Source organism: Sturnira hondurensis, unplaced genomic scaffold, assembly GCF_014824575.4.
Source record: "Sturnira hondurensis isolate 20B ecotype Veracruz unplaced genomic scaffold, ASM1482457v3 Scaffold0009516, whole genome shotgun sequence".
NCBI lineage: Eukaryota > Metazoa > Chordata > Mammalia > Chiroptera > Phyllostomidae > Sturnira > Sturnira hondurensis.
The window spans coordinates 2,244,079-2,505,083 of NW_028082147.1; the positions used below are offsets into that span (position 1 = coordinate 2,244,079).

At 47.4% G+C, this 261,005-nt stretch overlaps 5 protein-coding genes and 2 non-coding genes across 12 annotated transcripts; 3 read left to right on the plus strand and 4 right to left on the minus strand.

Annotated features, from left to right (window-relative positions):
- Positions 1–43,698: 43,698 nt before the first annotated feature.
- Positions 43,699–43,834, minus strand: LOC118994589 (small nucleolar RNA SNORA21). The gene has a single exon (XR_005068096.1). It is a non-coding gene; the product is annotated as a small nucleolar RNA SNORA21 (small nucleolar RNA).
- A 32,282-nt stretch (positions 43,835–76,116) lies between these two features.
- On the minus strand, positions 76,117–117,295 carry NKAIN1 (sodium/potassium transporting ATPase interacting 1). Of its 4 annotated transcripts, none has more exons than XM_037057234.1 (7): positions 116,892–117,293; positions 83,701–83,838; positions 81,762–81,842; positions 80,061–80,258; positions 79,100–79,160; positions 78,415–78,496; positions 78,180–78,270 (listed from the first exon to the last, which is right to left on the minus strand). In XM_037057234.1, the coding sequence occupies exons 1-7, from the start codon at positions 116,943–116,945 to the stop codon at positions 78,261–78,263; spliced, it is 624 nt and encodes a 207-aa protein (XP_036913129.1). In that variant the 5' UTR covers positions 116,946–117,293; the 3' UTR covers positions 78,180–78,260. The 4 variants fall into 4 exon arrangements, with proteins under 4 accessions (XP_036913130.1, XP_036913129.1, XP_036913131.1 ...); XM_037057236.1 differs by having other exon boundaries at positions 80,061–80,272; XM_037057237.1 differs by lacking the exon at positions 116,892–117,293 and adding an exon at positions 101,037–101,242 and having other exon boundaries at positions 80,061–80,272.
- On the plus strand, positions 86,918–87,051 carry LOC118994588 (small nucleolar RNA SNORA42/SNORA80 family). The gene has a single exon (XR_005068095.1). It is a non-coding gene; the product is annotated as a small nucleolar RNA SNORA42/SNORA80 family (small nucleolar RNA).
- Positions 117,296–127,160: 9,865 nt separating the features above from the next.
- Positions 127,161–151,397, minus strand: SNRNP40 (small nuclear ribonucleoprotein U5 subunit 40). Of its 2 annotated transcripts, XM_037057239.1 has the most exons (10): positions 151,202–151,396; positions 148,988–149,117; positions 147,673–147,766; positions 146,109–146,274; positions 141,489–141,611; positions 136,337–136,457; positions 133,882–133,964; positions 132,275–132,336; positions 128,369–128,472; positions 127,161–127,654 (listed from the first exon to the last, which is right to left on the minus strand). In XM_037057239.1, exons 1-10 carry the CDS (start codon positions 151,343–151,345, stop codon positions 127,605–127,607), a joined length of 1,077 nt encoding a protein of 358 aa, XP_036913134.1. In that variant the 5' UTR covers positions 151,346–151,396; the 3' UTR covers positions 127,161–127,604. The 2 variants fall into 2 exon arrangements, with proteins under 2 accessions (XP_036913134.1, XP_036913133.1); XM_037057238.1 differs by lacking the exon at positions 127,161–127,654 and having other exon boundaries at positions 128,295–128,472; positions 151,202–151,397.
- Positions 151,398–151,566: 169 nt separating this feature from the next.
- On the plus strand, positions 151,567–205,630 carry ZCCHC17 (zinc finger CCHC-type containing 17). Of its 2 annotated transcripts, XM_037057240.1 has the most exons (8): positions 151,567–151,666; positions 160,887–161,007; positions 170,145–170,202; positions 181,318–181,418; positions 183,084–183,175; positions 189,940–190,040; positions 192,049–192,191; positions 204,704–205,630. In XM_037057240.1, exons 2-8 carry the CDS (start codon positions 160,942–160,944, stop codon positions 204,863–204,865), a joined length of 723 nt encoding a protein of 240 aa, XP_036913135.1. In that variant the 5' UTR covers positions 151,567–151,666; positions 160,887–160,941; the 3' UTR covers positions 204,866–205,630. The 2 variants fall into 2 exon arrangements, with proteins under 2 accessions (XP_036913135.1, XP_036913136.1); XM_037057241.1 differs by lacking the exon at positions 160,887–161,007 and having other exon boundaries at positions 151,575–151,666.
- A 727-nt stretch (positions 205,631–206,357) lies between these two features.
- On the minus strand, positions 206,358–213,289 carry FABP3 (fatty acid binding protein 3). The gene is made up of 4 exons (XM_037057242.1): positions 213,125–213,289; positions 209,991–210,163; positions 207,995–208,096; positions 206,358–206,640 (listed from the first exon to the last, which is right to left on the minus strand). Exons 1-4 carry the CDS (start codon positions 213,195–213,197, stop codon positions 206,587–206,589), a joined length of 402 nt encoding a protein of 133 aa, XP_036913137.1. The 5' UTR covers positions 213,198–213,289; the 3' UTR covers positions 206,358–206,586.
- Positions 213,290–239,025: 25,736 nt separating this feature from the next.
- On the plus strand, positions 239,026–256,581 carry SERINC2 (serine incorporator 2). The gene is made up of 10 exons (XM_037057243.1): positions 239,026–239,156; positions 247,153–247,314; positions 248,122–248,312; positions 248,774–248,853; positions 249,317–249,454; positions 250,382–250,551; positions 252,256–252,346; positions 252,674–252,803; positions 254,880–255,086; positions 256,010–256,581. The coding sequence occupies exons 1-10, from the start codon at positions 239,118–239,120 to the stop codon at positions 256,143–256,145; spliced, it is 1,344 nt and encodes a 447-aa protein (XP_036913138.1). The 5' UTR covers positions 239,026–239,117; the 3' UTR covers positions 256,146–256,581.
- The last annotated feature ends 4,424 nt before the right edge of the window (positions 256,582–261,005 follow it).

Genomic DNA, 261,005 nt, shown 5'->3' on the forward strand with positions numbered 1-261,005 from the left:
GCGAAAGGCAGTTGATATCTCTCTCTCATTCTCTCTCTCTCCCTCCCTCCCTCTCTTCCTCTCTCTCTAGAATCAATAAAACATATCTTTGGGTAAGACTAAATGAAATAAAAAATAAAGGTCATTCAGCCCCAGGCTGTGTGGCTTGGTTGGGTGGTGTCCCCACAAACCAAGAGATGTCTGGTTTGATTGCTGCTTAGTCAGGGCACATGCCTAGGTTGCAGGTTTGTCCCCTGGTTGGGATGCCTAAGAGAGGTAATGCATTGAAGTTTCTCTTGCACATCGATGTTTCTCTCCCTCCTACTCCCTCTCTCTAAAAAATAAATGTATTTTTTTCTAAAGATTATTCAATATTCAGCACCAAACTATCTCAAAGCCTGAATTGTATTAAGGTGACCTCAGAATGTTATTGGCCCCAGGTACCTAGCAAAAAACAAACAAACAAACAAACAAAAAGTGAATCTGCTCTGGTTAATGATATCGCCACCCTAGGCTTCAAATTATTACTGTGAGCAATTATTCAAATACAATATTCGGTCCACAAAAATAATCATACATACTAGAAGACAAGCTATCTTGTTATTAAATCATTCGTTCTGTTCAAGAAGCTGAATGGAAGATTGATAGTTTTGGGAGAAAAGTGAAAAGTATACAAAATGGAGAGTATACCAAGTGGAAATTCTATAACTGAGAAATAGAATAGAAATTAATAACCCAGTGGGTTGGGTTTGACAGCAGCTTAAATGTTGCTGAAGAGACAATTAGCAAATTTAGTAGCTGGGAGTGAATATAAGTGAATGAAATATAAAAAAGCAAAAATAATAGACAAGAGGAAAAGGTAAGAGTTACAGAGGACAGAAGAACACAATTTAACTGTCCGTACAGAAATGGAAAACTGGATGACAAGACAAAAGAATGGGGCAGAAGAAATGTTTGACACAAAAGGGCTAATTTACCAAAAGTAACGAAAAAAATAAAACCACAGATTCAAGAAACACTGTGAAGTATAAACAAAAAACCTCAGGGAAATTAAGGCTGGTGTATAGGTGAGGGTGGAGGAGGTAGTAACCCTCTCAGCATTCTCAAGAAACATGGGGACTCGGCTGGTGTGGCTCAGTGGATTGAACGCCAGCCTGCGAACCAAAGAGTTGCCTGTTTGATTTCCACTCAGGGCTCATGGCTGGGTTACAGGCTAGGTCCGTAGTGAGGAACATGTGAGAGGCAACCACACATTGGTGTTTCTCTCCCTCTCTTTCTTCTTTCCCTTGCTCTAAAAAAATAAATAAAATCTAAACAAAAAAGAAAGAAACATCAGGACAAATCAAGGCATTGCAAAAGCCTCGATGAAAACAGAACTGGAGCAAATTCAACACATGGCAAGAAATGGAGGAAATAAAGTATAGTATTGGTAACAGAAAGGAAAGGAGGAAGAGAGAAGAAGAAAAGCTAATAGCAAAGAGAATTAGAAAGTTTACTAATAAAATCCCAGAACTAAAATTCTAGACAACACGACCATGAATGATCTCCTGCCAGAGGAATCCAAGAACAGGTGAGGAAGATGCGAAAGTACTAGCTTGTTAGAGGATGTGGGTACAGGGTACAGCAAGATTTTAGAAACTGATAGGAATTAAATAAACATAAATATGGGTTTCGGGTAAAGGCAATTACTGTCAAATTTTTTAAAAAACGTTTATACGCCCTGGCTGGTGTAGTTCAGTGGATTGAGTGCGGGCCTGAGAACCACAGGATCGAGGTTCGATTCCCAGTCAGGGAACATGTCTGGGTTGCAGACCAGTTCCCAGCAGGGGACACGTGAGAGGCAACCATACATTGATATTTCTCTCCCTCTCTCCTTCCCTTCCCCTCTAAAGATAAATAAATAAAATATTTTTAAAAAGCATTTATAACTTTTAAACCAGCAAAAGAAAACATCTTTGAGAAGTAAAAAAAAAAAAAAAAAGGTGGGGGTACAATAGATAGAAAATAATACAGCAGAAAAAAAGTCTTAGAAGTAATTCTAATAAATATAAAAAAGTTAAACTTACCAATAAGAGACAAAAACTCTATGATTGGATGAAAATATGAGACATACTTTAAAAAATAGCAGCTAAAGATGAATCAAAAGATATGTATTTATATAATGACAAGTATGTTACAATTGAAAAAAAAAGACAATAGAGTAACTAAAACTGCAGGAATAAAGAGTAAATCAAAATTGGAGATTTTTAACATAACTTATTTCAAAATACACAGATCAAGTAAACAGAAAATAAGTAGAAATATCAAAAATCTGAACGAGAAAATTAATGAGCTAAACATACTGGCTATATGTAGAATTCTATTCCCAAACAACATAGGCTTTTTAAACAAGTATAGCATAATTTCAAAAACAGGACACAACCTAATACTATAAAATGCCTCAGCAAATTCCATAACATCAAAATCATGTGGACCAGGGGTGTCAAACTCATTTCCCCAGGGGCCACATCAGCCTTTTGGTTGCCTTCAAAGGGCTGAATATAATTTGAGGACTGTGTAAATGTAACTGTTCCTTAACCGTTAGGCCAGAGATGGGTGCTGCTACTGAGTAGAAACAAGGTGCTGGGTCAGATAAAATAGGGGGGAGGGCGGGGCTCGGCCCTCGGGCCTTGAGTCTGCCACCTCTGATACAGACCGTGCTCCTAACCATGAGATAAATTAAAAACTTTGCTTTTTGTTGTTGAAAACTACAAATTGTATATACTTGAAAACAAAATTATATTTGTAAGTAGCCACTGCAATAAAAAGTACAAAGGACCCCTGGCTGGTGTAGCTCAGTGGACTGAGCACAGGCCTGTGAACCAAGGGATCATGGTTGGATTCCCAGTCAGGGCACATGCCTGGGTTGCAGGCCAGGTCCCCTGTAGGGGTTACATGAGAGGCAACCACACGCTGATGTTTCTCTCCCACTTTCTCTTCCCTTCCTCTCTCTATAAAAATAAATAAATAAAATATATTTTAAAATATATATAAATAAAATTTAAAAAGTATAAAGGAAATACTTATAAATGAGTAATAAGGAAAACACTACATGTCAAAATTTGTGGGATAAAACCAAAAACAGTATTTAGAGGGAAACATATCATTTTCTTTTTCCTTGTTTTTTTGAAACATATCATTTAAAATGTACTTAATTTTTAATATTTCTTAGGAGATAAAATTGTTCAAAATTAAAAGACCAAGCATCCAACTCAAAAAGTTAGAAAAACTTACAGAGTAAACCCAAAGGAAAACTATATGGCTCCTATGGAAGCTAAGGAAATAAGATGAAAATAATTATAAAATAGATAATAAGGAATTAATAATAGGAGTCAAAACTGCAAAAGATTTGTTGGTTCTTACACTCTGTGGAGATGCCCATGGTCAATGACATGATCTTGCTGAACAGTTTTTTTTATATATATTTTTTATTGATTATACCACAACAGTTGTCCTATTCCCCCTCTTCATTCCCCTCCACCCACACACTCCCTCCCCCACCATTCTCCCCCCTTAGTTTATAACCACGTGTCTCAAGTTCCTTAGATTCTATATTTCCCCACTATTCTTGCCCTATCCTCTATCTATTTTCTACCTACTGTCTATGCTATTTATTTTCTGTACCTTCTCCCCACTTCTCCTCCTCCCACTCCTCTGTAGCTAACCCTCCATGTGTTCTTCATTTCTATGGTTCCACTCCTGATCTAGCTGTCCTCTTAGTTTGCTTTTGTTTTAGGTGTGGTTGTTAATAACTGTGAGTTTGCTGTCCTTTCATATTGCTGTCCTCTGTACCTGTTAATATTTTTCATCTTCTTTTTCTTATATAAGTCCCTTTAGCATTTCATATAATAAGGGCTTGGTGATGATGAACTCCTTGAACTTGTCCTTACCTGAGAAGCACTTTATCTGTCCTTCCATTCTGAATGAAAGATTTGCTGGATAAAGCAATCTTGGCTGTAGGTCTTTGGATTTCATGACTTGGAATACTTCTTTCCAGCCCCTTCTTGCCTGCAAGTTCTCTTTTGAGAAATCAGCTGACAGCCTGATGGGAGTTTCTTTGTAGGCGACTGTCCCCTTGTGTCTTGCTGCTTCTAGGATCTCTCCTTCATTTTAATCTTGGCTAATGTCATTATGATGTGCCTTGGTGTGTTCCTCCTTGGATCCAACTTCTTTGGGACTCTCTGAGCTTCCTGGACTTCCTGGAAGTCTATTTCCTTTGCCAGACTGGGGAAGTTCTCCTTTATTATTTGTTCAAATAAGTTTTCCACTCGTGGCTGTTTCTTTTCCCCTTCTGGCACCCCTATAATTCGGATGCTGGAATGTTTAAAGATGTCCTGGAGATTCCTAAGCCTCTCCTCATTTTTTGAATTCTTGTTTCTTCATACTTTTCTATTTGGTCATTTTTTTCTTCCTTCTGGTCCACTCCCTTGATTTGAGTCCCAGTTTCCTTTCCATCACTATTGGTTTCCTGTGCATTTCCCTTCATTTCAATTAGTTTAGCCTTCATTCGTTCCTCTAATTTGTCACTAAAATCAACCAGCTCTGTGAGCATCCTGATCACCATTATTTTGAACTGTGCATCTGATAGGATGACTATTTCTTGGTCACTTAGAGTTATTTGCTCTGGGGCTTTGAGTTATCGGCTCTGGGGCTTTGAGTTCTTCTTGAGCCATATTTTGGACTGTTCATGCCTGTTAGGTACGAGGAGTGGAGCCCTAGGTGTTCACCAGGGCGGGGCCACTCAGTCTCTGGGTTGTGACACTGTATGTGGGGGCGGGGTCAAAGAGGAGCAATGGCGTCCCGTCGGCCCCGTCACCGGGCCCGCACATTTCATCCCACTGCACTCGAGTGTGCCACCGCTGTCAGCCCTCCACCACTGGGTTCGCCCCCTGGGGCCTGCATGGTCTGTCTCACTGTGCGCGAATGTGTGACTACGGTCAGTCTGCCCCACACCCCGACTGGTTCATTATTGTCGGACTTCCGTATAATTCAATTTTCTGTTCTTTGGCTGTGTCTTTGCTCTCCAAACCTTTGTTGTATTCAAACTTGGTTGTGGGAGAAGGCACAGTGTTTCCACCTATGCCTCCATCTTGGCAGAAGTCCGATCTTGCCGAACAGTTTTAAGGATTATGGAGCTTTGACTGGTGTGGATCAGGGGGTGGGTGTCATCCTGCAAACTGAAAGGTCAGTGGCTCGATTCCCAGGCAGAACACATGCCTGGGCTGCTGCCAGGTCCCCACTGGGGATGTGCAAGAGGCAGTCAATTGACGATTCTTTCACACATCGATGTTTGCCTCCCTCTCTTTCTCTCTTCCTCCCCCTCTCTCTGAAGATAGATACATAAAATATTTTTTAAATTTTGGAAAGTCGTTAGACAAAACTATTTTTTCATGGCCAAATACGTAGATAAATACTATTATTCAGCAGACACAAACAGTGACATGGAAGGTATATTTTCTAGGATGCATTATAATAGTTATAAGGAAATAGTGAGAAATAAAAAATTACTCAAGTATTTGCCTTTTAACTGATATTTGCCTTTTAAAGTGAATGTAATAAGGCCCTGGCTGGTGTGGCTCAGTGGACTGAGCTCTGGTCTGCAAACTAAAGGGTCGCTGGTTCCAGTCAGGGCACAGGCCTGGGTTATAGGCTGGGTCCCCTGTAGACGGTGCGAGACAAGCAATCACACATTGGTGTATCTCTCCCTCTCTTTCTCTCTCCCTCCCACTCTCTCTAAAAATAAACAAATGAAATCTTTAAAAAAATGAACATAATAGCCCTGGCTGGTGTAGCTCAGTGGATTGAGCTCGGGCCTGTGAACCACACGATCGCGGTTCGATTCCCAGTCAGGGCACATGCCTGGGTTGCAGGCCAGTTCCCACGTTCCTGGCAGGGGATGAATGAGAGGCAACCATACATTGATATTTCTCTCTCTCTCTCCTTCCCTTCCCCTCTAAGATAAATAAATAAAATCTTTTAAAAAATGAACATAATAATATATGGGAATCGCAATATTTAGAAATGATTTAGTGATCTATTTTCTAATATGTAGGCTTCTATAAGTCTATTCAGATGATAAAATTAAAGTGGATTATTTCTGGGAAAAAACATTGTGCCAACTCTCACAACCAAGTTTAAAAACAACAAAGTTTTAGTAACAAAAACACAACCAAACACAGAAAATTGAAATATACGGAAGTCCGACAACAACAAACCATTCAGCTAGACTGATAAACTAGGCAAAGGAGCTAGCAATGAGACAGAGCGAGCAGTGAGACGGACCACACAGGTCCCAGAGGTGGGAATCAGCAGAGGGGACTGCCACTGCCCCTCTCTGACCCTGCCCCCACATACTGGGTCACAACCCAGTGACTGAGTTGCCCCACCCTGGTGAACACCTAGGGCTCAGCTCCTTATACGAGTAATAGGCATGAACTGTCGAAAATATGGCTCAAGAAGAACTCAAGGCCCCAGAGCAAATAACTCTAAGTGACCAAGAAATAGCCAACCTATCAGATGCATAGTTCAAAACACTGGTGATCAGGATGCTCACAGAATGGTTGATTTTAGTCACAAATTAGAGGAACGAAGGAAGGCTAAACTAATTGAAACGAAGGGAAATGCATAGGAAACCAATAGTGATGGAAAGGAAACTGGGACTCAAATCAAGGGAGTGAACTAGAAGGAAGAAAAAAATGACCAAACAGAAAAGAATGAAGAAACAAGAATTCAAAAAAATGAGGAGAGGCTTAGGAACCTTTAGGACATCTTTAAGCATTCCAACATCCAGATTATAGGGGTACCAGAAGGGGGAAAGAAACAGCCATGAGTGGAAAACTTATTTGAACAAATAATAAAGGAGAACTTCCCCAGTCTGGCAAAGGAAATAGACTTCCAGGAAGTCCAGGAAGCTCAGAGAGTCCCAAAGAAGTTGGACCCAAGGAGGAACACACCAAGGCACATCATAATGACATTAGCCAAGATTAAAATGAAGGAGAGAATCCTAGAAGCAGCAAGACATAAGGGGACAGTCGCCTACAAAGAAACTCCCATCAGGCTGTCAGCTGATTTCTCAAAAGAGAACTTGCAGGCAAGAAGGGGCTGGAAAGAAGTATTCCAAGTCATGAAATCCAAAGACCTACAGCCAAGATTGCTTTATCCAGCAAATCTTTCATTCAGAATGGAAGGACAGATAAAGTGCTTCTCAGATAAGATCAAATTCAAGGAGTTCATCATCACCAAGCCCTTATTATATGATGTTAAAGGGACTTATCTAAGAAAAAGAAGATAAAAAATGTTAACAGTGAAAGGACAGCAAACTCACAGTTACTAACAACCACACCTAAAACAAAAGGAAACCAAGAGGACAGCTAGATCAGGAGTGGAACCATAGAAATGGAGATCACATGGAGGGTTAGCAACAGGGGAGTTGGAGGAGGAGAAGGGGGAAGAAGGTACAGAGAAAAAGTAGCATAGACAGTAGGTAGAAAATAGATAAGGGCCTCCCCATTATTATTATTATTATTATTATTATTATTATTATTATTATTGCCCTCCGCAAGAATAGTATGGGAAATACAGAATCTAAAGAACTTGAGACACGTGGACATAAACTAAAGGGGGGGAATGGTGGGGGAGGGGGTGTGCAGGGTGGAGGTGAATGAAGGGGGGGAATAGGACAACTGTAATGGCATAATCAATAAAATATATTTTTAAAAAGTGGATTATTTCTCCACATGATCACAGGTTTGGATAAAACATTTCTCCAACATTTCGCCTCATCAAGGGTCTCCTGCTGCTGGTTTGTGGTCATTGCCTTGGAAGATGACCATCTGATGTCACCTTCAAAATGTGGCTCCTGTTTTCAGAGACTCTAATCACCACTATCATCGTAGCCATCGCAGGCAGAAAGTTGCTGTCATGGAAATGAATGAACTTTTCTCTCTTTAATTCAACAGAGCACCCAGCATCATGTTACTGGCACATCCCTAACTACTTCCTAAAGACAGGTCCTGGGGAAAGCCTCACTTGGTGTGACAAATTATATGTGGAGTATGAAATGTGTTATTTTTCTAAAGACTGATAATTGGCATGTAACACAATTGAACATACATGGAAGTTAAAATACATCATGGACCAAAACTTCCCATGATGATGATAAGCACTTAACAAAATCCGAGGCCGAAATTCAATACATCATGTCTGCGATGTATCAGTCCCACAGCTCATTTGCCTGCTGTATTTATTTAAGTTAACCCTTTTATTCTGGAATGTTCAAAAAGAAAGGGTAACCAACTCCATGGGGGTTTTTTTTTTGCATTTATTTCTAAATTTTAATTGAATTATTAAACTGGCAAGACTGGAAGCATATTTGAAAATAGATTTAAGGGAAACACAATCTAACTTCCGCTTTTGTTTTATTTTATTGGAACATATGAATAACCTAGCTGGAGATCGAAAAGATTCCTCTTGCAGCTATGTTGTCAAAACGTTTAGAGTGAGTTCCCTATTTAGGATAAAATGAGGTAATGTCTGGGATCTGATTCAAAATAATCCGTGCTGGGGGAAACAGAAGAGGGTGTAAATGAAACAAAATGGTACAGAAATTGATAATTGTGAAAGCTGAATGACAAGTGTATGGTAGTTTTATAATATCCAGTACAATAATAAGAATAAAAGACCAAGAACAGGCAAGATTCTTAAAATCTTTTCCATGCAGAAATTTCAAATTTATATTATAATTAAAAAATTAAAATTTAGTTGTGGCTATTTTTGCTTCTCTATTCTTACATATATTTTTCAGAATCAACTTGTCAATCCAATAGAGTCTGATTTTGATGAAAAGTCTATCAAATCTACCCTGGCTGGTGTGGTTCAGTGGGACTGAGCACCGTCCTGCAAACCCAGAGTTCACTGGTTTGATTCCTAGTCAGGGCACATGTCCAGATCCCCAGTGGGGGGTGCGCAAGAGGCTTTTTTTTTAAAGATTTTATTTATTTACTTTTAGAGGGGAAGGGAAGGAGAGAGGGAGAGAAATATCAATGTGTGGTTGCCTCTCGTGAGTTCCCTGCTGGGAACTGTCCGGCAACCCAGGCATGTGCCCTGACTGGGAATCAAACTGCGATCGTGTGGTTCGCAGACCCGCGCTCAATCCACTGAGCTACACCAGCCAGGGCAACAATTGATGTTTATTGCCCTCACTTTCTCCCTCCCTTCCCCTCTCTCTGAAAATAAATAAATAAAGTTTTTTAAAAAAGAAATGCTTTCATACAAAAGTGGATTTAACAACTTGTCCATATAGTTCTATTAATGTTGATTTTGTTTGTGTTATTTTATTAGGAGCATATATGTTTAGGATCGTCATATGTTCTTGGTGAACTGAAACATTTACCATCATATGGTGATCTCTTTTTTATCCCCAATAACGTTTTTATCTTTTTCTTATTTTTTAAAATATATTTTATTGATTATGCTATTACAGTTGTCCCATTTTTTTCATCCCCTTTATTCCCTTCCACTCTGCACTGCCCCCTCCCACCAGCATTCCCCCACCCCTTTATTTCTATTTCATGTCCATGGGTCATATATGTAAGTTCTTTGGCTTCTCCATTTCCTGTACTATTTTTAACCTCCCCCTGTCTATTCTGTGCCTACCATTTATGCTTCTTATTCTCTGTACCTTTTCCCCCATTCTCTCTTCTCCCCCACTGATAACCCTCCATGTGATCTCCATTTCTATGATTCTGTTCCTGTTCTGGTTGTTTCCTTAGTTTGTTTGTTTTTTGTTTTTTTTTTTAGGTTCAGTTGTTGATAGTTGTGAGTTTGTTTTCATTTTGCTGTTCATATTTTTTATCATTTCTTCTTTTTAGATAAGTCCCTTTAACATTTCATATAATAAGGGCTCAGTGATGATGAACTCCTTTAACTTGACCTTATCTGGGAAGTATTTTATCTGCCCTTCCATTCTAAATGCTAGTTTTTCTGGAAAGAGTAATCTAGGTTGTAGGTCCTTGCCTTTCATGACTTTGAATAATTTTTTCCAGCCCCTCCTTGCCTGCAAGGTTTCTTTTGAGAAATCAGCTGACAGTCTTATGAGAACCCCTTTGTAGGTAACTATCTCATTTTCTCTTGCTGCTTTTAAGATTCTCTCCTAATCTTTAATCTTGGGTAATATACTTACGATGTGCCTTGGTGTGTTCCTCCTTGGATCCAACTTCTTTGGGATTCTCTGAAGAAACAACAACAACAAAATGAGTGTGGCCTCTGAAACCAGGCTGCCTGCTATACCCCACGTTCCATCACGTCCTGAGTGACCCTCACCAAATCACCTAACCTCCCTATGCCTCAGGTTTTCCATGTGAAAAGTGGGAATGATAACAGTACTGACCTCACAGGGTGATTGTGATGATTAAATCTAATAATGTAATAAAGTATGTAGAACTGTGATTGATACATAGTAAGTGTTAACAGATTGATGAAACAGATGATCTCAATAGGTGAATGGAAAATGTAGTTTATAAAGTTGATCTTATTATAATATGTTTTAAACTCAGCAAACCAAGAATAGAAGGGAACATCCTTAATTTGGTCAAGATTTTATAACAAAAGTCAACAGCAAATATTACACTTCCTGGACTTCCTGGAAATTTATTTCCTTTGGCAGATTGGGGAAGTTCTCCTTCATTATGTTTTCAAATAAGTTCTCAATTTCTTGCCCTTCCTCTTCTCCTTCTGGCACCCCTATGATTCTGATGTTGGAATGTTTAAAGTTGTCCTGCAGGTTTCTAAACCTCTCCTCATTTTTCTGAATTCTTGTTTCTTCATTCTCTTCTGGTTGAATGTTTATTTCTTCCTTCTGCTCCAAATTGCTGATTTGAGTCCTGGTTTCCTTCCCTTCATTGTTGGTTCCCTGTATATTTTGCTTTATTTCACTTTGCATAGCCTTCACTTTTTTGTGACCATACTCAACAATTTCTGTGAGCATCCTGATTACCAGCATTTTGAACTCTGCATCTAATAGGTTGCCTATCTCTTTGTCTCTTAGTTGCTTTTCTGGAGTTTTAATCTGTTTTATATTTGGGTCATATTTTTTTGTCCCGGTATACCTGTTATGTTTAAGGTTGTAGAGGGGCAGAGCCTTAGGTATTCACCAGGGTAGGGCAACGCACCTCACTGGGTTGTCATGCTGTATGTGGTGGAGAGGTCCAACAGGGAACAACGCCATTTGCTTGGCTCTCAGCCAGCTTTCGGTCACTTCCCCCACTACCCACAAGCAAATTGGGCCCTTCCGGTGCTGATTCCCGAGTGGGTGGGTTTGTGTACATTCTAGGACCCTGTGGGTCTCTCCTACAAACTCTCCTTGAGGCTGGAAGTTTCTGCCACTGCCACAACCCCCACAGATTTTTATAGTCAAAGATTTTAAGGTTTTATTTCCCTGCACTGGAACCCCGGGTTGTGTGGTTTGTCTCGCTCCCAAGTTGTTCCTCGCACTTTATCCACATGCAAATGTGGGACCATCTGGTCCTCCGGCCGCCACCTTGCTGCATGTCCTCTCCATCGGGCTGCCTGTCTCCACCCCTCCCTCCAGTCTGAATGAATGTTTTTGCTTTAACTCCTTGGTTGTCAGACTTCCATACAGTTTGACTGTCTGGCAGTTCTGATTATTTTTTGTTTTTAAATTTGTTGTTGTCCTTCTTTTGATTGTGTAAAGAGGCAAAGTGTATCTATTTACACCTCTATCTTGGCTGGAAGTCTGATGTTTTTATCTTAAAGTCTATTTTTCTTCTGATATAAATTTATCTATACAAAATTACTCTTGGATAAAATTTACCTGAAAACTCTTTTTAAAAAGATTTTATTTATTTATTTTTAGACATAGGAGAAGGGGACCTGACCCCCAGGCAAGTGCCCTAATTGGGAATTGAACTGGTAACTATTTGGTTCACAGGCCGCGGTCAATCCACTGAGCCAGCCAGGGCTCTTTTTCTTTTTTTAAATTCGTTTGACCTGGCTGGTGTAGCTCAGTGGATTGAGCTTGGGCCTCCGAACCACATGATTGCGGTTCGATTCCCAGTCAGGGCACATGCCTGGGTTGCAGGCCAGTTCCCAGCAGGGGACTCACAAGAGACAACCATACATTGATATTTCTCTCCTCTCCTTCCCTTCCTCTCTAAAGATAAATAAAATCTTTTAAAAAATTGGTTTGAGAGAGAAGGAGAGAAGCAGTAATTTCTTGTTCCATTTGTTTATGCATTCATTGGTTGATTCTTGTTTGTGCCCTGACCAGGTATAGAACCTGCCACCTTGGCATATCAGGACAGTGCTCCAACCAACTGAGCTACGAAGCCAATGCCTCTCATTCTCTCTCTCTATCTATATATATATTTTTTTTTTCCTAAATCCAATCTGGCAGACCCTAACTTTTAACTAATGAGTTTTGTCCCTTTAAACTTGTTGCAATTATTAATATAGTTAGACATTTCCACCTTCTGTTTTACGTAGTTTAATCTGCTTTCCTTTGTTTTTCCTTCTTTCTTTTTGAACCTGATATCTATACTGTTTAACTTTAAGCCCTAGCCCAGTAGCTCAGTTGGTAGAGCATCGTCCCAATACATCAACGTTATGGGTTAGATCCCTGGTGAGGACACATACGAGAATCAACCAAAGAATGCAAATAAATGGAACAACACATTGATGTTTCTCTCTGTCTGTCTCTGTCTCTCCCTTCCTCTCCCCAAAATCAGTTTAAAACTTTTTTTGAAAGATGAGAACTGTAGCACACTTTTATGTTTCTTGGTATCTCTTCACTCATCATAATGATATTGTCCGAAACTTTAATTCTGGGTTGCTATGAAAATAATTTTTCCTTTTTTGGAGAAAAAAAGTATTTTGTTTTGTTGTTTTAAGACTACAGAAAACCAGCCCTGGCTGGTGGGCTCGGTGGATTGAGTGCTGGCCTGTGAAACAAAAGACTACAGCAAAGCTTTCCAAAAATTTTGACTAATCTTACTTCTTATCTCTTACAGCATCTGCTAGATTGTTTTTCTTCTTGAATTCTCTCCAAAGAACATTTTCTATGTGAGTTTTTTTGTGGCAATACTTTGCATGCCTGAGACTAATTATATTATTCCATGTTCATATTTGAATGATTATTTGAATAGTTCAAAATTATTTTTCTTTAATCCCTTAAAAGATTTATTCCATTGTCACCCTGTATCGCTTTTCATCTACCACACTGCTATACAGCATAACACTATTATAGTGTTAGGGCTAAAAAGTATGATTTTAATCCTGTTCCTTATCCCTTTGTAAATTCTCTATTGTGTGTTTTTTTTTATTAAAAGCTTTTTACAATTTCCTCATTTGAAATAATATTATTTTTTTAAGATTTCATTCATTTATTTTTAGGCACAGGAGAAGGAAAGGAGAAAGAGAGATAGGTATGTGCCCTGACTGGGAATTGAACTAGCAACCTTTTGGTTCACAGACCTGTGCTCAATCCACTGAGCTACACCAGCCAGGGTCTGGAATAATATTCTTAAATTTTACTAAAATTTATTTAGGATGTTTAAAATTCCTTTTTGGCACCTCAAGAGCCCTTTCAATTTGATGTCTTTCTTTTTTTTTAAGACTCCATTAATTTATTAACAGAGGGAAAAGAAGGGAAATAAAGAGGGAGAGAAACATCAGTGTGTGGTTGCCTCTCACTTGCCCCCATCTGGGGACCTGGCCTGCAACCCAAGCACGTGCCCTGACTGGAAATCAAACCAGCGACCCTTTGCTTCATAGGCCCGTGCTCAATCCACTGAGCTACACCAGCCAGGGCCCTTTCATTTTATTTAATGCTGAAAAGTCCTTTCTTTTTATTTATTTATCTATCTATTTATTTATTTATTTATCTTTAGAGGGGAAGGGAAGGAGAGAGGGAGAGAAACATCAATGTATGGTTGTGTCGTGTGAGTCCCCTGCTGGGAACTGTCCGGCAACCCAGGCATGTACCCTGACTGGGAATCGAACCGCGATCGTGTGGTTCGCAGGCCCGCGCTCAATCCACTGAGCTACGCCAGCCAGGGCAGCATATTTACTTTTTTATGTCAAATCTTTGTGACTTTTTTTTAAGACATCTGTTTCAGGTAGTACAGGTTATCTGGTTTTTGTTGTGGGTTTGTTTTTGTTGTTGTTTTTTGAGGTAGTAATACAACTTCTTAATTTAGCCTGTCAGCTCATATTTTCCTAGGGTTTCTGACTCCTCTGCCTGAAAATGCTGCTTGAGAGAGCAGGAAGGGTGAAAGGTCGGCTGCAGTCTCAGTCAGTCCTGATAACATCACAAAGCACACTGGGCTTTATGTTCAAGCGTCTGAGAAATAAACTGAAACTGCACATGGGGGGCGCAGTGGGTGGGAAAGGAAGAGTCCATGCCCTGGGCTGCTCAAATCTGTTTCCCACTATCCTTTTCTTTTTGTTTCCCCCCTCCTCTATCTTTTTTTAAAGATTTTATTCATTTCTCTTTTAGAGGGGAAGGGAAAGGAGAGAAGGAGAGAAACATTAATGTATGGTTGTCTCTCGTGCATGCCCTGCTGGGAACTGGCCTGCAACCCAGGCATGTGCCCTGACTGGGAATCGAACCGCAATCATGTGGTTCGGAGGCCCAAGCTCAATCCACTGAGCTACACCAGCCAGGGCCCCCCTCTTTCTTGATTTGAGCACTGTCACAGGTCTGTGCCATGGCCCCAGATTTCTGCAGCAAGTGCCCAAGGAGCAATGGAACCAAGGTGATGCTGAAAGGGAAACAAAAGAATTTAAGCTGCTTTTTACTAGTGTGTCCTTTCATAGCCCTGCAGGCTACCCTCTTTCTCAAGCTGCATATGTATACAAACCAATTACAAATAGTGTCCGGCGGGGGCTCTTTTCTACCCGTTTGGTTCCTTACCTTCTGGATCTGTTTCAGTTTAAGCTTCTTATTGAGGGGGGCACTTGGGAAGGGGGCAGAAGCCCATACCATTTTGCCATTTTAGTAGAAAATGGAAGCACATGTACAATCTTGATTCCAATCTGGGGTAAAGGTAAATTCTTCAAAAAATTAAGCACAGCCTACCACGTGACCATCAATTCCACTCGTAGGTATATACACAACAGAGCTGAAAACATATGTCCACACAAAAACTCATACACATGGCCCTGGCTGGTGTGGCTGAGTGGACTGAGTGCCAGCTTGCGAACTGAAAGGTTGCCAGTTCAATTCCCAGTCAGGGTGCGTGCCTGGGTTGTGGGCCAGGTCCCCAGTTGGGGGTGAGAGAGATAGCTACACATTGATATTTCTCCCCCTCTCTTTCTCCCTCTTCTCCCTTCTCTGTAAAAATAAATAAATAAAATATTTTTTAAAAACTTCACACACAAATGTTCATAGTGATATTATTAATAGCTAAAAAGTGGGAAAAATCCAAGTGCTCAGTATTTGATGAATGAGTAAACAACATGTGTCATATCCATACAATGGAATATGATTCAACCATAAAAAATGTGGATGACCTTGAAAATATTATGCTAAATAAAAGAAGCTGCAGAAAGTAAAATATTGCAGGATGTCACTTACATGAAGGGTTGACTAGGGAAATCCACAGAAACAGAAACTGAAAGTAGATAAGAAGGTGCAGGGGGCAGAGAAAAAGAAGAACAGGGAGTGACTGTATGGGTCCAAGGTTCTGCTGGGAGGTGGTGAAATCTAGAGTTAGATATAGGTAATGGTTGCACAGACTTGTGATTATATGAAAACACATTGAAACGTGTACTTTAACAGGTTGAATATTACAGTATGTGAATTATATTGCAATTTTCTAAAAAGTTTCAGGTAATCTAATAAAGAAAAAGGAAAAGCTATTTTCACTTATAAATGAAAACACGAGCACATAGATAAAATGTTAGTTAACCAAGTCAAAATCAGATACCGCAGTGCGTAATTAAGAGTGTGGGGCCCCTGGTCAGTCTGGCTCAGTTGTTTGGAGTGTCATCCCATAACTGAAAGTTTGAGGGTTCGATACCTGGTCAAGGTACCTACGGGAGGCAACCACTCAACATTTCTCTCTTACATTGATGTTTCTCTCTGTCCCTTTCTCTCTCCTTCCCTCTCTCTCTAAAAGCAGTGAAAAAAATGTTTTTGGATGCAAATAAAAAAAGTGTGGTGAGCATTTGAGATCTTACTACCAGGCATTGTTGCCAGTTTGATTCAAATAGACTCATAAAAATTCTATGAAACAACAAACAAATAAAACAGCAACAACAAAATGAGTGTGGCCTCTGAAACCAGGCTGCCTGCTATACCCCACGTTCCATCACGTCCTGAGTGACCCTCACCAAATCACCTAACCTCCCTCGGCCTCAGTTTTCCCATGTGAAAAGTGGGGATGATAACAGTACCGACCTCACAGGGTGATTGTGATGATTAAATCTAATAATATAATAAAGTATGCAGAACTGTGATTGATACATAGTAAGTGTTAACAGACTGATGATGAAATAACAGATTATCTCAATAGGTGATGGAAAAGGTAGTTTATAAAGTTGATCTTATTATAATATGTTTTAAACTCAGCAAACCAAGAATAGAGGGGAACATCCTTAATTTGGTCAAGATTTTATAACAAAAGTGAACAGCAAATATTACACTTAATTGAGACTTTTTAGTGTGTTCCTTTTAGAATGGGAACAAAACCAGGATGTCCGGTCCCGCTGTTATTTACCACGTTACGGGAGGTCTGGCCAAGGTTGTCAGGAATGAAAAAAGACTTGAGAGGGCTGAAGATTCAAAACAAAGAGATGAAATTATCACTACTCGCATATGTTATACTCATCTGTCTAAAAAAGTCAACAGAATCATCAGGAAAAACTATTGGAAACTATTAGAGCCCTGGCTGGCATGACTCAGTGGACTGAGTGTCGGCCTGCAAACTGAAGGGTCACCAGTTCGATTCCCAGTCGGGGCACGTGCCTGGGTTGTAGGCCTGGTCCCTAGTAGGGGGTACACAAGAGGCAACCTCACATTGATGTTTCTCTCCCTCTCTGTCCTTCCCTTCCCTTCTCTTTAAAAAGAAATAAATAAAATCTTTAAAGCTCTGCAAGGTTACTGAATACCAACCTATCAAAATCAATGCAGTTTTTCTCTACCAGCAATAACCGACTAGAAAGTATAATTTAAAAAAATAAAAAACATGCCCTGGACTGGTGTGGCTCAGTGGGTTGGACACTGTCCTGTGGATCAAAAGGTCGTCAGTTCAGTCTATTGGCAGGGCACATGACTGCATTTCAGGCCAGGTTCCCCACTAGAGAGAATGTTTCCCTCTCTTTCTCCCTGCCTTCCTCTCTCTCTAAAAATAAAATCTTTTAAAATAAATAAATAAATAAAATCTTTTAAAAATAACACAAGCTATTTTGATCACATTAAAATGAAGTATTTCTATTCAAAGATGATACGATGGACAAAGTTCAAAGACAGAAGACAGAGTGTAAGAAAATGTTTGTGATGACTGAGAATGACTGAAACTGACAATGACTAAAACAACAAGAAATTTCTGCCAATCAACGTTGGCAAAGAACATACGAGCAGGCAAGTTGCAGAAAAGGAAAAGCAAAAGGCTAACAAGCTTACGAAGAGATGCTCAGGCTTATTAGTCATCCGAAAAATGCAAATTAGAACCATGGTGAGATACCACTTCATACTATTCATATTAGCAAAGAGTCCAAAGCCAAATAATCTGTATGTTGTCAAGGAGAGAGGCATATAGGGTCCCTCGGGCCCTGCAGGCATTTTAGGGATCAATACATGTGAATTTGATCTGTTTAGGGATAAGCCCATCCCACGATGCAGCAATTTACCTCTATCTTATATTCCAAAGAAATGTTTACCAGGGTCTGTATATCACATAAGGATGCCTGTCAAGGCCTTGCTGTGGCTACTCTGACCATTAGCTACCAGTGCACGATACTGGGGTAGCGAGAAGGTGAAATGGGGGGACGCACTCGGTGGAGTGGTGTGCCTCGGTACACACAGCACTGTGAGTGGACCTTTTCTTTTATTTACTGAATTAGTTGGGGTTACCTTGGTCAATAAAATACAAAAAGTAAGTTTCAAGTGCACATGTCTGAACTGGATCATCTGCCCATTTCATTGTGCTCACCATCCAAAGTCTGGTCCCCTTCTGTCACCATTAACCCCCGTTGACCCTCTTCCAGCTGCCCCCAACCCCCCTTTCCTCTGGGAATCACCGTAGGTCCTGCTGTCTGTGTCAGTGAGTTTGGTTTCTGCTCTTTGCTTACTCCCTTCGCCTATTTCACCCAGCCGCGCAGCCCTGCTCCCCTCTGACAGCTGTCAGTCTGTGCTCTGTGTAAAATATACTGTTATGGGAACAATTTTAAAGTAAGAAACACTGTTCCATTTTCAGAAATTAAACTCAAACACACAAAGATATTATTAAAACATTGTTTTTCCCTGGCAGGTATAGCTCCAGCAGGGGATTGAGTGCCGGACTGCAAACTGAAAGGTCGCCAGTTCAATTCCCAGTCAGGGCATATGCCTGGGTTGCTGGCCACATCCCCAGCTGGGGGTGTGTGGGAGGCAACCAATTGTTGTATCTCTCCCACATCAATGTTTCTCTCCCTCTTTATCCCTCCCTTCCCCTCTTTCTAAAAATAAATAACTAAACTATTTTAAAATATTGTTTTAATTTATAATAATAACTATACTTCCAAGGATATACATTAATGGTTGTCTTTATAGGGAGGGGAGAGAAGAGGAAGGGAGTGGGGGGAGGGATGCTCCTCTGGAGGCAGCAGCGGGGAGACTGCATCACAAAGCGGCCGGAATGAAACAGGTGAGAAGTGAGATGGGGAAATCCGCATGGGGAGAGCTCTGCCATGAGGCGTGTCTTTGGGTCCTTTCCAAGGTTCCCCAATAAGCAAGTAAAACATTTGACTGTGTCTGGGCCCCTGGGTAGGATGACCACGTGCCTGTTTGATGGGGAGAAGTCTTGGTTTGTACTCAAGATGTCCCAGAAAATAGCGTGTCCTTTCACTCCTGGTTGGGATGACAAATGCCTGGTCACCGTACCTTTGGGAAGCATCCGTGAATAAACAAAGATCTTTGTCCCCAAGGGTGCTTACATCCTAGTATGGAGAGAAAGACAATCTCTAATAAATATGATAAGTAAATTATATAGTACATTAGAGAATACAAGTGCCCACGGTTAAAGAAAAGCCAAACACAGATTCCAATAGGAGGACTGAGGCATGTGGGGTGGGGAGGACAGCTCGAATCGCAGGGTTTAAAGTGGGTGGCCAGGGCGGTTCGGCCTCCTACAGGAGGTGACACGTGAACAAACACTTGAGGGAGTTAGCCAAGCTGACATCCAGGGGAAGAGTAGTCCAGACAATGGGGACAGCTGTTGCAAAGGCCCTGGGGTGAGGGCAGAAAGAACAAAAGGGAGAAGAAAGAGCGGGAGAGGAGGTCAGATCTATGCAGCTGAGCTGGCCGTTCGAGCCCTCAGAGGTCACTGTGAAGACTGACATGAGGAACCATGGCAGGACAGTGAGCGGGGCCTCCAAACATTGTGACTCCTATTTCCAAGAAATAAGTAAATAAATAATGCTCTGGCTATCATGTCAGGATAGACTCAGTGGGCAAGTTCAGGAGCACAGACACCTCCGTGCAGGCTGTTTACAGTGAACCTGAAAACGAGGCGGTTGGGTGAAGGGTCTTCTGTGGAGGCGGTAAGAAGAGGCTGGATCCTGGATATTTTTTTTAAGATTATTTATTTATTTATTTACCTTTAGAGGGGAAGGGGAGAGGGAGAGAAACATCAATGTATGGTTGCCTTTTGTGCGTCCCCTGCTGGGAGTTGGCTTGCAGGGAACCGGCCTGCAACCCAGGCATGTGCCCTGACTGGGAATCGAACCGCGATCCTCTGGTTCACAGGCCTGTGCTCAATCTACTGAGCTACACCAGCCAGGGCTGGATCCTGGATATTTTTAAAGGTACAGTTAACAGGATTTACTAAATAAAGGAATGAGGTGCGGGATGGAGGACTGAAAGAAAAGAGTCAGGAACGAGAGAAGGTAGCACGCTAAGGTGGCGGCCGTGGCAGCTGTGGCGACAAGACAGCTCTCTTCTGGACTTAGGCAACATAAGGAATGGGTGTGCCTTGTCTGGAGAGAACTTTCAAGGCATCATAAAATGGACTAGATGCTGGCCTGCTGATTATTATCGCACACCGACAATTTTAAACAACGTCTGAAGAGTTATAAAATATTTCCTCCCCACTATCTGTCCTACCCTCCACCCCCAACCTTGGTATGTCACTTAGATCAGGGGTCCCCAATCCCTCGGGCCATGGAGTCATACTGGTCTGGGCCTGTTAGGAACCAGGCTGCACAGCAGGAGGTCAGCTTAAAAACAATGCACTTGGATCATCCCGAAACCATCCCCCACCCCGGTCTGTGGAAAAACTGTCTTCCACGAAACCAGTCCCTGGTGCCAAACAGGTGGGGGACCGCTGACTTAGATGACTTGAAGATTCCAAGGCCTGTGTGCTGGAAAGCTGTCCTCATTTTGTGGCAGGAGGTTATGGAATGAGGAAGTTGAGGGGCTGGGGGAGGGAGAGATTAGGAGTTCTATTAGAATTTTAAATTTGAGGTGTCTATTTATTATTCAAGCAGATTCAAGCAGTGTTAGTGACTAGACAGAGAAGTAAATTTGGAGTTCAAGAAAGAGGTCTGGGCTAGAAATATAAATTTGGAAGTTGATGGCATACAAATGATATTTAAATCATGCACTTGGCTGAGATTAGGGAGTGAAAGTAGAGAAGAAAAAGAGCAAACTGGAGCCTGGGAACACTCCTACTTTAAGAGGTCTGGGAGAAGGGAAGGAGCCCCAAAGTGGGTGGTACCATAGACAATAATGGGTTCTGGACATCCATTTCTCTCATAGCCACCAAATGTGTATTAGACTTTTCCACATGGCTATTCCAAAGATAATAATAACCCACTTTTTTCTAGACCTTACTCATCATCTCACTCCTCCTCCACAAACCTACTGGTTATCACCATGTCTATAAGTGGCACCACTATACACCCAGTTGCCCAGAAAAATCATCTTAGACTTCTCTCAGTTTCATCCATTTAGTCCAGAAACCTCAGGTCGTTGCACCTCCTTTACCCACACTCTTTCCTCCAATCCACCACTGAGTGTGTTGCAGGAGTTAAAAGAGATGACCCATGTAAAGTATTTAGAACATGGTCTGGGATACAGTTAAGTTCACCTGCCTGAGACTTCCTGTTAGGCCCAGAGACCAGAGACTATGACTGGTCCATCTTCAAACCTCCAGTCTAGCACAGGGCCTGCTATGCTTACTGAACGAATCAATCAATCAATGGTGAGACGGTACAGGGAGAAATACTAGAGAAGCAACCCAAGGGTATATCATTATGGTCTTACAAAAAGCAAGAAGAAAGGCAACTTCAAAGCTCCAAGATGGACTGGATGAACCAAGACTGCACTGCATCTCAGAGAGCTAAGTGAGGCCAAAGCTTCGGTGAGGACTGGTTTGCCTACAGGGCTCAGTTCTTCAGGTCAAAAGTGAGAGTAGGGAGTCTACGTACGTAGCCCTCCCATCACTATGTTCACCCTTTCCTGGCAGGAGTTGTCATGGGATTAGGGCAGAAAAGTGCCCCTCGTCTGGGATTGGTGTCCCCTCCCAGGGCATTGCCCACCATCTCCGTCTGGCCGCCCCCACAGCAGATCCTCTGGGCGTGGTGGTTAAGGTTGTGCACCACCCAGCACCACCGCATCTGAGGGGGCGTTGTTCAAATGGTAGATGGCTTTGTTATTTAAAAATTTCTAATTATTATAATTTTGCCAATTCCATATTAGTTATTTGTGTTGCAACAATGCTCAAGCATATATTAAAGCATCTTTTTCTAACCAAGTCACCAGTTGTCATGCCATGTTTTACAATAATCAAAAAATCTTGCTGTAATATCTTCTCAAATAGCTTCAACAAGAGCTGCTGTTTTTTTTTTACTACAGTATTGATCAGCGATAATCTTAAAAATATATATATAAAAAAATCCCAGTGGTATCATTGCCTTGGCCAAATAAGACATATTTTATCCCCTGACCAGTGTGGCTCAGTTGGTGGGGTGTTGGCCCACACAGAGAAAGGTCACAGGTTCTATTCCCAGTCAGGGCACATGCCTGGGTTGTGGGTTTGGCCCCAGGCCCCGCTTTTACCCTCCCCTTTCCTCTCTCTCTAAAAATAAATAAGTAAAATTATATATATATATAGCTCTTGCTGGTGTAGCTCAGTGGATTGAGTGCAGGCCTGTGAACCAAATGATTGCGGTTCTATTCCCAGTCAGGGCACATGCCTGGGTTGTAGGCCAGTTCCCAGCAGGGGACACACGAGAGGCAACCATACATTGATATTTCTCTCCCTCTCTCCTTCGCTTCCCCTCTAAAGATAAATAAATAAATAAAGTCTTTATTTTAAAAAAGATATATATATATATATATATACCTCATTGTATATATATACATATATATATATATACATTGTATATATATACATATATATATATATAACCTCATTGTACAGAAACAGCAGATTGTGTGAATTTTACAACTATATATATATAGTTGTAAAATTCACACAATCTGCTGTTTCTGTACAATGAGGTTATTGTTGAGTTTCCAAGTGAAATTCAATAGTACTTTCATTATGACACAAATTACTATATAATAACTAGCATGAATCTCACATTAAAAATCTATAAAGAATTACACAGACATAACTTAAAGATTATTATATAATGATCAACTAATTGTACTATATCAATTGTTTATCTGTTGCTATGAAAGTTTCATTATTAGAAATAGCAACTACTATTAAAGTTTATTAGCACGGAACATTGATACTATTTTAAAGTGTCATAAATAAGATAAAATACTAAATCATGAAATTATTCCTCCCCAGATACTTGGAAAAACATTGTTTAAAACACCATGAGATCCAGAAAAAAAGAAATCAAAAAGCTGTTAAAGAAATTTTATTCATTTAAAGAATATGTATATGAGGGATGGGAGAGAGGGATATAAAGGGGTTAAATGGTAACAAAAAAATACAATAAAGCATTTAAAATTTTGTAATCTAATGAATAAAGAAATGAATAAATAATACATCTGTAGTTGCCTGCAATAAACTAGGCAGGCACTGTCTTAAGCGTTTTGGCTCCACTGGCCGAACTTAGACACTCCTCTAGATGACTGGGTTTCTGGAAAAATGAGATGGACTGCCAGAAAAGTCACTTCAGAGGCACTAGTTTTAGCAGCACAAAGCACTAACACATCACTAATGGGCTGATGGGGTGGGATGTGAGTGTACCTTGGACTTACACTTCGTCCATACTGATGGAATTCAAGAAATACTAGGTCTGGGACTTCCAGTCAAGATGGTAGCAAAGGTAAATACAGCTTGCCTCCTTGTACAACCACATCAAATTTACAGCTGAATTATGGAACAATCATCCGTAAGAACCATCAGAAACCAAGCTGAATGGAAGTCTGACAAATACAAAATTAAAGAAATCACATCCATCCAGACTGGTAGGAGGGGTGGAAAGACAGAATGGGCTGGTCCCAATTCATGTGTGATGGTTAAACATTTGGGAGGGATATCACAGGAGTGAGGAGTCCCAGCCCCACATCAGGCCCCCAGCCCAGGGTTCCAGTGCCAGAGGATGAGTCCTCATAACTTCTGGCTACAAAATCCAATGGGGATTGAGTTGGTGAAAGAAATTTCTGGAGTCCCAAGCACTTCCCCTTAAAGAATCCAAACACAGAGTTACTCACACTCATTCTCTCTGAACTTCAGCACCGGGTGGTAGCTTAACAGGCACCAGTGGCATACAGGGAGGAGCTGTCTGGCATCCAGGCAAGGGTTGGGGGACAGATTTCTTCCAGACAGAAAGGCAAGCAGAGGCCATTGTCCCTTTTCTGAACCCTCCCCCACAGAGCCACAAGCTGGTAGACTAGTGCCATATCTGAGACTGTATCAACATGACTAACACTGTTTGCTTCACCCTGGAGATCCCTGGAGACTCTGTCCCACCTGACTTACAGACCCACCCAATCTGTTAACCGTAACTTTTCCATATGAATTACTGGTCTTGGCTTCACAACTTCCTACATCCTCTCAAACAAGCAATAGCTGGCCTCAGTGAGTCCCCAGCTCCCCTACATCTTGCTAACTGACCCCAGGCCCAGCATTAACAGCAGCCAGCCTAGATTCACAACGTGGCTTTGCCTGAGAATCTCCCAGCCCTGTGCAAGTAGCAGTCATCCCAGATTGCCTTACAGCCCAGACAAGGTGGTCCCAGACAAAACACAGTTGAAGAAGAAGGAGGAGGAGGAGGAGGAGGAGGGAGGGGAGAGGGGGAGGAGGAGGGGGAGGGGAGGGGGGAGGAGGAAGAGAAGAAGAAGAAGAAGAAATATATAAATTAAATTTGAAAAAAGAGAGGTTAACTTTCCAGATAAGAAAACAAATGGAAAGTTTTTAAAACTTAATACTCATATTTTGAGAAAAGAAATAATCAGTAAATTCTGGTTATTCTATTCTACCTCAAGGAATATTTTGTCTACATTTTTGCCTATGTTGTAAAGTCTTTGAGGATAGAAAAAAATCAGATCAATAATAGAATAAGAATGAAAGGAAAGATTAGCAGCATTTACTGAATATTCCTAATAAACATGAAAAAAGTGAAATGCACACCAACCAAATTGACATCTGATTCCAAAAATATATTTTATCCATGTGAAAATGAGGAAAACTACTGGGTGCTGTTTTTGAACATGTGATAGTTACGATTTACTTTGTGCTGAGGGACTAGATAGCTCATACAAGAAAGTCAATGAGTATGACAATGGGAAATGATCTTTTTTAAAAAGATTTTATTTATTTTATTTTTAGAGAGAGGAAGGGAAGGAGAAAGAGAGGGGGAGAAACATCAGTGTGTGGTTACCTCTTGCACACCCCTTACTGAGGACCTGGCCCGAAACACAGGTATGAGCCCTGACTGGGAATCAGACCAGTGACCCTTTGCTTCATAGGCTTGTGCTCAATCCACTGAGCTACACCAGCCAGGGGCAAATGGTCTTAATTGTCTGGAATCAGAGCAAAATTGGACACCATTGTGTCAGAACATGTATGCAGAATATAAACATTGACACAAAATAACATTATGCATCGTACAAGGTGTGGGAAACCCTTTTGAGTGCCATGGAAATGTAGCTCAGCCCTCACGTGGAAAACCACTGGGGTGTGTGTCGGCACACAGGACCACACCCTCAGATAGGTTTTCCCATGGAGAATCAGGACTGCATTGTACCCAGGCTGCTAAGAGGCTTGCTTTTGCTAAAACTCCCTCACCCTGAATTGAGGTAGCAAGGGTTTACTGCAACTTCCTAAAATCTGTGCTAAACCTCCCAAGTATGGGGTGTTAACAGTCCAACCACATTTCCCTTTACATTTGCAAATATCCTTCTTCTTTGATGTGATTAGCAACATCCTCTCCCTTGTTGTCTGTAAAAGGTAACCACCTAATGAGAACCTGTGCATAATAAATGAGGACCATCCTCCTTGTAATGTACCCAGGAAAACAACAGAAGTTTGTCCAGGCAGGGGTTGGGGGCTCCCTCTGACTTAGAGAGCGGCTGTGCCGTCCCTGTTTCTCCACAGGACTGTTGTAGCCCATGTGTATTTGTTCTCTAGCAGCCACGACATACATGGATCTTGCTGGCCATGATCCACCACAATAAGGAATAAAAGACAAAACTAAATAGTTAAAATTATAGATGCAATGAATCATGTTAAATAAGATAAGAAATGTTAGACATTGCTCCTTTATTTTAAATATAACTCCAGGAGCAAGCTCTGTTGAATATATGACAATTCTTTTAAATTTATTGATTTCCATTTGCATTTTGAAAAAATTATCTTTTTTCTTAAGATTTTATTTTAATTTTAGAGAGGGGGAAGGGAGGGAGAAAGAGAGGGAGAGAAATAACAATGTGTGGTTGCCTCTCACTTGCTCCCAACTGGGGACCTGGCCTGCAACCCACACATGTGCCCTGACTCGGAATTGAACTGGCGACCCTTTGGTTCACAGGCTGGTGCTCAATCCACTTAGCCACACCAGCCAGGGCTGAAACTAAATTTCAAAATTATTTTGTTTTCATTTGCTATACTGGGCCCACTAATAAAACCCTTAAATAGAAGATTTATGATACTGAAAGAATATAATGGCCTTTTTGAAGTGTTCTAATCCAGACGATAAATCTAATTTGAAGAATTATAAAAAATATGGCATACTACAGCTCTGTAAAAAAAATTTACAATTGAAATCAACTGCAAACATAGAAGGATTTGGTGGTCTTAATACATTAAGACCCCAAAATCTGATTTTCTAAAATCAAATATGATTACCATTGAAAAGTTGCAATATACAGGTTGGGGAAAAAGCAGGTTTATGGTTGTTCTTATGGAAAGTAATACAATAATTAATAAATAGTAATAGAAGAATAAACTTTGTTTCATGTGCTTAGAACTGTAAACCTACTTCTTCCCCTCCCTGTATTTGCGAACAGTGATAATTTTCTATTATTTCACCTTCAATATTGCTAATTTGTGTAATTTATACAGGATGACAATGTCTGTCATAATTGTTATTATAGAGAAATAATAAGCTAACTTACAAAATGTCTTTCTGGGGAATGGAGCGACTTTTTCTACTTCTTCCAAACAGGGATCAGCAAAGAATAGCTTGCAGGTCGAATTCTTGACCTGCTTCCTGTTTTGACATGATCCCTGCAAGCTATGAATGGCTTTAACATTTTTATTTAAAACTTTTATTTATTGATTGATTCTAGAAAGAGAGAGAGAGAGAGACATCTTTTTGTTGTTCTACTTATTTACGAATTCATTGGTTGCTTCTTGTATGTGCCCTGACTGAGGATAGAACTGATAACCTTGGTGTATTGGGGTGATACTCTAACCAACTGAGCTACCTGGCCAGGGCTAGTTTTTAACATTTTTAAAAGGTTGGGGGGGGAAACCTAAACAAGAATACTATTTCATGACACATAGAAGAAATGATTTAAAATTCAAGTTCCAGTGTCTATCAATAAAGTTTCGTTGGGACACAGTTGTGCGCATTCCTTTGAGTGTTGTCTGTGGCTGCTTCTCTACAATGGCTGCCCCCGGAACAGAGGTTAGTAGTTTCAACAAAGACCACATGACCTACGAAGCCTAAGATAGGTACTATCTGGCCCTTTAACAAAAACCTTTGTTAACCTCTGCTCTAAAGGTCACCCTGTGAGTGTGGGGCAGCCCTGTAGAGACTTGAATCCTCTGGTTCTCCCCAACACGCAGCTGCCACCTGAGCAGCTTACCTTGATGGCCCACAGGTATATTGAATTCAGCATGGTCCATACCTCCCCACCACACCCACTCCTTCTGGCACCCCCAGCACCCCACGTGCTCCAACCAGAACTTCAGAGTTACTCTTGAATCCTCTCCACTTGAACTTCTGTTCCGTTCATCGTTTCCCATGTATCTCCCAAATCATTCCCTTCTTCACACATATCAGCATGTCCTGCAAGGTGACTGCACCAAGGTCCCCTTTGGGGATCCTGGCCCCCACTCTTAGACCCTCTAGCACAATCTCTACCAGGTTGCCAGTGATCTTCCTAGAATACAAATCTGACCTCATTTATGATTTCTCTCCTTAAATCCCCTCCCCGGCAGAAGAATAGACCATTGGTGCACCAGGATCTCTTCCAGTCATGGCAGCACCTTCCCTCCGGCCTCCATCGTGTGGATATGACAGAACTGACCATCCCAGCACCTGGCTCTGGGGGCCACCCCTAGGTGAGCATGAGTCCCACACTGGGCCCGTCATGTTCTCTCTCCTGCGAATTTTGATCTTGAGTGAAGATGCATAGGAATTCCGAATCAGTGTATGTGGGAGTCAGCTTCACAGGTAGGGTTTCAGGTGTGAGCTCAGGAGCCACACTGCTTAGATTTGAATTTCAGCTCCACCCCTCCCTAAACTGTGTGACTTTGGGCAAGTCACATAACGGGGTCCCAGAGTCCTCCCCTGTGAAATGGGGATCAGAACAGCAAGTCACCCTTACAGAGACCTGGCCACTTGAGGATTAAGTAGGCTCCTCTATGTGAAGGGCTGAGAGCAATGCTGGGCACTCGGCGGGAGCCTAGGGAAGGAAGCTGTCCCTCGTCCCTGGAGCTGGCACTCAAATTCCCATGGCTGTGACCCCTCTTCCTCTTCGCTGGGCCTGGCTGTTTGTCCTTCAGCTCTCTTTAAGGGAACTCCTGGTCTTTGTTAAAACGGTCGGCGTGGAATTCCCTGGCCTTTAACCCAAGAACTCTAGCCAATATCCTGGGTAGCGTCCCATTGCCCTGGGGACACAGGTCAGAAAGGGCTCAGGGTCCTAGAGGCCGGCCGAGCCAATCTCCTAGTCTCATCTCTCACCACTGCCCCTCTCAACACTGACTCCCTCCAGCTCCTGGTGCCACCCGTTTGCTAAACTCTCTCTATGGCCCTCAGGGCCCAGATTCTCTGTTTCCTAATCAGGAAGGTCCTCCCCCATCCTTCAGGTGTTAAACTTTTAACTCCTCTCCATTCAGGTAAATAAAAACAGGTCACACCACTTTTTCCTGATTGGCCCCTGAAAAGGGCCAAGGCCTTGCTCCCTTCCACCCCCACCAGGTTTGGGGTCACTGATAAGAAGAGACTTGTGATCACCTCGAGACCAGATTTCTTGACCATTTTACTTCCCATAGTTTGCATTTTTAAAAAAAAGTTTTTGTTCTGGACTTTCCAAGTGAAAGTGCTGTCATAATATATCATATTGTTTTCCAATGGTTCACACATAGCCTGGGGTTCTGCCGCATGCCCTTCTTCTCTCCTTTCTCACCTCCCTGTCCCTACATTCCTGGGATGCCCCTTGGTCTCATTCATTGTCTCTTACTTCCCTTTATCCCCAGCAGGCTGAGTCTCTGGGAGTCCCTAGCCTGCCGCTTCCGCCTCAGAAGCCCCAGGGGCCCGGCGGGGTGGGGGTTGGTTAATAGTTAACGAGTGAATGAATACATTTTAAAGGAAGCTGAAGAAAAACAAGGCCTACGTGCTGCTCTCTGGGAGCCTCTCCCCTGAGTCAGGGAGCCCAGATGGAATCCGGTCAGGTTACTGTTCGCAACAGCAGAGTCACAGGCTGAGGGCTGCAGGCGCTGGTCCGGGTGCAGCCCTCAGCTCCATCAGCCCTGGGGTGACCCTCCCAGAGGGGGTCAGGGATTGAGAGGGGACCTCATCACACAGGTGTGAAGTGACAGGTGGGCTGTCTACCCAGCCCTGGGGAGTACATAGACTTCACAGGTGTCCTGTAACCCGAAGGAAGAAACAAACTGTTCGCAGAAAGGTGGGCTGGCCTCTGGGGTCAGAGGTGGGGAGCTTCCTTTCCATTTTGTGTTTTCCATTTCGTGCCAGTCTGGAAACATGCGTTACCTTTCAAAGCCAAAGCAAAACCAGAATAAATATTGCTTTCAAAGTTGTCTTTGTGTGCATGTGTTTTGATTTTGTGGCTTATCGTTCTTTATTTCCAGCTGAGTAGAAGTAAGTCTCCTTTCCCCGGTGCACACACAGATGCTGCACACGGACAAACCCCAGGAATTAAAGCATTACACAAAATTGTGAGGAGGAAGAAGAGGATGGGGGAGGAGCGCAGGCCCTAGAAAGGTCCGGGTGTGAAAAGGCGTTTGCGTAAGAACAGGAACAGATCCAGTTCAACCAGTGGCCTCCGGGCCTGTTGTGACGGTTACCTCGCTGCAGGATTCACCACCTGGGCCCAGAGCCGGGCCCCACCTGGTGAAGGGGTGGGGAGGGGCGGGGAGTGGAGCAGCGAAGGTGTTGGGGGTGGGGGGCAGTACACGTCGGGGCAGCTCTTGGGAGGTCTTGGGCTTTACCACATTCCCTCCGCGACCTCTCTTGAAACTAAAGAAAAGAAATGATTTCCCATCTGCTCTGATTCTACAAGCATCTAATAAATGTTTTTTGAAGCAAAACAATGAAAATATTTTAAAAACACGATTTTCAAAGCAACTTTGCGGATGGAGCTCCCTCTCACTTCTTTCCCCACCGGGCCACCACTGCACGGTCGGGCGCAGCGGGTGGGGACAGGCGGGTCAGGGCCTGACCTGTGCCACCGGGGCCGGGCCTGCTTCCCGGGGCTGGAATCTTAGAAGAGGGAGTCGCCGTCGCCTCAGGCCAAGAAGGAAATGAGTGTCGCCCCTCCCCCCGCCACCACACACACACACACACACACACACACACACACACACACAGCATGACCCCGAGACCCGCGCAGGGTCCTGCACAAACTCATTTTACAACCACTTACAAATGAAAATTCTGAGGATTTTGGAGTGCGGAGGACTGGCTTCTAGTTTCTTAAGGCTGCCTCCGGCTGAATCAAGGAAGCCACTGTCGTGCTCGACAGCTGAAGGAAGGATGGAGACGGGAACTTCTCCCGGCCCCGCAGCACCAAGGTGCCCCAGCGGCCACGGAAGGGCTGGCTCCCCAGACAGGGCTGCCGGGAGCACCCGCGGGCTTTGAGCGCTCGGGCGCTGGGGCCGAGCCTACAGGTGTGGGCTTGGATCCCTGGGGGCTTGCCTCGATTTCCCCATTTATAAATTTGTGTCAAGCACTGCCTTCCAGGCCTGATACATAGTAATTCATTTCATCCTGACCACAACCCTAGGAGGGAGTTGCTATTATCATCATTTTACAGAGAAAAGTAAAGAAAGTTACTGAAGTCACACTACTAGTCGATAGCGGCATTGGGATTTGAACCAGAGCAGGGCCCCTAGGAGGAAGGCACATTGACTGTACCTGCCTCAGAGAACCTGGGGCTCCATGCAAAGTGCCCTGCTCAGAGCCTGGGACTCCGTAGCACACACCGCTCACCATCATTATCATAATTAATTGTCAGATCCAGTTGTCATTCTGAAGTAGCCACCACCTTGATTCTGGCTGCACAAACACGATAAATTCTTTATGTGCTTAAAAAAATAATCATTGTGGATTTAAAAAGGAAGATAGAGACTAGGGAAAATAGTGAAAAAGAGAAGGGAAAAAACTCCAAATAACAAAATTTAAAAAGACGCTGGTGATGTAGGCAGCTGCTAAAAACTTCTCTTTAGTGCTTTCATTTTCTTTAATTCATTTAAAAATTTTTTTAAAGATTTTATTTATTTATTCTTAGAGAGAGGAGAAGGGAAGAAGAGAGGGAGAGCAACATGAATTTTAAGCACATTTTAAACAATTTTATTGATTGATTTTTAGAGAGAGAGATGTTGAGAGAGAGAGAGGCCTTGACTTGCCCACTTACGCATTCATTGCTTGATTCTTGTATGTGAGCCCAGAATGGGGCCCGAACCTACAACCTTGGTCTATGGGGACAACAGTGCTCTAACCAAATGAGCTACTCGACCAGGGCCAAAAAGTATTTTTTAACGATGGATTTCCCCAGAACAGAATTTCTGTGCCGAACGAAACGTGACCCCTCACTGAGTAAGTTAAATATTTATCAGAGGTGTGCTATGCCATGAATTTTTGCAGGCGCTGGCAATGTAGCAGTGGTTACGACAGACAAGTTCCTCTCCGCCTTCGTGGGTCTTACATTTGGGGGGAAGAGAGCAAATAACTCAGGTGTCAGTACACACAGAAAAATTCCTTTCCCCGGTAGTTGCCCAATTTCAAGTCCATTGGTAAAATATAAGGGTGTTCAAGTACCGACATTCCACTGTCACCCAGACTGTCAGCCTCTTGTAATTTGTCAGTCTGACAGAAGAAAAAATTAAACTGTCATTGGATCTTTTCATCATCTTTTATAGCAGAGGTTTTAAACATCTTTTTTATGATCCTCAGCCATTTCCTTTGTGATTTACCTATTTGTAGTCTTGATTTTTTATGAAGTCATTTGTTCTTAGGTGAGCTGGGCTTAAACTGTGTATGTCGTATATATTTTATAAATATTTACTCCCGATCTGTCAAGTTTTTAAACTTAGTTTTGGACTCTTATGCAATACATAAGTTTACATTTTTTCCCCTCATTTAAATTAATCTTTTACCTCTGTTCTTGTGTTTGTTGGGAACACCTTAATCAACCCCACATTATTAACACTATTCACATATTTTCTTTCTGAACTTTGATGGTTTTAGGTGTAACATTTAAATCTGTAGGAAGCTGGACTCCATCTGGGCCACCACCCAGCCTCTGAGAGCTGTCCCTCCCACCCGTGAGGGACTTGCTGGGACTTAAACATTACGGCCCTGACTTCGCTGCTACAGAGGTTGACACTAGGTGAGCCATCCTCAAACAAAGAGCTCTTTTCCTTATAATCCTGCGGTGGGGCCGGGGACACACACACACACACACACACACACACACACACACAACACTGCTAGCTGTGGGAAACTCCCTTCCCAGCTGCCCTGCAGCAAGCTCTACTAATCCATAAAGCCTACCCTTTGTTCCATCACACTTACTGACAGTTAGAGGCTCACACTCCCCGGCTGGCCCTGTCACCTGCGGGCAGCGTTTCATTCCCACCCCCGCCCAGTGAATCACACTGGGAACTTGTGCCGGGCTCAGATCCCAGGTACAAGTTCTCGTAGCCAGGTAGACAGTTAGGTGCCCCCAATGTGTTCACTGAATAAATATACACAAACAAGTAAATCGAGTGCTTGTAATATGCACGTAGCCTGTATATGTCTACATATGACAGTCATCTATGCGTACTTTCCTGCTTATGAAGTAATAGATGAATATTTTTCAATATTTACAATTATTGGAGTCTAGGAAACTTTCCTATCCCCCATAATCCTGCCCCTTAGTGATAACCACTGAGGGTACTTTGACATACAAATATTATTTTGGATTCTGTCCAAGACAGGCTTTCTTGTCCCATTTTCCAGGTGAGGACACCGAGGCCCGGGGAGGCGCAGCACCTTGATCAAGGTCACAGCTGGTAAGTGGTTGTGCCAGGATTGGCCAGAGCATCTGTCCAGCCCCAGGGCCTCAGCTCCTTGCACTGAGACTCACCGCTGCAGCCACAGACCAGCAAATGAAGGTCCTGACGTCTTACGTGGAATTAAATGGAATACTGGGTGCCGAGCAGCCAGCAATGCCCCTAGAAGTAGGCGGGTCCCCTGATGGTTTCTCTTGGGCTTACCCCTTTGGATCCTCCAGGGATTCTGACATTCTGTCCTGGGATTTGGTGACTAAACCAGAATTACATGTGGTGTTCTCTGAAGGGCCAGGTCCTGGGTAATGTGGTCACCAGCAGAGGAGGTCGCAGACCTGGACGGAGCTTCCCTGAAAAGCATTGTGATGGGAGGATGCACCCTAGACAAAGTTCAGAAGACAGAGCCCTAATCCTATCTGTGCCACACACTTGCTGTGTGACATTGGGCAAGTCACCTCACCTCTCTGAGTTTCCACTTTGCTTCTGTAAAACAAAGATGGTAAAATCTGCCCCCCTCAGTCACAGGGTTATGGGGAGGCGATAAGCATGAAACTGGAAGTGCTGGAGGACCTCCTGCTCCCTAAGTCCCTTGTGCTTCTCTCTCTCTTTGTACTTATTATCTTGTATTGGAAATATCCTTTTACTGGTCTGGCACCCCTGGGAGGAGAAAGGGAAGTAATCATATGCACATGTGCCGAGTCCTGCATGTGCATTAGGTTTGGACAACAAAGGGTTAATCTCGCAAACTCTGGAAACAATGGCCTGGGTTCAAATTCCAGCTCTGCCAGTTCATAATGACGTGAATTTGGGCAAGTTTCTCAGCCTTCCTGGGACTCAGTTTCCTCATCTAAAACCAGGATAAGGGTGGCACTTAATTGAACCATTCATTATACAATGTGTTGGGAACGGAGGTCAGCCGATTGTAGCCCACGGGCCAGGTCTGGTCTGCTGTGGATTTTCATGCAGCTCCTGAGCTGAAAATGGTTTTTACATTTTAATTCCACCCAAAAAATTGTGGAAATTTGACTTCTCTTGTATAAGTACCTACACGAGAGCTTCCATTTCGGCTCTTTGCCTGCATGTCTTAAAATATTTACTCTCTGGCCCTTCACAGAAAAAGTTTGCTAACCCCAGGTTTAGCATCATTCCTGACCCCTAGGAAGAGCCAGTGACTGTTATCTATTTATTGCAGCAATAAGAGAATTATTTTTGTTTCTACTGTTGCAGATGGTAAAACCCATGTCTAGAGATGGTTAGCGACCCTGGTCACACCTATGATTCTAGCAGCATCGCTCTGGGATGTTTGGGAGTCTCTGAGGATGGCTGGGGGCCCACCCATACAGATGGCTCCTCAGTCATAGCACCCACTCCTCAGGCTCCCAGTTGGAAGAGGCTGAGAGGGTCCCTGGCCTTGGCACAGGAGGTGAGGCACAGATTCCCTTCTCCAGGTGGATTTCCCTGCAGCCAGTCTGGGGTTTCAGCACACCAGCCTCATGTACTCGGTGCAATTTCATAAAACAAGTATTTATGGAGACACTCCGGGCTTCACTGTTTCCCTGCTGGGTCTGAGGTGGGCTCCTGCCCAGGGCCTCACTGCTGCAGCTCAGAATGGGACAGAAAGCTCCGCTGGAGGAATGACCGAGGGAGGAGGCCGAGAACAGCTGCAGAGTCAAGAGACAGGGCTGTGTGCCAACCCCAGAACAGAGGTGTGTGTGCCCACGAAGGAAGGCTCCTCCCTGTGAACTGGGCACCATAAATCTGCACTGGATTAAAAGCTCAGGGTTTGGAGTCAGGCCGACCTAGTTTGGAATCCCAGCTCTAGCCACTGTTTATGTGGCCTTGGGCCAGCCACTTCCTCTTCCCGGGTATGGAGGCAGAAGTGACCTTGACACCCGTCCAGGGAGAGGCCCCCGTTTTGTAGTTGAGAAACTGTTGTGGGTTTAATTGTGTCCTCCTAAGAGTCGTATGTTGAAGACCCGGTGCTCGGTACCTCAACACGTGACCTTCTTTGGACATAGGCTTTTGTTACAGACAGAATCAAGTTAAAATGAGAAATGTGGAGACAAGTGTGCATGCGGGGAGAACACCCTATGAAGATGAAGGAAGAGGTTGGGGTGATGATTCTATAAGCCAACTATCACTAAAGATTGCCTGCAAACTACCAGAAGCCAGGAAAGAAGCACAAACAAATTCTTCCTCACAGCCAGGACAGAACCAACCCTGTCGACACCTGGATCTCAGACTTCTGGCCTCCAAAACTGTCAGAAAATACTTCTGTTGCTTAAACCGGCCACTTTGCGGTACTTTGTTATGGCAGCCCTAGCAAACTGACACAAAAGTTGAGGCCAGGAGACCTGTGTTCTAGCCCCAAATAGTCTTAGTTGTATGATAACACTTAACCTTGTCTGAAGATCAGTTTCCTCATCTATAAGTTGCAGTCAACAAATATGTTAGTCACTTACTATGTTCCCGGTCCTTGGAATTCAGAGATAAATAAAACCCAGTTCTAGCCCATGTCTCCATCACAGGGGGGGGGGGTGCGTACCTGAATCTGTTGTAGTTTATTGTGCAGTAAAAGATTATCTCAAGAGATGGAAGCAACCTAGGTGCCCATCAGTAAATGAATGGATCCAAAAACTATGGTACATTTACACAATGGAATTCTATGCAGCAGAAAGAAAGAAGGAGCTCCTACCTTTTGCAACAACACGGATGGAACTGGAAAGCATTATGCTGAGTGAAATAAGCCAGGCAGTGAAAGACAAATACCATATGATGTCACCTTTAACAGGAACCTAAGCAACAAAACAAACAAGCAAGCAAAATAAAACCAAAGACACCGAGATAGAGAACAGGTTGACAATGACCAGAGGGGAGAGGGAAGGGAATTCCAGAGGGAAAGAGGAAGGATTTACAGGAACTAGTATAAAGGACATATGGACAAGAACTAAGAAGGGTAAAAATGGGAGGGAGCACGGGGTGAGGGTGGGCTGGGATGGGAGTAAAAAACAGAAAACTGTACTTTAACAACAATTAAATAAATAGATAAGTAAGTAAGTAAGTAAGTAAATAAGTAAATAACGATAGATTATCTGTAGGTTGATTGAAATCTGCATGGAGTGTAATAGGAGCAAAGAAGGAAAGGCCCTGACTGGTGTGGTGCAGTGGATTGAGCACTAGCCTGCGAACCAGAGGGTCACTGGTTAGATTCCCAGTCAGGGCACGTGCCTAGGTTGCAGGCCAGGTTCCCAGTTGGGGGGTGCATGAAAGGCAAACACACATTGATGTTTTTCTCCCTCTCTTTCTCTCTCCTTTCCCCTCTCTCTAGAAATAAATAAATAAAATTTTTAAAAAAGAAGAAGCCCTGGCTGGTGTGGCTCAGTGGATTGAGCACTGCCCTATGGACCAAAGGGTCACCAGTTCGATTCTCAGTCAGGGCACATGCCTGGGTTGCAGGCCAGGCCCCCGGTATGGGCTGCACGAGAGACAGCCACACACTGATGTTTACCTCCCTCTCTTTCTCCCTCCCTTCCCCTCTGTCTAAAAATAAATAAACAAAATCTTTTTTAAAAAAAGGAAGAAGAAGAAGAAGGAAAGATCAGCTCTTCCTGGAAGGTACAGGTGACACATGTGCTGAGTTTTTTTTTTTAATTTAATTTATTTTTAAAGAGAGGGGAAAGAGAAAAAGACGGAGAGAAACATCAGCGTGTGGTTTCCTCTCATGCACCACCTACTGGGGACCTGGCCCACAACCCAGGCATGTGCCCTGACTGGAAATCAAACCAGTGACCTTTTGGTTCACAGCCCATACACAATTCGATGAGCCAGGGCATGTGCTGAGTTTTGAAAGATGGGTTGGTATTTACCATGCTGAGAAGGCAAGGTAAGGAGGGGTGGGCGAGTTATTCTAGGCAGAAGAAACAGATTAGCAAGAGCCACACCAGCCAGGGTGGCAACAAAACAAAGCAATAAGTATTTGGGGTGAACTGCAAATCATTTGATAGTGTCAGTCCCCGAGAGGGCTGCCTGAGAGTTAGCTTGGTCAGCAGATTAGAGTGCTCGGCACATGGACTCTGGAGGGCAGGTAGACCTGGAATCAAATGGCCTCCCACCAGGTATCCAGTGTGATTTAGGGCAGGTTAATCAACTGCTCTGGCCCTCAATTTCCTCGCCTCATTTTTTCCTTTTCTTTTAAGCTTTTATCTATTTATTTACTTTTAGAGACAGAGGAAGGGTGGGAGAAAGAGTGAAACATCAATGTGTGGTTGCCTCTCATGCCCCCCCTACTTGGGACCTGTTCCACAACCCAGGCATGTGTCCTGACTGGGAATTGAACCAGCAACTCTTTGGTTTGCAGGTTGGTGCTCGGTCCACTGAGCCACACCAGCCAGGGAAGATGTCCAGAGTCTCTTAAGAAGAGTAAGAGTCTCTTAAGAATAGAACACTGGGTGGGGGGTAAATGCAGACAACTGTACTTGAACAACAATAAAATAATTTAAAAAAAAAAAAGAATAGGACACTTCCATTTCCTCTCATTGGCCAGAGCATCATCATAGGTCACATTCAGTGCAAAGAACTCTGGGAAATGTATTCTCTGTTCTAGGTGGCTTTGTGCCCACTGATACTAGGAATTCTATTATTAGAGGATAGAGGACAACCAGCAGACTCTGCTGAGCAAGTACAGCGGGAATTGCATGGAAATTTTTCTGGTGTACCGGGTTTGGGATTGACCCCAAAGTGGGACAAAGAGGTGCTAAGTGCCTCAAATTCTTAAAAGAACCACAGTAATCAGGGAATCTCGAGATAGGGGCAATTCAGGTGTATGAACACTGCAGTGTCACGAGACCCCAGCCTCAGAAGCACTCCAGGCTTGGTTTAAGGCTCTGTTGTCACCACCTTGAAATTCTTTATTATTTTATTTTACTTTACTTTATTTTTATTAATTTACTTATTTATCTGAGGGAGGAAAGGAGAGACTGAGAAGGGACGGGGAGAGAGAGACAGACATCGATTCATTGTTCTGTGTATTGATGCATTCATTAGTTGATTTTTGTACGTGCCCTGATTTGGGGACTGGACCTGCAACCTTGGTGCCCTGGGATGTTGCTCCGACCAACTGAGATACCCAGCCAGAGCTTGAAATTCTTGATAATTGCATCTTTGAACTTGTGCTGGATAAGAAATCTAAGAAGATGATGGAGCCTGCGCAAGAACAGGGCAGATGAGCGTGCTGTGACTGCCATTCCTTGAGGCCCCTCGTTGGCATTTGGTGTTCAGGAGGCTGTGAGCACAGAATGCGAGTGGGCCCAGGTTGTCAGGAGTGCAGGGAGACTCAAAGCAAGAGCAAAGCAAGTTTACATCTCTGCCCGAGTGCGTGGGAGCTCTGATAACGGGGTCACGGTTCCTATTCAAACCAGAACTTTCATCAAATGCAGAAAGAAGACAATGGCATTCTAAGAGACACAAATGGCCAGGGGACCCTATCATATCCTTTCTTATTCATGTGGCTTTTCTGTATTAACCAGCCACTTATTCTGAAAGAGGGCAACCCATAGTTCACTTTATTTCATATTCATCGATTATTATTTCATATGATTAATTATTAGCAGTGGTGATTATTACGATTAACATTATTTGTGGTAGTAATTATTGTTTCATTTCCTTTCTTATCATCAATAAGCCATGTTGATAGAATGCGTGCATATCAAGAAGGGAAATATCCCTGGCTGGTGTAGCTCACTGGATTGAGTGCAGGCCTGCGAACGAAAGCATTGCCGGTTCAATTCCTAGTCAGGGCACATGCCTGGGTTGCAGGCCATACCCCGAGGATGGGGTGCGCTAGAGGCAACCATACATTGAATTTCACTCTCTCTCTTTCTCCCTCCCTTCCTCATTTCTTAAAATAAATAAATAAATAAAAATCTTTATTAAAAAAAAAGAAGTGAAATAAAAGCAGCCGAATGAGGCCCTGGCCCGATAGCTTATTGGTTAGAACATCAGCCCGCTCTGCCAAGGTTCCCAGTTTGAACCCCGACCAGGGCATATACGAGAATCAATCAATAAATGCATAAGTGAGTGGAACAACGAATCGATGTTTCTTTCTTCCTTCCTTCCTTCCTTTCTCTAAAGTCAATAAATAATAGTGAAAATAAAAAGTCAGTTGAATGAGTTTGGTACAGGGTTTCCACCGTTCTGTTAAATGTGTATGCTTGTACAAGCTACGAAACACAAACTGTGGCAATTTGGTGATTTTGCGTAAGAATTAAATGCTCTTACATTTTCATTTAAAACCAGAAACTTGTGTATAATATTAAAAACAGAATTACTATGTCAAAGGGACTGAGAAAACTTCCGTGTTGATGGAGCCGAGTGTGTCAGGCAGGGGAGAGAGGCGAGGGGAGCCGAGCGTTGAAATGCCTCGTGAAGTCCAGCTAAGGAACTTTAAGCTTAATTTTTAATCCCAAGGATAATAGGAAGCCGTACAAATACTTTAGGATTTCAGAGCTGTGTTCTGAAAGGATCAACCTTGCTGCCTAGACAAGGTTGCTGCCCCACCTATAAAGTGGAAAAGTGATACCTACTTCCCAGGGTTGCTGTGGCGATGAAATACAGTTATGTTCATAACCACTTAGCACCGCAGTAAATACACAGTAAAATTGTCATCAGGAGAAGTAATAAAAGTGACCCATAAATCAGAGGTGATTAGACACCTAAGGGAGTAAGTAAATCAGAAGTAACAAATCTGGCCTCAAAGCATGTTTTCTTTGGCCAGAATAGTTATTTAAATGTTTTTAAATTTGTTGCCAACATTTAAAAACCTGGAATTTTTTCATAAATTGTCGATTCTAAGCTTCTCCTAAAAATCAGAAGACCTGAAAGCAAACAAATAAACAAAACAAAACAAAAAGAGAAAAAAAACAGAGGGCCTGGCCACTCTGGTCACACACGCACACGTCAGAGATCTGAAGAGCTATCTGGTGGCAGCGGCCCCGCTCAGGACGCAGACCCTCCGTTTGCCTCAGTCCCCATCTGGCCCAATTCATTCGCTGACGCTATCAGCCTGACTCCTCCAGGCACCGGAATTTGAGAATCAGGGAGTACAGTAACTGCGTTAATTGTGTTCCGGTCAAATCGTGGAAAGGCTGAGGGGATGGGTGGGGATGCTAGGCCTAAAGAGATAACTAGCGACAATGCCCTTCTACCTTAAAGTGTTTTACTTACAAGGAACAGATGCAAATTTCACCTAGTTTAATCTGTAAAGCTAGGTGAAGCAAGGGGATTTTACCAAATAGTAACTGAGGAGGCTGTGGTTTAGGATGGCAACCTGACCCAAGCATTGTGCTCGGTCTGGAGAACCAACTACAAATATTTAAGAATTGTATGTCTGCATTTGAAGAGAGGGGGAATCCTTTATCAGTGAATTAGAGGTTTCAACCGATTTAGGGGTGATGGAAAATGATGGCAAAGAGTTACCTGATGAAGGGTAACGGAGAAAACAGCCAATTTGCATGCGTGAGGAGGGGGCTGCAGGAAGAGAGAGAATCTATTTTTTTTTTTCACCAAATGCTACAGAGGTTCCTGGCTGGGAAAGGAGAGCTGGGATGAAGGGCTGGAGTCAGAAATGGGCAGTAAATGTGGGTACTGGCTGAATGTCCCGAACATGGCCCTTCCACAACACAGAAGGGCAGGGGCGGGCTCTCCTCTAAAGCAATGGAGATAAGCAGGGTGGAAGCTGCTGTCCCATACAATCGCTCCCTTAGAGCTCTTCCAACCACGACTGCCCCTCCCACTGCTCCAGACCTGAAGCCTTCAGTCAGAAGACCTCCAGCAAGTTCACGCAAGTCCCTGAGAGCCCTCACATTGCCGCCTTCTCGGAAATGCACACCTGTCAAGGCTTTTGAAGAAGAGCAGGAGACCAAGATGTGCAAGTAGGAAAAGGAGACCTCGAAGGTAAAAAGATAGAATTTACAGGACCCAGTTAATATCTAAGAGAAATCTGACATTACTGTAATCCATTGAACAGCAATAGTATGCTTTTAATGAACAGAGAACAATAAAAGACTTATTGGCATTAATACTGGTTAAGTTTTTTTTTTAAATGCAGTTGGAGGATTGGTAAAATTTCCCAGAATGGAGAACTAAGAAGACAGGCAGAAAATTTGAGAGCTGACCCAAGAATAAACAACTCAAATCACCAACATCAAAAAGAGATTGGAAAGTTCTCAAAATTCTATTATTTTTAAAGATTTTATTTATTTCTTTTTAGAGAGAGAGGAAGGAAGGGAGAAAGAGAGGGAGAGAATCATCAATTGGTCCCCTTTCGCACGCGTCCACGCCCTACAACCCAGGCCACCTGGAATCAAACAGGCAACAATTCGCTTTGCATGCCGACACCAAACCCACTGAGCTACATCAGTCAGGGCTAATTTATTATTTTTTAAGTGGTATGAGGCCAGATACTCAATGAGGAATAAGACATTTAAGTGGTCTCATAGTAAATCCCACAAATATTTATTAATTACAAATGGAAAAATGGTGATTTTGCAGTAAAGAATCTAGAAGGACACCAACTTCACCAAATGGTCAAAGTTAAAGTCACCATGATTGGAAGAGCTGACAGTTTGCCCGGGTACTAAGTGTCGGGGACACCACTCACTTCTGTGATTATTCTGCTAAAATGCCCAGCCTGAGCTGAATCATGGGGAAACATCAGACAAACCACACATTGATGTTTCTCTCCCTCTTTTTCTCCCTCCCCTCTCTCTAAAAATAAATGAGTAAAATCTTTTTAATGCATTTTTAAAGTTATTTATTTATTTATTTTTAGAGAGAGGGGAAGGGAGAGAGAAAGAGAAGGAGAGAAACACCTATCGGTTACCTCTAGCACGCCCCCAACCATGGGCCTGGCCTGCAACCCAGGCACAGGCCCTGACTGGGAATTGAACCAGCGACCCCTGGTTTGCAGGCCAGCACTCAGTCCACCGAGCCACACCAACCAGGGCTACATTTATGTTTTGAGCACGGTATTTCATCTCTGTTGTACCTCATTCATCCTTTTAAATACGATTAAATAAAAACTACTTCAATATTATTTTTTAAAGCCCAGTGACTTTTTTTTCAAAATTCAGCAGCAAGCATCGTTCTAAATGGTTGATCCCTAAAACTGTTTCCATCAAAATGGGCAAAACATAGGGATATCTGCTTACATGTCATTATTCAACATTGTTTTCAGAGGTTTTATCCGGTTCGATTAGGTGATAAAGTGAAATAATCAGTATAAATATTGGAAAAGAAAGGATAAAATTATTTTTTCTTTTTTTATTATATATTTTTTACTACCATTTAGTCCCTTTACACCCTCTCCCCCCAGCAGAAAGGATAAAATTATTTCCAGATCCCTTGAAACTTCCATACCACTTCTCTGGTCCCCTTAGAACAAAATGCCTCAAAATAATTTTTCTAATTGTGTTGTCTCCACTTTTTTCCCACCTATTACCTCTTAAACCTATTCCAGTCAGGCTTTTGGTCCCACACTTCCACTGAAACAAGGTCCCTGGTGCCCCTCACGCTGCTAAATCCAATGGTCAAATCTCAGCACCCTTGTACTTGCCCAATGAGCAGCACCGGCCCGGCCGAGCACTTCCTCCCCCCAGAGACCTTTTCTTCATTTAGCTTCTGGGACATCGCGCTCCTGGTCCTTCCGCCTCTCTGGCTCCATTCCTCGGCATTCTTTGACAAATCCTCCCTTCTTTTCTAACCTCTACAGGCTGGAATTCCCCATGACTCAGTCCTTGGGCCCCTTCTTATCTACCTTCCCTTCCTAGGTGATGTCACCGAATTCCACGGGTTTAAATCCCATTCCTACGCTGCCAGCTGCAGCTCTGACCTCCCCGCGGCCCTCCAGACAAGGACTTCCGCTGCGAACTGGACTTTTCCACTTGGCAGTCCAAATAAGCACCCCGAACTTAACCTAATCAAAATGGAATCTTGAGTTTTCTTGCAAAGCCTGCTCCTCTCCCAGTCTTCGCCATCTCATCAGTGACAGCTCCATTCCTCTAGCTGTTCAGGACAAAAATATTGTACCCTTCTTGATACTTCTTCTCTGTGTTTCCCCTCTCCAATCCTTCTGCAATGCTGTCAGCTGTCTTTAAACTATATTTCTAATTTGGACCCTTTTTTAAAAAATTGATTTGAGAGAGAGAGAGGGAAAAAGAAGCATCCACGTTTTGTTCCACTTATTTATGCATTCATTGACTGATTCTTGGATGTGCCCTGACCAGGGATTGAACCCACAACCTTGGTGTAATTGGGATGGTGCTCTAACCAACTGAGCTACCCAGCCAGGCCTAGTGTGGACACTCCTTACACCCCCACAGTCGCTGAGCCAGAGCAGCCACCACCGTCCCTCTCTGGGTTATTTAACTTGGCTCCTAATGGCTTCTCCCTTTGCCCCGCCTCCATCATCTATTCCCCACTCAGCATTCAGACCAATGCTTTGAACACTTGCCGCTTTTCTACGTAACCCCTTTTTTTCTTTTCTCCTTGTCGTATCACCGATTGAAGCGAAACAACACGACATGCTGCCACTTCACCCAAAAGCGGTGTTTTTACTTTGCCCGTTCTTGACGGCTCAGTGGGTCATTAGCGAAAGGCCCAACGAGTGCTTTCCAAAGGGGCATCTACTTAACTCTTTATCTCCAAAACACATCAAGTGCACACTCACATCCGGACCTTTACCTTTGCCGAGGACGCCCTTCCAGTGACTCACATGATTCATATCACTTCTCAAGTGTCAGCAGATCACAGTGGCCTTTCCCAAAACACGTACCTAAAATAACCCTTCTATCATTCTCTGTCCCTCAGCTTGCTATATTTTTTATAGAAGTTATCATCCTGATTTATTTTATAATTATTACTTGTGATTCTCTCTCTCCTCACCAGACTATTGCTCTATAAGGTCAAGGATTTTTATATGCTTTGTTTATTAATGTGTTCCCAGCACCTAGAACCCTGGACCCATAGTAGTCCTTAGCCCATAGGAGTTGTTCAATACGTATTTGTTGATTTAATGAATGCTGAATGATATTTTTATTTACTTAAGAAGACCCAATAAATTCTATTTGAAGAAAAACAATCCCACACCAAACTACCTATAGTAGGTTGAATGGTAGCTCCTGAAAAAATATGTCCAGCTCTGGGTGGTGTAGCTCAGTGGATTGAGCGTGGGCCTGCGAACCAAACAACTGTGGTTCTATTCCCAGTCAGGGCACATGCCTGGGTAGCAGGCCAGTTCCCAGCAGGGGATGCACAAAAGGCAACCATACACTGATGTTTCTCTCCCTCTCTCCTTCTCTTTCCCTCTAAAAATAAATAAATAAAATTTAAAAAAATATGTCCACCTCTTGGGAACCATGAATGTGACCTTATTTGGAAAAGAAGTTTTTGCAGATGAAATTAAGTTAAGGATATTGAGCCAAGACCATGCTGAATTATCTAGGTAGGCCCCAAATCCAATGAAAAATGTCCTTATAAGAGATGCACAGAGCAGAGATGGACGAAGAAGAGCCAAAGGCCGTGTGAAGACGGAGGCAGAGACTGGAGTTACTCAGCCACAAACTGAGGAACACCTGGAGCCACCAGCAGGAAAAGGCGAGTGAGGACTGTCCCCTGTGGGGTGTGGCCCTGCCACCTTGAGTTTGGACCTCTGGCCTCTAGAGCTCTGAGAAAGAAAGTTTCCGTTTTAAGCCACCAAGGTCATCATGGCGTTTGTCATGGCAGCTCTAGGAAAGCAATGCGGTTTAGTAAGGAGGGTGACTACAAGGCAAATGTGACAAAATCAATCGTTTTTCTTTGGACTCTCAATAAATAATTAGAAAAAAATTTGGGAGAGCCTGTATTTTCTTTTTTAAGATCCTATTTGTTTTTTAGAGAGAGGTGAAGGGAGAGAGAAAGACAAGGAGAGGAACAGTGATTGGTTGCCACTTGCGTGCCCCCAACTGGGAACCTGGCCCACAACCCAGGCACGAGCCCTGACTGGGAATCGAACCGGCAGCCTTTTAGTTTGCAGGCCAGCACTCATTACACTGAGCCACGCCAGCCAGGGCAAGCCTGTATTTTCTAATTTGTCTAAGTTAACTTCAAATCTCAGAGGAAAAAAACAGAGATGGGCTCAGAAGAACAACATCCAAGTACTAGGAATTCCAGAAATAGAATAGAAAGAGAGAAGACATGTTATCCCTTAAAGAGAGTCTAATAACACTGGTCTTCAAAGGGAAGGAGATGGGGACTCAGTCCGATCGTCCCCAGAATGCAAATTTCCTTCTGTCCTCCTGCCTCCACCCAGACACCGATTTGGAGACAGTCCCATGTCAGGCCACAAAGAGTACATTCACACACACACACACACACACAAACACACTGATGGCAGGAAAACCAGCCTTCTATCTACAGAAGTAACAGGGGTCACTCCAGGAACCCTTCTCTGGGCAGCGCAGCCCCTAAGTGACTTTCTGTGTTCATCTAGACTGAGAAGCAAGCAATTAAAAAATACCAGCTTCTCTTGCCAAATCAAAAATGAAGGTCTCTCTCACCAGGCAGGCCACTACCCAATCGATGGCTAAGAGACCATTAAAACCTGTCTGGTCTTGCACTACTCTGGTCTTGCCCCACAGCCTGGAATAACCGGAAGGCCCCAGCTAGAGGTGCTATCAAGACCCTAACTTCATGTCTTGGCTTGCCCCTCCCCTTGTTTACAGCGACTTTCAGCAATGAACTCAAGGCCGTTCATTTAGCGGACTACCAAACGCAGATCGGACGCTCAGCTCCTGTGCCTTTGTCACTCCGTTGTTTAGGCAGATTTATCTGACCGTCAATGATTCTGCACAGAAAAGGGTAGTTGGCGTGACAGATGTCATCAGTGGTGTGCTGGTAATTGCAAAACCACCTGCTGTTGGGCGAAAAGACAGCTCTGGTTTGTAACATTTGTTGATTTTCTTGGTGCGAATACTCTCACTGTGACTGACTTCAAGCTCATTTCCAACCCCTCATCGACCTGGAAATTGAACTGGGTGCAGTCCGGAGCAGAGGTGAGCAGACTCCAGCACCTCCCAGGAAACTCAGGGCCCTCCCCAAGGGCATGCTACCAGGCTTCTGACACCACCTTGGCATTTTAAAAAATGTCACTCGTAGGGGCAATGTGAGCACAATGGGGCAGAAACTTGGGTGTCTCAGAGCCTTTGTTCCTAACAGCAGCCTTGCCACCTGTGACCTAAACTACCGATTAAGCTGCTTCACCAAACTGAGCCTCAGTGCTCCACCTGTAAAATCAGAATATTGATACTTGATACGGTGGTTGTGAGAAATAAGTAGGATAATATTCATGAAGCACTTGACAATCCGTCAACATGACTTCCTTCCATCTATTACCATGAACAATTGCTCATGATATAACACTATGTACAAAAATCTCAACACCAGCCCTGGCTGGTGTAGCTCAGTGGATTGAGCGTGGACCTGCGAACCAGCCGATCGCGGTTCGATTCCCAGTCAGAGCACATGCCTGGGTTGCAGGCCAGTTCCCTGCAGGCCAACTCCCAGCAGGGGACGCACGAAAGGCAACCATACATTGATGTTTCTCTCCCTCTCTCCTTCCCTTCCCCTCTAAATATAAATAAATAAAATATTTAAAAAAAAATCTCAACACCAAACTCTTCCTGCACTTTATCATCAGGGAGGTACCGGTTGCCTGGGATGAAGGCAGGGACAGTAAGAGAGATGGGCATGAGGAACCTTTCTAGGGTGATGTAAATATTCTTTATCTTGAGAAAGGGGAGGGTTACAGGGGTGTGTATGCCTTTGTCGAAACTCAGATGAGTAACTGTACACTTACGAGCTGAGGATTGCGTTCTATGGAAATTGTGCCTCTATTTAAAAATGGGGGGAAAAGAAGGGGAAGGGAGGATAGTTATAGATTACAGGTGACTCTAAGAAGCATACAAATTGACAAGTGGATACGAGAAAGGGGTGGGTGAGCAGGCTCGCTTGGCCAGGCTGAAAGCCTTCCTCTGGCCTTGCCTGGAGATGTCCTGAATCTCCCTCTCCGGCGTGGAAGTGTCCAGGCAGCTGCTGATCACAGTGACCACGGGGGGCTGGGCTCAGGCAAGGGTACCGTGTTGGTGGACATCATCACACACCACCTAACATCCTTCCAGCAGGCCAGTGCTCCAAGACCACCTGCTGAGGAAACCGGAAGTCAGAGTTTAGTCATGGATTCCATTAGTCAAGGGGCACTAGAACCAGGCCATGTGACTCAGCTGGAAAATCTCATTCTGTAGGACCCAGTTTATCCAACAGACACGGTAATCGACCCAAGCACGCCTTTGAAGACTACTAAGCAATGCCTTCCTGCTTCCTGGATTCCTACAGCCAGTGCCCATGTCCTGCACTGAATTTGACCCTCCGCAGCCCGTTGGCATCTGTGATCTGACTGGAAACCATTGCCAAGATGCCAAAGGCTTAGGAAGCCCAAAGGACACCTGTCCTACAATATTAACAGGAGAAGGAAAAAAAAGGAGTATTAAAATCTTTCTCTCGAATAGAAACCAGTAAGATCTGCCCTTTTTTTAATCCCCTTTCCTATCCCCAAAAGGGCCACATACAAACCCAAAAGCAGCAGAAGCGAAATCAGAGTAATTAGTAAGATGAGCAGAACTCCCCTCTCCTGTCATTCAGAAGATGGTTGACCTAAGACCCTGGCAAACGCAAATTCTTTTATATCGTGTTCCCATTTCATTTCCGCGAATTTTAATCTGGATACCAAAAGATGGGCAACAGAGTTTAATATTAAGATTTAGCTTTCTAAAGAGTCTAATGTGGTTTTCAGTTAGTTGTCTCTTGTGAATGAGCAAATAATATAGAAATGTCTAAATATCTAGTTATAGAGAACTTAAAAATTTTGTACAGTGAAGAATTGTAAAGAGAGTTGCTGTCTCTTTTTTATCCGTAAGAACAGTGTGTTTATAAGTGTTTCCTTAATTTTCTGGGGAAGTAATAAAAATTACACAGTACTGGTTTGGGGGAAGTAGCTGAACAGGGGTTTTTGGGCCGACCGATGCCAGGAAACCTCACTTCTTACTCCAGGGCACAGTTTGTGAGGCTCTGGACCCACAAAACACAATTCTGAATAAAAGCTACTTGACTTGCACACGGAACATGGCAGAATATAAATTTACTATGCCTTTAAAATGAGAAACTTGTAAGCAAGGTGGCCACACACACTGATTTAATTGTGTTGGTAAACACACTTTCAATTTATCTGTTTCAAAAATAACGCAAATAGAATTTTCAACAGTCAATCTGCTACAAAACTCCATCAAGTGACATATCAGAAAATAATATTTTAAATGACTTGCTTTTACTTTTCCTTTGAAAGCACATAAAAAGTCACAATTTATGCTAGAAATCAACACTATGATGTGAAAGCCTGAATAAGCACCAGGTTGCTTGAATTTCCTCCAGGGTCAAGCTGAATTGGATCTTGTGTTACCAGAAGTTACTCAGCTTAAGAACTGTGTGGCTTACAATCTGCTTCCCAGTTTCTCTTTCTGCCCCCACATATTCTTATAGCTAACGAAGCAAAGTACAGTAAAAGAAACAAAAGATAACCCAAGGCACTGGGTACAGCCAGCATTCTCTGTTGTTGAGAAATAGAAATATTGAGGCCCTGGCTGGTATAGCTCAGTGGACTGAGCGCGGATCTGCAAACCAAAGGATTGCCAGTTCGATTCCCGGTCAGGGCACATGCCTGGATTGTGGAACAGGTTCCCAGTTGGGGGCGTGTAAGAGGCAACCACACATTGATATTTCTCTCCTTCTCTTCCTCCTTCCCTTCCCCTCTCTCTAAAAATAAATAAATAAACAAAATCTTCCCCAAAAAGAGAAATAGAAATATTGATACATTGAGCATGTATGGAAAAAAATACTCTACATGAATTACAGTCATAATTAGTAAACAGGAAGAGCAATAAAAAGATTTTACATGGGTCACAGGTTAAAGAGGTCTTGGAAAGTGATTTCATTTGCCGCAGAAGTTGCTTTGCTCCTGGGGAGAGCAATGGGTGCTGGCTGGCTTTCAGGGCCCACCCACTGGGGGGCCCTTGAGTGTAATCTGAGCAGCCACTGTGTCATCCTTAGGGCACTGGGTTCTGGAGTGAGGCAAAGGTGTCAGTGTGTGTGCCAGTCACCCGTGGGGTGGCCTGAGGATCGGTGCGCTGTACACGGAGGGCTGGCTTGGATGTGGATAAAATGGCCCATTTCATCCTTCCTTCCCTTTGGGCTAAATCCGATGAACACTCACCAGCTGAATGTTATTACCTGCCTTTGAAAAATTGTTTCACCTCATAATGTTTTACTGGAGGCACTTAAAACATGAATGCTAGCAAATGGCTCTCATAATTTCTTGGTGAAGAACATTTTCCCCCAGTACTTTTAAAAGTTTAATTTATCATCAGTCTTTCAAAATGGATGAAATGTTTAAAAGGATTACAACTACATTTCACTTTTAACATTTGTTTCTTTATAAAACCTTCTTTATTACATAATATCATGTACTTTCTAAAATTGTTGTGAGGTATTAGACTATGTGAACTGTCAGTCAGCTCAAAAGCATTCTTCATTGCTCTGCTATAACACAAACACATTTCACGGGAAAAATAAAAATAATACCGAGAAGCTGACCCAGAAGGGAAAGAGAGGAAGGAAAAGAGAGGCAGATTCAGTGCACTGGAGGCCAGACTGCAAGCATCTGACAAGCATTCCGGGAGTTGAGGCAGTACTCAAAGAAATGAGGCCTGAGGACTTTTCCAGAACAGAAGACAGACACGAGCCTCCAGACTGATGGCCGACATGAGCCAAAGGCTGAGCAGCTTCAACCAAAATAAGTCATCAACTGATAGACAGCAATGGTAACCTCCAAGAGCGCTGGGATCAGCACGAGGTTAGCCTTAGCTACAACGTGTACATTTGTTTTCTAAGGAGACTGGATCTGTGTATTTCATATGCAGCCAGGAACTATTTTTGAAAGAACCTAACCAGACTTACATGATTAGCTTCTAAGTGGGAAGCCAGTCGGTTGGAAGACAGGGAGAGGAGTCCTGAGTGAGCAGCCACTCGGATCACCACGGAGGGTATCTGCCCACCAGATGCCAATGCCTGGGGGCGGGCGGGGAGGGAGACAGCTACAGGAAGTACACCGTGGAAACTCTCAAAATAGATGGGACGTCCACTGCCGGCGGCAGCAGCTTGTGTTTGTAGTGTGCTGATGATAATGCCAGGTGTTTGACGAGGGGTAGCTGACCTGCATCTCATGACAGCTCTGTGAGGCTGGGCTGTTGTCAGTTCCACCTTATAAAGAGTCTAAGGTTTGCCCTGGCTGGTGTGGCTCAGTGGATCGGGCACTGGCCTGTGACCCAGAAGGTCGATTCCCAGTCAGGGCACATATCCGGGTTGCAGGCCAGGTTCCAGATTTGGGGGTGCGAGACACAGCTGATGGATGTTTCTCTCCCTCTCTTTCACCTTCCCTTCCCTCACCTCTAAAAAATAAACAAATAAAATCTTTTTAAAAATAAATAAAATATAATATTTTTTTAAATATAAGGCTTACAGCGTTACTTGCTTGATGACAAGATTATATGTTAATAATCACAATTGTTAACACTTATTTGATTGCTATAAAGCCAATGGTGTTTTAAGAACTTGTCACTTGTATGTATTAAATAATATAATACCTCACAAAAAATCCTATAAGACAGTACTAGTTCAACACATCTTTCAGGGAAGGAAACTGAAGCCCAGATGTGTTAAGACACTTGTCCAAGCAAGAAAGTGGTAGAGATAAGATTTGAACTTCACCTGAACAGAGTCCATGCCCTTAATTTCATAATATTTTGCTTGAGGACACAGAAGAGGCTGGGAAAGAATCCACCTTTGAGGCTGAAGCGTTCACGATGGGACAGGGCAGGGTACACATGAGTGGACCTTGAAGGGTGAGTAGGATTCTGTCTGGCGGAGCCGGGGAGGGAGCACTCGACAGAAGACAGAGCATGAGCAAGGTGTCCTGGAGAGAGTAGGAAGAGGGGAAGTGTGGGCGGGACTGGAATGTCCCACTGAAGGGAGCATCTCTGGTGGTCTCTTAGGTGCTTGAATTTTGATCCCAGACTATAAAAAAGGAACTCTCGTGCTCTGTCCTCAGCTTCCTCATTCAAGGGGCTGTTGCAAACACTGAACAAGATACTACACTAAAAGTATTTGCACACTGCTTGGCACATTGGAAGTCTCCGTACGTGTCAGTTATAATGATTGATTATTATACAGGTAAGTACAGCTGCTCTCTTACATTTCTGTATTCAGCACAAGTCTTTGTTTCAAATAGTAAATACTTCCACTTCTCTTTTGGAGACTCATGTCACCACAGAACGTGCAGGGGTCTAGCTTGCACTGGTTTCGGGGAAGCTGGACCCAAGGACTCAGACAGTGTGAAGTCTCTCCTCTCTGCCTCTCTGTCTGAACCGCACTGTCTCCAATATATACACTACGGTGGTGGTGGCCAGCAGCTGGAGAAGCTCCCATTCTTACCACCTAGCAGGAAGGCAGTCATTCTCTTTGGCTCTGAGTTTAATAATCATCAGGGAAGCTCTGATAGATGTAACATGGCCAGAGAGGTGGGGGCCCGAAAGCCCAGAGAGCACCCATTTGAAACACAGGGTATATGAGGTCTGTCTGGGAAAAGTTCAGCCATTGTTAATATAACAAGAATGGTTTGCGCAACATCCATGTAACCTGGCAGCCAAGGAAGTGGACTGGAATGCACGTGCGTGAACAACGATGACTTCACTGTACTAGTCAGTGGGGGCAGTAGATGCCGTTGAGTGAGTGTGTGTACTGTGTGGCCGTCCCATTCAAAATGACTCAGTGAGGAGAGTGATGGATCTGCATCAGATTTTGCATTAAGCTTGAACATCTCTCCACGGAAACTGTTCAGATGATTCAGAAGGCCGCAGTCACGGGCAACTGGTGATTGGCAGGTTCATCACAACAACGTGCCTGCTCATGCATCGTGTCTCATGTAGAGTGTTTTGGCAAAACATCAAATCACCCAGGTGACTCAGTCCCCCTACGGCCCAGACTTGGCACCGTGCAACTTCTGACTTTTCCCAAAACTAAAACCACCTTTGAAAGGGGAGGGATTTCAGACCATCAGTGAGATTCAGGGACACACAACAGGGCAGCTGATGGCGACTGGGAGAACTGTGTGAGGCCCCAAGGCACCTATTTTGAAAGGGACGGAGGTGTCATTGTCCTGTGCACAATGTTTCTTGTTTGTTGAATCTTCTTCGATAAATGTCTCTATTTTTCATATGACATGGCTGAATTCCTTCTGGACAGACCTCTTATAAGGGGGAGAGAGGGACAGGACGGTTTCCCAGGAGAATGAGGCATAGATCTGGGCAGATAAAACAACAGACTGCACCCAGAAAAGTACATTCTTACACATACTGCTTTTTGCGTAGGGACGGAGTCAACGTCCTTTGTTTCTCAAGCTCTAACGTTGCAATTGGACTCTGTGTGTGTGCACGCGCATGCTCATGCCTGCCTGTGGGAAACTTGTTGTTCTCTTTGGAAGTTTGTAAGATCTTCTTTTTGTGCCTATTGTTCTAAAATTTCCTGCCAATGTACCTTGGCACGGACCGAGTTTCATCTCATTTTCTGGGAACTCAGTGAAGCTCACTATGGTAATGAATGTTCCTCAGAGTTCTTGAATTTTTTTGTTTTGTTTTGGTTTTAGGATTTCCTTCCTTTTTTTCCTCTGTTCTCTCTGGAACTCTCCAAACGCAGGTCCTAGACTGGCCCTCTAGTTTTCCGATAACTTCTCTCTTCTTTTCCATCCCTTTGTCGCTCTGCTCCACCTTCTGCGACAGTTCCATTTTATATCCAACTCTTCTGTCCTAATTTCCATTGCTATGATCCTAACCTTAATTCTGAGAGCTGTTTTATATGTATAACGTCATGTCGCACAGAAAAAAGGTCTGAACTTCTTAAAGCATCCCCACGTGCAAAATAAAGAACAAAGTTCTTTTTAGGAGATCAATTTTCACAGTATCAGGTCCGGCTCAAGAAGCTGGTTTTCAACTTCACACAATTAAGGGGTAAAACCAAGATGCCTTTGTGCAGTCGCCCAAGCACTGATTTTACTGGCTTACATGGAGCCATTCGGCGCGGCATCTTGGACCAAAAGAAAGGCCACACATGGAAGCGGTGGAAATGGGAAAGGTGCCGCCTTAGACCAACACTGTGCCATTTGTGGTCCCGTAAATGTGTCAGATGGTTCAGCTTCAGTCTAGAAAACTGATAGGTACAATAAAGCTTTTATGGTCGATTGATGACCCCACAAGCCTTAGTAACTGTTAGAATTCCCAAAGAGAAACATCTGAAAGAACATCAAGACAATGAAGTTCCAAGACAACCTGCTGGGGGCACAATACTCCAAGTGGCAACAGATACTTTGCCACACAGGAGGTATTTTGGAAACACTGCAAGTCTGAGTATGGGGGTGCAGACAGGAAGGTGCGCGGCTGTACATCAAGGATTCCTTTTAGGAAACCAAAGAGGCAGGAAATACTTTCTCATTTGTACAAAATCTTCCCTATGCGAGCGTGTAGATGTTTGCCTATGGATCCGAATTCCACATGAAATGAGGTTATCGAAAACAATGGCTCTAAGTAATACAAACTGCTACAATCTCCTCTGTTTAAGATCAGAATAACACTTCTTTTTTTAAAGATTTTTTAAAATTTCTATTTATATTTAGAGAGAGAGGAAGGGAAGGAGAGAAACATCAATGTGTGGTTGCCTCTTTTGTGCCCCCAAGTGGGGACTTGACCTGCATCCCAGGCATGTGCCCTGACTGGGAATCGAACCACAATTGTGTGGTTCACAGGCCCGCGCTCAATCCACTGAGCCATGCCAGCCAGCCAGGGCAGAATAACACTTCTGATACAGTATCTTACGTTAAAGTACATGCGCTTCCAAGGGACAAGTTTATGGCTTAAATAAATACGGTTTACCAATAACTCTTACTTTTCCAAAGTGTTGCAGATTTTTTTTTCGTAAGAGGTTTTATTCATTTGACATATTTTTGAGAACCTAGTTGAGCTTAATCTACAAATTCCAATAATTCACTGGTATTGAAAATGTTCACAGATCCAAGGCAAAATTCAACTTTGGGAAACTGAGGTAGCAAGTGGTGTGTTGGTGGTATGTGGAGCAGGAGAGGGATCTGAGGGTCTCCCTCTTCCACAACAGTAACAGTGAGTCCCCAGTTTCTGGGCCCATACTCGTGCATAGGCTGGGGCCGCCTGGTTCTGCCACCTCCTGAACTCTGGGCGTTTGCAGCCGTAACGCCGGTGGTTCCGCACTGCGCCCTGACCAGCTTTAGAGTCCGTCTCATCACTTTCTTCTTGTTTTAGTGAGAAGTGTGTATATAGTCTGCCATACTTAACTGGAAATAAACTGATTTTTTTTCAAACTTTTTTTAAAACCAGAGGACCTTTATTATTTTTCAGTGGGAAACCCCTTGGGAGTCCAGTACATTAAAGAGAAAAAGTGGAGTTGCTTTGGTTGGGGTGGGAATGAGGCGCTCTCCACGTAGGTTGTTTTCTGTTTCTGAGTCCATTACTCTCAGCGCCAGGTGTCCAACCTGGGGCCCACGGGCTGCAGGCGACCCAGGACAGAAATGAATGCAGCCCAACACTAAGTCGTAAGTTTACTTAAAACCTTTTTATTGTTGTTCGTCAGTTTTCGTTGGTGCTAGTGTTTGTGTATTTAATATGCGACCCAAGGCAACTCTCTTCTTCCAGTGTGGCCCAAAGATGCCATAAGGTCGGACACCCCTAGACCGGCATTTCATTTGACTTGATTTGTCTCAGTTGGCAGCATTAATGTACTTTTTCTCTGCCAGGCCCTGTGCTAGTTCCTGGGAAGGCAGATACAGACAACAAAGTCCCTGCCTTCAGGGAGCTCATGGCCCAACAGTAGAGACAGACACGTATCTAAGGAATTATGAGGTTTCAGAGCAGCAAAAGGAGAAATGGAGGGGGAAAGAGCAGGAGGGCGTCTTTCAGTTGCTCCTAATGGACACCCATTCAAACTGGCCTAAGCAGGACATGAGAGGGCTTGTTAGTGCGCCCCCTGCCCAGGTCCTGGGGCAAGCCCTGCAGGCAGGCAGCTGCACCCAGAAAGCAGCGAGGCCGCTCCTCTGTTTGCAGCTGTCCCCTGGCAGGCACATGGCCCGTCTCCCCTGGTAGTCATTCTTGGAGTCATTCTTTCCTCTGGTTTTCGACGCCTCTTTGCAATCTATCAGTAAGTTCTGCTGGCTTTACTTGCTAAATACAGCCAGAATCTGTCCCTTTTCACCAACTGCTGGTTCTCATCCAAGCCACCCTCCCCATGTGCCCGGTGGCCTTCTAACAGGTCTCCCTGCTCCTGCCCCTGCCCCTGCAGCCACCTGACTGATCACACTTCAGCGGGCAAGTCAGATCATGTAACACCTCTGCCCGAAACTTCCCTGTAGCTTTCTCACTCTGCAGATCCAGCCCCCGTGGCTTCTCTGACTTTGTCTCACACGCCCCTCCTTCCACTCTGTCCCTGCCACAGTGGTCACCAGACACACCCCCACCTCAGGGCCTCTGCTCCTGCTGTTTGTTCCCTATCGCTGGATCGTTCTTCCCTCGGGGGCCACATGACACATGACTTGCTTCCTCTCTTTCTTCAGATCTTTTCCCAAATAGGGACTTCTTCCCCCACCCCCACCCCAAATAAGGCATCTTTGTGAAGACTTCCTGAACCCCTTAGCTAGCATTTCCCCTCTCCTTCCCCTCTCCTGTTCCACTTCTCAGCTTTATTTTTTTTCTCCTTAGCTCCTATCACCAACTTTATTTCAAGATTTTATTTATTCATCTTTAGAGGGGAAAGGAAGGGGAGAAGGAGAGAAATATCAATGTATGGTTGCTTCTCGTGAGTCCCCTGCTGGGAACTGACCTGCAACCCAGGCATGTGCCCTGACTGGGAATTGAACTGTGATCGTGTGGTTCACAGGCCTGCGCTCAATCCACTGAGCTACACCAGCCAGGGCTTTTATTTCTCTTATTTCTCTTGTTTACTGTCTCTCCTCCACTGAAACATCCCCTCTAAGAGAGAGCAGTGGGTTTGCTTTTGTGGTTCACCGGTGCCTTCCCAGCACAGACTGTCACATGACACCTGACACGTTGTTGCTCAACAGATATTTATTGAAGGAATGAAAGTCTGCGTCCCTCTTTCTCTCTGCAGCCTGTGCTCGCCTTCCCTCTTCTCCTTCTCCTTCTCACCTTCTTCAGCATCTGGTGGTAAATTGCTGGGTCAGTTCTGGAGCTCTGTGGCAAATTCGAAATTCTCTGCACGAGAAGTCTGATTGTCCTGGTTTGAGTCAGGTGTTCCCCCTGGACCACATCAGCTACCGTCTCTGGGGTGAGATCGTACACACCCTTCTCCGAGGTCAGGGTCAGCTCCCAGAGCATCGGGGCTGGACAGGCATCCCCAAGTGGCTCTGTGAGTGTGAAGAAGCAACTGACAGTTTACCTACAAAGCAGCAGTTGCCATCTCAGTTTTTTAAACAAGGGGGGGAAACTATTTTTAGTTCCTTTTACATTTGTGACATAAGGCCAGTCAAGATTTCCTGCCATTTCCCACTTCTCCCTGACCTGACCGTTCCCAGTTCCCACCGTCCTTCCTGCTGCTGTCCTGGCCAGAGGCCAGGGAGGAACGACTGGGATGGGTCCCTGCTGGAGGGCACCAGGGCAGGAAGGCCCTGCGGGAGGGTCAGACTGTGCGGAGGCTCAAACTGTGCACAAGCTGAGGCCATGGGAGGGAAGCCACTAACTGTGAGTGGCGGATGTTGGTCTGAGAGGCAAACCCAGGAGGCCCGAGAGCAAAGCAGAGAGGGGAATAGACGCTGCCTGACCATGTCTTTCCAGGTCTCCCCGTCCATTAGGTACTGACCATTGGCTGAGCCTCTCGTCCTTGCTCGGAACCGTGCTGGTCTCTAGGGATGCGGAGGAACATGGCAGAAGTGAGCCTCGTCTTGTGGAGCTTGCATTCCGGTTGGAGAGAAAAACATGAAATGAGAGTCAGATGGATGTTTCATCCGTTAATTAGGAGCGTGCTTACCAATGGGAGTTAATGACAAGACTAATTAGTTATTTACGGAAGCCCCAAAGGTAAAGTACTGCACACTGTAAAGAGGTATGACCAGGGATGTTGCCCAGCCTGGGGCCTCAGGGAAGCCTTTTCCGTTGGGACTTCAGACATAAGTAGGAGTTCGCTAGGCAAGGTGGGAGGGGGAAGAATATTCTAGAAAGAAGAAATGGGTTATGTAAAAGTCCTGAGGCAATTAAGAGTTTGGCAAAGTCGAGTGAGGAAGGGGCGTCCGGTGTAGCTGGAGTGTACTGTGCGAGAGCAGATGAGTGTGAGACGAGGCCAGTGGTGGGCGGGGCCAAAGCCGGCTGCACTAGTAGCTATGGTAAGCCCTTTGATTTTATTCCAAGTGCAGTGGGAAGCTTTTCTGCAAGGGCCCTAAGCAGGGGAGCATCATAGTGTTGCAGGCAGCTTAGGAAGGTCACCCAGAGGCAGGTCTGGATGTGCTGACATGGAAAAACATTCAGGACAGATGCTTAAAGAAAAAAGGCAGGTTGCCAAGGGAAACACACAGAGCTATCTCAGTTATGAAAAAACAAGCAACCAAAACACACATAATCAAGGCCTGAAAGGACACCCCTGTAATTAATAGCTCGGTTTGCCCTCTCGGGGAGCAGTGGGCGTGCGATTGGTGAAATTAAACGTCACTTTGTGCTCGGTTTTTCGCTACACTTGATCTTAGCCAAAAGACCGGGAAGCGATGTGTGCTCGGTATTTTTTTTAATTACAGTTACAATAAAGTGACTGTATTGCTTCTTTAATTAAACAAATGACCAAATAAATAAGTAAAGATGTCCTGTTTTAATAAGAGCAAATAAACAAACAAGTTGGTTTTTCCAGACGCAGAGGCCAAGATGAAGATTCTTGTCCAGGTGACTTATTAAGGAAGCACTCCCAGGAGACCCTGGTAAGGGAGTGTGGGAAGCAGGACCGGAAAGGGCACACAGGGTTGTGATTTCAGATAAAACCCTGAGGGGGCTGTAACAACTGCCTGATCCTACCGGCAATTCCGGAGTGGAAATACTGAATCGTCTGGAGTCTGAGGCAAGGGAGCTGGGCTTCCATTCCATTCTGATCAGTCACTGGCTAAAGCGTGCCCAGCGGGTGGGGGCGGGGTGGAGGCCCTGGCTGGAACTTAAACTCCAGGTACTTCCACCTTTCTGTAGGGCTCTGCAGCACCAGCAGCCCAGTCTTCTGAAGGAGACTCTTCGGGGTGGGCCTTTGGAAACTTAATCACCAGCACCAAAACAAGGTGAGGTGCACACAGAAAAGATAAAAGAGGTCCAAGAAAACCTGAATTGAGCAACAACAATGTCCATTACAACATTAAACAATTAAATAGGCACCCCTGGCTGGTGTGGATCAGTGAACCAAAGGGTTGCCTGTTCAATTCTCAATCAGGGCACATGCCTGGGTTGTGGGCCAGGTCTCCAGTAGGTGGTGCTTGAGAAGCAATAGTTTCTCAGAGTAAAATCCAACTTCCTCTCTATGGCCCACCAGGCCCCTCAAAACTGGCCTTTGCTTGACCCCCTGAACTCATCTCTTCTTGCCTCTCCCATTCAATTGCACTTCTTCCCACTTTGGGAGGTGAGGAGTTCCTTCAGCAAAGAACTCACCCCTGTGGCTTGCTCCCTAACTTCATGAATAACTCAATTCCCGGTGATCTCATCTCTCCCAGGCTTCCATCCTCACGATTCCAAGTCCAGTAGAAAAAAGAGAGCTCTCTTGCCCAACAGTTTGGACACAAGTCTAGGGCTAGCTATCACTGCTCTAAATCACACTGGGGTGCATCCCTGAACCAATCCCTGTTGTCAGGGGCTGAGAAGATATGATTGGTTAGGCTGGAGTCACATGCCCAGCTGGAGTTAATGCAAGTGAGAGCTCAGTGGAGGAAGTCAGATTCCCCAGAGAAAAATCGAGGTTCTCTTACCAGAGGGTGAAGTAATGCTGGGCAGGAAGATAACAGATGTCTATTTTCCGGGTTTGCCCAGTGCCTGACATAAGAAGTGTTTGGGGAAGAAAAAAGCCAGCTTGCATTGCCTGCAAGAATGCCCCTGGGGATCTCCTTTATTAACATTCATTCATGCAACAAATTTTTATTAATATCACTCAATTACAGGCTCCATCCATAGGGAACCCTGCTACTCCTTTGAATCAAAAATGTGATAATGTGATAGGTTATAGGATATATCTAGAACAGTGCCTGGCATTCATTCAACGGTATTTATTGGGATTTCATTAGCATTGGAGAGAAGCTCAGATCACAGATGTGAATACGGTAGGTGGTTTCTCTCCTTCTGGGGCCTATGTTCTAGGAGAAAAATGACAGTAAAAAAAGAAATCGCATGGAGCCACAAGTCGCTCATAAAAGCTGATACCTTTTAGCAAGAAAAATTGAGTGGCCTGGACTACTTCTTTTAAAAAATATATTTTTGTCCTGGCTGGTGTAGCTCAGTGGATTGAGTGTGGGCTTGCGAACCAGATGATCACGGTTCAATTCCCAGTCAGGGCACATGCCTGGGTTGCGGGCCAGTTCCCAGCGGGGGACCCACGAGAGGCAACCACACATTCATGTTTCTCTCCCTCTCTCCTTCCCTTCCCCTCTGAAGATGGATAAATGAAATCTTTAAAATATACATATATATATATATTATTGATAATGCTATTACAGTTGTCTCATTTCCCCCCTTTCTCCCCCCTCCTCCCAGTACTCCCCTTTCCTCCAGCAATCCCACCCCGAGTTCATGTTCATGGGTCATGCATATAAGTTCTCTGGCTTCTCCATTTCCTATACTATTCTCAACATCTCCCTGTCTATTTTGTAGCTACCAATTATGCTTCTTGATCCCTGCATCTTTCCCCTCATTGTCCCCTTTCCCCTTCCTCACTAATAATGCTCCAAAGGATCTCCATGGCTGTGATTCTGTTCCTGTTCTGGTTGTTTGCTTAGTTTGTTTTTGTTTTAGATTCAGTTGTTGATAGCTGTGAGTTTGATGTCATTTTAATGTTCGTAATTTTCATATTCTTCTTCTTAAATAAGTCCCTTTAACATTTCATGTAATAATGGCTTGGTGATGATGAATTCCTTTAACTTTACCTTGTCTGGGAAGCCCTTCTATTCTAAATGATAGGTTTGCTGGGTAGAGTAATCTTGGTTGTAGGTCCTTGCTTTTCATTACTTGGAATACTTCTCGCCCATCCCTCCTTGCCTGCAAAGTTTCTTTTGAGAAATCAGCTGACAGTCTTATCGAAACTCCTTTGTAGGTAACTGTATCCTTTTCTCTTGCTGCTTTTAAGATTCTCTCTTTATCTCTAAACTTTGGCATTTTAATTATGATGTGTCTTGGTGTGGTCCTCTTTGGGTCCAACTTGTTTGGGACTATCTGTGCTTCATGGATTTGTATGTCTATTTCATTTGCCAAATTAGGAAAGTTTTCTTTATTTTTTCAAATAAGTTTTCAACTTCTTGCTCTTCCTTGTCTTCTTCTGGCACCCCTATGATTTGGATGTTGGCACTTTTGGAAATGTCCCAGAGCCTTCTTATACTTGCCTCATTTTTCTGAATTCTTGTTTCTGCATTCTGTTCTGGCTGACTGTTTTTTCTTCCTTATGTTCCAAATTATTGATTTGAATCCCAGCTTCCTTCCCCTCACTGTTGGTTCCCTGTGGATTTTTCTTTATTTTGCGTAGTGTAACCTTTATTTCTCCCCTTATGTTTTTGCTGTACTCAGTGATTTCTCTGAGCATCCTCATCACCATTTTGGGCTCTGCATCTGATTTGGGACAGGGGTTGTTCTGTTCTTTCATTTGGGCCATATTTCTTTGTCTCCCCAACTTGGCAGCCTCCCTTTGTTTATTTCTGTGTATTAGATAGAGCTGCTCTGCCTCCCTGTCTTAGTTCACCAGTTAAAGTATAAGGAGCAGAGCCTTGGGTATTTGCCAGGACGGGGCAACACACCTTACTGCTTTGTGGTGCTGCATGGTGGGGAGGGTCAAAAAGGGGACAATGCCACTGCCTGGCCCCTGGAGGCTTGCCTGGAAGTCACCCTGTTTCCGGTCACTTCACCCACTTCCTGTATGCAACTGGCACCCTTTTAGCTGCTGCCCCGGTGATGATTCCCAGAGTAGGTGGGTTTGCATATGTTCTAGGATTGTGCAGGCCCTTTAAACAGATTATCCCAAGTACGTGGCACTTTCTTCCACTGCCCCTAACCCTAGTGGGTTTTTTTTTAAGATTAAAGATTTTTTAATTTATTTTGAGAGAGAAGTGGGAAGGAGAAAGAGAGGGAGAGAAACATCAATGTTTGGTTCCCTCTTGCATGCCCCCTACTGAAGAGCCAGCCAGAAACCCAGGCATGTACCCTGACTGGGAATCGAACCAGTAACCCTTTGTTTTTCAGGATGGTACTCAATCCACTGAGCTACACTAGCCAGGGGCAAACCCTACCAGTTTTTACAGCCAGCTGTTTTGAAGCTTTATCTTCCTGGCACTGAAACCCCAGGCTGTGTGGTCTGGCCCGGGGCTAGGATTGCTTGCTCCCAAGGTATCCCTTCTGATTTTCATCCACCACCCCTGCATGTGAGACTGCCCATTTCCACCACTGCCACTGCCTCTCCATGCTGCGCAATTCCTTCTCCACCCAGGCTCCCCAGCTCCGCCCCTCCTGCCTGCCTGGATGAATGTGTCTTCTTTAAATCCTTGGTCGTCAGACTTCCATACAGTTTGATTTTCTAGCAGTTCTGGGTGGGTTTTTTTTTTTGTTTTGAGTTTAATCGCAATTCTTCTTGTGGTTGTGCAAGGAGGCAAAGTGCATCTACCTACACCTCCATCTTGGCTAGAAGTTAGGCCACTTCTTTACTGAACAGGCTTCTGTACCTTTAGAATTGTGTACTAGTATTCATCATTTTTTAAAAAAATACTGATTTATTATTTTAAAAGCAACGCCATAAGGAGATACACCACACCCATTAGAATAGCCACAGTAAAAAGACTGCCCACGCCACCCGCTCAGGAGGATGTGGAATCCTCAATCCTGGTGAGAATGTAAAATGGCGCAACCGCATTAGAGAACTCCTCAGCAGTTTCTTAGAAAATTAAACATACCACTACCCTGCGACCCGGCAATTCCACTCCTTTACCCAAGAGAAATAAAAAGTCACGGACACAGAAAGGTTTGCGTGAGAATGTTCATAGCTTAATACTAGCCCCAGAATGAAAATAACACTAACCTCCATCAACAGAAAGCAAATTATGGTATAGTTATATAATGAAATGCTACTCATTTTTTTAAAATTTGCTAATATACACAGTAGTATGGATGAATAACAAGGATATTATGCTGAATTAAAGAAGCCAGATTTTTAAAAAAACGTATCGTGTGCTTTACATTATACTGTTACAGAACAAACAAAACTTCTCAGGGTGGCAGCGGCAAGAACAGGGGTCTCCTTGCGACGGGGTGCAATGCACTGAGAAGGAGCCCAGCGAACTGCGTGTGTCGCTGGATACGACCTAGGTCTTCACGGAAGTGTGAGTTGCAGGGGTGTTTCCATTTGTCAAAACTCATAGAGCTGCATGTATAAGTTCTGTGCATTTCGTTGAACGACATTTATATCTTAATTGTTTTTTTAAAAAAGTATTTGAATAGAGGAAATTACTGCATACTATGGAAATGTGCAACAGGACACCTCCACCAGGGTGCGGTGTACCGGGGAGATCAGGAGACCGTGAGGCTTCAGTCTTTGGGAAGACACAAGTTATTCCTGCAAAGTAGGATGATGGAGGAGAGTGAACCAACGTTCACTTTATACCCGCAGCTTCCCCATTCGTTTTTGCGTTTACTGTCACAATGACCCTTCGGTATCAGCATTCTGGCTCCCATTTTGCAAGTGAAGAAACAGACTCAGGGAGGTCAGAGGACTTGCTCAAGGCCAACTACTAGGACGTGGCAGGAGCCAGGCTTTAGGGCTGCATATTTGATGTCGGTTTCCCGAAACAGAACCTGAAACCTTAACCGCAGTCTGCCCAGGTTGTGGGGGGCTGGAGCAAAGGAATGCTCCACAGAACAAAAGAAGGGCTGAGCCACTGAGCTCGCCCCTCCCACCTCCCCGGGCGCCAGCCTCCAGGTCTCCAGAGAGAGTGGGGTGGGGTTAGGGGCGCCAAAGTCTGGTTCCATTCAGCTGAGTCAGCGGCTCCCAGGCCAGCCGCTCGTCTGCTCTAGAACAAAGAGTCCCTGGGGTTGGGGGTGCGCGGCCCGATTCGAGGGGGTGGAGGCGGGGCCCAAGTCTGGGACTAGGGAGCGGCGGGGTCCGGCGCCAGTAGGTGAGAGAGGAAACAGGAGGGGCACGGCTGGGAGGTAGTGAAGGGCGGGGCCCGATCCCGGGGGCTAGGAGGGGCCGGGAGGGGACACCCCGGCGCCCCGGAGCGGGTGGGGAGACGAGAAGGGGTGGAGACGGGGGCGGGGCCCGAGCTCTGGAAGAGAGGGAAGAAGAGCGGCGGGTCTGAGAGAGCGTTAGGGGGAAACGGGGCGGTTGCGCGGGGCGGAGTCCGGAGCTGGGGCGGGGTGTGGGGGAGGGCGCGGGCCCTGGCGCGGCGGCAGGGGCGGGGGGCGGGACGCGGGACGCGGGACGCGGAGTGAGAGCGTAGTGTGGCTCCTGGCGGCTGCAGTTCGCGGCTCGCTCCGCAGCCCCACCTGTCGGCCCGGCCAGGCCGGGGGCGAGTTGTTCCCCAGCCCGGGTCCTGCTTCCTGTTCTGTGATACGACGATGACCGGTCTTGTTTTGCAGGGTCTTTGGAGAGTGGGTTGAGAGAATGGAAATGAAGAGGAAGGCTTGTTATTCCCATAACTAATGTATTTTGTACTTGCTAGGGAGAACTGTCTTCATAGCAGTACTAATACGTCATACTCCACACATTTCCTTTCCTTTATTTCACAAATGAACCCGCAAAAATAGGTAATAGTATCATCCCTGTTTTACAGCTGAGAGAACTGAGGCTCGGAAGGGCCTTTGTAGCATGCCCATGTTAACAAACTAGTAAGTGGCAGAAGCACTTAAACCTGAAGTCTGAGATCGTTTGGGACGACGCTGAGATTACATGGAGAGGGTCCAGCTGAGCTCTGTCTTGTTGCAGATGTCATCGAGGCACCAGGCATGTGAGTGCAGCCTCATGGATGTCTTGGCCTCTATGACCAGACTAGCCATCCACTAAACATTGCCAGTGACCCCTGTTGACAGCATACGGAGCAGAACGACCTAGCTAAGCCCTGCCTGAATACCTGATCCATAGACTTGTGAAATGTATTAAAATGTTTTAAGCTGCCCTGGCTGGTGTGGCTCGGCGGATTGAGCACGGGCCTGTGAGGCAAGGGGTTGCTGGTTCGATTCTGGGTTGGGGCACATGCCTGGGTTGCAGGCTAGGTCCCCAGTAGGGGACGCATGGGAGGCAACCACACATTGATAATTCTCTCCCACTCTTTCTCCTGCCCTTCCCCTCTCTCTAATAGAAATAAATAAATAAAATATTTTAAAAAATGTTTTAAGCTACTGCGTTTCCGGTTGGTTAACTGCCACTAGATAACTGGAACAGATGGAACAAGTCCCTTGGGGGACCAGACTCAGGATGCCGGATGGGCAACCACCAGGACTCAGGAGGGCAGGCGAGGGATACTCTGGTGGGAAAAGGAAAGCAGTGAGAGCCTACTTGCACCTGGCAGAGCTGTGGCTGGAGAGACAGGCAGTGCCCACCTCTCCCTGGCTGGCCGTTGGTGATCCATGCATGGCCTAGGCCTCACAGCAAAGGTGTTAATTAACCTCACACTGATGACGTGGGGCAGAAAGGGCACAACAAATTGAGCTCAGTGGTGCCTTGCTTTTTACAAACCCCGTGCAACACACACACAGGGGTACTGCATTTTACATGGGTGAAACTGAGACTCAGAGAGAGACAGTGATTTGTCCTTGGGGAAACAGCTCCAGCTATGAAACTGGCCTGGCCAAGTCAGGGGGGTTAGAGGCCCCTGAAGATGTCATGGTGGTGGTGACCCCATGAGACTGGGTGGGTGGTCCACCAGCACCTGTGCACTAACCCTGGGGGAGGGGCTTAGGTGCTCCCTACCCAGAGGTGGTCTTGTGTACCAGGGAGAAGAAGGTGGGGGTGTGGGGAGCCCAGGCCCCCTAAAACCCCCATAGCAATTCTTGCTATGCCTGTGGAGAGTGTGACATGCTGCAGGGCTCAGGCGAAGAGGCAAAGTCTCTACAGGTGGGAGAACATGAACTTTAGAGTCCAGTCTCTGCTGCGTGACCTGGTGAGGGAACAGGCACTTTGCTTTAGGGTGCCTCAATTTCCTCAATTGTAAAATGTTTCAGGATCCCAGGTACCTACCTGCTATTCTTCTGTGACTTCATTAATTCAGTCATTCATTCACTTTCTCAACAAACACCTATTGAGCACCGAGAGGACCAGGTTAAATACCTAAGGTACACCTCCAGCAGTAGTGTGCCCGTCCATAAGGTCCAGACCCCTGGTCAGTTTCTGCAGGCCACAGGGGAGGGAGAGACGGTGAACCCCAGACCCGGAACAATTCCTTTTACTTCCTGAGGCTCTGTTTCCACCTTTAAGCAATGGGAGCGCTTATCCAGCAGAGACTTGGAGAGCTTTTCTGGGGCCTCTGGGCAAAGGCTGCAGGGAGGGTGAGCAGATCATAGGGTGGAAGAAGGCAGGAGAGGGTGGCTGGTTCTCAGGGCCAAGTTCTGTGACAGTAAGCAGGGCCCATTGCCCATTGCCAGCTCAAGAGGGCAGGCTGGGGCTGCAAGGGCTAGTGGAAGGGGCTGTGTCTGGCAGAAAAATCTAAGCAGCCTCCAGAGCTTAGGGAAGCTTCTTCAATCGGTGATTTCTGGAGATGTATTTGAGATTCAGGTCCTTCCAGATGGATCCACAATGCAGTCTGGGAAGGAGGCCTCAGGCCACCGAAATTCTATAATGAGTTCTTCCCCTTCGTACAGCTTTTACAATTTCCAAAGCCCTTATTCTTAACTTCTATGGCCCAAAGATATACATTTTTGGGGTCATTTCAGAGGTGGGAATATTGAGGCTCAGAACAGGATAACCTGCCTAAAGCAACTCATTACACTGAAACAAGAACTCACCTTCCTGGTCACTCCTGTGTTCTATCTCAGCCCCAACTCCCCACCTACCCTCCTCTTAGGACCCTGAAACTTCCCATCCCCATCCATGGTGATCTAGGAGCTGTCATCTTTCAGGAGAGGTGAAGGGCTGGGGAAGGGCAGGGATTCTGGGGCTCAGAGGCTGGAGTAGAATCCTATGGTCTTACACTCTGGCTCTAGTCAAACAGAGAGGACACAGTCCTACGTCCAAACATTCCTCCCTCTTCCCCCAGCCCCCTCCACTCCCCTGGAAGCTAGGGGAAGGGAACTCAAACTTCGTATTTTACCTTTACTACCACCCGTGATTCTCACAGGACCATGCCTGGTAAGACATTTTACAAATGAAGCTATTGAGCAATGAAGCTTCTGAAAAATTGTAACGCTTGGCCAAGTGGTAGAGCCAGGACACAGGCCCTGGTCTGTCTGACTCCAGAGCCCAGGGCCTCTCTGAGACTGAGACCAAGAAAGGAGAAGGAGAGGAAGGGTACTGGCTGGGTGGCAGGATGGCCAGGCATTCAGGAGGACACCCTGGGTGGGAAGTCTGGTGGTCCCTGAAGTCTAGGTGTCTGGAGCCTCGCAGATGCAACACCAGCCAGCAGGTGTCGCTGTGACAACCTTGTTCCTCGGTGTTCTGATGGAAGGCGTTCCAGTGCGAAGCTCAAGAACAAGATGAAGATTGTGAAAACAAGGCTGAGACAGTAATGGGGAAACAGGGACTGTGCCTCTGTTGGGTACGGTGGGGAGGGTGGACTGTATCACTGCTGCAAAGGGCCCAGCCAAGTGCTCAGCAGTCAGGCATCGTCTTCCAACTTCACTGCCTACGACATCTTCATTTCTGTATGCCCTGGTTTCCTCATCTATAAAATGGGGAACACGGCCGTTGCTTTACAGGGTCGCTGTGCGGATTAAGAGAGTTATGTCATTCTGCCACATTGTAAGGACTCATGAGTGTTTAATGTTGATTCTTTTCCTCCTGTTGCGTCCCCAGGCTTTACTTCCCATCACCCTCACAGACCTGCAGTCACACCTAGGACCGTCCCTAGACACAAGGCTGGGATCCCAAGAAGATGGACACAGACACATACAAGGGGTGTTCGCCTAGAGGGTGAGAGGGTTTGGAAGTCAGTGTCCTCAGTAGGAGACATCATTCGAACTTCAGTTTCCTTGTCTGTGAAACTGTGACAATATCTGTGACTGAGCCAGTGGCCTAAGTGAAACCCCTAGCCCAGTGCTTGGGACAGCAGCCGCAGGACTTTTGGCGCTGGCCTTGTGGGCTCTGGCATCTCTGCTCTCTCAGAAGTCACCCACAGATCAGTGATTCTTTTTTTTAAAGGGTACTTTTTTGAAAAATATTTTATTTATTTTTAGAGAGAGGGGAAGGGAAGGAGAAAGTGTGGGAGAGAAACATCATTGTGTGTTTTGCCTCTCATGTGTCCCCTACTGGGGACCTGGCCTGCAACCCAGGCATGTGCCCTGACTGGGAATCGAACCAGCAACCCTTTGCTTCACAGGCCTGTGTTCAATCCACTGAGCTGCACCAGCCAGGGCAGATCTGTGATTCTTCATCTGGTGTTTGGGAGTCTCTGATGGTAGCAGAATGGGATCCTTGTGCTGCCGCACTGTTTCTGAAGGCCAGAGGACCATCCTGTGTGTAAGTGAGACGCAGTTGCTCAAGCTGACAGAACAGTCTCTATTCCGGGCTGGGATTGCCACCTTTCCAGAAGGTCACATGGCCGGTCCTGCCCCATGGAGTCGGGGCAGCTGTTTTGGCAAGTGGGAAACAAATGAATAAGTAATCAGTGTTCTGTTTTCTAAGATGGGACCTGGATGGGAACAGTGAGTTTAAAAGTTGCGAGCCGCGGCTCTGGTTTCATTCCTCTCTCCGCCCCAATGCTATTTTACAGGCAGGGGACACAGAGTCTGGAGTCTCAAGATCACAGTCTTGGGAGTGGCTCGTGGTTTGGTGAGACTGGGGGTGGGGTGGGGCGGGGGGGTTGGAGGCTGTCATTCTTGTACTACTCGGTAAAGGATCTAACACTTATTGGGGTCTCCTGTGTGCCAGGTGCTTTACAGGAGTTCTCACTAATTGTCACAATAATGCTTTGAAATGTCATGTCATTTTACAGATGCGGAAAAGGAGGCCTGAGACTTTACCTGAAGCGTCACTCGTCCCCCTCGATGACTTTACTTGCTTGATTTCCTCTGCATAGAACAGTGGTTCTTACTGGGGGTGGTTGCTCTTCAGGGACATCTGGCAATATCCAGGGACATTTTTGATTGTCACAACTGAAGGCAGTGTGCAGCTCGTGGGTAGAGCCTAGGGTTGCTTCTACACATCATGCAGAGAAAAGGACAGCCGCCATCCCCCTGACCCCCTGCCAGGAATTATCTAACCCAAAATGGGAATAATGCTGTTTGAGAAACTCGGATTGAGAGAGTTCCATGCCCTGCCCTCTGGGTCAGTCCCGGAGGCCCACCCCGAGTCCTCCCTGGGAGAGTTGCTCCTCCTGGTAGCCCCTACAGCCACCATCTGCCCTAACAGGGCATTGATCGTGCTGCCTCTAACCAGAGCCCTTCGGGCAAGCGGTGTTGGGTTGATGGTTGCTAAATGCTTGTTGGCTTGAAACACAAGGCAGTGCCTGTCTTTCTATCAATTGCTCAATTTAACTAGACTGTGGCCCCTGCAGGACTGGAGTGTGTGTGAAAGACACCACAGCCCCCATGTGAGCACTCTTGCACAGCCGGAGAGGTGGTGTGCTTCTTGTCACTCCAAGTGTGCAAGTGAAGGTTGTGTGGCCACTTACCAGTGCAGATGTAGAACAATGCGGAGATGAAAAACACAGGCTTGTATGTCAGAAAGAGCCCGAGTCAAGCCCAGCCCTGCGACTCACTCAATGGGCAAACCTGGGCGTGGTGCTAGTCCGAGTCTTGGTTTCCTTGCTATGAACTGGAGGTAATAATAGGAATCATCTTATAGAATCACTGTGAGGATCAGATCTGATGTCCATCCCTACCATTTAGCATCGTGCATGGCAGATGGCAGGCATCCTGAGAATGTGGGCCATTACTATTATTAGGAGATGCGAGCAGCAATGTGGTTTCCCTGACAGACTATCAAGGTTCTTTCTAAATATGAAATTCCCCAAACATGTTAGGCTCTCTTACAGTTCTATGGCTTTGAATAAGCTGGGGGTTTTGTTGTTTGTTTGTTTGTTTTGGCCTGGAATGCTGTTCTCTCTGCACTTGTCTTCCAAATACATGTCTCCTTTCTATTTTTCAAGTCTCAGTTCAAGGGCCACCTCTTCTGTGAAGCCGCCTTTGATTGTCCTATTCTCCTCTGCTTCTACCACAATTCTTCACCTCTGCCTCAGATAATACTGCCATTGCCGCATCTGTTCTGCCATGATACTTTTGTGGTATTAAATATTTTTTAATAAAGATTTTATTTATTTATCTTTAGAGGGGAAGGGAAGGAGAGAGGGAGAGAAATATCAATGTATGGTTGCCTCTCATGCACCCCCTGCCAGGAACTGGCCTGCAACCCAGGCATGTGCCCTGACTGGGAATTGAACTGCGGTCCTCTGGTTCGCAGGCCCGTGCTCAATCCACTGAGCTACACCAGCCAGGGCTAAATATTTTGTATTAAATTCCCCCCCCTCTCCAGCCTCAGGGCTCCCTCCAGGAACAGGGACTGGTCAGATCAATCTTGGCACCCCAGCACCAGAACACAGACATGTGGGAGCAGCAGTAGACATCTGTGGCATGAACCCATTGGGTCTGGGTATGTGAGGTCCCCCAGTGGGCTTCTTCTATAGACATTTCCCCGCGTCTGCCGTGTCCCAGGCACTGCACTCCCTACCAGCAAGCCGATCAGACCTGCTTTTCCGTGGCGTTCCAGGTTTTGAGCTTTTGAATTCAGACGGTCACAAGGAAGAGCGGAAGGAAGGAAACTGACCATCTGTTTCTTCTAAGCACCTGTTTGGTTTCTTAAAAACAACATGAGTACATAACAACAATCGGAGCCCCTGTAGGGGTTTTATAGTATGTCTATAAATTCTTGGACAGTCCTCCCCTCAAAAGGTGGAGATGAAATGCTAACCCCTTCCGTGTGGACTGATCATAGTGACTCAGTCCTGACGAACAGAATGTGGTGGAAGTGATGGTGTGTGACTTTTGAGACTCAGTCTTCCCAGTCTTCCTCTCATTCCCTCTCATCACTTGAGCTGGGGCAGGCTGGCTGAGCACAGCAGCCCCATGGAGAGGTCTATGTAAAAGGGATCCCAGGCTCCCTGTCACCAGCCATGCGGTTCCACAATCTTGGAGGTGGAATCTCCAGTCCAGCCAAGCCCTCATACATCTGCGGCCTTGGCCTAGTCTTCAGCACAAGCTCACGAGACCCGGCCAGCACCACCCAGCTAGGCTGCTTCCAAATTTCTGACCTACAGGCACTGAGACCATGTTTATTTAAGCCACTAGGTTTTCTTGGCAAGTCCTAGAGCAGTGGTTCTCAGCCCTGGCTGGGAGTCAGAATTCCCAGGAGGCGATGTGTTCCGTGGCGAGAGAACGAGCCCAGGGGTCAGAGCGGCTGGTTTTAAGCACCTGCTGCTGCTTGCTGGCTGTGTGACTTGGGACACGTGACTTAGCCTCTCCCACCTTGACTGGCTCCATAAGTGTAAGATGGTGGTAACAGAATTTACTCTTTTTGGATTGTTAGGAAGACTGAAAAAGTAAATACATACCACCCTGGCTGGTGTAGCTCAGCGGACTGAGTGTTGGCCTGCAAACCAAAGGGTCGCCTGTTTAATTCCCAGTCGGGACACATGCGTGGGTTGCGGGCCAGGTCCCCAGTGGGGGGCTTACAAGAGGCAACCACACACTGATGTTTCTTTCTCTCTTTTTCTTCTTCCTTTCCACTCTCTCCAAAAAATAAAATCTTAAAAAAAAGAAAAGAAAATACACACCAATTCTGCCTAAAAGAGAAGCTGTAAGAGAGAGAGCCAGGGTCTTGTCTGTCTCACTCGTTGCTGTATCTTCAGTGTCTAGAACAGTGTCTGGAACATAGTAGGTGCTCAGCGAGTATTTCTTGACATAGAATGAAATCAGTAAACAACAACTCAGAAATGCTAGTTCTTATCAGCAGCTTGGGTCCCCGGATGCTGCCTTCTCTGCTGGTTCCCCCTGATGTTCTGCAGCCCTAAATGTGGACGTGCCTAGGTCTTCCTCCTCCCCGTCTGCGTTCCCTGTTGGATGACATCATCCACTGCGCAGACCTGAAACCCCACCCCAACGCCAGTGATTTCATACTCATTATCTTCGGCCCGCAGCTCTCAGCTGTCTCTCGACGTCTCCACTTGAACGTCCAGGAGGCATCTCCAAAGTGACATGTCCAAACCCCAAATGTCGAGATCGGCCCCCGACCTGCTGCTGCTGCTGTCGTCCCCATCCTGCTTGCTCAGGCCAGAGAGCACGGGGTCCTCTTCGGTCCTGGTCTTTCACTCACATCCCACATCCAGTCCCCCAGCAGGTCCTGTTCGTCTCACCCACAGACGGATTGGAATCCAGCCACTTCTTACACCCCCCACTGCTGCCTCCCTGACGGAACCTCTAGCCCCTGTCACCTGGGTGATCTTGGTGGCACTGGACCTGGTGTCCCTCTGTCAGCCCTGACTTCCTCCAACCTGTGCTCCATGCGGTGTCCAAAGGGATTTCCCCAGCACTGCGTTCTCTTCTTCCCGTGGTTCCCCATCTCATTCAGATTAAAAGCTGACCCTTAAGAGGCCCTTTAAGGCCAACAGTATCTGACATGCCTCCCCCTCCCCACCTCTCCTACTTTATCTTCTACCAGCCTCCCTCTTCCGGGCTGTAAACCACACTGGCTCCCTTGCTTCTCTATGATACCCAGACGTGCTCCCACCTCAGGGCCTTTGCACTTGCTGTGCCCTTTGCTGTCTACCTAACCTTCTTCAGGTCTTTTATCAAAAATCCTTCTTAGTGAGACCTCCCCTAAGTCACCTGAAGTTCAGTTTGTAACTAGAGTCCCTTTCTACCCTGCACCCCCTTCCCTGCCTTGTTTTGCCGACACGTAGGACGTACGCGATCCCGTGTTTCCTCCCAACAGATACCCTCCTCTAGAGCAGGGATTACGTTCTGTCTCGTTCCCTGTTGTATCCCCAGTTCTGGGCACATGGAAGATGCTTGATAAAGTTACAGCATTGATTCAGGTGCTTGGGTCGCAATGAATTAGCACCCGGTATGAGAGTGGAGCCCAGAAATCTGTATTTTAAAAAGGCATCCCAAGTACATTCGGGTTGAGAAGCCCTTTCTCAGAGTCAGCAGGAAGGAATCATCACACCAAGCTCGGTCCTCTCCTCTCACCAAGGCCGGAGGCGGGAGAAGTTACCCAGGTCCCCAGTGGCTGGGGCAGAGGAAGAGGTAGAATTCCGGCACCCGGACGGCCTGCAGGGGGCTCTCTCTGCAGCTCGGGTCTGTCCGGGCCTGCCCCATCGGATTCCAGAGCCTTCTGAGCAGGGAAATGCCGAGTCACTGGAATCCAGGCTCAGGGCAGGGCGTGGCCCACAGCTCCGGAGGCTGTGGGGGCAAATTGGAGGCGCACACACCTCCTCCTGGCGCCGGAGGCTGGGAGGGAAAGGCAGAGTGTGGTCCTGCCTTTGCCCAAACTGATTTCGTGGTGAAGTTATATCAATGTTTGAGTTGATCACAGCCTTTCAAATGCACAACCCATTAAAAACATCTGTTAACAGCCCTGGATGGTGTGGCTCAGTGGACTGAGTGCCAGCCTGCAATCCAAAGGGTGGCTGGTTCGATTCCTGGTCAGGGCACATGCCTGGGGAGGGGCCTAGGTCCCCCGTGGGGGCCACACAAGATGATTCTCTCAAACACTGATGGTTCTCTCTTCTCCCTTCTTTCCCCTCTCTCTAAAAATAAACATCTGCAACTTGGGAAAGTTTAAAAAGACAACAACAACATCTGTTAACAAATGAAATGGAACTTTGCAGAGAGAACTAAGATCCAGCTCTGATATGAGGGAGCGGACAGGCTTCATCTGCTGTGGCCGCCCTGATACTGGCGTAAAGGAAGACTCGAAAATGTTTGCTCGCCTCTTTTCCTAGGATTTACCCACATTGGATCGCCTGGGGGCTTGTGTGAAGAAAAACAAAAAAAACAAAACAAAAAAGACCCTGCAGATTCCAGTCATTGCCCAGGTGTTAGCTTCAGAAATTTGTATTTTAAGGGATTCTCGCCCCTGCAAGTCTGAGAAACACTGCCTCGTCCAAGTAGCCTGTGGATTAATGACTCATACAAGGCCAGGAGGCCTTGGCTTCAGGCCCTCCCTCACTGCTAATCTGTTTAGAAACCGCAAGACCCAATTCCAACATGTTAAAGAAAACTCTATGTCTATAAATCCCAGTAGACCATTGTGCTTGTCAAATGCACCTTGGAGAATTAATATTCTACTGCTTCAAAGACTGCCTTGGGCACCTTTATGACTGAGCAGTGGCTGAAGGCCCACCCTATCTGGATGTTTCTAATGTGCAGAGGTTGCTGGGAGACCGCCCCCCGGGGCGGCAGGAGCTGGGGGAGCTTCACTGGGCTTGGAGGAAAGACCAGCTCAACAGGTTCCGGAGTGATAAATTTGGACCCAGGGGTGCTTGACTTCTGCATTTCAAGTCCTTCATTACTGTACTAGCCTTCCCGAGTTCACACTGAGTTCATGGTCACCCGTGTCCCGAATAACACATTTACACAACAAAGTGAGAAACCCTAAGCCTCTTCCCCCCAAAACCACGGCTTCCTGCTTTCCTCCGCTGACCTATACCTCTCTAGCCCTCCTCCCAGTTCTCTCTAAAGCACAGCTGTAACTGGGCGGCTTCTATTCCGAATCTTCCAAGTCACCACATCAGGCCGGTGTGCCCTGGTTTGACATTCAGGGCTGCTATAACCTGGGCACAACTTCCTTACAGAAGGCAGAATAACATGGTAGCTCCCAAAGTTGTCCACAATCTAGTCCTTGGAGTGTGTGAATGTGTTACGTGGCAAAAGGGACTTTGCAGATGTGACTAAGGACTTGGAGACTTTCCTGGACTGTGCGGGTGGGGCCCAATCCAACACCACAAGACCTCAAAAATGGGAAGCCTCTCCCAGCTGTGCTTAGAGAGAGACTCGATGATGGAAGGAGGGTCAGGCACATGCGACATTGCTGGCTTTGAAGATGGAGTAAGGTTGGCCACAGTCAAGAAATGAGGGCAGCCTCTGGACGCTGGAAAGGGCAAGGAAGGGCATTCTCTCTGGAGCCACAGGAAAGAACTGTGGCCCTCCAGGTGTCTTGATTTTAGCCCAGTGACACCGAGTTGAACTTCTGAAAGGTAACGCGTTTGTATTTTTTGAAAGACACTAAAACTGTGGTCATCTATGACAGCAATAGGAAACAAAAACATTCCTCATGGAAGCTTTCTCCTCCCAGTCAGTCTCTGGCTGGTCTTGCCCCAGATCCCGTGTGTCCTCCGTCCACAGCTGCATTGTCCTGGACGCTCAGGCCATCTCTCCCCCAGGCTCCTATGCGCAACTGCCTTTCCTCTGCACTGTCCTCGAGTGCTACCGGCCACCTGCTAGCACTCACTCATCCGCCTGCCCACCCCTCGGGCTCCCCTCTAGACCATAGCTCCTTCCATGCGGTGTCTGTGATTTACTTTCCTCTGGACTCCACAGAAGCCTGCACAATGGGCCTGGGGCAGCCTTCTGTAGAAGCCCTGGCTCTCAGTCCCTGGCTGCATAAGGGTCACCTGGGGATCCCTACAAACCCCAAATCTACCAAATCACTGTGGAAGGAGGGAAGACAGGTGCGGATGTATTACTGGGGGGAGATTTCCAAGATTCGGAAAGTGAAAAAAGCAGGGAGTTGAAAAATGAGAATATGTTGTCGTTTGTGTGAAAAAATGGGGAAAAACAAGTATTTATTATAACTTTTAAAATTTGACTATCACCCTGGCTGATAGCTCCGTTGGTTAGTGCAGTATCCCAATCCGCCAAGGTTGCGGGTTCAATCCCGCTCAGGGCACACCCAAGAAGCAACCAATGAACGTATAAATAAGTGGAACAACAAATTGATGTTTCTAAGATCAATCAATAGTTTTTTAAAAATTGACTATCTTTGGAAAGCTATAAAAAATAAGAGAATATAACCCCTTGCAACTTTCTGAATTCTGCACCATATATACATATTACCTGTTCACAAAAGTAAAATTTAAAAAATTCAAAGTACTGACTCTAGGGCATCTCCAGAAAGGATCCAGGATGCCCAGGTCTGGCCCAGCATCTCTTTCTAAAGCACTGTCTGCCAGCTCGTTTCCAGTCAGGAGCTGAACTGTCAGTAAGAGGGCGGGGCCGAAAAGCAAAGGATATTTGGAAACATAAACTGAACATGTACTTCACCAGAAAAATAAAATAGAACGCTCTCCAAGGGATTGGAAAGCCCTGGGAATCCACTGATTCAGTCCCGCCTCTGCATTTTATGGACCAGGAAAGAGGAAAGTAACTTGCCCAAAGCTACACAGCCAATCAGAGGAACAGGCCAGTGCCCCAGGAATGTTTGATAGTGACAATGACATTGACTGCCAGCCCCTGCCCACCCTCATGCAGGGACCCTGCTGACTCACAGGGCAGGAGGACAGGAAGACAGAGAAGAAAACACCATCTTTAATCAACCCACCTGCACAGAAACCAGGGGAACGCTCCCTGCCGTGCAAGGCCCCAGTGAGAACTTGGCCGCCTTGCAAAAACCGTCTTATAAAAACAAAAGGCTTTCAAAGCACCAGTGGCTAAACCCCTTGAGTAGAAGGGGGTTTGGGGAGTGGGTGTGAGATGACAGCTGGATGTGGGTGGGGGAAGGGAGGGCTGGAGGCAGGAGTTGGCCGGGTGGTAGGGCAGCAGCCAGGCCCAAGGGAATTGTCTGCACCTTGAGCTGCAGCCCTCGGTTAACTGGGCTGACCACCTGAGACCTCAGTGCCTTGGTGACGGGAGGAGCTCATGGGGCTGGCTCCCCAGTACAGAACTTCAGTGGGATGGCGGGGTGTGGTCTGAGCTCAGGATGTCTCGGCCTTAAACAGCAGGGAATATAGACTGGAGGGTGGAGAGCACAAACAAAGTAGTCACCACAGTCGGGCTCAGATGTGCACTCTGTCTGCACTTCCCCCCAGTTCCCTGATGCCTCCCACCCTCCTTCCTTACCCAGGGTCCTCCTATTTCACAGACTGGGAAGCTGAGGCCTGATCCTCCTGCCCTTGGGCTCACCAGCCAGGGCACAGGATGCACAGTGCTAAGGGATGTCTGTGGAAGCAAGTGGGGAGAATGAGCTCTAGTTTCTACTTGCCCTCAAGGAAGGGTGCTGGCCCTCCTGACCCCTCACCATGCCCCACACCTCTGTTCTGCATCTTCAGAACTCCTGGACATTGGAGTGGTCATAAGTACTAGCGGTCTATGAGTACTGGTGACCAGCAGTTCTGATCAGCCCTTTTCCACTCTCAAACCACAGGTCTTCCAAATGACCAGGTGGATGGAGCTGTCAGGGGTTGGTGGAGTTGCGGAGAGGATACGGGATCATGGGGGTAGCAGCTTCAGGGACCTGGAAGCGGGTGTGGAGACTGAGTTGCAGACCCCCTTCCCTGGAGCTAGACATGTCTGCCAAGGGTGGACAGACGCCTAGTCCAGGAAGGCTTCCCTGGGGGTCAGGCTGGATTCGGGGCTCTGGGCTCTGTATGTCTGGTTCCCAACAAGAGAACGGGTATATTGCTTTAAGAGAGACATTGGCAAGTGGTGGCAGTGACGTGTAGATGTGGTGTAGATCACATGGGTTCTAGAGTGTCCACGCTGGAAAGGGGCTTGAACATGGAATTCAGGGACCAGACACTGGGGTTTGGAGGCTGAAACTACAGGAAGTCCACTGTATTCAAGGCCTGCCTCCACCAGAAGCCTAGTTGTGTGGCCTCAAAGCAAATCACTTCGCATCTCTGGGCCTCAGTTTCCTTATCTGCAAAACGGGGATTTTGAGGATTATCATTCTAGCCTAACCCAGGGAACTGAGAGTCAAATGAGAGAGAAGGCTGGAAAGAGCTCCGTCTGCTAAGGGATAATTTTAATCATTTGGGGTGGGGAAACTGAGGACCAAAGAGGGCAAGGGCCTTGCCAGTTGTCACACAGAGTCAGTGGTGAAGCTGCGACCGGAACCCAGGACTCCTGCTCCCAGTGCCGGGTAACCTCGCTCAGAGCGGGTGAGTGGGCGTGGTGAGATGGGATGAGTCTGTCCACCCAGCCTTTACTCTCGGGCAGTGGACAGATGCTGTGTGACGGTTGAAAGGGAGAGGCTGGGAGAAGGGAGGGAGGCCCCAGCCCAGGTCAAGGCTGAGATAAAAAAAATACAAACCTCCAGAGTCCCCTCCCTTGTCCCACCCCGCCCCACCCCTGAAGTCCAGGCTGTGAAGGGCCAAGTCCAAGTCCGCAGCAGACCTAGATCAAGCCGCGCAAGCTGCAGTCGGCCCGCGAGCCGCCAGGGGGCGCGCCTGCCATCTTGGCCGGAGTTCGTGGCCACAGCTGTCAGTCTAGCCACAAAGCACGCGGCGCCAGGGTGGGCGCGGGGCAGAAGCTACCCCGACCTGCAGGAAACAAAGGCAGGTTAGGAAAGTGTACCCCTAAAATAAGGGAGCAGATTGTCCCGGCTGCTCTTCCTACCCCCCTCCCCTTTTTTCGACACTAACGCCCAGGTCCCCCACCCCGTCCTGCTCAGCGCCTGGACTCACGTGTACAGAGGCTGCAGTTGTAAATGCGACGTCTTCTGGGGCGCCTGGTATCCGTAGGAATCAAAACCACCGATGAAGTCAACTGCAGAAGGGAAGGTGGCACATGGTTAGGAATGGGCCTGTCGCAGGTGAGTTATAGGAGGCTTGGTCTTTGAAAGGGAAGAACCTGGGGGTACACCAAGTTAAGGGCCTTAGGGGTGGGCCTTAACTTGCTGCCTGAGGGATGGGCCTAGGTGGGCGGGGACACGGAGGAGTTCGGCCAGTTCCCAGCCTAGACCCTAGGTGGATAGAGAATGGGGGGCGGGGCAGCCTTAAAAAAGAAGTCTCTTGCGGGGAGGGCTCGAGCCAATTAAGAGAAGGGGATGGAAGGGTGGGAACCCTGGGATTGGTCAGTGCCTCACAGGGACCAGTCCAGTGGAGCCCCTGCAAGGGGCAGGGCCTAAGAGAGGCGGGTAGGGGGCGGTGCTGGGGTCTTGAACTGGACTCCTGGACACCTGGGCCTCATCACGGAATAGACTGGCTATGCAAACCCTTACCCACCCCTGCCGCCTCTTCTTCCCTCCCTGAATGGCCGCCCAAGGGCTCCCTCCCACTGAGGCCGCTTAGGGCCCTGTCCAGGGTGCTGAAGGCGCGCGGAGGCCCACGGCCAGGTTTTACCACCTCCCTAGGGGCGCCGCCCACTCACAGCTGTCCTCCTCCTCCAGGAACACTTTGCTCACGTAGCAGGCGAACACAAACCCGAACAGCTGAGGGAGAAGAGGACAGGGAGAGGAAAGCTCTTCCTGCACCTTGTGCCGGGCCCTGCCTATCCGGACTGGAGGGACAGGGTGCGCTAAGATGACAGCAAACCTGTAATGACTTTAAGTTAATGACTGGGTCTTAAAGTCAAACCTACTTGGTTCCAATCTCCGTTCTGGAAGTGTGAACTTTGGACAACTAATTCTTTGAGCTCTTGGAGCCTCAGTTTCCCTAGCTGGATCTGGGCAATTTACTGGCTTGTTAGGAGGAAAGAGAATCTCGTGACTTTGTATGTGTAAAGTGCCTTTGTATATGTAAAGGGCTGGCCCTTCTAGAAATGAGAACTGTTATTATCTTGGAGATATTCTTATTGTATTTTTATAACACTTTTGGTTGATATTATCATCCCCCCCTTTTTGTAATACATGTTAAGCATATTTTACTTTTGAACTGATTTAAAAAAGAGAAACATCAATTTGTTGTTCCACTTATTTATGCCTTCAGTGGTTGATTCTTGTATGTGCCCTGACTGGGGATTGAACCCACAGCCTCGGCATATTGAGAAAATGCTTTAATCAACTGATGTACCAGGCCAGGGCCTGCCATTCCTTGTTTTGACTAAGGAAACAAGCTTGGAGATGGCAAGGCCATGCAGTGGGTATACTGGAGATTTAAACCCAGCGCTGACTCATGGTCTGATGCCTCATCCTATTCATTAAGTCTGCTCATTCTCTGAAGGGGGCTGGGGCAGGGGCGAAGGGAGGAGGGACAGGGTACAGAAACAGTCAGGCAGAAGCACAGGCAGGCTGGAAGACCTAGGTTTGGCTCTTCTTAACTAGGGCTAAACAACAGGGTTTGCAGATTCCACTTTTGGGGGTGTCGTGAGGTGGGGGGACAGGAGGACTCACAGCCAGGAAGATCTGCAGGGCGCTGCTGAGGGCTTCAATGTAGGGATAGTCAAGCAGGCAGCCAGTGACAGAGATGACATGGTGGTCCTCCAGGGCCAGGCGGGAGTTCAGGACAGGTGTCACTAGGCAGCCTGGCCCGTTCTCCATCCACCAGGAGCGGTGTAGGGATGTGTTGAAGGTCATGATGAAGTCCCGGTCCTGGGGGCAGAGGCCTAGAATACTGAGCTGGGGTGGGGAGATCCTCCCCAGGTCACAGGAGGCTGTATATAAAGCCTACTTAACATCTGGACTCCCCTGGCTTGATTTGTGGAGGGCATGGGAGGTGGGGGGTGGATGGGGAGTCTGTCTCTGCAGATCCATATCTAGCCAGTAGGTGGCGCCCGATGACCATGCAGGCCTCACTCTTTCAACAACGCCAGAAGGTGCTGGTGGTACTCAAAGGAACCCCAGAACTTCAGGGCTGGAAAGGACATTAACAGTGACCAGATTCAATTTTCCAGCCATTGCTGAAATATTCAATACAGGTCCTTTCACAGCCCAGTCAGCCTCTCCAATGCCCTCTCCATGTGTGACGCTGGGCAAACTTCTTCCCTCTTTGGTCCTCAGTCTCCCCATTTGAAACGCAGAAATAGCTAGCCTCAGTCGGAAGTCACTATCCATGGTGTGCATGCATGTGTCCATCGGTCTGTTTGCTCACACAGGCCACTAACAAATATCCACTGTATCTGACGGGTATCAAGCACTGAGATATGCAATCTCGTTTATCCCCTCAGCAACCAGTGGAAGCTGGAGTTGTTCTTATCTGCACTTACTAGATGAGGAACCGAAGCTCAGAGAGGGTAAAGCACTTGCCCAAGGTCACACAGCTAGAAATATTAGAGCTGGGATTTGAAACTATAAACCCAATGCTCTCGTTCATATCTGCTGCCTTCTTTACATCTAAAAATGGAAGCTGTGCTCTCTGGGCTTGCTCATCTCAAAGCTAAACGCTCCTTTCTTCGATATTTCTTCACGTGACACGGTCTGTTCAATTTTTCCTGAACAAACTCTACCTACTCTCTTTCTCTTCTGAAAAATACTGATTGGCACCAGCCTCAAATCTCTGTGATCTGAACAGTAGAAAGTGAGTGGGATTTTCCCTGTACATGCACGGGGCCTTGTAGCTTTCTGGGCCACCACAGATTGTTGGTTTCTACTGAGCTTGTTTTTTTTCTTTTCTCTTAAGATTTTATTTATTTATTTATTTATTTTTAGAGAAGGAAAGGGAGGGAGAGAGGGAAAGAAACATCAATGGGTGGTTGCCTCTCATGCGCATCCCTACTGGGGACCTGGCCTGCAGCCCAGGCGTGTGCCCTGACTGGGAATTGAACTGGTGACCCTTTGATTTGCAGGCCAGCATTCAAACCACTGAGCCACACCAGCCAGGGCTCTACTGAGCCTGTTATCAAGTGGGACCCCAGCCCATCTTCACACAGACTGATCTTCACCCTTATCCGCTCCATCATCATTTGTGTCTGAAAAGTGCAGAGGGGGCCAGAAACAACTGTGGGGTGGGGGATGGAACACAGGTTATTTGGACATGTAGAAGGAGATTTTTTTAAGAGATGACACCCCCAGACCCACACCACCCTGGGAGCCCTTAGAGTGGGGGATGGGAAAGGTCAGGCTCTGCCCTCTGGCGCTGCCAGGCCTGAGGCTTACCTGGGACAGCTGTCCAACCTCCAGGTAGAAGCAGATGATAAATGCATTCCAGCCAACCCAAAGCACGAGCCAGGCTGCATACTGGGGAAAACAGAGGTGCCGTCAGGGTGGGGCCTGGGGGAGCGGGTGTGGGGTGGGGCACAGAAACAGACCTGATGGACTGAGAAGACATTCGCAGGGGAATTTATGACTATACGTCACTCGTACAGCACCGAGAACAGTCTACGGATGATTTTTATACCCATCTGGCCTTACAACAGCCCTGCAGGGAAGGCAGCAGCCCCCCCTCAGAGATGACTACTTTAAGGCCCAGAAAGGGTCTCTTTTCCAAGATCACACAGCTAGAGAAAGGGCTGGCATGCGAACCAAGTCCTTGGGTAGTTAATACTACCTGTTCAGCAGAGAACAGTGGCCCCCTAGACATGGCAAAGAACTGGAGAAAAACTGGCTATTTCCGTCCAAGCCCTATGCCTGCAATTCCAGCAGCCGCCACCTGGCGGGCAGGACTGTCTACACGGGGGCCTGGGGCTTTCGGAGAACTGGAGAGAAGAGTTCTTGAATCTTGCTCAGGTGAGAGAAAACTCTGGAAGGCCCCTGTTCACCTGGCTTCTGGGAGCTGAACCTGTGGCAGGTAGGCAGCAGCCCTAACGGGGTGCTGGTGGTTTCTGGTGGGAGGGGGGCACTGTGCATCGTTGTTACTGTAGGGTTCACACATTTCTGTAGTAAACATAGAAAGCTTTTTCCCTCAGGAGAGGTGTGTGAACGGATCACTAAGGAAGAGCAGGGGACAAAGGTGAGCTGAAAAGAGGAGTTTGACAGAGTCCATCGAGGACCAGGTCTTAGAAAAAGCAAGCAGACAGAAGGAGCCAGGGACATCTTCCACTCTTGGGATGGGTGTGCAGGCACTGACCTCAAAGCCACTGTTGACCGTATATTTTTTTAAATCCTCACCCGAGGATCTATTTACTGATTTTAGAGAGAGTGGAAGAGAGAGAGAGAAACAACCATGAGAGAGAGAAACTTGGATTGCACGTGACCAGGGATTGAACCTTACGCGCTCTGACCAGGGATTGAACTCACAACCTTTTGGTGTACAGGATGATGCTCCAACCAACTAAGCCACCTGGATAGGGCTAGACCATATCTTTGTTTGTTGGTTTGTTTTTTAAGATTTTATTGATTTATTTTCAGAGAGAGGAGAAGGGAGGCAGAAAGAAAGGGAGAGAAACATGAATGCGTGGTTGCCTCTCACACGCCCCCTACTAGGAACCTGGCCTGCAACCCAGGCATGTGCCCTGACTGGGAATCGAACCGGCGACTCTCTGATCCGTAGTCTGATGCTCAACCCACTGAGCCACACCAGCCACGGCTAGACCATATTCCTGATGAAAACAAGAGACAAAAGCCAAGCTTTCCTGAAATAACCTGAGGAACTAAACAAGACAAGGCCCCTTCCTCCCACTGGCTTTCTGAGGCAGCATAGCAGTGTGGCGGGGCCTTCACTCTGGACCTCGTACTCTAGTCCTGGCTCTGCCGATTAGCTGTGTGACCTCAGGAAGCGACATAGCCTTTCTGAGACTCATTTCCTCATCTAGAAATTGGAGATGGCACGATAAACCTTGCAGAGCTGTTGTAAAGATCCAATAAAGCACATGAGACTCTTAGCAGAGTGTGTGACCCATAGTAGTCACTCACTTAATAATGTATCATGTTAATATTTGGATTTTCCCCCCAGGAAATTCTTTAGGACAAATATCCACCTTGTCTCCTCTGAACCAAGAAGCACTGACATTTGCGCATAGTACCAACAGGGCTAGAGGCAAAAGAGAGCAGCAGTGTCTGGGTGTCCAGGGTGGCAGGCAGTTGTGGCTGTAGGCAGGGGGAGATGTGTGGGAGCAAGGAGAAGGGGGCGGCTGGGGAGGGGCCACATGAGCCATACCAGAATAAGGTACCGGGAGCGGTACTGCACTGTGCCGAAGATGCCCAGGATGACGGCCATGATGTGCAGGAAGTTGGCCAGGATCGGAGCCCATTGGTAGCCTAGGAAGTCAAAGATCTGCCGCTCCAGCGCAGCCACCTGTGGGAAAAGAGCAGACTGAGGCCACATCATCCCCTAAATGGGAAGGCCGAGGACTCCTCCTTGACCTTGTGGAGGAGGTTGCATCAGTTATAGCCGTAATGAGGCATCACGGCCTGACTGTGCGCAAACCTCAGAGCCATCCCAGCCCCACAGTACCAAACTGGGAGGTGCTGAAGGAAGATGGGAGCCAGGGTTCAGAACACCTGCCTCCCTGCCAAGAGGCCCTCCCCTCTGGTACCTTCCTAAAGTGAGGTTCTCAGTGGGTGGAGTCAAGGCCCAGACTCCTCCCCTCAGCCCCGCCCAAGGGCTGAGCCCTGCCCGGCAGGCCCCCGGGAAGCTGCTGGGTCTAAGTCACAGCTTCCCTATGGGATGTGCGGGCCACAGAGAAAGAGATTTATTTTTTACTTCCCTTCCCTGAGGGAGCTGTTAGGGAGATTGCAAAATTGTCCTCAAATTCTTCCTGTTTCTATGCTCTTTGGCAGAGCCCAGCCACGCTAATACTGTCCCTGGTCATGTGACTTGCTTTATCCAACAGGAACTAAGCAAACTCCAAGCAAGTGAAGGCTTGAAAAATGCTTGTGCACTGGACTGGAGCTTGCGCACTTGCTATATTTGTAACACAGAGGTGACCTGCTGGATTATGAAAGGCTACATGGAGGGGCATCAAGGTACCCCAGCTGCCCACCAGTCAATCATCACAGCAAGGCCATAGTGGCTCATTTGGGTGCTAGCAAACCCACCAGCGGGGCAGAGACACGTAGCCCAGACCAGAAGAGTCTCCTGGCTGACCCACAGAATCATGACCTGAATAACATGGTTCTTTTAATACATTTTGGAGTGATTTGTTATGCAGCAAAAGCTAACTGATACACAATGCAATCAACACTCCCTTTCTAGCAGCCCCTAGTTCAATCTTTCAGCTGATACACTTAGGAACAAAGGTGCCAAGGCTACTTACTGATCTTAATGGACAGAACCCATGTCTTGTTTTGGAAGCTGGCTCCCTCACAGTCCTTGTGTCTTGGGTGGGACTCAGCCCACTTCCAAGTTCCATAGTGGGCTTGTGACCAATGCCTAACCAAATACTCCATACACGCTGACCTGTTCAGAGATGGGCACGCACTGTGTGCCCTGTTCCTGTGAGTCACCAAAGCTAAGGGACAGAGAGTGAGGAAGGACGACAAACAAGCAGGGAGAGTGTTCCCGGTGACATCATTAAGGATCCGGCCACACCTAGAATGATTGTCCCTCTCTGTACTTGTGATTTCTGTCACTTGCCACCAAGAGTCTTGCCTAAGATAAAATGGGAGAGAGAAGGGTATGGGTGGGGAGAGGAGGAAGACTCTGACCAAGTGCAAAGACCCCGGAAGCTTGTTTCCTGGAGGGGAGGCAGGAGAGGGTGGGGCTGACGCTACTACACAGATGGCAAGGCTGGGCAGAGGCCCAGGAAGCTGCAGGCTCAACCCTGGCACCCACCCACGTGGCGCCAGCATGTCTCTTGTTGGCGACTCCCATCCCAGGGCCCTGCAGATTGTAAAGAGCGTTCCAAGTTCATCCCTCATGGATACTCCTTGGCAGAAAGGCAGAGCTGAGATCATTATCTCATTTTGGAGAAAGACACCAGGGGGCTCAGAGAGGGGAAGTGACTTGCCCAAGGTCACACAGCAGGTTGGTGGCAGAGCCAGGCAACCATTCTGCCTTTCTCTGCCACCTGTCTCATCTTGGCACCAACGCACAATCTCTCCCAGGTGGCAGTGGCCTGGGAGTTAAGAGGTGTATTTCTGGTTAAGATCTGACATTGACCACAGGTGACCTTGGGTAGGCCACCTTCCTGCTGGGTCTTCTATACATAGAGGTTGCTGGACATATGACCTCTAACGTTCCTTCTGGTTTTGACTCCAATAGCCTGCCGACCATGGGGGAGAAAGTCCCCAGGCTGCTCCCCCTGCCAAAGCTCCTGCCCTCCTTCCATCTTCCTTTCTACCCCGACTCTGCTAGACCTTAGGGTGCCTGGTGGTTTGAGGTCCAGCTTGATGCTCTCACCTCAGCTAGTGCCTGGTCCTGGCAAGGAGCCACCAGAGAATTAAGGGCTGTGACAGAGTTGCCCAGGCGCACAGTGTAGCTGGGGAGACACTCTGCCTGGATACGCCTGCCTATAAAACACGACATCACCCCCAGTCCCACCCGGACCCTGCTCAGCACTCCTCTGTGTTCTTGGGGACCTCAATGATGGAGTTGGCAGCATGAAATAGTTACCCCCCCCAACTAAATCTCAGGTTCAAATTGTAGCCCTGCTGTGTGGCTTAGGGCAAATTACCTTCCCTCTCTGAGCCTATTTCTTCACTACCTATAGATAGGGAAGATAGTCCCTCCCCCAAGAAGTAGTTGTGAGGATATGAAGACATCACAAAAACTATCAGACAATTAGACTTAATAGTTGAAGCTTCTTAGTTTGGTATCAAAGGTTTACTAGGTCAGCCCAAGCCCCCAAGTCGCTGAAATAACAGTTGAAGACCTGCTTTCATTCGCCTTTTCCTATATCTAAACCCTCCCTGGTCTTCAGAATGCAGCACCGCTCCCTCCTTTCCTAGGAAGGCCTCTTCACCGCGGTCTCCTTCCACTGGATGCGGACCAACCGCTGCTCTCCTCCCTCTCAGCCGACCCCCGCCTCCACACACCACACCCTCACTCGTCGTCTCCTCCCCAAGTACACCCCTCATCCGCCCTCCCGACATCTCCATGCCTTGTCCGTCCAGGGTCCGTCCGTCACTCAGTCACAGGACGTCTGGTCGGTGGCAGGCCCTGTGCCGGCACCGGGACGCAGAAGTGACGAAGTCATGGCCCCTGCCTCTTGGCAACTCAGAGTCCAGCAGAGGAGACGGACGGAAAACTGGACAGTCACAAACGGGTGCAGTCGGCATATAACCCAGGCCCGAGTGGGCTATACGTCACCTCTCCCTCCAATGGTAAGTGCAGAGACAGACTGACGTATATGTATAGACTCATATGTACATCTATATGTATGGTATATATGTGTGCGTGCATATACACGGTATATTTAAAATTGGGATTCAGAGCGTGGTCATGGATTTATGGTGGGCCCTTCCCTGGGGGCCTCTCATAGTGTACCCAAGCCAGAGTAAACTGCAGACTCGAACCATTGCCCAGCCGCATCTGTGGGCTGTGAGCTCCGAAGGGGGTTGTACAGTGTAAAAAAAAATGAGATTCATTGTCTCACGAATAATCAAATATTCCAAAACTCCTGCTGTGCTACAGGACATGAAGCTAATGAACGAAGACCAATAAGAACAACAAAGTGGGGGAATAACCCCCCATCTGGTTGCACCAGCTGAGAAGTGATACCCGAAGGCTGTGCTACCCATGGCCTTGGTGACCTTCTTTCACTTTGCAGACAGGAACTGCACAGAGACCACAGAAACCCTTGCAAGAATGTTAAGTGCACACACACTGAGCGACAAAATCAACCCCGGGGACATTTCTGCCTGGTCTGCCTGTAAGCCAAGTCAACCCCTAGCTGCTGAGTTTGTCCCCAAAGAGGGCTGGTACAGAAGCTTCTGGGGGCAACCCGTGCAGCCTCCTCCCTCCGCTTCTAGGAGAGGGAGGCTGGCCACCACCCCCTTGAGTACCTTTTTCAAAGTACGAATCTGGTCGGGTCATTCTGCTATAGAGGCAGCCCACAGAGTGTGGGGTAACCCCTACAGTCTCGGAGTCTGCCAAGTCCCCAGCCATACCGTACCCCAGACAAGCAGGATGGGTCCCCAGAACACAGTCCCAGAGTGACAGATGAGAACAAGATCCTCTCTGGGTCCTACCCACAGAGTAAGTCCCACCGGGCTGCCCCACAGTCCTCTCTACCCTCTATCCCCACAAGGCTTTGTCCTGCTTCTTCTGACCCCACCGCCCCGCCCCTTTCTGAGAGCCGGCCCCTGGCAGTGTCCCTGTAGCTTCAGGCCCTTCCCTGAGGGGTCCCCTGCCCCTTGCAGGCTGCACCTAAGTGTGCTGCTTCTTCTGTAGTCTTCTCAAGTGACTCTGTTCCTCTTCTCTCTCCCCATGTTCCCCCAGCCCAAAGGTGAGGTTGGCATCCTCTGTGCTCGCCAAGCTGCTCGCGGAACTGTACAGCCCTGTGGCCTTGCCACCCTCGTCCACCACTGGCCTCCTCAGCCACCGGCCTCTTCTCTTGCCCCTTCGACTCATCATTCTGGTCGACTCTGACATCCAGGGCCACTCCATCAGGCACCCCAGTCTCTGGGTCTCTCAAACACCTCTCTCACAACCTTCCCCTCCATTCCTTATCTGTCACCACCCCTCAGACTGTGTCATCAGCTGTAACTGCCCTGCCTCCAAAGTCACCAGTTCAACAGCCCCCCTCAGACTACCCTGCTGGCTCCCCAACATCCTTCACATCAGCCCCCAACCCCACCCCTCTACTCTGTCCCATCCCCCGGTTCCTCACATTCCAACTCTGAACCTGCCAGGACCCCAGGATCCCTCTTTCAACATCAACATCGCCTGCAACCCAAACTCCCGTACTCCTCTGCCTTGTCATCCCACGTGTCAGGAAACTCCCACATCTCGATACACTTGGTGAAGTTTTCTCTGCTTGCAAAGCATCCAAGCACCGTTGGAGGAAGCTGCTGCAAGAAGGCAGGCCGGGTCCACTGTCGATGTGTAATCACCGACTTCAAGACATGCCCGGATGCCGTCCCACCACCCCTCTGGCCTTCTCTGGGGAACTCACCTCCTCAATGACTATTTTCAGATCTCGATGTCTTCAACCCTCTTGGGAGGACCCGTCTCCACCTGCCTATAACCTGCTCTATTTAAGGCACTGACCCTCCTAAGTGAGGCCAGTTCCTCCGCCTGCACTCTGAACCCTATCTTCCGTCTTCTCAGGTGTCCACACCATCCATGGTCCCTTCTCTCCTATAAACTCAACCTCCCCCTGCCCACTGGCTCCTAAACATGCTCAAGCCTTTCCTATCAAACAAACAAACAAACGTCCTCTCACCCCCTCCCAGCTAGTACCTTACCTGTCTCAACGCTCTTGCCTAACGGCCTCCCTACCACCCGCTCCTCTGCCCACTGGCTACTACAGTTCGGTGCAGAGGTTAGGAGCAGAGCCAGGGTTAGAATCTTGGTGCCACTGGTTTTTATACAACTCTGTTAGGGCGAGTCACTCAACCTCTCTGTGCCTCAGTTTACTTACCAACAGAATGGGCGTGATTCACAATACCTTCCTCACACAGTTGTGAGGAGAGTGTTATTTAAAATCATACACCCCTGCAGAACTCCCTGCTTCCCCACTTGTTTTATTTTTTTCCATGGCACTTAGCATTGATCAACATACTACTCACAGCTTATATGCTGTCTATTTCCTGCATTAGAAGGCAAACTCCATGAGAGCAGGGGTTTCTGCCTGCAACGTTCCCTGCTGTGCGTCTAGTGGTTGGGCCACGCCTGTCACACACTGCAGGTGCTTGAGTCAAACTCACTCTCCACCCTTCTGTGCACTCCAGCCCCTAAATATCAAATACCCAGCTCTTCTTCATGCTCCCCAGCCTCAGCAAACACACACCTGCCCAAGTTCCATGGACTACTTGCTCATGTTTCAGCCTCCAGCCCCTTTATAACCAACGACCCATCAGATGGCTCACCACGAACTTAACATGCCCAAACCCGGTCCATTTCCAGTATTTTGGGGTCCCATGATGTGTCCACCTGCATGAGCTAGAGAGCTAAACTTTAGGTCTTGCTTTCCCCACTGCTCCCTCTCTTCCATGCTGGGCCTGCCATCAAGTCCTGGCTCTCTGATCTGCTGAACCTCTCCCACACCTGGCCACTTTTGTCCCTTCACTATCTTCTTTCATCTGGCCACTGGCCATTGCAATGCCAGCACCCCGCCCCCGCCCCGCCCCCGGCCCAACTTCAAGCCTAACCCACCCTTCTCTTTCTAGAGTGAAGCCTCCCTGAGGCTCCCCTGCTGCCCCTCCCCCTTCCCTTACCTCCCCACCCCCACCCTGATTATTTATTTATCTGGTAGCTGCCAGCTGAGGGGGATGCAGTTGCCATGGGAACCTTCAGCCCTGAGTCAGGGCTGCCTCTGTTCTCAGTAGGATGCTCTTGTCTGTCTAGATGCCAACCCCAGGAGCCCAACACCAGGTGGGGGGCAAGGAATGAATAATGGAGATGGGTCCACCCCAGCCCCAGGAAGCTGGCTGGGGGAGGGGGCAGGGCTTGGGGCCACAAAATTCATCAGAAATCTCTTGTGCCCAAGCCCTTGCCAGCCAATCCTTCAAGTCAACTACTTTCCTGGCCAAAATTCCAGGCCTGTCACCACGGGACTCAGACACAGAAGTCAAGCTGTCTGGGAAATGATGAGGGAGAGGCCCTTGACATTCCTAGAGAATGGTTCAGTCCAATGTGGTACTATCTTTTTACCTGTCTTTAGTTTACAGAGGGTTGACTTGGGAAGAGCTCGCCATTTGGGATCAGGCAGACCTGGGTTCCATCCCCAGCTCAGTCCTGGTGTGACTGGGGCAAGTTCTCACCCTCTCTGAGCCTAGAAGTGTCCTAAAGATTCAGACAGCGCACATAAAGCTCTCAGCCCGTTGCCTGGCACACGGTCGGTGCACATTATATGGCCCAGCCCGTTCTGCATACCCAAACTGAAGCCCCCCTTTTCCCAATGGATTTCTGAGGCAGCTGACAAAATTAAACTCGACTCAGCCCCTCATCCGTGAAATGAGGGAGTGGGATTGAAGCCGCGGACACAGAGCTGGGAGGACCCCAGAGATCTGCTGGCCCAACCCCCTCATTAGGGAGGCGCGCAGACTGGCAGCAGAAAGGGGCAGTGCCTTTTCGTAGGGGAGGGTCTCCTGGCCCTTCCTGAGCTGTGCCCCCACCTCCAGGGTCCATCTGGGGTCAATGCCGTTTGAGCAGGAGCGGAAATAAACACCCAATGAGAGAATGAAAGGGGCACAGTCATGGCGACCAGGTAGTCTTTGCCAGGGCCAGGGGAGATGGGCTTTGCAGGACGCGACTCGCAGAACAAAGTGTCTCTCGAACATCCGCTATGTGCCAGGCCTTGTGCAGGATATGTGGTCATGAACAAGTTAGTGTGGCTCCTGCCTCAGGGGGTTCAAGCCTAGAGACAGATACCACAGCCCTCTCTCTGGGAGTCAATGACGGGGGTGGGGGGGGGGTGGGGTGGTTCTCTGCTGGGTTTCCCACCTAATACACACACACACACACACACACACACACACACACACACACACACTCCTTTGTTCTCCAGCTCCCACAGCCCTGCTGTCTGTCCCAGCCTGGATCCTGCTGGAAAATGGCCAAAGCAATAACTGTTAAGTGAAAAAAAAAACAAGCTGCAAAACAATATGATTCCATTTGTGTTAAAAAAAAAAGGCCAAAAAAGAGAGAGAGAGATGCAATGTGTGTGACTGTAAATGCAGAGTCAAGAGCCAGGGAAATACAACAAATGGCTATGAGTTCTCTCTAGGGAGCGGGAATAGGGAGATGGGGAGACTTTTACTCTTAAATATATACACTTTCCCCTGTATTTTGGAAATGTCTTTTTACAACAAAGTTATTTTTTTTAAAGATTTTTTGTTTATTTTTAGACAGAGGGGAAGGGAAGGGCAAAGAGAGGGAGAGAAACATCAATGTGTGGTTTCTTCTCATGCGCCCCCAACAAGGCACCTGACCCACAACCCAGGCATGTGCCCTGACTGGGAATTGAACTGGTGACCCCTTAGTTCACAGGCCCGCACTCAATCCACCAAGCCACACCAGCCAGGACAAAGTAATGGGTTTTTTTTTTAGTGATTTTATTTGTTTATTTTTAGAGAGAGGGGAAAGGAGGGAGAAAGAGAGGGAAAGAAACAATGTGTAAGAGAAACACTGACCAATTGCTTCTCTCGCGCCCCCAATCCAGGCATGTGTCCTGACTGGGGATTGAACCGGTGACCTTTCGGTTTGCACTACAATGCCCAACCAACTGAGCCACACCCGTTAGGGCAAAAGCTATGTTTTTTCAAAAAAAGCTTTTAAATGTTGATTTATCGCTTAGACCAACATTTGTAAGAGGTGCTGGAGGAGCTCAGAGAGTCTGAGGTCTCCTCCTCTGAGCCTCGGTGTTCCCATCTGTACCTTGGGGGGCATCTGGAGCTCCACACCACTCTCTAGGCCTGGCAGTGCCTGCAGGGGGATGGGCCTCTGGGTCCCATGACCTTTGCTGAGAACCGCAAGGCCTTTTCCACTCAGAAGCTGTTTTTGCCGGCCCTGGTACAGCCTGTCCCCAGGTTCTGACGGAGTCCTCACAGCTCGGCGTCCCCCTTGCCGGATGGTGCCCAGACCCATCACCACACGCCTCCAGGTTCTACCAGCCCTGGGTGCCTCCTCCCCACAGCCCAGTGCAGCTGCCTCAGTACAAAGCTTCCCCTTTCACAGAAGGGACTCGGCAGTCATCTGAGTCTCCTGAAATCACCTAGACGGGAAGAGGCAGAGCCAAGACCTGAGTCCTTGTCTCTATACCCACTGCTCTTCCAACCTGCCAGCCATCTCTCCAGAGTCAGGGGCACAGGAAGGGACAGAGTGGAAGTAGGGCAGGGCCTGCTCTGGATCGAGCGCCTCTCATGAGTCACCCAGCCCAGCCTCCCGTGGGCAGTGATGTAACAGCTAATATTTATTTATTAATCTCCAATTAGTGCCAGACACTGTTCTGAGTACTTCACATCTGTTCATTCGTTCATTCTACAAATAGCTCTCAAGTGCCTTTCGTAGGCTAAGTGCTGAGAACTCAGTGGTGAATAGTGACAACCAGCTCCTGTCCTCATGGATGGCAGTCCAGCCTGTCCCTCAGTGCATGTACCAGGACAGCTGCCACAGCCCAGACAGTGGGGGGAAGCAGAAGAGGACAAGAAGAGGGGAAACTGTTTCCCATTAGAAAACAAAAAAAATTCTCCCCAAAGAAGATTAATACCCTCTCTCAATGGGTCTCAGAATTGTAGACTCATTTATTGAGCACCTACTATATAGGGCCCCTCATACTCAAATCATATCTCCTAATCCTACCCCCATTGAGAGACAAGGCCCAGAGAAGAGAAGGGGCCTGCCCGAGGACACACAGAACAGCTGAGGCCCCAACAGTTAATTTGGGGCCAAGCTCTGGCTCTTCCTTACCACATAGCTCCCTGGGACTGCTCTGGAGCCTGTTTGCATGCCCTGGCATTTGGGAATCTCACCCCTTACAGTGCTGCTCCCTGCTCCTCGGGACAGTTCACCATTCCCCAAGCTTCCACACTGCCATCTGTCTTTCCTCACACTCCCCGGCTGTGGCCCAGCCCTCTACCTCGGTGGGGCCCGGGGAGCCAGAGAGCAGCTGGTCCCCACCTTCCGGGTAATTAGTCCTCAGAGACCAGCTTGGAGCTGTTAGGGAGGCCCAGGACTGTCTCAGAGGGCTGATCTGGCCAGCCCTGGTCCTGTCAGGAGGCAGCCAGCAGGGCTTGGCCTCAGTTTCCATGGCAACCCCAGTGCAGTGACTGCTGACCCATCCCCAGCCGGAGGGTTCCTCAGGCCCCTTCTGGGCAGATCTATCTACTGAACCTGTGAACTGGCAGCTCCATTAGAAAGAAGGGATTGGTAGTGGTCTGATTAGCATATATCTACATTAATTTACATAAACCCTGGGCCTGGCAACCCAGGGTGATACCAAGGTCAGCCTAAAAAAATCAGAGGGTCTCACAGGGCTTATCTCCTCATACACCATCTGGTCCCAGGCCACACAGTGGGAGGCGGCGTGGGCAGTGCAGAGAAGGACCTGCAGGCCAGAGACTCGGTGACTCAGTTTCCTCCTCTTGGGGTTGGGACAGGACACCTACTTCTCATAGGTGTTCAGAAGACTGAGGGGTCTTTTCCATTATTCCCAAGCCCAGGATGCAGGGATAATTGGGGTGAGGAGACCCAGCAAAAACCAGGCTCTCCCGGGAGATGCTGGCTACAGACAAATGGACATTTGGAAAAACAGAAAGGTAATGAATCAGATCTCCCCATTAAGTAGCATCAATGGCACCATATAATTAAGCCAAAAACTCATGGTAGAAAGCATCTTTTTTTTTGTTTAAGATTTTATCTATCTTTAGAGAAAGGGGAAGGGAGGGAAAAAGAGAGGGAGATGAACATCAGTGTGCAAAAGAAACATTGACTGGTTGCCCCTTGCATGCCCCAAACCGGGGACTAGCCAGCAATGTGCCCTGACTGGGAATCGAACCCACAGCCTTTCAGTTCACAGGATGGCGCCCAACCCATTGAGTCACATCAGCCAGGGCAGCAGAAAGCATCTTAATGGAGCAGGCATGTAGGCACGGAGAATTAATTAAGGTGGCATTGAGAGTTTCAGGGGTGGCTATAAGGATGGAGTTGGGGTAGAAAAACCCAGAGGGTAGAGAAAAACAATTGGGTGTTAACATCTCCTCAGTGTGGGACTGAGGTCTGAGCCCAGTAGCTAGCAGCTTGGGCTCTGGGAGTCAGGCAGACTGGGGATGGAGTCCCAGCTCTCACTTACCCACTTTGGATCTGGGAAAGGCATTTCCTGAAGCCTCAGTTTCCTCATCTGTAAAATGGGAATATCACTAATAATAATACCTGCGGTTGTATGAGCATTCAATGAGGTAATGTGAGTACAGGGCTTTGCGTACAGTAAGTGTTCAGTAAAGTGTTGTTAATCGGACAAGCCACTTTCCCTCTCCGCATCTTAATTTCTCACTGGCAAAAACAGGATAATAATGTCCTGTCTTCTTTACAGAGAAATTAGAGATCAAAGAAGATCCCAACCATGAAAGTAATGTACATACTCTAATGCTTTTTAAACTGTAAAGTACTGTGCCTACATTACTAGGATAATTATTAAGTCCTTGGTTTCATACCAAGGTCAGATTCTACTGCTTTTTTGAGAAGCTATACAGTGCAGTGGTTAAAAGTGTGGCCTAAGAGCCGGGCTATCTGGGCATAAATGCAACCTTTAATACTTATCAGCTGCATGACCTTCAGCAAGTCATTTAACCTCCCTGTGCTTTAATGCCCCCATATATAAAATGGGAATAATAAAAATAGTACCCATCTCATCGGGTTGTTGTGAAGCCTAAATGAGAGAACACGTGTAAAGTGCTCAGGGCTCTGCCCGGAGCCAGGGGTGGAAGCCACGTCAGCTTTGATGATGTTACCCACAGTGAAGATTCTGGGCCTACGTCCCCATGTTCTGAAGGAGAAGGGACACAGCTGTCCTGGTGTGCAGGCCCCTTTAGGGGGTTGGTGGGACCCAACTGACCCAGCCCCAGCTGACCCCTTGCTCTGACCTTTCTCTCCTTATTCACCCATAAGCATTCACAGCACACTCCTCCGCTGGGGGCACAGACGACAGACTTCAAGTGTCAGCACTGCACAGGCCCAGACAGCAAGGACCTCCCTTTGGGGGCTGGTGGTGAGCCTGCCCTGTGTGGGCTATGCCCACTGCACTTACTCCTCTCCACTCTTGAGTGGTGTTATTTCCACACGTGGAAACAGAAGCCCAGGGAGCAGAGCAACACAGCCTAGGTCGCACAGCAGGTATGTGGCAGTGGCAGGATTTGAACACAGACCTACGGGCTCTGACGTCTGCCTACCACCACCCTACATTTTGGAAACCTACCTTTTGGAGTTGACATTAAAGTATGCAAAATATGGCACTTGGCGCAGAAAGGGCACCTGACAAATGCTTCTCTCATCAGCCGAGTCCAATCGCGCCCCCACCCCACAAGCCACACTCCACTTGGTGCTCCTGGAGACCTGTGTTCTGACCCAGCTCAGCCACTGCTGAAGCTTTCCTACTCCCGGCTTCCTCCTTTGGGGAAGGTTTCTTTATCTGAAGGCCTTTCTTCCTCGCTCATGAAACAGCACAGACAGGGTCCTTCCTGCAGCCCTTTTGCTCTCTCCCCAAGCAGGGTGGCCTGCCTGCTTCCCAACACCCGAGGAAACCTCTGACATTGGGACACAGCTTGCTGGGCCTCAGGGCTCCCTCCTAACGCTCCCTGGAAGCTGACCGGGGCTCCCTCATGCCTTCCAGTCTTTGGTCGCGGTCGCCTGGGCCTGTAGCAGAGGTGCTCCAGCAGATACCGGCCCAGGTGCTGCCCTACCAAACTCCCCTGACTTTCCGTGGCTCTTCCTTACTGGGCTCTGGTGTGGGTGTGGGACAGCTTGTCGGACTCAGAAATATGTCGCTGAGACCTGAGGCAAATGACGTGGCCTTTTAGGGCTTCCGTTTCCTCACCTGTAATATGAGAATTGTAATCCCTGCCCTTTTTGCCTCTTGGGTTAAGGGTGGATCCAATAGGATAACTGAGATGGAGAAACCATGAAGCTCTCCCCTCTCAGGGGAGACCCCCAGAGCTCCCACTTTCTGTTCCACCTGGGCCCAAAGTAGCAGCACAGCAGTGCTCGGGCCCCACCTCCTTCCCACCTGAGCATCCCCAACAGCCAGCTGCAAGGGAGGACTCTTCTGCGAGTCCGTTTTATCTGAAATGAATATGCATCCGGCATTCTACTCTGAAATACAGCCTCCTCTTCAGTTAATTTCCCTGGGAATCAGGATAGAATCGATGCTCTGCATAGATGCACAGCACCTCTATCCTGTGGCTTAATGTCCTCTTCACCCAACCTGGCAGTTTCAGGATCTGCAATCTGAGATGCTATCAGACTGGGTATGAATCCTGTCTCCACCACTCACAGGCCACATGGCTACTGAGACGCTCAGCTTATACCAGAAATTAAGTCTATGCCAGCATAAGGCTGAGAGGAGTGAAAAGAAAGGATCCAAGCCTGAGGTCAAGGACATGGCCAGCAGGAATCACTGTAGGGAAAGGTCTTGAGAAGACTGGCTTTACTGGCCATTAGTAGCCACAATACTAGATGTTGGAGCTACAGTGGGGAGCAAAAGCAAAAACAGATCCAGCCCCTTTCATGATAAAAACACTCAACAAAATGGGAACAGAAGGGAACCTTTTCCAAACTGGTTAAGGGCGTGTACGAAATACGCACAGCCAGTGTCACATTCAATGGTGAAACGTCTGAACGTGTTTCCCCCAAGTTCAGGAACAAGGCAGCAACGCCCACTCTCTCCTCACTTCCATTCAACATTGTATTGAAGACTAATTGTATTGACGGATACAATATTAGGCAAAAAAATCGTTTTCTTGTCTAATTGTATTGATAATTAGGCAAGAAAGAGAAACCAATCAAAGGCATCTGGATTGGAAAGAAAGAAGTACAACCAGGTCTATACGCAGATGACATGATCCTGTACATAGAAAACCCTAAAGAATCTATAAAAAACTTAAAGTACTAAGTTAAATCAGCAATGTTGCAAGATCTAAGGTCAACACTCAAAAATCAGTTATATTTCTAAATATGTTAGCAATAAACAATCCGAAATTGAATTAAGAAAATTTCCTTCATGCCCTGGCTGGTGTAGCTCAGTGGACTGAGTGCAGGCCTGCGAACCAAAGGATTGCAGTTTGATTCCCAGTCAGGGCACATGCCTGTGTTGCAGGCCAGTTCCCAGCAGGGGACGCACGAGAGGCAGCCATACATTGATGTGTCTCTCCCTCTCTTTTTCCCTTCTCCTCTAAAGATAAATAAATAAAGTCTTTTTTTTAAATTTAACTTTTGTTCAAGTACAGTTTTCTTTCTTGTATTCCCAGCCCTGCCCCCCCCCACCCAGTGCTCCCCATAAATAAAGTCTTTTAAAATTTTTTAAAAATCAGGTTTGGGTGCTAAAAGAAGCAAGAAACACAAGAAAGAAATATTTTAAAAATTTCTTGCCCTGACTGGTGTAGCTCAGTGGATTGAGCACAGGCCTGCGAACCAGAGGATCGCAGTTCGATTCCCAGTCAGGGCACATGCCTGGGTTGCAGGCCAGTTCCCATCAGGGAATACATGAGAAGCAACCATACATTGATGTTTCTCTCCCTCTCTCCTTCCCCCTAAAGGTAAATAAATAAATAAAATCTTTAAAAAAAATTTCTTGTACCATATGTTCAAAAATAAATTCCTTTATAACACAAAAAACAAGTATTTAAATATAAATAAATAAATAAATAATTGAATTTAAAAATTAAAGCAAAAGATTTTTTTTGCTTGAAAGTCTGGGCAAAAAAATGTGGGTGTGCAATTACACATGGCAAAATGTGTTATGTCTTAGATATGATAGCAAAAACACAAGCAGTCAAAGGAAAACTGGATAAATTGGACATCGTCAAAATGAAAACTTGAACATCCAAGGATACTACTGAGACAGTGAAAAGTCAACCTGTAGAATGGGAGAAAATTGTTGCAAGTCATAGATGTGATAGGGTCTAGAATCCAGACTATGTATGAAGTCTTACTCCTCAACAATAAACTGATGAACAACCCAATTAAAAAATGGGGAAAAGATTTGAATAGAAACGTCTCCAAAGATACACAAATGGCCGATAAGAGTGTGAAGAAGGGCCCTGGCTGGTGTAGCTCAGTGGATTGAGCACGGGCCTGCGAACAAGACAATCGTGGTTCGATTCCCAGTCAGGGCACATGCTTGGGTTGCAGGCCAGTTTCCGGCAGGAGCCAGTTCCCTGCAGGGGATGCACGAGAAGCAACCATACATTGATGTTTCCTTCCTCTCTCCTTCCCTTCCCCTCCAAAGATAAATAAATTAAATGAAAAAAAAAAAGAGTGTGAAGAAGTACTCAACATTGTTAGTCAACAGGGAAATAAAAATCAAAGCTACAGATACTATTTTACAGCAAGGAGGAGAACTAAAAGAGAAAAGGCAGATAACGACAAATTTGGGAGAACGTACAGAAAGCGGAACCCTCATGCCTTGCTGGTGGGACTATGAAATGGTGCAGCCGCTGCGGAATACAGGCTGGCTCCTCGAAAAATTAAACACAGTGATCATAGGGCTCAGCAGTTTCATTTCCAGTAGATACCTGAGAACAGTTCACACAGAACTGCCCTAGGGGTGTTCCCAGAGGCATTATTCTCAGTGGCCAAAAGGTGGAAATGGGCTAATGGGAAGACAAACTGTGGCCTGTCCACACACGGACTGTTAACCGTAAAAAGGAACGACGTACATCCACACACTGCAACATGAATGAATCTTAAAAACACTAAGCTACGTGAAAGAAGTCGGTCAGAGAGGACCACACGTTGCATGCTTGCACCTCCGCACAAGGTCTGGACAGGCAGACCCAGGGACAGGGCAAGTAGACTCATGGTGGCCATGGGCTGGCAGGAGGGAAACAGGCAGTGATTGTGGGTGGGTTTGAGGATTTTTTTGGAGGATGAAGATGTTCTGGAGTTAGATAGGGGTGATGGCTGCACATATTCTGTGAGCATACTAGAAACCACCGACTTTTATACTTTTAAATGGTGAACTTTATGGTATATAAATCATACTTCAGTAAAGAATAAGGATGAGCCCTGGCTGGTGTAGCTCAGTGGATTGAGCGCAGGCCTGTGAACCAGAGGATCACAGTTCGATTCCCAGTCAGGGCACATGCCTGGGTTGCCGGCCAGTTCCCAGCAGGGGACTCACGAGAGGCAACCACACATTGATATTTCTCTCCCTCTGTCCTTCCCTTCCCCTCTAAAGATAAATAAATAAATAAAATCTAAAAAAAATAAGGATGAACAACAATAAAGTAATTTTAAAAAAGAATAAGGAGGAGGAAAAGGAAAGGGAAAAGAAGAAGAGGAGGAGGAGAAAAATCCCAGACACAGCTCTTGTCCTCATGGGCCTTTCATTCACTGGGGGTCAGGGGAGAGAAAACCAAACACACACACAGAACAAAATACTGTTGTACTAACTGCTCGGAAGGAGAGGTGCCTAGAAGGAGAGCCGTGATGAAATTGATCAAGGAAGATGTTCTAGAGGAAGTGATCTGAAGGAAGAGCGCCACCTGGGGGAAAAGGCTGGGGAGGAGGAAAGAGCGAATGCCAGGTTCCTGTGATGGGAGGGAGCTTGGCCAGTAGAAGGATCCAGAAAAGATCCTGGTGGCTAGGGCAGGACACATGGGAGGGAGAGGGGCCACAGAAGGAAGGGTGGGAAGGACATTTGTGTCCCATGGCCAGATGCCAACGTGGCGGGGTCGGAGGCTGAGCAGGAAGACAGCTGACAGCTGGAGAGGGGGCACCAGGCCCTCCAGGTGCCTCCTTCCCTCAAGCATCAAACCAGAGATGTCAGGCCAGTGCCTCCAGTCAACATCTGGAAACAAGCTGGGAGGTCACTTCTTTGGGTCGAGCCACTCTTGCTATGACCTGATAGAGAGAGAGGAAAAAATCCAATTCCCTGACTTATTTAGTGGCACCTCCTGTACTGAAGCTCCCAAGAAGGAAATGCTGCTGAAAACCAGCCTTTTTGCTATGGCAACAGCAAACACTTCTGACTTCCCTGACGAAAGGCCAGATGGGGAAGTCTGCCTAGCAACAGTGGTGGGCATCAGGAGCTCCTCCCCTGGGGCTTCCGGATTCCCCTTCCATTATCGTCCCAGCCTTGGCTCCCATCCCAGCTTCCCCGCTTCTCCTTCCAGTGGAGAATCACACAACCACCGGCATCTAAGCAGGCCCTCACAGCCCAGTTTGTGATTTATTGCACCACTGTAGGTGGGATTATTAGCCCCGTTGGACAGATAAAGACACTGGGGTTCAGAGAGGTGAAGCGGGGGCCTGCCAGCCTGGTACCCATCCCTTCACATTGCCCTTATTCTCCTGTGTGGTAAAGGTCTGCTCACGTGTGCAGGTCTCCTGCTCAGCTTTACAGGGGGCACAAAGGAATAAATGAATGGAAGAAGTGTTATCCCTCTGTCTTGTCTTCCGCTTTCTTTCCTGGCCATCTACCAGTTTGGGGGCATAGGCCTGCTCTGTTCTGGTCCAGCCCAAAGGAGGACCAGGGGAGGGCTCATTGGGGCCAGGGAGAGCCAGGGCAGTAAGAAGGGGTGGAGGAGAGGCCCTACTCGGGGTCCAGCCCTGGCCCCTGAGAGGGTACCCCACGCCCCCAGGGACCAGGGCTTAAGTATTTCCCTTCAAACCTCCTGCCTCTGAACTTTAATGTTGGTATTAGTAATGATAGCTAATATTTTGTGCGCACTTACTGTTTCAGGCTCTGTGCCAAGGGCTTCGTGTGCGTCATCTCATCTAGTCCTCAACCACGAGTGAGGGAGGGGTCGCCGCCCCAGTTCTACAGAGAGGAGCACAGCCGAAGATGTCAGAGCTGGAGAGGGGGCAGAGCTGTGGCAAACCCAGGTGGGTATTGACCCCAGAGCTCAGGCTCTTATCAGATCCAGCAGCCTCACTTCCCACACCTCTGCCCCCAGGCTGGCTGGAGATTACAGGGAGGGAGCGGAGCTGAGGGGAGGGGGCGGAGCTGACTCCTGCAACCATTTCCTGGCCCTGGGCCAGAGCCTGCTGGAGGAAGAGGTGCGCTGTGGAAGCAAGGGTGGAAGGGGGGCCCCTCCTGAGAACGGGGTCCCTGCCTGATCACTAGGCCTGGGAGTCACAGGAGGAAGGAAAAGGAAGAAACAGTCCATAAGTGCCTACTATGTGCATACGCTGAGCAGGGCACTTTACAGGTGGCCTTTCATTTTATCACCAGAGATAACAGCTAACACACTACATGCTGAGTACCCCTAGACTGCTTAGCAGCCTTTGATTCATCTAATCCTCACAGAAAACAAGCCAGGTAGAGGCTGAGGTCATCCTGGCTTCCCGCCCGGGAAACCGAAGCCTACGGGAGAGAACTGCCAAGGTCACACGGCTGCTAGGGGTTTGAACCCTGTCCTCTGGCCCCAGTGTCCATGAGGAATGGACTTATCACCCTGCTGGGGGAGTGGTGACCCCATTTTCCAGAGGGAGAGAGTGACGCCTTTTCTTGAGGTTACCGGGTGTCAGAGTGGGGTTCGAGCCCCATCTCCTGGGAATGCGTGTGACATCACGATGTTAGTGGCACTCCCTGGATTGACGGGCCCCTTTGCCACTGCCCCCTCACCATCTGCCTGGAAACCCTGAGACCACGGGGGAGGGCTCTAGCTGCAGACCTGCCCATGGCTGCGCAGAATGCAGCAGAGGAGTGGACCACTCCTACCCACCCGGGGGTGTTTATTTTTGCTCAGGGTATTTTTGTCTGAAATCACACACCCAACTGCCATCCTTTCCAGAAATGGCATCAGTCAACTTCCTAGAACAGTCCACAAAGGGTCCTGATGCCAGGCATAGAGGTTGGACCCAACAGGCTCCACGCCCCCCCTGGGCCTCTGTGGACCTGTCTGTACAAACAAAGGGTTGGAGGGATGTTCTCTGGGGATCCTCCTGGCTTCCGAAGTCCAGGATCCTCTGCCTGGGAGCTTCCCACGCGGCCAACAGTCCTGTGTGCCTTCTACACGCACCACCTTCCAAGGGCCGGCTCGTGGCTCCTGCAGGAGCCGTAATTACAGCGGGTACCCCGTCGTAAACTTTGGCTAAGGGCCAGGGGCTATGCTGAGTGCTTTTCATGGGTTCTCTCATTGAGTTTGCTCGGTAGCCCTAAGCAGCCCTTTACAGAGGAAAAACCTCGGCTCAGAGAGGCTGAGCAACTTGACTGAGCTCTCGATTCTAAGGAGCAGCAGAAACTGGGTGTCTCATCATCGCCTGGGGCAGGCCTCGATAAACCTCAACCCCCTCCCTTCCACCCCAATCCTGTCCCATTGGGTCCGGGGTGGGGGCAACCAGCCCAGCCTGTCACAGCTGACGGCCACAGTGTGATGGCCGGATGGGCCCCAGACAGCTTCTCACTTTAGTGGGGGATCTCTGCGTCCCTGATGGCCTATCTTGGAGATGACAGCTTGCGGCAGCTTGGGGACAGCAGCCTACTCAGATGGCACATGGGGCTGCTGACAGCAGACAAGCAGTGACGGCCTGGAGCAGCCAGAACCGCCAGAGGCTGCTCAGGCACCCGGAGGCCTCTGCCTGCGCCCCACACCGTGGCCAGACCCTGCTCTCCAACACAGGGGCGTCTTCAGGGCCAAAACAAGCATGTCTAAATATTTAAGTTACAAACTAAGCTAACGAACTCTTAAATAAAATATGCTCTATCTTCTCCCCAGATGTAATGGTGTGGAAGGCCAGGCCGTGAATTTAAATTTCTCTGACTCCTTCGAGTTCTGTGTTAGAGGACAGTGTCGTCTCTTCCAGCTCCAGCCAGCATTGCCACTTCCAGCTTCCTTCTGGGTGGGGGTCACACGCACAGGTCTGGACACACACGTGGCCAGCACCCACACCTGCCCCTCTCCCCCACAGCCGCTTTTCGTCCCTGGTGCACACACCAGCCACCTAGGCTGTCCTCTGGAGGAGCCCTGGCAGGTCCTGAAGGCGGGCTTGGGGCTGACTGGGCAGGGGACTGTGGGATCTGCCATGAGTAAACTGGTAAATCCTCACTGAAGACAGGTTCCCAAACCAATGTCTCAGGCCACACAGGTGCCTGGGCCCTGTGGGCCGCACAGGGGGACAGAGCGAGCTTGGGATTTGGCGTTGGAATCCAGCAAACCACAGCTCTGCCACGCGGCCCCGTGAATTCCCCTCTCGGGTCCCATCGGCTCATCTGTAAAACAGGGAGGACAGTGCTGCCTGGCAGGGCTGCGGCGAGGAGCCAGCGCAGCAAGGTCTGCGCACGGGCCCGTCCGTGCTCTGCTTGCAGACCGCTCCGCTCTGCACGGACCACCGTCTTTGAGAAGCCCTCTCCCTAACACCCAGATCCTGTGCAGCACCGGCCACGTTGTAACAGGATGGCTGAAAGCACCTGAGCCCACAGGGGCAGCACCCATGCCCCCCACACCACCGAATGCCCAGCACCTGGCACAGGGCCTGGCCTGGAGTAAGCAACAGCGAACGCCTGACCGGCTGGGTAAACGAAGCTTTGTGACCCTTCACCTGCATTTTCTGTCTGCTCGTGGGGTTCCATCAAGCTCCACACATTCACTCAGGGCGCTCGGACACCAGGTGGCTCGGACACCTCTCCAGGCCTCAGAGAACCCAGTCCAGGGAGAGAGAGTCCATGTGGGAACAGGAATGAACTCCAAGCGTGAGGCGCCTGTCACCAAGGAGGCCGTGGAGGCAGGGTGCAGCCAGACCCCGCAGGGAGATATCAAGGTATGGTAGGGCTGCAGAACACAGAGAAACCCCAGGGAGGAAATAATGGGCCAGCAGGCCTTAGAGAGGTGCAGAGGGGGAAGAACTTCCGGGGGCCAGAGCGGCAGATGAAAAGGCGCTGACGTGTGAAGCGCGGCTGGCGGCCGGAGCTCAGGGACTGGAGGTGGTTAGTGTCAGGGCTGGCGGCTGGGCAGCCGGTGCCCCACTGGCTAGACCACTAATTCTCAATGTGTGGCCCCCAGACCGGAGCATCAGCAGCGCCTTGGAACTTGTTAGAAAAGCAAATCCTCAGGCCCCATCTCAAACCAACTAAATCAGAAATGTGGGGCAAGGCCCAAACATGTGTTTTTGGGTTTTTTTTAGAAGATTTCATTTATTTATTTTTAGAGGGGAAGGGAAGGAGAGAGGGAGAGAAATATCAATGTATGGTTGCCTCTCATGCGTCTCCCGCTGGGAACCAGCCCGCAACCCAGGGCATGTGCCATGTGCCCGGACTGGGAATCGAACCTCGATACTCTGGTTCCCAGGCCAGCGCTCAATCCACTGAGCCACACCAGCCAGGGCACCAAACATGTGTTTTAATAAGTCCTCTGGCTGATGCTGATGCATGCTCAAGTGTGAGACCCCACCCCCACCCGTTAGACCTCCCCCTGAAGGCAAGGAGGAGCCATAGACAGGCTGTAAACCTGGCAGGGGTCAGGCCAGAACGTCAGAACCCCACGGTATCTTGGTCCCTGGGCCATCCCGGAGGGGCTGGCAAAGGCCCGCAGCTGAAAGTTGGCCTCGCTTGGACAGAGCTGCTGCCTTAGGCATTGAGGGAAGGGGCCACTGGGAAGTCAGAGACCCCTGCTGGGCACAGGGCCTGTTGCCAGGGTAACCACCTGTCACTGGGAGAAAGGGGACAGCTCCTTAGAGAGGGTCAGTGAAGGGGAACTGGTTTTCATGGCAACATCCCCTCAGGCTGGGCAGGGTAAGGGAAGAAGGAAGCCTGGCTGTTCCTGGGTACCTGTCCCCACTCCCAGGATGGAGCCCCACTGGCCCCACAGTCTCTCTCTGACTGCATTTGCCCTTCATCCCCCCAGGTGGTAGGCAGTTTCCCATCACAAAGCTATCCCTCCCCTGTCACAGACTAAGGGCTGGGCTATCTCCTTGGTTACAGTAGGGCTCCTGTATCCATGGTGATCGTCTCTCAAGGGGCCCCGAGACCCTCAGCTGCCAGGCCTTCCCTTCCCTTTGCCAGGCTGGTTCTGGGGGCACCGACTCCAGTCTGGGGGCCGTGACCCAGACCAGTGGTGGGCCTCTCCACTCTCTTTAGCTGACACAGTGAAAAAAAGAGGAACAAGAGGATTTGATGTGTTACCTGCCACCAGGAGACGGATGCATGGGGCACATTCAACAGCCCAACAAGGAAGCACAGAACAACTCAGGCCCAAACGGAAACTCAAAAGAGAGCAAAGTGCCCTCTCAAACCTGGAAGAGCACAAAGCATGAGGCTCCTCGAGTCCAAGAGGCCCGGGTTTGAGTCCCGTACCAACACCACACAACCTCGGGCAGGCTCTGCCACCCCCGGAGCCGGATTCCTCACCTGTGCATTGGGGAAAATACTAGTATCTGCCACCCAGGGGCCTTGCCTGATCGAGGAAATTCATCTGAAGTGAGAAACACAGTGCCTGACACCTCCCTGCATCCTTTATCTTCCTCTTTCTCAGGGAGAAGAGACCAAAAGGGGTCCTGGGTGACCTCTCTGCTGGTGGGACCTGTGGTGGGGAAGAGCAGTGGCTATGGGGTCAGAAACACTCCATAAACAGACTGCTGGTACTGTTGTTATTACACTAATCACCTGGCCATGAATGGAGTCCTGTCCGGTAAATTGCTTCCTCCTGATCATTTACATTTCCTATTGCCATCACAGGCGTCACTCACTGCAATCCCACACAGGGATGTTTTTGAGAAAGCAGGAGCCGTGAGCTTCTTAGTTTTCCTGCACTGCCCAGCCCAGACCCTGGCAGGAAGCACCCAAGCTCAGCATGGAAGGGACTTAGAAATCATCTACTCTAATGTAGTATGCAAGCAGAAAGCCCTCCTCCCTAGCCTTATCAAGTGCTTGGATACCTCTTGGGGATGAGGTCCTCATTTCCTGCTGAAGGTGGACTGATGCCCAGGACTTTAGGGAGGCTGAGCACCAGGGAGTGAGCAGAAGCTAAATGAGCAGCTGCTGGAGTTGGGGCTGGAGGGAACTCCGGGGGCCACCCCCACGCTCCAGCAGCCCCCCTTCCCCTCCTGCCGAGAGTTGATAATAGAAGTGATTCTAATTATGCTCTAATTGCTTTCTTCCAGGCAGTTTCTCTGGAGCCAAGGAGTTCAGAGTTCATGAATAAATGAAGAGGGAGGAAGTGGGAAGGGATGTTTATTGATCCACAAATCTCAACGTGCTGGTGTCTGCCCCACAAGCGCTTAGGCACGGAGCTGTGTGCAGTTTCGAATACATACACAGAAAGACAAACATGCACACCTGAGTCCCCACACCCCTCTCTCCAAAGGATGGGCGGGGGTGTAAAATGAAGCTAATGAGTGCCCTAAATTGGCTCTGGGTCCCAATCCCAACTCTGCCACTGGCTTGCACTGTGGCCTTGGGCATTTCCTAGTTTTCCCAGCTGCACAGAGCAGGGGCAACGGTAGTGACTCACAGCCCCCCTCAGAAAACCGAGACCTCGGGGTGTCATCGGGGAATCATCCAGCTAGACAGAACCCTGGGCAGGGCTGGGTGGGCACTGTCCCCCTCACCCTCTGATCACCCTTTCACCCAGATACCTCATTTCTCTAAGAACCAGCCAAGCAGCTGGGGGCTCCAGGGGAGTGGCAGGGGGGACACCCACAACTCCATGCTGGCAGACACCTGGTAGGAGAGAGCAGAGGCTCTGGGTGGGGATGCCTGCTCAGCCAGTAGCCAGTTGTGAGGCCCTGGGCAATGCAGTTGAGCTTCTTGAGCCTCAGGTGCTTCATCTGTTAAATGAGAATGACAGACTACATGTTACGAAGGTTCACCCAGGGCAGTTAGAATGAGGCCAGTTTTTTCAAGGTCAAAGCCAAGTGCTGGAGGGACCTCAGGATTCTCTGCTTCCTCAGCAGCTGTAGCCGGGCCAGGTTGGATCATGGTTATCCTTGGTATGCGCTTATGGAAGGAAATCTGTTTACCCCTTCCTGACTTCCATTAAGAAGCCAAAGTTAGGAATCTTGGCTCTGGCATTAGGCAGAACCTGTTCTGCCACTGCACTGCTGTGTGACTTTCAGCAAATGACTTTAGTTCTCTGAGCCTCAGAGCCCTCACCCAGGAAACGGGCATAACAACGGTCCACCTCTGGGGCAACTGCAAGGCGGATACGAGATGATATGTGTGAGGCCCTGTGTTAGCCGGTAGGAGTGACGGCCTCGGGTCAGACTGCCAGCAGCATCAGGCTCTGCCCCTACAAAAGCAGGGCGTGGGGAGGGTGGGTGAGCCACTACGGGCGAGGCCGTTGCAGCGGCAGGCGGTGTGCGGCACGCACTCCATGGATCTCCTCTCCTAGGCGGCACCACGTGCAGAGACCCTGCAGTTCATCTCACACACAGGGAAACAGAGCCCCAAAGAGGTGTGAGGACTTGTCCAAGGTCCCAGAGCCGGTTCATGGCAGGCCCAGGCCTATGTGGCAACCAGCCGTATGCATGGCCCCTGTCCGGACCTCAGCTGGCATGATGACCACAAGATCTGTCAGAGCACCTGGGCCATCCTACTCAAGGCTTGAGGACTCCAGGAGGTGGGGGGAGGCTGATGCTCCCCTCTCCTGTCCTCCCTGGTGGCTCGGAGGCTGGCTCAAACCACTAGGGGGTGTCAGAAGGAAGGGAGGACTGACCCACCTTCCTGGCCCACCTGGCTGGCTGCAGAGGCCTCAGAAACAACCCAGAGACTGGACCGGAACACCGTCTGTCAGCCCAGCACGGTGGTGGCGGGCTCATCTCCATGGCAACAGTGCAGTGTGAAGGCATCCTGGCATCATTAGGGAGCGCACTGAGTAGTATAAACAGAGGCTGCAGTAGATTACACGCCTATTATAAGCAGTCTCAGGCTCTGAGCACTGGTAATTATGTCTAATTGTGCATTTAATTGTGTAATTGAAAACCCACATCTTTGGTTCAGGCTGGGGCTGCAGAATCCCCACCCCCCACCAAAAAAAAGAGCCTTAGGAACTATCCCTATCCTGAAATCCCCAGGGCTGCCTTCCCTTCTAGGTCAAAAGGTAGCCGGATCAGGCATCGGGAAAAGTGCCTATAGATTCCCATTTCCCCAACTTCCTGGGCTGGGTTTTGTGATTTGGGGGTGGGGGTGGCAGTAGGAGCCTGATAAGGTGAAGGCACATGGTTACAGCACAAAAATGCTCACAATTTTAATCATTCATACTAAATACCATTTTGCCATACTGTCACTGTCCTCTCAGGACTCAGAATCACATCTGGGGGCTCGAAGGAACCCATGAGATTCCTTAGGTGTCCGAGTGGTCATCCGACCCATATACAAGTTCTTCACCACTGCCGGGGACAGGGGACTCACCACCTGATCGTCAGCCCTCCACGGCAGAGCCTCTGTAGACAGTGTGAAAGCTGCCGTAACACTGTCTCCTCCATCCCCTGGCACCACAGACCAGAGAATAGGAGGCTCAGAGAGAGGCAGAGCCAGCTCAGAGCTGCACAGCAGGTGGGTACGAGAACCGTGGGATTTTTGACTTGCAGCATATCCTGCACCCTAAGGTGAATCAGCACCTGGGATTGGGCCCCGAACTCTGTGGGTTCTTCACCAACATTTGCTGAATGCAATGTAGGGAGAGCTGGTGGCAATTCTTACTCTCTGACCCAAAAGTACGTAGCTTTCCTGGAGTTCGGGAAGCTCCCCTGTGGTGACGAGGGGACAGTGACAGGAGGTCAACACCTCCTGTTCCAAACCTCTGTGGCCTGAGACTTTATTTTACTACCAAACATACCATGTGGGCATTTGGGGTGGGGACAGTGTGAACACTCAAAGAGAAAGAGGAAGGATGTCACCTGAGTCCCTGACAACCTGACACCCAGAAGCAAAGCCTGGACCAAGGCAGATTCTCCTCCTCTCCCCAGAGCCTGGTGCTCCCGACCAGCCGCTGCCGCCCGCAGCAGCGTGGGCCAGTGTGGCGGCAGCTCTGGGCTCCACGGGGAAGGCAGATCTCACCGATGATGCAGAGTCAGAGGCCAGCCGTCTCCCTTTACAGAGGGGGACACAGGGGTCAAGCCTGTCTCTCCGATTCCCTCTGAGTCAGCGCTAGGCTCTGTGCCTGAGCCTTCCCTGCATCATCTCAGGTCACTCTCACTATAGTCCCCATGTTATGGAAGAGAAAACCAAGGGGCAGTCACAGCCAAGGCCACCAGGCCACCATGTCCCATTTCCTACCCCGACAGTATTCAGATTCATAGAACCTGCTTTCTCATTTCCGGGACATTCAAGAGTATAAAACCTTTTGTGAGCTCCTACTCAGCATACATATTTTTTTAAGGAGAGAGAAATATTGACTTGTTGTTCCACTTATTTATGCATTCATTAGTCGATTCTTATATGCAACCTGATCAGGGATGGAACCTGCAAGTGGTATCGGCCAGGCCACACTCAGCATAGCTCACCTCGGAGGAGCCTCCTACAGCTCTTCAAGGCAGATGATTATTACCCTGATTTAGAGAAACTCAGGTGGAAGCTCAGAGAGGTTAAGTGTCTCTCGCCTAAGGTCACCTGGCTACAAAGAGGCAGAGATGGAACTCAACCCCCAGCCCGATGCCAAAGCCCAAGTTCTTCCTGGTCAACCTCCCTGCCCCAGGATTCACCAGCTGCTTTCTTTGAGAGGCAGGGGTCAGGAGGCCATGGCAACCCCTTAAAACCCGAAACTACAGAGCACACCTTCTGAAACCTCGATGTTTGCTGGCAGAAGCGCATGTCTCAGGAATACTTGCTTGCTGCCTGAGACTCTCCATCAGTCTCCGAATCACCGACCCTCTGCCTTTCCAGATCGAAGAGAGAGGCCAACAGCAGTGGGACCTGGGATTCCCAGGACAAAAGGCAGCTCCACTCACTGTGGCCCGGAACTAGCATTGAAACAAACAAACAAACAAACACATCTCTGGTCTCAGCCTGCTCTCCCTGCACTAGCCCCTCCGTGAGGGGTGAGGAAAGAAGAGACTAGAGAAAAGAAGAGACTTCAATGATTGCAGCTTGGTTCAGATTGTACAACTGCTCAAATCCTTACCCCTTGGTCACTCATCTGAGGCCTAGACTGTATCTTGTTTCCTTCATAACAAGTTACTTCATTCTTCTGAGCTTCAGTAGGCCCATCAGTGAATGGGTATAAAAACCATAAGCATGAAGGCTGAGAAATCTTCAATACAGGTTAATTTCTTCCCTGGGTGGCCTTTTCTCTTTCTTTCTTTTTTTTTTTTTTAAGAGTTTATTTATTTAGCCCTGGCTGGTGTAGCTCAGTGGATTGAGCGCGGGCCTCTGAACCACAGGATTGCGGTTCGATTCCCAGTCAGGGCACATGCCTGGGCTGCAGGCCAGTTCTCGGTTCCCGGTTCCCGGCAGCGGACCCATGACAGGCAACCATACATTGATATTTCTCTCCCTCTCTCCTTTCCTTCCCCTCTAAAGATAAATAAAATCTTTAAAAAAAGAGTTTATTTATTTAGACAGAGGGGAAGGGAGGAAGAAAGAGAGGGAGAGAAGTATCAATGTGTGGTTGCCTCTCACACATCCTTACTGTGGACCTGGGCCTGCAACCCAGGCATGTGCCCTGACTGGGAATCAAACTGGTGACCCTTTGATTCTCAGGCTGGCGCTCAGTCCACTGAGCCACAGCAGCCAGGGGCCTGGGTACCTTTTTCTGAACCTGCATCATAGTTTCCTTAAACCCAACACAGGCCTTGGGATGAGTGGAAGTGGGTATGGTGTGGGGGAGGTGGAGCATTTGAACAAGCAACTCAGAATATCTGGCATCTAGTAACAACCCCTAGTGGCCGGGGAAGGACTTAGATTTCTCCATTGGCTCCCACATCCAGCACCCGCACAACTTTGCAGGGGGAGCAATGGGCCACGCCAGGTCGAAGCTAAGAGCCCTAGATCTGGGTTTGAATCCTCATTCTGTCCTTACTAGATATGTCGCCAGGAATAAGCCGGACAGTAACAAGGGACAGGTATGCAAAGTGCCTAGCGCAGTGCCTGGCTCCTAGCAGACACCAAACAAAAAAAGTTGTTTACTGTTACTATTGTTTTTGTTATTATTATTTCCCACTGAATCATACATTTTTCATATAAAGAAGCTAAGACTTGCCCTGACTGTTGTGGTTCAGTGGGTTGGGCATCATTCGGCAAACTGAAAAGTCACTGGTTCGATTCCCCGCCAGGGCACATGCCTAGGTTGCAGGCCTGGTCCCTGGTTGGGGGTGTGCAAGAGGCAACTGATCAGTGTTTCTCTCCCTCTCTTTCTCCCTCCCTTCCTCTCTCTCTAAAAATAAATAAATAAATAACATATTAAAAAGGAAAGAAATTAACACTTGAAGAGCTTATGGGAATGACTGATCGCTAAATCCCTAATCCATGCAGAGATGGGGACAGAAGTGACTTGTCCAAACCTCAAGGCAAGTAAGAACTAGCCACCAGCAGTATATCCCCTCGGCCAGGCACTGTGCTCTTTGGGCACTATTTCATGGAACCCCCCAAACCGCTGCTGTTCTGATGACTTTACAGGAGAGAGGCAGAGGCTCAGAGAGGGTAAGAGACTTTCTGGAAGTCACAAAGCAAGGCAGCAATGGCGGTCTGAGCCGAGAGGTATTGCTCCTAACCCCTGTGCCAATTTTTACAGCAGCTGACTTTTATGGGGAGCTTATCTCAAAATCACCCACCCATCCCCCACAAAGGAGAACCAGGGCCATTGCCCTATCCCCCAGGGGGTCCCTTCTCCACTCCTCCCTGCTCTGCCGACACCCCAAGGGTTCTGAGAGCTGTTTGGCCTCAGTCTGTTCATCTGCAAAAGGGAGTTGACCACCCCAGCCCCCACCTGCCTACAGCGGTCAGTGGCCTGGACAGTTTCATGCTCCTGACTCTGAAGCCTGAAGCACCCACAGCAGAGCCAGCCGCTCCCCAGAAAGCCATGAGCTTGCAGGCGCAGCTGCTTCAGAGCACGGCCCCCACAGGAGCTGTCTCCCTCCGGTCTTCGCCATCACTGTGGCTAATAACGACATCAATCAGGTTGACCACGTTTCACACCATTACTCGCAGCTCAGCAGGAAGCTACATATTTTCCCCCTCACCCACCACCTTCCAGACAGCAAAGAGCATTGCAGAAGGGAAGAGAATGAAAACTGACGTTTTTCTGAGTATTTACTGTGTATATGGCACCTGGCTAGGCCCTTTTTACAGCTGAGAGGTAGGGATGACTCTCGGTGACAGAGCAAGACACTGGGGTCCAGAGGAGTGAAGGCACATGTCCAAGGTCACAGAGAGCTGGGACAAGAACAACCATGGCAGTGATGTATCGCTGAGCACTCACTGGCTCCTGGTGCCAGGCACGTGCATGATCCTATTGAAAATGTATCATTTCCATTTTCAGATGAGGAAACGGAGGCTTGCAGCAACAAACAGACTCATCTGGGGTCACACACCGCTTAAATGACAGCCAGAGAGCGGCACAGGGCGGAGAGGGTGGCTCTGTTCTGACAGAAGGGTGCCCACCTCCCGGTTCTGGTTCTGTCACTGACGAGCTTGGAGGTCCTGGGCAAAGCTCATCGCCCCTCTGAGCCTCAATTTCCTCCTCTGAAAAAGAGGAAAAGAACATCTCTCCCGTTGTGTGGAGTAACAATAAGAAGGATAAAAGCAGTAAAACAGCTCCCGCCGAGTGAGTGTTGAACATGTCCCAGGCACTCTGCCAAGCACTTTATATATGTAAGCTCATTTGGTTAAATGAGGTAATGCATATAAAGTGCTTAGCACAGGACTCCAGAAATAGGAGTAATAATGGCAATGATGAAGAAATTGATGATGACTCCCTTGGGTAAATCTCCTCGGTGCATCCTCTTACGGGAAGAATAGAGCAGCCTGCGAAGTTTCAGGAAGGAGGTGGACTAGGAAAGAAGGGCGGGGTCTGGACAGGAGAAGGCAAAGGGAGACACGTAAAAATTAGGGCGTGAGTAGCATTAATAATGTCAAGCTGATACATCAAGTAGAAGCCAGGACAGTGAGGGACCCAAGACAGTCTACAGAATGGAACCTCCAGGCCAGCCCAAATCTCATCCCAGAGTCCCAGGTGGCAGGACCCCGGTGACACAGATTAATGGTTCTTCCCATTTACGAATGGGAAAACCGAGGCTTGCAGTGGGGAAAAGAACTGCCCAAGTTCACAGGAGGTCAGTGGCAGAACCAGGCTTGAACTCCAGGCCTCCTGCTCTCAGCTCAGGGCCCAGTACTCGCTGTGCACCAGGAAGGAAGAGTGTGAGGGGCCCCTGGGTGTGTGGGCCGCAACTCCAGGAAAGTGTTCCATGGTATAACCCAACTAAGATGCTACTGTTGCCCTGGCTGGTGTAGCTCAGTGGATTGAGCGCGGGCCTGTGAACCAGAGGATTGCGGTTCGATTCCCAGTCAGGGCACATCAGTCAGGGCACATGCCTGGGTTGTTGGCCAGTTCCCAGCAGGGGACGGACACACGAGAGGCAATCATACATTGATATTTCTCTCCCTCTCTCCTTCCCTTTCCCTCTAAAGATAAATAAAATCTTAAAAAAAAAGATGCTACTGTTCACGGATTCTCACAGATTCTCATTCTGTGCCTGGCACACTGCTAAATTCATGAGAAGCATTTAATCCTCACAACCCTAAGAACTGGGAACATCATCTCTCTAACAGATACAAAACTGTGGCTCAGATACAAAACTGTGGCTCAGTGAGGGTAAGCAACTTGCCCAGGATCACAGGGCTAGAAAGTGACAGTCAGGGACTTGTCAGACTCCGGAACTTTGTCCCAATACTAGTTCATCTGAATGGGACAGCACCCCCCCTGCCCCGCTTCTCACCCTACTCCCTCCCCCAGAACAAGTCTACCCCAACAGCAGAAGAATGTTAAGAACTAGCCGGTTTTACTGCAATGATCAAACCCCATTTGAAAAAGGAGGACACAGTTCCTTTTATAAAGTTGTCAGCCAAGAAATCAACAGCCTCTTCCTTCTCAGTCCCTTTCCATTGGAGGACAAAATAGGCTCCCTTCTCTCAGGGATGATGTCAGGCTGGTGAATTCCAGCATCCGGGAGCACATTACGGAAGCTGCCAGGTAGCAGAGGCTCCTGGGGCTGACAATGGAAAGGACTCACTCTGCAATCAGCCCACACATAGCTACAGAGCCAAGAGGTCAATTTTCAAGTCCCTCTTCCGAGCCCCTCCCCAAGGCATCTCATGTAACCCTTGAAAGCTGTCCAAAGCCACCCAGCCAAGACGTAGGAGATTCGGAGTCCCAGCCAGGTCACATCTAACTCCAGAACCCCTTGTGCTAGTGAAGGCTCGATATGGAAGGGAGGGTTTTACTTAGCTGGTGAGAGCTATGGAGGCAGGGAGATTGCCTCTACCCGCCACCTTCATCTCTCTGCCCAGAGTAGCAGGCCCGCCCCATGGGACCCCTGACTTACTCAGGGCCAGAGCTACTTATTTTATAATCAAGAAGGCAACAGGGGGTGCTGGTCAGCTGCCCGGCTGCAAAGCCTGGCTCCTAACCATAGAACTTTGGGCAAGTCACTTTATAGGGTCACCATGAAGATTTTCACGGAAAAGTGCTTACAAGGGTGCCCAGCACCTAGTAGGTGCTCCCCAAAGCTAACTCTTGTTATGATCAGTAGCAGCATGAGCACAGGACAAGCTAAGGGTGCTTACCTTTGGGGCATGGAACTGGGCATAGAGGGAAACATACCTTTATCTTCTGCTCCATTTGGTTATTTATTGATTTATTCACTTTTACAACATGTGTATATTACTTTTCTAACAAAAAAAAGTCCTAGTTGAAAATTTAAAAATGAACACAGAGAAAAGGATCCTCTGTTTCAGCACTTCTTGGCATTTTATGTTCCTCAAAGTACATAAAGAAGGGTGTTTCTGCTGTGAGCCAGGAGTTGCCAAAATAACTGATTCATTCATTTATTTTACAAATATTAATGGAGTGCCAGGCACTGTTCCAGCTGCTGGGGATTTAGTAAGGAACAAAACAGATCACTTCTGCCCTTCTGGAGTTTCCATTCTACAGGATCTTAATTAATCTTCTCTGTAACCCTCAAGGATGAGCCATTTACAGAGAGGCGGACCCAGGCAGCCCGGGGAGGGGGAGTCACTGGCCTGCGTCCCACAGCTGGGAGCAGGGGCTACCATGATCTAGGCTGGGCTGTTTCTACCGCTGCCCAAGAGGGCAGGTCTGTGGAGGGCGAGTTTGGGGCTGGTGTCCCCGAGAGGTGAGAGGCAAGATGAATGGGGAGGTCTGCACACCCAGGCTCAAAGCTTCCCTCTGTATTACTCTATGCACCTATGGTGGAGGAGGGGCAATGGTGCAGGGAAAAGTGGAGACTCAGATCATGGAGGCAGGCGCAATTCACACTCAGACTCGAGAGTTCTGCCCAAGGAGGTCCCCATGCATCTCTACCTAGAGGAGCACACAGCTTCAAAAACCTCATTGTTGAGCCGCTGCTGTAGGGAAGGCAGGTGACGCTGGCCTCTCCTTAGCCACCTTCCCAAATCCACCTGCCAGAGACTGAGTTGAAGGGCAGTTGGTCCCCTTCAGCTTCTGAATTCACTCGCCTGGCTTCCCTGAGACAAGAGCCCGAGTTCCCTAGGCTGGGGTTAGGCACAGTGTCCTCAGATGCGCCCGTCCTCCCCAGAGCACCCCAGTATCCCCACCGTCATCAGCACCAGCCCAGGCGCTGCCTCTCCTCGCCCAGGGTGCCCTGGGGGAACTGAAGACTGATGGATGGAACACCCCTGGCCACAGTGGCCACAACCAGAGCGGGGAGGATGGTTCAGCACCAGGTTTGACAGCCTGGCTCAGTACCTGGCAGCTCCTTGTGACCCTCTCCAGGGAGGTGGCTCTCCATTCCCCTGGCCTGCCCAATCAGGAGGGTGAAGGGAGGCAGAAACAGCACAAAGGAGTGAACGGTTCTTGGAGTCTAGTATCCCGACAAGATCCCAACACACACTGATGAACGTGGACCAGAAATGGTCAGAGATCTAGAGACATACCAAAGAGAAACCCGTAGAGACACACACACTGGTGCAGAGACTTTTGTGAGAAACACTCACAGGGGCGGAGACCAAGAGGCAGAAACCCAGAGGAAGGGAGACCCATGCAAACGAGTGATCTAGAGGAAAACAAACGGCAGGGACCTCAATGGATCCATAAACCAGCCTCGAGCACACACCCCGCCCCAACCAGCCACAGTCCCACGGCGCACCTCCCAACGGAAGGCCCCTGGTACAATGTGGGCCAGGCGCGTGGAGCCCCAGGCGCGAGGCGAGCCCCCGGACTGGCGCACAGGGCGCACTCCGGGACTCGGGAGCGCCGGGCGAGAAGCGAACACAAAGAGACTGCACGGCCAGCAGGAGCAGGCTCCACCCGTCCATTCCTTGACTCCAGAGCCCCCCACCCCACCCCGGCACTCCCACCAGACACACTCACAGGGACACAGCACCCAACCCGCACGCCCTGGGACCCCGCCCCACCGCGCCCCACCCTGCTCCGGCCGCCCGAGAGCGCGGCGCTCACCAGCTGCAGGCAGCAGAAGGCGACTAGTGTGCAGCGCCCGCTGCACTTGCCCATGGCTCCAGGGGCCGTGCAGGCCGTCCGCCGCGGCGCCCCTCTAGCTCGTCCTCCGCACCGCGCGGGCTTCGCGTTCTTCCCTCTGGGCGCCCCAGGCTGCGGGGCCGGGCGCCTAGGGCCGGGCCCGGGAGCGCCGGGTCCTCAGGGCTGAGGCGGGCCGCCTGCGCTCTGAGTCCATGGTCCTTCCACCCGCGCGCTGGCTCTGCCCAGCCGCGCCTTCTTTGTCTGACCGGCTGGCAGCCAGGCGCGCCTCCTGCCCCGGGGCGGCCGGGGGGGAGCGCGGAGCGGGGAGCGAAGGCACTGAGCACAGCGCGGCGCAGAGCAGCACTGCCCAGCTGGGGCAGCCGCCCGGGCGCTCCGCGGCCGCGGCTTCCCGGCCCCACCACGTGGCTCCGCCGCTGCCGCCGCCGAGAGGAAGGGAGGGAGGGAGGGAGGGGAGAGGCGGGGCGGGGCGGCCTCGGGAGTGGCAGGGAGGTAGGAAGGGGTAGGGAAGTGGAGAGTTGGGGGGATGCGGCCGGGAGTGAAGTGGGAAGAGTAAAGGCTTGGAGGCTGATAGCCTTCGGTCAAACCCGAACTTCACTGCTTGCTCACTCTGTGTGACCTTGGGCAATCGCGTCACCTCTCTGGGCTTCAGTGTTCTTAAGGCAGGAATAATTATGTCTGCTTCAGTGTTGCCACGAAGACGAAATGCATTCATGTGAACACTCAGCCCCGTGCCTGGCCTCCTGAGTGTGCTTGCTCCAGCACCGCTCTGCCCACCCTGTCTCTCGGGACTTCGTGTTCAAACCCTGGCCCGCTCTCTACTTCCACTCCAGTTCCCAGGCCCGCTGCTGCGCACCCCAGCTTCCCTCCTGGTGACATTCGCTTCCTTCCCTCTTTTCTTCTACGAGCGTGTATTGAGCCCGGACTACATGCAAATCCCTGGGAGTTCTGGGATCCAGAGGTGAGCCCTGCTGTTCCAGAACCCACGGGCGGAGCTTCCCAGTTAGGCGTCTAGGGGCAGGTCTGCCGGGGGGTGGGGGTGGGGGTTGTGGCCAGCCCCTAACCCACACTGCAGTGGAGAAGGGAGTCGGCAAGGGCTTGCTAGCGGAGATGGCTCTCTCCAAGACGCCCTGGGGAAGCACTCAATGCTCAAACACACCTCAACTCCATCTACCTAATCACCATCCCTGCCCCTGACTTCTCACAGTCTCTTGGTGACGAGTATCACTCAGGTGGGAATCCCTCATCCTCCCTCCCGGCTTCTCTCTCCCATCTGACCTGTGAACTGTACCTTATAGCTAGTACTTATGAAATACCTACTATGTGCCAGGCTCTCCACTGGGGAGAAGGGGACCCACCAATCTCTACATTCACTGAAAGAAAAGTCTAGTGAGGAAGTGTCCTTAAAACAAGAAAACAGACAAAGAAAACAAGAAAACACACGTAATGACAAATTCTGATGGGTGCCTTGAAGGGTAGGAAGGAGTAAAGGAGAGACTGAAGACACGTAATTCAGGTTTGGAGACCAGGAAAGACCTCCCCGAGGAGATGCCATTGATAGTTGAGAAGGTAAGAGCAGAAGTTGAACAAGAGAGGCAGCAGAGTGGAGAGGAGTGTTCTGGCAGGAGAAACGGAACCAGAACGTCCCTCTCCACTCTCACTGGCCCTCTTGTCTCAGAGGCAGTATAATATCAAGACCATGGTTTGGACCCAAACAGCCTGGCTTCCAGGTCCAGCACGGCCACTCGTAAGCTGCTTACGTAGTAAGCGCTCAAATGCATTATGATCTACTTCCTAGAACTGGCTGCATGATTTGTGGGGTCCAGCGCAAAATAAAAATGCAAGGCTCCTTGTCACAAAATTCAGAATGGTGACAGGACAGTGCATCACACCAAGCACAGGGAGGGCCCTGCAAAACTAAAGCCAGCCCCGTCTTCTCCCTGGACTATTAAAATGGTCTCTCCACTGGCCTCCCTCCTCCACCCATCCCTTTGCGTGCCACCTGGTGTGCTTTTTTTTAAAAAAGATTTTATTTATTTATTTTTAGACATAGGGAAAGGAGGGAGAAAGAGAGGAAGAGAGAAACATCAATGTGTGGTTGCCTCTCATATGCCCCCTACTGGGGGCCTAGCCCACAACCCAGGCATGTGCCCTGATTGGGAATTGAACCAGTGACCCTTTGGTTTGCAGGCCTGTGCTCAATCCACTGAGCTACACGAGCCAGGGCCCACCTGGTGTTTTAAAGCGTACGGGGTACTCGCAGAATTGCAATGACATGTGCTGAGGCTTTCACTTGGAATAGCAAGGTGAGATAATAGTGGGAACTTTTCTCTGCCATGCTTGGGCAAGAAACATCTGTATCCAACCAGGTTCCATGACTAGCAGGCTCCCAGGACTCTGTGAAGTCCCTAAAACAATATGCGAAGCTTCCTGAGAGCAGATGTGCCTCTTTCTGGGGAGAGGGTTCACAGCTTTCATCAGATTCTCCAAAGAGTCCATTTCCACAAAAGAATAACCACCAGCTCACAGAGGATCAGCTGGGACATAACAGCCCTCCACCAGACACTCTATGCGGCCTTTCCCAGAAGGAGCTTCTGCCAATTGCCTCTGTGATGCTATCGATGCAATTCGATAGCAACAACAACAGCTACCATTTACTGAGCGCTCTCTCTAAGCTAGGTGCTTCACATACATTGTCTCATTTAATCCTTATCATTGCAGTGGATTCCGCTGGGCTGTGACTAGCCCTCCCCAGGTTTGCGGCTGTATCGTGTGCCTGTATCCTGTGCCTGTGACACCTGTTCGAAGGCCCGGCGGACTCACTCTTCAGTCTGTCCCGTGGGCCCAGGGACAGCCTGTCTGACCTCAGCAGAACTAGCCTCTGGTTCTGCGTCATTCCCACCTATAACAAGTCTTTCTGAAATAGGAATTCTTCAGACAAGAGGTCCTATTGAAATTTCAAATCTCAATGCAACTGTCACTTCCTCCCTGAGGCTTCCTTATCACTGTGATCTGGGGGAAGCGCCCTCTCTTTGGGCTCCTGAGTGGTTTGTGATATCTTTATCATAGGTTTTATTTCCCCCGATAGACTGTGAGCTCTATGAGGACAGTGACTGTGTTGTAAATTACCTCTACATCCTACAGGGCTGGGATCCTGTCCGGAGTCAGCAAACATGTGGTGAATGAATGATCTTCCCAGCCTCAGGCCCCAGTGTATCTTGGATCCTCTTACCCCTGGAAGTCTGGAGTTCAAAGTGGGAGGGTGATCTAATTATAGGAACTGATGGAATTGTCTTGGCAAGAAGCTGGAGGGGTTTAGGAGCTGGGGATGACGTCGGTGGGGCGGGGGTAGGTGCTTGTGAGTCCCCATAAAGGATGACTCATCCCTCACCCAGGGAAAGGTTGTAGGGAAAATGAAGCGGGGGGTTTTAGTAACACAGGACAGAGATGATTCAGAACATGCCCACGCCACCCAAGTGAGGAGGCAGAATCATGGTCAGCCCTAGAAAGGCACAGTGGGAGCTGCCGAAGCGATAAGGTTTGTGGGCTGTGCAGAAGTCCCTTCCCTGACCTAAACCACGGTGGGTCAGTGTTTGAACCTTTGTCCCTCTGGGAGCTAAAACACTCAAGGCTTTTGAGAAAGTTTGCTCGTAAGAGAGTCAAAATGTTCAACCTATTTCTCCTTCTTTTAATAAAGTTAGAGGACTGAGTGTGCTCACTAATGACAGTTTCTGGAGTGTTTTTCTTTCTTTCTTTCTCTTTTAAGATTTTATTTATTTATTTTTAGAGAGAGGGGAAGGGAGGGAGATAGAGAGAGAGAGAGAAACATGGATGTTCAAGAGATATATTGATCCGGTTGCCTCTCACACACCGCCCCCAACTGGGGACCTGGTCTGAAGCCCAGGCATGTGCCCTGACTGGGAATCGAACTGGCAGCCTTTTGGTTTGCAGGCTGCCACTCAGTCCACTGAGCCACATAGCAGCCAGGGCCTAACCAGCTCTGGCGGCAGTAACACTCATGGAAAGTTTCCTCTCATCCTCTGGGCCCTGGGGGGTCCAGATGCCCTAGCACAGAGTCTTCTGACAGCCAAGACCCATCTCCCTTTGCACCAGTTCTCGGAGGCCGCACGGGCTTTCCGTTAAATTCTGCCCTCAGGCCAGCTCAGCTGGGGACATTGAGAGGTGGCAAGTGGTCCCCTCCAATTGCTCCCATATCTCATTGGGCCCTTACTGCGCTGCACTGGGCTGGTCCAAGGGCCCACCAGGGACAGGAAGGGGGCTCAGGCCTGCACTAGCAGGTCCCAGGTGCCCTCATAGGGTTCTCAACCCCCTGCTGGCTCCGTACTTCTTATTTTCCCCAAATCCTCACCCAGGTGTCCTCTCACAGCCAACCAATTCATTTAATCCTAAAATCTCCATCTTAGAGTCTAAGGAAAAGACCACAGGAGTCCTCTAACAGAGCGGTTCCCAAGTGTCAGGGTGCAGACCTGCACCTGAATCAGGGCCCCACACCAGCTCAACTCAGGCAAAACCTCTGGAGGCAGGGCCTGATTACGGTTTTTTTTTTAAATTTAATTTATTTATCTTTAGAGGTGAAGAGAAAGAGAGAGGGAGAGAAATATCAATGTATTGTTGCCTCTTGTATGTCCCCTGCAGGGAACTGGCCTGCAACCCAGGTATGTGCCCGAATGGGAATCAAACCTCGAACCTCTGGTTCGCATTCCCGTGCTCAATCCACTGAGCTACACCAGCCAGGGCTGATTATGGGTATTTTAAAAACATGCTCCTCAGAGATCCCTACAAGCAGCTCTAACCCTGACGTCAATACCACACAGGCGTTCCGCCAAATGGTCACTCAGCTTCTCCTCTGTTCCTTCAGAGAGGAGGAATGCTGTGCCATCCTGTGGACACTTGATTCAGCCGCGCTCTCTGTGAGTGTAACTCTGCCTTCTAACACTTTTGTCTTGGTTCCACATTTCAAGGCCTCCCAGAATGAATGTTGTCTTTTTTGCTGGATAACCTTTTGATGTTTAAAGATAGCCCTCGCATCTATTTCCCTTGCTCCTACAACTGTTCCCCACAATGATCTTCTCCGTGGGCATTCGGAACCAAGGCGACCCCGGGTGTGGCCCTCTGACCACAACCCGGAAAGGTCTGCTGGCTCCCTTTCCATAGGACAAAACGCCAAGCCACCAGCCCGGCCGTGCAGACCCTTGGCCATCAGGCTGCCATGTTCTTCGAGGTTCCCACTCACGGCGTTCCCTAGGACGCTGTTACCACTGCACGGTGTCGTGTGTGAAGGCGCCCAATTTGATCTCTGCTCATCCTCGTTTCTCATCCCTGTTTTTCCAAGTCTGTATTCCCCCCGCTCCCACCTCCCTCCCTTCTTCCCAATTTCCAGTCCTCCTTGAGGATTCACTTGAAGTGTCATTTCTGTAGTCAAGTTTTCTCTAATCACTCCTCCGGTACCTCTTCCTCGTCCGCGGGCATACCTCTGACAGTGAGCTGGTGCTGGGTGCTGTTTGAATTGCTTATCTGCATGTCACGAAGACGGGTACGTGAGAAGACACAAAGCGCCGGGAGACGTGGTACATCCTTCTGGAGCGTCACTTCTGTTTGGCACTCGGTGATTTAAAGCACTTATTACCGTAAAACAAGCACAGCTATTTCTTATGAAGCAGCACACAAAACACACATATCTAAATAGTTGATTTCACTGGGAAAAGAGGTAGGGGGCCTGTTTTAGATTAAGAGACACCAGAGAGACCCAATACCAAATACATGAAACTGGGCGGATTCCAGGTTGAAAAATGGACATTTTGATACTGAGGAAGTTCTAACAGGGTCATTAGGGGGGTGTTACGGAATCGTCTTAGGTGTGGGGACAGTCTTGTGGTTTTAAAAGAGCATGTGCTGAGGAGAGACCTGCTGGAGTATGTAGGAATATTTGCGGGTAAAGAATTCTGTCGCCACCTTACTTTCAATGTCACTGAAAATGATGCACCCTGACTGGTATGTGTGTGCGCGAGAGACAGATTACCGAGTCCAGGTGCAATGGACATTGGGCTTTAACCTGCCGCAAGTTGAAAATGTCGCTGAGCCCAAAGTGTATTTACTGCCGCCCCTTGGAGCCTCAGGTGTCTACCCTCGCGGTTGCGTGGCTGGTCTGGGAGCGGTGGCCACTGCCCTGGCCCAGCATCTTGAGAGGGTATCTTACCACATACTGCTGGTGCAGGAAGAGATCGAAATTTGAGATCTGCAGTGTGACTTCTGCTGAATACGTATTGCTTTCGTACCATTGTAAAGTCGACCCATTGTATGGCAGTGGCTGTATGTGTATACATAATTATGATTGAAAAATTTCCAAAAAAAGTTGTAGGGCAGGAGGATCATGCATTTTACACATTCATGGTGGAATTTCAAAGTTACTAATTTCAGGAGCCCCTTTCCTCTGCTCCAGTTCTCCTCTGCCAGTGAAGGACACTAGACAGAGAAGTGTGAGGATGCCTCGGTTTTGTTCTCCCCACCACTCTGCTCTGCGAGGCCCCAAAGAGGCGAGGACTCAGTCTGTAATCTCGGAGCCCAGTACAGGGCCTGCTGTAGAGGGATGTCGAATAAATGCTCCCTGAATAAGCAAAACCACTAACTTACATCCACGCGACCTTGGCAAAACTGTATCTACTCTGTCTCCCCTTCTGTAGGAGGAGGTCGGACTAGACGACACGTCTTTCCCCGTCCCGGCACCTTTGGGTGCTACAGATGGGGCTTTCAGGCAAGGTCAGCCGTCTTTTTTCCACACAAAACCCAGAGCCCCACCAGGCAGATGATCAGTGAATCGGCCTCTGCTCTGAGCTCCCAAGATTTAGCTCAGCCATGGCCTTTGGGAAAAGTGTTCTTGGCTCATACAGAACATGTGATAGAGCTGCGGTTTCCTTGAGAGCCAAGGGGTGGCAGGGGAAGTCAACTTAGCTTTCTACTGCCCTCTTGCCTATAGTCATAGCCATGGCTAAACCAGTGTCCTCCACCTTGATTACACATTGCAATTACTTAAGGAAGCTTTAAAAAATACTGATTTTTTCACCCTAGGGATTCTGATTTAATCGGTCTGGGGTATGAGCCAAGCATCTGGATTTTTAAAGGCTCCCAAGGTGAGTCCATGTGCATTCTAGGGCTGACAGCTGCGAAGGCCTGCATCCTGGTGACGGGGTAGGAGGTCGAGCTGGGTGTGCACCCAGCATTGCCATTTCCAGTCGCTGGATCTCGAGTGTCACTTTGGACCTGTGCACCCAATATGTGATGACAATCCAGTGAGACCACGCCCATAGCACTGATCCAAAACAAACAGCGAAATAGGTAAGGATAGTTATTCATGAGCCCACAGGAGGCGCTTGTGGCTCTTCCAGGAAGGAGGGAAACTTTCTGAGCCCAGAGGGCAGCGGTCCTCAAACTTGTATCAAAATCACCTGGAGGACTTGTGCAACCAGATGGTTGAATAGCTCCTTCTCCCAAAGTTTCTGATTCAGTGGGTCTCGGGTGGGGTTTAAAATTTGCATTTCTATCAAGGTCTTGGTGATGCTGCTGCTGCTGCTGTTCCAGAGACCACACCTTGAGAACCACCGTTCTAGAGCAGGGTGTCTCAACAGCCCCACTGACGGCACTCTGGAGCACCTAATTCTTTGAGCACCCGTGGCCTCAACCCGCTCGAGGTGCACGGCATCTCGCCAGTTGTGGTAATCAAGTGTCTCTCCAGAAGCTGCCACTGGCCCTTGGGTGGCAAAATTGCCCAGTTTTAAGAACTACTGGTCTAGAGGACAAAAGTTAAAGAAGACTCTAAGAGTCTAGGGGGTTTCAGAGGTGTGAGGAAAAGAAGTCAAAGCCCGAGAGGAGGGCAGAGTCCGGGATAGCTCAGGGCTGGCTGCAGAAAGGGTGTGCGTCCACCAGTGTTTCGGGAGAAAGACCATTTAGGTCTGGGGTAGAGACAACTGAGCAGAGGGTGGGCTCAGAACTCAGACTTGGCTCCTGTTGGTCCAACAGGAATGGGGGCTGTCAATTTTAAGTCTGGCTTTTCCCTCTGTCCTGGGACACAGCTGTCAAACCCTGAAGTCTCTTGGAAGGAGAGATCTTGTCCTAACTCAAGTGGCCTGCAGCCCAAAGTTGCCGGGCGCTCTTTCGCCCGTTTCCCAGCACACACCTTGAGGTATCCGCAGGCAGCAGACTCTAGGTCCGCCTGTGAGAAGAAAGTACCTCGCAGCTGTACTGTGGGGCAGCTCTGACAAAGGCCCTGCCTGACCTGTCCAAATCCGCCTCACAAGTCAGTCCACAACACTCAACCAGCCAATGGGGGGAAAAAAACTTGGCTCTTTTAAGTGCCAACATTATTAAGTGCTAGAGACGGCAGAAGTCATAAAGGGAAATTAACTGAAAACCAGAGATGCCATTACTCATTCGGGAGCAATCTATCTCTCCCAAAGTGAGAATTCAATTTGCACCCTCTGGGGATATTTTATACTCCAATCTTTATTCCCCAGGCTAGGGCCTCTATCTCCTCCCCATTCTAAGTGGTGCTATTTCCTGCTAATGGCCTCTACCCAGCCTCTTGGCAGGAGTGAAGAGGCTAAGGTTGGAGGGAAGCCCTTGCCATCTCCAGGGTCTTTGTTCTACCCAATCACTGCCAACTTCTCAAGGTATTATTAATTAGGCTCTTAAAAGTGCAATGTCAAGGCTCAAGCTTATTGTATGCCATGCCAAGAAAGATGGGTGAGCAGGGGGTACTGGACTGTGAGGTACGTGGGCCTTCACGGGGACTAGGAAGTAACCTGTGACAGTGTGAGAGGTGTGAAGAGCAGCCTGCAAAACATCTTTGGCCAAACCTCTCCTTGTTAAAGGCATAATCATATATTCATAATTACTGCCTGGGCCTGAAATCTGAGTCACCATGCTCTTAGAAGATTCCACTACACTTTGTATATTAAAGGCTCCAAACAGTTTTGCAGTAAAATCTGTTTCACCGTACTTAACCCAGGCTTCTTCACATTTATCTGAGCTGAAATCTTCATGCCCCAATGTTGCTAACGCACCTGGGACAGTGTTCTGTGGAGTACACTTCAGGAAACCCAGGATTTGGCTCCTGCTGAAGTCTGCACCTTTACTACCTGCCGCTCCCCACCTGTAACGATGCTGAAGTTCAATGTGCCACGTTCCTGGTCTGCCTGGCAAAGCCCCCTCACTTTTTAAGTCCCGATCTGGGCACAATCCCATAATCTGGGAAAGTTCCTCAACTCTCCCAGGCACAATAAACTGTTGTTTCCAGTGGTCGTTATTGAAATTTTATTCACTATATTAAAAGTAACTGGTTTGACAGCTTTAGCTGTCCTGTTAGTTCCTTTATCAGTAAGTTAAATATTGGGCATGTGCTCACTTAAAACCATCCTCTCTCTCATACAATTCAAGATACATGGACCATTCAGGTTTGTGAGCTGAAAGTATAAAACCAAATGTAATTAGAACAGGCTGAAGGTGTGAAGACCTCTGTGTTGAGATATGAGATTTCAGAAGACACACCCCGCTCCTCAGCGTCACATGAATCCATGAGTGCTGGTCTGAGTGCTTGGTACGGTCACCCAGTGACCAGGGACACAGTAACCTGTCTTGGGTATAGAAGGCAATAAATAGCATTGCTTAATACCACCGCCAATTTAGGAGAGACAAATAAGCAGAATCATAAACAAGTCTCCATGTCATGGCCCAGTTACACCAAAACTCTCATATTCCCTTTGAGTTGATTTGATGCAGACTCTCAGCCAATGTCATTTCCACCAGCTGAGACTGCCCCCAGGCTGCCCACTGCAGGAGCCCTGAGTCTAGAGAACACTGCTCAGAAAAGTGCTGGGGTTTTTTTCATTTGGCTTTTTTTTGGCAGGAAGGTAGGAGAATGGACAGACCCTGTTCATTAAAGGTTGTGTGAAAGTAAACAAGGTTATTTCAGACCTTATTTATCACCTCTTTACTGCTGTGGTTCTAACTGGGGAGCGGCGTTTGTGACTGACACCTACTCTGTCATTTCCACGAGAGCCAGCAAACCTACAAACACGTAAAGGCGGGGAAAGCCCAAAGCATCCCAACAAAGAGCTTCTTGGAAGTTTAAGGGAATTACCCCGCCTGCCCACACCCCGCCCACTCGGACTGGCAGTGATCAGGCAAACACAGGACAGCAATAAGTCCAGTCTGCACAGCTCTTGTAAAAAGGCATCTATTTGGCTTTTAATACAAAATGACTCTGAGAAATACAGAAAGAAAATATACAAGGCAGTTATTGAATTAAAAAAAAATCCCCAAACAAATTTCAGTCACATTCTGTCTTCAGTTTGGATTAGAAAACAGGAAGCTGCATACCAACCAATGTCTGTTCCTTTGAAGGAATATTAAAAAAAAAAAAGTAGAGGAAAAAAAAAGACCAAACCAAACAGTCCCTGAAATCTGGCAGGTGGTTTTTAAGAGGCCACTGTACACTTGCCTTATTCATCCTGGTGAAATGAGATACGTGTGGTTGTTGGAATATGGCCACCTCCTCCTAGTTTCCTGGTGTTCATCTGAAGGGAGGGTGCTGGCCGGGGCACCACTGGGTGCCACTGGTGCAGCCTGAGGTCAAGCAGCCCTGGAGTCGTCCGCTCCTCGTCCTCACTGAATCTCCCCCATATACAATCTCTTGTCACTGGACGCCGAGAGAACTGAGGTGCAAGAACAGGGAAGAGTAACTGGTCATAATGGAGGTTCAAGGAGACTTGGTGTTCAAGGGCTCTTATTTCAAGAGCCAATTTTGGGATAAAAGAGCCATTGGATTTAGCTTAAATCCCCCTCCTCCTAAACACCATTCACGGTAATTGTAGCCTGGCTTTTCAACCCACGTCCTCACAGGACAACAGGGTGGACGGTGCGGTAGGAAATAACATTATCGGGCTCCAAATCCTGTCCCATCAGTCACACCGTGGGAAAAATCATCTCAGTCCCTCCGGAGAGGAAGAATCCGTGTCGATGCTAGGCATTTTCTAAGTCTGCTTAGGCCTAGACAAAGTCACATTTTCTCCTTAATTTCAAGGCCCATTATTTAGTTTACAAAATGACTCGCTAGCCAATAAAATGTGAGTTGTTACAATTTAAATTTGAATATTAAGAAATGTCATTTTTTAAGACAAATAATTGAAACAGACTCGAAGCAAATAAACTCAAAAGAATGAGACCAACCAAGATCACTCTGAGACTGAGAAAAAACATGAAACACTGCTCTTACCCCACCACTTAGGACAATGGTGAGACTGTAACGACGGCCGTAAAGAATGTGCGTGGACACATAGAAAACAGACAGCCACACCTGCCTCTGCAGTCTCAGGGCTCCCTCTGGGGGATTCCCATGGTTTCCCTTCCCACAGTCGGGACAGACTTACTGATGGGCTCATCGGGGTGGAAAGCAACTTCATTGATGGAGCCAGCGTGGCCGGGCAACTTATACAAAATCCTCCTGCTTGTGGTATCCCACACGTACACAAACCTGCAAGGGATCACAAAGAAAAAAGTTAAGGCCTTTCAGAGCTGAGGATGGGGTAGAAGTACGGCCTTTTAAGGGAAATGGATGTAACAACTATTTACTCCACCTGTATTTATTGAACTGTATTCTGACTTTTAGAAATTAGGAATAAAGACTTTGAGTAAGGCATGGACCTGCCCTTGAGAAACTGAATGGAGAAACAGAAAGAGCCAAAAATATCAGCATGACTGATATTTTCAAACACAAGCTTATGAAATAGGCAAGAACGTGGAGGAGAGTTTCTCTTATAGTCCCCATACAAAAATCTTCCTCAAAGAGCAGCCCAAATAATTAGGCTGTAGTTAACATCATACACATCCAGGACTGTCTTAAAGGTAACCCAATGAACTCACGGTAAGTTGGGAACCGAGGTTGTAGAGGCACCTAAACTCCTAACATAGTATTCATATCACAGAGCCAGAGAAAGAACAGGAAATCTGTGCTGCATAAACATAACCCAAATATACATTTGACCCAAATCTTGCAGGGAAGGAATACTGAATTCCAGCATGGGAAGGGGCCAAGAGCAACCCGGCAGTCTGAGCTCATTTTACAGAAAGAAAACTACGGCGCAGTGACTTTTCCAAGGTGACACAATCCGTCAGTGGCAGAACTAACGTCAGAACTGTTAGTACATCCCAATACTCTCTCTTTGTCTTACTGCCCTCAAACACCTTGTCTCCCACACGAAAGTCCTTTGAGCCTCAATCTTGCTTGGATGATTTTAAGCCGAAGGGTAAAGAGATACTATCTTCATACGACCATGCAAAAATAATCTGTCGGTAAATTTAAAGGGCTCATGGTTTTCAAACAGGTTGCATACATTATTTATGTACACCTTAGTTTTGTTGGGTAACAGCTAAAAGGGTACACTCACCAATACCTGATTATAAAATGTCTGGTTCTGATGTGGCAGTACTGAGTTGGCCAAAAAGTCCATTTAGCTTTTTCCATAAAATAAAAGACACAGTTTTCATTTTCACCAATAACTTTATTGATTTGGTACTTTAAATATGTCGGATTTTTCCCACTATTGGCTTCTAGTGGGTAGAGGCCAGGAGTGCTGCTCAACACCTTCTAAGGTATAAGGCAGCCTCACGGCAAAGAATTACTTGGCCAGCACGTCAATAGTACCAAGAAACTCCGCAGACCGCTTCTGACACATTCGATCAGGCACAGCACCTTCTCCTCACACTGCACAAACCATTTTTTGTGTTTCAGTTGTATTTTTACCTTTCTTAATATAATAAAGCACAATACATTGAAAATGTTGCTTATTTTCTTCTGCCTTCAATATAAAAATGGCCGCACAAAAATTCACCAATTTTGGTTAAGTTTATTTTTTTTTAGTGCACACTGATATGACACCTGTCACAATACAACGTAACAAAATTGTTTCAAATGACATTAAAGACAATAAGTGCTACTAAAGCCATCATAGGGGGAAAAAAACCAAAACAAACTTTTTTGGCGAACCCAATAAACACTTTCGGTCTAAAATAGTGAAAAAGTGTTTGAGTTCTGGAGTCAGAAAGACCTGGGTTCAAGTGTCAATGCAACTATTTAATACCTAAGTAATCTTAGACAATCATTTATATAACTTCTCTGAGCTGCTCTTTCTTAGTTTGTAAGGATGGAAACAATGCTGATCTCAGTTTGGCTGGAAGAAATAATAAGATAATGTATGCTAAGTGCCTGGCCCACACAATCAACAACAGCTATTACCACGACAAATACATTCATTATCAAACAGAATCATATAAAATCAAGAGGTTGAGTAAATCATTAATAGTAGAAGACCGGCCAGTCTTCCTGTAGTCTATGATACTGACTTAAAAAATAGTTTATTTTTATTGTATTTTTTCCAATTACCATTTATCACCCTTATACCCTCTTCCACGCCACCCTCCCACCTCCCTCGTGATGACAGCACTTTTGAAAGGTCTCAAGTCTGAACATGAGGAGGTAGGCGATTTGCAAGTAGAGAGAAAAAACTGGCCAAATCCAGGCCAAGCTGAAAAGCAGTTTTCTGAGAAAGAAGATTACATTTCCCAGGCACATGAAGGCCAGCAGAACCCCAGATCTCCAAAGGTTTACTTCAAGGCCTCGCTCTCCATGGCCACCAATTAGATGCTAAATTTAGAGAGGTTCCATGTCCTATCGTTACTTTGGCATGGCAACATTCGGCAGGAACCGGCTCTTTATGTAACAGAGCTGCATGCTGACTTCGGGCTAATTGGAGAGGAGGCTTGTGATATCTGGCCAGCTCCCAGCAGGTAGACAGACTTTCCCCAGGCCAGAGCCATGCTTCTATATGTAAGGTTTAAAGAAAAAGACAAAGAGGGAAGAGAGGACACTGAAAGTCTGTGCCAATGTCAGAAACAAACTGCTCAGGAGAAGAGCTTAGGCGAACATCACTTAAAAACTTAATCACATAGGAAAGATACAATATCTCTACTGAAAATAATGTGAAAATACTTTAGAATGGTTCTTAGTCTGTCCGAATGCAAGCCACCTTCTGCTGTGCACCTGTTTCAGATCTTTAGCAATCTGACAACAGAAAATCTCCTAGATTCCGCTTTAAGGAAGCTCTCTAAACCACCGGGCCTCAAACCATCAATGTGATACTTTCACCTGGACCTCCTTCCCCCCAGAAAAGAGCCAAACACTTGTTCATTGTTCCTGCATCAACCTTACCAGGAAACAAAAGCCCACTCTGGAATTTCAGGTATGTTCACAGACAGACGTGGGGCAGACCAAATGAGGCCCCATGCTAGGGCCCTAAGGAGGAGGAGACACTGGAACACACCGAGAGCCTAGGAAAGGCTTCATGTCTGTGGGATGGTGCTTATTTCAGCAGGGCAGCAAAAAAATCTCTACAGGGGAAGAAAGATGGGAGCCAAACCCAAAGTTTGTCACCAGAGGGCTTTCTCATTCTTTACCACTCCACATCTATGGCCCAACAGCCTGGGCACTTGGACACCCCTGATCACCCCTGACTCCCTCCCAAGTATAGGTCACCATATGCAAGGTCAAGTCTGACTGCCATCCTTGAACTAGGAATTCATTCACGTAATACTCACTAAGCGCTCAGAATAGGGCTAAGACTCATTCTCCGACCTCTACGAGCAAATACTGTACTGGGGGTGCTCCACTGTCTGTCTGACAATAAGATGTAATAAATGCTAACAAAGGTTAGGTGTACAAAGTGTGACTACAGCACGAAACAGAGAAACTAGTTATGCCCGAGAGGTAAGAGAGAGGGACGGACAGGAAAAGTTTGCAGACATAACAGAGAGAGGTGATCACTATAGAGAGGAATCTGAATAATGGAGAAGAGGAGGTAGGAGAAAGAAGCTTGGAAGCACAGAGGATGCGGAACAGGGAACATTCCACGTGACTGAGCACTGTGAGTGAGGTGAGTACACAACAGGTGTTTAACTAAACTGGAGCATGGCAGAAGCATGTGATAAAAACAACAACAACCTGGAGTCAGATTATGAGTCTGAAGTTTATTGTGATGGCAAAGGGAATGCAACAGAATCAAAGAAACTGTTTACCCTCCACGTATAAAATGTATTCAAAGAGGGCAGATTTGGTGTGTCTGATATGACCTTTAAACTCTACATAGTGCACACAGCTTCGTCTCTGACTACAGCTATAATTCCACGTCTGCTCTAGCTCAGAGTCCACACCTAATGTATTAAACATGAGAAGATACCGGCATAACTCCACCACTCTTTACCACTCACCCAGTAACCCCTACCTGTCGGCTGAGCCAGCTGCTATCTTGCTTCCATCAGGTGACCAAGAACATCTCAGAAGATTCTAAAAAGATGAATAAGCAGGAATTCAATGAAGACACTAATGTACCAAACTCCTCTTTATTGGACTACAGAATCACTGATTTCAAATTTCTTAAGCAGAGTTTTAATTTTCCCCCGAGAAAGACGATCAGCAATTATTTTATATTCTATGACCCAATACAGCATACTGTGTAAGTTCACACTATAAAAACCAACTGCAGAAAACACTTAATTTACAGTGGAGTGGACCTGGCAACAAAATTTTGTTCTACCTACAAATGGAGGCTCCCTTTGCTCCATTCACCCTGATTCTCATTAAAAATTCTGATTCTCTTGAAGAAAAAGAAAAACCAAATTCAACAACAACAAAAGACTTGATTTATAAAATGTAACAATCTCAATGGGATCTCAAAAGAAAACCATTAGTCTCTGTCATCAAATTACCTGGGGGAAAGCTGCTTTCCCTGACCTTGGATGCCCTGGCCCATGATCAGTGCACTGAGCATGGGCCTGTGAACCAAAGGGCTGCTGGTTCGATTCCCAGTCAGGGCACATGCCTGGGTTGAGGGCTGGGTCCCCAGTAGGGGGAGTGTGAGAAGTAACCACACACTGATGTTTCCCTCCCCTCTTTCTCTTTCCCTTCCTCTCTAAAAATAAATACAATCTTAAAACAAACAAACAAACAAAAAGATGACCTGGGATTTGAGAATTTAGAAAAAAATTTTGTCTTTCAGAATTTGGGCCATGGTGCTTGTTGAGGAGAGGTATTGTATTTTGCCATGTATAATGTGCTCCTGTGTATAATGCACGCCCATGTTTTTGGTCCAAATTTTCAGGAAAAAACCCTTTCATTTTAATTTTTTAACTCGTTTTTATTTATCCATATTTAGATACTTGTTTTTTTTGTATTTAAAGGAGTTTAGCATTTATTTATTTTTGAACATATTATGGTACAAGAAATTTTGTGTAACAAGAAAACACAAGAACAGATACAAGGTATTTCAGGCACTACCTATGTATAACGTGCATCCTTATTTTCCCCTCATATATTTGGGCAAAAAAGTGCACATTATACACAGTAAGATACAGTATCCTCTGGGCTCTAGTGACTGGTCACTGGGAGGGGGAGAGAGGTTGTCTGGGTAATAGCCATGGGATCCTGGGTCGCATTGGAACACTAATCTAGGAGGGTCAAAGTTACCAGAGAATTAAAAGGATAGGAGTGAGTGTCTTGTTGAAGTTGGAAGTCCTAAATTGGCAGGTTGGCCCCATCACTATTTATCTATGCGACTGTCTTCTACCTATCCTTCTATTAGTTTTGTTTCTAGCAAGAACAGTTTTGATGGAGAAAGTGTTATGGAATGCAGTTCTTCTTAGTGGAGCTACTGATCTCTATCCTCAGCACCATCTCTCTTTTTAAATTTAAACAGATAAAATCAACATAATATTGTATCAGTTTTAGGTGTATAGCATGATTTGATATATGTAGCTATTGCACCTCAGTATTCTTTTCAGTATTTCCTTGAATCAAATGCACAGTAGAACTCCTCTGCTGTGTTGAACTCACCTTTTCAAAGTTGTGCACATTTCCTTGAAATATCTTTACACATCTCTCTTTGGGAGCAAATGGGCGGACATCCCAGACCCGCACTGTGAATTCAGATAAACAAAGCAAAACAGTTATCAGCCAGAGGCCTCCTGAGAACCCAGTTGAAATCAGTATCCTGACAACAACAGATGCTATTTCCTGGGGGGAGAGCGAGGAAAAGGTCAACATGGTACACTGTAACTTGTGAACTCAGGCTCTTTTTAAGAGGAATAAAAAATGCATTCAAGCCCCACTAACTGGGCCTAAGGGCACAGAGGAAACCTGAGGGGACGGGACTGAAAAATGTCAAACACAATGCTGGGGACCTGCAACAAAGAGTAGTTGGGTTTAACATTAATTTCAACAAAACATTTTGCAAATGATTCCTCTGCCAACCCAAAGAGTCACATCTAGCAAGGCTTTGATATGGCAATCTAACCATCGCTGACTGCTGAGACATTCAGTCTATAAAAATCAAACTCGGGAATAACCTTTTCCAATTTTGCTCAAAGGGACACCTGACAGTCTAAACTTGAACAAGGTCATATATACACGTATCTTAAAAGAGCACTGTATCAAGAATAAAAAAGTGAACTTTGATTCTAATTTTAGCTCGTGTATATATATGGTATTTATATACTTATATATATATGATAAATCTGATACACACACACACACACACACACAGTGGTATCAGATAAATAGTGAGGTCCTTTGTGTTTTGGTCTCCTCTGTAAAAACAGAATAATACCACTTGTTCCTTTTTCCTTTTTCTAGCAAGAGTATTTAAAAATCATGTAAGATGAAATATGTGAAAGGGCTCTAAAAGATTGGAGGCAATTAACAAAAATAAAGAATTTGTGCTGGCTGGTGCAGCTCAGTGGATTGAGCACGAGTCTGCGAACCAGAGGATCGCGGTTCGATTCCCAGTCAGGGCACATGCCTGGGTTGCAGGCAGGTTCCCTGCAGGCCAACTCCCAGTAGGGGATGCACGAAAGGCAACCATACATTGATGTTTCTCTCCCTCTCTCCTTCCCCTCTAAAGATAAATAAATAAAAATAAAATCTTAATTAAAAAAAAAAAAGAATTTGTGCCCTGGCTGGTGTAGCTCAGTGGATTGAGCGCGGGCCTGCAAACCACACGATCGCAGTTTGATTCCCAGTCAGGGCACATGCCTGGGTTGCAGGCCAGTTCATGGCAGGAGATGCACGAGAAACAACCATATACTGATATTTCTTTCCCTCTCTCCTTCCCCTCTAAAAATAAATAAATAAAATCCTAAAAAAAATTTGTAATTTTATTATATAGCCATAATAAATTCTTTTTCTCCTTATTTTAATAACCATTTCAGGAAGCTCATCTTTTCTTACTATGAGCAATGCTAGAATCAGTCAATGGTAAATCCACTGAAATCAGAACATATGTGAGCAGTGTGGGTGAATACATACCCACAGTGAGCAGTGGCTATGGCTGTTATTTTAAATGTCAAAACAAAACAAAACAATAACAAAAGCACCACAAAACACAGTCCTCAAAGTCATAGGTATAAAAAGGCAAAAACTATGCATAAAGGTGTGCTACAAAGCTGACAATACAGACAGAATGCAAAGAATGCTCATTCATTCAGCAAGTATTTACTGAGCACCCACTGAGTGCTTAGACATCGTTTTTATCACAAAATGTCAGTGAAAACTCTTTAGCTCCTGACAAGCCTATGAACTTGTATATCAGAGGGACATTTACAAAGATATTAAGCATATAATCCAACAAGTCATCCTCCTTTTCTGCTATACCCATCCTCCTACCCAACAACTTAAAAACAGGCAAAGAAAAGAGTGTGTGTTTGTGTAAATTCACAATGTTGAGATGTTTTAATGGGGACCTCTTGTCACACCAATGCCTTGGAGTGGGAAAGGAAGACCTAATGGCAAATACAGCACAACTGAGACTCAACAGGTCTATCGATCATCTGAGTTTGGTGCTCTTTGAAAATGCCTGAGAACTGCCTTGGATGGATCTCCACACTCTCCTATTCCTCAATAAAGAAATCATCAAGAATCTCTTGTGTCCTGCCTGAATCCACAGCCCTGGATTCACAGCACACCAGACCTAAAATAGGCCTTAAAAAAATTAAAGACCAGTCCTCTTTTTAAAAAAATCAATGTAGAAACCGATGCCCAGAGAGGAGAAATGTTATGAGCAAAGTTGCTCAGGGATTAGGTGGCGGATCTGGGACTGGAATCCTGGCTTCTGGACCTCCTCTTCCAAATGCTTTCGATTACATGTCCTCCTAAGTTCCCCTTGAAAACCTGTGAGCTGTCCTCTTTACTTGGACCCTATTTATCCCAGCACACATTTCTAGCACCCAATGACCACTTTTCTTTAGGTTCCACAGTGACTGGGGATTTGAAGCGCTTTCCTTTCCAAAGTCACCTGTATTGTCCATTGCATTGGATAGGAGATAAGAGCCTTCAGAACTTAAACTCAGGCCAGTCACGGAATCTGCATGGCCTCTCATGGTGTAGGTCAGCTTGTTTTGGCGCAGGTCCCAGACCTACAAACAAAAAGGTGCTCTCAGAAATCAAGTTGTGAACAGCAAAGGAATAAAATTACTAAAGAGTCAATTGCCTGGAGAAATTGGTATCCCTTCTTAATCTGGCCCTGGACCAAGAATTACTTTATAATAAAATATAGGATTTCTGTCAAAGAGGAGAAACTCTCCTCTTTCTGAAAAGGGAGTCAAAGTTACTAAATATATTTGACTAGATAGATACAAACAAGTGAATGTCAAATATTAAGATAAAGTTTAACAAAAAAATAATGGAATTTACAGAGGTTACTTTCTAATCATAACAAAATATATCAGAACTTAAAAAACTAAGTAGCATTTAAAATGCTTAAACTATGATTTTTAGCAAAAAACCCCGCACTATTACAACTACATAAAAATAAGTAGACATGTTATACAAAAAGGCATTATGACTGCAAGTATATTGTATTTAATAGATAACATGCAAATATAGAGAAGCTTAAAATTTTTCATTTAATGTCATAATGTGTATCTACACACACACTTCAGCTGAAAATAACCTAATGCCAAACAAAAACACTGTTTATTCAGTTATGGCTCAAAAACACACTGCAACACTATGAGCTCTCGTGCTAGAGGTAGGACAGCAGAGTGGAAAGAGCAGAAATTTAGGGTCAGACTAAACCGGTTTTTGCTACTTAAGAGCTATGTGTTTTGGCCACTAACCCTTTCTGACCCTGTTTCCGGTCTGTGAAATGGGACCAGCAACATTTAGTCCTGTGGTGTTGTGAGGATGATAGAATGCTTAGCAACACGTGCCTGGCACACAGAAGATTCTCAATAATTGGTAGCTTTCATAAGCAACTCCTAAAAATAACTCTGAAGCTATTAAGCAAATATGGGAAATACAAAAAAAGTATGTATATTTACATAGACTATAACTATGTGAGAAATATATTAAAGCCAATAGAAAGGGTCTGGAATGTCATGTAGAAAAAAAATAGTGCCCTGGTTGGTACGGCTCAGTGGACTGAGTGCGGGCCTGTGAACCAAAGGGTTGCCAGTTGAGTCCCAGTCAGGGCACATGCCTGGGTTGCAGGCAGGGTCTCTGGTGGGGGCTGTGTGAGAGGCAATTACGCACTGATGTTTCTCTCCCCCTTTCTCTCTCTCACACACACAAAAAAAAGAATAGTAATTTCATTAGGGTCATTGGTATCACACATAATTTCACAAATCAGTGTTATATGTCAAAGCAACACACAAGGCAGACAACTCTACTTCCCCATCAATAGCTCATTCATGTGTGGGATCCAACATACTTTACATAGTCATTTTTTTTCCCATCAAGATGTGTACTGGATCGATAATCAGGAAAATTTTAAATGGCTGACTTTTTAAAATTTTAATTCAAGCTGTTGTCCTCTTTTTCAGAGCAGGCACTGCTGAAATCTTTAGCTTTGTCACAACTAAGAGAGAATGCAATTCACCATCTCTCGCAGCAATTGGGTGCTATTTCAAGACATTCCCTACTAAGGCCTGCACATAGTGTTTGTGCAGAACTAAAATGTATTTGGGGTTTGCCACACAAAAAGTGAGTAGGGCACATATTTAAGCAAAATATTTTAATTTTTAAGATTTTATTTATTTATTTTTAGAGAGGGGAAGGGAAGGAGAGGGAGAGAAACTTCAATATGTGGCTTCCTCTTGCACGCCCCCCACCAGGGACCCAACCAGGAACCCAGGCGTGTGCCCTGGACTGGGAATCAAACAGGTGACCCCTTGATTCTTAGGCTAGTCCTCAATCCACTGAGCCAAACCAGCCAGGGCAAGGAAAATATTTTGTAAATGTCCTAATCAACTATTCGGTGAAGATCTGGGCATCTCATTAGTGAAAGGCACTTGGAAATTAAAAAAAAACACACACAAAAAACACCCCCCCCCCCCAATTTCCTGCTCTCCAGGAACTTCCAGCCTGATAGAGAAAACAGATATGGAAATATAAGTGGCGAGAGGTCTGTACAGGTGCAACAGCAAAGAGGGCAGAGGGATTAACTCTCCTGTGGCACAGGGCTGGGAGTGAGAAATGGAAGGTTTCACAGAGAATGAAGCACTTGGGCAGGGTAGGAAAAAAGAAAGAGATATTTTTTACTTAGACGAAGTAGAAAGGTGTTTTCAGGCAAAACTGTGTGAAAGCAGAGAAGCATGAAGAAATTGCTGGGCTGTAGGGAATTTGACAAAGAAAAGGAACAGACAGTGCTTGAGAAATAGGTAGGCAGAAGCCAGATCATGAAAGGTTCTGAATGTCTGGCTTGAAGTTGATCTTCATCATTGGGGAAACACAGAAGGGTTCAAAGAAGTGGAATGAGTTGGTTAGATCTGCACTCTAGAGAAATGCTTCTGGCCTAGATAACAAAAAGGATGAGGGCAAAGACGGTGAAATCAATGAAAATCTATTCTAACCCCTTACCAACTACATTAATAACAACAAAAAGACCATCAACTAAAACTCCCATTCTGGAGCTCAGGATTATAAGCAATGCCAAAGAATTGCCTGCTTAGTCCTTTAGGCCACTGAAAACAGGCACATTGTATTTTTTAACTCATTTTCCTGATTCTCCAATCCTATACCCAGAAAGGCCATCCCAGGAGGTTGGGAAATACACATTTGTTCACAAGCACACACGGAACTTGTTCTCCTCAGATTTTAAAAGGGCTCCTGTTCCCTACTTGTTCCCCCTTTCTTAGAATAGGTGGTACTCTCTGAGAGACTAAGAAGCAAACAAAAACTAGGTTCTTTCAGGATCATCTCGGAATGTCATGAGGAGTACAATGATTTGTCAAACAATTCCCCAAAACTGGTACCAAAGGTTATATTTGATATGATTCCATTTATATGACATTGTAGAAAAACTATAGGACAGAGAGAACAGGTCAACAGTTGGTAGGGGTTAGGAGTATGGAGAGGGTCTGACGCAGAGGAGCACTGTGAAATTCTGGGGGTGACAAAAGTTGCTCTATACCCTGTTTATGGTAGTTGCACAAATTTATGCAGTATTAAAATTCATGGACCTGTACACTAAAAAAAGTTAATCTCACTGTATGGAAATCTAAATACTAACAGTAACACTAGTAATAGTTTTAAAAGTACAAAAATTACTGTAACTTAATGACATTAACCTACTTTCATGTGTATAAGGCAGCTTCTAGCAATTTTAATGCTAGTGGGTTCCCAAACCTCACTCTGGGAAATACTGCATTAGCTATTAAGATGGTCTAATTAAGTTCCCATGCTCTAATTCCACACTTCCCATATAGTTACATGGTGGAAAGGCTGGATTTTTGAAATGGCGAATTCTGAAGTACTTATGAGACATCCAAGTGGGGGACACCTAGTAACTGGTTGCATGCAGGGGTCTGAGCCTGAGGATCTTCTCTGGAAATATAGAATCATCAGCCCAGAGGTGACAAGGTCATGGAAGTAGATGAGAACTTTCCAGGAAAAAGGCGTGGAGTGAAAAGAGCACCTAGGCAATCACTGTGATGAGTGGCATTTAAAGAATGCATAGCTCACAGAGGTATCTGGGAAGAATATGTCAGAGGGGTAGGAGATTATATTGTTATAGTCAGTTGAATTAAAAAAAAAAAAAGACCAAAAGAAATGTACTGGATTTATTTTTTAGAGCTTAAAATTTAAAAAAATCCTTATTTGATATGTTTAGTGATTTTAGAGAGGGAAAAGAAGAGAGAAACACTGAATTGAGAGAAACATGGATTCATTGCCTCCTGTATGTGCCCCAACCAGGGATCAGACCTGCAACCCAGGTATGTGCCCTGATGGAGGATTGAACCCACAATCTTTGGTGTATTGGGACAACGTGCCAGCCACCGGCAAAGGGCAGGTTTACTGGACTTAGAGATCACTGATGACCTTGAGGAGAACAGCATCAATGAAACAATGGAGACAGAAGCTAAAATGCTGACAGGTGACCAGGAGATACAGAACTGAGGAATGAAAGGGAGGTGGGAATTTAAGACAGCGAGCGTAGGGAAATCTTCACGGGGTTTCCCATAGACATTAAGAGCAGGACCCTGGAACCAAACTCTGAGGTTCCATTGCTATTAGCTATAGAACCTTGGGTTAAGTTGCTGTATCTCTCTTGGCTCAGTATCTTCACCTATACAATGAGATTAAGATACTTATTTTATAGTGTTGTTGTAAACTATTAGTTAAATGAATGAATAATGTGAAACTCTATGAACACTCGACAGAAAGTAAGCACTGTGCAAATGCTAGGTGATGACATTATCATCGTTATCACCATCACATTATCTTTCAAAAAGGGCCGTGAAGGCGAAGGTGGACAGAACAATAACAAGAGAATGCAGAGTTGAGAGAAGATTCCTCACAACAGCCTTGAGGTAGATTTGTCATTATTACCCCTGATACACATAAGGGAAAAACAGACACTTAAAAAAGTTACAGGACTTGCTTGATGTCACAAAAAGAAAGTGGTGGAACTGAAGTCTTAGAACCCAAGTCTTAAAAGTTTGGGCTACACTGTATTGCCACACAATCTACTGCCCTTTTCTCCAACACAATTAGCTTCTCTCATTCTTATAGACTCTCCACAAGTTCCTTCCATAGTCTAAAAAAAGAAAGAAAGAAAGAAAGACAGACAGACAGACATATACACACACACACTGCGAGATTAGGGCACAGAATCACCCTAACCGACTCACTGCTATCTTATTAGGCCAGCACAGTTTAAAAAAAATAAAAGAGGTTTTGCATGTCTTTAGGCAGGAAGTGCACTTTTCATTTTCAGAGTGCCCCCACAGGGACCCCACACTTCCCATTAACTGATGGTCCCTGAGAGTATTTATTTGAGCAACCCCTGTCTTAGGGAGTCAATCAGGACAGGACAGAAAGAAAACAAGATCTACCTTCCTTTTCATTGGTATTAAGTGCAAGCTATCACAATTTCAGAAGTCTGAAGATTCACTTCCGAGAGTACAGACAGTGAAAGGGAAATGTAACATAAACACCAAACATACCTTGATATCATTGTCTATTCCACCAGAAATAATCTGGTCACTCGTGTCATTGAAGGTCACAGCTAATACCTGGTAGGTATTCTGAAATGTCTGAATGGCTGCTTTCTTCCGGATGTCCCAAAGCTGAAGCAGAAGAGGAGGAGAGTCTATGTTAACAACACTCTACCAAGTAATTGCATAATACACTCCTTGGTCCAAGGACTTTACGGAGGTCAACGCATTTCTATTAGCATCCAATTCAGAAACTTCTCTGGGTATCCTAGTAACATGGTGAGAAGTGACCACAATTTTGCCAGTGTATTGAAAGGTTGGTGAAACAAATCACTTTGGTTATATTTTCAGAGTCCTTTGTTAAAATTTTAAAAAATGTAGTTAATGAATACCTGTATATTCATATATTCTTAGCACAGCAAGCATCTCAGACCAGTGTTTTCAAGCAGTAGATCTTACCTTATTAGTAGGCTGCAACTTTCATTTAAAAAAAAAATAGAGACTTCCAGCCAAGATGGAGGGGTAGGTGGAAACACCGTGCCTCCTTGCGCAACCAAAATTGAGGACAACAAAGATTTAGAAACAAAAACACAACCAGAACAGACAGAAAACTGAACTGTACAGAAGTCCGACAACCATTTAATCAGATGGCTAAGAGGGGCAGAGTCAGGGGGTGGAGTTCTGGTGGAGAGGGATTGTGGCAGGAAAAAGCAGTGGCAGCCAGACCTGGGAGTGCAGGTGGTGCGTGGCTCAACGTGGCCACACATTCACACACAGATCAACTAGGCAAAAACGGGCAACAAGACAGACCAAGCAACCCAGGTTCCCAGCAATGGGAAATGAAGCCTAAAAGCATCGAATGAAAAGATGCCAGCTTGTGGGAAGTGGCAGAGGGGACTGAAATCCGGGAGCAACGGACAAGCACCATTGCTCCCTCTCTGACCCTGCCCCCACATATAGTGTCACAACCCAGTGACTGGGTTGCCCTGCCCTAGTGAACATCTAAGGCTCCGCCCCTCATACATAACAGGAGCGAATAGACCAAAAATGGCTCAATCAGAAGAACAAATCAAAGCCCCAGAGCCAATACTTTTAAGTGACCAAGAGATAGCCAACCTATCAGATGCAGAGTTCGAAACACTGGTGATCAGGATGCTCACAGAACTGGTTGGCTTTGGTCGCATATTAGATGAACAAATGAAGGCTACAGTAAGTGAAACGAAGGGAAATGCACAGGAAACCAATAGTGATGGGAAGAAAACCGGGACTCAAAACAATGGAGTGGACCAGAAGGAAGGAAGAAACAAACAAACAGAAAAGAAGGAAGAAACAAGAACTCAAAGAAAACAACAACAACGAGGAGAGGCTTAGGAACCTCCAGGACATCTTTAAACGTTCCAAAATCCGAATTATAGGGGTATCAGAAGGGGAAGAGGAACAGCAACAAGTGGAAAACTTATTTGAACAAAGAATAAAGGAGAACTTCCCCAGTCTGGCAAAGGAAATAAGACTTCCAGGAAATCCAGGAAGCTCAGAGAGTCCCAAAGAAGTTGGACCCAAGGCGGAACACACCAAGGCACATCATCATTACATTAGCCAAGATTAAAATGAAAGAGAGAATCCTAGAAGCAGCAAGAGATAAGGGGACAGTCACCCACAAAGGAGTTCCCCTCAGACTGTCAGTGGATTTCTCAAAAGAGACCTTACAGGCAAGAAGGGGCTGGAAAGAAGTATTCCAAGTCACGAAAGGCAAGGACCTACATCCAGGATTGCTCTATCCAGCAAAGCTTTCATTTAGAATGGAAGGGCAGATTAAGTGCTTCTCAGATAAGGTCAGGTTCAAGGAGTTCATCATCACCAAGCCCTTATTATATGAAATGTTGAAGGGACTTATCTAAGAAAAAGAAGATAAAAATATGAACAGTGAAAGGACAGCAAACACACAGTTATTAACAACCACACCTAAAACAAAAGCAAACCAAGAGGACAGCTAGATCAGGAGTGGAACCATAGAAATGAAGAACACATGGAAGGTTAGCAACAGGGGAGTGGGAGGCGAAGGGGGGAGAAGGCACAGAAAATAAGTAACACAGACGGTAGGTAGAAAATAGATAGTGGGGAGGGCAAGAATAGTAGAGGAAATATAGAATCTAAAGAATTTGAGACACGTGGTCATAAACTAAAGGGGGAAATGGTGGAGGAGGGGGTGTGCAGGGTGGAGGGGAATTAAGGAGGAGGAATAGAACTGTAATGGTATAATCAATAAAATATATTTAGCCCTGGCTGGTGTGGCTCAGTGGATTGAGCGCGGGCTGAGAGTCAGGGGGTCGCAGGTTGGGTTCCCAGTCGGGGTACGTGCCTGGGTTACAGGCCAGGTCCCTGGTGGGGGCCATGAGAGAGGCAACCACACATTGATGTTTCTCTCTCTTTCTCCCTTCCTTACCCCTCTTTCTAAAAATAATCTTAAAAAAATAAATAAAATATATTTTTAAAAAAAGAAGTCAATGAAGAGAACAGAGCCCAGAAATAGACACCCATTAATAGTCAATTGATCTTTGACAAAGGAGCAAAGGCAATACAATGGAGCAAAGATAGTTCCTTCCACATATGGTGCTTTAACAACTGGATATCCGAATGTCAAAAAAAATATGGATCTAAACACAGCCCTGAAGCCCTTCACAAAAATTAACTCAGGATGGATCACAGAGCTAAATGTAAAAAATAAAATATGAAACTCCTAGAATTTACCATAGGATGACCTAGATGACTTTGGGTATAGCAATGCCTTTTTAAATACTATACTGAAGGCACAATCCATGAAAGAAATAACTGATAAGCTGGACTTCATTAAAAGTAAAAACTTCTGCTCTATTATGAAAGATGGTCAAAAGAATGAGAAATCAAGCACAGACTGAGAGAAACATTTGGAAAAGACACATCTGATGAAGGACTGTTATCCAAAATATACAAAGAGCCCTGGCTGGTGTAGCTCAGTGGATTGAGTGCTGGCCTGCGAACCAAAGGGTGCTAGTTCAATTCCCAGTCAGGGCACATGCCTGGGTTGTGGGCAGGGTCCCCAGTAGGGGGCGTGCAAGAGGCAACCACACATTGATGTTTCTCTGCCTCTCTTTCTCCCTCCCTTCCCCTCTCTAAAAATAAAGTTAAAAACAAAACAAAAATATATAAAAAACTCTTAAAACTCAACAATAAGAAAATAACCTGATTTAAAAAACAAGATCTTAACAGACACCTCACCAAAAGATATACAGATAATAAGCATATGAAAAGATGTTCCACAGCATATGTCAAATTAAAATGATGAGATACCACTACACGTATATTAAAGAAGCCCAAATCTGAAACTGGATACCAAATGCTGATGAGGATGTGGTGGAACAATAAGGACTCACGCTCATTTGCAAAATGAGAATCACTTTGGAAGACAGATTGGCAGCTTCTTACAAACTACACATACTCTTATCATACATTCTAGCAATTACACTCCTTGACATTCACCCACAAGAACCAAAATGGTCATCCACACAACCTGCACATGAATGTTTACAGTAGCTTTATTCATAACTGCCAACTCTTAGAAGCAATCAACACGTCCTTCAGTAGGGCATACATAAATAACAGAATATTATTCAGCACTAAAAAGAAATGAGCTACCAAGCCATGAAAAGACATAGAGGTATCTTAAATACACATTACTAAGAGAAAGAAGCGAATGTGAAAAAGCTATACATTATATGATTCTAACTGTATGACACTCTGGAAAAGACACAATTATGGAGATAGTGAAATGATTAGTGATTGCCAGGGCTTGGAAGGGATGAATAAGCAGAGCATAGAGAATTTTTACTGCAGTGAAAACACTGTACACCATATTGATGAATACACGTCATTATACATTTGTCCAAACCCACTGAGTGTACAACACTAAAAGTGAACCTTCTTGTAAACCGCAGACTTTGGGTAAATATGATGTGCCAGTGTAGGTTAATCAATTGTAACAAACGTACCACTCTGGTGGGGGGGCTGTGCAAATGTGGCCAGTGGGTACAGGGGACATCTCTGTGCCTTCCCTATTTTGTTGTAAAACTAAAACTGCTCTAAAAAAAAAGCCCTAATTTTTAAAAAACCTCATTTCAGACGTACTAAACCAGAATCTGGGTATTTTTTAACAGGTTCTTTGGCTAATTCTGATATGCACACAGTGTAGAAATCATTGAACTACATGACCTTTAAGATCCCATCCTTGGTTACTAAACCATGTGCTGATATTTTTATATACTGACTAATTTCACAACAGCCTGGTAAGACACGTATACTACTGTCACCGTTGGAAAGACGGAGAGACTGAAGATAAGAAAAGCGAATGGCCTAAGATCATACAGTTAAGTAAACAGACTGGCCAAGAATCTAATTCAGGCGGTCTGTTTTATTCCAAGTCACGTGGTCTGATATGGTTCAAATATTATTCTGTAGGAGACAAGGTGTCTGTTTTGAGAAACAACTGCTAAAACAAAGTTGTGGTGGTGAGGATGCAGCACAGAGGGTAAGGCAAGACAAGGTTCACATTGTATTACCTCAGAAACAGCAACACTCAGAGACAACTGCACCCACCTTAACTGTGCCATCATCACTGCCAGTGCAGACAAGCTGGGGGCCCCTCCTGGCCGGGTAACACGAGTTCACAAATGAAGTGTGTCCCTTCAGCCTTTTAACCCTCTCGCCTGTTTCACTATCCCACACTGCCACGGTTTTGTCTGTGGATGCTGAGAAGAGCATACTAGAAGGTAAGGAAGAAGAACAAAGAAAGTAAGTAAATAGCTACACCAGCAATCTATCTTTCCCACTGACCAAAATGTACCAAGTTCTTTAAGATCATGGACACGCTGTCCTCTGACAGGCACATGAAGCTGGAATGCCTGCCTCACTTTACACTGGTGCTTTAGGTCCCAGTTATGAGGTCTCACTGAGTAAAAAAATTGTCCTTCTATCAGTCCCAATGATACAGTGCACATTTAACAGAGCAGTTTTCTCAATTTCTCCTCCTTTGTGATAGACAACACTTTATACAGAAGACGACCCCCCACTTGGAAGCGTTTGATCACTCCGTGCTGCAGAAGAGAGACTAGAAATTCCTAACCAGTGGCTTAGCCACTCTAACCCTTTCTCTAAAAATCAAAGTTTTAATTTTGTTCAAGGATAATTCCTAAGTTATAATTATTTTACAAGGCTTCCTTTACTTAAATGTTAATAGGAAAAGTGCACACAAGGCTTTGCACCAATTGATTCAGGGAACCCAAAGGTTTTAAAGGTCAGAGGTGTAAAACAACAAATATTTACTGAAATACCTAATGGGATTAATTACCTTTGTATGAACACATTCCTATGTTATCTTTGCTTATTCTAAAATTATGCAATCATTAAAGTGTTTGCAATAAATAGTATGTATGACAGATAGGTGAATAGAGTTAAGGGAAAAAATCAGCAGCAAGATTGTAAACATAGCTCATAAAAACCATATAATTTTGAGTAGGAAAAAGGCTTGAGAAAAATATATCATAAATTTTAACAGTGATTATCTTTGGACCATAGGAACATGGGTTATTTTTTTCATTTTTGTTTTTTTTAAGTTTCTCAAAATAGTACTTTATTACTTTTATAATAAAAAAGCTAATTTCTACGTAAAATTATTTTATGTCTTAAGAAAACAGCCCTGGCTGGTGTGGCTCAGTGGATTGAGTGCTGGCCTATGAACCAAAGGGTCGCTGGTTTGATTCCCAGTCAGGGCACATGCCTGGGCTTTGGGCCAGGTCCCCAGTACAGGGAACATGAGAAGCAACCACACACTGATGTTTCTCTTCCTCTCTCCCTCCCCATTTGTCTAAAAATAAATAAAATCTTAAAAGAGAGAGAGAGATAAAGACAGAGAAATAAAAAAAGAAAACAAGTTTGTTTGAGATGTGATACGTTAGATGACAGAGGTGATGTACCGATAAATACCTGTATGCAACAGTATACACCTAACTTAGAGTGACAGTGACAAAATAAAGCAACTGCCCAAATGCAACAGTTTTTGACAGCATGGCCTCCTGAGACAGAAAACTCACGGATGAAAGGTGAAAGGATGCCGAGAAGAGTTAGAAGCAGCACATGTCATTCCACCATGCAGAACACTCACCTGCCATCTGTGTTATAATGCAGTTCCATGACTGCTCCACTGTGCCCCTTCAATGTTGCATAGTTATCACAGTCACCGTAGACATTCCACAACACTATTAGGGAGACAGGGGTGCTGTGAGCATTACTAGGCAAAAAGAAATTTAGTACTGGCCACAGAAAGGATATTTTATTAAGTTACTTAGTGGATGTAATTTTTTAAATCTTCAGTTATTTTATTATAATATTTATAAAGTTGACACTATTGCTTATCTCTTATAGTGGCACTATGGAAAACCTAAAAAGCTGCAAATGACTTGAAGGTCATATAGCAATGACTATACTACAGTTACTCAATCCACATGTAGTAAGCACTTCTAACATACCAAGTGCTGGGGTTAAACGAGGTAAATGAATAGACACAGTTATTATCCTCAGACAGCTTGCTCTAGCAAGGAGTAAGTTTAATGGGAATTATTAAGGAGCACTCCTATACATAATAAGGTACATATATACAGTAGTTTTTTTTCTTTTTGCTAATAAAATGTTTTCTAGTTTGTTGGATAAAATGAAGCATATCAGTAATTCAAGGATATTCTGCAAAGATGCCTAAGCCTTCCAGATGCTTGCCCACTGAAAAGTTTAAGGCTCACCGAACCAGAGCTCCTGAACCAAAACAGTGAACACCTAAACTACAATTCTTAAACAGTTACCATCCACCCTGAGGTGCGAAGAGCCAAAGGACTCATTTCATCTCACAGTGCAGCAAATGATGCCAGAAGAAATACAATCAGAGGCTTCCGTTACCTTCTTTGTCACTTGTTCTCACAATTCCCCTAAAGTGATTTCTAATTATTTTTCAAAAATGGATGTTCCTAACTAGAAGCTGAGAATCTGGTAGCAGATCCTAATGATGTACCAGTAGACCGACCAAGTGAGCTGCCACTTTTAATGCCATATGCTAAGATTCTGAGAGTGAACCAAGAAGAGGGCCTCTCACCTTTGGGGAAAAGTTCTCTCTCTTCACTATTCCCACTAACATGTTAAAACTAGAATTCTTATCTTGCTAAGTCAACTCAAGACCTGCCTCCATGAGGAGGAAGATGTTCTCAAACTAGAGCAACTCACTTTCCAACTAGTAACAGAATTCCTTCTGTATTTACCAGACTCCGAGTTCTATGACCAAGACTGTTCAGCATTTTTATGACCCCATTTTAACATGTTAGCCATGCAGTTTGTTATGTGATCAGACTGATACCTACTGTGGCACCAAAGCCTTTAAAAATAATCATTATTCAGCTGAGAGTAATTACTCCAAATAAAAAACTGCGCCTTACATATCAGTCGGTCAAACCCTGCAGATGCTAAGGTGGACCCACTGGGGTGAAACTTGCAGCAGTACACTTCCCCTTCATGTCCCGAGAGAAGCATGATTGGCGCTTGAAGGGAGGAACACCTTGGAGGCCCCTAAACAAAAAAGAGACATACAGAGTAGTTACTGCATACCAGCAAAGGAGCTGAAAAACTGGGGGTGGGGGTGGGTGAGAGGCGGTCGGGAAAAGACAGGGGAACAGTGAGAACTGCAACTCTTCTCACGTGAAGTGTGCCTCCCTTTTGATGTTCTCCTGCTCAAGTTTCCAGTGCCAGCCTCTTCTACTAACTTTCCTCCTCTCTCACTCAGCTCCTGTCCTGTGGCCAACCTTTAACTGCTCTAACATGTTAAATTCATTTCTGCCTCAGGATCTTCACACTGGCTGCCCCTCACAGGAATCCCTCTCCCCTACATTTCCCAGCGTTTGGCCCCTTTCAAATGTTTCCTGTTCAGAAAGTCTTTCCCCCACCACTGAAATGAAGGTTGCACCAACCTCCCCTCTGTATCCCCGCAACGCTACTGTATCCCTCCTCACAGCACTTACATCAGCTGGAGTTACCCGCCCTCTTCCTCCCTAGAGCAGCTCTGCAACTGCAGGGACCCTGCCTGTGGTGCTCAACACCATCCCCCAACCTCCTGCGCATTTAACAAATGCAAAATTGAACCGAGCTTCCCAATAGCATTGCAGGGCACAGATTACTGGGAAAATAGGCCACAGTCCTTCTCACTATGGTCTTGACATTAAGTCTTGGCTTGGGTAATACATTAGAACCTGGGCTGATATTCAGCCTTGTCAGATAGATGAACAAGTAAATGCATTATCAGAAATTCCCAAATCTCTTTAGTAGTTTCCAATTTATTTATTTACTTAAAAAATAGTATGTGCCAGACATTGGGAAAATAAGCAAAGCTTGTGTTCTAGTGGGAAGCAGAGAGAAGGAGAGAAAGCAAGTAAAACATACAGACGGTGGTAGGTGCTATGAAGAAAAACAAAGCAGCAATGTGAGCATGGGGTACGGCAATTTAAAGGGGGTCAGGAGAGCCCTAATTAAAAGTGGTATTTGAACAAAGATTGGGAGGAGCTGAGTGTGCAAACCACCTGAACATTTGGAAGAAGAGTCTTCTGGCAAAGGGAGCAGCAAATGCGGAGGATTTCAGGCAGGAGCATGGAAACCAGTGTGACCGGAACAAGGCTGAGCAATGGAAAAATGGCAGACGAGAGAGGTAAAGGCAAAGAGGGCAAAGGGTGGTAAGGATTTTGGTTTGACAGTGAGTGAAGTGGGGGGTCATCAAAAGTTCGCAGCAGAGGGTTAACACAGTCTGGAGTTTAGGGTTCCTTTGGCTGGAGTGAGAACAGACTGACCACGCTGGGGCACAGACAGGAATGCCAGAGGACCTCACTGCAAAAATGCCAGGGGAGGTAATAATAGCTTGGAAGAGGAAGAAGTGGTAGCAACTGTAGACATATCTTGAAAACCGTGCCCGCCGGATTTCCTTGAGGAGAGAGGACACGTATTTTCTTTAGCATTTCTTCTTACAAGAAATGCGGCAAAGAACACAGGTTCTAAGTTTAAAATGTTTCTGTCACTACTAGATTGTTTTTCCATATAGAAAACGGATAACAGTTCCTAACGCTTTAAGATTAGTGCCTTTTTTTTTCATCTGAAAAAGGCACTTACTACCAGGGCTCAATGAATCCCATTCTCCCGTTGTTGTTAATAGTGCAGGACATAAAGAGAAAAGCAACTTGCCCAGTCCCGAAGCGAGCTGGTATCACTAAGTTCCTTCCTTCGTTCATTCAATCTTCCTCACTCACTCATTCATTACCCATCCACCCACTCTACACCCTTTTCTGAAAGTTTATTCTAGCCGAATCCCCGGAAGGTTTAGGATGCGCAAACCGTGGTCTCGATTTTGGGCTCAACGTCCTTAACTTTAATTCCAACGCCACCTCACAGGGAGGTCGAGACGCTGAGAACGAGCGTCAAACAGGGAAACGAATGGAGGATCCGCAGGCTGTTAGCCGATTTTACAGTGTTTTTCTGCTTTAACTCCAGGTAGAGACTCCCGTTCCGCCCTGCAGTGCAGGGAAAGGGCCGTTGCGGGATCACCCCGTGCAGCGCTTAGGGAAGAGAGGAAGATGGGCTGAGGGCCGAAGGCCGCCTGCTACTTCACTCACCGCTTGCAGCAAGGCTCCCGGCGCCGCCTGCTGCTGTCCCGCTCCGGGGCCAGACCCCGCCGCTCCCAACAGCAACTCATGCCGGGGCCTCTTGACTGGAACCAGCGGCAACTCTGGACCCTTACGCTTCTGTTGCTCTATCATGGCGGCAGCCCTCTCCTCAGCGCCGCTACGAACCGCGCTGACACTCTCAGGCACCACACGATTGGTTCCGACTTAGTTCTTCCCTTAGAACTTCCGGCTAGGGGAAGCCAATCAGCTTCCAATACTCCCCCTTGCAACGCCCCCCCGGTGGTCTCCTGTTACTGGTCCGCTCTTTCTGATGTCACGAGAGTACGGTTCCAGGATTGGTGGATCGAACTGGAGTCCCTCCTGGGCACGCTGTGTCTTGTGGGTGGAAGCGGGCTGACTGGGTTTTGGCGTTTCGCGCAATGCTGCGGCTGGGAGACCTGGACCTGACGCCTGGTAGGTATCGGGGAGGTTGAGGGCGGGCGCCTGCGGAATTTGGGGGCGGTCCATCGGTTCTGTGGGGTGAGCCAGGCCTTTCTCAGCTGAAGTTTTGACTGCAAGGGCTGGAGGTGGGCCCAGATAGCCCAGCTCAGGTATGCGGTAGCCTGGGTTCCTTTCAAGGCTGGAGCAGAGCTTTGGGGTCTCTGTGGTTTCCTGGGGCCCTCGACGGCTGACTTCATGGAGCGCCGACCATGTCCAGCCATGTGCCAGGCGCCCCCAGGGAGAAAAGGCCCGTGTCCCAGCCTTCACTAGGGTCCTGTCTGAGGGGGCCGACTTGTTTCTGCAAGCCTTCTACTGGGCCTGCTCCGTGCCCCTGTGTGTGAGAGAGAAATGAATGAAGGAAATGTCTGACTCCCGCCTCTCCAGAGCAATCTCGTTGAGAAATTTGGACTCACACCTGTGCACTAGGCTTTCTTCTTAGTGGTCCAACTGATACTTACTGTGCAAAGCTTGGGAGATACATTGTGAGCCAAACAGGGTCCCTGACCTCAGGGGGTTGAGTCTGGTGGAGAAAACAGACGTTAAACAAAGTATCTGACAAAGAAATGGACAATAAGTGAGACCCAAGAGAGGCCCCTGATGTTCTGAGTGCCTGGAATAAGCAGCAAGACTTACCTGAGGAAAGACGCCTGAAGTGATACCTGCAGGGAGAATTCCAATTATGTAGATGAAGAGAGGCGGACCATTCCGTAAAGAGCAACGGGTGCAGGGAGGCGCAGTGACAGTGGGAGGAAAATGGCTAAAAAGCCCGGAGGCCAGTGGGACCGGTTCGCAGAGAATGAAGGGGAGGGGAGTATGGTACAAGATGAAGCCCGAGGCAGGTCGAGGTCGGACCTTACAGGACTTTGTGGCTTTTACTGGAAGACTGATGAGGTGTCTTTTTGTTTGTTTGTTTTGCGTTTTTCTTTCTGTTGGTGTAGTTTTGGTTTATTTTTGGTGGGGAGTGGGTGGTGCGGAGGGGGAGAGGGCTTGATCCCTCCGAACTCAGTGGTGTGAGTAAGAGGGAGGGGAGACAGATGCACTTAGGTGAGAGCTGTTGGCAGTGAGGCCTGAGGTATTGGTGGAACTGCAGAGAGTTGCACAGATTCCAGAGATTCATAGGAGGTAAAATCAATAACATTTGGTGATGGATTGGAGTCAAGCAGTGAACAGAGAGGACTTCAATGTAACTCCTGGGTTTCTGGCTTATGGCAATGGGGTCATTTGGGGGGAGGCGCATGGGAAGGGGCAGGTCATCTTAACATCCAGAAGGCAGAGATGGAACTTGGCGTTGGAACTTAGAAAAAAATATATTTTTTGAAATATAAACTTGGGAGTAATTTGCATTTGGTGGTAATTGAGCTATAAATGTGAATAAGATCACTTAAGTCAGGACCTTGATTAGTTCTAACAAGTAGTGGTCAAGAACAGGAGGGAGTGTGAGCCTACAGGAGAGAGAAGAAAGAGCTGGAGAGCAGGATCAGAGGAATGCTGTCCAGAAGCCTGGAAATGGGCCTGGAGTTTGTAAAGGAGAGGAGAGGGTGTGGAAGGTAAAGGAGACGAGGAGTCACCACGGATCCAGTTGAGAAGGTGATGAAGAAATTGAGTACATGGGAATGGATGGGATCCGATGTGTAGTTGGAGGGAGCAGCCTGGGGAAGATGGACAACTTCCCCATTTAACAGAAAGGAAGAAGGAAATGAAGGCAATAGATATATAGGTTGTTTGTATGTTTGGTATTGGTAAAATGAGTTCTTTTCTTATGACTCTTATTTTCTCTATAAAGTATAAGGTGGAAATACTTAGAGTGAGAGGAGGTCAGAGATGTGAGAAGATTGCAGAAGGTCTGGAAATCATCGTAGAGTGTGGGGGAGTAGTTTACCAGGGAAATGTAGATATTGCAGAATTAAGAGCCCATTTGGGGTTGGAGATCATGATCCCCCACCCCCACCCCAGCAATATCAGGCAATTTTGTGAAGTCTTGGAGAAAGTGTATCCATGTATGGCAAGGACTGTGGATTTGGTTTGCTTAACACATATTCCCATCTCTAATGTGCCTTCTCTTACTGAAAATTCTGGGGCACTAGAAATGATCTCTGGGACTCCTTTACGCCTAAGATGGGAATTGAATGTGGAACTGAGTGAAATGTGCAGAAAAGGGTGAGAGGCATCCAGTTCTCTGGCAGGTACCATAGCAGAAGCAGTGAGTTTCTTTAGTCAAAGGCGTTCTAGTTTAGTGACTTTCTGCAATGGTAGATGTGACTTTCTTGATTGTGGCAAAGACTGTGTGTGTGTGTGTCGGGGGGGCAGCTAGGGGTTGTCCTGAAAGTCCTACCATGGCCTGTTTCTATAGCTCTTGTAGTAATTTCAGTAAGCTACATAGTAACTGGCAGTAAGTCCCTTTCTGCTTTACCTAGCTAGAATAGATTCTAATGTCTGCACCAGTGTAAGGATGGTGGTGTATAGGTGAACTAGAATTAGTAGAGACAGAATTAAAGGGAGGTCAAGGTCACTATTGTTTGAATAATAGACTGTGGAATCTAATCTGGATAGTGATGAAAGTGAAGAAAAAGGAGAGGGCTGATTGGAAGAAAATAGACAACAGATAAATATTCTGATAAGGTCAAAGAACAGTGTTCTCTGCTACACGATTTTTCTTTTCTTTTCTTTTTTCTAAGATTTTACTTACTTACTTTTAGAGAGAGAGAGAGATAAGGAGGGAGAAGGAGAGGGAGAAAAACATCTCTGTGAGAAAGAACTGTCCATCGATTGCCCTGTATGTGCCCTGCCAGGGACTGAACCCACAGTCCCAGGTAGGGCCAGTCAGGGCCTTTCATTTATTCTTAATAAAAAGTTGTCACCTTTCAAACCTCCCTGCTTCTCCCAGGCCCTTCTCCTCTTTTTTATTTTCTCAGTATTTTGAACCTGGTCACTATTTTAGCTGTGATCATACTGCATTATAATTGGTCACCATTATCCCTACCAGACTGGAGGTCTTTGAGGACAGGGACTATGTTGAAAAGGGTGGTTTAGTGGTAAGTGTAAATGGCCCTTGGAAAGACCTAAGATCTGTCTCTTTCTAGCTATGTTTTTGGACCAGTAAATTCAATCTTGTAGTTCATTCTTGTAGAACAGTCTACTTTGTAGACTTGTTCTAAGGATTGAAAGGAGGTTTATGAAGTGCTAGCACAGGGCCTGATTATAAACATCAGTAAATGTGCTGAAGTGATGAATTTAAACGAATGATTTAAAATAGGGGAAAATTAAGTACTTCAGTATTTGAATAGACAGTTTTAGATTTATATGTACTTTACACTGGAGATTTGAAGGATATGCTGATGTGCAAGATAGGGGCATGTTCAGAAGATTTTCATAATCTGAAAAGGGAAAGCCCTGGTAGGTGTGGGTCCGTGGATTGAGCACAGGCCTGCGGACTGAAAGGTCTCTGAGTTCCCCGTCAGGGCACATGCCTGGGTTGGGGGGCCAGGTCCCCATTTGGGGGCATGCTAGAGGCAACAGATTGATGAGTCGAGTATACTGTTTCCCTCTTTTTCTCCCTCCCTTCCCCTCTCTCGAAAAGTAAATAAATAAAATCTTTTAAAAAAATTTTTTTTAGATTATTTATTTATTTATCTTTAGAGGGGAAGGAGAGAGGGAGAGAAACATCAATGTGTGGTTTGCCTTTTGTGCATCCCCTGCTGGGAGTTGGCCTGCAGGGAACCAGCCTGCAACCCAGGCATGTGCCCTGACTGGGAATCGAACCGCGATCCTCTGGTTTGCAGGCTCGTGCTCAATCCACTGAGCTACGCCAGCCAGGGCTGTAAATAAATAAAATCTTTAAAAAGGGAAAAATATTTGTAAATGGGATTTTAATTTCATCTGTGTCATTCATAGTTTTTGAGTAACCTCTCTGTCTTGGTTTTTTCATCTGTAAAATGGCAAGAAAATTGCCTGTTTTGTAGGTCAAAAAGGGAATTGAATTAGTCAAGACAAGTAAAGCTTTTATGTTAATACATGGCAAATAAGAAGTACTCAAAAATTAGTCATTATTATTAGTGACTTGGAAGGGACTTTCAGGATTACTGGAGAAAAGAACAGTGTGGAGTAGTCGAGTTAAGTATTGGTCTTGGGGTCGGTACCAGCGTGGCTCACTGTGAGCAGCCTTCATCAAGTCACTGGATCTCTGTTAGTTTATTTGCAGTTAAATAGGAGTCATGGGCTGAATGAGCTTCATAATTCCTTTCAGCTTTCATAGTTTGAGTCCGTTTGTGTGTGTGTGTGTGTGCGTGCGCGTGTGTGCATGTTTTTAAAAAACTTTTTACTATTCCTTCTCTGTCCTGCAATTTTGACCATTTTCTAAAAGATCCATGACTAGAGTTCAGGAAAGAAGTAGCGTCACTCTAAGATGATCACTCTAGAAATTGGGTGGGAAGGAGGAAGTTTGCACCACTAGTTTGGCTTTTGAAAGTCTCCCATCTTCTTTTTTTTTTTTAATATTTATTTATTTATCTTTAGAGGGGAAGGGAAGAAGAGAGGAAGAGAAACATCAATGTATGGTTGCTTCTCGTGCATCCCTTGCAGGGAACTGGCCCCTGCTGGGAACTGGCCTGCAACCCAGGCGTGTGCCCTGACTGGGAATCGAACCGCGATTGAGTGGTTCGCAGGCCCGCGCTCAATCCACTGAGCTACACCAGCCAGGGCTCGAAAGTCTCCCATCTTCTGATCTATCCAGCGTATTGTATGGAACTCAGTGGCTTCTTTTGCATTCTTTAGACCAGAATGCTTTCTTCCTTCTTTCTCTACCTTGGTTTGGTGCATTGTAAGGTTCTGCTCACTTGTTCAGAAAAACTTGGGGTACCTACTGTTCACCAGTCATTGGGAACACAAGACCAAATGAGAAATGGTCCTGGATACATGTTTGGATGAATGAATCCACACCTCATTGTTGTCTCCTCCCTGAATGATGCCCTCTTGATTGCTCCTCATTGGGACCTAGTTAGTGTTAGAGCTATATAGGCTACAAAGTTTAGGTGTAGAGTGTGAATTCTTTTTGAGGCAGTGTAGAAAAATGGTTGAGAATGCAGGCTCTGTAGGCATTCTGTCTCTGCGTATATCCCAGTATTTTTACTTATCAACTTTTCTCAATTCATGTATGTAGGTTAAAGATGGATTAAAATCCCTTTTAATGCTCAGGGTTCTATCCAGTTAGTACCGTTAAGTAACAATAACAAATCTAAATCCAAACAAATTTAAAAACAACAAAAATCTTGGCCAGATCAGTAAGTGCGCACATGAAATGATGTTCCAAAGGGGCTGTGAAGTATCATCAATTTAATATTGTTTATGAACTTCTGTTTGCTTGAGAAGAGAGGGGACAGGATGTAGTTTTCTTCCAGTTGCGTGCGCATTACAAAAAACTTCTAAACAATCACAAAATTATGGAAGCACAGTACAAATAACATTTTTTAAGAATCATTTGAGAGCCCTATCACTCCTGAATACTTTACTTTTCCTACAAACTAGGACATTCTTCTGTATAACCACAGTGTAACTACTAAAATCAGAAAATTAACATTGCCTTACTCAGGCCTGGCTTTTCCATGCTTGGTCACTGATTCCCTGTTCTAGACTGCTCAATATATGGATGACCTCATCACCCCATTTCTCCCCACACTGGGTTGCTCTTCTTTGCAGATTTCCTCCTCACTCAACGTAGGCTTTGGCTTTTCTCTTGGCCACCATTTCCCTGCTACACCTCCTATTCATTCTTTCCTTGCTCTGCCCCTTGCTTTGGGAAGAGAATGCCCAGTAATTGGGTCCTTATTGCTTTCCTACATATTATAGTTTAAAACGCTAAAGTAAAATGAAGTGCTTAAGAAAGATTTTCTGTTTCTGGAACTGTTGCAAGGCAACACCAAATGGTGTATCTTAATTCTTGTCAATTTACTTGCTTTTTTAAGTCTATAGATACAATCCAATCTGACAGGACTATATTTCAGTGTTTTATAAACCTTTTTTTTACAAGAAGATTTTATTTATTTATTTATTTTTAGAGAGAGGGGAAGCGAAGGGAAAAAGGGAGAGAAACGTCAGTCAGTTGCCTCTCACACATGCCCCAACCAGGAACCGAACCCCCCTAGACGTGTGCCCTGACTAGGAATTGAACCAGCGATCTTTCACTTCATGGGACGTTTCCCAACCAACTGAGCCACACTAGTCTGGGACTATTTATTATAAACCTTTTTTAAAGCAGAACAACTTTATTTCCCCCAACTAAAATCTTACACAGGAGCTTAGTAGGTAAGCTGGATCAAAGCAGAATACACTGTTAAAAATAATTCCTCCTCCTGTGACCTGTACTTGGTACCATAGCCCACCCAGTGCTGGGAGGGCAAGTGTGAATCAGCAATAATCGACCTCTGCCTAATTTTAAAAAATTTTCCCCCTTTACATTCTATTTATTTATTTACTTATTGATTGGTTGATTTGAGAGAGAGAGAAATATTGATCCATGTTGTTCCACTTATTTATGCATTCATTGGTTGATTCTTGTATGTGCCCTGAGTAGGGATTGAACCCACGACCTTGGTGTATTGGGATGATATACCAACTGAGCTAACCGGCTTTCCGAATGCTTTGAGTGGGACCTCCCCCAGTTCTGGTTTCTTTGGCATTCTGCTCTTTGCACCTTTGATGTAGAGGTTTTCTTCTGGTTGGTAGGCCTAGAGTCCTACTGCTTTGGCTTTCTTGAGTCCTATGGCCCCTAGATATTTCAGAATTGACTTTTTAAAAATAAATTTGAATTCCTCAAGGAGCTTCTGAATAACCATCATAGGATCCTAATCCTACAGAACATAGTATAAACAAAAATTCTTTAAATCCCATTAAAAAATGGCAACCCTCTCTCTACTGTCCTGAATTGTAAACATATATTGTTACATTTCAGGGCTTCCCTCAAAAATGCTGCTGATTTCCTTCTTAAAGAATTGCATAGGATTTCTCAGGCTACTCTTCTACAGAAGGAGCAGACAAGAGAGCTTTAATCTTAACTGCTCATATTCTTAGCCCAGCAGAAATAAGCCAGAAACAGCTTAAGACCGTTTCCACTGTTATTGTTCTTTCCACAACCTTTCTGTTGGAGAAACAGGTGAGACTAAGATATGTGTATTTGAACTCATTTAGATACCCCACCTGCTGATGTCTATGTGGATCCTGTATCTCACTAATGCCCTAAGAGTTGGAGGGATGATGGTTTTTTTTAAAGATTTTATTCATTTATCTTTAGAGAGGAAGGGAAGGAGAGAAATATCAATGTATGGTTGCTTCTTGTGAGTCCCCCACTGGGAACCGGCCTGCAACCTAGGTATGTGCCCTGACTGGGAATCGAACCACGATCATGTGGTTCGCAGCCCGCGCTCAATCCACTGAGCTACACCAGCCAGGGCTTGTTTTTTTAAAAAAATACTATATTTTTATTTTGAATTTTAAAAAAGGTTTTATTTATTTATTTTTAGAGAGAGGGGAAGGGAGGGAGAAAGAGAGGGAGAGAATATCAATGTATGGTTGCCTCTCATGGGTCCCCTGCTGGGAACTGGCCTGCAACTCAGGCATGTGCCCTGACTGGGAATCAAACCAGTGACCCTTTGGTTTGCAGCCTGCACTCAGTCCACTGAGCTACAGCAGCCAGGACACAAGGTTTTTGGATAGAACTCTTGACCTCAGGTTAATGACTTCTGTTCTAGGATGAGATGTGAGAGGTGCTGGGCAGAGGGAAGGGAAGTATGAGAGTTGAGACTGTATGACTGGGAAATGGAAGGATTCAACCAAGCTATGGTACTCAGATTTAACTGCTTATCAGCTGTTTCTTAAGAACTGACAAATCTGCTTGTGTTCTATCTGTGCACTATTAGTAGAGTAATAATACACCCCTCTGGCTGACCTAACGCCGAAAGAGCAAGTTTATGATCAGGATACAAGGTTGTGTTATGGAATTTAAGGACAGGGATGTTCCTGGGCGTTGGGTAATACTGGAACCAGGATTTGGAAGGTTGACAGGATTTTCTTTTATTTCTGTTTCCAAGACAGTTTAGTTAATGGGTAGTGATTATAAATCAGGAATTGTTAAAAAATAGGACCCTGAGTCATTATCTGAAAGTGAGGGGTGACAGTTAGGGTTGAGGAGAGAAGAAAGTATTTGCTTATAAAAACTTAAGGAAAAGATGCCCTGGCTGGTGTGGCTCAGTAGATTGAGCATGGGCCTGCGAACCACACAGAAGAATAATTTTCTTCTATAAATTATTATTGTACTGTCTGACCTTATAAAATGAACATCTGTGTTTTTAATTTTATCAGGAAAAAAAGTAAGCTATTCTTTTTCTTTTTTTTTAGATGTATTTCCAGGACATTCTTTTTATTTATTTTTTATATTTTTTAAAGATTTTATTTATTTATCTTTAGAGGGGAAGGGAAGAAGAGAGGGAGAGAATATTGATGTATGGTGGCCTCTCATGGGTCCCCTGCTGGGAACTGGCCTGCAACCCAGGCATGTACCCTGACTGGGAATCGAACCGCGATTGTGTGGTTCGCAGGCCCGCGCTCTATCCACTGAGCTACACCAGCCAGGGCTTACTCTTTTTCTTTTGAAGTCACTTCAGATTTAAACCTAGCATAGTGGTTAAAAGCGTCATCTCTGGTGTCAGCCAGAGTTTGACTCTACCATTTTCTGGCTTTTTGACGTAAGCATAGTAATTTGACCTCTGGAAGCCTTGATTTTTCTCATCTACATAACATGATAAAAATAGAACCTCTATCTTGCTGCTTTTGAGAATTAAATGAGTGCCTGGACATAGTAAGTGCTTGATAAATGTTAGCTCTTATTACTACTGTTTTTCTTTTTTAAAGATCCATTTATAATGCCCTCCCCCACAAACCTTCCCTTGGCAAAAGAATACCAACAATAGCAATTAAAACACAAGAAGACAACAGTAAATTGATGCCCCTGGGTAAGTATCAAATTGAAAAGAAGTAAGATCAAGGTTTCCATGGCTCCCCACAAATGGAATAGACAAAAGAGATTTAGATGAAAGCACATGGTGTTAAACCTATATTAATTATTCTGTAGACCAGATTGTCTGCAGTTTTCTTCCTCAATGTAGATGTCTCTCAGATTGTTGCCTGGCTTCTTTCTTTGTGACAGAACACTTGAATTAGCTTTAGCAGAAGAGCTATGGAGGAGCCGTAGAACATTAAGGATGAATTCAGGAAGACCCGAGACCATGGAGAACTTGCCTGCTCTCTACACTATCTTCCAAGGAGAGGTATATTCTTTTGTCTTTGAAAAGTTACCTGTTTTTGTTAAGCATAGATTGAGGGTAAAAAGCTGCTGGGTTTGGAGCCCCAGTCATTTTGAGAATATCATGAGCATTACAGTTTAAACGGGCAGGGCTAGTGGAGCATCTGGCTATCACCTGTGCTCCTTTTAAGCTCCAGACTTCTAGGTGCATACTTGACATCTTCATTTGGATATCTCACAGCATCTCTGATTTACGTTTTGGACTGTTCAGGTGCCCACACTAGAAATCTGGACATCATCCTTGATTTTTTTCTCTTGATTTGATCTTGATTTTTCCTTCCTCTATAGCCCATTAACGAGTCCTATCATTTCTACCTCCCAGATGTATATCTGGCCTGTGTATTTCTTTGATGTGGCACACTGTCCAGGCTCTCCGTCTCTTCCCTGACCACTACTGGGAACTCTACTTTTATCGTAGGCCCTCTTCAATCTGTTCTTTACATCACAGCCAGAATAACACTTTAAAAACAGATGTGGACAGTGCTGCTGTCTCATAGCTTTTCTAGCCTTCGGATTTCCCTCGACTACATCTAGACTTGTTTTTATGACCCTGTATAACTTAGCCTCCACCTAATCCAACAGTGTTGTTCTGTCCTGCTCTACTTGTTCCTGGCCACTCTGTCCTCCTTACAGCTCTGAACATTCTAAGCCTGTGTCCTTCTCAGGACTTGCACATACTGTTGCTTCTAACCATACTTTCCCATCAACTTCTCTCTTAGGTCTTAGATGTAATGTCATCTCGAGATTTTTTTTTACCTAAGTAAATAGATTTATTGTGTTTATTTGTGTACTTGTTTAACATGTCTTTTTTCCTCACATGACACTAAGCTGACTCCATGCAGGCAGAGCCCTGTCTGTTTTGTTTAGTGTTGTCTATCTTAACCCCAGGTAGGTGGGTGGAAACTAACAGGTTCTGGATATTTCTTGATGACTGAGTAAATGGTCAGACTTTGAGGGACAAAGCATTGCATTTGCTTTTAAAGGGTTTTGAATAAGACAAAACCTAGACTCCAGTCCTAGCTTTTTACTTCCTGTGTGATCCTTTACACTGTCACTTGATCATTTGAGCCTTAGCTTTCTTTTTTCTTTTCATATTTTATTTATTTATTTTTAGAGAGAAGGGAAGGGAGGGAGAGAGAGAAAGAAACATCTATGTGTGGTTGCCTCTCACTCAATCCCTACTGGGGACCCAGGCCCTCAACCCAGGCATGTGCCCTGACTGGGAATTGAACCAGCGACCTTTGGTTCACAGGTCCATGCTGAATCCGCTGAGGTACACCAGCTGGAGCTGATTTTATTTATTTATTTATAAAGAGGGAAAGAGAAGGAGAAAGAGAGGGAGAGAAACATGGATGTGTGGTTGGTTTTTGTGTGCCCACACTGGGGACCTGGCCCACAACCCAGGCATGTGCACTAGACTGGGAATTGAACTGGTGACCCTTTGGTTCACTGGCTGGGGCTCAATCCACTGAACCCTACCAGACAGGGCATCATTTTTCTTATTTATTAAATTTAGAGAACTACTTCCAAAGGATTGCCATGAAGCTTAGATAAGCTGTCATCTATAAAAACACAATGCCTGAGACAAGGTAGGAATTCATTCATGTTATCACTCTCTCTCTTCTCTTGAAGCAAACATAAAGCCAAAAAATTGTTTTCAGTGTCTTATGAGTAACTGTAGTGTTTTAACTATATCATTTTATGGCATTTTTTTCTTGCTTTGTGGTTGATAAATTTTCACCTCCTAATAGAGTGAGGTCTTTGGAGACCCACTTTGTGACTGCCAGTTGGTTATAGATAATTGTGGCTCTTGACTTCTGTTAAGGTGGTCCCAATTTGTAGTATAACAGCCATGATACAAAGGGTGATAAATTCTAACAAATAGCAAACAACTCTGCTCTTAGAGCCTTTGTCCTTTAAGGCCCATAGGGTCCCTAAAAGTCAAGGTACCAGGGCTCGGGAGAGGAAATGGTAGCATTGGAAATGAAATGGATTTTTCTGATCACAAAGTCCTGACTTGTCAGGTGTTACACAAAAGAGAGTTCTCTGCCCTCCACAGACTGACTGGGATTTATGGTGAAGTGGCTTCTGACCTACAGCTTCTTCTTATATGAGATGGGGCTTGTGTTAGTGTAGGCTTTATATTTTGCTATCAGGATGGATGGTCTAGACTAATGTTCATAGAGAACTTCATGGTTCCAGCTTAGTATTTCAGGAGCACATTTTGAAAAATGATGGTTTAGAAGTTACCGGAATTAGGGACAGAGAAATTTCATGATAAATTGGAAATAAGCTGTTCAAAATATTCATCCAAAAACGATTTAGTGAGTATCTAATATTAACAAAGAAGACCTGGTTACATTAAAATTCAAAAAAAAACTTTGTAAGCCTAATGTAAATCAGTACTTAGACACATTCTGTCATTCTCTCTCCTAAGAAGTTGTTAGCCCCTTTTTATGGATAAGGAAACTCTTCTCAGAAGTGAAGTGATGTCCAAATGGTCAATAAGTGGCAAAGCTGGGTTTCTGAAGTTCGCTCTCCAAGTCTGCTTTCTGCTACACTGTAGCTGGGGATGTTTAACTGTACATAAATGCATGGAGAACTGGAAGACCCATAAGAGAACTCTTGACTGAACTGAAGTGTAGAAGGAAGTTAGATGGTAAATCTGGTTGTTCCACAGTCATTTGTTTATACCTCTGTTATGGCATTAATTACAGTCTGTCTTGTACTGTTACTTGTGTATGTGTATATCTCCGCTACCAGCCTGTGAGTTACTGGAAAGCAGAGGCCATGGTTGTCTCGTGTATCTTGGCAACTACTTCAAATTCATGTTAAAATAGTCTGGACATCTCTTTTTTTTTTTAAGTTGTTTTCATTTCAAAGTACTTGGCATAGCATCTTGCATATAGGTGCTCAGTAAATGTTTGATTTAAATTGATCCTAAGTCTCGTAGGTCCCATTGTCACTGAAGACTCTGGTAGTACCACCCTGACGCTATCAGTTCTTGTCTTTAGGAGGCTCAGGGGGGCAGAGGGCAGAGGGGCCCAGTGACCGAATAGCTGAGAAACCATTATTCATCCTTCTCCTGTCCAGTAGGCAAGGTAGGGGACACAAGCGTAGCAGTGGCAATTGGGATTTGGCTTAGCCTAGCCATAGCCAAATCAATAAAATATATTTATTGCTGAGAGGAAATGCTGAGAGGAAATTCGTGTTGGAAAGTGGGAATGCATTAAACTGGAAGTCAAAATACTTCTGTTCCCTGCCTAGCCGTGCTACTTTCTAACTTTGTGACTTTGCACAAGTAACTTATGCTTCTGAGCTGCATATTTCTCATTTACATTATGGAGATGACTAGTTTCAAGGCCAATGCAACCTCTAATCTGAAGATGGTAAATTCATTTTATCCAAGCCCTAGTTTCAAGGCCAATGCAACCTCTAATCTGAAGATGGTAAATTCATTTTATCCAAGCCCTGAGTCTAGTTGCGATAATTACTGAATTTTTTCCCCTGAGCTATTTAACTAATTATTCCGGGGACACCAGGGCAGACGGTGTAATCATCTATGGCAGGTGCCATTCTGTTCATTTCAACTCTGTCTGCACCTTAGGAGACACAGTGATGGAAACACCTGGTGCTGGATGTAGGCAAGAATGCCTTTTCCTACGTGACCCATTGAGCACATTTGTTCTGGAGCCCATTAACCTTTTCTTTTGGAAGAGGCCAAATGAAGGTCTGTCATAATATTTCTCGAAAAGATCATAATGTGACACTGGAGCTTTAGGATTCAAAAATGAGATTGTCGTAGTTTACAACAGCAAGGTGATTTGGGCTCCTACTTGCAGATGCTGTTTTTAAGTTTGTTAGATAGTTATGCCCTTTAATAATGTTATGCAATATGAAACATCTTAGTCCTCTTTTTAGAACCCTGGAGCAAAAGCCAAAGCACCTTTGGTTGGTTCAGAAAGAAGGGGTTTGCTTTTATTGTAATTAAAAATTAAAATCAGCCTTGATTGTTGTGGCTCTCAGTTTGTTGAGTGTCGTCCCACAAAAGCAAAAGGCTGCCTGTTTGATTCCCGTCAGGGCACGTGTCTGGGTCATGCATGGGTTTGGTCCTGGTCGGGGCACATGTGAGAGGCAACCAATCATTATTTCTCTCTCACATTGATGTTTCTCCTCTTCTCTTTCTCCCTTCCATCCACTCTTTCCAAAAGTAAATAAATATTTTTAATTAAAATCATCTGTTTTTATCTCTGTGGTTCTATCTTACAGAGAAAAAATGCCTTGTGAACTTGGGTAAGCACCTCATGTCTCTGATCTTCACTTTTCTCATTTGAAAAGTGACAGGATTGGACCAACTAATCTCTAAGGTCCTTAGAGATTCGTCCTTCCTACAATTCTACCTTGCTTTGATTTTAAATGCTAGTATCTGGCCCTGGCCAGGTAGCTCATTTGGTTAGAGCATTGTCCTGATACAACAAAGTTGCAGGTTCAGTCCCCAGTCAGGGCACATACAAGAAGCATAAATGAATGCATAAATAAGTGGAACAACAAATCAGTGTTACTCTCTCTTTTTCTTTCTTTCTACCCTTCCTCTCTAAAGTCAATATAAATGAATGAATGAATGAATTAATAAATAAATAAATAAATAAATGTATATTAGTGTCTACCTGATTGTACTGTTTTTTTTGGGGGGAGGTGGATGGGGTAGCTCTCTGGTCCCTACCCCAGCATAGCATGTTCATCAGTGTAAAACAGAGGTTTTTGGTTCTTATCCCATTGTAAGTGTTCTATTTTGGAGATTTGCTTCAAGTGCTCTGTCCTAATATCCCCATTAACAAATGAGGAGAATGGAAATTTTAAATCTATTTTTATCCTAATTTTGAAGTGAGTAGTGATGCTATTTGGCGACGTAGGAGGCACTGGACTAGGACTCGAGGGACCTAGGATCTGTGCCTACCTTGTATCTAAGTAGCTGTGTGCCTTTCCACCTTTCTGTGCTTCATTGTCCTGGACTAAATTATTAAAAAGCTAAAATTTATTGAATGTATATTGGGGGCCAGGTATCAGGGCTGGTGCTTCATGTACATCAGTTGTTACCTGCAGTAGCAAAATGAATACAGTGGGAACTTAGGCCCTCAAAGCCGACGTGTGTTCCACATCCCACAGGTAAGAAGTGGGAGAGGTGGGATCAGAAGCCATGTCTTTTACTCTGAGGCCTGTGCTCTTTCTGCCCCTCCCCTGTCTCACCTCATCTGCAACGTGGGAGCCTACCGTCGGTACTTCCTAAGACTGTTGCCAGGAGCACAGACGATATCCACTGTCACACTGCTTTTGGCTGCTGGAATTTTACAGTTAATCAATGAGCAGCTGTAGTGAGCTGAGACTCCCTGGATCCCGGCACTGTTACTGTTAGCTTTGAACATTGGTCAGGTTACTTAGTCTCTCCATGCATCAGTTTTGTCATCTATCAGATGAATATAATTGATAGTACCAACATTGTATGGTGTCATGAAGATTATGTAAAGCACTTAGAATAGTGTTTTGCATATAGTAAGTATTCAATATATACGATGGGAGACCCCCACCAAAAACACCCAGAATTATTTTCTGGAGGGTGGGCCCCTTATAGTACAGGCTTCCCCATGAGTATTCCAGGAACTCTGGTGTGAGTCTGCCAGCTGGTGTTGTGAGGGGCTGTGTTTGGCTTTCAGTAAAAAGTTCTTTTAAGACTTTCATTGTGTTTGTCCATTTCATTATGGGTGACTTAACCAGCATATCTGCCTACACTGTGCTGAGTATTGAGCAGTTTTTGACCAAAAACGGCATGACCCCGATGCCCCACCTTTCCTATTCACCCAATCTAGCCCTGACCAACCCCCCCACACACACACACATGAAATAAGGAAGGAAATGTTTTGCCGATGTGGAAGAGGTGAAAGAAAAATGGCAGAAGCACTAAAAAGCATCAAAGTTGGTGAGTTCAAAAGCTGTTGAGCTCAAAAGCTGTTCTAATGCCCTGGCTGCTGGTGTGGCTCAGTGGATTGAGTGCCAGCCTGCAAACCAAAGGGTGGCTGATTTGATTCCCAGTCAGGGAACATGCCTGGGTTGCAGGCCAAGTCCCCTGTAGCGGGTGCATGAGAGGCAACCAGGCACTGATGTTTCTCTCCCTCTCTTCCTCCCTTCCCCTCTCTAAAAATAAATAAATAAATATATATTTTTAAAAGCTGTTTCGAGTAATGGAAAACATGTCTTGATAGGTGTATTGCATCATTTGGAGAGTACTTTAAAGTTGACTGAAGTTTAAACATGAAGAATAAATACACAACTTTTTATAAATAAATTACGTTTTTGCGGTCCCTTCTTGTATTAGTGCATAGCAGCCCTGCAGGGATTGTCTTACTCTGTCCCGTTGTAGTTGTGATGAACTGGAACAATGAACAAGTCATTAAAATCACTGAAAATAGTAAAATGTATGTGTATAAGATGGTATTGAACATTTTTCAAAAATAATAATGTATTTCGGATAAGGGCAGTATGCAGTGACAACTTGAATCCCAGTCCACTGGTGAAGGGAGTAGTGGAGAGGAAAGAGAAGAGGAGAGGAGAGTCTGGAGTAATCATTTATCTGCCAAGGGATCTGTGTCTGTCATATGTTATATTACTTATTACACAGTGCACATAGACTGTTCAGACCTCTACCCCTTCCCCTTAGATCAGCTCTGTGCAAGACTTGAGGACAACTCTTTCTCTCTCTCTGATTATATCTTTCCAGTTTCTGTGAGATGTCTGTGTATTAGTTTTTTCTCTGTCTTGATAAAACTCAGACTTTGGTTTGAAGTGAACCAGAGCAGGCTTTGACTTGGAGTTTAGGAGAAAGGGTTTCCTACATGATCTATCCCAAATTGTTGAAGTTCTCTGTGTTGGGATTGGAGGCCTCAGTCTCAGCTAGGGTGAAGTGTTAGCCTTGTTACCTGATTTTCTGCTGTTTTTTCTTTTTGTTCATATACTTTGAAGATTTCAGTAGGTGTTGGGTTTGGGCGTTCCTAGGTACTATCATACCATCTGACAATAGTCCACTCTCACCAATGTTTTTAATGGGTTCACATGTGTCTGTTGGTCTCAATTTTTAAAATATACTTTATTGATTATGCCATTACAGTTGTTCTATTCCCCCCTTCATTCCCTTCCACCCTGCACACCCCCTCCCCCACCATTTCCCCCCTTTAATTTATGACCACGTGTCTCAAGTTCTTTGGATTCTATATTTCCCCTACTATTCTTGCCCTCCCCACTATCTATTTTCTACCTACTGTCTATGCTATTTTCTGTACCTTCTCCCCTCTTCTCCTCCTCCCCCCACTCCCCTGTTGCTAACCCTCCATGAATTCTTCATTTCTATGGTTCCACTCCTGATCTAGCTGTCCTCTTGCTTTGCTTTTGTTTTAGGTGTGGTTGTTAATAACTGTGAGTTTGCTGTCCTTTCATTGTTCATGTTTTTCATCTTCTTTTTCTTAGATAAGTCCCTTTAACATTTCATATAATAAGGGCTTGGTGATGATGAACTCCTTGAACCTGACCTTATCTGAGAAGCACTTTCTCTGTCCTTCCATTCTAAATGAAAGCTTTTCTGGATAGGGCAATCTTGGCTGTAGGTCTTTGGATTTCATGACTTGGAATACCTCTTTCCAGCTCCTTCTTGCCTGTAAGGTCTCTTTTGAGAAATCTGCTGACAGTCTAATGGGAACGCCTTTGTAGGTGACTGTCCCCTTATCTCTTGCTGCTTCTAGGATTCTCTCTTTCATTTTAATCTTGGCTAATGTAATTATGATGTGCCTTGGTGTGTTCCTTCTTGGGTCCAACTTCTTTGGGACTCTCTGAGCTTCCTGGATTTCCTGGAAGTCTATTTCCTTTGCCAGATTGGGGAAGTTCTCCTTTATTCTTTGTTCAAATAAGTTTTCCACTTGTTGCTCTTGCTCTTCTCCTTCTGGTACCCCTATAATTTGGATGTTGGAACATTTAAAGGTGTCCTGGAGGTTCCTAAGTCTCTCCTCATTTTTTTGAATTCTTGTTTCTTCATTCTGTTCTGGTTGGATGTTTCTTCTTTCTGGTCCACTCCATTGATTTGAGTCCCAGTTTCCTTTCCATCATTATTGTTTTCCTGTGCATTTCCCTTCATTTCAATTAGTTTAGCCTTCATATGTTTCTCTAATTTGTGACTAAAACCAACCAGTTCTGTGAGCATCCTGATCACCAGTATTTTGAACTGTGCATCTGAGAGGTTCGCTACTTCTTTTTCGCTTAGAGTTATTGGCTCTGGGGCTTTGAGTTCTTCTTGAACCATATTTTGGACTGTTCGTGCCTGTTACGTATGAGGAGCGGAACCCTAGGTGTTCACCAGGGCCGGGCCACTCAGTCGCTGGGTTGTGATGCTGTATGTGGGGCGGGGTGAAAGGAAAGCAATGGCGGTCCCCTCTGCCACCTCCCGCCACCAGGGCCGCGCAATCCGTCCCACTGCTCTCGAATGTGCGTCTGAGGTGAATTCGCCGCCTTGCATCCTTGCTGGGTTTGCCCACTGGGGCCTGCATGGTCCTTCTCACTGCTCACTCCTCTGCTGGTTTATCTGTGCCCAAATGTGTGACAGCGGTCAGCCTGCCCCACACCCTCACTGGGTCCTTGCCGCTACCCCGGCTGCCTATGTGCCTGGGGTCAGGGTATCTTTCCCACCCGACCCTGCTCCGTTGCTGGCTCCGCCCCTCTTACCGGTCTGTTTGAACGGTTCCTTTTTGTTGGACTTCCGTATAGTTCAATATTCTGTTATTTGGCTGCGTCTTTGTTTACTAAACCTTTGTTGTATTCAAACTTGGTTGTGGGAGAAGGCACAGTGTTTCCACCTACACTTCCATCTTGGCGGAAGTCTGTTGGTCTCAATTTTAAAAAGAGTAGAAAGACTTTGACAAAACATCACTGTTAGGCAGTTTGGTAGCAGAGAGAAACAGTCAAATAGCAAGTAGAAATTCTGGGAGGTTAGGTTAAATGCTACAAAAAAGAGTCTCATGTGTATGACATTAATTCTTTTATATTTTTTCTTTTTTGTCTTTATAGGTTGCTATGGTGACTGACTATGGAGCCTTTATCAAAATCCCCGGCTGTCGGAAGCAAGGTGGGAACCTACAATGTGCAGTTCAGCCTTCCCATTCCACCACCACATCCTAATTAATCTCTATATTTTTAGGCAGTAGTTTTTTGTGTGTGTAGAGATATGAATACAGACAAGTGATGACAGGTAATTTTTAGTAGGTCTTAAATCAGAAGAATGGCGTTCTCTGACATGGAGGGAGGTTTGGGGTGTAGCTACTTGGGTTTACTTCTGGAACCAGCTGTTTCCCAAATTTCATGTGTGACCCTAGGCAAGTCACTTGACCTCTTTGGTCTTAGGATTTGGGTGAAAGGAACCGACTTACTCTCTAAGGCTAACATTGTGAGTTTTTAGTTATGGCACATGGAAAGGAAATACTAGTATTATAACTAACACAAATACATATATAATATGTAATTCTTTAAATTTTCTTCATATGTTGATGGGCATTTGTTAAACATTTTTGAAGAATCTCTTTCACGGCTATAATCTTATTTGTTTCTCAAAGCAATTGTAGTAAGTAGAAAAGGCAAGTTTTATAGGCTGGTAGCCTTCTCAGAGTGACTTAGGTAGGTCATGGCATACCCAGGGCTGGAACCCAGGTATCCTGATTTTTAGCATCACTCTCCAAGTGGATCCAAAGACTCAACTTCGTCATTTCTTGTCCTAAAATAATTTAAAGATTTTAATGGGAAAATGAAACCATAAGGATGTTATTAGAAGAAAATAAAATAATGTTTGACTGCATAAAAGTAAAAAACTTTATTGCAAAAATTATCAGAAGCCAAGTTGAGACCATGAAGTTAGTACTATGACAAAGAACTCACAAAAAAGGGGTAAAGTAGGAAAAAGGACCAAGGGTATGAAAGGATTTCACAGGGGGAAAAATAGCAGTTGGTCAATAAGTATCTTGAAAAGTGCTCATTCTCCATATGGATGTAAAAAATAAAACAAAGGTACATCCGGACAAAGGTACTCAGAAATGTAAAGGAATGAAAATGCAGTGCTGATATGCACAACAGTCTGAATCAGTCTCCAGAGAATAAACAGTAAGTGAAAAAAAAATCCCAAAGATTGTTCACTTCACTATCCCATTTATATAACATTCTTTTAAAAAGCAGTTTAATGAAGTATAACACATACCATATATTTTACCCACAGTGTATAATTCACTGGTTTTAGTGTGTTCACCGAGTTTTGCAACCATCTTTACAGTCTAATTTGAGACCATTTTGGTCATCCCCCCAAAACATATTCTGTACCTATTAATAGTCACTAGACATTTTCTATTACCATCTCTCTTTCCTCACCAGCTTTAGGCAACCAGCAGTCTGCTTTCTTTTTTTTTCTTTTTCTTGTTAAAGGCATTTTTTTTAAAGATTTTATTTATTTTTAGAAAGAGGGAAAGGGAGAGAGAAAGAGAGGGAGAGAAACATCAATGTGTGGTTGCCTCTTGCACACCCTGCACTGGGGAACCTGGCCCAGCAACCCAGACATGTGCCCTGACTGGGAATCGAACAAGTGACCCTTTGGTTTGTACACTGGTGCTCGATCTACTGAGCCACACCAGTCAGGGCTGCTTTCTGTGTTTATGAATTTGCACATGTGGTCTTTTGTTATTGTCTTCTTTATTTAGCATGTTTTCAGGGTTTATCCATTTTGTAGCACGCATCAGTACTTCATTTCTTTCTGTTGCCATCCCAGCATGTGGTATGGAATCAATAGCCAGTTCTCCAGTTCTCTGATTCTTGGATACCAACTATGTATCCCACAATTCAGTTCTGACACTACCTTAAGGTGGCGTCAGGCTCCACGGGTTTAAGGGCTTAGTCTCGAAAGACTGCGGACACCAGTTGAAGTATCAAGTCCCCAAGGTTACCCACACATCTGTCTGACTTCGCTACAAATTTAAAGGTTCCCATTCCACCCTCCCAAGTTTCAGTAATTGGCTAGAACAGCACAAAAAACTCAAAAGACAATGCTGTGCTTACTAATAAAATTTGTTATAAAGGACACAAATGAATAGCCAAATGAGGAAGTATAAAGGACAAAGTCTAAAATGGTCCCAAGTGGAGTCGAGGTGTGCCATCCTGGCGGCATGAAGATGTATCCCATGACTGGAAAGCTCTCCAGGCCTTATTGTTCAGGTTTTTTTTTTAATGGAGGCTCTATCACATAGGTACGATTGATTAAATCATTGACCTTGGTGATTTAACTCAATCTGTAGTCCTCCTTTCTCCTTGGAAGTCAGGGAATAAAGCTGAAAGTTCTAACCTTTTTTTTAATGTTCTTTTTTAAAAATTACTTTAATTATTGTTCAAGTTTTTACCTTCTAATCACATGATTGGTTCCTCTCAAGCTTACCAGCCTCTATCTCGAAGTTCTCTAGGAGCTCACCAATAGTCACTTCATTACATGAACTTGGATGAAGCTGAGAGGGGCTTGTCATATAACAAGATATTCTGGTCACTTAGGATATTCCAGGAGTTTAGGAGCCTTGTACTGGGAACAAAGACCGAATATGTATGTCTTTTCTTTTTAAAATAAAAAATATTTTTAGAGAGAGGGGAAGGGAGGGAGAAAGAGAGGAAGGGAAATATCGATGTGAGAGAGAAATGTGTGAGAGAAACGCTGATTGGTTGCCTCTTGTACTCCCCTAACTGGGGCCTGGCCCACAACCCAGGCATGTGCCCTGACTGGGAATTGATCCAGCAACCTTTGGGTTCGCAGGCTGGTGCTCAGTCCACTGAGCCACACCAACCAGGGCCCATATATTTATTTCTTATTATATCACATATTAATACAGATGTTCTGGTCGTGATAGTGTTTTCTGGTTTTGCAGAATGTTATCTTTGGAGGAAACTGGGTAAAGGGAATGCAGGGTCTCCAATATTTCTTTCAACTATAAGTGAATCTGAAATTATCTTAAAATATTTTTTAAAACTGATTTAAAACACTCTGAAGGTCTTTGAGATTAGGGAGTATTTTAAAAGTTGCTATTAAAACCCATTAGTGGAAATGGGTATTTCCAGCAATAGTTTTGCTTATTATTGAGAGCATAAATTGTTACATGTTTTGGCAATGTCTATTTATATTTTTAATATACTTACCCTTTAATTTAGCAATTATTCAGAGAATTTAGTTTGTAATATAGTATGAAATAAATTACATACGTCTATGCAGTGGACAGTGCGGATGAATGGTAACTGTTCTAAGATCTTTGGATGCGATGCCATCCTCATTTTACCAGAAAAGGTCAATGAAAGTTTTCCTACGATTCTACCACACCGATACCTGGCTGATGGCAGGTGTAAAACACTATGCGTTATAAGAAGCATTCTAATTTCAGAGATGTAAAGTGCTTATGTGGGAAGTGCTTTTCAGAACCCATGAGACAAGGTAGATTTCAATGTACTGAGATAGAATGATGTCCAAGATAATAAATGAAAAAGCATATTGCAAAAGAGTCTGTATAGTGTGACCTCCCTCCCTTTTTACTGTACATGTACATATGCCAGTGTATTTTAGAAATCATTGCCTATAGGGATGGGCAATAGTAGGTTTACAGTGTTAATACAAATGAATAGTACAAGAATAAACTCGGTTTCATGTACTCACAATTGTAAGCCTAGTTTTGCCCACCCTCATATGTTTAGGAGAGTCTGGAAGAATGTCCAACGAAGTGTTAACAGTAGTTACCTCCGGGGAGTTCGACTTGCTTAGGAAGAAATGTACATGGGAGAAGGATGAACACTTCCTGCTTTTTTTAAAACAAAAAAATTTAAATAAAGTTCAACAGCTGATCTTTGGGTAATAAAGCCGTGCTCTAGCCTTGGAGACTACTCTGCTGCAAATTGCATTTTGGCATTATAAATAGCTTACCAGTGGTTTCCAAGCTAGCGGTAAGCAATCTGTAATACAGTTTCTCATTTCATGTTGGCTGGGACTTAATGAGGTGGAAACTCATCCCGGTGCCTATAAGGCATACACCTCTTTTGGTCTGAAGACAGATTTTCTTAGTGTACGTGCCATGGCTGTCAGAATCTGAAAGTCCCATCCTTCAGCATTTACGTGACAATCTGGGGACTGTGTGGGGATTAAAGGCCTACCACCTTCCAGCAGTCAGTCAACTCACTCATGTGCATGCCTTGTCACATGGCGCCTCCGAATGTGTCTGCTGGCTTACCAGTGAATCTGTCAGTTTGCCAGCTGTGCTGAGTGAGACCAGCCATGGAGGGAGAGCTCCGGGAGCCAAAGAATTAGGTGGATACTGAGTTTGAATCCTGGCTCTCATATAGGTTTATTGGATAAAGTTGAGCAGTTGACCTTCCTACAGTGTATTTTAGATCCTCTGCTCTTAAAAGGGAAGATTATGAAGTCCCACCCTGAAAGGACTAAGCTATGAAATAACTCGGGTCTCCAGATTTTAACATTTTAGTTCAGAAAGGTAGACTCTAATCTGAGTACTTTTCTCAGACTTCTGTTCTCAGAATTGTTTACTACCGAGTTGGAATTCCTTTCCCAGTATTCAGATCTAAACTAGATTTTTTTCCCCTCTCATGCTATTGTCCAAATAGAACTTTCTGCGATTAATGGAAATATTCTGTTTCTGCCCTGATGTGTGTTCTGACACCAATGACTTCTCTAGTTCTGCAGACACCAACCGGGCGTCTGACAGTACAGTTCAGTTCTGACACTTGTACCTGGAGTTAGTGTCAGATCCCACAAGTAAGGGGGGCCGTTCTCATAGACACCAGTTGCAAGTTCTAAGCCACTGGTAGTTCTAATTGACTGGCTGTGAATCAAGGGGTCCTACCACCCTCTCCGCAAGTTTGATAATTTGATACAGCAGCTCACAGAACTCAGGAAAACATTTTTCTTATGTTTGCTGGTTTATTATAAAGGATACAATCAGAATAGTCAAGTGGAAGAGATGCATAGGGCAGGTTATGGAGGGGGCACACTTAGCTTCCATGCCGTGCCCTCTGGCACGCCACCCTCCAGCAATCCGACGTGTTCTCTAAGCTGAAGCTCTCTGAATTTCATTGCTCAAGAATTTTTTTGTAGAGCTCAATCTCTAGCCTCCCTCCTTCTTTTCTGGAGGGCTGTGGGGCTGAAAGTTCTGACTGATCACTTGGTCCTTCCGGTGACTGGCCCCATCCAGAGACTGTCTAGGGGCCCCGCCAAAGTTGTCTATTACTTTAAATTCCGCTGTGTTCAGAGGGAGCTCATTATGAAAACAAAAGACACCTATCACTGGGGAAATTTTGAGTTCTGTGCAGGGACTGGAGGCAAAGACCAAATATATTTATGTTATACCACATCTGTACTGTCTAGTACAGTAGTTACTGACTTTTTAAATGTTGTTTATTTAAATTTAAATATAAACTTAAAACTGTTATGTGGCTTGTGACTACAGTAGTGGGCAATGCAGCCCTATACTTTTATCGAGTTCTTGTTTTCCTCTAATATCCTTTGCCCACCAGCACTAAACTGAAATTTTGACAGCAGAGATTGTTCGGTGTTACACTTTTAAAGGGCCTTGCTTATGGTAGAAGCTCATATTTTTAGCAATGAATTCAGTTTAGCAAATCATTATTGAGTTCCACTTTTCAGTCACTGTAGGTAGGAACACAGATAAGAAAACACAGCCCCTTATACTCTTCACAATCTAGAGATGTAAACAAATTACAATGTAGTGTGATAAAATAGTTAATCCACTGAGCTCTTAAATGATGAGTAAGGTCCTCATATAGTACCTGAGATATAGTGAATGTTTAATAAATTTCATTAAATGAATAAATGCATTCTAGTCCTGGTCCTACCGTTTGCTAGCTTCTTGACTTCAGCAAATTGCTTAGTCCTTGAGCCTTATTTTCCTTGTCTGTGTAATAGGAATGATCCGTGTATTTTAGAGCTTCTTAACTGGCAAGATCATGTTTTATTTATCCTTGGATTCATTTTTGCTTGTAATAGGGTGGATGTTCAGTAAATGTTTGGATGAATCCTTAGTATCACAAGATAAAGGGTGTGAAAGCACTTTAACTTCTGTGCATTCATTATTGTCGTATACCATTGGTTGGCACTAACATTTGCAAAGTCTGGAGAGGGAATTCAGATCCCCCAAAGGTAAAGGGAGTCCTTTTATTTTACAGTTTTGGCTGCAGCTGTCCTCTGATGGTTTGTAATTTGCACCTCTTTCCTTTATTTACCAGTGGAAGCTATGAAGAAAATTGTTAAAGCTAACACAGTTGGGACACTGATTTTATGGTAGTGTAATAGGCTAACTCTGTGTTTCTTACATGGTGATTGAGCTGCTAGCCCTTTCCAAGTTGTCAGAATTTTTCTTTCTTTTACCAGCAGACACTCAGATGGGACTTGTTCTGTTTAAGTGTCATGTTGGGTTTTTTGAACGTGGTGATGGACTTGATATGCCCGTCGGGCATTTATGACTTAATGTCAGAAATCCAGACACAAACTGCCCTGAAGCACTCCCTTCCACGTGGCGTGAAAAGCCAAGTGTTTTCATTTCTGTTTTGTTTAGAGCATATGCTAGAACAGAATCAGATGCCTTCCTGTTGTTTGTAGATGAGATCATCTTTCTCTTTTTTTCATTGAAACAGATCAGTGATTAAAAAATGGAGCGATATCAGAATGATTTAGACCTGATAGATTCATGTTTGAATTGTAGTTCTTTCTTTATCAGCTGTGACCCTAGGCAGCTTACTCAATTTCTGGTCTATTTCCTGGTGTGAACCTGTGTCACAGGGTTGATGGGAAGATGACATGAATGGGTTGATACATTGTTTCTAGTGAGGTACCAAGCGCAGTGAGGGAACCTCAAATGTTATATTTGGTGCCCTGTACCATATACACTTAATGCAGCTGTTGGGGTGTGTGGGTAAAAATGAACTACCTACTAAGAATTCAGAGAATTCTGAATTCTGTCTTCTGAAAAATTGAAACTAACGACGATAAATCCCCAATACAGAGTATAGGAGTAGCCATAGATAGAAATATACTAGGTGATTGCCTGTAAATTGTGGTTGAAGAGATGGGAGCACTCCAGACTTCAACAGGACAGTCTGGATGTAAACACAGGGAAAAGGGATTGGAATGAGATTGAAACTGAGGAGACTGGCATCTAATTGATGGCTCGTGGTTAGTGTAGGAGGAGATTGTATGAACAGGTGTGGGGTTGCCATCCCACGGCAGTAAAAGAAAGCCCCAGAGTCTGAAGTTGGTACTGTCTATCTTAATTAGGGAGAAATGAATCTGATGACAGGAGCTAGAGAGATGGATTCTTTTATGAGGAAGTGATAGTCCATTAAACTTTCTGGAAAAATATCTCAAAATATTNCAGGGAAAAGGGATTGGAATGAGATTGAAACTGAGGAGACTGGCATCTGATTGATGGCTCGTGGTTAGTGTAGGAGGAGATTGTATGAACAGGTGTGGGGTTGCCATCCCCCGGCAGTAAAAGAAAGCCCCAGAGTCTGAAGTTGGTACTGTCTATCTTAATTAGGGAGAAATGAATCTGATGACAGGAGCTAGAGAGATGGATTCTTTTATGAGGAAGTGATAGTCCATTAAACTTTCTGGAAAAATATCTCAAAATATTTGTCACCCTTTTCTGATTTCATGTTGAAGCGGTTTCTGATCACAAGTCTGATTTTTCAGGTATTTGATACTGGGGCAGTGGGTAGTTTACCTAGATAAAGACTGGGAATCCTCCAGGTATAAGAAAAGAATAGCCTCTATGACAAGTTAGTAAGTCGGTGAATTGTGTCTAGCCCTGAACCAATCGCTAAATTGGCAATCTGGTTAATATATTTTAGTACATAAGCATCTGCATGCCGAAGGCTCCTGCATTTATCTCTCCATTCCTCTGAGTAGCGGGCTTAGATTTATGACTGGGTACCTGACATTTGCATTCAAAACCAAGGGCTATACCATTTCCCTTGTTTAATTCACCCTATAAACTAAGGCCTTTTGGTAATAAGCTATTTATGTCTCAACTATAAAAATCCTATACCCTAGTGTAATTATTTTGATATTTCCTTTTGTGTCCATATGAGACATAGTTTTATATAACTTCAATTATAGTGTATGTCATTTTACATTTTGCTTTTAAAATATTTTTACAATTGCATGCTTATTATAGAAAAATGCAAAAGAAAATGATCATTGTATGATATTACTGCCACACAGAGAAAGGCACTGTTAACATTTGGTGTGTTTCTTTATAGTTGCATATGTACATAAAATTAAACATTGAAATTAAAATTATACTCTCTATATTCATTTTCTAGCTTTTCATATTTATTGAACCATAAACATTTCTCCAATTTTTAAAATACTTTTAATAAACATTGCAATAGCATTATTCTGTCATTCACATGTTGTACCATATGTGAATGGTTTTGTTTCCAGTTTTAAACTGTTGAATACTTGGAGAAGTATCTAACCAAGAGAGGTGACCAGACCAAAAAATAACCTGCTTTGAGATCAGGTTAGAGGACAAAAAATGGTAACGGCCATTATTTCTTTGTTTTTGGTGCTCCAATAAGTAGTAGACCTGTTGCAGGAAAGAAAAAAAAATGTTTTCAGAAGTATATTAGGTTCAGCATTAATTTCCTTCACAGCGTCCATTAGCAATTGAAGAAATAAGTGGATTTTAGGATTAGAGGACTATTGTAGCCAAAAATGTCCAAGTGAAGGGTTTCCCTTTCCCCTGGGACACCTGGATTTCCTCTCCGGACTTTCCAGTTAGGCTGGTCTGCTCATGTCATCATCGCAGCGTAAGGGGTGGGGGGAACCCGGCTCCTTGAAATTCACCCGATTTGGAGATTATGTGATGGTCTACAATAAAAAATGTGGAGTATATAAAACACTTTGGAGGCACCAGAGTTATTCAGAGAGATAGGCCATCAACCTCCAGAATCAGCTGAAGTAGATGTGTGAGGCCCAGTAACCATGGTAACTGGAAGGTCACAAGTTCGATTCCCAGTCAGGGCACATGCCTGGGTTGTGGGCAAGGTGCTCGGTTGGGGGTGAAGGAGAGGCAGTGGATCAATGTGATGTTTCTCCCCCTCTGTTCCTCTCTCGCTTCCCCTCTTTCTAAAAACAAATACAATCTAAAAACATTTAAAAAAAGCAATGAGGAAAGTGAGCTGGATTTTTCAAAAAATTGAAAATACAAGAGAAAACCTGTAATTTTATGCCCTAGTTTAAGCATTGTTAATAGCATTTTGGATCATTTCTTTGTAATTTTAAAAATCTACTTTAAGCATCTGTAATCACATTATACAATTTTGTATTGTATTTTATTATTTACCTGGAAAAATGCTAATTGCCCATAGTGCCTGGCACTTAGTAGTCACTCAATAAATATTTACTAAAAATGAATTATTGATGTTTTAATGTAATTTTTAACATTGTTTTTAATGGTCCATCAAGTGGCTATACTATATAGTTCATTTATCCTTACCCTGTTGTTGGATATTAGGTTGTTTGCAATTTTTTCTCTCTTAAAAATACATTCATATTTTGATGTAGATAGTTTTCCCAGATGCATATAGCTTTTCCTACATATAAGATTATTGTCTTAGGATAGAGTCCCTGAAGTGATTATATGTCAAATTAATTATTAGCCAGAACTCTTGGTGCAAAAGTAGAAGCACAGTTGAGAAACGTTTTGTTACTTTTGCTGGGGAGTGCAGGATAAATTGAGCTTCCACCAGGGCTGTATCAATGATTAATTTACATCTTCAGGGATTTGTCTCTTGTTTACCAATATTCTTTGCTTCCCTCTGGCTGACTTTCACCACCTGGTGGTAAAGACGGGCATTACTGATGTTTTGTAGTTTGCAATCCTGACAGAAGTCTTGAAAAAGATGTTTTAATTTAGCTAGTGTCTTGTGTCTCTCCGTGAACCAGTCAGTTACTATAGCCAGCAGGGTGAAATACCTGACTGACTAAACCTGTGTCATGGGCCCACAGTTGGGGGTCAGGTCAGCTCCAACCAAATTACATGGACTTTAGAATGTAATGAAGGTGTTCTCCTAGGAAAGGACCTTGGGCAGACAGGAAAAGAGCATCTGTAGTAAATATGTGATTGTGTCATTACTGAGTTATTTAATAATTGTTACATGTTTTAATTACTTAAAATTAATTTTATTAAATATTTTATCACTCTTGATAGCCTTTGCTAAATGATTTCTAAAAATTTATGCTAGCCCTAGCAATATTTCTTATTTTACGATATTCTTATTAACTTCAGGTATTATTATTTCTAAGCATTTTGCTAATTTAATAGATTAAAAATTGTACTTTGTTTATATTTCCCTTTTTCATTTAACAGCTATCATAAATATCTTTTGTAACTATAATTTGGATAGCTGCTAACTCTTGCTTTTGATAGATTTACCACAGTTTACCAAGCTATTTTTCAATTATTGAAAATGAATTAGGTTATTTAAAATTTATTTATTTTTAACATTTGTAGGCAATAATATTGCAAGCATTTTTATATGCCCATACATTTTTGTGAGGTTTTTCTTTTGGAAAAATTTTGATGATATTTTTGCATTGTAAGTGTAACATCTTTATGCCCTTTGCTTTAAAGAATTTTACCAATTTGTATTTTTACCATATTATGTAAGTATAGTTATTGTATTACATTTTACTAATATTGAGCACTATTTTAGAGAATATTTGTTAGTCAAGTAGGTATAAAAAGTGACCTCAAATTGTTTTAATTTGCAATTTTAAATCAATGAACCTTTTTTTAGTGAATCCCCGACTCCCATCTCTTTTTTTTTAAAGATTTTACTTTTTTTAGAGAGAGTTGAAGGGAGGAAGAAAGAGGGAGAGAAATATTGATGTGTAAAAAGAAGCATCTATAGTTTTCTTCTCACACGCCCCCAAATGGGGACCTGGCTCACAAGCCAGGCAGGTGCCCTGACTGGGAATTGAACTGGAGACCTTTTTGTTTGCAGGCAGATGCTCAGCCGGAGCCACACCTGCCAGGGACCCAGCTGCCGTCTTACTGTTACTTTGTTATTCAGAGTATCTAGACATAGAATATAACACCAGATGTACCTAGTGCTTTATTTTATTTCTTTTTCTTGTGCTCAGGTCTGGTCCATCGAACTCACATGTCATCCTGCCGTGTGGATAAGCCTTCTGAGATAGTAGATGTTGGAGACAAAGTATGGGTGAAGCTTATTGGCCGCGAGGTAAAGTTGTATGCAACTTTTTCATCTGGTTAGAAAGGATTAAGAAAAACTGGGATTTTCTTGGTATTTCACGATAGTGGGTGTATATATGTTGTTAACTGTGGCTGAGAATCTCATTTTGAGTCCTGCCACCAAAATCTGACCTGAATTTAAACCTTCTGCCTGGCTCTTCTGCATACTCAGAAGAAATGGTGTGAACTGTAGTAAGTGTGGTACAACAAGTGCGTGTTTGTAAACGTCCCTCCCTGAAGTTTACCCAAATGGTGGATGTGAAGAAGAACTAAAAGGAAAGAAGGAAATTTAATCTATAGGTCTAGGCTTTAATGGTCTCTATCACAAACTTTAAAGAATTCTTGCCAGGTACACTTCAATTTGAACCAAAACAAAAAGAACATAGAGTTTACAGTCATTTTTTCCTAATACCTGGCACCGTGCCACTTGAGGGGAGTGAGAAAGCTCTGAAGGACCCTGTTAACAGCTCACTTGAGGGCATGTGGGCTGTGTGTGGGTGGGTAGACCACAGCAGAAATATGAACGTACACGAGGCCTGCTCTTCTACCAGGGGAGAAAAGGTACCGTGGCAGGGGAGACAGGCCTGAGAGAGATTGTTCAACAGTATTTGAGTGTTTAATATGTGCTGGGTCTGAGGGATACAGGAGTGAACCAGAAGACATAAATGACCCCAGCTGTTACAGAACTTATATAGAATATAACTGGAGGAGACAAAAAAAGTAAACAAATTAAAAATGATTATAGCCCTGGCTGGTGTAGCTCAGTGGATTGAGCACGGGCCTGGGAACCAGAGGATCTTGGTTTGATTCCCAATCAGGGCACATGCCTGGGTTGCAGGCCAGTTCCTGGCAGGGGACACACGATACATTGTGTGTCCTCGGCAGAGGCAACCATACATTGATATTTCTCTCCCTCTCTCCTTCCCTTCCCCTCTAAAGATAAATAAATAAAATATTTTGAAAAATGATTATAAACCATGATAAGTGCTATAATGGGTCTAAACAGTATGAGCAGCAGATTGAGATAACGTGGTCAGGAACAGGCTTTATGAGCAGATGGTATATGAGCTGAGACCCAAAGTAAAAGGAGGCAGTTGTGAAAAGTTGGGATAAGAATATTCTAGGAAAAGAAAATAGCTGGTGCAAAACCCTGAAGTGAAGGGCTCAAGTGCTTGAGGAAGCAAAAAAAAAAAAAAAAGACCAATGTGGCTAATAATTGTGTTCATGTTTATAGAAGCTCTAGACTAAGTCCAAAAGGAGATCTGGTCCACTGGGGTGTTCTGAGACCCATTCTGGGTTCATGGATCTCGGCATTGGTCATTTTCCTGAACTCACCTACAGGAAACAGCTTTTCTTTGCTGTTGGGTTACCTCAACAGGCCTTGGATTTCTGAGCAACTATTTTTGTCTTTCCCCTCTAAGGGGGACAAGAATGAGATAAAAACTGTTTCCTAAAATTCTTCTGCCACAGGATCTGCCTATGATGCTATTATCTGCCTGTTATTACCACCAACGCTCTTAGCATCGGACCTCAGCCATTAGAGGAGCCCAGTGTTTGTTATGATGACAGGAACTTTGATTCTCAGATCCTTCTAGACCAGAAGTCTAAATAATATGCTGTGAGCTTTTGGTGACTTTGCTTTTGTCTTTTTCAGATGAAAAATGATAGGATAAAAGTATCCCTCTCCATGAAAGTTGTCAACCAAGGGACTGGAAAAGACCTTGACCCCAACAACGTTATCATTGAGTAGGTAAAAGGGTTGGAAAGGCTAAAATTCTTCTGCCTCTCAAACTGTAGAATGCTGTAGTGAGTCAGGCTGATTGGGAACCCTGCCATTTATAGACTGTGATGAGTAATATAACCCTTATGATTTGGGGGTTTAGAGGTATAAAGTGCTATAGCTAACACTTACACTCCTAACATGCAAAGCTCCCAGCACGGAAGTGCTCCATTGTTGGTTTTGTTTTCCTCTCCTTATTCTTTCTGTTTCTGCTCTTTAACCAGTTGGCCAGCAAACATTTCTGAAGTATCTGTTATTTGCTTCTCTCCTGGCACTGGGACTGAAAAAGGTAGAGACCAAAGAGGAAGGCAGGCTAATCTAGGAGCCACTCCAGTGGGGCTTAGATGCCTGTCTCTTAGGATGCACTGTATTCTGAGCACAGTAACTTTCATTGGCTCTTCTGACCTTTAATTTAGGATGGAAGGTTTTCCGTTTATATAGAATGATGTCTGGTGATATGGGGAATTTACCATCTGTCTCAAAATATATCTTGAATGTATGCCAGTGATTTCTAATCAGGGGTTTCTCAATCCTTAAAATCCCTTGAAAAGGGGTCTTGGTGGCTTGTGAACTGTTTTTGGTATTTGAGAAAGCCATCCAAATTCATACATTTATTCTCAGGTTAACCATGACATTATTTTGTTGCTTTTGATGATAAAATATCAAATTATTTATGTCATGCTAGTCAGGTGCTCTCAGTAGCAGTTATGTGATAGATTAATTTAAAAAAAAACAAGAAAAAATGTTATTTGAGTGGGATCTTGGTGATGAAAAATTTGGAAACCCTATGTTTGTTGTTCTCAGTGAAATCATTTTGGATTTGAAGGAATTTTACCTAAAAGGAAGGGAAGTGATACTCATTAGGTATATACTGTGTGCTAGGTATTATGCAAGTCAGTGTCTGTACATTGCTAGTGCACCTAGTACACGTGACAACCTGCAAAGACTGAGTGTTCTCTCTATTTCTAGCTTGATGCTTGGCAATTACTTGCCTGCGATTATATAGCAAATTATCACAGGTTAGGATCTTTAATCGCAGTCTCTCTGACATTAAAGCTAATGCCCTTTTCACCATACAATGCTTCTAGCTGTTGCATGTGACTTACAGAGTTTTTCATATTTCTGTAGCTTGGTCTCTAAATATTGACATGTTTGTAGGGCCATTATTGACAAAACACTTTTCATTTGTAGTAGAAATCTTTTATAACTCAGCTCAGAAATGTTCTGTAATTCTTGCCTTTACCGATTGCATTGTAATAAGTTGCTTCTGCTCTAAATAATTCTATGCTAAAAAAGACTCATTAAGAAACAGTGAAATTTCTCAAAGCCATCCTAATAAGGTTTCTATATTTTAAAATATAAAAACAAGTAAGATAAAAAGAGCTACTTATGTTTCTCAAAACAGTAAGGGTGGGAAAGGGCTCCTTGGGTTTATGCTGGACGACTTTCCACATATATGCTATTTCTAGTGATAACCAAGGGGCTGAACAGTAACTTTTATTGTAACCATTTCTAGAGCTGCATCCAGGAAAGAAGCACGGCATAGTGGAATGACGACAGGTGTTAGAGTTAGGCTTGAATCAGAAAGAGTCCTAAGTCTGCCCCAAAGTAGTATATGACCTTGAGCAGATTACCTAGTCTCTCTGATTCCTAACTTCTTCACTCTAAAATGGAGGTGATGACACCTACATCTCAGAAATGATGGGATGATTTAAATAAAACCTTGTTTGTAAAGAGCCTAGCTTATTGTCTAGCCTATAGTAGAACTTAATTTATAATAGCTATTGTAGTTACTGTTTTATGATTCTTTGTTTTTCTTCTAACATTCGTGATTATCATACCTTTCCTTTTGAATGAATGAATAAGGCCATGAGAACAGGAGCTGCATCTTATCTTATTTCCTATAGTACCTCATGTATAGCAGCCAGTTAGTTATTGCATCCATTTATTCCTTTATTCAGCAAGTATTCATTGGGTTCATATTCTACTTGAGGTACAGTAGCAATACCAAGTTTTCTGTAAGGACCTTACTGCCTAGTATAATGAAATAATTATGCAAATCACTTTAATATAGGGCAACATGTAATAAATGCTAAAAGAGTAGTTTAAAGAAAGGATTCTATGCCCTGGCTGGTGACTCAGTGGATTGGGTGCCAGCCTGCAAACCAAAAGGTTGCTGGTTTGATTCCCAGTCAGGGCACATGCCTGGGTCGCGGGCCAGGTCCCCAGTAGGGAGCGTGTAAGAGGAACCACATATTGACGTTGCTCACCCTCTCTCCTTCCCCTCTCTCTAAAAATAAATAAAATCTTTAAAAAAATTTATAATGGATTCTAGGAATTAGCTTGAATAGGCAGAGTTGATTTAAGACCCCAATGATCAGAGAAGTGGCATGAACTAGGTCTTGAAGACCTATTGGTAACCAAGGTCTTAACCATTCTGCATTCCTCTCCCTGACTGAGTCCCATACACACTTCAGTCTTAGCACATATCACACTTTACTGTTCTATATATTTGTTTCTTCTCTAGATCATGAGCCCTTTTTGCAATATTTTACTTATGTTTGTTTTCCTGGCACCTTAGCCAGGAAAGAGTAAGATTTCCGGGCAGAAGAAATAGTTTGAGGAAAGACATGGGGCAGAAAAGCACGTGACACATTCAGGAGTCTTGTTTAAGGAAAGGCGAGGATAGGGTCAAGTACTAGAGTGTAAACCTTGAAAGATATGTTGGGGTCAGATCGTGAAGAGCTTGGATACCAGTCAAAGAGTGCATTTTTTTTAAAGCTTAAAGCCTTTAAATGAGAAAGGCTCCTGATCAGACTATTCTGTCCGGGTCTCCCATTCTCTGGCTTTGCCCTGTTATGTTCAGTATCTTCGTGTTGCCTTTAGCCACTGAGTTTGTCAGTAAGCTTTCATTTTCCACCAAAATCTAGCTATCTTAGATTTCGTTCCCTCAGGCCCCAAGGACTTACTGAGGTCATTTAACAAGTGAGTCTGCGAATGGAAAGGGGCTAAAGTCAGTTTCCCATTACGTGAGACAGCACAGTATAGTCTTCAGAAAGACCATTTGTGATTCCCCACACTATTCTTATCTGTTTATGTATCTCCTTCTGCTGCTGGACTATCAGCTCCTTGAGGAAAGGGACCAGCTCCTATCATTTTAATATGCTTACTCATATTACTAGTACTAGCCCTGGTGCTTGCCACTTACTAATTGAGCTGGAAAAAAAAAGATTATTCCAACCACTTGTGTTGGATGGATTGGAGGAGGAAACTGTAGATGGAGAGACCATTGAAAGTATTATTACTTTTTTAAAAAGATTTTATGTTTATTTTTAGAGAGAGGGGAAGGAGAAAAAAAGAGGGGGAGAGAAACATCAATGTGTGGTTGCCCCTCAGTTGCCTCGTATTGGAGACCTATACCACAACCCAGCCATGCGCCCTGATGGGGGATTGAACTGGTGACCCTTTGGTTCTCAGGCCGGATCTCAATCCACTGAACTGTAACACCAGCCAGGGCTAGGTATTATTACTGTTTACCTGAAATGTAATGAAGCCTAAGCTCTGGTCGGGTTGCTCAGTGAGTTAGAGTGTCATCCCCATACACAAAGTTTTTGGATTCGATCCCTGGTCAGGGCACATACAAGAAGCAACCAAAGAAAGCAACGATAGTGGAACAACAGATCAATGTTTCTCTCTCTACTCTTTCTCTCTCTCTAACATGTGCTTACATGTGCTCTCTCTTTTCTTCCCTCTCTCTAAAATCAATACATTTTTAAAATGTAAAAAAAAAGAAAAGAAATGTAATAAAACTTAAACTAGCACGATGGCAGTAAGGACAGAAGGGAGACATGTGGTGACACATTTGTTGAATTGAGGGTTACGTGGGAGGTATGATTTGGTTTGTAGTAAGTTAGAATCCACCGAATATTGGAATTGATTATAATGAGGCTTGGCTTAACCTTCAACTCACAGCCACTTGAAACGCAGCTCTACGAATAAGGACATGTGAGAGCCATGGCGTTGGTGGCTGCTCAAGTTCTGTCTTCAAAGATCCTGCCCTATTTTTTAAATTTTATTTTATTGTGGTGAGAATACAACATCAGATCTGTGTTTAACAGCCTTTTAAGTGTATAATAGAGTACTGTTGACTATAGATACAGTGTTGTACATTGAACTTAGAACTTACTCATCTTGATTAAACTTTATGCCTGTTGATAAGTGACTTCCTGTTTCTCTGTCCACTCCCCTTGCCTTCGTTTTTGGCACTCAAGTCTCACTCTTTGAAAGGGTCCTCTCGCATGACTCCTCAGACCCTGTCACTTGAGTAAGATTCTTCTAGGGTAAAAGCTAGGGGTTTGAGCAGACATTTTCAGAACTTAAATCATATTCTCATCTGTATCGTCCAACTAAGTAGCAACTAGTTGCATATGGCTATTTAAGTATAAATTAATTGAAAGTAAATAAAATTTAATATCCAGTTCCTCAGTCAGTAACCACATTTGAAGTGCAGCTACTGGCTACAGACGTAAACAGTAGATAGTATAGACATCACTTTATAGAAGTTTCCATTGCTTCCTCCTGTTGGCTATGGTGTGCTGGAGAGTATGCTTGCTGCCTGCTTAGATGTAGAGAAGAATAAGGCACAGACTTTAACTTTGGAGTCCTGAACATGGCAGAGAAGGTGAGGCAAAGTGAAAAAAATCTAACAAAATAAAATGAATTATAAACCCTGCTGGTGGTAAAAGGTAACATTTATAAAAGACATAATATTTTCGCTGAACTTTCAAGAGTGACGGGGACAAGAGTATGGAATATCTTTGCCCTCCCCATTGCTTCTCTGCGTATCCCGTGAAAATGCTGACTAAGCTTTGTTCTGCCTCGATACTGTCATCCTGCATTTCTCTGGGTAATGTGACTCTTTCAGCAGAATATTTCTGTTTTTGCTGGACTCCATACAAACCCAGCAAATGGTTGGAAAAATCTTAGGTAAAGTCAGAGTTTAAAGTTAAAGAGATTCAGGTAAAGAAAAAATATTTTAGGTAAAAGAGCAAAGGAATTTCAACATTTATAGTCATTGCTTGCCTCGCCTTGGGCTAAGGTGCCAGGAAAACAAAGAAGTAAAATATTACAAAAAGTGCTTATAATCTAGAGAAGAAACGTAAATATATGGTGCAATAAAGTGTGATGTGTGCTAAGACTGGAGTGGGTACAGGATACAGTTAGAGTTTGAAAGAGAGTGAGTAAGGCGATGATCTTCACTTAAACGTTTTCTGAGTGCCTTCTCTGTGCAGGTGTCATGTGTTACATAGTAAAGGTAAAAGGTAAGAGCTAAGGTAACTGGGGTGCTTAGGCTCTGCTGGTGGGAGTGTGTTGTTAAGCACACTGGAAGACTGGCTGGCGGTGTCTGCGAGGGCGGAGGCCCACAGCCTAAGAGTTCCACTGCTGCCTGGAGCTGGGTGTTTGTTTCCCCATGGAAACGCATGTGGTGGGTATGTGTTCACAGAACGACGTGCTAGAAAGTCCATAGAAGGACTGTCCGTAATAGAAATGACTCAAATACTTGACATCAATAGCAAACTAAAACGAACTACACACAACAATATGGATGGATCTCACAAATAAGTGGAAAAAAGAAAAACCAGACACAGAAGGGTCGATATCCTATGATTCCATTTATATAATTTATACAAATAGGTAAAACTAATCCATGCTGGTGGAAACCAGAGCGGTGGTTTCCTATGGGGAGGCATGGTAACTAGAGGGGTTTCTGAGGTGCTGGTAACGTTCTGTCTCTCAGTCTGAGTGCTGGCAACTTGGACGCATTCACATTGTGAAAATCACAAGCCGCCTGCTGGGAACACTTTATGTCTGTTATTCCTTGGTCAAAGCTTAGAACTTTTAAATGTGGGAATTGTGAACAAAGATGAATTCTGGCTCAGGGGCTCAGGGAAGATTACTTGGTAGCAGAAGAGGTGGTAATTCAGCTGAGCCTTATGGTGTTTGGGGGTTCGGGGGTGGGGAGGTGGGAGTAAGGAGGAGAGGCAGAGCGTTTCAGAGAGAACTGCACAAGCAAAAGCAGCGAACCATCTGAAGAAGGTGAGATAGTGTGGTTTGGCTAGAGCGTATTGTACAGGTAAAAATGAGGCTGGAAAAGTAGGCTAAAGGCAGAATGTCAAGATCAGGAATTTGGACTTGATTTTCTGGGAAGTCTTTGAAGGTCTTTTCAACCCACGAGTGACCTTGTAAGGCAGGGGATATCAAACTCATTTTCACCGGGGGCCACATTAGCCTCATGATTGCCTTCAAAGGGCTGAAATAATTTTAGGACTATATAAAGGTAACTACTCCTTAAGAGTTAAGGAGTTGAAATTACATTTGGCCCTTTGCAACTGCGAGGCTGATGTGGCCCCAAGTGCAAATGAGTTCGGATACCCCTGTTGTAAGGGTTGTAGGAGACTTAGCGAGGGGAGTAAATTATGTCCTTATCCTCTATGCATCAGTGGGATGAAGTCTAGTTTCACTCATAATTATTAATTCAGAGCCTGTCTTGAATGAAAAAACTCTTATTTCATGCTTTTACTGCGTATGTTCTTATGCCCGATGCTTTGCCTTCTTTTTTCCTTCTACCTGCCAAATGCAAAACAAAAAACCAACATACAGCGTGACCTTGTAGTACCTCTGGCCACAACTCTTCAGAGAGCCAAGAGACACAGTATACTTTTCGTTACAGGCAAGAAGAGAGGCGGAGACGGTCCTTCCAGGATTACACTGGGCAGAAGATCACCCTCGAGGCCGTCCTGAACACTACCTGCAAGAAGTGTGGCTGTAAAGGTAGGGTGAAGCCTCTGCTGTTTCAGTCTTTCTCTCCTGTAGACAGACACTTTACTGGATGAGCAGCCTAGGGAGTTTAACTCACCCTGTTTTTAAGCCAAGTGATGGCCTCATTTGTTCATGCTGGCATTCCAACTAGACTTCTATCATGGCGTGCTGCTTTTTCTGAATGCTCACTCTTCTGCTGGCCCTGGTGTATATGTTATCACCACCTCTCCCTGCTTCTGCAGCTGATGCCCTATCTGGGCAAGGCCCCAGGCACTATGCCAGGAAGGTAAGAGTGTTGGATTATGATTAACGCTCTAAATTTTATCTCCAAGGACCATTATGGTCTGCTATAAGAATTAAGCAACTAAAAATATATTCTTTCAGGATCCAGGTTAAACCCTTTCTTGCTCATCTCTTTAACTTCAGAGTTTTGAATGCCATATCCTTGTAGTAAAGAAGACTTGCTAGTCATTTCCTTTTAGCTCTGTTTCCTCAGGTTTCCTCCAGTCTTACTCAAATATTAAAGAGCTCTTTCAGCCTGACTTCCTTGTTGGAGCTATACTGAGAGGGATTGCCAACTTCTCGTTTTCAGAGTGACCTCAATTTGTTACCGCTTCTCCCTAGCCTCCCATCTACCTGGCCTTGTTGATTTTTCTACAATGACTGGTAGCATCCTTTGAGCCCTGGCTGAGGTTGTGGGATTTAAGCCCCTACTTATCATTAATGTAGAGGGAGGAAGGGAAAGTAAAATCGAGAGGAAAAAATACCTCCTCAGGGGAATTGTGGGAGCATTCCATGTATTTGGAAAATTTTATGCTGTATTTTCTTACAGGCACCATCCAGCTTCTGGATTCGGTTACAAAGTAGTTTATCTATTGTTTTGTGTTTTTTTTAATTCTTTTAAAAATATTTTATTTATTTATTTTAGAGAGATGAGGAAGGGAGGGAGAAAGAGAGGGAGCGAAACATCAATGTATGGTTGCCTCCAGCACACCCCATACTGGGGATATGACCTGCAACCCAGGCATGTGCCCTGACTGGGAATCGAACCAGCGATGCTTTGGTTCCCAGGCCTGCGCTCAGTCCACTGAGCTATACCAGCCAGGGCCTGTGTATTATTTTTGACGATCTTATCCGGTTCTCTGTGTCCCTGAGATAGGATCTACCGCAAGCTCAGACAAAGCAACTGTGTAGTATCTGTTAAAGGGGTTTTTGATAGCACTGTAGCCTCAGGGAAGGTGGGGTCTTCTTACCTTTAACTTGTGTTCACCAGGTATTACATGAGGCAGAGAATAGGAATGGGAGATGGAATTTGGCTGGGTCAGCAAAGGCTGGGCCAGAGGTGGTTGGTTTTGGCACAACAGAAAGGGCACAGGGCAGGGAGGCACAAGACCCGAGGTAAGTTTTAGCTCTGCTGCTGTGTGACCTTGAGCTACTTCTCTACTCTGGGCCTTCATATTCTCTGCAAATGCAGTGTTGGCTTTGATGATCTCTAGGGCTCTTGCCAGACCTGACAGTCTGTGAATGGTGAGAGCCCCTAGGTGACTGTGCCTGTCTCTCTGTGTGCTGGCTTGGATGCTGCCTTCCTGCCAGCTGCCCTAGAGCTGTCTTCCTTCGGGGCCTTGGCCTGCCACTTGGCTCCCTCTGCTAAGCATTCTGCTCTCTAGAGCGGCAGCCTTTTGTTGTCAGGAGTAAGTTCCAAATACATCTTTAAAAATTGCTAAGCTCCATTGCTAATAGAGGGCAGCACCAGCTTGCATCCTCACATCCTCTGCCGTTTCCAGAGCAGCACCAGTGTTTCTCACAGCTCTAGGACCAGCTGCTAGTCAGGCTCTGGTTGAGTGAGCAATGCTTTCTTGAGGTGACAGAAAATCTGCTCTGAATCCAAAAGCTGCTCTGAACGAACTCAGTAACAGCTGCTGAACCAGCTAGCCCCTTCCAGGAGCCTCTGGGGAAGATCCACCTGCTGAGAGCAAAGACTGATTCTTCCCTCTGTACCTTTTCTGCTTCCCTTCTGCAGGCCACTTTGCAAAGGATTGTTTCATGCAGCCAGGTGGGACCAGATACTCTCTGATACCTGATGACGATGAGGAGAAGGAAGAGGCAAAGTCAGCAGAGTTTGAGAAGCCTGACCCCACGAAGAATTCTAGAAAAAGAAAGAAAGTGAGTGCTATCTTGCTTTTGTTTATCAGATGTTTTTTGTTTTAAAATGAAAANGGGAGGCACAAGACCCCAGGTAAGTTTTAGCTCTGCTGCTGTGTGACCTTGAGCTACTTCTCTACTCTGGGCCTTCATATTCTCTGCAAATGCAGTGTTGGCTTTGATGATCTCTAGGGCTCTTGCCAGACCTGACAGTCTGTGAATGGTGAGAGCCCCTAGGTGACTGTGCCTGTCTCTCTGTGTGCTGGCTTGGATGCTGCCTTCCTGCCAGCTGCCCTAGAGCTGTCTTCCTTCAGGGCCTTGGCCTGCCACTTGGCTCCCTCTGCTAAGCATTCTGCTCTCTGGAGCGGCAGCCTTTTGTTGTCAGGAGTAAGTTCCAAATACATCTTTAAAAATTGCTAAGCTCCATTGCTAATAGAGGGCAGCACCAGCTTGCATCCTCACATCCTCTGCCGTTTCCAGAGCAGCACCAGTGTTTCTCACAGCTCTAGGACCAGCTGCTAGTCAGGCTCTGGTTGAGTGAGCAATGCTTTCTTGAGGTGACAGAAAATCTGCTCTGAATCCAAAAGCTGCTCTGAACGAACTCAGTAACAGCTGCTGAACCAGCTAGCCCCTTCCAGGAGCCTCTGGGGAAGATCCACCTGCTGAGAGCAAAGACTGATTCTTCCCTCTGTACCTTTTCTGCTTCCCTTCTGCAGGCCACTTTGCAAAGGATTGTTTCATGCAGCCAGGTGGGACCAGATACTCTCTGATACCTGATGATGATGAGGAGAAGGAAGAGGCAAAGTCAGCAGAGTTTGAGAAGCCTGACCCCACGAAGAATTCTAGAAAAAGAAAGAAAGTGAGTGCTATCTTGCTTTTGTTTATCAGATGTTTTTTGTTTTAAAATGAAAATGTACTCTTTCCAGATATGTTAGAAATACTGAAAAACCTGAAGAATATTAGGATCTATAATCTTTCTACCCAGGGAAACTCTTACAGTATTTTTGGTATATTCTAATCTTTTTTCTAGGTAATAATTAATATACATACATACATATATATATGTATACACACACATATACATATAAACACAAAGTTATGGTCATACTAGGTATGGTTTATATCCTACTCTTTTCATTATCCTTATCAAAAGCATTTTCTAGTATCCTTAAGTGTTCTTCAAAAACTTGATTTAAGAGCAGCATATGGTACTGTGCCCTATGGCTGTATGACGTTTTATTTAATAAATTTTCTATTATTTTTATTATCTCCACCCTCAATTTTGGCCACGTATCTTATTGTTTTCTTTGGATAAGAGAGTCTTGTCTCACTGAGTTCTGTCTCCTACCTTCTATTGCTTACAGCAGAGGAATTCAGGAAACACACTGTGGTGCAGAAAAACAGTGCGTTTGTTCTTTGTCATACACTCCACAGAGGAAATGGAAAAAAATTATGCTGTGCTTTGGTCAGAAAATCGTGGTTCTCATGTTTATAGTATTTTTCTAATTGTGGGCAGTTAAGTTTTGAGGTTTGGTTTTATTTTATTTAAAGCTTCAGCAAACCTTTGCTGCAGTCTGCATGTCCCAGGCACTGCAAACTTAGCAATACAAAATTGTGATGAAGTCCTTGCCCTCAGTGGGCACTATCTACAAATTATATGTTATCTCCATTTTATGGGTGAAAAGGTCTATTTTAACACTATAAGGATTAGCCAAGTATGTGAATAACAATTTATTGATCTGTGTATTCTCTCCCTGGGTGATCACATCTTTTCCGGGACTGTAGCTGCCTTGGTGACTTCCGCGTCTCTGACTAGTATCCCACAGCTACCTCACACTTTGGCTTGGAGTCTATTAGGCTTAGGTTTGAGGCCCTTCTGTGCTACTTACTAGCTGTGTGACTTTGGGCTAAGTTCAAAATGGGATTGGGTTAATTTTCAAATGGGATTGTTCTGATTTTTGATGACAGTGTGTCTCTCATGTGCCCTGGGACAGAACCCATAACCCTTTCATTTTGGTGGATGACACCCACCCAACTGCAGGCCGTACTAGTGCTTTATTTGTTTATTTTCTTAAGATTTTTATTTTCAGAGAGAGGGGAAAGGAGGGAGAAAAACATCGGGATGTGTGGGAGAAATGTCTATTAGTAGCCTCTCACATGCCCCCAACTGGGGACCTGGCCTGCAACCTAGGCATGCGCCCTGACTGGAAATTGACCTGGCAGCCTTTTGGTCTGCAGGCTAGTGCTCAGTCCACTGAATGACACCAGCCAGGGCTGTATTGCTTTATTCTGAACATAGGGCTTAGCCTTACAAACCTTTATTATTTCTTCTTCTCTTTTTTTAATCTCACTCAAGAACATGTTTCCACTGATTTTAGAGAGAGGGGGAGGGAGAGAGAAAAATATTGATGTGAGAGAGGAACATCAACTGGTTGCCTCCCGTGCATATGCCGACTGGGGACCAAACCCGCAGCCTTTCAGTGCACAGAGTGACATGTCAGCCAACTGAGCCACGTGGCCAGGGCTCGTGCCTTTTCTTTTTGTTTGTTTGTTTGTTTGTTTGTCATGCTTTTATTTCTTGATGTTAGTGTGTCCTTGTAGAGATTTGAGGACTTGATTTAGAGAGGGAAAAAGGAAGTTTCCACTATATAACCTCATTATTGAAATACAAAACAAAAGAAAGGCAGTCCATAATCTGATTACTTCACCAAAGTTTTTATTATTGTGGTGCATATTTTCTGCCAGCTGTTTTAAATGCTTTACCTAGGTGTAATAAAAATGTATGTACATTTTTGTTTCCTGCTGTTTTACTTTGTCAGAAGCATCTCTCCATGTTTGTCACATAGTCTCAGTGCTGCTCTTTGGCAGTGACAGTACCACCGTGTTACATCAGGTGGATGCTGAGGAGTTGCATTTTTGTTTTGTTTTTTTGTGTGTAGTAAAGTAAGGGCCCAACTTCACTGTTTTTACATGTGGCTGTCCTGTGTTTGTAGCACTGTTTGTTGAAAAGACTGCGCTTTCCTATTGAATGGTCTTGGCACCCTTGTTGAAAATCATTTGATCATGTACCTGAGGCTTTTTTCTGGCTCTCTACTCTATTCCATTGGTCTGTATGTCTGTCTTTTCGCTAGCACAACACTGTTGTGGTTATTTTTACTTTGTAGTAAGTTTTGAAATCAGGAAATGTGAGTTCTTCAACTTTGGTCTTTTTCAAGATTATTTTGGGTATTTGGGGTCCCTTGAAATTCCATTTGAGTTTTAGGATGTATTTTTTTATTTCTGCAAAAATGTGATTGGGATTTTGATAAGGTCATATCAAATCTATAGATTGCTTTGTGCATTGTTGACATATTAACCAATCCATGAATACAAATGTTTTTCCATTTATTTGTATTTAATTTCTTTCAGTAGTGCTTTGTAGTTTTCAGAGTTCAAGCATTTTTGCCTCCTTGGTTAAGTTTAGTCCTAGTAACTGTTTTGTTCTTTTTGATATAAATGGAATTGTTTTCTTAAAAATTTTTTGATTGCTCATTGTTAGTGTATAGTAGACATACAGCTGATTTGAGGATATTGATTTTTGTCCTGTAGCTTTGCTGAATTCATTTAATAGTTCTAACAGGTTTTTTTGTGGAATCTTTAGGATTTTCTGCATGTAAGATCATATAAATACTTGTGTGTATATGAACTTCTAACTCACGAATCCTCTTTTTTTTTTCCTCACAAATCCTCTTTGTTTAAAAAGTGTCCTAGGGAGTTGAAACCATTAAAACTTGGTGTCCACTTCCCCCTTGGTGTCCACTGTTTCTCTCAAGATATAATCTAGCATCATTACCTTTTTACTTCATTATAAATTTCTTTATTATCTTTTATGTCTTTATTTGTTTAGCACTTACAGTTTATAAAATATTTTTCTATTTTTACTTTGTTTTATCCTTACACAATCTATGAGGTAGTCAGAGTAAGTATTATTTCCTCACAGTTTTACATATAGGAAAGTGGAGATTAAGAGAAATGTCTCACCAGAAGTCACACAACTCTAAGAGCACAGAAATAGGAACTCGGGTCTTTAGGTTACTAACCCAATATTTTTTTTGTTTTGTTTCATTTAAATTGATTTTTAAAGAGAGAAGAGGAGAAAGAGAAACACTGATTTGTTGTACCACTTATTTATGCACTCACTGGTTGCTTCTTGTATGTGCCCTGACTGGGGATTGAACCTACAACCTTGCATATCAGAGACAATACTCTAAGCAACTGAGCTACCCAGCCAGGGCCCCAGTATTCTCTTCATTATGCCACATTTCAGCCATTAAGTCGTCTAGCTCTTCAATTACTCAGTTGCTCAGTGAATATGTATTGAGTGTCTCACACGGGTCTGTTGTGTATTGTGTTCGGTGCTTGAGTATCAGGACTCATAGGGCACTTTTTTTTTTTGCCCTGTCACCATCTACCTTTAGCAACCATTAGATGTTATCTTTATTTTATTTTTTAAATTCTCACCCAAGGATATGTTTATTGATTTCAGATGGAGGGGGAAGGGGAGAGGGAGAAAGAAACATTGATGTGAGAGAGAAAAATTGATTGGTTGCTTCCCGTACTTGCCCTGACTGGGGATCAAACCCACAACCTAGGTATGTACCATGACCTTGAATTGAACCTGCAACCTTTTGGTGCTCCAACCAACTGAGCCACCCAGTCAGGGCTGATGTTATCTTTGATCTGTTTCTGTTCACAACCGTAAATCAAGATTCTAGTCCTCCTGTCTGTTTCCTTTACACTCTACATTTTTTATTCTAATAGGAGATTGGCTTTCCTTATACTAAACACTTCTACCTGAGATGGATATTTTAGAGTCAGAGTGGCAGATTCAGTTGCCCATTCCAGCATGAATTGACTGTGAGAGCCAAATATAGAAACAAGTAGGTTCATCTGAAGGGAAATGCCTTCCACAGTCTGTTGCTGAATAGGATTGGGGGTAGCAGGAATGCCTAACGTGTAGAAAGCATATATGATGAGTAACTCACTTACAATGAAATAAAGGTCACATGTAGCATCTGCACTCAAGCAACTAATAGCATAAGGGGAATAATAAGCATCCGAAGTATGGTGGCAAAGGACAGAAACTTACGGGATCTCATAGAAATCCAGTGACAAGAAGTGAAGTATGGCTGCGCCACCCAGAACTTTAATCAGAAAGGAACAGACTATAGGGGTCTCATCTCTGCTTCCTCACAGGACTGCTTCATTGTCCCACTTATTTCTGCAGTCTGGTGGAAAGAATGCCTAATGTAAAGCCTCTAAGGCAGGAGAAAGTTCTAGGCATGTTGGGGAACCAAGAAATGGCCTTAGAAAGGATGTTACCAGTCCTGGCTGGTGTGGCTCAGTGGATTGTGTGCCAGCCTGCAAACCAAAGCGTTGCCAGTTTGATTCCTAGTCAGGACACATGCCTGGGCCAAAGCCCAGGTCCTCAGTAGGGGGCATGAGAGAGACAACCATGCATTGATGTTTTCCTCTCCCTCCCTTCCCCTCTCTTTAAAAATAAATAAATGAAATCCTTTAAAAAAAAAAGGATGTTGCCTGTTCCAAATAATTCCTGGCACATAATAGGCATGCACGAGCTACCTTAGAGTAGATGGGCTCCGTAATCTCTGCTGTCTGTAGCTCCTCAGGTTCCGTTGCTCAGTGAGACCAGCCCTCAGTTTGGAGAGTAATAGGGACTGATTCCTGCTGCTGGTAGATAATAACGAAGGGAGCGGAGGCAGGAGTAAGAGATCTTCTGGCCCTGAGCCCCTACGTCTTTTTATCAAGTATGCATGTACTGAATGTGTGCCCTTGTCCAAAAACCTAGTGTGCGTTGATTTAGTTCTATATACCCATTTGGTACCATGATTTTGTCTGAAAATTATAAGTCATTTTTGTTGGGCATAATTAGAACAAGAAGAAACTGTGTTGCAAATGGAAATGGGATATGAAGTGGTTGACCAAACAGGAATAGAGATTTTTGTCATGAAGCCCTGGATAATTTTCCTATAAACCCGTGGTCTTTGCTTTGCTGGCCTCCTCCACTTAAATCATATGCCATCATGGGTCTTTCTGAGTCACTGTTATCTTATGAGGAAGCATGTGCTTCGGGATCAGACTGTCCACTGATTACAGTGAAATTTAGCTATATTGGACCTAGAATGTCATTTTCTCCTTTTGATATGGCTACTATAATTATCCTCTGCTGGACTATATATAGGAGAACAGAAATAGGAATGTCATCCCGTGGTTGCAGGGCTGGCTCTGTCCTGTTGTCCAGAGCACTTTCGGAGCCTGTCTGAGAGAGAGGGAGATTGCCAGCCCTGGGCCCCGTGCTCAGGCACAGAGAGTTGTCCAGCATAGTCTGTGTGAAAGCCTTCATTCAGCGATTTCCCTTCAGTGGAATACAGTCTAAGTCCCTTTAAGACTCTTCACAATCTAAGCCCCTCCCCCAAGAAAAAAGAGAGACTCTTCACAATCTCTCCAACTTCCCAGCATCATCTCTCACAGTCCCTTCCCGCACACTGTATTCCACTCTGATTCATTAAAAGCGTCTACTGTATGCCAAGCTCTGGTCCAGTCATTGCAGGTACAATAGTGAACAAGACAAGTAAAATCCCTGTCTTCACGTGCCTACATTCTAATGGGGTCACAGACAATGAACTGGTAAACAAATACAAAGCAAGTTTTATGGAGGGAAATAAATTTGGATAGAGACATAGGGAGAACTGGTTTGGAGATAGGTGGGACAAGTGACTTGGCATTTTAGATAGGGTGGTAAGGGCAGGCCTTTCTCATAAAGCATCATTTGAGTGAATATTTGAAGGAAGTGAGAAGGCAAGCTACTCATAAGTGGAGAGAAAGCATTTCAGCAATTATAATAGCCGGATGTTGGGAGTGACCTTGTCATGTTCAAGGAATGGTAAGGAAGCTGGTGTAGCTGGCGTGAAGTAAATGAGAAGAAAGGAAGTTTGAGGGAACCCAGGGCTGTCTAGGAGAATATGAGGACGTCAGCTTTCACTTAGAGCAAGATAGATGTCATTAGAGGTTTTGACTAGAGGGACGACATGTTCTAAATTACCTCTTAAGAGAATTATTTTGGCTGCTATTTGTAAAGTAGGTGTTTAGAAAGCAAGGGTGGAAGCAGTTAGTGGCCAGTGTTAATAATCCAGGTGAGAGGGCGGTGACTTAGGCTGGAATGAGAGTGGAGGGAGCAGAGAGAAGTGAGGTGAAGTGTGGCTGTTTTGCAGGTAGAGACGACAGTGATTGTTGCGTGGTTGGGCACGAGGTAGGAAAGAGCAGTTAGAGAGGACTAACAGGAAGATTGAGTTCCGAGGAGAGGGGTGCAGAAGTGTGGGAGTGGGGCTGAGTTTTGAGTTCCTATCTATGAAGATGGGCAAGAAAGCTGGAGGGGAGTAGGTTTGGGAGGGGGCAAGGCGTAGAAGTTGAGAGCCTGTCAGATATCCACGTGGAGGTGTCGAGCAGGTAGCTGGATGTGTAGTTCCGAGTTAAAGGAGAGGTGCAGGTAAGAGAGAAATTTAGAGAGAATGTAGTCAATAATGTAACAACTTTGGTAACACGGTTACTAGGCTTATCATGGTTATCACTTCGTAATGTATATATTGAATCACTGTATTGTACATCTCAAACTAATGTAATATTGTAAGTCGATTATATTTCACTTAAAAAGACATAAATTTGGGAGCCATCCACATATAGATGGTATTTAAGTTCATATATGAGATCACCTGGAGAGTAAATACAGGGAAGAGAAGGGGTTTGAGGACGTGAGCCGTGGAGTGTTCCAGCTTTTAGAGATTGAACCAGCAAAGAATACTGAAAAGGAACAGCCAGGAAAGTCGGCAGAAAAGTAAGAGAATGTGGTGGAAGAAAAGTCAGGAATGTGCTGTAAGGAAAATGGATTGTGTTGAATACAGCTGATCAGGTAAATGAGGCCCAAGAATTGACCACTGACTTGGCCCTGTGGAGTTCATTGGCCACTTGGATAAGAACTATTTCAGTAGAGTGGTGGGGTAACACCCTGGTTAAAATTGTTCAGGAGGGTTTTTGTTGGTTTATTGTTTAGGAATGAGCCAATAAAGAGGGGAAAATTGGTGCAAAGGAGAGGGGACGATTCCCCTCCCCCCTCTGGACCGATGTTGAGTAGGAAAGAAGGGATGAGATCCTGTGCATAGTTAAGCCACATGGGATCATTTGTTACTCTTGAAAGATCTGTCCAGCATTTGTCTCATGCTGCCTTCCCTTTGCGGGAAGGGCCTTGCTTCCCTTCTCCCATCAGCATCGCTGCCACCACTCCACCCGCCGGGCACACGTTTGTCCTTCGAGAGCACAGCACGTCCATGTCCTTCGTGAAGCCACCCTCAGACTCCTTGGCCATAATTGATTTCCTTCACCTGTGTGTCCATAGCCTGTGTTTTGTACTTTTCTTACATCATTTCCACGGACTGTCTAGTATCTTTTAATTAATTATTCTTTTTCCTTGCTTAGATAATTTGTTCCTTCTAGGGTCCTGGTCCCTAATTTCTGACCTCATTCAGCTATTATCAAAAACAAATTAATTAAGCCCTGGCTGGTGTAGCTCAGTGGATTGAGCATGGACCTGTGAACCAGAGGATCGCGGTTCGATTCCCAGTCAGGGCACATGCCTGGGTTGCAGGCCAGTTCCCAGCAGGGGACGCATGAGAGGCAATCATACATTGATATTTCTGTCCCTCTCTCCTTCCCTTCCCCTCTAAAGATAAATAAATAAAAATCTTAAAAACAAAACAAAACAAATTAATTAATAGATATATCTGGCTCATAGAAGGTACTCACCAAATATTTGTTGAATAAATGTACTGTGTGATTGTATGGAGTTATTATTTCCCTTTTTCGATGAGGGTGTAGGTTTGGAAGGATGGAATGGTGCTGGACTCCACTCAATGAGTGTGTTTGCTCTGTTACCTCCTACTAGTGCAAATACTATTCTCTGTCTGAATTCCATAAAAAACCCACTTGTCATCACTCCTACGCAACACTGTATGTAACCACGGGTCTCTAAAGTGCTTTGTGGGTGGTAAAGTTCAGTAAATATTTGTGAGTTGATTGATAAAACTTTTTTTTGTGGTCTCACCTTTTCCAGTCTGATAAACTGGTGCCCTATAGGAAACTTCTGGCCAGGAATTACCTTCTATCCTATTTCCCAAAAATTCACCCTAGAGAATCAAATTATCTCTTGAGAATCAATCATTTCTCAAGAATAATTCTTAGCCCTGGCTGTGTAGCTCAGTTGGTTAGATTGCCACCCAGATAGGCCAAGGTTGTGGGTTCAGTCCCTGGTCAGGGCATGTATAAGAAGCACCAATGAATGCATAAATAAGTAGAATAACAAATCATTGTTTTTCTTTCTCTCTAAAATCAATAAATAAAAAAGTAGTTAAAAAAGAATAATTCTTAAGAATAAATAAAAATAGTAAGTGCTTGCTTGCTTGCTTGCTTTTTGACCAAATCAATGCCTTTTGGTTGGGAAGTACTGAAATATTTTTAGCCTAATGTAATCTAGGCGGGGCTAAAAAGAGCATCCACATTGGGACCCAGTACCTGTACCCCTGAGTCGAGTACAGGTTCTGCCACTCGGGCAAGTCCCTTTATCTCAGTCAACCTCTCTGAAGTTGTCATTTTCTTTTCTGAAAATATAGGGATAGTTATGCCCACATAATAGATTTGCTGTGAAGGTTAGGTGAGGAATGTGTGAAAAGTGCCGGGCTCAGCATGTAAAGTATGTACTCAATCAATGTTGCTGTTATTCTCCTTTCTCAGTTTTTGATTTTGTTTTTCTCTTATGCTGGTTTGCTGCCATCCTGTTTCAGGACTGTAGAGAAAATGGGTGGGCTAGCTGATGTGGCACGAGGTGTGTGCTTTTCCTAGAGAGCCCTTTTGAGCCGTTGCTTCTTTGCTGTGTCCCTCCTGGCCTGTCTGCCTGGGGTTCACACCCTGGGTCATTCCTTTACCCTTTATCGTCTCCATTGAATGCAGTTGAGCTACCAGAAGGTAGTTTCATCTCTGGCTGTCCATCTTTTTCCATCCCAACTCCCAACTTTGGAACTACAACTTCTGAAGTGATTGTTGTTTGTTCTCTAACTGAAAAGTTAGACACACAGTGAAAATTATGTTGTCTGTTAGAGGACTAGATTTTCTTTGCTTAGGTTGCAAAAGAGCTTTTGCATCAAGATTGAGGTCTAAGAGTCCTCCTGGCTAAGTAGAGTACACGTCCTGGCATGCTAGGGTTCTCAAGTGATTTGCTTTTTCCTTTTCTTCTACTGAGCCTGCATCTTTGAGAGAGAGCAAAATAGAAATAATGCCAAACTCTGAGTTAGAAAGTACCACATTCTCATCACTGTAGTGTGCACTGACTGACTTGACGCACTTTCTCTGACTTGCCATTTTCTTGTTTGTAAAATGGGACTAATGATTCCTGAATTTTGGCTTTACCAGATTGTTATAGTAAGGTAAGGGATGCAGAGAACTTGATAAACTAGAGTACTTCTTGGATATAAGGAGTGTTATTACTTTCCTTCCTCATTTTCCCAGGCTGGGCCAGGCTTAAGGGGAATGGGTGCCAGACTCTGCATTTGTGTGTATTTTCTTCCCCAGGAGCCTCCCTTGTCTAAGGGGTAGAACCTGGTGAGACTCCCAAGCCCACACAGCCTGTGATGGGCTTCCAGGGTCTTGCCCCCCAGGAAACTGCAGTATCTTAAGCCAGACCGTGATTGGCCAACTCTCAGCTCCTCCCAGCTGTGGTCCCTATAGCTTGGAAATGTGGGCCTAGGAAGGTTCCCCTCTCTCTACTCCCTTGAAGACTCCAAGAAAAAAATCTGGTTTAATTGCTTCTCAAAATTTTGGCTTATCTGCGATAGGTGTGTAGCCAGACTGTCAGAATATTTTGGAATTCTCTGAAATGAGAGAACAATACATTACTTCTAGTGACCCTTGAGTATCTACCATATGTCAGGCTCTATAGTTAGAACTTATATCTAATGCTCGTAGCACCCTTTGAAATAGCTAGTTATTATTTGCAGTTTACTGAAAGAACACTAAGGTTCAAAAAAGTTGAGTCTCCTGTTCCACAGGTAGTAAGTGATCAAATTGGAATTTGAACTTCCCTCTGACTAACTACAAAGTTGTTGTTCTGGTCATCAGGCCAGGAGGCCTCCCAGCACTCTCTAGAGGCTGTGTGCTAGAGGAAGGTTCGGGGATTCCCAGTCCCGTGGTCCGGGTGCAGATCCCAGCCTGCCTGCGGCAAGTGGCTGTCAGCTTCTCTGGCCATGGATGTTGTCTCATTAAATCTTAACCACAGCCGTGTAACTTCTCTCTCTCTCTCTTGCTATTTGTCTCTCTGTTTTACATTTGAGGAAACTTAGTATGGTGAAATAATGTGCCCAGGGTTACAGAATAGTAAATGGCAAAGCCAGAGCTCTGGTCTGTGGATACCTGGTTCGGGGTTCAGTCCACCATTTGTCCCAGCCAGCTTCTAAGATCTGGTGCATCACTCTGGCAGACTTAACAGCTTTCAGGATGCTGGTTGAAAGCCTACAGGAGCAGGAGCCTTACCCTCTTCTCCCTCTTCTGCTCTTTTTCTTTCTTTTCCCATAATCTTTCTTCTTAGAAACCACACTAAGGCAATATAAACATCTGTAATTCAAGGAAAAGGTTTATGCAAAGCTTAAAAACTGTCCAGAGCCCGGGGATCTGCCTTCCAGAGTTTGTGCTGCTACTCTGGCAGCAAGGTGGCGTGGGTCGTTTTCAGAAAATTCTTTCTGAACTTTTTTCTTTATCATATAATCTTGTAAGGTTGTTGTGGAGGTTAGAAATGATAAGTATTCAGGGGTAGCAGGTAGAGTCTTATTAATTCATGGCGGTCATTTACCCTGGCAGCGGGGTCTAATAGAAACCAGAGTGGGCATCAGGAGTCCTAAATCTCTTACTGTCTATTCCATGACCTTGGGCGTGTGAAGCACTGTCTCTGGATAGACTAGGTGATCTCTAAGGACTCCTTGCAGCTTTAGTATCTGTGCTGTTAAAAATGAAAGTAATAAATGTTTGTTTAAAAAATCAGGCTGGACAGAATTATATGGAATAAAAAATGAAAGACCCCTATCTTTCCCTATTCGGTACATTCCCGAGACACTGCTCACCACTTTGTATACTCGGTTGTTTTCCGTGTATTGTAAACACATACAGGTATATGTAAACATTGTATGCTAGGCATGTATACATGCATGTGTAAATACATGCACACGTTAAATACACTAGAATCTAGAGTGCATACTACTGTATTATGACTTGATCCTTTACTTGCTTTGATCATTTTTCTTATTGATTATTGAAGGTGTAATTTATCCTCTTTAATTAATATTTTATAATTTATTAAGTGGTCACCTATTGATTACATGTCATGATTTTTTAAAGCAAATATACACATATAATATTGAGTTTTTAAATTTTCTTTCCAGGAAAAGAAGAAAAAGAAACATAGAGACAGGAAGTCATCTAACTCCGACAGCTCAGACTCTGAGAGTGATACAGGCAAGAGAGCAAGGCGCACATCAAAAGACAGCAAGGCAGCAAAGAAGAAGAAGAAGAAGAAGAAACACAAGAAGAAGCACAAGGAGTGAGAGTGCAAAGAGTAGAGGGGGTGGTTGAGAGGAGGAGGAACCGGGAGCCTTGTGCCTTGCAGCCCTGGCTCCTAAAAGACCAGTAGTGAGAATGTGGCTTCCCACCCCATGACTTCCCTCCCGTGGGAGATGGCTTCCCCTCAAGTAGCAGGCAGGTTTGGGAGTTACATGTCAGAAGCATCTGCCTGAATGAGTTGTTTCCTTGTCATTCCTGGTCCATTTGCAAATGACACCTGCAGCTTACCCATCCATTCACCCAACATCTTTTATTCAGCAGGAGGCCCTATTATCCTCTCCAGCTGCCACTGCCAGAGCCTGATTCCTGTACAGGAGTCCAGGCTAGAACCACAGTTACTGCTGTGGAGGTGAGTCTGGCTGTAGTTGGAGAACAGAGCGATTGGCCCCTCCCTGTTGGTTTGACCCAGGCTGATTGGTGGGTGATCTCTGCTGCACCCAACCAGCACTGGGGCAGCTAGGAGACTGGCAGTCTGAGAATATAGTAAGAAGTGGTGCTCGCTTTTTCCATGCCCCCTAACATAATAATTTTACTATGCTAGCAGTGACAGCCAGTGGTTGTAGCCACAAAACCATTGTTCACAGTGACTGAGCTTGTATGTGACATTCTGCCAGACCACCAAACCAGACAACTCAAGCCAAGATCATTGCTTTACTTTGTGTTTACCACTGTATGAGTCAATTGGTTCTACTTCAGGTTTCTTCTTAAATTCCTGGCACTAAATGGAAGTGTGTTTGGTTTTAGATTTACTGAAAGTTCTTATTGCTAAAATACCTCTTCCCAGACTGAACTTACGGACTTAAAAGTCACTGAGTCTACATGATTTGACAGGAAGCCATTTAATAAGTTACCTTAGACTAGGGGGAGAGGCCCAGCTGAGGTACAGAGCCAGACGTACTAGCAGGTACTTAGATCGCTTATAAGCCCCCTTCTTTAATGCCCAGTGACCTCTTCTCCCAGAGCTGCTAGAGAACCAGAGAGAATTTATAACTGAGCAATGGCCTGGGGTGTGGGTGGGAGCTCAGCAGTCATCTTGGCCAGTGGGCACTTTCTCCCACCACACAGCACAAGCCTGGGTCCTTTATCCTGACCCTGTCTTCTGGAAGGAGACCACAGCATTGCACAGAGAAGTTGCTGTGCAATGGATACTGTGCAGAAGTTATTGGGCATTCAGTACTGCCGGGCCTGAGGTGGTAGTTCAGTAGCCAGGCCTGGGGAAGCCCTGTCACTGATTATTTCAGGCTGGACCAGCTCATTTGGACATGGAGAGGAAGTAAAGGCAAGATATAGGTACAGTTGTTACATTACTATATGTGTAAAGTGGTACAGTGCCACAGCTACCACTGTCCCCGAGACTGTCCATTCAGTCTCCTCCAGTGCTTCTTCCTGAGTGACCTTCAGGCAGATGTTTCTGCCCTCTCTCACACAGGGACACCGGGACTCCCGGCTCCATGTCATGAAAGGCAAACAGGCAACTGGACAGTCTTGTCCCTGCTTTATTGACCTCAGAGCACTCTTTGGATGCAGTTAGAAAAACAAACACAATGGTACTGGAACCGGATCTGGGGTGGTGCACCTGACCCCAGAAGGATTTCCCCAACCGAGGGGAATTTATACAAAATGCCGGAAGAGGAAATGAGGCAATTTGGTGCTGAGTCCGGGGTGGGCAGTTGGCAGAGGAGCAGTCGGTGAAGGAGTGGGCAGGTCACGCGTCTTTCTCGTAGGTGCGAGTGCAGACTACGTTGCCGTGGGTGAGTGTCTGGAAGGGAAGAGTCCGGTTAGGGCAGGGCTGAGGGCACAAGCATGGGACTGCTCTCCATCCCGATGGCAAGAGCCCTCTGCCTTCATCCTAATAATCCTGTTACTGGCTACATGCCAGGTGCTGTACATTTTAAGTTATGCATGTAATCCCACTTTTAGATATTTAGGAAAATGAGTCTTGAGAAAGGAAGTAACTTGGTCAAGATCCCAGAGTGTTTCTCTTTCCCTTGCACCATTCTTCTCCCTTCACCCTTCATGCCTGAGATGGCACCTAGCATGTAGTAGACATAAGCTGAATACAAATATCCAGACACTCCTAAGGGAAGGACTGTGCTAGGCACTGGCTCTCCTTTCCTTCCCTTACTTGAGGGAGGCCCAGGGCCAGAGCCCTGAGCCCCGACCATCCAGCCTGGTGACATAGAGCCAGGCCCACGGTCTTGCTACAGCTGATTGCCCAATGAGTATTTGGCCCTGCATATCTCACTCCTACCAAAGGCAGGCACCTCATCCCTAATTCTGCAGGGACCTCTGCTGTGAAGATGCTGAAGTGAAAGAAAACCTGAGGCCCTGTGGAATTAGGGGGTAGGGACCATGGGTGGCTGCTGTCTTTCCCCCTGAGTCTGAGGGTATTTGGTCAAGTCTGCATTCTCTGAGTGGAGTCCCCAAGTTTGTCCCTAAACAGATCTGCCAGCATGGCTGTCACTTCCCACCCAGCTCTATTCAGATACTTGCAGTAGGCCAGGCATGAAAGGCACTCAGAGCAGCTGGGGCTGGAATGAGGAAAGGGCTGTGCCATCAAGTCAGTGCCCCAGCCTGTCACTGTCTAAAGGCTTCACATGTGGTGGCCCTGTCCTAGGGAGGAGGGAAAGGGGAATGCTGTGGTTGGTGGGAGGCTTTCTTAGGGACTTGGGGTCAGATATGGCCCTGTTTGTTCCCCCTACTGGGGTGGGGCAAGGCAGCAGCGCAGGAGGAAACTAAGGCTGTGGAGCGCCTGCCGTCTTCCTCCCATGTCAGTGATGCTTTACCTATGCTCATCCTCCACTGTGCCATTCAGACGTCCCGGCAGCCCTACAGTCGGTGTTTCTGGTACCTGTTTTTACTTGAAGGACTTGAAGGTGACCTGTCCAAAGTCACACGGCCTGCAAGTTGAGATTTAAACCTAGGAGGCCTGAGATATGAGTCCAAAGCCCTACACAGAAAATTCCCACCTAATGCCACCCCCACCTGTCCTCCATTGTCCACTGTCCCAGCTCCCAGCCCTGCCAGGGGGAAACTTTGGCTTTTTATGACAAGTTTGGCTGAGGGGCAGCAGTAGTCGTCAACTGGGTGAAGCTCCAAAGCTGTCATCTTACCAGGATGAGTTTTCCATCAACAAGCTCCCGTACAAGTGTTGTTTCTTGCCCATCCCATTTCTGCACATGGACAAGTTTGCCTCCATCCAGCGTCACAGTTGACTGTGGAAAGAGGGTAGAGGCCTGAGGTGTGATCTGAGCCAGGATTGAGACAGCATGGGGTCTGGTCCCTGGCCCACACTAATGATGGTGCTAGGCCCAGAGCTCAGGCAGCCCCCCTCCAACCTAGTCCTGCTGGATGTCCTGATGATTTCCAGCCTCTGCTCCACTGCTGCCTGTCACAGGGAGGGACCTTCAGGTGTTGGACAAGTAGGAAGAGACAGGCAATGTGGTGGAGCCAGGCAGCCTGGCTCTCAGAAGCACCACCAACCTTCAAGATGGCATTTAACCTGTACTCTTGAGTGATGCCACAGCCCCAGTGCCCCTAAGATACAAGGGGCATGTGCCCACCGATATCCCTGGAAAGTCCAGTGACGGGGAGCCCTGAGACTCTCCTGCCTACTGGTGATCACACATAATGTCTGAAAGACCCACAGGCATGAGGGAGTGGGTGTTGGGAAACTAGACTTCCCTCCCTGTATTCCTACCCGTCTTCTTCGTCCGTGTCATATGACCCCTTCAGCTGACAAGTGGGCAGCAACTGCCAGGTCCTGGGTCAGAGTGCCCTTGGAGTGTCCCACAGCTCTGGCCAAATGCCCACTTAGTCTTCTGGGTGCTACCAGCCTGTATCAGCTGGTTCTCACTTGGCAGCTGTCCCGGGTCTCTCCTCTAGGAATTTGGGGGCTCTAGGCCCGGCTAAGGGGCTCTGGTTGAGCAGAGTTCAGTGGAAGAATTTGAGAGGGTATATACATGTTTGGGGCTGGGAGGTGATGTATCCTTAGCAGCACCTTACTCCCAGTCCCTTAATTTTTGCCCACTCACAGCAAATTATTTTTAGCCAGTCATCCCAGGAAACTTGTTTAGTTAGGAGTTTTGCCCCTCAAGAAGGTGGGCTAGTTCAAGGAGGTACAGGTATGTGTTAGGGGCAGTCACTTGTTTCACAGGTAGGTGCCCTGCTATCTTTGGGCACAACCCAGCTATTCTGCAAGCTTCCCGTGTGCTGGGCTGGGCATCAGTTTCCTCTACAGAGAAGAGCCCAGACGCTCCCCTGTCCTTCCTAGGGGCAGCTGTGAGGAGGAGGAAACAGCTGAAGCACTGAATGGTAGGGTCTGGTGGGGCACCCTGTAGAGATCAAATCCCCTTTGTTCTCGTGTTCCTTGCCCAAGGAAGCCTGAGCAAGTTGCCAAGAAAGCCACTGCAGGGTGACAAGCCCTGAGCCTGGAGGTAGGTGTCTTCATCCCTGGAAGGAGGTGGACTAAGGCTTGGTTGGAAGACTACAAACACACCCAAGACGAAGTCCTGTGCAGATCACAGCTTATCCTGCCTGTGGACTGGCAGCATTGGAAACACTTCGTCAGGGTCACTGGCCAAGTCTGGGAGGTGGAAACTGGAGAAGAGGAGGCATCTGACTGGGTCGCAGTTCCTTATCCCCAGTTGCATCCTTTGTTGCTGGAGGCCAGGATGACCTGCTAACTCAGTGGAGGGCCCTGACTTCCGGGCCTCATTCCTAAAACACCTGAGGTAATGGCCATGGCCGCTACCAGTTCCCCTTCTATGGTAGAGGAAAGAAACCCAGGGTTACTGTGTGCCATGCACAGGTCACCCTCCCGCCAGCACTGGCATAGACACAAGTCAGAACATCCTGGCTCTCTGCTGCCCACTCCCAGAGGCAGCCGGCACATGCTTCTCAAGAATGGAGGAGGAAAACCAGAGGACAGGACCAACATGCATTTAGCACTGGGGCATTTCACACTGTTCCTGCGATGGCCCTTGTTTTATTTCAATCCCCCATAACTGCCTACCCCTTGGGGTGCAATAATATGATGCAAGGCTACCAGTTGATTTCCCTTCAGGGTCTCAACATCCTCGATTGCCCATGTCCCCTTCCTTTACTCACCTTGACCTTCCTGTCATCGGCTGTTGTCTCATCAAACTCCACGCCCAGCTTGAAGCTGACCTCTGTATTCTTGAAGGTGCTTTGGGTTTTTATGGTGATAGTGTCTCCATTTATTTCAATGATTGTGGTAGGCTTGGTCATACTGGCCACCTGCCTGGTAGCAAAACCCACACCTGAGGGCAGAGGGAAGGCTATGAGCACAGAGCAGAGGCAGGGTACAAGGAGCTCAATGGACAACTCAGGCCGGCCGTGGGAAGGGGAGAAGAAGACGAGAACTTTCCAGGACTGCACAGCCACATGCACGGGGACGGGCAGACAACCGCAAGTCAGTGGCAGAGCAAAGACTAGAGTAAGTGCTTTCTGTGTGATAAGAACAGTCGTGTGTGTTATCTCATTCAATCCTTCCAGTCTTCCTGAAGGGTTGATTTATCTCCACTCCACAGATTGAGGTAAGAGTTGAAGCCAGGGTCCCAAATCTGAATTGGTTGACTGCAGAGCTCACTTAACTGCTCAGCTATCGTGTCTCACGGCTGGAGCACAGGGCTCCCTTCCAGGACACCTGGGCAGTTCAAACACAGGCTAAGCAAAGAAATGTGGTTTCGGCTTAGAAAGCCTTGGGAGAAGAGTGTTCCACTTTTGGAAATTTTACCCCGAGACACACTGGTGCTCATCAGACTTAGGAGGTAGGCAGAAGGGCATGCCTGCCTTATCGCACAGCTATAGGAGAGGCCTAAAGTGGTCGTGCAGTCAGGACTCGAGCCCAGGTCTCCTGGCTCTTAGTCTAAGGCCCAATAGGGGCTCCCAACCCAAACAGGCTTCCTTGGGTGCTGGGCACAGTCCAAGGTGTGTCCCTATCTGGGTCTGCCCTTCGCCAAGACTGCCTGGCCCCTCTGCCCCCAGCAGCCTATGCTGAGCTATCCTCCAGGGCAGAGGTGAAGCAGGAACATCCCACTCGGTTGGGGGGGTGTGCATAAAGTCCCCATAGTGCTTGTTGGCAGCCAGCCCATGCCCTCCATGGGTTATTGTACTTGAAATGCTCATAAAAGCCATGAACAGTGGTGGTTTTTATTATCCCCATTTTACAGAGGCTCAGAAGGTAAAGCAACTTGCCCAAAGCCAAAGAGTAAGTGATTGACCTAGACTTCAACCTAGGCTCCAAAACTGTTTGACGTTCCCGCTGGGCCATCCTGCCTCCTGTGATGTGTGCCTGTGATCACTGGTACTACCTTTCCTCCTGAGACCTGTTGCCTAAAATGAAGGGCACAAGCAGCTGGCCCATCCTGCTTGGCCAGTGAGGGACTTTGGCCTTACCCCTCAACTGTCAGAGTGAGTCCAGCCAGTTCCACCCACCAGCAGAGATCTGGCCTTATCGCTGCACAAGGAGTTCTGTTTGCTTAGGACCCACCTGGAGGGGTGGGGCGTTTGAGGAAGGAAACCTCTGGAGAGTGAGAGGGACCAAGCCAGGAGGAGCTGAGAATGAAAGTGGGCTGACAGAATTTGGGGTTTGGGGAGACATGGGTTCTCCTTTGAAATGAAGCTGTTTACTGAGAGAGCTGAGCAGGGGCTTTCTTCCCCAGGGGCCTCAGCCCTTCTGTAGGTAGGACCAGAAGAGCAGGTTGGGTGGCCTCTCAGGTCCCTAGCCTAAGTTGGGGCAAGACGAAGCAGTGGTGGTGAGGACACCGCAGCTCACTTCAGGGAACAGGTCTTCAGTTGCAACGTCTGCTGTGGGAGGCCTGGGAGAAGAAGCTGACCCTGGGCACTCCAAGTTTCCCAACAGTTGCCCCGAAGTCGCTGGACATGGTGCCCAGCCTCCTAAGACCTCCAGAGCCAACACTTGTCCTTATTTCAAGATAGGGTTAGGAATAGAGGTGAGAGGTGCCTGGAGTAGATCTCCCCCCACCCCCTTTGGGTATCTGCTGTAATCCAGCCCGCCTTCCCTGGGAGGAAGGCATGGAAGACTCACCCTGTCCCAGCCAGGAGATCTAGGGTAAGCCGGGCTGGGGGTTTCCAGCCAGGCTGTCACTGTCTCCATCCAAGCACAAAACACTACCAAGAGGGGAAGGGCTGAGGGCACCCGTCAGAGTGTTCCAGTTGCTCCCACCCACAGCGCCCGCATGGAAACTGACCTGGTTGCAGATCTAGAAATCTAGGTTTTCTGCTCTGCTCTGGAATTTGTGTGACAAGTTTCTACTTTCTTTGGGTCTCAGTTTCCATACCTGTTGAACTAAGCAAGGTACAGGGATCTCCAAGGACCTTACCCGTAAGGTTCTCCGAGTTTTTATCCGTCTGCATCCCAACACCACACCCTCCTAGACCAAAGATGCCCCCTGCCCTTAGCAAGTCTTGGCCTTGCTCTAGGTCCCTTCGTTGCATCCTGGATGCCTAATTTCCACCGCACCCTTCCCTAAAGAGTAGCAAAGCCTTGGGCTGTAGCTGATGTTGGGGCCTCTCGTCCCACCTTACCACTGTGATTAAAGGCTCGTTACAAACCACTGCAGTACAAGCTCAGAGACTGGCTGGTGAGAAAGAGTGTCCTCCAGGGGAAATCCCTTCCCCTAATCCAACATGAAGAAGCAGAGGTTGTCGCTAACTGTGTGGACTCCTAACTCACCTTCTCATAATATCCCATTGCCAGAGTTACCCACTCTTCCATTTCTCCTCCTGGCAATTCCAGGATTGAATTCCCCAATTCTGTAGGCCAGAGTACACGCCCCACACAGACGATTCCCTTTCTGTGTTCACCATTTCCAATTCCTAAACGGCCGGTGCTGCTGCTCTCGTCCTCCCCTAGCCAGCCTCCCACCTTCTGGATCAATGCTCTCCTTTCACCCCAACCCTTCAGGACATATACCCCTCTTCCTGGAAAGAACCTCTCAACCCCCACAAGACCAGCACATCTACCTCTTTAAGCCTCCCCACCTGGGAATCCTCATTGCCAGGTTCAGGCCATGAAAGACCCCTCCCACAGACCGCAGATGCCTAGCTCAGGCTGCCGCCTTCCCCGCAACCCTTATCCCCAACCTTGATCGGGAGGGATGCTGCAGGCGTGCAGGGTACCAGCCAGAGAGGGAGCGCTGCGCAGGCTGGGCTCGCGGCCAGCCCCACCCCCGCCTAGCATCCCGAGCCCTGCTCACCGAGGGACTTCATGTAGTCATCGAAATTCTTGCTGTCCACTAGCTTCCAGGTGCCTGCAAAGGCGTCCACCATGATGAGGCTGGGCTAAGCCAAGAAAGAAGAGGCGACTGAGCTGGCAGGGTAGGACTCCGCGATCCGCGCTCCCAGCCCGCGCTGCCGCTTTAAATAGCTCACGCATCACGTGAGGGGGCGTGGCCCCACCTCCCCGCCTTCTGCTTCCGAAATAGGAAGCCCCAAGCCCGCCACTCACCCTCCCGGGGGTGGCCACCCATCCCCCAGCCGGCCGAAGTAGAAGGGACGGCAAGTGGTGCCAGGCTAGCCTGCGTCAGCGCGGTGCCTGGCCTTCGAGGCCCTTGCCCCGGGCTGGCAGGAACGGCTCCCTTCCTTGGCCCCAAGGACTTCTTCGGAATCCGAGGAGGAAGCAGCTGGGGGAACTGTGCCTGCGAGCTGTGGCACACGCCATGGGCCTCTTCCATCCCCCGGTTTCTCCCTAGCTTGGGGTTAGAGCAGAGATGAGAGACACTAGAGCAGAAGGGAAATTTGCCCTTGGTCTCATGACCACGCCGGCAAAGCCCTGACCGACTCTTCGCGGAGCAGGCGTTTTGGTCCCCGTTTTGCAGGCGAGAAGCTACGAGGGGGAACTGACAGGGTCTCACGAAGAAAGAGGGTGAATCGGAACCGAGATTGCAAACCTGGTCCAGACCAAACCTGGTCTTTGGACACTCCCCACTGCCCGGTGGCCGGGAGAGTTACCAGGGACTCCCTCGGTGGCTAAGCTGCCCCTGTGCCCTCTGTCTGCTCCCACAAAAGTGTGACCCTACCCAACACACCCTCCCCCCACGTGCTGGCCCCTCCCGGAGGAATGTCTGCTGCGCGCCTGTCTGCCCAGCAATTCAACGCCCCACACACCCTGCCAATGCGCTAGGTTTCTCTGATCTCAATGCACAGCCCTGAGCATTTGCTGCGGTCCTTCCCCACCTCATTCTCGTTCAGAAATTCTGTCCCTCACCTGCCTGGCTGCTGCAGCCCCCACCTGCTGCCCTTTCTTCGACTTCTGCACACCAGCAAGTGGTCAGTCACCTTCTTTAAGGAGACAGCTCAGTGTCTGACCCGTTACAGTTCACAAAGCACTGTCAATAATAACGTCCACCTTGTAACCGACGTTTACCGCATGCTGAGGGCATTAACTACATTGTCTTGAACTTTTACAACAAAATCCATGATGTAGGTGTTATCATTAACCGTGCTTTACAGATTTGCCAAACAAAGCTTAGGGGAGCCATTCATTTCAATTATTAAAGCACCCGCTTTGTGCCGTGCCCTGGGCTAGGCTCTGGAGAGAAAACTGTGAATAAGACACACCCACATAGCTCACCTTCTGGTGGGCAGACACAAAACTACCGTGGTGGCTTTAAGGGGAGGCCTAGCCTGATCCAGGGGCTCAGGGGAGACTTCCCAGAGGAAGTGAGTGTAAGCAAATTCCCCATGGGTGGCCCTGTGCAAGGGAGTGGTGCCCCACCAAACTTCAGCCGGTAGAAGTCCACCCAGGGGCACAGGCAGGAGCTGCAGACCCAGCAGCCCTGGGCTCCTGCCCCCTCTGCCACACACTTACAGTGTGGCAGCGCCCTGCCCCCCCCCGCCCCCCCACACACACTGGGCCTCTGTTTCTCCGTGTGGAAATAGAGAGCATCTGCCCTCACCTCTTCTTCCCTGTCTGGGAAGGAGGCCATGGAGGAAGAGCCCTCTCTCCCCCAAGGTTTTGGTTATTTTGGATAAGTCCACTTGCCAGAGGACTGAGGTGCCTATTTCTGCCAGAACTGCAGGAACAGGCCTCAGGGCTGGGCGTGGAGCCCTGGTGACCTAACTGCCAGAGCAGTAGTTGGGTTGGGGGTGTGGGGTGTGGGATGGTTTCTAACTCAAGGTCACAGCCTTTAGACACAGGGCCTCCTCTTTCCAAGACTGGGTGGCTGGCGACTGGGGCCCAGAGCTGCCTCCCTACAAGGTCTTTCTGATGCAGAGGGGGCAATCTGGGGCAGGCGGGCAGATTTGTGTCCCACTCTGATTCCACTGGGGCCTGGCCGGGTGGCTGCGGGCAATTCACCTAGGCCTCTCTAAGTCTTCGTTTCACCTTGAGAACGGAGGTAGTGGCAGTATTTTCCCCACAAAGGTGTTTGGGGATCGCATGAGATAAAGCATTTCAAATGCTGGGCACGGCAGGCTTCCTGAATTATGTTCACTCCTGCTGCTGCTGCTGCTGCTGCTGCTGCTGTTATTATTTTTTTAAAGATTTCATTGATTTATTTTTAGAGAAAGAGGGAGAGAAACATCCATGTGCGGTTGCCTCTCACAACACCCCCACTGGGGACCTGACCGGCACACAGCGCAGGCATGGGCCCTGACTGGGCTTCAGACCACAGACCCTTTGGTCCACAGGCCAGTGCTCGATCCACTGAGCCACGCCAGCCAGGGCTGCTGCCATTATTATTATCTCCATGGGCAGTACGGGAGTCCTCAGACCTGGTCATGGCTCTGTCCCTCACCTGCTGCGCCACCCAAGGCAGATTGCTTTGCTTCTCTAATCCTCAATTTTCTTATTTCTGAGTCAGGATTAGAAAATGCTGCTGCTGGGAGGAAGGGGCGATAGAGGTCTTCGGGAGGGGTTGAGGGGGGTACTGCCACAAAGTCCCTTAGCTCCCTCTTTTGGGCCTGCCTGAGTGGAATGGCACGGTGCTTTGAGGATCTCTGGGCAGACCTGAGACCCACTCTTCTTGCTGCCCGACACCCGTCTCCCCACCACGCACAGACCTGAGTCACCGAAGTTGACTCCTCAGCTGCACCCTCTCTCCTTCCCACTTGGTTCTCATCTTCCTTTTTAAAAAGACTGTATGTACAGTTCTTTACTCATCCCTCTGATTACCGGTCTCCTACTTGCCCTGCTGTGCTCACTTCATCTGAGGAGAGAGGGGCAAAGAGAGGGCACACGAGCCCTGTCCCATCTCCTGCTCCTCTGTCTTGCCCTGACAGGTCCAAATGTGAATATGACATCTGGCAGGTAGCAGGACCATTACCTGCCAAGAGGAGTGGTTCCCCAGCCCTCACCCTATGGTGATGTCACTGTTCTCTGTTTCCGTAGCAACCACAGGCTGGGAAGATGGAGAGGAGAGATGAGTAGCCAGGAGGGAGCCAATGAGAAGGGCTGGCAGCACCGGGTGATCCGTGGGGCCATAGCAGGGGTGGGAGGGAGGCCTACTCAGCGTCTTCGGCTGTTCCCTGGATCCTCCCTGCCATCCGGATGCCTCCACTGTGGACTGGGCTGCTGGCACAGGGAGAGATGCCAGAGATAAAGGCTGAAGAAGCCGAGCTGGAGGCTCCGTTGACCGGGGACTTGGAGACACTCTTTGCCCCTTCAGGGCCACCTGCACCCTACCCCCAAGTACCTGAAAGTGGGAATTCTTCTCTTTGTCTGGTAATGGTGGCTGGGGCTCTGTGTCTCTGCCTCCCATGGAATTCTCAGCTTTCTCCACACCCTTTAAACCCTCCCTTGGTTCACGGCGCACTCAGAAGCAGTATCTTTGGAAACAGGCCTGGTTTTAAATCCCTAGCCTCCCACTTAGTAGCTAGAGACCCAAGCAAGTCCCTTCCCCCTTCTGAGTCTCCTCCCAGGTGGAGGAAGGCCATCTTCTGCCCCAGGGCTGGTATGAGGATGAAGAGAGATAACATGGAAAGCCTAACATGCACTAAAACTCAATGAATGGTGACTCTCCTTCTCCCTTTTGTGTCTCCTTCCCAGGGCATTTGTCCCAGAGGTGCACAAGAATAAGTCACATATTCCCCTCCTCACTGAGGTCACTGAGTGCCTTCAGATACAGCGGAGAAGTGTCCTCATAGCTCCCTTCCTCTCCCGTTAAATAATGCTTCGATTCCACCACCAGTCTCAGCAGAGCACCTCCTGTGCCCAGGCACTGTACTGGGCTCAGGGGGGATCCAGTATGAATAGAAGAGCTGTGGCCCCACCCTCTCTCAACGTGAGAAACGCCCAAACCTGCAGAGAATATTTACAAACATTTATCTGAGCCAAGTAGAAGACACGCCTGGTGTTAGGGTGGTTGGTGACACGGTCTGTGAAAGAATTCACAAAGAGAAGGGAGTGCAGCGAGCAAAGTTTTTTTATTTTCACTTTGCCAAGGGAGGGAAAGGGCTCGGCGTGAAGATGTGCACCAGCTTGGGCACTGAGGGGTCGGGACTGGGAGTTTTTAATGAGTTAATGGGGTGGTCGTGGAGCAGGATGTTTCAGTTGGGCTCAATGTTATCATCGATGTTATCTTTGGGTGCAGGGTCCCGTGGTCGGTGGTCGTTGTGGTCTGGTGTGCCCTGCTTCATAAGTTCCCAGAGCCTCTGCACCTTCAGGGAATTTTCCAGTCATTTTCAGTGATTTTCTAGTTCTGAGGATAAAAGAGTTAGGGTCAGTCATGCTTTATAACCCTGAGGGAGAGGGCTTGAAAAGGGGGCTTATGTCCTACTACCTGGGAGCGAGATTTTGACAGACTGAGATAAATGCTTTTGAGAATAAGTTTGCAGTTTCTTCTGTGCATTTGAGGTTAAGGAGGGAACATAAGGAAGATTACATGAAGGTGGGAGAAATCAAGGCAGGGATGGGATTGCAGAATAGTTAAGATCATGTGATTTCTGCCCTGGCTGGTGTAGCTCAGTGGATTGAGTGCAGGCTGTGCACCGGAGGGTTGCCAGTTTGATTCCCAGTCAGGGCACGTGCCTGGGTTGCATGCGGAGTCCCCTTTGGTTCTCAAAGGTCCCCAGTGGGGCCCACATGAGAGGCAACCACACATTGATGATTCTCTTCTTCTCTCTCTCCCTCCCTTCTCCTCTCTCTAAAAATAGATAAAATTTTTAAAAAAAGATTATGTGATTTCTTTTATTAAAATATTTTATTTATTTATTTTTAGAGAAAAGGGAGAAAGAGAGGGAGAAACATCAGTGTGTGGTTGCCTCCCATGTGTCCCCCACTGGGGAGCAGGCACGTGCCCTGGCTGGGAACCAAACCGGGGACCCTCTGCTGCACAGGCCCGCGCTCAGTCCACCGAGCTACACCAGCCAGGGCAGTTTATGTGATTTCTTGAAAGTTGTCTTGCGGTAGAAGTAGGGGTCTGGAGGGTGGTCCTGCATTAGAGTGAGGGCCTGAAAGGGGGCATTTCAAAGAGGCATTCACTGACCTAGATGCCACAGCAAAGGATAAGGCTTGCTTAAGGCAGAGGTAAACCTTTTACTAAAGAAGGTCTGGGCCTGGGGCCTGACCACCCATGTGACTTGGCCAGTTTGGAATTTACGCCCAGATCGCCCTGTGAGATGACTTTCCAGAGAACCCCTTTCCCGTCAGAACCCCCCTGAGCTCACAATGCCAGAGGCTGCAGCCACAGTGGGTGGAGTGGGGTGTTCTTTCTGCCACTAGGAAACCGCTTCCTTGTTCCCCACGAGTTCTAGGATACTGTGGGCCTGAGAGAACAAAAGACGGTAAAAGACCGAGGCGTACTCAACACTGGTTTGCTTCCAAGAAGCTGCTGATGGTGGGAGAACAGAACGCTCCCTGGAAAGACAACAAGGGCTCTCTCTGGACCAGAGGCAGGGGAGGGGGGGGCGGGGGGGGGTGCACAGCTGGGAGTGGAGGGGCAGTCCCTTCCGCCTTCCGGAAACCAGCTGCCCTACCTGTTGCTGGAAGAAGAAAGCCCAAACTCATTAGCCTTGGCTTATCTGTGGTATCCGTCTACTTTATTACCGGAATCTGACTCGGAGAAGAGTACCTGGCAGATAGTAGGCGTGAATGAATGTTGAATGAATGAATGAGCGAATCTCTCCACATCTGTAGCGTTAGGGCCTCTGGAGTGAGACGCACCTGGGTTCCAGTCCTGCCTCTGTTACTTATATACCAGTGGTGTCTTTGGGCAAGTCAGGACCTCTTTGGATCTCAATTTCTTTTCTTTTCCCTAAAATTTTTATTTATTTATTTTTAGAGAGAGAGTAAGGGAGGGAGAAAAAGAGGAATAGAAACATCAGTGTGTGGTTGCTTCTCGCGTGCCCCCTGCTGGGGGCTTGGCCTGCGCAAACCCAGCCATGTGCCCTGACTGGGAATTGAACCTGCGACCTTTTGGTTTGTAGGCTGGTTTGCTGGTGCTCAGTCCACTGACCCACACCAGCCAGGGTGGATCTCAGTTTCTTTTTCTGCAAAAAACCCAGCCAGCTGCCCGAGGACTCTGGGGAGATCAGGTAGGGTAAGCGGAGGAGTACAGGACAAAGGTTAGTTGTTTCTCTTCTCAGCCTCCTTGCCAGCTGCCCCTGGTCCTCAGCAGAAGACCCTCACCCTTGCCTCGAGGCCCTCCAGTTCTGGCCCTGCTCACCTCTCTAAGCTCTCCACACTGCACTCACTCCCCTTTTTTAGCGCCGTGAAGGGGCACCATAGTTTTCTCACTTGAGGCTTGCTTAGAATACGCTTCCACCCTAGCCCCTACCCCTTCCTCAGGGAACCCCACCTTCCTTATCATAGCACCTACCCTGCTCTCACGGGGCTCTTTCGTTTCAGAGTCTGTCTGTCCTATGACACCAGGACCAGTCCCTGCGGCTCTGTGCTGCGTCCACGGGGCCTGGCACAGATTTGGGAAGTGGGCAGACAGTCTCTCTGGAGCAAAGCAAGCCACTTGTCCTCTTTGGTGTTCTCTCTGTTTGAAAATTCTACCACCTATTCTCAGCTTTCCTTCTGCCAAAGGAGCCTGTCTCATGGCCTCCTTTTCACTCCATCCACGGGGGTTATGGATGGGGCCATTTCCGGTGTGTAGTGGGGCCCCGCGTAGACCCAGGTGGAGTGGCCTTCCTGGGTGCGTAGGAGCAGTGTGGGTGTTAGTGGAAGCTCTCAGGGTGTGAGGGCAATCTGGCTGAGACGCCCGTCCCCGCCACTGATGGCCAGGGTTCATTCGGCTGGTCTGACTGGCCGTGTGGGTGTCCCCTTCCTCCCTCGCTGCTCCGTGTGTGAAGAGGACAGCCTTCCAGGTCAGAGGAGAGTACTATTCTTCGGTCAGAGGTGTGTGAGTGGCTGTGGTCTCCTGCTAGAACCTTCCAACAAGCTCTCCAGGGCAGGGCTCTTTGGGGACAGGGCTGTTTCCCAGGAAGTAGTCAAACCAGATCCCAGACTTGGGCCTGCCTCTGGCACATTCCCCAGACTACTGCTCTATCAAATGAAAAATTCGCCTGTGCAAGAGTACAAATAATATTAGGTTAAGTAAAGAATAATTAGAACTAGTGATTCAGGGGTGACTCCCCAGAGTACACTCCATTCAGGAACAGTCTGCTGAAGATTCTGGGCAGGTTTCCAGGGGGCCCAAGGAGCCAGGTTGGTGGTGGACAGGTGACCACCCTGGGTCCTTAGATGAGGCAAGTTGGCAAGCCATGACCGGGGGCCTGGCAGGGAGAGGATCTTGGCCTCAGGAGTCTGGAGCCAGGGGTGTTCCCGAAGCCGGTCCAGAGCCAAAGCTGTTAGTCTGGCTTGATCCATTTTAAGGGCCTGGGATTTGGGGGTTTCCTGGGCATTGGTTGGGAGCAGCAACCCTGGGCTCTGTAGTAAACAGAGACACTAGACAGGAAAGGGAAGGAGCCGGGTGCAGGAAGGACTGGGTGGGCCGGGGGTGGACCTGGGCAGGAGCCTAGGCTGGGAGATCTGGCGTTCTAGGGGTGAGAGGTAGGAAGGTCAAGATATTGAAGAATGGAATCAGAGTCCAGAGGGGGTGACATCAGCTGGATAAAACTACTCTCCCAGCAATGGGGTCATGCAGTGCAGAAGTGAGAAGATCAGCGCAGCCTCAGGACCCAGGCGCTGGCTCTCCGCGCGCTCTCTGGTCCCCTCTCTGTTTGATGAACCAGAGAAGAGGAGGTGGGGAGACCACCGGCAGGGCAATTGAGAGACACGATGCCAGCTGTGTGAACTTGGCCAGTCAAGCTCTCTGTGCCCGTTTCCTCCTCTGGGTGAAGGGAACAGTGATGTCTACCTCTCAGGGTTGTCAGAGGGACCAGAAGAGACGGCAGGTGTGAGCAGCTTTGTGTGCTGCGAAGTGTGGTACAGAAAATGATGGCCAACACCGGTACAGCACTTTTCAAGTGCCTGGCCAGACTCAGCAGCTTTCCGTCTCATCATCCTTACATAACCGTGAAAACAACCCCGTGAGGTAGGTGCGGTTGTCCCCATGCCCGGTGGGTAGGTGAGAGCCGGGAAGATGGGCTCTAGATCTCATGTGGCTCACCACTGTTCCACGCAGCCTTTCCCTGTGATAGTCCTCACCCCACCTTGCTCGTGACCTTAGGCAAGTCTCTTGGTTTCAGTGTTCCCATCTCCCTGGTAGATGCTTGGCCAGATAGTCTTTAATCCTTTAAGCTGTGGCAGTTGGTGGTTCAGGGAGAGAACTTCCAAGTGGGGAAGAGGGTGAGGTGGGGCCGGAACGGAGAAAGACAGACTTTTCCAGCGCCCCTGCCCCAGCCCTGCCTCCTCCTCAGTGGGTGGACTGGCAGCCTCCCCTTTGCCCTATAAGCTGTGGAGCCAACGGAACAGGTGACACTCAGCCCCAGCCTGAAATACTCACTGGTTCTTGAGGTCACTGAGTCTGAGGTTTGAGTGCCAGGCCTGACCACCAACGGTCTGGCTTGCAGACCCCAGAGGGCGGCAGGGTCACAGCCCGCCTGAGCCACACCTCTTCGTCTCTACCCGCCCATCCTACCCCCTTGCTCAGGGTCAGTTTACCTGGGCATCAGGCCTGGTCTAGGGCTCGGAATGAGGCTATTTCTAGATGTCCTCTCTGTCTCCTTGGCCTGAAACTCCAGCCAAGTCAGGAAACATGCACACACGCACACACATGCATACACATTCTCTTCCTATCACTCATTGAACTTGACACACTGGCGTGGTGCCTGGCCCCGTACTGATAACCCACAGATGACCCAGACTTGGTTCCCACCCTTACAGAGATGGGAGAGGTGGGTGCGTCTCCAGACCGTGACAATACAGAAAGGCTATCACTACCCCAGAGGGCTGTGTACAGACCGTGGAAGACCAGAGGAGGACGCTGCAGGGTCTGCAAGGAGAGTCAGGAAAGACTTCACACAGGAGATATGCTTTGGGGCTGGGGCTTCAAGGACACGCACCAGTCACCCCAATTTGGAAGAGAAATTGGGAGGGCAGAGGAGAAAAGCAGTGTTAGGGAAAGAAGAAATTTTCTAACTTTCTTTCTAGATTTTATTTATTTTTAAGGAAGTGGGGGAGGGGGTTAGAAAGAGAGGGAAACATCGGTAGATCGCCTTTCACATGCTCCAGACTGGGAACCTGGCCCGCAACCCAGGCATGTGCCCTGACTGGGAGTTGAATCGGTGACCTTTGGGTTCGCAGGCCAGCACTCCACTCACTGAGCCACAACCTCCAGGGCAGAAGAGATTTTCCTGATGATTGACCTGGAGTGAAGGCAGAGGATGAAAGTGGCAAGGGATGAGACCGGGAAGACAGTGTAAGATCAGACAGGGAAAGAGCTTGCCCGTCTTCTGGAGGCAATGTGGAGTCACTGAGGGCAGGGGGCAGGGCAGCAGGGGGCAGGGCAGCGAGGTGATCTGACTCACATCATGGTAGGAGTTCTCAGGTGTGGTGTGGAGGAGGCTGGTTAGGAGGCTGTGGCAGCTCTCCCAGTCCGCTCGCCCATGTCTGCAGCTGTCGGGGACGGGAGCAGGGAGGGGCACACCTGTCCTAATTAATGGCACGGCCTGGCAGCTGCACAGGTCTTTCTCTTGGCCAGAAATTAGGTACACGGTCACATCTAGCTGCAAGCGAGATTGGAAAACATGGTCATTATTCTGGACTGGCTGTCAGCCTAGAAAACAGGAGAGAATGGAGGTCTCTAACACAGTCGTTAAAAGTCTCTCCGAAATCGGATTTCCCGAGTTTAAGTCCCGCCTCACCACTCACCAGCTGTGTGGGCAGACCGCGTCCTCTCTCTGTGCCGAGGTGCCTCATCTGACAGTACAGGGAGCCAGCACACGGAGACGTCCGGGAGGGCCTGGCACACACTGAGGCTCAGGGCTGTGTTTCCTTTCTGAGAGAGGGGGCTGTTCTGGGGACCGTTTCCACCTGAGTCCCTGGTGAGGCTGAGGCCCCCATCTGAGGGCTGGGTGCGGCTCTGGCAGCCAGGGCTATTTAGCCGCATCCCTTAAGCCAAGGGTTTAGCTGAGGCAAAGGACGCTGGGTGTAGGAAATGGGGGGTTGCTGGGGGAGGGTGGTCCTAGGAGAAGGTTGATTTTGGAAGGAATTCGAGAATAATCGGCTCAAGAAAAGATATCCCTGGGCCTAGCATTTCAGAGGCAGCCCAGCCCATACACAGCCCCTCCTCTCACGGGACAACCCATCTCCCAGGACCAGGAGGAGGAGGAGGTCAGTTTTGAGTCAAGGGCACTTGAAGCCAGGCTCAAACTGGCTGCTGTGTGACCCCAGGCCTCCAGCCACCACTGCCCATCTCTGAACGTGGGCCTTCCTATCTACAAGCTGAGGATCCTTTATCTTGCTTTCCGCGACGTGATCGCAAAGATTAGATGTTAGTCAGGCTGGGCTCTGGAATTGGGTTGCGCCCGCAGGGCTGGGCGCCGGGGAGAGCTTGTTCGCAGCAGATGACAGCGCGCCCCCTCCCGGGAAGGGGGAGCATCGCAGCTCTGTCCTGCAAAGCGACTTGCCCTGTCCTATCTTCTTTTATTGGGCCTTTCCCCAGCCTACTGGCTCTGAAACAGGGTGAGATAGGAGAGCTAATGTGGGAAGGAGAAGGAAGGGCCCAGAGGACTACGGTGGGAGGGAGGAGTGGGGAGGAAGATAAAGCAACTTCAGGAAAAAGGCAGAGCTGTAAGACAGGGCTCATGGATAAGGAAAATACAAAGTTAAAGTGAGAAAGGAGGTGTTTAGAGTTAGATCTGGAGGAACCCGGTTTCCTCACATTCAGGCCCAGACGGGGAGCTGGCAGAGGGCAGGTGCTGTGCATCATTCACCCTTTCGTCCAACTTCCCAGGGCACCGCATAGGCCCCCAGGTTGGCTGTCAGAGTTTGTTGGTTGAACCCCAGGGTTGCCCCCTGCCTGGGCCTTCCTGAAGCCCCCCACCCAGGCCCTGCTTAGGGGAAGATCGGAAAGGCAGCTGTGGGGGAAAGGGAATGCATCTGGGCAGCCAGAGACCAGGGAGGCCTCTCTCACTGCCTTGCTCTGTGACCTGGGGCAAGCCACCTGCCCTCTGGAGCCGCCTCCCCCATTGAAGTGTTGTGTGTGTGGGGGGGGTGGTGGGGGGAGGCTGTGGTTTGAGAACTATTTTTGCATCAGAGAATTCTGTCTTCAAACAAATCCTTAGGTGAAAGTCCAGGAGACAAAACAAATAGAAGGGAGCTGTAGTAATGGAAGCCAGGCCTGGAGCCTACCTGTGTGGTCCTGGGGCATGAGTGGCTGGCTCTCTGGGCCGGGCCCTGCCTTGCCAGCCCTGCCGGCCCCACCCCTGCCTGGTCTTTCTGCAGCCTGGGGGCAGGGACAAGGTGGTGGTGGGGCCTGGGTATCCAAGCAGCTTTGGCAAAGAGCAGGCAGAGTCCCTCTCCAGGTGTCCTTCTATTCCTGGGAAGGGGCGCCACCCCCTACCCATGAAGACACAGAGGTCCCACCCCAGGTCTCCAGATTCCAGGGCCTCTGGGTGCTTAGCAGAGCTTGGTGTAGGAGGCTGAGGTGGGGAGAAGTGAGGGAAACCTTGAGATTTGGTCCAGGAATGCCCACCTGATCCAAGTGGGCCAACCAGAACCTTTGTCCAGGATTGTGGATCCGGCTGGTCCCTAAGACCAGGTCAACTTGTTGACTGTAAGCAGCTGCCTTTACTTTCACTGCTGTTTGCACTGCAGAGGGAGTGGGGAGTTGCTTGTGCTCCGGGCTAAGGTCATGATTGCTCTTCCTTAGATATCCTTCATTCACCTGTGGGATAAGTTCTGCTTTTGTTTCAATTGGCCTGAAACGTTGCCACTACTTGTAGCCCAGTAGCCTGTATAAGGCACTCACACTGAAAAATGTCAAAGGAAAGAAAGTACCACAAAGCCCCTGAATGTGCTGGTTTTATTGGCATTGTTGAAAGTGATGTATCCCAAAGCACAGAGCTGTGTTCTGGGAATGTCCCCAATGGAGGCATGAAGTCATCTGTCACTTTGTCCTGAAAATACTTCACCCAGAGAAGAAGGCTTTTTCAAGAAAAAAATTGCTTTGAAAAGGACTTTATTAAACTTTCAGCCCTGGCTGGTGCAGCTTAGTGGATTGAGCACTGGCCTGTGAACCAAAGGGTCACTGGTTCGATTCCCAGTCAGGGTACGTGCCTGGGTTTGGGGCTGGGTCCCCAGCTGGGGCCTGTGAGAGGCAACCAGTCAATGTATGTTTCATATATCGATGTTTCTCTCCCTCTCTTTCTCCCTCCCTTCCCTTCTCTCTAAAAATAAAAAAATAAAATCTTTAAAAAAAAACCAGAACACTTTCACTTGCCCGGTGGTAATGCTGGCAGATGTCTGACCATTGGTTCTTCAGAATCCAAATGCACACATTACAGATGTGCATATGTGCACTGCAAACTTCACTGACATAATTAAAGGATGTGGAGCACATAATTTGCCAAATTCCTGTATCTGTAGTCAACCTCTGGTTGTAATTCCACAACGGTTTGAAAGGGAGCCGCATTCCAGTCTGCTGACTCTTTCCCCAGCACACTCATCAGCGTCCCATCTGCTGCACCATCTCCCGTCACAGTTTCTTGCTTTCCTCCCTGTGTGCTCCTTAAACTGCAGCCACTTTCAGTGTCAGCCTTTCAGTTCCGTCTGAACTACTCACCTTTTGTCCATCACTTTCTTCTTTCATTTTTACTTATTTTTTTACCCACCACTTTCTTTAGCCTACAAAGTCAACTGCACAAATCAAATTCTGAACAGGGTTGGGAGGACGTGTGCAGAGCCTGCTGCGTGTCGAAGTCCCACTGTGCAGATGCAATAGACATATGTGACCTTGAAAGAATCGGGAATAGTAAAATCTCCAGGAAGTGAGGAGTTTTGAATATTATTTTTATGTTAATACAATTTATTTACTTGTGAATTAACGCAATTTCATTTTTAAGAATGACTATCCAATGACTGATGTGCAGTGTTTCTGAAACTTCAGCAACGGGCTTTCATGAGCTGTGTGAGCTGGCTCTGTGCACGGTTGGACATGTCCCCACCCCGCGGCGTCTTGTCGACCCCTTGTCAACAAGAAGCCCCGTGACCGGAAAGACAGTGGCGAAGCCATTTGCTCTGGAAAAGTTTGAGCTGGTTTATGCCTGGGAGCAGAGGAAGAAACCTGAAGCAGCGACTCTATCAAATTCAAGGTCAGGACACCTCAACACGGTATTTTGGCATGGCCGCGTTGACTCCTCCACATCAAGTGTGAGATTGTTGTCTTTTATTATGAAGCACCCAGCGGACATTCTGGCCCTTGGCCTCCCTCTGTGTCCGAGACTCACCCCACTCATTCCGGCCACTAGTTACCCGTGTTCCCCTCAGGCACCCAAGCACGAAGGAGCAGCCCTTCTCGTTTGCTAGGTTTTTCTGTCCACGTTACAATTTGCTTGTCCTCTTCTCCAGGGAGAGGTAGAATTGTCACTAGGATCAACATCTTCGCGTAAGTCAGTGTGACAGGAAAAGCTGGTCAGTTTTTTAAAAAACGCAGCACCCTTTACACTCCTTTTCATCCTCCTCACAGGTCACCTCATGGCACCAAGTATTTTCTCAATAAATATGTCAAATTAAAAATCCCGAATATATGCTCAACTCCATGAGATGATTTTGACCCAATCCTTCCCTCAAGGCCCCTAATGTCTCTTAATCTCCCTGAAGACGAGTTCCCACCGGGACTGCTAATGATCGGAGCCAGGGGCCCCGAGGCCATTCGGTCCCATCCGATGCAAACTGAGGCCCAGGGGAGGGCGGGGGCTTGCCTAAGCTTGAGCAGCTTATGAATAGGATGGAGATCAAGCTATACATCTCCAAATAAACTCCCAAAGTCGATAAACTCCCTTATTACAGACAGGGAAACAGGCCTAGAGAGGAAGGTGAGCACAAACTCAGCCAGTGAGGCGTCTGGGAATCTCCTGGCAAACCCAGATCTCCTCAGGACCTTCCTCTTCCTCTTGGGGCCTGGAAACGAGACTTGTGCTCAGGGTCAGGGGTCAAGATTCAGGAAGGGAGATTCCACAGGTCCTCTATCTCAGAATTGATGGAGGAATGCACTGATTTGTCCACGAGGGGGCACTTCAGAGCCCTCCTAAGAGAGCAATCAGCTCACTGAGCTGCCGGCCTTGGTTTAGCTATGCTCGGGCCAGACTGGAAAGAGCAGGCGCTGGGAGGAGGGGGACTTGCTGAGACCACCCTGAGAGCCGGAGACAGATCTGGCACTTGACCCGTACACCCTGGCTAGGGCGGCATTGACCCTGGCCTGGGACACCCACCAGTGTGGAGCTGCACCCCGCCTTCCCTGCTGCCCCCTGTCGTCACAGGTCTCTGAAGTTTAGGAAACATTTCTGTGCTGTCTGCTTACCCACTTTGTTTGTGTGGAGAAGAGGGTGGGCCTGGGGTTAGAGAGGGGACTCCAGCCAGCTGCTCAACCTCAGCCCCGGTTCACATCCCTTCGTGCCTCCTCTCCTTATCGGTAAGGCCTTCTCTCAGGGGCTTGTTGAGAGGGTCACATGAGGTGGCAAATCAAGTCACTGGGACCTTTTTATTAGGACAGAAGCCTGAGCCAGCCTCCCGGGAGAGAGGTGAAACTTAGGTGACAGACCTGAGGCTCAGAGAGGTCTCACTCAGGTGAGCAAAACTCGAGTGTGCCGCCACGTCACAACTCACGGGGGTGACAAGCAGAACCTTCTTTTTCTCCTGCCCAGGGCTGTGTGCGAGTCGGGGGGGCAGATGGTTTTATGCAGCACTGAGGCTCGGGTGGGCCCACGTTTTTCCCATATGTGGCCATATGGGTCACCTTGGTGACAGTATTGTTCCTTCTGCTTTTTTTAATAGTTCGTTTTTTATTGTACTTTTCCCATTACCATTTAGCCCCCATATCCTCTTCCATTTCCACCCACCCCCTCCCCCGTTCCTTTTGCTTTGAATGGTCCTCGTGGGCCATTGTGCTCCACTTCTGGGTTACCCTGGAGGACCAAGTACCTTTCTGCCAAATTGGGGGGTCCCACTGTGGCTTGGAGTCATTCTAATAGGCCCCCCTCTGGGCTCTGGCTGCTGTCCACAGGACCCTCACCACTGGCTCCACCCCTCTTCCCCTTCCAGCCTGGGGAGGCCTCTGGTCTGCCCACAGACCATCTGCTTGTATTGGGAGGGGGAAGAGAAGGAAAAGGTCAAAACACCTGAGAGATACAAGCAGATCAGTTACATCGGTACATATTTCTGGGTGTCTTTTGCGTACCAAGCACTGCTCTGGTTGTTCATTCAGGCCTTCCAACAACACAGTAATGTGAGTGCTGCTGCTATTATCTCCATTTTATAGGTGAGGAAGTAAAGGCATAGAGAGGTGCAGCGACTTGCCCAAGTTAGTAGATAATAGGGGTAGGATTCTGACCCAGGCAGTCTGAACATTAAACACAGTCATCAGGCAGAGAAGGGCTGGCCCTGCCTCCGGCTGAGGAGCTTGCGGCGCGTTTGCTGGAGCCGGCGTCGGGGAGTGAGTGCAGACACGCCCAACGATCGGAAGGCACCAGTTCGGCGGGAGGTAGAGAGGCCAGCGATGGGAAGGTCCAGCGATAAGAGTGGACTCGATTCTCCCAGGACTGGAAAGAAAGCTGCTGTGGGTAGGAGGGAGGGAGAGTGGTAGGAGGTGAGCAAAGGACCCCGACTGTCAATGTCAAACTCCGCGGCAGCTGGCAGACCTCTGGGCCTCTTTCCTTGAGCTGGTTAGGGCCGAGCCCTATGCCCGTAAACCCGAAGTGGTCATTATCTCTCCGCCCCTGCGGGCAGCTGGGGTGCCCACTGCTGGGCCTCTTCTAACCTCTCATTGCGCCCGGGGCCCTGATGACCATCCAGCTTCCGGGGAAAAGGGGGCCACCGGTGGGCTGGGCGGAAGACCGGAAGCGCTGACCCCTGACTCAGAGGTCCTGAGACCTGGCCCACCGGTGGCAAAGGCACTTTGATTGGCGTCACTAAGGTCACCCAACCTTGATGGCCCGGCCCTGAGCCAAGTTGTCCCATTGCTCCCCTTAACTTCCTGGCCTAACCGCTGGGGACGTCTGATGGGAAAGGCACCTCTGAGGGCACTAATAAGCACCCCCACTTCTGGATTCCAGGGCTTTTCCCTGCCCCCAGCCTACCCTTCTCTCAGATCCTAGGGGTTCAGCGGAGGCCAGTGCAGCCGCAGTGCCGGGGCTTCCTGGTCTTGCCCGACAGGAATTTGCACAGATGGATGCCATTGCCCGTGCTCCCTTGGCTTGGGTTGTCCTTCCAACTTTCGTTGACGTTGGAAATTCCTCCTACCGTATTCTTTAAGGTAGAGCAGATTGATTAGTTTTCATTTTTCTTTTTCTCTTACTTCCTTTCTTTCTCTCTCCGTTCCTCCCTTTCTTCCTTTTTACCTATGCATTCATTTCATTCATACATTTTGGTCATTCATTCATTTGGCTTCTGCCAGGCACTGGGAGCACAGGGTAAGGGTGAGGGGAAGTCAGACCCTGGGTCAAGGAGAACATTGTCCTGTGTGAGAGGCAGAAAGTAAACAAGCAGGATGAACTTCATAATTGGCGAGTCCTGGTGCAAAATAAAAACGCAAGACCCCTATTAAAAATTATTAAGAATTTCAAAACAGGACTTCCGGCCAAGATGGAGGCATGGGTGGAAACACTGTGCCTCCTCACACAACCAAGTTTAAGTAACTTTGTTGTCTGGCAGACAACAGTTTTAGTAACAAAAATGCAACCAAAACACAGAAAATCGAACTGTACGGAAGTCCGACAACAACGAACTGTTCAGCCAGACCGGTAAGAGGGGCGGAGCCAGCAGCTGGCAGAGCAGGGTCATGCAGGAAAACTCGGCCAGACTGACCCAGGGGCATAGGCGGTGGTTGGCAGATCCCAGGCATGGGGTGGCAATGGGAAGACCCAGTGAGGGCGTAAGGCAGCAGGCTGACCGCAGTCACACATTTGCATGCAGACAAACCAGGAGAAGGAGCAAGCAGTGAGACAGACTGCTCAGGCCCCAGCAGCGGGAAGCAGCAGAGGGGACCACTATTGCCCCTCTCTGACCCCGCCCCCACATACAGTATCACAACCCAGCAACTGAGTTGCCCCACCCTGGTGAACACCTAGGGCTCCGCTCCTCATACGTAACAGGTGCAAACATATCAAAACGTTATGGCTCAAGAAGAACTCAAAGCCCCAGAGCCAATAACTCTAAGTGACCAAGAAATAGCGAATCCCTCAGATGCACAGTTCAAAACACTGTTTATCAGGATGCTTACAGAACTGGTTGATTTTAGTCACAAATTAGAGGAACAAATTAAGGCTAAACTAGTTGAAATGAAGGGAAATGCACAGGAAACCAATAGTGATGGAAGGGAAACTGGGACTCAAATCAAGGGAGTGGACTAGAAGGAAGAACGAAACAACCAAACAGAAAAGAATGAAGAAACAAGAATTTTAAAAAATGAGGAGAGGCTTAGGAACCTTCAGGACATCTTTAAACGTTCCAACATCCAAATTATAGGGGTACCAGAAGGAGAAGAGCAAGAGCAACAAGTGGAAAACTTATTTGAACAAAGAATAAAGGAGAACTTCCCCAATCTGGCAAAGGAAATAGACTTCCAGGAAATCCAGGAAGCTCAGAGAGTCCCAAAGAAGTTGGACCCAAGAAGGAACACACCAAGGCACATCATCATTACATTAGCCAAGACTAAAATGAAGGAGAGAATCCTAGAAGCAGCAAGAGATAAGGGGTTAGTCACCCACAAAGGAGTTCCCATCAGACTGTCAGCGGATTTCTCAAAAGAGACCTTACAGGCAAGAAGGAGCTGGAAAGAAGTATTACAAGTCATGAAATCCAAAGACCTACAGCCAAGATTGCTCTATCCAGCAAAGCTTTCATTTAGAATGGAAGGGCAGATAAAGTGCTTCTCAGATAAGGGCAAGTTCAAGGAGTTCATCATTACCAAGCCCTTATTATATGAAATATTAAAGGGACTTATCTAAGAAAAAGAAGATAAAAAACACAAACAGTGAAAGGACAGCAAACTCACAGTTATTAACAACCCAACCACACCTAAAACAAAAGCAAACTAAGAGGACAGCTAGATCAGGAGTGGAACCATAGAAATGAAGACCACATGGAGGATCAGCAACAGAGGAGTGGGAGGAAGCGAAGGGGAGAGAAGGTACAGAGACTAAGTAGCATAGCTGGTAGGTAGAAAATAGAGAGGGGGAGGGCAAGAATAGTATGGGAAATATAGAATCTAAAGAACTTGTGACACATGGACATAAATTAAAGGGGGGAAATGGTGGGGGAGGGGGTGTGCAGGGTGGAAGGGAATGAAGGGGGGAAATAGGACAACTGTAATGACATAATCAATAAAATATATTAAAGAAAAATAAGAATTTCAAAACAACAGAGCGACATCCGAGGATCATACCCATCACGGGCACTTCCTTAGTACTGGGGCCCTTCTGCAGAGGTCATATGCCCATGACACTGGCCCTGGTGTTGACACTGTAAACAAGTGATTCCATCAGACCTGTGTGGTGGCAGGTGAGCCCGGGAGGCATCCAGGAGAAGGTGATGTCCACACACAGCCAACCTGAATTGAATGTCTATCAACTGGAGAATGAAAAAACAAAATGTGCTATATTTATATAATAAAATATTACTTGACGATAAAAGGGAATGAGGAGTGACCGCTAAATGGGTACAAGGTTTCTTTTGGGAGTGTGAAAATGATCTGGAATTAGTGGTGGTGATGGCCCGGCCCTGTGAGTATACTGAAAACCACTGGATGGTGCACTTTAAAATAGGTGGGTTTGCCCTGGCTGGTGTGGCTCAGTGGATTGAGCGCCAGCCTGTGAACCGAACGGTTGTTGGTTCAATTCCCAGTCAGGGCACATGCCTGGGTTGTGGGCCAGGTCTCCAGTTGGGAGTGTGCAAGAGGCAACCAATTGATGTTTCTCTCCTTCTTTTTATGCCCCCCTTCCTCTTTCTTTTAAAAGTAAATCATTAAAATCTTTTTTAAAAAGATTTTATTTATTCATTTTAAGAGAGAAGGGAAGGGAGGGAAACAGTGGTGTGTGGTTGCCTCTCACACGCCCCCCATTTGTTGCAGTATTTGCCTTTTTTGCCTGGCTGATTTCCCTGCATGCCCGTGCTGTTGCCCATGTTGTGGCAGGTGTCGGAATCACTTTCTTTTTAAAGACTGAATAACATCCCACTGTATGGATACACGTTAGGTGTTTTGGGGGCTCCCTTCAGCTCCAGCATGTAGGAGTCTCAATGCCCACATCTCTTTCCTCTGTGGGGCTGACTGCTGCCTGGTGGGGTGGGGCCCTGGCTCCCGGCAGACTTTCCCTCCTCTCGTGTCACTCCAAAGCCAGCAGCCCAGGAAATGAAAGGCTTTGGCTAAATACCTGCTGCCTTCTCTCTGGGGCTTCTGCAGCCAGGCCAGGCCTGGGGTGGGGCAGGTGTGGGGAGCTAATGATGGCCTGCTGGGGGCCTGCTCTGATTACAGGGAGCCCTGCCCTTCCCTGCCCAAACTGGCCTAGAAGCAGCCTCAGCACACCCAGCTGTTCTAGAGCCCCTGCTGAGGTGGACTGAGGAACCTGGGTGGCAGCTGCCGAAACGCTTTGGCTTTGGGGTCTGAAATAACAGATGTGAGTCATGGTGAAGCCAGTGGGCTCATGGGTGGTTCTTCTCTGGGGCTATAAGAGCCACTGCTCCTTGAAGTTTTAATAGACTTACCATGTGCCAAGCACTGGACAGGAATTCTCTCATTTAACCTCTCACAGCCCTGTGAGGTTGGTATTATTACCCCCATTTTCCAGAGGAGTAAACTGAGGCTTGGAGAGCCTTGCCTGGGACCATGCAGCCAGATGTGGGCCCTGGTTCCGAAGCCTGGTACTTACCCACTGCTCTGCAGTTGGGTGCTAGTCTCTTTGGGGAGCTTCTCGGTGGACGGCAGATGAGGGGGGTAGTGGGCAGAGATTACCTGCCTCTCCTCCATCGACCAGGGCAGCAATTCTTGTAGTTGCTTGGGGGTTCTGCCTCAAAAGATGTGAAAGGCACCTTGTGTTTTATAGATGGAGAAACTGAGGCCCTGAGTGGGGTAGGGAGCTGTCCAGGGTCTCTCGGACAGGATCCAGGGCAGAGGTGGGAGGAGAAGCCAGGTCCTGCCCGAGAGCCATGGGCTGTTTCTGGTGCCCACATGGCCACCTGGGTCTTGTGTGTAACGCACACGGGCAGGAGAGCAGCCCAGGGCCTCACCTCTCGGCCTGCTGGGCGTGGACACCTGCCCTGCAGTGACTGAAGCAGGGAGGGGCAGACATGGCAGGCAGTGGGGATGGAGAATAGAACCTGGGCTGGGTCTCAGTGGTGACTCTGCTGCTGACTTGCTGTGTGGCTGGGGCAGCTCCATTCTCTCTAGACTTCAGTTTCCCCATCTGTACAATGACGGGGAGGAATGGCCAGACAGGCGGTAATGCACATACGGGAGGGAGGAGCCGCGGGCTGCAGGAGGGCTCTGGACATCCTGCCTTGGCCTCACCTCCCTCCAGGAAACACCTCAGTGTCAGCCACCCACACTCTAGCTGCTGGCCCAGGGACGCGGGGACGCCGCTTGGCTGATCGAGCGTGTCCACGCCTCAGATAACAGAGTCCTTGGTCCCCAAGGCTGCCCTGGGGCTGGTGGCCACCCTTCCTCAGCCCTAAGACATCCTCTCATCCCAGCAATGGCTGCTGGGCGCTTGGAACAGGCCAAGCCCCTGGCGTGGCTCACACGAGGGTGTCAGCCTCACCCACCCGCGTGGGTGCGTGCACACCCACACATGTACCTCACGCAGCAGGGCCTCTCACAGGCCCGAGAGGCACAGCCAGTTCTGGCTTTGGAGGCTCCCAGTGGTTAACAATGAAGAAATGTCACAATCGTGGTATTTTTACATGTTTTTATTTAAAAATGAATGTCTTTGAACACACACATTCACAAACAAAAGCAATGCAATTCAGGGCTTCAAAGGATGATTTTGGGAATGATAAAAAACGTGAATTCATAGTACTGTGTGGTCAGTGATGGGGTAGAAGTTTACAATTGTGTGAAGACCTTTCTATTCTTCCCGTCTGGTGCATGATTTGTGGGTTTGGACGCCTAGCCTCCCCTAAGTTTGCATTGTTTCTTAGCATCGTACTATGGAAAATTTCACGCATCCAGAAAGGGTGGAAGAACTGCCCAGTAAACACCCACACCTCACCCTGGCACCTGCAGTGAACACCTTGCAGTACAGAATTTGCGTCACTGTGTAACTGTCCCTCTACCTGTCCTTCCTTCCATCCACCGGTCCCTCCAACCCATCCATCCATTGATTCTTCTGTCTCTCTGTCCATCCATCTCACTTTTGATGCATTTCAGAGGCTTATGAATGTGAGGCCTGGGCTGTATGACACTCCCTTCCCTCAACCCTCTCCCCTGTGTGACACACTCACATGCACACCTACACGCCAAACCCCAGGGGTGCATGCCCCGTATGACTCACCTATGTCCCCCAGTTCACACATGTCCACTCCCCCTGCACAGCCACATGCAAACACCACAAGTGCTCACTCACACATTTGTGCACACGGTCACACACACACGGTGCCCACGCATGCATCGTGGCAGACCCTCGACGTCTTCGAGGGAAGCATCCAGAATCCTTAGAAGCCTCAGACCCGTGCCTCCCAGGGAACCCGTGCCAGGTCCTGCCTTACTCTGCACCCCGCATTCCTGGCCAGATGTCAGGGGCTCCCCTGCAGTTCCTCACCCCACCTGTCCCACCTTTTTCCTTTCTACCACAGTCTCCTCACCTTCTAGCATGTCCTACCGAGAAAACCTCCCACAAAGAAAGGTTCCTTCTAGAGTGTTAATGCGTATGGGTACAAAGCCCGCCGAACTGTCGCTGCAGTGCGCAGGGACTGTGTTGGCCCTGCTCACACCATGGCCCCAGCATTCGGCACACAGCGGGCCTCTCTGTGTTGATTGTAAAAGGAACAAAAGCAGCACCATGGTTCACTTACCAGGCAGCCTCAGGGACACCCTCATCACACACGCTTGCATCCATGCACACTGCATGCACATCTATGCTCACACACCAGGTGTGTGTCCACACATGAGTGAACACGCACTCTGTGCACACCGGCCTGCCTCTCTCCTTAGTCTCCAGATGAAGTCAATTCCAGGACCCCGGTTCTTTCCCAAAGCCTTGGTCACTCAAGACCACAGTGAGCTCATCTGCTGGACTGTGAGGTTCAAGTATGGCCTGTGACCATGTGCTCAGGGCTCCCAGCCAGGCCCTGTGCATCTAGGCAGCAGGAGTTCAGAGTCCAGCTTTGGAGTCTGACAGCACCTCACTCCATTTCTGCTCTGCACATCACCACTGTGCACATTCCACACTTGATTTCCGTGGAGCCAGTTCACTCCCTGGAGCATCAGTTTTCTCATCTGTTAAATGGGGAGAACAGTTCCCGCCTTTAAACCATCTTTCAGGAGATGCTCTTAGCTGTGCCTGGCACGTTGTATGCACTTAAAAATGGCTTCTGTGGATATCTTATCATCTCTGCCCCAAAGTCCCACGCACCCTTTCGGAGGGAGGGCAGACTTGGTGGGGGGCTGTGTATGGAGACTGGGTGGGGGTGCATGGTGCTTCTGTGACCGCCTCTCCCAGATCCTCCCCAATCCCAAACCCTCATTATCCCACATGCATATTCACAAGGGATAATTTCAGCCCTGCTCTGTAAATGTGTCAGAAGTGGGAAGTGGAGGCCAGTGCAGAGAGTGGAGCCCAGGGCACAGGAGCCTCGAAGCCAGAGTCCATCTGAGTCCCCATGGATGGGAGGATGGTGAGAAGGGATGGGGCAAGAATGGGTTGGGACTATTGAGGGTCACTGGGGGCTAGAGGGAGGGGATTGTTCCCATATTACAGATTTGAAAACTGAGGCCCAGTACGAGCAGATTAAATAAAGAACCCTTGGAGCGACTGGCCTAAGAAGCCAGAGCCTGCTTCCTGTGGGTCCTGGAGAGCTGAGAACCTGTCTGGGCTGGACAATAGGCACTGGGGGATGGGCCAATGGACCCCTGCATGTTGCTCCCAATGGACATAGTTTGCAAGGCGATGCATGGCTGGAATAGCTGGGGTAAGTTTCGACCCCAGGTTAGGTGACTTTCCAAGAACACAGTTCCTGATGGCGAGCTTGCCTTTGGAGGTGTGAGAGGCAGCAATTTCAGCCTCAGGCAGGAGGTTCAAGTCCAGGAGAAAGGCTGGTTAGGACCCAGAGAAATGAAGCTTCTTTACCTAGCACCTCATTTCATCTCCTCCAAAGTCCCCTGACATCCCTAGAGCAACAATGATTATCCTCATTTCACAGATGAGAAGCATGAGGCTGAAAGCGAGGGAGTCGCCGGGAGAAGGCCGCACAGTGAGTATCTGCAGAGCAGGCTGGCCCCTTCACCTAGGGTGACACAAAGTTGGGGTGGGGTGTGAGAGTCTCTGTCACCTTGTCCTGGGCAGGGCGGGGCCAGGACAGTGGCATCCCTCACCCTGCTCTGGAAAGTTTCCATCTAAAACTAGAGAGGGCTGTCTTCTCTACACTTGCAGTCGGCCCTTCCCCCGTTTCAGATAACTGCCTATTTCTTAGGATGCTTTCTCAGTGCCCACAGCTGCTCTGCGAGGGTAAGCAGGGTAACTACCCTGTGCTGGGGAGGAGGTGGAGGTACAAGGCGGTGAAGTGGCCCCTAGGACACCAGAGGGTAGGAGAGGCTGTGACAGAACAGGGTCTCTGGTGTTACCCTACTTTGGTCTTGGGTGCTTTCTATTCGACCAGCTCATGGGAAAGGAGGGGCTGAGGGATGGGAAATCGGCCCTTAGGACAAAAGTGTCAGAAGGAGTTGGCTCTGGGGCGAGGCTGTGAGAAGCCTGCTTGGTGGCATTCCAGGCACAGAAAACTGCTAGGTGGGAGGAGACCTTGTAGGGCTGTTTTTGGGTCAGTCAGTCCCAGCAGGATGAGGAAACGGGGCTGGAGGTGAAAGTTCAGACATTCGTTTATTCAGCGAGCGTTTACTGCCTCAGTGTCAGAGGTGAATCCGACAGATTCTGGGCGGCTCAGAGTCTCCAAAGGGTCTTGGACCAGGGAAGGGCTGCATGTGTCACTAGACAGGAAAAGAGGTGGGCTGGATATTGTCAGCTCTGGCCATCTCGTTGTGTGGCCTGGAGCAACCACACAGCAACAGCCTCACAGGTGATATTCACCCAGCGCTTAGCTGGCGCACAGGCCTGCTGCTTCACTTCTTGGGGCCCCGGTTTCCTCACCTGTGAACTGGAGTTAGATGGGCAACAAACTTCCTCTTAGGGCTACTGTTGGGCTGGAGTGGGACCCTGTCAGTGAAAGAGGTCAGTGTGTGGTGCGGCTTTGTGGTGACCTGTGTTACTTGTGAGGCCATCATGGAGGCTCATGTTGCGGAAACACGGGGAAGTGGGAGGGATGTTCGTTCCTCATGGGGCCAGAGAGAGCTCTGGAGGCCGTGGCAGTGGTTTTCTTCTCTGGGAAGATATGGGATATGTGAGCGAAGCTTCAGAGGGCAGACACGGGGATAAGGAGGAAGAGAACTCTCCCAGAGAAGGACGTCTCATGGGCACGCGCTGGGGGAGGAGAGGCCTGGGGAGTATTTGCCGGCGAGTCCTGGCGCAGTTAATGGCTAAGCCTGGCGTCCCCTGGATCCTCAGTCCCGGGGCCATCTGTGCAGAGTCCAGATTTCCTTTCCTATCGTTATCTTGTGTGGAGTCGAAGGAGGAGAGGGCTGGAGGGTGAGCCTTGAGTAATTACAGCATGCGTTTCTGAGTCTCTGCCATCTGTCCCTTCTGGACTGTATGGTCTGCCAGGAATGTGACCCACTCACCCTTTCTGACCTTCTTAGCTGGGGGCCAGGGTTTGGGCGTCCTGCGGAGGATGAGCCACTGAACGGGGTGGCTGTGGGGCCCACGTGCGGCTCGCGGCTGCAGGGGGCTGCAAGGGGTCAGCAGAGCTTGCTGAACAGGTGGTGTTGGGGGGAGGGCAGCTGGAAGTGTGCAGGGCCAGGGTCTAAGATGAAACCGGAACGATGAGGAGCTCACATTTGTCAAGCATCTGCTCTGTGTTGTAACAGCCCCGCGAGGCAGGTAGTCAGAGAGAAGTGACTTCGTTTCTTTATCCAGTCATTCATCCTTCAACCCCGATGCATTGGGCAGAGGCTCTGCGCAAAGTGCGGAGGAGTCAGGGGTGACCACCTCTTGGCTTCTGACCCCTGCAGGGGGGATAGTGTTGTGAGTTCACACTGTGGCCTCGTGGGACTCGACCCCAGCTCCCAAACCTTCACTTGGACCAGGACACGAGCCCCCGCCGGAATCTGGTTCTGTTGCGCGGCTCGCGCAGCCGCGGGGATCACCACTCCACCCACCTTCCCCACAGGTTCCGCCCAGTACACCTGCCCTAGGTGAGTCTCTGGAGGCCCCTAGCGCCGCCGGAAAACGGCGAGCGGCTTTGGCAGGTGGGGCGGGGCCGGGGCGGGGCCACGGGGCCGGGGCGGGGCCAGGCCCGTGCTCCCGAAGCCCGACCGGATCCCGCGGCCCGCGCCCCTCTACCGCGCCCCACGCCCCGCGCCCCGCGCCCGCGCCGCCGCCGCCGCAATGGGGGCCTGCCTGGGCGCCTGCTCCCTGCTCAGCTGCGTGAGTCCCGCCACCCCCCCCCCCGCCGGTACCCGCCGCACTCCGCCTGCTCACTTTTGTCCTGTCTTCTTCCCCCACTTTCTTCGTTTTCCTTCCTCCAAACTAGTCTTTCTGGTCCCGCACCCTGCCTCCTCGCCCCTGGATTCCCCCACTCCCACCCCCAACCCCAGCCCTTGCCCGCAGGCGCCGCGGACAGCTGCTGTCCTAGGCTCCGGTTACCGCGGGGGAGGGTTTGGGGCACGCCGGGGCGGGGAGGGAAGTGCCCTCTGCGGGCGCTCCTCTCAGGAACTGGGGAGACTGAGGCCGGTAGCCCGGGGTGGGCGCTGTGGCCCCACCGCGCTCAACTTTGAGACGTCCTCAAAGTGAGCCTTTCCCTGGTCTCTCTCCTAGACGCTCTTTGTGTGGCCTGCCTGGTTCCTGTGCCTCTCTGTCGCGGGTACTTCTCTGTCCCTCTCTCTGGCAATCTCTCCGTCAGTCTGTCCGCCCCAGCCCATCTGCCTCAGTGTGTCCATTTGTACTTGTCTGATACCTGTCTCTCTCCGCTCATTTGTCTGACTGTCTTTGTCCCTCCGTAGCTTCTCCATCTGTCATTGTCCACAGATCGGTGTCTGTCCATTTGTCCGCCCATCCCATCGGTCTCTTTGCGTCCCCGTCTCTGCCTCATCCCATTGGCTAACTCCTGGGCGCTTCTCCAATCCCTTCCCTTCTGGGCCCCAAGCCGAACTGGGGAGTGGGGAGGAAGCCCCTGTCCGCCTTCCTAAAACGCCCTTAAGTGAGTTCTGAGGGTTGCCTCGGCCGCCTGGGCCCAGTTCAGGGTTGGAAGACCCAAGAGTTGGGGGAGGTTAGGGTGTGTAGGGGAGGGAGTACCTGGCCGCCAGGCGCAGGGGCCTGGTGGGCAAGTCAGTCTCCGTTTTGGGGCTACAGCCAGCATGGGGGTGGAGCTTCAGCCAGACCCCAGATGAGAGGCCCCTTCTTTTCCTTTTCCCCTCATTAAATCCGAGGCTCATTCAGGCAGCCCCTCCCCCTCTGCCCCACACAAAGAGGAGCAGAGAGGAAGAGGGGGGTCTGATGGCTGCTGAATCTCAGAACTCGATTTCCTTTGTGTGCATTGGGATGGGGGCGGGTAGGGGTGAGAGCCGGGGGATCTAGAGATGTACTTTACAGCCGTGTTTTGAGAATGATATCTGCACAGAGAGGCTGTAGACTGGGTCTCTGGACAGTCTCTTGTCGTCTCTGGGTCTCGGTTTCCCCATTGGTGAAGTGTGTGTGTGTGCACGCACATGCAGTGTGCATGGAAGAGAAATCAGGAGCTGGTCTCTGAGATGCCTCCTTGTCCAGTGAAATAAAGGTTTGGGCTGGGTCTCTGGCCAGGAAGAATTTGCTTCCTGGTTGGGGAGGGAGAGTTTCCCTGGAGTGGACCAGATATCCATCTGGCTGGGCTGGCCTGGGGGTAGGGGATGTTGAGGGGAGACCTGCCAACGTCCTGTGCCTCTGTCTCCCCCCTACCTCCCCCCTGCCTCCCTCCCTCATAATGCTGTGGGGAAGACAAAAAGTGCCCCACCCAAATAATGGCACGCTCTCTAAATGGGAGCTATGGTTATTATCGTCTTGGAAATGTGGGTGGAGAATTTCCTCTGAGCCAAATGCTTCTGACTCATCGAATCTTACCGTGCTGAGACCAGAAGGCACCTGTCAGGCCTGTTGCAAACCTCAGTTCCCAGAGGAGGAAACTGTAGCACAGAGAGGGCAGCCAACTTGCCTAAGGACACACAGGGACAGGACGGGGCACTGCAGTTGGGATTAAACCCGATTTGTAACCCATGCTTCTTCCCCCACCCCGGGTGCCTGGGAGAGGGAGCTGGCCCAGGGTAGAACCGAGTTTCACTTAGTGACTGTCTACTGTTGGCCAGGGACCTCCTCTCAGTGGCCTCCCCAAAGGGTTCTGACCTCAGACATTTGCTGTGCACCTCCCGCACACCAGGCCCTGTGCTCAGCCCCTTATGCATGCGGTCTCAGCCCCGTGAGGTAATTACCCCATTCAACAGATGGCATTGCCAACAGAGGCCACCCCTTATGGCATCCTCCCTGTGTGCCCCATGCTCACTGCCCAGAGCTGGCCAGGGGTGGCACAGGCCCGGCACCACAGCAAGCACTTTATGTGTATCTCTGCACTTAACCCTTCCAAGGACCCCAGTGAGGCAGTGAACACTGTTCCCATCTCACAGGTGGGGAGGCTGGATCCAAAACACTGAGACCAAGGAAAAGTCCGACTCTAGACTCCTCATTGTGTGCATTAGCCTGTGTTTATTCCCTCTGACAATTGATTGATATCATCAGGGCTGTGTTCGTCAGCCATCCATTTTAATATCTGTCATGATTCTTGAAATATACTACAAGCTCCTTGAAGAAAAAAAGTTAAAATAGTAAATTTTATGTTATGTCTATTCTGCCACACGCTGGACACCCATCACAACCTGTTTCAATGGAGGTTTGCTGAACGGGAGCGAAGTATGGGGTTTTCAGGCATCCTCAGTGGGGTGGGGGGCGGTGGGGGGAGACTTTTGTACCCTTCCAGCAGGAGACATTTGCACCAGCATTTTACTGGACCGAAGGTGAGGCCTGTCCTGGACAAGGTAAGACGGATGGGCCCCACAGCGAGTGGGAATTACCGGGCAAGCCAGCACACAGTACAACAGATGGTGAGCAAATACGTATTTTAGTGGGGGCATGGAGTGTGAAAGACCTTCGGGTCAGACTGGTTGGACTCAGGTCCTGGCTTGGCCTCTTCTCAGCTGCGGGACGTGAGGGCCTTCCTCTCTCCTTGTTTGTAAAATGGAGAGAACAGTGGTACCTGCCTCTCAGTGCATTGTGGGGATCCAGTGAGACCGAGACAAACACACCAGACATCGTTGGCATGACGCTGGCACGCAGCAGCCACTCTGTGACGCCCCCGTGTGGTAAATTTCTCTAGAGTACATTTAAGGAAGTGGTGAAGCCTGCTGAACCAAGGCTGCCTGAAGCCGAGCCTGGGCTCCGAACCACCTTCCTGCTCTGCCCAGGAGCCCATTTAATGGATGAAGAGGCTGAGTCCCACGGAGGAGAAAAGAGACTTGTCTAAGGTCACACTGCACCTTGGTGGCGGAGCCAAGATTCTAGGCCCTCTCTCTATTCTTAGCGACACGCTGGGGAAGTAACTGTGCTGGAGTCGTTTGGCACGGAGTTCCCCTCCTTGTGTTTCGTCTGGGTCTGGGCCAGCTCAGCCCGTGATGATGGGCTGTTCGAGAAGTCTCCACAGTGCACCCCGTCCTGGCCATTTTTTATTTAATTTTGGCAAAATAGACATAACCTAAAATTTACTACTTTGACTTTTGTTTTAGTCTTTGAGAAGCTTGTGATGTTAAGAAACAGGATATATATTAGAATAGATACCTAACAAAAATCCAGCCTAATGGCATCAGTCTCAGTGAGTGGCACTGTCAGAAGGAGCAAATATTATTGGTGAGGTCACACAATGAGAATTCCAGAATGTGACCTCTCCTTGGTATCAGTTCTCTGGATTACCAAAAACAAGCCCTGGCTCCCCCCCACACCCCATTCCCAAACACACTGCACTCCACTGCCTTGATCTGTCTGCCATCCTGTGGCCCATTTGCATTTGCGAAATGCAAATCTGATGTTGTACCTCTTTAGCAGTGGTTCCCCCTTCCTTGCCTTCAGGATGAAACCCAGACTCCTCGGTCTGGCCTGCAGGGACCTCGGCCCTCAGTTCTGTCACTCTTCTAGCTTCTTTTATTGCCCAGCTACCCTGAAAATACAGTGTTCCTCTCAGCTTTGCTCGCGTTATTCCTTTTGTAGGAATTCCCTTCCCTTCCTCACTTAGCTCACTTACTAGTCTTCCTCGAAAACTCTCTGCCCCCTCCTTTTATTCTTCTGCTGTAGTAAAACACACATACCGCGAAGTGGGCCCTTGTCAGCATTGTGAGTGTGCAGTTCAGGAGCCTTAAGTGCACGGCGCTCACCTCCAGAACCTTCCCGTCTCCCCCCGAACTGAGACTCCTGACGCATTAAGTGAGGATTCCTCCTTCCCTCCCCTGGTGACCGCCACTCTATTTTCTGTTTCTATGAGTCTGCTCTAGGTACCTCATGTAAGTGGAGTCACGTGGTAATTATATTTTTGCGATTGGCTTATTTGACCTAGCCTAAGGTCCTCAAGGTTCAGCCAGGTTGCAGCAGGTTGTGAGAATTTTATTCCTTTTTAAGGCTGAATAATATTCCATCATATGTATTGACCACATCCAACGCTCGATGGACGCTTGGGTTGCTTCTACGTTTCGGTGTTTGTGAATCGTGCAGCTGTGAACGTGGGGCACTGATACCTGTCCAAGTCCCTGCCTTCGGTTTTCTTGAGTGTGACCCAGGAATGGAGGGTCAGTTCCTTTTAAACAAAACAGCTTTAAACTGTGGCCCCAGACCTCAGCTGCCTATCCCACCCACCCAGTGCCCCAGAAATGGTTCTAAGAACCTACGTCCCTGGCTCTGGTGACAACCAGGAGAGTGCGAATGACTCAGTGACAGCCTGTTTCCACCACGCCAAACCAAGCAGGGCTCCAGAGCTGTCTTCCTTGCCTTGGAAGGCAGTGAGCTCCCTGTGGTTGACAGTAAGCAAGCAGCAGAGGAGAGGCCACCTTGCAGCTTGGAAGACTCTAAGACCCAGAGCTTCCTAAGTTCTGAGTTCTCCGTTCAGGAAATCTGGCTGGTGCTGAGGCCTGTACCATTCTGGTGCTTGTCCGTTGCCGCCTTTCCGCTGAGTGCGTTTGGTGGGGCAGGTGTCACAGTCGGCCTCCGCCTTGCACGTTGCATCACAGGCCTTAGTCCAGGTTGCTCTGTGGCCTGGCGACTTTCATCTTCCCTCCGTCCAGGGAGTACCCTGGCCACCGCTGGCCCCTGGGCATTTCGGGTGTCTGCACTCTTGAGATTCTAATAAGCTCCTAACATCTAGAGCTTTGTGCCTGTTTTAGTTTTTCTTCCTTAACTGAACATTTTTATTTTTAAATGAGAAACCCAACTGTCTGGGGGTGTGATTTAAGTATATTTAGTTACGTGCACCCGTTTAAGTGTCGCCTCCCCCTCTGCTCCATTCAGCAGACGTGTCCCTCTTAGGGAGCACCGCAGTGCGTTGCTGGGCATCTGTTTTCAGTTCCCCCTTTATTTCCCTGGTGTGGACAGTGCCACAGTGGCCTTGGAGTGGACAGGCATGCCCACCACCGCTGGTACGTCTGTAGGAAGAGGTGCTCGTAGGCGCCGCCACCCCAGAGGTGGATGTCCCTGGGCTGCTCGGGAAGCAGCTGGGAGCTGGCAGGTGTTTTTATCTCCCTGACCTGGTCTGTCTGGCTACTGGCTGGGCCCTCGGGAATCTGGAGGTTTCGGGTGTCGAGAACACCTGGATTTGCTCTCTAAACAGAGTGCATTGAAAGGCCAGGCTCCCTGACTGCGGCGGGCAGCTTTTCTTGCATCTCAAATGTCTTCAATTGAAATAGTAACAAGCCAGAGCTGGGCCCTGCCCCAGGCGCGTGCGTGGGCAGCTGGTTCCTGAGGTCAGTGACCGTCTACCTCCTTTGGTTTTCTCTGGCATCGGCGGCACTGTTTGCCTGACTGGAGTCTTTAGAAATTAAACCAGACTGCCGTCAGGGAGTTAGTGAACCCTTGGTGCAGGTAGACCTGAGCGGAATCCCAGCCCCTCAGCTTCCTTCCCGTATGTCCTTGGTCATGTTACCTCTGAGTCTCAGTTTCCCCATTTGTAAACGGAAGGTTCCAGCACACTCACATCATAGTGTCAGCGAGGCTTCATGTGGGTAGGGCGCTTACCACAGGGCGTGCACTGGGCAGCTCCTCACCGAGGGAAGCTGCCACTCGCGGTCATGACTTGGCTCTCAGGCTGCTGTCCACTTGTGGGGCAAGTTTTGTAACCTTTCCGATCTCAGTTTCCTCATCTGTAAAGTGGGAACTGAGAGCCAGCCCTGTCTGGTAACTAGAATGCTCTGTGCGGTTTATAAAACTCTGTTACGGCATTTGCTTGTGTCCTCACCTCCAAAAGGTGGCCGTGAAAGGTGGGGTGGGGGCTGTAAGTTGCTGGGTGGGTGAACCGTTATGATTTGGCCCACGAGGGAGGGTTTCCTTTTGCAAGCATTTCATGTAGCATTCATGCCCTTGGCTGTGCAGGTGAGAGGTGGGGAGGAGGAGCAGTTGAGGGGGCCTTCCCAGTCTGGGGGTGGGGGCGGGGGCGGGAACAGGAAGGCGGGTACCCCTCAAGCGGAGTGTGTGTGCCTTACACCTTGTGACCAGTCCACAGGGCAGGGTGCCGGGTCTCAGAAGGGCAAGGTCCCCTTTCAGCCCGTTTGCCACAGAGCTGATCATTCAGCATAAGGCTGTTCTGGTCCGTCCTGGCTTCAAACCCCTGAGTGGGTGCCCACTGCTGTTTGGGTGAACACCGGGGTTTGGCATGTGGCTGCCAGGTCCTGCCAGCCTGGCTGACCTCGCCCCTCACTGCTCGCTGCCTGTCGGGAAGTTTTGGCCACAGGGTCCTTGTTTTCATTCCTGCCCGCCCGGAGCCACCTCAGGCTCCGTCCCCTCTGTCTGGGGTACTCTTTCTTCGCCTCCGTCAGGAGAGGGCCTCCTCGTCCTTCAGCTCTCAGCTCAATTGTTGCTTCTTCAGGGCAGTGACACCACCCCCAATCTAACCTAGGTTCCCCATCAGTCCCTCCTGGCAGCACACAGGTTCTCTTCCTAGCGCTTCCCGTGATGGGTGTGCTGCTTCGTTAGTGTCCTTCCTGCCCTCGGAAACTCCACGAGGGCGGGGCCTGTGCCCGTCCAGGCTCTTAAATGCCTGGGTGAGGAGTGGGCGCTGTTGGTGTAAAGACAAGCAGTTTAGCAGATATAACCGCAAGTGGGCTTTTCCTCAAGGGCTGGGCTGGTGACGCAGCTCCCAGAGGGGTGAGGCTCTTGTCGGGGTGCTGGCGCCACCGGCCCCTGCTGATGTCAGTCAGCCCCAGATGGGGAAGGGGCCGCTGCCAGCTTGGGCAGAGGAGCCCAGACAGGGAAAGGGTTAGACCGCCGCTGCTGGCCCAAAGCCGTCCAGGCCCAGAGCGGGAAACCCCAGCTACTCACAATTCTCCATCCCCCGCCTTCACTCGACAGGTGTTTGTCACGTGCTTTTCTGCTCTTTCCTGAGGTCTTGCCATGTGTCTGGTGCTGCACCAGACACTTGACATCCACTCGCCGGATAGTCACTGAGCTCCTACTATGTGCTAGGCCCTGTTCCAATTTCTGGGAATACCACAGTGAGCAGAATGGGCAAAAATTCCTGCCCAGGGGGCACTTACCTGCTAGAAACGGCAGGCAGACGCACATGAGTAAGTATGGACCTTAGCGGATGGTAGTGAGGTGAGTCCTGTGGAGAAGAATGAAGCCAGGAAGGGGACGGATTCTCCTCTGAGGAGGTTACAGGTTAAAACTTCTAGTTCCTTCTTACGATGGCCGTGGGAGAAGTAAGTTCCCTTCTGGTTCCTGTTTTATAGAAGAGGAAACTGGGGTTCAGAAAGGTTGAATGCGCTGGAAAAGGTCACACAGCTAATCAGTGATGGGGCTAGTCTTCTGGATTTTTAGAAATTTATTTATATTTTTTACTGCTCTGATTCCCTGTAAGTGAGAAACGGTGTGGCCCAACTCTCTCTGGGGCCCTGGTGACGCCTGAGGTAGAGCCAGGTTTGAATCTGGGTTCTTTTCCCGTGTGTGACCCAGCTTCTTCCAAGCTTGGTTTCCTCAGCCTCCCCCTCAGGCTTGAAAGGGAAGCGGAACCACACTTGCCTGGTGCCGGATAGGCAGGCTCGGTGCCCAGGTGGGGGCGTCCAATGGGCAGTGGTGGGTGCTGTGAGCTTGGGCACGGACGGACGGGGAGAGGAGGCAGAGAATGACAGCGCCGTCCCTGCCTTCCCTGCAGGCATCCTGCCTCTGCGGCTCTGCCCCCTGCATCCTGTGTGGCTGCTGCCCCTCCAGCCGCAACTCCACCATCAGCCGCCTGGTCTTCACGTTCTTCCTCTTCCTGGGGGTGCTGGTGTCCATCGTCATGCTGAGTCCCGGCGTCGAGAGGCAGCTCCACAAGGTGCGTGGCCCCAGCAGTGGGGGCGGGGTGTCCTGGGGGAGCAGCCTGTGGGACCCGGCCTCCGGCGAAGGCTCAGCTGCTAGGGGCCCCAGGCTTGGGGTCCCTGCGGATCAAGAAGAGGTGGGCAGGAGGGTTCCCTCCATGCGTTTCTTCCCGTGGGAAGGAGGGTTTGAGCCTCACATGGGGTTCCTGGTTCTTGTAAGTCTTGGTCCCCTTGGAAAATCACATGAATCATTATTGCCCTAAGACACTGGCCCAGGCAAGCTCTCCCCTCTTTAATGCCCAAGCCCAGTTTGGGGGTGGGTCACAAATGGCCCAGTAGAGACCCAGCAGAACACTGAGGCCAGGGGCTGTGACATTTTAGTATGTATGAAGGTGGGAGTCCCCTGGGGGGCGTGTGGAAATTCAGAGTCTCGGACCTACCGTAGAGACTCTAGTTCTGGGGCCTCGTAAAGGGGCCTCAGAATCTCAGTTTTTCCCCAGAATCTCAGGGGGTCCTGGTGTAGGTGGGGGGTGGAGAGCACTTTGGGAAATCATGCTTTAGACAGTGGCATGCATTCCTGGGGCCGTGGGCATGATGACAAGGGAACAGACCAATAGTGACAAGATGTAACTGGACCGGCTGCCTGCTCGGGGGGGTGGGAGGGCACTCCTAGGACCTCAGCCCCAGAAGTGGGAGGCCCTGCTTCCATCCTGGCCCAGCCCTGCTGGGAGAGCCTCCCTCGGGGCAGGCCTGGGCAGAATCAGTCCTTGCAGGGCAGAGCGGGGTGGGGTGGGGCCATGAGGCTGCTCCGTCTGTCTCCACAGCTGCCCTGGGCATGTGAGGAGGGGGCCGGGACCCCCCTCGTCCGGCTGAGCCACGTTGACTGCAGCTCCCTGCTGGGCCAGCGCGCTGCCTACCGCATGTGCTTCGCCACGGCAGCCTTCTTCTTCCTCTTCATGCTGCTCATGCTCTGTGTGCGCAGCAGCCGCGACCCCAGGGCCGCCGTCCAGAACGGGTGAGGGCGGGCCCGCCTGTCTCCGGCCCTCCCGAGGTGGTGTCCCGTCCGCCCCCTCCCTGTTCGCAGACATCTCCAGACACTGCCCCTCACACTCAGGAGGCGGGAGGGCGCAACACGGCCGGCAGCTCATTGACCTGTTTCCAATTCTCAGAGGAGGAAATAGGAGGAAATAAAGCTCCGAAAGGGCAACAGCATGCCAAGCCCACACAGCATTTAGGGACACAGTACCTAAGGGCCAGAACCCCGGTGGCCACCCTCAGCCCCACTTGGTCCTTCCCTCTGCCCCTTGTGGCTTTTTCTAGGGCCAGGACAGACTTCCTGTGCCCACCAGACCATCAGAAAAGTCCCTCTTCACCTCTCCCGGGACTTGCTCTTTGGGGGGTGAGGTTCTGGGGGTCGGGCCTGTCCCTCCAGCCCTGCTCAGGGCTCTCTCGTCTGTCCTCATCCCTGCCCCACAGGTTTTGGTTCTTTAAGTTTCTGGTCTTTGTGGGCATCACCGTGGGCGCCTTCTACATCCCCGATGGCTCCTTCTCCAACAGTAGGTGGTCTTGGTGGGGAGGGTTGGAAGCTGCCAGGAGGCGCGTGGGGTTCCTGAGGGAGGAGAACTGGTAGGGGTTGCTCTTGGCCCCGGGGCCCACACCCCGGGCTGCTGACTGGGTCCTCAGCTCCTAGTCAGGACACAGCGCTCTGGTGCTTGGCCATGTGGCCTTTGGGCAACTTAGGGGTGGGCAGGGGAATGGGGGGACCTGCTTCACTCCTGAGCCATTCCCTGCCACCCTTTGTCTCTGTGCAGGGCTAGGGGCTCTCTGAGAGCAGGGACTTTGCTTTTTCTCCTTGTCCCAGGTGCAGGGCGTGGCGCACAGGACTGCTGAATGATCAGTGTGTGTGTGGGAGGGGCGTGCCCCAGGACTCCCAGGGAGCCTGATGGGTTGGGCACCCTGGAGCTCAGGCTTCACCCCGTGGCCAGACCAGCTTGCCTCTCCCCCTGTCTCCCCGTCCAGTCTGGTTCTACTTTGGCGTCGTGGGCTCCTTCATCTTCATCCTCATCCAGCTGGCACTGCTCATCGACTTTGCTCACTCCTGGAACCAGCAGTGGCTGGGCAATGCTGAGGAGCGCGACTCCCGCGCCTGGTATGCAGGTCAGTGCCGCCGGCCTCCTCGGGCAGTCCTGAGCTGCCGGAGGAATCGGGGGTCTTTGAATTTTGATGAAATCCTGGAGCGAATCTCAAGCAGCCCCTGCCTCAGTGCAGGCATTGAACCTGGAGGGAGGGGGTGGGTGTGGGCAGGGGCAGCTGATGCCAGGGTGACTTCTGGTGATCAGAGGAGAGAGGAACTGGAGAGGCCCCGGAGGGGTCTGGTTCAGCACTTCCTTGGTATATGCCACACATGGCCAGTCTAGACCAAACTTCAAAGGACACTTGGTTATTGAATCCCCAGTGGCAGCCCTGGGTGGTGTGGCTCAGTGGATTGAGCACCAGCCTGGGAACGTAAAGGTCGCCAGTTCGATTCCCAGGCAGGACACATGCCTGGGTTGTGGGCCAAGCCCCCAGTAGGGGGCGTGCGAGAAGCAACCAATGTTTCTCACGCACTGATGTTGCTGTCCCTCTCTTTCTCCCTTCCCCCTCTCTAAGAATAATAAAATATTAGAAAAGAGTTAATGTCTCTAATCTGAAAGAAAAAGAAACCCTCCTGGCAAAAAGGGGCCCTGTCCAATTCTCTTTCTCCTCAGTCCCTCTAAGAGAGGCTCACCGAGGTGCCGGTTGGTTTCTGTGCCTCTCTGGACGGTCTCCCCAACAGAGCGAATCACCACCCCTGTAGTTCAGTTGGGACTGTTTTGTTTTCATTGCTTGTATTTGCACGGTTATTCTAGTATGAAGAGTGAATCAGTTTAGTTCCGGATGGGGCAAAAACTCACAAAGGTGTTGGTGAGTGATACAAGTTCAGGAGGCAAGGGTGTCATTCCCTGGATGACAAAGCTGAGGCTCAAGTCAAGGCTGCCCAACAAGAGCCCTGGAGGGAGCGGGAGTCCCCGGGCCTCCTGACCGCCCTGCTTGCTGTCCCTGCAGGCCTCTTCTCCTTCACTCTGCTCTTCTACTCGCTGTCTATCATGGCCGTGACCCTGCTCTTCGTTTACTACACCCAGCCCAACGCCTGCTCCGAGGGCAAGGTCTTCATCAGCCTCAACCTCACTCTCTGCATCTGCGTCTCCATCATCTCCGTGCTGCCCAAGGTCCAGGTGAGCTCACCGGTCTCCGTGCGGCCTGAAACCAGGCCCGCTGGGGTGTGGACGTCCTGTGGGAACCCTGGAGTCCTGGGACACAGCTGCCGGTCACCGAGGCTTAGCTGAGAGTGTGGGCGCCCTGTCAGCCTCCCGGGCAACTTAGGGGTGGGCAGGGGAATGAGAGGACCTGCTTCACTCCTGAGCCATTCCCTGCCACCCTTTGTCTCTGTGCAGGGCTAGGGGCTCTCAGGGTGAGAACCCTGGCTCTCATGTCCACACTCGAGGTGTCTCTGGGGGAAGGGCTTTAATCCTTCCGTGCCTCTCTCTTCTCCGATGTAAAATGGGGTAATAATATAGTACCCACTGTGTGGAGTTATTCTCAGGATTGAGGTCGTATTTGTGAACACCTAGAACAGTGCCTGTCCTGTAAATACCCATCAGACATTGGCTCGTGTTATCCTTATTGTCGTTTTTATGTAAATTGGGAGAATGTTAGGGAAGGTTACCGAGCGGGGATTCTTAGACACCTGAAGAGGTGGTGTTAGGCGGTGTAATTCGGCAGTTTCCACTTGCAGGCTGTCTGGAGCTCCCAAGTAATTGTCTGTTCTTCAGAAAGAAAGCCTTCAGAGTCAGTGGTTCTTTCCAGTTCAGGGTCTCAGCCCCCCAGGGGTTTCAAAGATAGCTTAGGAAGTCTTTGGGGGTCTTTAGCAGAAAGTTTTGGAACCTTCCTTTTGGTCAGAGCCTTCATTTCCCATCGAGAAAATTAAAGCCCAGAGAGGGTGATGCCTCTGTGTCAGGTCACACAGCGATCAGTATTCGTGCAGCAAATGCCTCTTGAGCACGTACTGCGTGTAAGGCACCCTTCAATATTGGGGATACAACTGTGAGGAAGAGGAGGAAGAGTAAGCTTACCAGCTGACAGTTAATGACCTCTGTCATGTTGGGTGGTCCTTGTACCATCATGGCCCCTTCTTTGCCGACCGGGAGACAGAGGCTCAGGGGAGTGAAGAGGCTTGTCTAAGGTCACATGGCTATAGGGGGTGGAGCTGGGACCGACCCCAGGCAGTCTGGCTCCAGAGCCTGGGCCGTTACAGAGTTTAGATCCTCATTTTCAAGTGTGCGTGTGGTGAAGGTGGGGAAGAACGACCAGTAGACCAGGCAAAGGCAGGTGGTTTTGGATGAGTGTGGGGTGGGAAGCCAAGAGGGGGCTGCCCTAGGCAGGGTTTTCAGGGCCTGTTTGAGATGAGGCCTGAAAGCTAAAGAGGGGCTGCCTGTGCAGAGAGGCGGGAAGGAACGTGTCAGGGAGAGGGCGCAGTGAGAACACAGGCCCTGGGGTGGGAGAAGGTGCGGCACATTCCACAGACCACAAGGCGACCACTGTGGCCCTGTGCAGTCAGCAGGGAGAATCATGGGTGGGTGGGCGTCAGGTGAAGATGCAGGTGAGACAAATCAAGGGGGGCTTTAATTCAGAGGATAAAGGGATTCCCCCCTTGCAGGGTTCTCAGCAGAAAAGCAAGGGGGCAACCTGTTAGGAGAAGGAATTAGGACTCCACCTCTGGGCAGGCTAGGTGGACAGTGGGTGGCCTGGGGGGGGTGTTTTCCCAAAGGCTGTGGCATGCCTGGCCCCAGGGTGGTGGGGATTTCTGAGGGGCCCTTGTGGGCTGAGTGGGGGCGTCTCCGAGTCTGGCAGGGCTTCTACTGAGGGACCTTTCTCTCCAGGAAGGCCAGCCCAACTCGGGTCTGCTGCAGGCCTCTGTTGTCACGCTCTACACCATGTTCGTCACCTGGCTGGCCCTGTCCAATGTCCCCGGTGAGTACAGGCCCAGGCTCGAGGAGGCCTGGCCTTGTTCTTGGGCTAGAACAGCCCTCTAGGGGGCTGGGGGCCTCACAGGTGACAGGGACACCCCAGCTCAGCCCATTCTGAGGCTTAGTCTTTCAGGGAAGTGGGAGGACCCCGTCTGTCTCCAGAGTTGTCTCTCATTATATCTGCTTAACGCTCTCTGTCGCTGGGACTGGAACGGTGGGTTGTGAGTCTGTCTGCCTATCCATTTGGGGTGGCCCTCTGCCCATCCTCTGGGCTAACTGGCCCTCGCACCTGGCCCTTGTGGCCTGAGGGTGACCATGCTCCTATCCGCAGACCAGAAATGCAACCCCCACTTTGACAACGGGACGATCCTGACTGGCCCCGAGGGCTTCGTGACCCAGTGGTGGGATGCACCAAGCATCGTGGGTCTCATCGTCTTCATCCTCTGCACTTTATTCATCAGGTATGGTGGGCGTCTGGCTGTGGGGACCCAGAGCCAGAAGTGAGGGGAGGATGTGGGAGCCGAGACACCAGGCTGGAAGCAGCATGCGCAGCCCTTGCGCTGTGCTGATGGGGAAGGGAAGTCCCTCAGAGGACACAGTGTGACTGGGCGGCCTGGGCGGGGCAGAACCCTGCCTCCTGGCCCAGGGCCCTTTCCTGCACTCTGGGCTGCTATGTGCCCAGCTCAGTTGGGTGCCGGCAACCATGGGGTCAGGCAAAGAGCCTGGACTGGGGCCAGTGGGTCCAGGCTCTGTTACTCACCTGCTGGGTGGCCTTGGGCTAAGTGGCTTCACCTTTCTGAACTTTCGTTTCCTCCTTAGTAAAAGGAGACCGATAACCTCCAATGCCCAGGATGGCTGGGACCCCACGGGCTCATCCGAGAGAGAGCCGCTCATTCTTAAGATCACATGACAACTATTTTTAAAGGGGCATCTCAGCAAGCGCCTATCAGCGTGAACTCTGGAACCTGGCTGCCTGCACATGAACCCGGCACTGCCACTTACTGGCCGTGTGATCTTGTAAAAGTCACTTAACTTTCCTGTGCCTCAGTTTCCTTGTCTGTAAAATAGGGATACAAATAGTACCTACCTCATTAGATTGTTGCAGGGCTATAGGTGAGTTAGTACTTGGTATAAGGCACTTAGAAAAGAGCTTGACCAGTAGCAGGCACCAAAGAAGTTGCTTGCTGTTGTTGCAAGTAACTGAACCTTTGCACGGCTGGGTGTGAGTGGCTGTTTCATAGGCGTCACTCCATGGACGCCCAGGCCTCTTTCTGTTTACCCTGAATTTGGCAGACTCTGCTGCCTCTCTTCGGCCCAGCTTTCCTCCAGGGCTGCCTCCTTTGTCTGCCTTTTATCCCCTGGAGGGCGCCCCTGCCCTGCTCTTCCAGGGGCACCACCCCATCTCTGGGCCCAGGGCTGGGACATTCTGAGGCTGTTTCACATCTTGTTTTGTTTGGGTCTTCTAAGAACATTTTCTCCAAGTCACGTCTGGGCAGTTTCCAAACATCTCTGGCCTTCGTCACCACATTTGATTCCGTTTTCAATCTGGAAAGGCCCCATCACCTGCATCCCATCGGGAAGTGAGGGACCGCTCATCTGGACTGAGGCCGTGGGCACCCAGTGGCCGTGGGCTGGAGCCTGTCGTCCTGCCCCAGCCCCGCCCCCCAGGCTTCCTGTGCTTCCGGATGCTTCTCATACTCACACCTCTCTGGCCTAAGGTCACCAGGCAGCACCTCCGAGAGCGGGGTGGGAGGGTGGGGGCGTGGCTGTGCGTTCCTAGAGCTTAAAACACAGGAGGCAAAGGAGCAGGAGCAGCTTTCGCCCAGTGAGTTCTCCCAGGTGTGCGCTCACGCGTACACAGTGTTTTGGTGAGTGGGCTCGACCGCAGCTCAGCAACTTTGGGCTTCAAACTGTATGTGTGCCTCAGACTGTTCACTGTGCACAACGTCAGACCTCATTAGAGAAAAGCAGTGACCAAAAAACCTGTTACTCTTACTCTTTTAAAAATTATAAACATGGAGGAGAGGTCATTGGTAAAACCACTTACTTAAAACGAATAAAAGGAAAACAAACTTAACAGCAAATGAGTATTGTTAATTATCAACATTGTTAATAATTATAGTACCTGGTATGGTGCTTTGCAGTGCTGGCGAATGAACAACCAGAATAACAGTGGTAGTTTATTTATTTATACTCGGTACCACGCACAGTGCCGGGGACTTTACATCATTATTCCATTAGTCTTCCCAGCAACCCTGTATGGGAGGACGTCTTGTACCTGATTTTAGAGACAAGGAATCAGAGGCTCAGAGAGGTTGCGTATCTTGCCCAGGTTCATACAGGAAGTGGGAGTAGAGCTGAGAGTCAAAGCAGTTTGTTAGCTCCTGGGCGCAGGACTGACCACCAGGTCATGGGCCCCCAAGGCTCTAGACCACTGTGCCCACTGTTGTGGCCTCCAGGGCCTGGCTCAGGAGGCCCCCTGGCACCTGCCCATCTTGGAGGCTACAGCCCTGACTGCCCCACTCCCTCCCCTGCAGTGTTCGCTCCTCTGACCACCGGCAGGTGAACAGCCTGATGCGGACTGAGGAGTGCCCGCCCATCGCGGAGGCCACACAGCAGCAGGAGGAGGTGGGTCGTGCCTATGACAACGAGCAGGACGGTGTCACCTACAGCTACTCCTTCTTCCACTTCTGCCTGGTGCTGGCCTCGCTGCACTCCATGATGACACTCACCAACTGGTACAGGTGCGTGCAGCCTGGCCGGGCACGGCGGAGCCCGAGGGGCCTTGGCGGGGGGACGGGGAGGGGCGCATATCTCCTTTCTTCTGGCTCTTCACTGGGGTTTTCTGGATGCCTGCTCATGGCTTGGGCATGGAGGAGTCTATCTAGGACCCTCCGTGGCGCCTGCCCCATCCATGGCCCAGTTTCCCTGCCAGTGACAGCTCAGCTCCTGGCACCGTCACAAGTGCCAGGGCTGGGCCTACGCAGGGCAGACTGGGTTTATAGAGCAGATGTGGCCATGTGGCTTACGGGGTCAGATCTGGGATTCATGGTTGGTGGGTTAGGGTGAGGGTGCAGAGGTCAGAGTCAAAGTCACAGGGCTAAGAATAGGAATAATGAAGCCAAGAGTTGGAATTGGGCCAGATAAAGTCACAAATTTGGTCATGTGATTAAAATTGGGGTCAGGAGGCCATAAAGCAAGGAGTGAAATTGCCAAGTCAAGGGGCTAAGAGCAAGGCCAGGGCCAGGACTGGAGTCACAGGGTTAAGGGTCAGAATTGAGGTCAGATATTAAAACTGTGGTCATAAGACCAGGGGTCAGAAACGGGGTTAGAGGGTTGAGGGTCAGAGTCCAGATTAGAGGTCAGGTCTAAGGCCCAGGGCCCTAGGGTTCCGAAGTCAGAGACCAGGAGTCAGGTCACAATATTATAATCAAGGACTGAGGTTAAGGTTGGAACTGAGGTCAGACAGGGTCAGGTCTGTAGTACAAGGTCAAGAGTTGTGTCTAAAGTCTTAAGGTCAAGTGTCCAAAACACTAGAGATGGGGACTGGAGTTATAGGATAAGAACCAAAGTTGTCAAAGTCAAGGGTCACAACCGGATCATGAAGTCAGGGCCAGGGTGGAGGTCCAGTCGGAGACCGGGCCCACTGGGTGGTGATGTGTTCCAGACCCGGCGAGACCCGGAGGATGGTCAGCACCTGGGCTGCCGTGTGGGTGAAGATCTGTGCCAGCTGGGCCGGGCTGCTCCTCTACCTGTGGACCCTGGTCGCCCCCCTCCTCCTGCCCAACCGTGACTTCAGCTGAGCCAGCCCCTGCAGCCTGCCCCCCCCCCCCCGTTGCCTCGGGCTCAGCGACCGTCAGCCAGGCTGCCCCACGCCGCTGCCAGCACTTGCCCTTCCGCTGGGCGCCTGGTTCTTAGTGCCTTCAGGGGTGGGGAGCACCAGGCCCACGCCCGAGCCTTACTCTCGGCGGCCCTGGACCCTGGGGCTTCCTCTTCCTTCCCCTTATCCCCATCCCCTTGTTGGAGGAAAAGGCCCTTGGTTCCCATGCGACCCAGGAGAGGGACCTGAAGGAAATGCTCTGGCCACTCTGGGCCGCTCACAGCAGCAGGGTGCCCAGCACCACGGCACTGTGATCCCGACCACATCCCCAGAGGGCCCCTCGCCTTCCTCGAGTCCGTGCCTTACAGAGTCTCTGAGACTTTGCCCAATAAAGAAGCCGCAGCGTGTGCCTCCATGTCCTCCGCCCCCTTGCCCTCAGTGCGGTCCCTGCCAACGTGGGGCCAGTGTGGTGGCTGGGGACGGAATGTCAGGGCTGAGGGGCCAGACCACCAGGGGCCTCAATGGCCAGACAGAGGGGCCTGGGCTGTGTCCTCTGGGTCGTGGGAGTCTGGGGCCTGGGGCTCTAGAGCCTGCAGAGGAAGGAAGGGCTTTGAATAAAGAGACTCAAGGGGTCGGGAAAGGGGGGCCTGGAGCAGTGGCCACATGAGGGGTGGTGAGGCCAGAGTCACAGTGGAGAAGGGGGCCCTTCAAGGTGGCTGTGGGGGCTGTCTTCAGGGTTGTCTTACCAGTGTCTGCTCTGAGGTCCTGCCCACCTCCAACTCGCCTCCAGGGTCCGGCTAAGAAGCTTGTCACCTTTCTCCCCTTCTTTCTGTGATAGACATCAGCACCTGCTCTGGGCCAGGTGCCTCGGGGAATGGGGGAGAGCCAGCTTGGGAGGGGCCAAGTTGGCCGAGGTGGGGGTTGGGGGGTGTTCCCGTGGGGCTCTGGCAAGTCCTCCCTGCCTCTGGACCCTGGCTCCTCAGTCGTCACATGGGAAAACTGTTACCTCTCCCAGGGTGTCATAGGGCTCAGAGGAAGCAGCTTATTCATCTCTGAAGGCACACAGTGATGTGGGGGTGGGGGGCACACAGACCCCTGGCTAGGGCCCCCGAGCCTGGTCCCGATATTGTGATGGCTGACCACAGGCCATACTGCCTGGCACAGGGCAGGCATCTGTAAATGTTTGCCATTATTCGAGTACCTGGGAGCACACTGCCGGAAGACCAGGGACAAGTCCTGTGACCAGGCAGAGGACTGGTTGCCCAGTGTGGGAGGAGCCCTCATGTAAAACTCTCCCTGGAAGCCTGGTCACATACCAAGTGGAAAACATGAACCTCACTCTGGGGGACCTGGCTGGGATTTAGGCCAATGCTATCACTTGCAGTGTGACCTTGGGCAAGGGACATAGCTCTGCTGGCCTTGCTTTTTGTATTAGGAAACTAAGGCATTAGGATTGGACTGTTACAGCCCATTTGCCCACCTTGGCTGAATGGCCTTCGGAGCTCCGGCCCAGGTCATCACAGGGGAAGAGTCGGTGGTGGTCTTTGTCATGAGACCTTCTCTCTGGTCTTGATGGCCCACTACTCCCCCAACTGCCCCCATCACGCACGTACACATATGTGCATTAGTGTGCACACAGGTGAACACTATGTACACAGCACATGCATAGACACATGTGCACAAGCACACACATGCAGACACACGAGGATGCGTGCAATGGACTGCCACTCGATACCCACTCACCCCTCCTCTTGGCGTCTGCCTGCAGGGGCTAGAAAGCAGAAACCGTATTTCTCAGACTCTCTTTCAGTTCTGGGTGTGAGGTTCAGCCAGTTGGAGAAACTTCCATGACCTTTGGAAGGTGCGAGATTCTGCAGACAAGCGCTGTGTGCAGACACTTGTTTTTCTGCGGTCGGTTCCAGGGTATGGGCACCAGGTTCGGGAGGGTGAGAGGTAGGGCTGGCGGTGCCCCTGGGCTGTGGCAGGTGGGGCTCTCCCTGCTCCTGGGGGCTTCAGCGGCAGCTCCTTCAGCAGCCCTCTTCCATGGTGTGGTTTTGGGAAATGCTCCTGAAAGCTCGACCTTAAATTTGTTTCTTTCACGTCTCCGGGTTGTTTATAACACGTAACACTCGGCAACACATTTCCTCCAGTTTAAACCAGTAGAGTAGTGTGTTCTGTTCTCTGCGCCTACACCCTTCAGGTTTTAGCTCAGATTCCTGGCCTCTAAGCTGGACTGAGTTCTCTGTTATGGGCGTGTTTTTCCTGTGACACCTGACACTTGACATCTGATCGATGTTCGTTCTCTTCAAGTCTGGATTACATTCACATCCTCTCAGCAAATATTTGGTGGGCATGTGTGAGCTCTCAGGGCTGGAGATAACAGCCATTCACGTGAGGGGTTGGAGTAGGAGCTCAGTACATGTTAAGGAGAAACACATTAAACCAGTCAACAGAATAATAAGTAAGGTCATTTCAGGTCATGAAAAGCATTATGGCAACAGGGCACAAAGGAACGGAGAGTTGGAAAGGTTTCTGTGGGCACGAGGGTGGCGAGGGGAAGCCTCTTGGATGGGGTGACATTTGAACTGAGACTGAGGGAGGAACCAGCCATAGGCCAGCTTGGGAAAAGGACGTCCAAGCAAGTGCAGAGGCCCTGACAGCGGAAGGGGCCTCGAGTGTTTGGGGAAGAGTAGACAGGACCGCGTAATGGGGCAAGGGGAAGACATGGGCTGGGTTGTATCTCCAAGGGTGTGGAGATTAATAAAGGGAAACCTCACTAAAAATGGAGTCGGAAGGCCAGCAGGGGGAGCTCTCACATAGCACCACTGCAAGTCAATTGCAGGAAAAATTTTGCCAATTACCCCAATAGCATGGTCAATAGCAAAGAATCACCAGTTATAGATCCCAACAGGAAAACATGTACATTGTATCTCCAACAAGAATTTGACTACCCTAGCAGCTCAGCCGATGAGAAACTGTCGTGTCCCTGAACTCTCACTTTTCCGCAATGGCTTTTCTTCCAGGGCAACCAGTCCCTCCTGGGTTTGAATCCTGCCACCAGCACTAACTACTGCGTGATTTTGGGTGAACACCTTGATCTTTCCAGACCTCTGTTTCTCTGTCTGGAAATGGGTTTGGTAACAATCCCCGCTTCCAAGGGTGGTGGTGAGCATCCAGAAACTGCTTAACCCCCAGCCCTGGTACACGGGAGGCAGACGCGGACGGTGCACGGGTCTGCCCTCCCCGGGAAGCCCCTTCCGGCACTGGCAGAGGGCCAGCTGTGGTGCTCCCAGGCAGGCTGTGGCCCATCCCAGCGGCCGTGCCCCACTCGTGATGGCCTTGCCCCTGCCTGTCTGAGGGGCAGGAAGGAAGTGAGAGGGCAGCTTCCCCTTTTCTCTCCTGCTCCAGGAGCTGAGCTTCTTCCCTTTCAGTGCCTCAGAGCAGGGGACAGCAGCACCATGGCCCCCAGTACGGCCATCCGCCAGACTTGCTGCTGCTTCAATGTCCGCATCGCCACCACCGCCCTGGCTATCTACCATGTAGTGAGTGCAGGACAGGCCCAGGGAGACCGTGTGTGCGTGTGACTGTGCGTGAGTGTGTGTGAGAGGGGCCCTGATCTACTGAGGCCCCTCCAACTAGACGGCCGCTGCTCGCCCCCTTTCTGTGGGATCCTGCTTGTTGGGTCTCAGCCTCCCGCTCTGCTGACTGGGGAGAAGGGGACCCGGTAGCAGCCCCCATAGTGGAGCAGAGGTGGAAATAGGGGTTCTTGATGCAAGAGGACGTAGCTCGCATTCTCTCGGAAGCTTAGTTTCTGCCTCTGTAAAATGGGACAAAATAGCAGCTACAAGGTCAACCAGTTCACACAGAACCCCAGGTGGGAAAGTGCTTTGTGAGACAGGAATCCTGGGAGACACAGGCGCCAGGACACTGCCAGGATGGGGACCGGGATGGGGACAGGGGCAGGGGGGCAGGCACAGCTCCAGCTCTTCCCCACCGGGCAGGGGTGGGGGGCAGGCTCACAAGTGGGACTCTCCCTTCATGCTGCCAATGGGAGGGAGGAGGGAGTCGTCATAGTTCACAGTTCAGGCGACCCACTACCTTCTCCCCACTGGGAAAACTTGAGGCTTTGTGCTAATGAGCAGGGGGGCTTGCCGGGCCCAGTCTCTTTGTGGGCAGCCCAAGGGGAGTAGGCCCTGTGACTTCACTTTGGAGGATGGCGTGCACCCCCCACCCTGAGGTGCAGCCACAACTCTGGGTGAGTCACAGCCCCTCCTCCCCTGGGGCCAGAGGTCACCTCCTCTCAGTGGCTGAAGGTCGGGGTCTCTGTGCCATCCTTCCAGACCCCGGCCCCACCCCACAACTCTAAGCCATACCCAGCTCCCCCAGGCCCAGGCGCCTTCCTCCCAGGGTGACTCATGGGCTGTGGTTAACGCTCTCTCATGAGCCTGGAAGGGCTTCCTCAAAGAGAGCCTGAACCTGCACACTGTGGTGGCCGCTGTGAGTGCCTAGACCTGGCTGCATCTACTCCCAGAGAGAGTTATCTACAAAGGAGTTCCCATAAGAATATCAGTGGATTTCTCAAAAGAAACCTTGAGGCAAGAAGGGGCTGGAAAGAAGTATTCCAACTCATGAAAGGCAAGGACCTACATCCAAGATGACTCTATCCAGTAAAACTATCATTTAGAATGGAAGGGCAGAAAACGAGCTTCCCAGACAAGGTCAAGTTCAAGGAGTTCATCATCACCAAGCCCTTATTATATGAAATGTTAGAGGGACTTATCTAAGAAAAAGAAAATGATGAAAACTATGAACACGAAAATGACAACAAACTCACAACTATCAA

Excerpts from the sequence above, each read along its gene's own strand:
- NKAIN1 (XM_037057234.1), bottom strand. The coding sequence starts at position 116,945 with ATGGGCAAGTGCAGCGGGCGCTGCACACTAGTCGCCTTCTGCTGCCTG. Across the intron at positions 80,259-81,761 it reads AGGTTGGACAGCTGTCCCAG|GACCGGGACTTCATCATGAC; the intron begins GTAAGCCTCAGG and ends CTCTGCCCCCAG. Across the intron at positions 78,497-79,099 it reads CCTGGAGGAGGAGGACAGCT|TTGACTTCATCGGTGGTTTT; the intron begins GTGAGTGGGCGG and ends TCCCTTCTGCAG.
- SNRNP40 (XM_037057238.1), bottom strand. The coding sequence starts at position 151,345 with ATGATAGAGCAACAGAAGCGTAAGGGTCCAGAGTTGCCGCTGGTTCCA. Across the intron at positions 141,612-146,108 it reads GTGATGATGGCACAGTTAAG|CTTTGGGACATCCGGAAGAA; the intron begins GTGGGTGCAGTT and ends CTTCTGCTTCAG. Across the intron at positions 133,965-136,336 it reads CAATGCAATGGACAATACAG|TGCGGGTCTGGGATGTCCGC; the intron begins GTGACTTTGGAA and ends CTGAATTCACAG.
- ZCCHC17 (XM_037057240.1), top strand. The coding sequence starts at position 160,942 with ATGAATTCAGGAAGACCCGAGACCATGGAGAACTTGCCTGCTCTCTAC. Across the intron at positions 181,419-183,083 it reads TGAAGCTTATTGGCCGCGAG|ATGAAAAATGATAGGATAAA; the intron begins GTAAAGTTGTAT and ends TGTCTTTTTCAG. Across the intron at positions 192,192-204,703 it reads ATTCTAGAAAAAGAAAGAAA|GAAAAGAAGAAAAAGAAACA; the intron begins GTGAGTGCTATC and ends TTTTCTTTCCAG.
- FABP3 (XM_037057242.1), bottom strand. The coding sequence starts at position 213,197 with ATGGTGGACGCCTTTGCAGGCACCTGGAAGCTAGTGGACAGCAAGAAT. Across the intron at positions 210,164-213,124 it reads TGACTACATGAAGTCCCTCG|GTGTGGGTTTTGCTACCAGG; the intron begins GTGAGCAGGGCT and ends CTCTGCCCTCAG. Across the intron at positions 206,641-207,994 it reads TTGATGGAAAACTCATCCTG|ACACTCACCCACGGCAACGT; the intron begins GTAAGATGACAG and ends CTTCCCTTCCAG.
- SERINC2 (XM_037057243.1), top strand. The coding sequence starts at position 239,118 with ATGGGGGCCTGCCTGGGCGCCTGCTCCCTGCTCAGCTGC. Across the intron at positions 250,552-252,255 it reads CCGTGCTGCCCAAGGTCCAG|GAAGGCCAGCCCAACTCGGG; the intron begins GTGAGCTCACCG and ends CTTTCTCTCCAG. Across the intron at positions 255,087-256,009 it reads ACACTCACCAACTGGTACAG|ACCCGGCGAGACCCGGAGGA; the intron begins GTGCGTGCAGCC and ends GATGTGTTCCAG.